Below are 288,358 nucleotides of genomic sequence, written 5' to 3'. Positions count from 1 at the left end.
GTTGATGCGGGTATAATGACAATATCTTTTTGAACAAAATAGCATATTTTTTACCAGTTGAAATCGAATTAATTTTTGGCACACGCTTTAGTTCTTACCTATTTGTATGAAGAACCAGTAAACAGCCCAAATACGTATATGACAGCTCATATTTGGAATGCGTATAAATTCAATAATTTGTGAAATGAATTGTGAGAATAGGGGAACGATACAATATTTTGGACAGCCTGGTCATCTACTTTGAGTGAAATTGGACACTGCTATTAAAATTAATCAAAATTATGAAATTATCTTCATTCTTCGAATATTTAATAAAGTATGTTTTTCTTTTAAATATATATCCTATTTAAAATATGTTATTAAAAATCAGAATAGTTTGATTTAAAGTTCTGTTTGAAATTTCGAAAAACAACCACTGAAAAAATCAGCTTTCAATTGAAAAGGAATCAATTAAATTGCGGAATTAGTAAAATTCAACCCTCGGTAATGGCCCAAATGCAATAAATAGTAGTAATAATTAGTACTAAAATGAAACAGTAAAATAGAGTAAATTTCATTCAATTTACTGGTTGAATATTAGGTGAGATTCTTAACAATCTCACCTACTATAATCCTAACAAAATTTCATGTCGTCCGATCGACCTCAAATTTGGCCAAAATGTGTTTCAGCACTTCCTGATCACGAATATATATGTGGCTAATTTACGTTCCCGGCCGGCCGGCCGGCCGGCCGCTCTTTGGAGCTTAATAGCTCCTAAACTAAAAAAGATATCGACTTGCGGTTTTCGGCAAAGGTTATATATCGGGTGAAAATTGCAACTTGGTGCATTGACCCCCCACCCCCCACCCCTCCTTCCGCCATTTTGAAGACCCCCCTTTTTTTGTTTTCTCAATAGCTCCGCCCCTATGGCATTCAGCGGACTCAAATTTTAGTATGTTATAGCTGGGCCTTAGAGCTTTCCATCAATACCAAACTTAAGGTCCCCCGACCCCCCTGACCCGAGCTATAAGGGTCCAAAAAAAATTTCTTAAAATGGCCATAACTCCGGTTCTAATTGTCAGAATTTAAAAAGTGAGGGCTTTTTGGAAAGCTCTCGTGAAATGCCACTTCCCCTTCTAACATCGCAAGTTCATAAAACCACCGCTAGGGGCGCTTTTTTTAAAAAGAAAATTTTTAAATCTTAAAAGTTAAATAACTCAAAAATTCCATTGTGCATCGGGCTGAAATTTTAGTATGTTGTAGCCGTTGATTATACCTATCAAACAAAAAAACCTTAAGTCGATCCATAACCCCTGACCCGAGCTATAAGGGGTCAAAGTTCGAACATTGACCGGCCTCTATCTCCGGTTCTAATTAACATAGCGACCTAAATTTTACCTTTTTGGTTTCGTCTCGATGAGCACTTTCAGATGGAAGTTCAAAAAGTCACCACAGGTGGCGCTGTGATAGCGTCAAAATTCATCGAAATTCAAAGTCACTTTTCTCAAAAACGGCATTGTGCAAGTTAATGAAATTTTAGTATGTTGTAGTCCAGTCTAGGACGTTTCCAAAATGGTGCGTATGCGCGCTGTGGTTTCAATAGAACCGGAGATATGAGGGGTCAAAGTTCACGAAATTCAAAAAATCATATCTCCGGTTCTATGTAACCGATTTTGATGAATGAGGGCTTAAACGAAAGATCTCACCAAATGCTACAACTTTCTAGAATATTTGAACTTCGTGGGACCAACACCAGGGGCGCCACAGTCGAAAAACCAATTTCAATATCACATAACCTCAATTATCTCGACTGTCGCTGAACCGATTTTGATGATTACTTCAACATAATTGTAGAGCACATTTGTCTCTACATTTCGTCCATACATCATTTTCCGCTCAGACTACGCTATCACTCCGATTTTGCCGTTTAAGTGTGAAAAAATTGATTTTTCCCATAATAACGCTTTGAAATCACTCAGATGCCAATTTGACTGCCTCTACTCCACCAAGACACTTAAAATAGGGGTTTAAATGGAAAGTCCCGCAAAATACAACAATTCTTTGATTTAGTTGAAGTTCAACAAATGAACACTTGGGGCACTCTGGATGAAAAAACGAGTTAAGAAACAAAAAACCTCGATTATCTTGGCTTCTGAGTAATCGATGAGATCATGTTCTATAGGAAAATTATAGAGTACATTCTGGTCTACATTTCACCCATATATCACTTTTGTGCCAGTTCATCCCAATCCTTGATATTTTGGTTTAAATACAAAATTTGTATAATTTCACGAATTTGATTCAAGATAACTGAATGGCGACTCACAATTTCAGCTCTAAATCGAATTTGCATGCACTCCGAGTTAGCTCACGTTAAGAATCTCACCTACATAAGCCGGTTAGGATTATCTGTCCCTTTCTACGATTATCGTGTGTAATAGAATCAATAAGATTAACGTTGTAATATTTTAACCGATTATCTCAGCAAAAAGTTCAACTTTCTTCTTTTTATATTTTGTATAATTCTAGTGGAACTTTTGGATGAAAATTCAACTTACTTTGCTTTTCAACAACGAAAATTGAACTTGTTTGCTTTTCCACTGTACTTGCTACGATAATCGTTTGAAATTTACTACAATTATCAATGCTCTCCTATTACACGCGATAATCGTAGTAATTGTTTATTACAGTGTAAGCTTAAAGATAAATTATACATGGTGCCAAAATTAAAGATTTCCAATTTTAAGTCAAAATCTAATGACGCTTCATATATTCCTGTCTATCCTCAAAATTTTCTGTATTCAGAAGTTCTTAAGGTTGCCCTAACTAGTTTTAAAGTTAAAGAAATTTTTTAAGAATTTTACATTGACACTTCCACTTTGTATTAGGAATAGGAAGATTTTTAAAGGCATTGAATAAACGAGCAGTAAAAAGTCAAATTTGGCCAGCAAAAAATTCGAAAAGATCAGCAAAAAATAAAAAAAATGGTCAGTAAAAAATAAAAAAAGGGCAGTAAAAAGTTAAAAAAGGGCAGTAAAAAATTAAAAAGGAGCAGTACTTTATTAAAATCGGTCAGTTAAAAACGAAAAGCGGTCAGCAAAAAATGACACACGATCAGTAAAAAGTAAAACATGATCAGTAAAAAGTAAAAGATGATCAGTATAAAATAAAAGTGATCAGTAATCAATAACCACTTTTTAATTTTTCACTGATCAATACGAATATTTCTACTGATCATTTTTAATTTTTTGCTGACCACTTTTTATTTTTTCTGCTCATTTTTCATTTTTACTGCTTTTTTTTTGCTGCTCATTTTTAATTTTTTGCTGATCAACTCGAATATTTTTACTGCTCATTTTTAATTTGTTACTGACCATATATTCTTTTTACTGACCATTTTTATTTTTTTACTGATTACTTTTTAATTTTTTACTGATCAACTCGAATACATCTACTGATCAATTCGAAAATTTTACTAACAAAATTTAACTTTTTACTAACAAAATTTTACTTTTTACTGGCAAAATTGAAAATTTTTACTGATTAATTATTTGCTGATCAAATTTAATTTTTTGCTGATCACTTTTGACTTCTTACTGACCATTTATTTTTTTCCCATTCCTAAATTATGATAAAGTTAGCAAAAACACGCTGTGTGATGATACAGTTTACATACATAGGGTAAACAAAATAAGGGTGCAAAAGCTTTCAATTTCGACCATTTTGAGAGTAATTTCGGGCAAGTAACTAACTTAATTAAAATTATGGATTTAATCTTCGAATAGTCAATGTATTTTTTTATATAAAATATCTATTCTTTTTAGAATATAAAAACATAAAAATCATTAAATTTTGAATATAATTTTAATTAAAATTGTGTTATAAAAACTTTGGTGTGGAAAGCGTCTTATAATAAATGTGACAGATCACTAGTGTTATAAGCAGTTTTGTGGTTTATAGTGAAGTACAAATGCTTTTTCTTCAAAGTTTTTCACTAAAATTAAACAGTGTTCATTTAATATTGTTTTTTTTTTTGTTCATGTTAGTGAACCGTTCTTCTATAGATTCCAACTAAAATATCCTCGCTGGAAAACGTATTTCGTGTAAAAAGAGATATTTTGTGAGCGTCTCTCCAGTGTCTTAGACGCATCTTCTGCTTCTCGAAAATTCTTATTTATTTTGGATTTTTTCTTAATTTCTATGTTGTGAACTACCGATAAAAAACAGCATAGCCTCAATGAAAGAGAAATCACTTGGAAGAGTTCCGGAAGGTCAAATTGCTTCAGGTCTTCAGGATAAAAAACACGGAAGATTTCAGGGCTTGGTGATCATAGAAATAGAGTAGTATATATATATAGAAATAGAGTAGAGACAAGATGTTCACAAACAAGGCAGCCGAAATTTCACTCAAAGTAGTCGGAATTCTGTCCAAAGTAATTTCTATATTTCATGAACTGATTTAAAGAAAACAAAGATGATAGACTGCTTTTCAAGGTTACAAACAAGCCTCCTGAAATAATAAGAAATTTCAAATTGTGTTAAAAATATTGCATTTCAAACTTAGGACTTTGATGCTTATTTGCAATTAAGTATGCCGAATTTTGGCTCACTTACGCTAGATCTAATTTCTAATTTAACTAATTAGAGGCTTTCTAATTTAACCGAGACACACTGAGGAGATTATAACAAAGGGACATTTTTTTCCAGACACGATCCACTAAAAGATATTTCCCAAGACTCATCATATTTTAATTTAGATCCACAATTGTTTTGTCTATCAAAATTTTATTGCGTTAAAGCCCAGCTTCCTTTAGAAATATGTGAAACAATCACATAATCAATGTATAGCTCTATCTCCCTCTACACACCCTAATTTCTCTAAAGTTGAAATTAATATTAATTTCGGTGAGATAGACAACATTAATATCATATTACCACCAACACTTACATTTTTCTCAGAAGTCTTACATATAACACAAAGACCGGAAGAGAAAACAAAATAATCTGGATTTGGCGGTGTTCGGATGTATAGAATAAATATTAAATGAAATTTGTTTACACACGTGAATTTATTTTTTTTACGCCCATTTTCCGGTGAAAGATTCCCTGAAATGCACACCCCGCCCGGTTTTTCTTGGTTTCCTTTTTTGTTTCACTTCATAATCGGATTTCTTCCCTGATCCTCAACCTCCAAATGATTTTTTGTTCCACTTCCACACCATCCTGTAAAACTGTATTTTCCGTCTTCTCCTTTCATCGCACTTTCTTCACAGAAAAATATGTGCACTATATATTTCCTCTTCCCCAATCTTCCCCTTAGAAAGAGGAACTGTGAAAATAAATAAAAAGAAGTTAAGATGGAGAGAGTCAGTGAAGAAAAAAAATGCGATGACTGGGTAAGGAAATCAGGGTGGATATTTTCCAAAGAGGGTGAATCTCAAACACTGTAACATCTAATTCAGTAATTTTCATCAAAGATTCATGTTATTAGGTGAGATTCTTAACAATCTCACCTACTATAATCCTAACAAAATTTCATGTCGTCCGATCGACCTCAAATTTGGCCAAAATGTGTTTTAGCACTTCCTGATCACGAATATATATGTGGCTAATTTACGTTCCCGGCCGGCCGGCCGGCTGGCCGGCCGGCCGGCCGGCCGGCCGCTCTTTGGAGCTTAATAGCTCCTAAACTGAAAAAGATATCGACTTGCGGTTTTCGGCAAAGGTTATATATCGGGTGAAAATTGCAACTTGGTGCATAGACCCCCCACCCCCCACCCCTCCTTCCGCCATTTTGAAGACCACCCTTTTTTTGTTTTCTCAATAGCTCCGCCCCTATGGCATTCAGCAGACTCAAATTTTAGTATGTTATAGCTGGGCCTTAGAGGTTTCCATCAATACCAAACTTAAGATCCCCCGACCCCCCTGACCCGAGCTATAAGGGTCCAAAAAAAATTTCTTAAAATGGCCATAACTCCGGTTCTAATTATCAGAATTTAAAAAGTGAGGGCTTTTTGGAAAGCTCTCATGAAATGCCACTTCCCCTTCTAACATTGCAAGTTCATAAAACCACCGCTAGGGGCGCTTTTTTTAAAAAGAAAATTTTTAAATCTTAAAAGTTAAATAACTCAAAAATTCCATTGTGCATCGGGCTGAAAATTTAGTATGTTGTAGCCGTTGATTATACCTATCAAACAAAAAAAATCTTAAGTCGATCCATAACCCCTGACCCGAGCTATAAGGGGTCAAAGTTCGAACATTGACCGGCCTCTATCTCCGGTTCTAATTAACATATCGACATAAATTTTACCTTTTTGGTTTCGTCTCGATGAGCACTTTCAGATGGAAGTTCAAAAAGTCACCACAGGTGGCGCTGTGATAGCGTCAAAATTCATCGAAATTCAAAGTCACTTTTCTCAAAAACGGCATTGTGCAAGTTAATGAAATTTTAGTATGTTGTAGTCCAGTCTAGGACGTTTCCAAAATGGTGCAAATATGCGCTGTGGTTTCAATAGAACCGGAGATATGAGCGGTCAAAGTTCACGAAATTCAAAAAATCATATCTCCGGTTCTATGTGACCGATTTTGATGAATGAGGGCTTAAACGAAAGATCTCACCAAATGCTACAACTTTCTAGAATGTTTGAACTTCGTGGGACCAACACCAGGGGCGCCACAGTCGAAAAACCAATTTCAATATCACATAACCTCAATTATCTCGACTGTCGCTGAACCGATTTTGATGATTACTTCAACATAATTGTAGAGCACATTTGTCTCTACATTTCGTCCATACATCATTTTCCGCTCAGACTACGCTATCACTCCGATTTTGCCGTTTAAGTGTGAAAATATTGATTTTTCCCATAATAACGCTTTGAAATCACTCAGATGCCAATTTGACTGCCTCTACTCCACCAAGACACTTAAAATAGGGTTTTAAATGGAAAGTCCCACAAAAGACAACAATTCTTTGATTTAGTTGAAGTTCAACAAATGAACACTTGGGGCACTCTGGATGAAAAAACGAGTTAAGAAACAAAAAACCTCGCTTATCTTGGCTTCTGAGTAATCGATGAGATCATGTTCTATGGGAAAATTATAGAGAACATTCTGGTCTAGATTTCATCCATATATCACTTTTCTGTCAGTTCATCCAAATCCTTGACATTTTGGTTCAAATACAAAACTTGTATAATTTCACGAATTTGATTCAAGATAACTGAATGGCGTCTCCCTACTTCAGCATCAAATCGAATTTGCATGCACTCCGAGTTAGCTCACGTTAAGAATCTCACCTACATAAGCCGGTTAGGATTATCTGTCCCTTTTTACGATAACGCTGCTCCAGATGGAGGCGCCGGGTCGTTTGGATGAAGTGGAAATATAATTGAGAACTTTTTCTCTCTGTCTCTCTCTCAAAACCGGAAAAAGATGATGAAAAAAGCAGATATATTGATGTTGATTGAGGTGTAAGATACTTTTTCAGATATAGGGGAAGTGCTTATAATTTTGGACAGTCTGCTTATAAGCATCGAAGTTCCAAGTTTGAAGTGCGATATTTTCAATACTAATTGACATTTCTTGTTACTCTCTTTTCAGAAGGGTTGTTTAGAAACTTAGCAAGCTATTTATCGTCTTATTTTTATTAAAATTAGTTTTAATACGTTTAAAAATGAATTAATGAGTAGAGGTGACCTTGGCTCTTATTTTGGACAACTTGTTTATTAATTTGGCCTACTTGGCTGTAAATTTGGACAGATAATCCGCCTCAATAGGATGCCCATCCCATTGTTCTTCATTTGATGAACCAATCTTACCAAGTCCTCTTCCTGTTCATGTAAGGGAAACGTAGAATGTCACAGAAGCCCGGAAACTTTCCATATCATTCATTAAAGTGAGTTGACTTCGATACTCCAAGTACGTGCAGATTCGCTCATTCCCTGACCTTTCCGGGAGCCTTTCAAGGCATTTCTCGCTACATCTCTTTCGTAGAGATGATGCTCCTTTGTTTCTCCAGGCATTTGTCCAACCTAGTCATCACAAAAGCTAAAACTTCACGAAATTTCGTGAGAAAAACACCTGTCCAAAATAAGAATCATCACCTCACTGGTGAATGTCTTAAAAAATTTCCCATTTTTCACACGAAAAATATAATTCACAAGGCAAATCTCACTTCAGGTCAAATGTACAAATCATCAGTAACGCGAATCAGCACAATATTCAATGAATATTCAATAATATCACTCAAAAACAGCGAACAAACTTTGTTAGTACTTCACCAAAACTAAATAAGACTGAAGTAAGCCACGAAGTTCTGTCATATTTCTCGTAAGCAATTGCTCACACTGAATTTTCAACAAAGCAATTTCAACTCAAATCATATTCAAAATTTAACGTATTTAGTGTCAAAATCTTCCAAAAAGAACAAATATTTAGATAGAATTCATTTTTCATCAAATATTGGAATAAAAATCCATCATTTTAATCAATTTATTTTTAGTGTCCAATTTTACCCTCAAAGTGTCCAAATTTAGAAATTGTCCAAAATTATGAGCACTTACCCTACCCAATATCGATTTGCTTTTGAGTTTCACACATTACTTTAGGATTTTCGTGGAAATTTTCTCAAATCAATTCAATTCACTTTTATTCTATTCTCACTATTAGTATCGTCTCTGATCTTTATCCGTTTATTGTCAGCAATTCTTCACCTGATATTTAATATTATTTCCGTTCGAAACAAATTCTTTCGTCGATACGGATGTTACATGAAGTTATGTAGACTACTTAAGTCTATAACGTGAAATCAATTACTCTCCTGGACCTTCCAGAAGTTTAAATAATTCCAAATACACGGAAAAGAATGTTGGAAGATGTTGCCAATAAGAGTATACGGAAATTTCTACCATGCTTCAGGAATTTCATTTCACTCTAATTAAGTTTACCTATAAATTAGTATCTTTCAGAAAGAATGTTGAACTTATTGCTTTTTTTCCAAATTAAATACAAGATTTTTTTTTCTGAAAAAATTCTTGAATAAGTATGATGAAAATAAAAAAGAGAGACGGTACAGACGCATGAAAGCTGGAAGATTTTCCTCCTTTCAATCCAACCTTTTCTGTGCCTGTAAAATAGAATGAACAAAAAGCCCATGACAGGGATGAGGTATTTGTAAGGGGATTTTAAGGTAAATTTTCACAAAAATAATAGATTACAGCAGAAATAACATCAAAGCATTTTTATTTATGAGTTGGGTCTGTTATGAGCAATAGCGAAAAAAACTGAAAAAACATCAATCGCTTGATTGCAATATTAAAATATAAAAGTTTAAGGGTAAGAGGTTTTGCAAAGAAAAAAACACCATTCAATCCACGGACCTAATTTCTTTTCTTGAGAAAAATAATATAGTTTTGAAGTTTTGAAAGAGCTTTAACATTAACTAAGAACAGCTTATCAAGACGAAGGTATTTAAAGTATCTTTATATAGAAATTTTCCTTGCTACATCTATTAAGCGGGATTTTTTTCCCAATCTTCATAACTAAATATAATTAATGTCAAAAATGTCATAACTTCAGATTGGACTCGAACTTTACCGAATTTCCATTGTTTTACTCCTAAAAGTGGATATAAATTAGGTCCAAAACCGAATAAGATAAACGAAAGTGTCCCAAATTGGAAAACTATTATGTCATCATCATTTGCACCGGGAAGGATTCCGACTCACTAGACCGAGGGATCTTACCACCTGAGAGCCTAGGGCTCTTACAAAATGCACCACAAGACCCTTATAAAAAAAAATAATAGAGGATGTGTAAAAATTTCATTTACTAAAGAAATAAAGAGCGAAGAGCGGGCATGAGATGACTATATAGTAAATGTTACGTATTTAATTTTAGCATATTTTGTTTTTAAAAAAATTGAAAACCCCAATAGGGCTCGCCTAAATAAAAGTAAAACTAGAGAACCTTAAGTACTTCATGAAAATAAACTGTCCACGACCACTAATGAAGATAAACCAACTGAAGACTGCGGACAGTTACCTAACAATAAGAGCCCCAAAGCAACCTTTCAGCACCCATAAGGATGATAGGGGTTGGGTATGGGAAAGAAACAAAGGACTAGAATTGATGGGATACAACCGGTTTGATATGTGCCGAATAAGCCGTACGCTCTTCAAAATGTAAATATTTTTGTCGTAAAAAGCTTATTTTAGAACATAAAACATAAAAGTCTTAAAAATACAAGGGAAGCTAGCTCATACACCTGACCCAGGTCCTAAAATCCCCAGCTACGTCATTGTTCGAGAACTCTGTTGTCCTTCGCTAAGAACAGAAAGTTGAGCTGTAATTATTAAAGAGTACCTATAGATACAGTAAACTGACTAATATTAATAACTTTTTAATTAATTTTTTATTAAGTTTAATATTATTTATTTTAGTATAATTTTTTCTCATATTGTTATGGTCAATTTTAATTTTATGTTAAAACTAATACATACAAAGTGTATTGGCGAGAACTTCTTTAGACACAAGTCTGTTGAGAACTTCTGCGTTTGTTATCCTCAAAGTATTCTATAAATATTCACTTTAGCATGGACGTAGAAGTTGCGAAGAAGCTTTTTCTTTTATTTCTTAGAAACTGTATAAATCATATTTGTTTCTTCACAGAGTCCTTTTATGATAGATCGAAAGAAAAAGTCTGTGCAGAGAAAAATTCTCTGAAGAGATTTTCCATTGGGATGGGATGGGAGAATTTTTGTGTGGGAAAAATGTACCCCTCTACACCCTCACACAAAGACAGGAAAATATCAAGCAATGTAATAAATTTTCTCTCCAGTTGTGATCATTTTTAATATAGCACGATGAGAGTTTCTCCCTTTTAATAAAGAAATAATTTACCCTGCGCAATTTTGAAGTGTGTTATCTTAAATAACTTGGAAATATTTCACAAGATTCCTCTAACATGAAAGCACTCCCAGAGAAGACTACACATGGAAGTCGTTTGGTGTTGGGGCTACGATGATGGATGATGTAGTATGTGTCCATCATGCCGAGTGAGATGGTAATTCATGTAGATAGCTCCACCAAATTGTTTGTTATGTGCCATAATGGGATTAAACTAAACGGTAACTCGACCCGAATGGATGCTTGGAAATATGCAATATTTGCTCATATTCCACAGCAACTGTCACACTCCTTCCATTTAACTCAAATGGGGACAGTTTGTGTCCTCGTCGGAACGACCATGTAAAAGCCAAGGGGTTGTACACTTCTTTCCCAATTGTAAGATTTATTATTCTTTAGCCAAGAGCGAAAGTCCAGGAATTCCCTAATTCTCTTTAATGAACACTTTCGGGAAATCGACATTACAAACATAATTACAAATAAAATTCAAATTACCATAGAACAAGGACAATCCACAATCAATATTGATAAATTCGCAATATATAACACATATGACTAGAACCGGAATCTAAATTAAAGAAGTTATTTTTATTTTCTTTCCAACCATTTTGATATGCAGACAGCACAAAGTAAAACTCTAACTGTTAGAATTGAATAATTCAGTATTTAATTTTAGTTGATACGCTTGCCGCTACGTAGAGACGTTAGAGAACAAAAGATTTGAGATAGCAACATGATGTATTCGAGGGCCTCTCTCAATTACTCGACATTTGCACCATATGATCCACTTTAGATACCACTACTGGACTCTTCCCCTCCTAAAATCATTTTTTTTAATGTTTTAATATGTTTCAAAGATTGACCAGACAATATTTTTTTCCAAATGAAACACACACTTGAAAAAGACATCTTATAAGAGTTTTGTAAGTTCAAAAAATAATCCATTTAGAACCAGTGGGTCAGAGGTGATCTGATACGTCAGCATTGAAACGGGATCCAGAAAACCCGAAGCAATTCTGGTCCATTCAGAAATATAGTCATGGCACAGCATTTGTAAACTATGCTAAGTCCTCGACCAGTGGGTCAAAGATGGTAAACCCATAGAGAAACCTTTTTTCTGACTATCTAAATCTAAAGTGATTTTTCCTTCTGAATAGTCATAAAAAATATACAGGGGAGACCGGGGTAGAATTAGCCAGGGGTAGAATTAGACAGTGGATTTTTCTCGTATCTCTTAAAATGTACATTGAGCAAAGTATTTTTTAATGAAGGTAGGAACACATCCCCATATTCCCAGAAATATCCATATGTCTGATCCCGTTATTTACAATTTAGAAGCATTTTTATAAAACGCGTATAAAATTGTAATTTTGATGTTAGAGTTTTTAACCCAGCATTTGGTTTTCTAAGTCGTTAGTCAAAATCTCATAGTTTTACTTTGTTTCTGGTTGAATAAAGTTAAATAAGAGATATTTTCAACTTGGACAATAATTATCTTTTTTTATATAAGATGAGAAACACTGAAACAGTCCTCGGGGCAGATGTAGCCACTCTTCCGTGACGGGCTAAAACTATCAATGATTTTTCACTAATACATGGATAATTTTACATGAAAAAGTACTATTGATATTTCATGTAATATTGCTATTTTTATTAGCAATTTGTTAAATAGATTTTTTCAGGATGTTTGCATCAAATTTACCACAATTTCAAAAATGTCATAAAAAAGTCGGCTAAAGCCTTTTTCTTTAGGTTTAAGTGACATATTTAGCATTATTGGGCTTCAGTGTATCAAGCGAAACATTATTTGGTATCTCCAGTTTAAAATTTCGTCTGGAAAACTGATGGCAATTAGTACCCCAAATGTGGCTATATCTACCTAGTAGGGGAATTCTGTAACGAAATGACAATGTCATATGACAAATTTTGGTGCTTAATTTGGGAGCAGGACTAAAGGCCAATGAACAACAAATTGCTATTTCAATGAGGTCTCTAGCTTCAAATCGCTCTCCTGTAAAATTTGCCTACTGCGAGTTATTCGTTTTTTATTCTGAGCGATCGAAAATAGCACAAATAAGCCTAAAGAATACACTGTTTTATTATGTTTTACTTTAAAATTTTCACGAGCCAATAAGTTGAAAAAACAGAATCTTAAGTAACATATAAAAGCTAATTTTAGGAAGTACAATTTTATGACCGCTCATCCCTCTCGCGGTCCCTGGATAAGCACATCCAGGTTAGCACCCTACGCCCGACGATCATCCACCACTTCAGGAAACTAACTGTTCGAGTTAGATTTCAATACTTCTCTATAAGCAAGATCCTGAATTTGCTCTTGCAGCCCTATACTAAATATATTCCAAGATCGCTCCATAATGGCTTACAGACCTACGAGATAATAGAGCTGTTACTGGTTAATACGAATAAATTGATCCTCGATTCTCAGGACGACGAACAACAATGTTCTTCATTCTATCTTGGGGAATCAGTGGCGCAATAGGCAAGACCGTTGGCTCTTGGGCGGATCGATTCCCCGGCTCGACTTACTGTTGTGAGTATGAGTCCCGCCCGGTGCAAAGATCTGAATGTATAATTTAGACAATTTTCATATGTTAATAACGTAATATAATGCACCGCCTACGCCCAACAACTCCGGGAGCATGGAAGAAGCATCCACACAGCGGGGAAGGCGCTCCTGGGCGGTCATCAAACGGACTTAGCAGATTCTTCCAACACGGGATATGGACATTGTAAAAATGATTACCTTGTAATACAATATCTCGATACGATTAATAATAATAATAATTCTATCTTTGTGAGTTATTCGTTGAACCGCTCATAGAAATCGCATCTCGATGGCTCACTCGCAATTTTATTCTTTGAGGTTTTACCAAAAACCCCAAAAAACCAGTGACCATAGGTGAGTTTAACCTTAAGATTTAAAATTCGTCCATAAATCCGCTTTTTCCTTTCAGGTCCACTAATACATATACCGCCTTTGAATTGCATCATTTTGTACGCGCCATTCTTTTACTGTTTTGTTAACCCTGTTAACTAATTATCACAGCTTTATACTAACCTCAATATTGATTGTTTAGGCGGTTACACGATACTAGCTTTCTTATTATTCCAGAAGTTTTCCACATCTGTTTCAATGATAACTCCACTGACATGTGCTGTGCATTGGTCAGGTATTTAATATTAAGACAACACTATTACCCTCGATTTAGCAACTTCCACAGCTTATTTCTAATTTCCCAATGCTAGATAGTAATAAGGAGTTGCTCACCCCTCAACTTGTAAACCCATATACTTTTCTGCAAACAAACCAATAAAGAATCATTCTTCAAATAGTACAAGATGATGAAGATTGAATTGAGGGTCCTAATATGGTTTCTCTATTAGACATATGGAATTTAATATTTCATACACCAAGTATGATGAATTATATTGCCTATCTTTTGCTTTTCCAATAGAATTGTAAGAGTATCTTCATTTAATTAACGGCAGGGAATTTCCTGGGATTCTTTTTCGCCGAGTAGAAATGGACAAAAAACGGATTGGAATTTAATTAAATAAATCTGCTTGCTAGTTATTTCCTTCTTTTTTTTCACTCCATGTCACTGAAGTATATCATGTAGTTTTTTCGTGGGAAAAGTGCACTCGCCAAGCTAAAACGAAGCTAAAAGGAACTGCTGGAAAGAGAACGGAGTAGATTTTTCCTCGAAGGGATGTGCGGTGAAAGGGGTGAAAAGACAACAGAAAAGTGCTGGATGAACTTAATTGAAAATTGCTATTCTTTGTGGGTGTTTTTTTTTCTTTTTGCTATTTAAACCCACAGAGAATTGCGGGATGCAGCCACAGAAAAGAAAAATACACCCAACATAACTCGCTAGATTATACGATTGGATTATGTGGCTGAAGAGAGCCAACTCGTGAATGATGAAATACTGGGAAAATTGTTTTAAAATCATTAGCAAGGCAAGAAATCTCTGCTTTCTCAAAAACTCTCTTTGAGGCGGTATAATGACTTTAACGGATTCTTCAATTTTTCTTATATCCTACGAATAAGATTTTTTTACAAAGCTAATTTTGTAAAGCCAGTGACGATTTTTTCTTCCTGAAGAAAAAATATTAACATCCGTCAAATTCTTGTAAACCTCGATTCTTAATTTTGCCTAAAAATTCTTTCAGTGTTCTCACATTTGGTGCCATATCAATTTAGAGATTGCGGTGGTAAATGATGCAGAAATTCGATAATTTATTCCAAAAAGACCTGACATTGTTCAGTGGTTCACTTTTTGGATGAATCCTCAATTCTACGGGAGACGTGGTAGAAAATCCTTCGACTGAATTACGTGATGTTGTTAGTAAAATGAGAAGGTATAATTTTCGCTGAAGAGGAGCACATTTTCGTGGTAACACTCAAAGCTCTTCTCAATTCTTTTTTACTTCCTCCCCAACATCATCCCAGAGATCTTCCAGTTTTCCGCACATCGCACAGTTTCATAGTCATGTGTGAAGGAAGTCTAACAATGTGAGTGAGAGTAGCTCTGGAAAATCCAAATAGACAATTTATTTTTCATCTTATCGGGTGAGTCGAAACTGGAAGTGGAGGTCTTGGTCGGAGGCAGAATTTGTCGGTATGGGGAGAGACAATCCACTTCCTCACGATAACATTGAATGAGATATACTTCGCCACAATCGTAAATGCTCCCACATTCGCACATCCGATTTATCACTGTGCTAATTTAACGTCGATTTCAAGTCACATCCTCCATGGCTCATGCAGTGTGATATTTGAGCTTGGAAGACACCCACACGGATGAGATTTCTCCGATTTGTCGAATGTCTCGATCTCAGAATTCAGTTACACATAGTCACCGACAGACCTTACTCTGAATTGCTGAAGATGATCCATTTTGCGACAGCTTAAAGAATGAGAACATCCCTTAAGAAAATCAGTGACTAATACGTGACTGAGATGCGAGAAAAGTACCTCAAGTTCTGTGCAAAAAACCAAATCAATGCAAAAAATTGATTTCTTAAAGTTCATTTTGCCTTAATTATCTTTAAATACCTACAAGATCTTGGAAGTTACAGAATATTGCAATTCCAAAATTATGTATAAATGCGATACGATATTGGTCCATCTGTATGTTTATTCATTTTAAAAGACCAATGGAGAAAGACCACAACGACTCTCTAAAATCCTTGCAATATTATCGAATAGACTGCAATACAATTACCATGACCTCTATCTTACCCCACTTCTCTCCCTCTTTGATATTACCATAAAAAAAATATTTTCTGACTTATTACGAAAACTTCTCTGACTTTTATTCATGTTTGAAAATGTCGTGCAGATATTATTGACCTTTGATCCAGATTCTGTTTAATCTCATCTATTTATAATCCCTAATTCACAAAATTTCATATTACCGGATAATGTTCAAATTTTGCTAAAATCAAAAACTCCTCGATCTTAAATACATGGGTATGGGTAGCTAAAACCTTAATCGACCCCCTTTCATTCGTCTGTTGCTACCTTATATTCCATTCCTAGATTTTGCTTTGTAATTCCTGTAGCACAAGGAGGTAAAAACAAAGATGTTTCAAAAATTGTTTTTACCCGTATTTCTGAATTAACCCTTTAACGACGAGACACTTTTTACGGACTGAAAATCAACAATAAAAATTAAACTGAGAAACATAATCAATGATAAGTCTTACATCTAACCTTGGAAAGTCCATCAGAGTCACTGGTAAAAATAAAAGGATCAAATTGATCCAAATTTGATCCTTTTGCAAAAGATGGATCAAATTTCGAAATATGAATGCACATTTCTCAATAGGACATGTGAATTTGATCCATCCTTTGCAAAAGGATCAATTTCATCCTTTTATTTTTACCAGTAGTGGTCTGATTCGGTGTATTTTCTGCTTCTATGAACGATAGGGACAAAAAATAGCCCAAAAATTTAAGTTATTTTTCTGACAATACCAATGAATAACATTTTTCGCTTTAAAGAAAAATAATACGTATGAGTTTGTAGTTTTTATTGCCAAAAGGGTTTTGCTTAAAAAGAATTGGAAGTATAAAAAATAAATGAAATAAATTATGAATTTGAGAATTTCAAAATTCGCCATTTTTGAGCTTAAATATTTACTACATAGCAAATAGCTGGAGACTTGCAAAAAATATTCTAGATTCCTTCAACCTTCTACTACTAGAAAAAAATAACTCTAGGTAGTCAGGAAAAATTATTTTCTTTATGGGACACCGGTGTTCAAATCGTCCTTAAAGGGTTAACGCATGAAAACCAAAATCACTTGACCGTCATCCCTTTATTATAGTTTTTTCTCATGTTTAATAGTTTAAAAAATTCTCGTCAGCGTATTTGCAACAAGTCTCGATACAAACTTAAGTCTTTCAATTTAAATCCTGTACATATTCAACCTATATGATAAGATTTTGGAATTTGGAATATACGCCTGAAACTAAACGAAAGAATTGAAAGATATGCGGGAGGGTATATCAGCGACATTAGCTGATAAAGAATTCGCCCCAAATCTCTATTTAACTTCCTTCAAAAGGCGATGATTAGAGAATCTCGTGCAGAGCAATGATTCAATGAGCAAGCATGATAGCTACAATATACTTTTAATTTCCTATAGGTCTAGACCTAGGGCATCGAAAACGAGATTATGGGAAAGCAAATAAAAACGGCAAGAAGTGGCAATTTGTTTGTTAAGAACTGATAATAAAAGTGTATACCCTTATAACAGAAGGATAAAGGTCAGTTACAGAATTGTTTTAAAAGAATACAAGAAATGCTATAAAATCGTAAAAGACTGTAAATCCACGAGACCTCTGCTTCTTTAGAAATTTTTCGAATTTATTAGAATCCTAAAGGACATAACACAAAAATACCCGGCTATTTAAGTTGCATCTTGCTGTCAACCCAGAATGCAGATTCCAAAGGGGCTCAAAAACTCATGCTCTGAGACTGATCCTCGAGAATATTTAGGCCTTTCACATTTGGCAGTAAATGATTAGACAAAAGGAATTTATTCAAAGGACCTCTAATAAAAGCATATATACGATAAATTTTGGCCATTGAAAAATGGCTCTCACATGTTATCCACAGTAGATATGAAAAAACAAATGTATTTTCGGAAAGATAATTTTATTGGGATTTTACAAGATTTTGTTTTTTTTTTTAATCCAAATGGCTTCTCCCCGAATTCTCGCACCTTCTTCCTAATTCCATTCAATAAGGACTTGACAAACCTGTCTCCACGGTATCGGATGGCTTTCTTCCACTTAATTTCGAAATCCAGAAAGTTTTAGGCTATCTGGTTTATCGTCTAATCCTGGAGGTTGGTCTCGACGCTAAGACGGCAATGGCCGCACGGCGGGTGGGTTAAAAGTAAGAGATAAAATTCTGTTCTAACTCTATTCTAATCGGTTCTTGACGTAGATTGAAGGCAATCTATAGGCAGGCAAGTCTTTAAGAATAAAATCTCAGCTTTAAGACAACGGACCCGGCCTGGATTTCAACAAACATATGGCGTATATCAAGATCACATCTCAATAGGAGGAATGAAAATAAAATAAAAAACGCATAAGAGATAGCAGTGCAGAAGTGACAATTTGTGAGTCAGTTGAATATCAGTTCCATATTATGCTATTAAGTACAGCAACTCGTAAAATATGAGAAAAAATTTCATGTTTTGACAAAGTGCTCAATTTAAATATTGGCAAATTATTTAGTAGGTCAAATCAATAAATCAAAATCCAAAAAATGAGACTGTTCTCGATTTTACAGTACAGATTTCCCCTGTGTATTTGCTAGTCCTAACCTTCTATTCATATTTTATAAAAGAAATAAAATTAAGCTTCATCAATTTAGGAAAGCAAGAAATATGATATATAAAGTTATAAAGGGTCTTACATTTTTCCTTCCTATCCCAATTTAGACCAAATTGCGCATCAAGAATGAATATTTGATGGAAATTTTTTGGTAATATTGATCAAAAATGTAATTTTTGTGAGTTCCCATGTGAAATATATCGTCTCAATGGAATCTAGGCAAATAGCATTGAGACCAATATGTATCATTTTGAGGATATTAAACTCAATAAAAGTCTCAGTGATGCATGGACAAAGACATTGCTCTAAGTCCCTTTGCAATTTTATAGCAGAATACCATTAAATTTCACATAACCGAAATACGATAGCCAAACATGGATCCCTTTCAAGTGTTGAAAGAGACAAAGGAGGAAAGAAAACCAAAATCACAGAGAGTAAATAAAATCTAAGTAAAACATCCAAAAGCCTTAAGGGTTTAGTGTCTTTGAGGACATCATTACTCTCTTCTGTGAGCTTCTCTGCTTCAGTCCTCTATGCTTTTGTGTCTTGCTCTTGCTCTCGGCATTACACCCATAAATAGCAAAGTATATATAGGACATTATCGATGATATCTCTTATGCCATGTATATTTTTATTGAAGGGATCAGATTACTCTTGTCAAAAATCTGTCCAACAACATTGTCTTATTGGAAGTAATCGTTCATTCTCTGAAACGATTGTTATCACTTCAGCATCCTATCCTCCGAGCTTTTACATCAACCAATGATTGCGTCTTTAGGGAATTACACAAAAGACAATGGATAATAGCCGAGAAAATTCCGTTTTACTCGAAATTGTTTTTTTTTTTTTTTGCTTTCATTTCGCCTTTTTGGCAATATTATATTACCCCCTTTTCATTTGAGATAAATTGCGAATTTCCTTCAAAGTTCCTCACATCAAACCACCTAAAAATTTCTTGTGATATCAGCAGGATGAAAAGGAACAATTAATACTTTTATGGGTCTGAGAGAATTTTCCCATTTTCTATGTGAAAGTTAATAAATGTGACAGCGTCTTGTGACGCAATAAAATGGGTATAATATTCAAATACGAAATTCTAATAATATCATATTTAATATAATGCCATTTATGGTAGAATTTTCTGCAGAAAGCACTCTACCAGATTGAATTAATATAATAATTTTGCAGTGAAATATGACAAATAAAAATATTTTCCAGAGATATAACCCAAGTCAGATGCTACTTTTTCTACAATTCTCTGGTCCAAAAGACCATACAGAACCTGCAAATTTTACACAATTTCTTCCTTCAATCTTCCCTTTCTCACTTGCCCATTCAATCTCATCCATGGGAAATCCTAAAGGGTTTTCCTCTCTTAAGCCAAGAAAATTGGTCAGTGGAGATACGAGGGTGATGAACAATAGGAAGGCAACATTGAAAAGTGATGATTCTTTTCAAATTATCCCTGCTTTGTCAACAGATTTTCGTATAAGACCAACCCTCATGGTCGAGAAAACTTTTCATCCCTCTGCACTTTCACGAGACTTTATTTAAAATCCTCACCCACTCATCTCAAGCATATACACAAACCCAACAATGAAATCCTATTCCTCAAAACATTTCCCATTTTACAGCCAACCCTCCGGAGAAACCGTCACACTTAAATTCTAATACAACAATTGAACTTTTTATTACCACTCCTCGTACACACCTACTCAAGATCGAAAAGTTTCCACATAGCCGAAGAACCAGAACAAACTAACCTGGAGATGAGAGTCGTGTAAAAAATATAGCGACGCAGTAAATAAAGTTTTCATTAATATTTAAAACTTCTAATATCCCTAACTATAATATTTTCCTAAACTTATCTGATCTATGGCTTTCTGTGGCGTACATTGTAAATATCACGTAAGGATACTGAAGTCGAGATACAATGTTAGTGCTATTGATAAGTATTTTCGAACTTGTCAATCAACTTGATAAAGTGAAATGTAAATACAGCCAGATTTTCAAACCTCTCTCCATGACCTCAGTCTATCCATGCAAATGATCTACGTGCTTACAGCTATGAAATACTCATCCAAAGACGGGATTTTCCATCGTTTTCATCTCGAAATTAAAATCGACGCTAAGACGGTGATGACCAACGCAGAGAAGGAGATGGCAATAAAATTTAAATTAAAAAAAACTACCAAAAATGTTCTAGTTCAGAATCTTGATCACGACAAGAAATCTTTGGAACAGGATGTGTAATCCTGTACCAATCATCATATGTTCGACTGGAGTCCCGGTCAAAATGCCGAAAGCCAAAATCCCGAAGCTTAAATCCCGAAAGCCAAAATCCCGAATGGGCCAAAATCCCGAAAGCCAGAATCCCAAATTTTTAAAAGTGTCATAGCTACTCCCACGATTGCACCCGCGCTTGCTGGAGGCAAAGGGAAATCGTCAGTATCTTGGAAAATTATTCTAAACATTGTCCTCTACATAATTTCATCCCTTTCAGGATTTTGAACATTCGGGATTTTGGACTTTTCGGGATTTTGGCTTTCGAGATTTTGGCTGACACCGGTTCGACTGATACATGGGTCCTTAATAAACAAAATTGCGAAATTTTAGCTGCATTTGAAAGAAAGATTCTACAACAGATTTTTAACCCCATTTAGATTCCCGAGCCAATAAAACTCCATAGGGTTCGAATGGATTGGTTACATTTTTCGCAAGGATAAGAACAATCCGGTCCGAAACGGCTCGAATTGAATAAAGGTGTGAAATAGAACATCAACTCATTAGAATACAGAATTAGAAACTAATGGTCTCTACATACTAGAGAAATTTATGTCCATATTTAAGCAAATTCCGTACCCTTATATAGAAAAAGCTCTTCAATATGAACATAAATTTCTCTAGTGTGTAGATGCCATAATGGATAAAGACATAACAACGTGTTGTCGACTTAGATCATGATGACGTAATCTAAGTCAGATCACAACTAACAAATTGGTTATTTCGGAAAGTTCGAGCAAAAAATAAGGATATGAAAATCTTGCCGCCGGGTCAATTGTCATCTCCTGCTCAATAGATACTCAATAGATACATTCATTCTCCTTTCCTAAACCCTTTCATGAGACACAAGCAGCAGTGTTGGAAATTGAATTAAAGAAATTGTCGAGCAAATAGAAGAAAAGAATCACTCTTGGAGTGCCGGACCTTCCAAATTCAATAAATGACTCTCGAAGAAATTCTATTGTCACAGGACGTCATTCAGAAGCATTATCAGCTTCGAAATGATATAAATAATCACTCAAGCATAATCCCACCTTCTCCTCTTTGTCGTTTCTACGAACTATTCAAAAATTTCCAGCAATTTCATCACTAATTTACACGTCATCATCAAAATTTCATTGTGAGTAATAATATGAGAGAAAACTTAAAATTATCATAAGCCCTCTTACTTAATTTTAGTTGAGTTCCAGTGATTAAAGTTTTGAGAAATTTCTCAAAGCTGGGCGAAAAAGAAAATTCCGTTTAGTATTCAAAGTAACACTCCATTCCTCATACCCATCATTCCATCCTCGTATATTTAATCCACCACAATTCTGAATGAAACTCTAATAAGATATGAATGGGAGTGTGGTGAATGAGATGACGAATCTTCTGAATCAACAGAAATGCAGAAGAAAAGACCAAAAATGAGTCTGTCTGACTCTACGTACCAATTTCTATTTTCACCCAAAAACTTTTAAGAGAGAAGCAAAATAATGAAATATACTGCAAAAAGCCCATGAGAATCCTTCTCAACAAGGATATTTATCATTCACAGGAGTAAATACGGTGCAGCTTTCCAGGCAATTTCAATGTAAACATATACAATGGCTCGAGGAGTTATTTTCTGCAGAATGGAATATCAGAATATTTTTGGTATATAAACAAAGTATATTTGTTTTGCAAATTCGTAATATAATGTAAACGTAATAATATATGTTTATCATTTAGAAGAATTTTATTGTATGCTTTTGCGCTCAATAGTTCATCAAGTGGGACATTTCCAAAATGCATTGTTAGAAGCAATAAGACACATTGCATGCAAATAGACTAAAAACTTATTGTCAGTCGTTATGAATAAAAGAATGTGAACATTGTAACATTTATCCTTACATTCCATTTTCATATATTAAATTTTGAATAACACAAAATGTTGTATTTAAATATATGTATGCATTGTAAAATGAAATGGCATAAATTGCAATTTCGTTACTACAATTCTTAAAATGTTAGTAATATATACACATAAACAACAATACATAACCACAATCCATGCAGATTTTGTATGTAATATTGTATGCTAGAACTTTAAAATTAAATTATTTGTAATTTTACTTAACCATTCGTATGATATTTTGCTATTTTTAACAATATTGACAAGAATCTTGAAAGCTAACTCATTGCTATCGAGAAAAATGTCGAGAGATAGCTTTCATATTACTTAAATTTAAACAATAATAATAATAATAAATTTATTTTCTATAGTCAATTTACACATAGTTGCAATAGAGTACGCGCTCCTCAAGTAGGGACTTAAAATATAGAATTACCAGATATGGGATCATCAATGCCAAAATTCCGAGTTTCGATTACGTTTTAAATCGGAATTCTAATAAAACCATAGAATTATAAAACACGAGGTGTTCATTCAGCTCTAGTTTAACATTTCAACGGAATCCTATCACTACAAATAGTAAGTCCTTAAAATAAGAAAGTTACAAGGATCAATCTCAGGATTAAAATATTTAATGAAAAGTGGTACTAAATTTCAGGTTCCTAAAAAAAAAACTGCAGTCACGAAATTTCGGAATCTCGCATGTGATTTTCCGAGTCTAAGAATTTTCAAACTCCGGGATATCCAGAATCCCAGGATTTTAAGATCCCAGGATATTCTGGGTCCCAGGATTTCGAGACCTCGGCATTTTGGGGTACCAAGATTTTGGTATCCCGGGATATTAATTCTAACTCACTTTAATCAACGACTCCTTTATATTATCATAGACAGAAAATTTTCAATTTTACTCATAAATACATACAAGACGTCGGCTCGACGGGTCGATGACATAAGAAAGATTATTTATTAATCGTATCGAGAAATTGTATTAGAAGGTAAATTATTTTTTGCAATGTCAATTTTCGTAGTGAAAGAATCTGCTAAGTCCATTGTAGGTCGCCCAGGCGTTTCTCGTTCTGTGGATGTTTCTTCCAAGCTCCTGCAGTTGTTAGGCAAAGGCGGTGCGTTATATTATGCTCTTTGTTACATGTCAAAATTGTCTAAATCAGACATTAACATTTTTGCACCGAGCAGAACTCGAACTCACAACTGTGAGAGTCGAGTCAGAGATCTCATCCACCCAAGAGCCAACGGTCTTGCATATTGCGCTTCTGAGATCCCCAATGATTTTCCAGAGAAAGATGATATGTGATAAGACGATATTTTTGATTTTACTTTAAAAAAAAGTCCTATTTTTAGTACTTCATAAGGGTGTATACCGCGAATGATGCCACTACCCCATTTGATGCCACCTTGAAGGATATTATGGTATTCTTTCAATATTACGATATTTTCGAATTATGAAATATATACAATAGTGATTATGCATTTCACAACTCGAAAAGATGGTAATATTGATAAAATACCCTTTCATTCAAGGTGGCATCAAATGGGGTAGTGGTATAATTCTGAGCATTCACCCTACATATTTTTTAGCTTTTTACTGTTTAATAAATTCATCACTTTACTAAAATTGAAAAATTTTTGAATATAAAATTACCCTAACTAATGTGACACTAATTAAAAAACATTTATCACAGAATTCTCACAGACATCATATATTCTTGTAGAAACTCAGTTTCTTCTTGAATATTTATTATCGTGAGCTTTTTTTTAAATTAATCTTTGGTTTTTCTCAGTCATGAATTCATATTTAGGTGTGATTCGTACTAAAATACTTTTTGGACAATTTAATTTGGCGCTAAGTGATCGCACTGATATCACTTGATAAGAGATAATTGATTGAGATTGATAAAAGAAGTCGCTGCTTTGGTCAACGAATAAAGAAATGTTTCTGAATACTTCTTCGAGACAATGATTAACTCATTAATCATTATGCCTTATTTGTGATAATTTATTTAAAAACCATCCTTTTTAGTTACAAGTACAATATTTTGCGTCATGTATTTTTATTGTAAGATTATTTCTAATATTAAAAAAAATATGGTCAATGCAATATTTTTGATTTCTTTCCTCTGATTTTGGCCTCTACACACTAGAGAAATTTATGTCCATATTGAAGCAAATTTGGTACGCTTGTGTGGGAAAAACTCTCCAATATGGACATAAATTTCTGTAGTGTGTAGAGGCCTTTGTGAACCTTTTGTGAATTTGTGAATTTGTTGGTGGCAGGGTCAGATCCTGGCTCTTTGCTGCTGACTTGGAAAGGGTTGAAGAGTTGATGAAATCCATCTACGTGTGATCAATGGGATAGCTGGCTCATTCTTTATGGGGTGCCCCTTGTTCTGCTCTGCTGAGTGGCGCCGTCTTGTCTACTGGCCTGGACGTCTCTTGGTGGGTCTTTTGCACGGGGCCTGCTACCTTGAACAGGTTTGACTGTGTTCCGCGCGGGGAGCATAGTCATGCTCCCAAGCTAATGGTGGTTTCTTCCCCGGCTTCTCTGGGTTCTTTCCCCGCAGTGTACAGTCTGGGAGCGTGATTGCCTCTCTGGGGGTGGATGGTCTCCGGGGCGCCACTGATGCGGCGTCTGGGGAGTGGTACTGGGTTGGCGTCACTCTGACTGAGGGATTTGGGGGTTGTCCGACTGTGGGCGTGGTCTGGCTGTCCCTTCTGTACCGTTGCATGCTCCCCTCACTGGTTTCGATATTAATTTTAGGTAGTGTGTTTTTTATCTCCTATATAGTATTTTTTCGCATATTTATTATATAATATTATTTAGTATAATCCACACCTCTCGTTTGTATAATTTAATTATTATTTATTTATATTTTTATATTTATAATTGTATATATTTTTACTTATTTAATTTAATTTAAATACGCCAAACGGCTGAACCAGCCTGGCCTTTGTCTCTTGTTGACATCTCCCAAAAAAAAAAACAATGTACCCTACATTTGTTAATATGGCTTATACAACCAGTGAAGGAGTTTTTCCATCGTTTTACTCTGGAGGTTGGTAATCGACGCTAAGACGGCGATGGACGCATGGGGGGTGGATGATGTCTCAAGATGAAAATAAATACAATACAATACAAAAAAAACCTTTCTTGTGCCATCGATGATCTCAAATTACTAAGTTTTAATTTACTGAATAATCTTCTACAACTCGCTAAACGGAAACAGGAAGAGTGATAAAAATTCTCACAGTGCCGTAACCACTGTTGGGTAAGCATCTGGTTCTAGTGAGGCTATGTAGCCCTTTTGCATTAAATCGGGATTGGCTCCATTGGTTTGTGTTCTATTTAGGAGAAATATAAAGTCAAAATACAAAATCGTCTTCCATTGCACTGTTTTACATCACAATAGTTAAAAAAAAAGGCGGTTCGGAAAAAGAACACAGTAAAAAGTTGACTGTAATAGAAAAAATTGCTCGAAGTTCTAGAATTAATAGGTTTCAGAGAAGGTTCAGGTCAGAATAAAAATCATTTTCTACCCAGTGCTTTGGCACCCTACACCCAGGTACTGAAAGCTCTGGGACAAAAAATTATTACTATTCTTGGCTGAACTTCCTCGCATCCAACTCCTACTGACTAGGGGGAACTGGGACACCTTTGAAAATGGGGTACCTTTGAAATTGGGATTTTTCACCTATTTTTAAATAAAGTTGAGCCTTATCGTGATATAATTTAGCTGCACAAACAGATTGAGAAGCTAAATTATATTACGACATGGATCAGTTCCACTTAAAAATAGGTGAAAAATCCCAATTTCAAAGGTGCCCCACTTTCAAAAGTGCCCCACTTCCCCCTATCCCAGTGAATTCAACTCTACGTCGGTTTGTCTACTTCCTTTAAACTGGGTCAAATATCCAAAAAGTTTTTCAAGTGCACCCAAACATGAAAATCGCGATTTAACTTCTACTAGGGGATCTCAGTGGCGCAATAGGCAAGACTGTTGACACTTGGGCGAATAGATCCCCGGCTTGAGTTACAGTGTTGTGAATTCAAGTCCTGCCCGGTGCAAAGACCTGAATATCTAGAAAAAAAAGAGATTTTCACTATGCGAATGGGAATTTTTCTGCACTCGTGATCGTTATGCTAAATATTTAAAAAATGAGAATTTTTTCCGTATTATAAGATACCTTTCCGTATGGAGGGATAATATACTAAATTTTTGTTTAAATAAATTTTTTCCTTGGAGCACTGTGAGCTGAGTCCGAGATCAATTTAGGAATTGGCTTCAAATTGCTCCATATAAAAAGGCCAACTTGCCAGGCGCTTGATTTTTTTGGTTCCCACTCCACACTCAAAGCCAATAATTTTTGCCGTGATAGAGGAATACATATGATTTCTTTTCCTCCGCATTGCACCCATCGTGCTCAATCCTTGGACTTTAGTCCGTTTAAGACCAAGATGCCAAGATCCAATGCGTGAATGAGTACCAATCCAGGCAAAAGAATCACCATACATAACATTTTCCGAGTGTCTTCAGATGATATAAAAAGCGCCTTCAGCAAGAAAAACATCTGATTCGGATTTATTAAAAGTGGAATTTGTTCTTTTGACTGCTCCTCGCTATACCAAGAATATGATGTATTGAGCCAGAATGAGACTACAACCACGGAGTCGGAGATGGATCATTAAAACACTGATAGATCATTATGTCCAAAATCTTCAGCATAAACAACTTCACTCTCAGTCCTTCACTCAGACTCTTGCGCAAGCCTAGAGGACATAGGGTAAAGTGGTACAAGTTGGACAATGGTACAATTTGGACAGGGCTTTTTGTCTTGATAAATTTATTACTTCATTTTTATTTGTATATTTTTAATGCTTTAGTTTTATAATTTGGTTCCTTGTGTTTAAAAACAAATTTTGTACTGTATTTATCAAGAAAAAAGCCATGTCCAACTTGTACCGGCGAATTATCCAACTTGTAACACTAATTCCAAATTATATCACTTTACCCTACGTCCAATCCCTAAACCTAAACCACAAACCAGTCTGGGGAAAAGGGGACAAATGTCCACTATTATAACCGGCAGTCCAGAGAAGAGAAGGAAGGAGGAACTTTAGAAGAAGAAGGAAATCCAAATAAATAAGGAAGAAAAGCAAAAGAAAAACCTCAGAATAAAAACCCGAAAAGAAAAATTGAAGTGGAGAAGGAGAATCTCCCTACACCATTCCTATAATTAAAAAAGAAAATGAATAAATAGAATTAAAGAGGAAACATGATTATCATTTGTTGTTTAATTATCCTCTTTATTTTTCATTTTTCGTAATGGATTTACCGCTAAATAATTTTTATGTAAGAAAGTTCATAAAATATTATTCACCATTCTTTCTAGTGTTACCATATGACAGCAAAGTGGTGAAATGGATTTCTTCTGCGAATTTTGTAATCAATTATGACTCAATTGCAAAAAGGTGTAGAAAGTTATTTGAAGTAATTTCTTACAAATTTAAGTGATTCGCGTAACATTAGTGAGTTTCCGAGTATCAAGCGGAATAGTATTTGTTATTCCCCGAACCGGGGAACATTTAGCAAGTGTCTTACTTTTTTAATTGTCTTCTCGTAGGAAAATTAATGAAAATACAGGTCTGAACTACCTACACGGTCTCATAAAGCTAATATCCGAGGTATCCGAGTGTAACTTAGGGGAAGTAGGGTAAAGTGGTACAAGTTGGACAGTGGTACAAGTTGGACAATGGTATAATTTGGACAGGGCTTTTCGTCTTGATAAATTTACTACTTCATTTTTATTTGTATATTTTTAATGCTTTAGTTTTATAATTTGGTTTCTTGTGCTTAGAAACAAATTTTGTACTGTATTTATCAAGAAAAAAGCCATGTCCAACTTGTACCGGCGAATTGTCCAACTTATATCACTAATTCCAAATTATACACTTTACCCTACTCATAATTTTGGACAGTCTGCTTATAAGCATCGAAGTTCCAAGTTTGAAGTGCGATATTTTCTATACTAATTGACATTTCATGTTACTCTCTTTTCAGAAGGGTTGTTTAGAAACTTAGCAAGCTATTTATCGTCTTATTTTTATTAAAATTAGTTTTAATACGTTTAAAAATGAAATGATAAGTAGAGGTGACCTTGGCTCTTATTTTGGACAACTTGTTTATTAATTTGGCCAACTTGGCTGAAAATTTGGACAGATAATCCGCCTCAACAGGATGCCCATTGTTCTACATTTTATGAACCAATCTTACCAAGTCCTCTTCCTGGTCATGTAAGGGAAACGTGGAATGTCACAAGAAGCCCAGAAACTTTCCATATCATTCATTAAAGTGAGTTGACTTCGGTACTCCAAGTACGTGCGGATTCGCTCATTCCCTGACCTTTCCGGGAGCCTTTCAAGGCATTTCTCGCTACATCTCTTTCGTAGAGATGATGCTCCTTTGTTTCTCCAGGCATTTGTCCAACCTAGTCATCACAAAAGCTAAAACTTCACGAAATTTCGTGAGAAAAACACCTGTCCAAAATAAGAATCATCACCTCACTGGTGAATGTCTTAAAAAATTTCCCATTTTTCACACGAAAAATATAATTCACAAGGCAAATCTCACTTCAGGTCAAATGTACAAATCATCATTAACGTGAATCAACACAATATTCAATAATATCACTGAAAAACAGCGAACAAACTTTTTTAGTATACTTCACCAAAACTAAATAAGACTGAAGTAAGCCACGAAGTTCTGTCATATTTCTCGTAAGCAATTGCTCACACTGAATTTTCAACAAAGCAATTTCAACTCAAATCATATTCAAAATTTAACTTATTTAGTGTTAAAATCTTCCAAAAAGAACAAATATTTAGATAGAATTCATTATTCATCAAATATTGGAATAAAAATCCATCATTTTAATCAATTTTTTTTTAGTGTCCTATGTTATCCTCAAAGTGTCTAAAATAAGAAACTGGACAAAATTATGAGCATTTCCCCTATGTGTACTGGTATTGATGGATAAACAAGATCAAGAAACTCAAGAGGATGCAAATGATTAATACAAAATTATCTGTTAGTATTTCAGTCATTCAATTATTCCGAGAATTGTTTTTCACTTACCTATCCACAAATATGGATAATCAGATTGCACAAGAATATACTCAGGGATTTCATTAATAAAAATTATACCACCTCCAATTCTTTTCAAAATTGATAATTATTTTATTTTAAAATAATTTTAAAATTCAGTAATATGAAATTAAAATGATTACACAAAAAATGCATTTATTTTTTCAGTATTTTGTTTATTGATTTTTGCGCTCTCATGGATTCAGTAATTCCCTCAGTACCTTTGAACTTTAAATAGACATGTTCTTTGCTTCAATAATATTCCCAATGCATTGCTTGACTGACGCATTCTTGCAAAGAGAAATGTGCACACTTTCCACATGATGTACTTTTATTTCACATGTGTTTTCCAGGCAAGAGAAGTAAAAAAAAATAAGAATATAAGGTGCACAGTGAGTGAAGTACTTCAGACATGTCTTTTATTTCTTCTTACACATCAAATAAATACCATTTGTCATTCCTGCATTGATATTTCGCTCCAAAACATTTCACACTTCACTGTAGCAGTGCAAAAATTTCAATATTCCATTCTGAATGGAAACCCCTTTTGTTGTTATTCGTGAAAAATGCTTTTTGGAAGGAGAAGATGGAGTAAAATGATGCACAAATAGCAATAAATACCCCTCCTTTTGCATGTTATACTATACTCCACTACTCCGTCATGGAGCTCACACGGAAGAAAGATTCGTTTAAATACAGACAACAGGAACATTTCTTAGTTTTGAGAGAAAGTGGAGCTACCTTACAATGTAAAGGATGTTGCGCCGTCAAAGTATAATGCCTTCTCCCAAACTCCAACCCTTTACCAATTTTATGCTCCTGACATTGGTGTAAAACGCAAGTGAGAGCTTAATGCAATTTTAATGTATTGTGTCGAATACCATTGAGCCTTTTTGGAAGACATAACATACTCTTTACCGAGATAAATTTATATTTAATTAATGACTCTCTTCCAACCTGTCGCCTTGTCTGTGAACTTTCTGTTACCAGTAATTTTTGTACAAAAAAAAGGACAAAAATGAAAATTTCCCACTTCATTCTCATTCTCTTCTATTTCGACAGAAGCACACTCACAACTTATTATCATTTAATTTAAATTCATTATCAACTTTGTGGAAGACAGCAGTAATTATAAATTCAATTTGTTCCAACTTTATACAATTTAGTAATAAGAAAAAAAATGTCCCAGAAGTATTTTTTCAACAATTTCAAGAAAAAAAAACAATTGAAAAACACTCCAAAAATTACAACAATCTCTGTTAAATCATGAACAATTTTATTTTATTTAAAATATATTATTGTATTTTTTCAAAAAAAAAAAACCATTTCGTCATATTTTATTCCATTTCGTCTAATTTTTATCACTATCTAAATCTTAATTTTTATCAAGCAGAAAGAAAGTGTCTAGAAAACAGAGAAATTGTCAGCAAGTTATTGCATCCAAAATTCCACTTCTCATCTCTTTCAGCCTGACACTTAATTTAATTTTATTCCTTTTTTTTAACCCTTATGACCCGAAAATTATTAACAATTTTTCCAGCTCATTTACATTACGGACCAAACTACCCTTAGGCATAGTATGAAGGTGGAACAGTTAAATCACTCAAAACAGCTAACTGATCTTCAGTAAATTTTAACTGATGTGTTGCCCAGTTATCATGGTGTGTCCTTTTAAAATCACCAACTGTCTTTCTTATTGTTGACTACACAGGAAGACAAAAACAAAAAGACACACAATCATGATAATAGCGTCATATAACATACTAAAATAACCATTAGATTTTAGCAAAAATATTGGCAGTATTTTAAATAATTTATTTGTAGGAACAAGAATCACAACAGCCAAAAATTTATTTTAGGGAAGACAACTTGGCTTTTTTCAAATTCTTCGTATTCTCTTGTTTGTTTTTTGAATCTCTAACTTCCAAGTTAGAAAAAAAAATCAAGACTTTGAGTCTTTACAATAGATAGACTTTTTACACCTCTTTAGAGATCAAGAGTTGACTTATATTCACTGGTAAAAATAAAAGGGTCAAATTGACCCTTTTCCAAAGGATGGATCGTATTTGTCTCTTTGAAAGGGTCACCAGGAACCCTTCGAAAGGGTCACGGTTTTGACATCTATTTAATTCCGGAATAAACGAATAAAAAAACAATGAAAAAGTGATCTTTGGTGTTCGCTCAGATGAGAGAAATATGATATCAGTAATAAGTTTACAATAAAACATGATTATTCGTGATAAATGTGCATACTAAATTTCAAGAGATACAAAAGTGAACCTTTCAAAGGGTCAAATACGATCCATCCTTTTGAAAAGGGTCAATTTGACCCTTTTATTTTTACCAGTGTTGAGAAATCATTGGTAATTGCGCGAGAAACGCTCCGCAAACCACGAAAAACTCAAAAACTGCATCGCGAAACTCTAGGAACTAAAAACTCTTGTCAGTTAACTCCTTGCTAAAGATTCTAATTTTAAAAAGTTTCGAACACATTGTTGCCCCGTGTTTCTAAATAAAAAAAAAACTTGAAAAAACATATATTTTCAGTATTTATTAAAATAAAGGAAAAGTGGTGGGTTCGCTCACACATTTATGACTTTCGAAAAATAGAAAATTTTTGTATAACAATTGAAGCAAAACATAACTGTAGAAGATCGCAGGAAAAGTTTTTTCCTAAGACCTTCCTAAAGTCCTATAAAGTTTTTTTTCCTTGAGTCTATCTTCCTTTAACCCTTTAAGGACGATTGGAACACCGGTGTCCCACAAAGAAAATAATTTTTCCTGACTACGTAAAGTTATTTTTTTCCTATGTCTGTACAGAATTGTAAAGTAGAAGGTTGAAGGAATCTAAAATATTTTTTTCAAGTCTCTAGCTATTTTCTATGTAGTAAATATTTAAGCTCAAAAATGGCGAATTTCTAAATTCTGAAATTCATAACTGATTTTATTTATTTTTTATACTTCTAATTTTTTTTAAGAAAAACCCTTTTGGCAATAAAAACTACAATACTCATACGTATTATTTTTCTTTAAAGCGAAAAATATTATTCATTGGTATTGTCAGAAAAATTACTTAAGTTTTTGGGCTATTTTTGTCCCTATCGTTCATAGAAGCACGAAATACACCGAATTAGATTCTGTTGGACTTTCCAAGTTTAGATGTAAGAATTGTTATTGATTATGTTTCCCAGTTTAATTTTTATTGTTGATTTTCAGTCCGTAAAAAGTGTCTCGTCGTTAAAGAGTTAAGGACGAGTGGGTCAAAAATCGGAGGTCAGAAAAAATCATTTTTTCTGGCTGTTTTGAGCAATACACAACTGTGGATGACCGCAGGAAAAATTTAATTTTTGGGTCACCGGTGACCTAACCGTCCTTAAAGGGTTGAAGTCTAGAGACGCCTTAATCAGAAATTGATAGAAATGTAATCTAATCATCATTTTGATCATAATTACGTTAAGCCATCTCTCGACTTGAGTCGTAAGTGTGTCCAGCACCTTACCATGATACAATTCAGATCCACAAACTAGTTTTAAAGCTAAATTGCATCATAGTAAGACTCAGTTTCATTAAAAAGCAGGAAAAACACTAGAATTTCAAAAGTGCCCCAATGCAAAGTTGCCCCACAAGATATCGCACTGAGCTTTCTCTCAGTGACAATTGCCTACCTTCTGGTGCATAAAATATCGCACTGAGCTTTCTCAGTGGAAATTGCCTACCTTCTGGCGCACAAAAATAACTCTTCGAAAGCTCAATCAGCTGGAGTGGAATGACACTATCGAATCGACAGTATCGATAAAGCTATATCTGTTAGATTAAGCGAATGTCGACTTTATACGCATTGTTAAGCCATTCATAGTGACATTTTTAAAAGAATGTGCAACTAATAAATATCTATATCACTTACAGGAAGTGCAGATATCGCTTAAAGTTTTCAAAATCGACAGTCGATACTATCGAAAATAAGTTATCATGTCACCCATGTTTTTTTATTATTGATAAATAAAGTGCTGTCCGTGCAGATTTTCCAAGAGTTTTTTCACACCTTTCACCAAGAATATCTTTAAAAATGCCTAGTGTTACAGTGAAATTGTTTAGTGAATTTAATTTTCATTTTAATAGATTGTGTCTCTATTTTTAATAACAGTTCCACAACACAAATAAGGAGAAGATCTGTTGAGTAAAACCTCCAAAAAACGAAATATTGCTATCAAGAAAACACAAGGAGTACTAAAGTACGATGAAGGTTTTCATAAAGTCTATCTATCATGAATTATATAAAAGAAAACTAAACATTAGTTATTGTAAAGCAACTTCATTAGCAAAACGTTTTTGCATTGTAAAGCAACTGACGATGTTTCCTTAAATTCCTGACAGTATATCATAAAATCCTGCGGTGAGACGAGTTTGATATAATATCTTTTTTAATTTATTTTACATCAACCATTAATATTTACTTGATAGCCGTTTGACTTCTATTAAATTATTGTCATTACCACGTACCTCAAAGCAAGTTCGAAACGTTTCGGAATAAAATAAAAATTCTGCTAGACTTTCTATTTTAGTCGAGACACAAATGGGAGAATTATACAGCTAACTGGGAGATTTTATTCAGACACAAACCTCAAGGGGAGATTTTCTCGCCGGTGCATAGCACGTGGGGTGCATTTTTAAAATACCCTCGTTTAAAAGTTAATTAATATTAGTTTTATATATATATATGCAATGAAAGTTCCAAATATTGTTCACTTTTATAAGATTGAAAGAATTAATTAGTTTAACTAGAATATCTAATATGGAACGTAAATCGTAAAAGAAATTGCAGATTCACTTGATGACTTAAACTCATTCAAAATTCCTTAAAATTTCTTTCTCTCTTGTGAATTTAATAATAATAATAATTCCATTATTAAAATGCCATTATTAATAAAATGTCGCCAATATTTTTGCACAAATCCAATAAAATAAAAGTAGAAATAAAATTGACTCACCGGAATAGGTTGAGGATCATTGAGATGTGCTCCAAGGTGTTCAAAAACATCTGGCACAAAGTCAGGTATATCATAGGGATATGCTGAGATGAAGGCACAGAGTCCCAAAACTCCAGTATGCCTCACACGCACAGCATTTGCCTCCCTCGATTCTGCAATAGATGCCTCCGCTAGGGCCTCAACAGCACAAGTTGCCGGTACAACTCTTCGTGAACTCTTTACCACTTTCGTACGACATTTCTTCTTAAATAACTCCAACAATTTGTCCGTGGCTGGCAAAAAGGAGCAATGGAGCAATCCTCCAAGCACCTGAGCTGCCTTCTCGCGCACTTCTAGCACCGTATCCTCAAGCAGACGCAACACAATTTCCTGCACTGTATCTACCCATTCTAGACGACTCAACACAATTGACATATTGTTAAACACCAACACCTGAAGCACATCCACCACAGCCAATCGAGCTGACCATGAACTCATCCTCGACACATCGTTAATCTTAGCCAGACTAGCCCCCATGCAATCCGGCAGTGTTAGTGCCTGAGACAGCATGGCCAGAAGTGATGTGCAAATCACCTGAAGTTCACTATCTTGCTCACACTTCTCCAGACGACAGGCAAAGGGCAACAATTCAAAATATTCAGGCTGATTGCCATTCGTTGTCCTATTCAGTACACCAATTATCCAATGCGATACTGCAAAATATCACCCATTAATCCACACCAAAAATCCCCTCCTTCCTACCCATCATCTCATGCCAAAGCAAGCACTCACTTGTCTTAAAAAGTCTCACAGCCACTTCAAAATCAGTATCAACTTGTTTGGTCGTCTCATTGGCTCCAGCATCATCCCCAATTCCCTCCTCACTTGATGCTACATGGGAAAAGAAGACAAACACAAAATTTTCAACATCTCCAAATATCACATCAATGCGACATTTGATATTGAACCTTTAATAATATTTGATGAGTGATCGAGAGGAAGAGGACAGAAAGAGAGAGAAAGATAGTGAGGAAGCCAAAAAGGATGAAAGGCAATCAATAATTTTCAACATTTAATCACATTTCCCTGTTTTATTGAATTAAATAGGTCAATAGCTTCAATTGCTTCTTGACTAGAAAATTCATTAACTCACGTTAATATCCATTATGAATTTAATAGATCAAAGACAACTAGGCATCACAGTCTGTGTCAATTTACTGCAATATTGATAGCATTTAATGGCTTTGGAAATTGTTGCAGAGTGAGTGTAGCAAATAAACCTTTATTAAATCTGAGATTCAGTAAACAATATCAAATAATATAAACTGAATTTTCATAATTAAAGCACTTTGAGGATATACCTTTAATTTTCCCAATCGAATGCTGTAATCATAATAGGGGAGGGTGGGGCAGTTTAACGACGGGGCAATTTCAATTTTTGCATATTCTTCTTATCCCTTTGAAAGGAATGGGATAAAACTTTTATGTTATTGAAGAGATAACTAAGACCCATGTTCATAAAAATAATTAATTTCGTAACACTTCTCGTTTGAGTTCTGTAATTGGTTTTATAAAACTGCATCAAAATGAAACTTTTTGTATTGTTTTATTTTCAACAATTTCTGAACTATTGCACTTATCTATCGAAGTAAAACACAATTGTATTAAATTACCAGTGGTTTAATGATTATTATAAGGCATTTAGCGTTGAATGAAATCTAAGATGGTTCTAACAATTTTCATTTGAGTTCGGAAAGTTCGTGAGGGGCAGTTTCATGCAAGCACACGGAGAAGTTTCCAGTGTCTAACAATTTACTTTTTTTAATCAAAATTAACTTAAAATGATAATTGAAAACGTTTTGTAGCTGTTTTTGTCGATAAAGTTCGAAATTATGGAAAGTAGTATTTCCTAAAAGTTCATAAAAAAAATTAAAAAAAAAATCTTTCAGTGTTTTTTTTTAAGTGCTTAAAAATGATGAATTTAATTGTTATAATGTATTTTTTGAATTTTTTCAGCAAGATATTGTAATTTTTATAGTATTATAAAAATTCAGGCTTTAAAATACTATTATAAACCTGTTATACTAAAAATGACATGTTCTAAGGCGATAGAATGGTCCAACAATGTACAGAATTAGCTTAGCACTGCAAAAGACATTTCTTTCGTATAAAAATTTAAAAAAAATATTGCTCAATTAATGATAAATAGACTTGGTAATCTTTGACAATATTTCATTTTCTCTGTATGATCAATTAGTGTTCAAATTCTGTTATAAAGTTCTTGTTCGATTATATTTTTAAGTTGTAGAGTCTTAGAAGACTTCAAAATGGTAATTTTAATCAATTCTGGTATCGCAAGTTTCCTATAAACACGTTTTATCTTTCTCAAAAACTGCCTCATATTTATCTTGAAATTGCCCCGCAATGGGGGACTTTCACACATTCTGCCTTTCAAGTGAAATTAATTTCTCCACAATAGACTAATGAAATTAAAGGATTATTGTTATTATTTTTATTAACCCTAAACCCAACTGTAATTCACAGAATATACAAAGTTTTACTTCTGTTTATCATCTTTTTGCAAAATGGTCCCAAAATCCATTTTGCAATTTAGGGTGAAACTGCCCCACCCTCTCCTGTTACGTTTCACAGAAATTTAACTTCTTTTCGCAAATTTAGATTGAACAACGACAAAACTATTATAGATTTCCATGGGCTACCATTTGGCAGAAAACAGGAATTTCTAGAAACAGATATCGAAAAAGTCAAATTTATCTCTGCTAAATTTCCTCTTGGTATCCTATCATAAAATTGGGACCCGGTCAAAATACCAAAAGCGAAAATACCGAAAAGCCCAAAATCCCGAAAGCCAAAGTCTCGTATAGCTTGAAATCCTAAAAGGATCGAAATCCCAAATACCTAAAATCCCGAACGGGCCAAAATCCCGAATGAACCAAAGTCCCGGAACGGGCCAGAATCCCGAAAGGATCGCAATCCGAAACACGAAAATTCCGATTTTTTTAAAAGTGTCATAGCTACTCCCACGATTTAACACGCGCTTACTGGAGGTAAATGGGCACTTTCCGTGTTTTGGGAAATTACTTCACACATTATTCTATGTACAATTTCATCCTGTGGGAGCAATGCAGATTAACAATTTATTTAAAGGGACAGATAATCCTAACCGGCTTATGTAGGTGAGATTCTTAACGTGAGCTAACTCGGAGTGCATGCAAATTCGATTTGGAGCTGAAGTTGGGAGACGCCATTCAGTTATCTTGAATCAAATTCGTGAAATTATACAAATTTTGTATTTAAACCAAAATATCAAGGATTTGGATGAACTGACAGAAAAGTGATATATGGGTGAAATGTAGACCAGAATGTTCTCTATAATTTTCCCATAGAATATGATCTCATCGATTACTCAGAAGCCAAGATAAGCGAGATTTTTTGTTTCTTAACTTTTTTTTTCATCCAGAGTGCCCCAAGTGTTCATTTGTTGAACTTCAACTATATCAAAGAATTGTTGTATTTTGTGGGACTTTCCATTTAAAACCCTATTTTAAGTGTCTTGGTGGAGTAGAGGCAGTCAAATTGGCATCTGAGTGATTTCAAAGCGTTATTATGGGAAAAATCAATTTTTTCACACTTAAACGGCAAAATCGGAGTGATAGCGTAGTCTGAGTGGAAAATGATGTATGGACGAAATGTAGAGACAAATGTACTCTACAATTATGTCGAAGTAATCATCAAAATCGGTTCAGCGACAGTCGAGATAATTGAGGTTATGTGATATTGAAAATGGTTTTTCGACTGTGGCGCCCCTGGTGTTGGTCCCACGAAGTTCAAATATTCTAGAAAGTTGTAGCATTTGGTGAGATCTTTCGTTTAAGCCCTCATTCATCAAAATCGGTCACATAGAACCGGAGATATGATTTTTTGAATTTTGTGAACTTTGACCCCTCATATCTCCGGTTCTGTTTTAACCACAGCGCACATACGCACCATTTTGGAAACGTCCTAGACTGGACTACAACATACTAAAATTTCATTAACTTGCACAATGCCATTTTTGAGAAAAGTGACTTTGAATTTCGATGAATTTTGACGCTATCACAGCGCCACCTGTGGTGAATTTTTGAACTTCCATCTGAAAGTGCTCATCGAGACGAAACCAAAAATGTAAAATTTATGTCGCTATGTTAATTAGAACCGGAGATAGAGGCCGGTCAATGTTCGAACTTTGACCCCTTATAGCTCGGGTCAGGGGTTTTAGATCGACTTAAGGTTTTTTTTGTTTGATAGGTATAATCAACGGCTACAACATACTAAATTTTCAGCCCGATGCACAATGGAATTTTTGAGTTATTTAACTTATAAGATTTAAAAATTTTCTTTTTAAAAAAAGCGCCCCTAGTGGTGGTTTTATGAACTTGCGATGTTAGAAGGGGAAGTGGCATTTCACGAGAGCTTTCCAAAAAGCCCTCACTTTTTAAATTCTGACAATTAGAACCGGAGTTATGGCCATTTTAAGATATTTTTTTTGGACCCTTATAGCTCGGGTCAGGGGGGTCGGGGGACCTTAAGTTTGGTATTGATGGAAAGCTCTAAGGCCCAGCTATAACATACTAAAATTTGAGTCCGCTGAATGCCATAGGGGCGGAGCTATTGAGAAAACAAAAAAAGGGGGGTCTTCAAAATGGCGGAAGGAGGGGTGGGGGGTGGGGGGTCTATGCACCAAGTTGCAATTTTCACCCGATATATAACCTTTGCCGAAAACCGCAAGTCGATATCTTTTTTAGTTTAGGAGCTATTAAGCTCCAAAGAGCGGCCGGCCGGCCGGCCGGCCGGCCGGGAACGTAACTTAGCCACATATATATTCGGAATCAGGAAGTGGCGAAACACATTTTGGCCAAATTTGAGGTCGATCGGACGACATGAAATTTTGTTAGGATTATAGTAGGTGAGATTGTTAAGAATCTCACCTAATAGGGAATGGACCGGCTTGTGAAAAAATAAACTGGGGGTGAGCCCCAGACTGTTCGCGAGGAGCTGTTTCTAAACACGTCTGCATTGCACGACGATCCGCCAAGAAGAGAGAGAGTTCTTCCTTTCTCTAATTGCATGCCTATTCGTTACTAATAGTCCTATAAGATACTCGCTTGACAGTCGTCTTCACCACCCTCAGAGCTTCTGGTCCTGGGAAGGAGACTATTGTCTCGAAAGAGCTTGAATTTTGCCAAAGCAGAGCCTTTGTTGGTTATGGCGGGTTTTAATGCTTTTACAATCCCATTCAAGATTTTGACTATCCGGGATTTTGATTGTCACCACTTGAGATCACAAGGTCTGAAATTCCATCGCCAAAAAAACACAGCTTTCCTCAAAAATGTTCTAAAAATATGGCTTAATTTCCAAATTTCTGACCAAGCAAAAGATTCTTTAGAAAAATTTTGACTTAATATTAGGGTAAATGATCCATTATATTTTGAAAAAAACAAACAATTTTATTGCTTATAATTTTGGATTTTGAAACATTCAGGAACTTAACTAAACTTTCGGTCTGAATTAAACTGAAAATCAGAGAAAATTATAAATTAAATTTTATTTAGGTGAGCAAAAGATCGTAAAATTAAAACTATACGCAAAAATGTCAAAAATGTACTTTATTTTGCCGTAATATTAAATCAATGGTTTTGTCAGTATTTTTGATAAAAGTTATTATATATAAAAGTTGTTAAATCTGAAAGCTATTTGTCGCGGTGTGAACTAAATTTATAAAATTCAAAAATATTATCTCCGATCCTAATTACACAGAAAAAAATATTTTGTAAAAATGTTCATAAATGTTTGTGAATTCCTATGGGGGAGTTACAAAATGCTCGTGAATCGTATAACCCACAAACAAGTTCGTAAAAGTTTGTACTTTTTTCACAAACATTGTTCGTAACATGATCATTTGACGAACATTTTTTGTACTTTTACAAACATTTGTTCGTAAATGTTCGTAAACACACAAAAAATGTGCGAAAAAAATTTGTCACTTGTTTGTAAATGTTCGTAAAGTGTTCGACAGGAAAACATTCGACAGGAGAGATCTTAATATGATTTATGAATTGATAAAAAAATAGTTAAATATCAATACACATAAAAAAAATAATACAGAAGTTTATAATAATGCCTTATGTGCTGCACACACTTACGATTTAAGTCGAGACACAGATTAACGTAATTATAATCAAAATTATAATTTGATTAAATTCCCATCAGTCTCCCACTAACTAAGCCGCTTTTCGGTTTAAGCCAAGAGACGGATTAGTAAGAAACTGTTGGAAATGCATAATCTAATCATTATTTTGATTACGTTAAACAATATCTCGGCTTAAGTCATAAGTGTATCCACACTGAGAGAAATCCGAAAAAGTTAAAATAACATTCCGGAAATGTTTATTTTACCCTGCAGTATTGATCCGAAATCGGTGTAAATATTATGCTTTTTAGATGTATTAGGGTTTAAAGTTACCCTTTTTCATGTTAATTTTACACTTAAAAAGGTTGTTCACGCAATTTGCGTGAGGTGCTGTATAGGCATACAGTATATATAACGTAAATTGCATGAAAATCCCTCAATAATTCAAAATCACATCAAAACTAAGACAAACCATGCCAAATTTGAGCAAATTTGATTCATTTGATAATCATAATCAAACTTGAAAAATTACAACAAACTTTTTTCAAATGTAACCGCTGCCCGAACAACTGTACTAACAAAAAAGGCCTATAGCGCCAAAATATGTCAATTGTCAATTTGACGTTACAACTTCGTGGACACTCTTTGTGAAAGCAAGTGGTTTTTTCGTCGTCCGTGAAAATTCAAAATAAACCCTAAAATCCACTCAAATAAAGTGTTTTCTAAGAACGTTAATAGAGTGTTGTTACTCCGCGAAAGGAAAACCAAGAGGATTCGCGCAGAGAGCAGGTGGTGCTGGTAAATCCGTCAACATTCCTGATCGCACCATCCCACCAGGAAATTTTTTGATCCATCGGCATCGGATGGAAAGGAAATCATATTTTCCATTTGTGTATTTACAGGCAAATCTGCCCCCCAAAGGTATAAAATTAACATTAAAGAATTTTGATATATTTTTACACCTAAAAAGTGTTAAAATTACGAAGAAAAAAAGTTAATCGCACCCCTATTTTTTTCTCAGTGCATCAATGCTTTCCTCATGAATTTTTGACTTGTAAAGAACTTTACTTTTTCCGAAAAAAAAAATATTGCAAAACTTTCAGGGTAATAACAGCAAAATCATGAGTTCAAAATTATAAGATTAAAACATATTAAAAAAAATAAAGTTAAACTCACCTTGATCCTCATTGGATTCCGTTTTGCTTTTGAGAACAATTTTTGGGTAGTCATTGTAGAGAATCTGGAGCTGAGGTAAAATATCCTGGATGAAGTCCTTCATCCGCGGACACTGAGGCTCATTTCCTCCGGGAAATGTGAGATCAGCCTCAAAGATGTTAATAAGAATACTACCTAGCCTCTCCCGGACATTCTGAAAAGGATGCACAAAATACGGACGCAAATACTCCAACAGCCTCTTAGCAATGGTATTCATTCGCCAGACATGCTGATTGAATGGACCCTGGAGACAATATATTCTGCTGCAGTCAATGAAACTCGTGGATTCTCTCAGAGGATTCTCCAGGAGAACTTCATAGAGCCAAAATTGTCTCATGGGATCAATCATTTCTGCTGCTGTGGCAAAACACGTTCCCCAAAAAGCATCTGTTTCATTTGTCACATGACTCAGTGCCTCACGGATCAGTGGTTGCAGTGTCTCAAAGAGTTTGCGTGCTTTGTCATATGGCCAGTGTTTGGTACCCTTCATCAAACCTGCCATAATTTCTGCAGCACATCTGTGATTACTTTCGCACTCTTTGCCAGCAATAAGACGCGGCAGGTGGCTGAGGAATGAATCAAGGAAAGCATCCCCAAAGGATGAACAGAGACTCTTCATGAGAAAAAATCTTGATCTATTGAATTTATCTTTGCCCTTTTTCTCCTCCAATGACCAAAATGTCACGAGTTTTTCCACATTATCCGGATCCATGAAGAATTTATAAATGACGATTTCTGTGTCATTCATATCGCTTTCAGAACGATCAAGATTGGGTTGTTCAGCACTTGGGGCATAGAGCTGAAAGACTGGCTTCCAGCCAAAATATCCCTGACCACGATGAATAAAACGTGGTTCATCCCAGTCAGCTTGACTCTTGGGTGCTCTTTCGATGTCATACTGCAACCATGCATTGTCCGCACGTAAACCCGGTAGGAGTTTTATCTTGGGTTCCGTGCCGGAGATACTGAAAGGATTGACGGTGATTTTTTTATGCTGTGGCTTCTGCTGTGTCATAATAAAAGTCATTGTGCGTACAGCAATTTTTCTCTCCTCCAGTGAATCATTGATGAGATTATTTACCACATATCTTGCCACAATTTCTGGATACTTGGTTTCCGGATGCACCAAATTGAAAATCATCAAACTGGCCATGAGATTGTAACGCCAGTGCAAAGAATTATCTTTGACTGTTTGCACAATAGCATTGAGAATATTGATGTACTTACACCTATTCTCCCCATTGCGATTCAACAGTTTAACCTGACCCAATCTGATATCCTCCTCGGACAGCGAAACATCCTTTGGGAGTATATCGAGAGCATAGTCAATGCACTTGTTGGGAATTGTAAGTTCAATATTTAATGTGGGAAATTCATTGTTGATAGCATCAATGGCCATATCGAGAAGTTTCACCACCGATGGCTTCTCCGACAATTTTGACTGTAGCAATGACAACCACAATTTCTCCACACACTCCCAATCATGCTTCACTATCAGACGCATCCGTCTCTGTCCGTTGAGGATGTACAGAGCCCCCTTGAAGCTCTCATGGTGCTCATTGGAATCCAATTTCAAGTATCCCACCAATTCATCCAAAATGCACCGATAGGAAAAGGCATAGATGGAAAAGAGACTGAATAGTCGTCCCTGTGCCATTGATCGTATTGTGCTGTAGTTGGATGTTGATAGGGTAAGGAGATTTAACATGATCTCCCGATGTGTTGCCGTAAAACGTGCTCTTCTCAACTCATCACGACAATCTTGCTGCATTAACACCCTCATGGCAGTTACAGCTCTTAAATTTCTCCTATGTAGTGTTAATTTGTAATTCTGAAAATGCTTTGTGGCCATATAATTCTTCATTTGCGTATCGAAAACCGTATTATAGTGCCTACTCATATGCACTTTATCCCAAAGGCTTACAATAGCCCTCAGGGATTTTATATCATCCTCTGAACACTCGAGAATTTTCTTTTGCAATCTCGACAGAGTTTCAATGATAGCCAACCGAACATTACGTCCATCTGGCATGGTTATTACCAAATCATCAAATCCCAGGGTTACATCAGCTGTATACCCATCAATTGACGAATCCACCAACTTCATCGGTTCTTCGGTCTTCCACACAGGCAGAAAATTATTGCACCTTATCAGTGAAGTTACCATAGAAACATCCCTCAAGATCTCATCTCTATCCAATGTAATCTCACCACTAATGTGCTTCTCAAATGCCTCAAGAATTGGCGGTAAATACCGATGAATTAATTTTTCACAAACCTTCCGACAATCTTCATCTGGCATATACCACGCAATCCTATCATGTGGCTTCATCTTTTCACCCCAATGTCTAATTGGCAAAAATTCCGCTAGGGGTTTTGTCACAATTTCCGGGCTACTGAGAATATCTAGCGTTTGCAATGTTCCTACATTGCTCATTATATTCAAAATCATACTTCCAGCCTTTTTATTGGCCAATTTGCACTTAAACCGGCTCACTTGATCAATAATCGGAATAATATCATCGATATAGTGAACAAATTGACGCGGATCACCTCTCATTGTATTCATCAGCAATATCAAATAGTACTGCACTTCATCACTCTGCTTCTCAACACCAGCAATATCTTCATGATCACTAAAGTACTTCTGCAGTGTCTCAATCAAATAAGGCACAATGGATCGTAGAAAAAAGTCTCCGCTAACACGTGACATCACCCTCACCAAACATCCCGCCAACAAACCAGCGACTTTTGGCTCAAACAAATGAGACTTTATGAACAATTCAACCTTCCGGGCAGCTGATTTCTTAATCTCCTCCGAACACTGCGCCAAAATCCCATGAGCACTAGATTGAATAAGAGCTTCAGCTACAGCTTCCATCTTTGATCTTATATTATCCGAATCCGATTGTTCCATCCTTATAGATTCCACCGAACTCGAATCAATCAAAATGAAAATCTTCTCTAGGAATTGCAAAACAAAATCCCCTAGATCAGCCGATTGTTCACATATCAATCTCTCCTCTTCCGTAAGATCATTGTAGTACAAACAAGCCTTACTGCAATCGACAATGGGCACCATAAGAGCAAAAGATGTGAGAAATTGGAGGACAACTGATGTCTTTTTGAAATCATTGGGATCAATTCCCGGCAGTGTAGCCATTAAAATGGGTATCACATGGGTACGACCCTCAGTATAGCCATTATGTCCAGACACCAAAGGTCTGGCTACACTCACAAAACACTGCAGAGCAGCTGTTAATTTATGGGGTTCAGTTAGAGAATCCAACGTTGCATAGACCCTCTCAATAACACCCGGAATGATGAGTTCTGGTCTCAAATCCGCCAACAACTTAAACACCTTACCCACATCATTTGATCCAACCCGAGAGTACATCATCTGAAAAGCCACGGGCTTCATACTGACCACAAAAGCCGTCACACAATCCTCCGTCAATCTATGCTCCTCCGGAACCTTACGCATCCACGATGGCTTTCTATATCTCTCAGAAATTAATCTCCCCTCAAAATACTTCACCAACTGCACAAGAATATCACTGAGATAGTGTACCCATTTGCCAGAATTCGCTGGATGCAGATAAGATTCAATAGTCCCCATAAATTTATCCAAATACTTCTGTCCCGTGGATTTTGGTCCCAATATCGAAACAATCCACATTGACACTGACGATGCCCACAAAGTCTGACTCCTGCTACTTCCGATATTTTTATACACTACCGGCAAATCAACAGATCTCAGAATTCGCGAAAACATCACCGGAAGATAGGGTTCCCATTCAATTCGCCCAATATTGTGACTTGCCGTTGATGCTATCAAATTCATAATGTCCACATTCCACGATGGATTGTGATACATATTCCACAATTTCATAAAATCCTCCAACCACAATTCATGTCCCTCATACGGATTCAAAAAGATTCCCAGCAAATCAAAAACAACACAATCTTTGCCCGTATCCAGCGGCTCCAGCTGCGGATACAGCTCATCGAGAATCTCCCTGGTGGAATTCTTGGGAAAGTAGTAGGCACAACACTGGATAACATACTGTAGATTTGATTCCAGAGACCTAAAAGTGATTTTTAAGTTGGTTTGAGAAATTGAAAAAAAAGAAAGAAAGAAAAATCCCAATGAACCAATGACTTAGAAATAGATGTGAAAGTTACACACTCCGACACCAATTTTGAACCACTAAATACCGTCCAGAAAGCAGAAGCATATATCCCACCCACCAAATGACACTGAAAATGATCATCTAAATAGGAAATTATTTTTTTGGACTGCCTCAAACACAAAAAAGCCTTCCAACTAAGTTTTCATGTAGGGTGAAAGGAACGTCTATTGACACTTTAAGAACTCGTGTCAGCACCTATTGACACCCTACTCTGTACCATTTGGGATATGAAATTTGAACATCTCTGTTTATAGTAAAAGGTATATTACAGAAAAAACGTTATATTACTTATATTTTACTAGATACATTAAATAATTTTCAACATTTTGACAAAAGTGTCAATAGGGGTTGCCTGTCGAACAGACGTTCCTCCGACCCTACTTTATCTAGTAGAAAAAAATCGTAGAAGCTTTTAATTAACTTTTAGAATAAGTTCAAAATTAATTTATATCAAATTTAGTTATAACTTTAACACTCTATACTTCTTTCTAAAAACGGAAGATTGTATTTTAAACAAAAGTCAAATTGAAAATCTAATCTGCGTAAAATTAATTTTGATAACTTATACGGGGAACTCGGTATTAGTAAACATGGGCAGTTGTAAACACAGTTAAGATTCTTAACAATCTCACCTACTATAATCCTACCGGGGATCTCAGTGGCGGAATTGGCAAGACCGTTGGGTCTTAGGCGGTGAGATCTCTGGCTCGACTTTCACCGTTGTCAGTTCGAGTTCTGCCCGATGCAAATAACTGAATGCCAGGACAGAACATTTTCACAAGGAATAAAACGCAATAATATGCACCGCCCCTGCCCAAAAACCTCTGAGAACACAGAAAGAAGCATCCACATCGCGGGGAAGGGGCTCCTGGGCGGTCTAAACTAGATTTAGCGCAATCCTCCAATACGGGATATACGACTTTGCCGCATAATTACATTGTAAAAAGGGGTGACAAAGCGTCCCAGGCTTTGCGAAATGCTCGAACTCGTGACTTAAATGCTATATACCTCAAAAGTACTTTAGCATCATTTACCATTTACCGGTTCTCAACCGATTTGAACCGATTCATAAATCTCTCAAAAGATCCCCCAAAATAGTTTTAAAAGTAATAGGATTGATTTTCAGATAAAAATTTTTTATCGGTTATTAACCGGTTCATTATCGATTCAAAACCGATTGGAACCGGTTTAGTTTTGTCGGAAATTCCAAGACCTTTCCAACGACCCCAAACATGACCCCATTTGCTTGATAAATGCGCACTCTAGTGTCTTTTTAACCTTTGAACCTTGAAAACCCGTTATTAGGAATAATGCAACGGTATTTTCGTATATGGACGAAATGTTCGCCTAGATAATCTCTAAAACGTCTAAAACCCATCCAAAAATCGCACGACGTGTTTTCGAGCAATCCCAAAAAACCTAGTTTTGGACAGGGGGGTGACATTAGCTCTGAAAAATGCGACCAGTTTTAGTGTAATTTTTCCCCTGTTTTCGTACACGTTTCACGAGATATCTCCAAAACTACGTAGATTGCCAATTTAGGGTTTTCAGTTGCCTCTTCGTTATTAAATTGGCTTAGTTATTAAATTGTTATTAAATTAGTTATTATATTGGCTTAGTATTTTTTCCTAATTCATTCTATAATGACATAAAACAGATAATAAACTCAAAAAATTTTTCGGCTCGTTAGAAACATATGGGAAACATAGGAGTTTTGGAGGAGAAGGGAACGGGTGGGGGAAAAAGAGGGGCATGTTAACGATCCTTGGGTCGACTTATGGGGGGGTCCCCCGAAGGTCCCAAGTCTCTATCTCTAACCGTTTGACGCTAACGCAGCGCCACCTGTGGTGACTTTTTGAACTTCCATCTGAAAGTGCTCATCGAGACGAAACCAAAAAGGTAAAATTTAGGTCGATATGTTTATTAGAACCGGAGATAGAGGCCGGTCAATATTCGAACTTTGACCCCTTATAGCTCGGGTCAGGGGTTATGGATCGACTTAAGTATTTTTTTTTTGTTTGATAGGTATAATCAGCGGCTACAACATACTAAAATTTCAGCCCGATGCACAATGGAATTTTTGAGTTATTTAATTTAGAAAATTGAAAAATCTTTTTAAAAATAGCGCCCCTAGCGATGGTTTTATGAACTTGCGATGTTAAAAGGGGAAGTGGCTTTTCACGAGAGCTTTCCAAAACGCCCTCACTTTTAAAATTCTGACAATTAGAACCGGAGTTATGACCATTTTAAGAATTCTTTTTTGGACCCTTATAGCTAGGGTCAGGGGGGTCAGGGGACCTTAAGTTTAGTATTGATGGAAAGCCTTAAGGCCCAGCTATAACATACTAAAATTTGAACCCGATCGATGCCATAGGGGCTGAGCTATTGAGAAAACAAAAAAAGGGTGGTATTCAAAATGGTGGAAGGAGGGGTGGGGGGTGGGGGGTCAATGCACCAAGTTGCAATTTTCACCCGATATATAACCTTTACCGAAAACCGCAAGTCGATATCTCTTTTAGTTTAGGAGCTATTAAGCTCCAAAGAACGGCCGGCCGGCCGGGAACGTAACTTAGCCCCCCATATATTCGTGATCAGGAAGTGGCGAAATACATTTTGGCCAAGTTTGAGGTCGATCGGACGACATGAAATTTTGTTAGGATCATAGTAGGTGAGATTATTAAGAATCTCACCTAATATTCTAACGCCAAAAAGAAGTTAGGGTAAGTGCTCATAATTTTGGACATGGTGCTCATAAGCATCAATGTTGTAAGTTTAGAGTGCGATATTTTCAATACCAATTGATTTTTTTGTTACTCTCTTTTCAGAAGGGTTGTTTAGACTCTAGGCAAGCTGTTTATTGTCTTTGTTTTTACTAAAATTAGTCTTCATACGTTTAAAAATGAATTGATAGAGGTGAATTTGACTCTAATTTTGGACATCTTGGTTGTAAATTTGGACACCTTTTCTGTATATTTGGACAGCTAATCTGCCTCAATAGGATGCCCATTGTTGTCCATTTCAAGAACCTATCTTACCAAGTTTTCTTCCTGTTTATGAGAAGGACTCGTAGAAAGTCATAAATAGCCCGGAAACTTTTGAATGATATTAAAGTGAGTTAACTTCGGTACTCCAAGTACGCGCGGATTCGCGCATTCCCTGGCCTTTCCGGGAGCTTTTCAAGGCTTTTCTCACTACATCTCGTTCATAGAAATGATGCTTTAGTGTCCAATTTTAGCCTCAAACTGTCCAAAATTATGAGCACTTCCCTATTATACTTTTCATTTTTTATTATACTGTCCTACCGTATAATACTGCTCGAATTCACAAGATCAAGCACATTGCGAAGTTTTCTTTGCCTGATTACAAGTGCTACCGTCTCAAACATTCTATTAAAAATGTAAAATATAAGACTAGGGGAAGGTTTTGCACTTTCGTAATGTTGCAGCTTCGTAAAAGTTGATTTTTTTCCAAGTTACTAAATGAATTTCATCCATGGACATATAATCTAAAAGCTAGTCCTACATCTCACATTTCCTGACAAACTTGGAAGCCTAGGCCTTTTTTCCTGGGTCCAAAAGGTAAACATAAAAAATGGGCCTAAAATCGTAATTCTGATGTGTAATATTTTATACATTTTTGCACACTGCAAGTGTCTTTTCTAAAAAGCAACTATTCCAAGTTATAGAGGGTTTATTAGGGTTAATATTTACCGTGAAAATCTTTTGCTTGAAGGGGGTCGTTTTTGTGGGTGGAAAATTCATAAAAAGTACCACTCTTGCAGCTCAGAAAAATTGAATTTTGCAGCTTCGTAAAAACATCTGTCAAAATTACTGACCACCGAATTTGAGAATTCCTCACTGTTTTGGGTCACACTGTTCACGCCGCGCGGGATATTTGACTCATCAGATATTCCACTGAATAAATTCACAAGAAAATTTTGGGATATTAAACAATTTTCACTAAAATCTCGAAGGAAAACACGCACTTCCCCATCAAAATAAGACTTCATCAGATGTTTTTATTTCACTTCTGTCAAATTCAACATTAAGCCTGAATCTGCTTATGGTAAGTGTGATTCTTTCATTGCCCATGTGGTGTGTTTTGAGAATTTTTGATTCAATTTGCTTTGTTTTCAAGCGGAATTTTTCACATTTTACCTTAAATTAAGCACTGGTAATTCTATGAATCACTGATGTTCAAAAAATGTTCTGTAAAACATATTCGAGACGTTAAAGAAAAAACAAGGATTACAATAGGTGTGATTACTACTTTCTGATTTGTGCAGTGATGAAACTAGACTGCTTATGGTAGATATGATTCTTTAATTGCCACTTCGATGTATTTTGAGTATTTCTCATTCAATTTTCCTTGTTTTAAAGTGGAACTTCCCACATTTCACTTTAAATTTGTGGCTGGTCATTTTTGAAATCAGTTACGTCCGAAATATGTTCTGTAAGACCCATTGGAGGTGTTAGAGAAAAATTGAGAATTACATTAGGTGTGATTATGAGAGAATCATATCTAACCAAGCTCTTAACTGACTGTCAGAATGCAGAAAAAATGGTTTTCCGGGTGTCAAAAAACATGTGTTATAAAAATAGCTTAAAATTGATTTTATTAATGCGTGATACCTCTTACAAATGGTGAAAGGTGAAAACAAGTAGATGAAAGTTCCATCTAAGTAGTGATGCCCAAATTTTTGTGTCCAGTGTAATGTTTTAGGGGAAAATGAGGCCTACAGAGGTGGGAAAAAGTGGTACGAAGCTGAGTTAACCAGGGCACCTTCGTAAAAAATGCCGCTACATTTTCATTTTCCTGTAGAATAAAATCCAAGGACTTCCAGGAATTTTGTGAGGCAGAATTATGAACCCAATAAGTAAGAGATTTTTTTGATATAGTCATATAATTGATTCGGTGTGTGTGGCATTCAGTAAAAAATCTTAAATCTTGGACTCCTTTATTAATACGAACCTTCAAAACCTTCCCCTACTAAAGTTTACAGCGCTATACAACGTTAATTTATCTCTTATTTTAAATAAGAATCAGAATTTCGAGGCCTGAATTCAGCTGTTTTGCACAAATTTATTTCTTAAAAAACATTTCATTAAAAAAAATTAATTGTTCATCAAATCTATAAAAGCGTAATTTCTAGAAACAGCATACAATAATAAAAAAAACTTTTTTATCGCTTTTATATGTTCACCGTGTACACCGATAGTGAATATTTTTAATTACAGCCTTATGAAAGTCTAATGAAATGAAAATAAATACCGCTTTAGGTAAAATTGCGTAATTCCCAGAATGTTCGCGAACAAATTGTAAAATCTTTTAATGAATCATTCCCTTTAGGTAAATTAATATTTTTTCTACTGGTCTTAATATTCAAATTATGTAAGAAAGACTATATTCTGAATATTTATTTATTGTATAAATGTTCTTCTGGAAGTTGTCTCTGAAGTTATTCTCGAGAGTTAGCAATGAAAGACTAAACTTTGTGTCCAAGACAGTCAAACAACGCAAAAACTTTCCCCAGGGGAAATATATAGAATGAAATAATGAACAGAATTAAATGAGATGATCATCTTTCCTATTTTTTTTGTTTACACACAACACAAAAAAACAATATCTCTTTTACGTGTTTTTGTTATCCAAAAGAGGTGTCGGATCAAAACCATATTGCTGTGCCAATGAGGCAATCATCGACATTTGTGTACTTTCTCCTGACTTTCTATCTTTCTTCCTACAATAACAGTGGTCGCAAACAAAATATCTTATATGGAATTTATGCAAGAAAGAATTGTGATTGTCTGGTACTTACGAATAGAAGCGATACATAATGCCTTTATTGCAATTCTTGTTCAATATTATTTTACTGAGGTGATAGAGAGGTCGCCAGTCCACTTGCAAATCATCTGGTGATATCAGGTGAGGTTTTCTAGGGTAAAGTAAAGAATATGGAAACCATAAACACCATGATAATTTATTCTTTTTTTTCTTTTTTGTGGCAAAAAAAAAGAATAATAATGCAACTTACGCAAATAGTTGTGTAAGTAAGACACAGAACTTTCCCAATTTTGTTGTCTCTAGATATGGAATGCAAATCATTTCGAGGAAGAGCTTTATGAATTTTACATGATCTTTCTTGGAGAATTTTAATCCATACATTTTTATGTACCTGTTTTTTTTTTGGAGGGAAAAAACGGAAAAATATAAATTGAAAAGGTTATTTTTTAGCGGGAAATTTAAATTTTTAATTAAACGGCCAAGAAAAGCGCCATCTCACAGGATAATAGAAAATTAGAGGGTGCCCCTGGAAATGTCAGTATTTTCCACACGGGAATCCTCTATCCTTCTCTTTCGCTCTCTCCACGAGAGAAATATCATCACAAGTAAGTTTTCCCGAGGAAAAATCACTCTAATCCCAAACACCCCATTCACACCAGTCTCAAACTTACGCCATCAACTTGGACGTGTAGATCCCAACGGCCGGATTCATTTCTCTCAAGGCTACAGCCTTGCCCAGGCAAGTCTTTATTTCATGCAGCATCTTCTGTGACTCCTCATCCAACTTATCTGCATATGGCAGGTGTTTGTTGCACCAGATTTCACTCTGGGGCTTAAATCCCAGTTTTGCCTGCCTCTCCATCTGCTTGGAATCCATTGAATCCACACTTTCGTCACTTGAGTCATCCATTTCGGGGGTCCCCTTAATTTTTCTAGCCCACGGTCACTTCGAAACACAACTCACATCTGCCCCTTCGAGAAAATCCCAAATTTCACTCACTTTTCACACACTGTCTACACAATCACAATGTTCAGTGCAATCTGTACACCCACCTGAACACACTGAGTGAAAATTTAAAACTTTTTCGTCACAATTCGTGGCACAAAATCACACAATAAATTTCATTGATTTTTTCCCGTAGTCATCAATATGACGAATGACATTTCAGTTTTTTCTCTTTGTTTTGAGGTTAAAGCAGGCCCTTTTTTGCGTGAAGCGCCTCTATCGTGAATTTTGCAAAACTACACTGCCCAGAGGGAATATTTTTGGCGGGAGATTGATTTCTCTTTTAATTTCCCTAGTTTTTTAAATTAAAAATGAATATTCTGCGGAGACTGGCCAGTGTGAAATTGTGTCCTACACTCCGTCGAGGATGGATGCAGACTGCGCTGATGTCCAGTGAAAGAGGTGAGGACAAAAAAGACGCTAAAAATAGATTTTCGCGCGCAATTTATCTCTTTCATTTTTGTAATTTTAACAAGAGATTCATTCTCGAGAGAGCACAAAGAAAATCTAAACATTTTCTTAATTTCTGAAAAGAATAAGAAATTTAATTAAATAGAAAATTTCCTTCATGGATTAGTCGACGTCACGGCAAGTCCTGAGGATGCTCTGATGGGCAGCATAAAGTACTCCACGGACACTGTGGAGCTTTTCGATGTGGTGGCCAGGCAGAAGAAAGAAATGCAATCGACCCATGTGATGCAGACACTCAAGACACTCTTTGTGCTGCAGAAGAATGGAAAGTCTGTGTTCTCGGTCAGACAAGAAATTCATCATAGAGAATAAAACTAAGGAAGCCTTGGTCTATTTTCAGCTCTCGACTGAGCACCGAAGAAATTCTGAAGCACCCTGAATTTGAGAATCTCTGCAGATGCCTGAGAAGTCATTCGAGGGGCATTGAGCTCAATGACATCATTGATGCCCTCAAAGTATTGATTTTCCTTCGAGTTCCTACAAGCAGTGAGATTGTCCACATCCTCTTCAACCTGCTACGTCACCAAATCAATGACATCGAGCTGGGGCAGATGGTTTTCCTGGATTTTCTGCTGGATCGCTGCCAGAAAACTCCATTGGTTGAGGCTTTCAGGATGTCCCTACCAATGCTCTTCCAGATCAGTGTGGGCACCAAACTTGACCATGAGAATGTTCCTGAACTGGCTGACCTCCTGGCTTTTGCCGTCAAGCATGAGTGTTCTGACAAGAGTATCCAGAATGTTGTGAGTGCTTTGACACTCCACGGTGACAATATCCATTTGGATCAGGCAAAGAGTATCATTTGGTCTCTCTGCGATCTCCGGAGGTTTCATCCATCTCACGAAAGACTCCTGCAAAACTGCCTGAACGTCCTCGTGAAAAATATTCAGCAGCTGAAATTCCTAGACATCGAAAGCACTCTCAGCAAAATCTCCTACAAAATCCTTCACAGACATCCCAGTTTCTACAGGGAGGATTTCTTCGAGAAGACCATCGATGTGGCCATCGAGAGGGACATCCCATTCAATCTAGCTGTCTATTGCTTCAAGAAATTCAACAGGATCAGCTACACAAGTGACAGACTCCTCGAAGTTGTGGCTAAGAAGTTCACAAATGTAGAAGATGCTTCGCCATCCATCATCTTCACCCTCGTGTCAGCCTTTTCCCTGGCCAATTACACTCCCATGAATTGGGATGTCATGAGCCAGTCCATAGCAAAGAGCAAACTCCTCAGCAATCCTACCAATAACCTTCCCTGGCTCAAATTTGTCCTGGAATTCATTTCTCTGGGTTCCTTTAGTGAAAATCTGCTCAGCAAAATTTTCTCAGATGACTTCCTCACAGCCTTCCTGGCCAGAGACAATCCTACCCTCGATTACTTGCAACTTTTGAGCTTATACCAAATCATTTCTATCCTACATCCAAATTACTCCGGACCACTCCCTGATACCAAGTACATCGATCGAGCCATAGAGATTCTCAGGAAGAAGGAACCATCTCCCCTCGGGGAATCCCTGAAATGCGCCTTTGGGGAGGACTTTGTGGTAAATAGAACAGTAACCCAGCATGGACATCTTATTGATCATCTGATAGCTTTTGACGAGGAAGGCAACCCACTGCCAATTGCCCGAGGTATTACAGAAGAATATCCACAATTTGAGCAATTCTCCAGAAAAGGCAGGAAACTCGTGGTTGTCGTTCCCCTGACAAACACCTGCTACAGCATCAATACATCCCGCCTCAAAGGAGTCATACAGACTTGGGTAGACACTCTAACAGCCATCGGACTCAAACCTCTACCCATCAACATTGATTCCTGGTCTCAATTCCCAGACCACGAAAAAATCCCATACCTTGAAAGAGAAGTCCGGCATTGTGTCCAGTAGAACAATCATGAATCCCATGAATCATTAAAATTAGAAGATTAAGATTACAATAAAATGAAGCTTTAGTACAGAAATCCAATTGATTTATTTTTTCTCGCGTAAGGATTTGCTTCTGAATCAGATTTTCTTTTTGGTTGTCACAGAGCTTTAGTACAAGTCGTGCAAATCACTTCCGAAATAATGTTTCACGTACTCTGGGAATCAGAGGATCTACATCCAAATAATTTTGCATGTTATTAAAATAAAACTTCAAAGGAAAAACAATAAAATATTTTTCAGCTTTCAAAAATATTTTTTTTTATTCGTAAATAGATAGAAAATTCAGAAATACTTCGAATTGAACGTGTGTAAAGTCCAACTCAGTGAAGACTATAACTGCAAAATTATTTTGCAAATTTTAATTAAATTTATTTTCAGCTTTTGATATCCGATGAGAAAAACAATTTAATCGTTTCATGAAAAATTAAAAGAATGAAATCGGTGTGATAGTTTAATAAGTCACACCTATTGCAATGCTTCGATTCAGTTAACCCCATCAGATCGGTCTTATAATCACTAGATAGATGTTTCGAACGTCATTAATTCCGAAAATGACCACTCACTATTTACAAGTCAGGCCGACGCAATAAGGTTTGGAAAGATATTCATATCTTTCATATTTTGTTTTTATTTTTTTGTCTATATTTCGAAAATTGCTTTTTCAGGGTCTTTTATTTTATGATCATGTAATAGTGCATGTGTAAGAAAATTTGCAAAGTGTACCAAATTCCGGCCAGCTTGCAAAATCGGCCACTTTTTTTGTTCCTCAAATTTTCACGAATTTTTAGTTTTTGTATACTTTAGAGCAGACGTAAGCAAAAATCGTATGAATGAAACCGAATATACGTCAAAATAAGTTTGTCCAGATAGCGTTTGGTTTGGACCATTGACGTACAATTTTCATTTAACGTTTGTTCGGTTTCAAACGGTTCTTGCTCACATCTGCTCTAGAGCTTTTATACAATGCAAAAAATAACAAAAAATGTCGCTTGGACGAACGAGATGATGTGGAAAAGATTTTGGAACTATGAGAATCAAGGTGGCCGAAATAGGCCACCAAAGCTATGTCTACAACTACATTTTCATTCATTTTAAAATGTATTACCAATGATTTCACATTTTAGAAAAAATAAAGACTACAAACTGTCTACAAGTTTCTATATAACATTTAAAACTTGAGACTTTGACGCTTGCATACAACTATGCCGAAATTTAGCACTTACCCTATTTATTTAAATTGCTATAGTGTCCTTATTAATCAGTCTTATGCCCCAGACCTAGACTCACTTACGACTTAAGAGGATCGAAAAGCCAGAAAATGGCGTCTCCATACAAAAACCCAAAATTAAAAGTGTATCAAGTCTTACAATTTTTGAGATATTTCCTTGAAAATTTAACTGAGGGTAGTTTTTTATATTATCTTTGAATTCCCTGTTTTAATTTTTTGAAAAACTGTTTTGCTTTCGTAATATAATTTTCCAAACATTCGTATACTCCTAAAACATGCCACAAAGAAGCTGCATTATCTCCTAGAATATGAAAGATAGAGAGGTATATTTTTTTTTAATTTTGTTCCTAAAGACATGCTCTACAAAATGCCTGTTTCACTTCTTTCACTTTTCATACAAATTTTCCAAGTATTTTTCAATTGAAAATTGTCCAAAAAATGACAGTTTTCATTGCATCTTTGTACCGAGAATATCATTTTTTCCGAATTAATAATTATTTTTGTACCAATCTACATTTCATTAGCTTTCAAATGGTACATTAGAATTGGAGAAACTCCTAATAGTTTTTTTGCAATTAAGTTTTAAACAACATGCTCCAAATTGGAAATTTTCATGAGCTTTTGATAGCTTTCCGAGCTTCCGAGAAATGCTACTCAAAATTGTTCAGCAATTCGCCACAAGATTACGCGTCGCATTTTTCACCATGTCTTTCCTTTTCTCTCTGACCTTCAGCACGCCTGCAGTTTTTTGCGATCAGGCGGAGGAGAAAAAAGAATACAAAACAACAAAACTCATCCCCTGTGTGAGAAATCTTATGAATTACAGCTGAGCGAATTTTTATGATTTTCACGATCAGTCTCGTTGTTTCAAAAAATTGTAGAAAATCGTAAAAATTATGAATCGTCAATCGTCATGGGCATTTCACAAAACCAGCTAATATCGCGGTAACTACATAATATGCCGATATAATTTTTCTCGGAGAAGAAAAAAGTCAGTGATAAGCCTAAATGGACTTATGCTATGTGTGATTCTTTCATTGCAAATTCGAATTGGGGGCAAAATCGAAGTCCAGTCCAGATGACCTGATGCTAGCTGAGATTCATTACAGGAAACCTCGAAATGTGTGCAACTCGAGGTCGTTGAAAATTGAAGAGTGCAAATTCGATTGTCAGAAATGCACAAAAATACATGTAAAACTTTAATGCCAAAATGGCTCAGAAACTATTCCGCAATCCGCGAGTAATACTGCGATCTTCAAAAATCCGCGAAAAAATCCACGGTCCGGGAAAATCCACAATAAATTCTGCCGGCTGCGTAAATCCGTCAAAAATTCTTCGGTCCGCAAAAGATTCCGCGATCCGCGAGAAATTTCGCGGTTCGCGAAAATTCGTGAACGATTCCGCGATCCGAGAAAATCCGGGAGCAACACCGCGATCCACGCAAATACACGAAAAATTCCGCGGCCCACTAAAATCCACGAACACACCGCGATCCGCTAAGTTACAAAATATACCTAAAAGTAGCGAAAAAGCATAACATGATTTCGAGATTACAATAGAAAACCCGATTTTGAAATGGAACTTTTGTGAAGGAGAGAAAAAATGAGACATGCATGTTTTACGTATATCTTTGTCTCTAAAAATTGATAAAAAAAATTAAATTTTCAAGTGACAAAATTTCTATTTTTATTTTCTTCATAGTCCAAAATTTCTATTTCTTCAAAGAACACGTGCATTTGACACATTTAAAAGATAGGGGGAAACAGGTTTATTTTTTTGGCCTTTTTTGGTACGGGAAAGTACTCTCCTTTCGAATGTTCATGCCTTGGAATAATGGGAATTTTCTTTTATTTTTCGTATGAGACTTAGGGGAAAGTCGTCTGCCTTTAAATGCAACAGCCTTTAAATGTTGCGATTTTTCGTTGTTCTCAAAAGCATAAATTATATTCTATTAACTATTAGGTAGCTATCCATCATCCTCACAAATCATCAAAAAATGGAGAGCCTAGCTCCTATTTCCTAGATGCTAGATCAAAAAAAATGAAAATGAGCTCTAAACTGTAATTTTGATGTTCCACAAATCATGTGATTTTTTTTTTTACAAATAAATCTTCCATTGTGACACATAGAAGGTTAATCAGGCTTAATATTTCTGTTAATACATTTTGGTTCAGATGACACAATTTTTGTGGGTGGCAAAAATTTGCAAATATCACCCTGCAGCAGCCTTTAAATGCTAATGTCGTGTGCCTTTAAATCCTATCTTTCCATACATCAAAACATGTGAAATGGAACTCCTACTTTTCTCTGACGAACGTCATACAAATACTTATAACCTGCTATCTTGCTCCGGCCGGGATGTTTCAAGTTGACAATTGTCAACTTCAATGGCATTTTCTTCCAAATTTTCAAGTGCAAAACAGTGCTTCAGAAAAATGTGAAGAAAAGTTATTGTTTAATGTCTTTTGACTGCAGTGATGATTTTAGTGAGTGCGTTAGGCTTCAATCTAATCATTTATAGCCCATTTAGTTTTATTGATTTGATATTCTCAGTGAAAAAAAAACATTTAAAGGTAGCTGCCTCGCGTTTAAAGGCAGACTATGCCAGCTGCCTTCATACAAATCGACATCACTTTTTTAATTTCCTCAGAAGGAAAAACTGAGGACTTGTAAGTGCTCAATGAGGTAATCATATACGCCGAATGAACAAGAGAATTTTTTGGTGTAGTAGAAAATAAAATCCATTTTGTGGATTCTTCAGAAAAAAATCTTAAATTTGGAACTACATTTTTCGTTTGAAGGCAGACGACCTTCCCCTACACATTTCTATTAAATATTAGTTAGCTTATCATCAATATTTATGATTATGTGATAATTATTTATAAGTCTCTTAGGAAAAATAAAAGAAAAATCACGCTATTCGCAGGCATGAACGTTCGAAAGGACAGTTCTTTCCCCTAACCCTTACGATTCGAAATTTAAAAACTTTACAATCTTGGCAGGTCAAACTAATAAATAATTAACATGACCTTTATTTTTCCTCCATTCTTTCCAAAAATCATGTTCTTCTTGGGAATCTTTAAAAACGCATCCTGCGATTTTTTTTTTATTTTTAAATATGTTTTAGAGGCCGACTCGGTGATAATTTCATATAAGAAAATACTGTTGAATCAAAGATTTTTCAAGGTCAAAGGTTAAAAATGCTCTATAGAGAGCGTATTTTTAAACCGAATAGAGTGACATTTGGTATAGTTCCAATGATTATGCAATTTTTTACAATTCTGAAAAGGGTATAATTTTTTATGAATCCATATAATAAACCAGTTTGTACCCTCAAGGAGTAACAAAAAGATTTTCAATATTAGTAACTAATTTGTTCCGAAAGTCACCATCGCAGCAAGAAGGACGTTAAATTTGTGGCATTTTTCAAGCTATAATATTTACGGTTTCACTTTTTTTTAATTCGAGATTGGCGAGATTTTTCCTTTCCTGCTACCAGCACTGGCACCTTAACTATAGACCTTAACTGTTAGACGAAACGGACGAGATCTTTTAAATTGCATTAATTTGTTCCCGATAATTGGAACAAAATGTCTATATTTTGGTTCCGACTTTTAGCAACAAATTTGTACTTTTTAAGAGAGGCACAAGGATTCCCCATATTAGTAACGATTTTTGTTCCAAAAATTAAATCGTCCACGGACACCGAAAATTTTTGAAACGAATATGTTACAAATGTAGGGATAGTATTTTTATAAAAAAAAATCTACAAATTTGTTCCTGACAGTGGGAACAAAACAGTAGAGCGCAACAAAATTCTATTCCAACTCACAGATCAAATTTGTATAAAACGAAATCTACTGAAATTTGTAGGTATTCCACCGTATCGAAACGGTTCTAAAAGAAAACTTTTACACAATTGTCACTATTCTTAACAAAACCGTAAAGAAAAAAAAAATATTGGAACGAATAAATATCTTTTTTAGGTACATATTTGTTCTGTAACAAATTGTTCTAAAGAAAATTTTTACCAATATTTTGGTCAGTGTCCAAAAGTTTTTACTGTGATTGTGCAATTTCTAACAATACTACAATTGGACTTCAGATTAAAATTAGTTATAGTTTCATAACTGGTTTATTATATGGATTCATAAAAAATTATACCCTTTTCAGAATTGTAAAAAAGTGCATGACCTTTGGAACTATACCAAATGTCACCCTATTCGGTTTAAAAATACGCTCTCTATAGAGCATTTTTAACCTTTGACCTTGAAAAATCTTTGATTCAACAGTAGCCGTACTCACTATGGCGCTGTTATCTTGTAATATCGTTATCTCGTTATCTCGTTATGTTCTCGTAATGTATTTTATAAATGAAAAATTATAACAAGATAACAGATTACGGAGATTACGAGATAACAACGCCATAGTGAGTACGGCTAGTATTTTCTTATATGAAATTATCACCGAGTCGGCCTCTAAAACATATTTAAAAATAAAAAAATCGCAGGATGCGTTTTTAAAGATTCCCAAGAAGAACATGGTTTTTGGAAAGAATGGAGGAAAAATAAAGGTCATGTTAATTATTTATTAGTTTGACTTTCCCGTACCAAAAAAAGGCCAAAAAACAAACCTGTTTCCCCCTATCTTTCAAATGTGTCAAATGCACGTGTCCTTTTTGAAGAAATAGAAATTTTGGACTATGAAGAAAATAAAAATAGAAATTTTGTCACTTGAAAATTTAATTTTTTTTATCAATTTTTAGAGACAAAGATATACGTAAAACATGCATGTCTCATTTTTTCTCTCCTTCACAAAATCTCATAATGCATCGCAAGGCTAAAAATCTGCCTTTGGGTTTTCAACCTTTGCAATGAGTTTTTTGTGTGCTCTGGGTCTGGGGAGCGCTTCGGAGAAAAATAGACAGACGATGAGCGTGAACAAAAAACAGTAGAAAAAACGAGACAGCTGATGGCGGGTGATGACTCTTTTCACCACCAGGGGACATCACGGATGCTTTGAGTAGCTCCGCGAGAGCTTGAATCTGGAGCTTTTTTTTCCTTGACGATCCTCTTAAGCCGAGAGATGTCGCAACGTCATTATAATCAAAAAGATGATCTGACTAAACTTCCACCAGTTTGTCACTGACTAACTATTTCTCTGCTTAATCAGAGATACAGATTAGCCAGAAACTGATGGAAATGAAATCTGATCATTATTTTGATTATATATATATATACCTTAAGCTGCCTCTCTGCTTAAGTCGTAAGTGTGTATAGGACTGTACTGACATTTCTTCTGAAGGTTTTGAACTCATTTTGACTTTAAGTTGCCTGTAATCAGATTTGTCGGAAAGATCAGATAAAAGGAACAATTTTTTTGGGTAAAATTTCCCATTCACAAAATCAAAAAAACATATTTAAAGTAATCTGACAAAAGTATTTTTTTATTAATATGTATTTTATTAAATAAATTTGAACAAGTGTCCAGTTTTAGATGCAAAAATCAGACATTCTTTTTACATTTTGTCACCCAACGCCTAAACTAAGAGTTAATGAAGGAAGGTTTTTTAACTATTGGTTTATAATATTATCGTAAAATATATTTTCTCAATACTTTTTTCGTATTCATATTATATTCACTTCATATTAAAGAAAACACCGTTAGAGGATTAAGATTGGCTTATAAAACGCGTGTAACATATTTAGGGGCTAAAACAAAAAAAATATCAAACTCACAAAGTAGCTTTTGGTCTCTTTCGATATGTTCAAGGACATAAGACAGTTTAGGTTCAATACAATGAGGAAAAAAAGAGGGGGCGATTAACTTTTTTTCCTCATAATTTTAACACTATAGGTGTAAAAATATATCAACATTTTTTAATGTTAATTTTACACCTTTTTAAGAGTAAAATTAACATGAAAAAGGGTAACTTTAACCCCCAATACACCTAAAAAGGGTAATATTTACACCGATTTCGGATCAATAATGCATGGTAAAATTAACATTTCATGAAATAAGTGACTTTTACTTAAAAACTAAATTTTTGATCAATAAAATTCAATTTAGGGCAGTAAAGCTAAAAACTTTAAATTTATTTAAACAGGTAAAAATAATTCGTAACCTCTTTATTTTCCTTTTCACAAAAATAATCCACTATTTTTGATCTTTTACAACAATTTAAACAAGTGTTAAAATTGTGCAGTAAATTTCAAATAAATGTTTAATTTCGAATTATATTATGGGGTCACCTAAATGCCCTAATGTTTTTTTGGATATTTAGAAGAAAGAGTACAAGCTGATAGGGTCAAGCCAAAAATTAAATAATTCTGAATTTTAGTTTCTTTTCATAAAATCTGAATTTGCAATGAATCACATTTACCATAAGCTCACAGTCTTATCATGCGATTTTCGTTTAAAAATTTACAAACTAACGCCTGACCTTAAGTAAAGTAAATGATAGAAATCACAGTATTTTCAGAGAATTATTGAGTTAATCAGGAACTTTGCTTACCTGCATCCATCGACAATTCAAGCACAGACGGAAAATTCATCTCTTGAAAAAATGCTTTGAGACGACCAGAAAACCCACAAATTCCCCAAAAATAAAAAAAGAACAAGTTCATCCTCGGAATAAAGAGACACTGTAAATAAGATTCAAAAACGTGTTTTATTTCAAGGAAAATCTTTTTTCTCTACGTCACTACAGATTTTCATGGAAAGTTTGCGGAATAAATGTGCCTGATTCGCAGCATTTCACCAAATACTAGAAGCATAAAGAGCACAAAGGGATTTAGTCTAATATCCACCACGAAGACGCAGCACAAGATGAAGGGTTGATTCCTTCTGGATGTTGTAGTCCGAAAGGGTACGGCCATCCTCAAGTTGTTTCCCAGCGAAAATCAAACGTTGCTGGTCTGGAGGAATTCCTTCTTTATCCTGAATCTTTGCTTTGACATTTTCAATTGTATCGGATGGTTCAACTTCCAGAGTAATTGTCTTTCCGGTCAGAGTTTTAACGAAAATTTGCATGCCACCTCTGAGACGTAACACAAGGTGAAGGGTTGATTCCTTCTGGATGTTGTAGTCAGAGAGAGTGCGGCCATCTTCCAACTGTTTCCCGGCAAAGATCAAACGCTGCTGATCTGGTGGGATTCCTTCCTTGTCTTGGATTTTAGCCTTGACATTCTCAATGGTGTCAGAAGGCTCAACTTCAAGAGTGATGGTCTTTCCAGTAAGGGTCTTGACAAAAATTTGCATGCCTCCACGGAGACGGAGGACAAGGTGAAGGGTGGACTCCTTTTGAATGTTGTAGTCGGACAAGGTGCGACCATCTTCAAGTTGCTTTCCGGCAAAGATCAAACGCTGTTGGTCTGGAGGGATTCCTTCCTTATCTTGGATCTTGGCTTTGACGTTCTCTATGGTGTCAGAGGGCTCGACTTCAAGGGTAATGGTCTTTCCGGTAAGGGTCTTGACGAAGATTTGCATTCCACCACGGAGACGCAAGACAAGATGGAGGGTAGACTCCTTCTGGATGTTGTAGTCGGAGAGGGTACGACCATCCTCGAGTTGCTTCCCAGCAAAAATCAAACGCTGCTGATCCGGTGGGATCCCCTCCTTATCCTGGATTTTGGCCTTCACGTTTTCAATAGTATCGGATGGCTCGACCTCAAGGGTGATGGTCTTTCCGGTAAGGGTCTTGACAAAGATCTGCATGCCTCCACGGAGACGTAAGACCAGATGAAGGGTGGATTCCTTCTGGATGTTGTAGTCGGACAAGGTGCGGCCATCCTCGAGTTGCTTGCCAGCAAAAATGAGACGCTGTTGGTCTGGTGGAATTCCCTCCTTGTCTTGGATCTTAGCCTTGACATTTTCAATAGTGTCAGAGGGCTCAACTTCGAGAGTAATGGTCTTCCCGGTAAGGGTCTTGACAAAGATCTGCATACCACCACGGAGACGGAGGACAAGATGGAGGGTAGACTCCTTCTGGATATTGTAGTCAGACAGGGTACGACCATCTTCAAGTTGCTTTCCGGCAAAGATCAAACGCTGTTGGTCCGGTGGGATCCCCTCCTTATCCTGGATCTTGGCCTTCACGTTTTCAATGGTGTCAGAAGGTTCGACCTCAAGTGTAATGGTCTTTCCGGTAAGGGTCTTGACAAAGATCTGCATGCCTCCACGGAGACGTAAGACCAAATGAAGGGTAGACTCCTTCTGGATGTTGTAGTCGGACAAGGTACGGCCATCTTCCAATTGCTTGCCAGCGAAGATCAGACGCTGCTGGTCTGGTGGGATCCCCTCCTTATCCTGGATCTTGGCCTTGACATTTTCAATGGTGTCAGAGGGCTCGACTTCAAGAGTAATGGTCTTTCCGGTAAGGGTCTTCACAAAGATCTGCATGCCTCCTCGGAGACGGAGCACAAGGTGCAGGGTGGATTCCTTCTGGATATTGTAATCCGAAAGAGTACGACCATCCTCGAGTTGCTTTCCGGCAAAGATCAAACGCTGTTGGTCTGGTGGGATACCCTCCTTATCCTGGATCTTGGCCTTGACATTTTCAATGGTGTCAGAGGGCTCGACTTCGAGAGTAATGGTCTTTCCGGTAAGGGTCTTCACAAAGATCTGCATGCCTCCTCGGAGACGGAGCACAAGGTGCAGGGTGGATTCCTTCTGGATATTGTAATCCGAAAGAGTACGACCATCCTCGAGTTGCTTTCCGGCAAAGATCAAACGCTGTTGGTCTGGTGGGATACCCTCCTTATCCTGGATCTTGGCCTTGACATTTTCAATGGTGTCAGAGGGCTCGACTTCGAGAGTAATGGTCTTTCCGGTAAGGGTCTTCACAAAGATCTGCATGCCTCCTCGGAGACGGAGCACAAGGTGCAGGGTGGATTCCTTCTGGATATTGTAATCCGAAAGAGTACGACCATCCTCGAGTTGCTTTCCGGCAAAGATCAAACGCTGTTGGTCTGGTGGGATACCCTCCTTATCCTGGATCTTGGCCTTCACGTTCTCAATAGTATCAGAAGGCTCGACCTCAAGAGTGATGGTCTTGCCAGTCAAAGTCTTGACAAAAATTTGCATTCCACCACGGAGACGCAAGACCAAATGGAGGGTGGATTCCTTCTGGATATTGTAGTCGGACAAGGTGCGACCATCCTCGAGCTGCTTGCCAGCGAAAATGAGACGTTGCTGGTCTGGGGGGATACCCTCCTTATCTTGGATTTTAGCCTTGACATTTTCAATAGTGTCAGATGGCTCAACTTCAAGGGTGATGGTCTTTCCGGTAAGGGTTTTGACAAAAATTTGCATTCCACCACGGAGACGCAAGACAAGATGGAGGGTAGACTCCTTCTGGATATTGTAGTCGGACAAGGTGCGACCATCCTCGAGCTGCTTGCCAGCGAAAATGAGACGTTGCTGGTCTGGAGGGATTCCTTCCTTATCCTGGATCTTGGCCTTCACGTTCTCAATAGTATCAGAAGGCTCGACCTCAAGAGTGATGGTCTTGCCAGTCAAAGTCTTGACGAAAATTTGCATTCCACCACGGAGACGCAAGACCAAATGGAGGGTGGATTCCTTCTGGATATTGTAGTCGGACAAGGTGCGACCATCCTCGAGCTGCTTGCCAGCGAAAATGAGACGTTGCTGGTCTGGGGGAATGCCCTCCTTATCCTGAATCTTAGCCTTCACATTCTCAATCGTATCAGAGGGCTCGACCTCAAGGGTGATGGTCTTACCGGTCAAAGTCTTCACAAAGATCTGCATTCTAAACGCGCCCAAAAAAAAAATAGAATCCCAATTAATCTTTCAATTGCAAAATACCAGGAAGTCTGGCTATAACGATTGCTCAAGTCGCTCAAGTGCTCAAAACAGGAAGCACAAAGAAAGCTATTTTCTCATTATCAAACGCACAAAGAAATCATCGTAATCGAAGTAGCCATGAGAAAAACAAAGTCAATAATCGCTTTGTGGTAAAAAAAAATGAATTTGGCAACTGGCCCACCTTTCTCCGAGAGACAAAAAAAAACATGTTTGCTACATTTTTCTCCAAGAAAATATTCTCATGAGATATTGCGTCAGCCCCCAGAGATAAACACCGATATAATTAAATTACACCTAATTCCCGGACTCGCAGAACTGTGCCCATTTTCTCTCTCATTTTTTTCAAACGCAGAGCGCTCGAGGAAATCGATAAGAGAGGCTCCGGAGGAGTGGGGCGCTGACGTCGCGTCTCTGAGTAAGCGTTTCTTTGTTCCACAGACGCCATCTTGAATGTTCGAGAAATTTCTCATTTTTTTCCCCAATTTCACAATGAAAATGACGAAATTGCTTTTTTCCAAAACATTTTTCTGCAATCTAATCTCGAGGTCTCTGCAATTAACCAATTTTCTCGTGGATTTCTCATGGATTTCCCCAAAAAATTGAGATTGAAAAAAAAATTTGTTCGAGAAACTTCTCATATTTCTCCCCAAAAAATCTCAAAAAAAGCCAATTTTCTCGCGATTTTCTTCTCATTCCCGATTATTTTACCCACATTTAACACAAAACCAATAAATAATCTATAGGAAATACCTCAATTTCTTCTCAATTTGATTTTTTCACTCCAACAGGAAGCATCAACTTTGACCCCTCGAAATCCCAGCACTAAATTAATTTCTACTGAAAATTTTGCAAACAAAAGAAAGAATAGTTACCTTAGATTGTTTTTTCAATAATTCAGCCCTTGAAACACTTCAATAGTCACTTTTAAAAAGATTTGATAATTTTCTTCAACACTTCTGCACTGCTTGAAATCACTTCTGCGAATGAATAGTTCCGGAGAAAGTGATTCATTTTTATAACCCCGGCGGCCATGTTTTCCGGAATATTTCGCCGTCCGAAACCCCGATTGACGAATGGTGGCGAAAGTTTATTTTTTTATTCTTTGTTCAAAGGGGACAAAAAGTGCTATTTTTGCGTGAAAAATGCTAAAACAAGTCCTAAGAACAAAGGATATAGCTAGAATAAATTGTATGTATTGCTATATAAAAGAATTCTTGGAGATTTTCTTGAGAAATAGAATTTTATTTTTGGTTATTTTTTAGGTTATGGAGCAACATCTCTCGTGGAGAATTTTGCTAATTTGACGCTGGGAAGGTCTTCGGTGGCATCCAGGAAATTGGCTACAGCATCAAGGGATACTAGAGAACCATGTCCGGTGGAGAGATTTTGGATGGTAGGCTCTGGAAACCCCTTATCGCAATTGAGGCTTCCTCTGCGAAATCCTCTGAAGGAAATCAGAGATGTCCCTAAAATCCCCATCAATATCATCGAACCCCCAGGACAGAGGATGCTCACTGAAATTAATAGCATTGTGAGAGAAGACAGGGAGATAAAACTCCCTGAGATGTCAGGCATTGTGGAGAAGCATGCCGTCCGGCTAATTGTGATACGCCGGAAGAAGATGAAGAAGCACAAGTTGCGGAAACTCAGGAAGAAGATGAAGTACGAATGGGCCAAAGTGCGACAGCGTCGAGAAATGCGCAAGGAAAAGGCTTTCCGGGCAGAAATATTTGCACAAATCAAAGAAGCAGAAAATTTCTCGGCAGAGAAGTATGTCGAGGAAAAGCTGAGGAAGGCCACAGAGACACCAATACCACGGTTCTGGAAGAATCGTCGTCTGCCCCAGTTTATTATTAAGCAGAAATTGGGCATTAAGTAGATTCTGCAGTTAATTAATTTTAGAAAATAAATAAATAGTGCGAAATAAATTTATTTGAGAAAAAATTGGGTGTTTTTAGAAAGATTCATCCAGAAGCTGGCCTGAAACATGAAATGATGTGATATTCACCTTCACGGAGAGTTTTATTTGTTGACTTCCCTATTATCATTGCAAGTTATTGATATCATCCCCTCTCTACAAAGCTCTCGAGATTACGCGCCAGAAAAAAGGCTCGTGTGCATATTTCGCAGGCCTGATAACCCTGGCAGTCAGATCATCCCAGCGGACAGTATTGAAAGAGACACCGTAGAGATCAGACCAAAAAGACCGCGAGTGAAAATGAAGAAGATTGCAGTGATTGGAGCTGGAGTTAATGGACTGTGCGTAGCTGTTCAGCTTTCAGAGCACTTCTACAGTGATACCCAAGTCGTGCTTGTATCCGAAGACATTTCCCCCAATACCACAGGGGATGGCTCTGCTGGCCTCTGGCAGCCTTATCTCGTCAGTCTCGATGAGAGTGTTTTGTTAGTACTTGAGACTTGTCCATAATCTCGGTCAGAAACCCAAATAAAAATTCAAACTTTCTATTTATAGGAAATGGTCAGAAGACACTCATAGATTTTTCCATGATCTCTGGAAAAATGGCCTTGCCCATGAAACAGGTGTTTGTCTCCAGCCAATGATTCGTGTTGTGAGCAATGCCAAAAACTACGAAATTCCCAAATGGTCAAAAATCCCATTTGGTTGCACTTCCCTGTCGGAGGATCAGCTGAAGCTCCTCAGTCAGGAACATAAGAAAAACTACACTGGAGGCATTCATTTTGTCTCATTCACATGTGAACCGACAAAATTGCTGCCATACCTGTTCAAGAGATTCCTCAATGCTGGAGGACGCTTCGAGCGGAAACTGGTTGAATCCTTTGACGATATAGCCCGTGAAGAATACGACTTAATAGTGAATTGTTCGGGTCTTGGAGCTCAAAAACTCGCCAATGACCCTAAAGTTTATCCAGTTCGTGGTCAGGTGACGAGAGTCAAAGCTCCCTGGCTCTTCTCAACATACGTGGATGATGCTGACGATGGCAACTACATCATCCCAAATTCTGAAACCACAGTCCTCGGTGGGACTCACCAGGAGCACGATTACAACACCCAAGTGTGCCCAGCTGATGACAAATTCATCCAGGAGGGCTGTGAAGCCATCGAACCCTCTCTAAAAGATGCCAAAGTGGTCACAAAATGGGTTGGATTGAGACCTGCAAGAGACGACATTCGCCTGGAAAAGGTTCTCTTCACCACCAAAGACGGCAAAAAAGTCCCCATTATCCACAACTACGGCCACGGCGGAAGTGGGGTATGTCTATCATGGGGCTGTGGAAAAGCTGTCCTGCAACTTGTCCAGGCAACCTTCCAAGAAGACCTCAAGAGCAAACTATAATCATCGAATACAATGTCCTTTAATGAATCCATTTAATTACATGAATAAAAATGCATAAAGTAGTCACTCCCTTCACTCCAAGTAGTTCTTTTTGATCTGAACAATGTCCTTCATCATGTAATTCCTGAGATTCCAAATTGCCTTGACAATCTCCTCAGGTTGCTCCTTGCCACGTGAATCCAACCAATGCGTTGGCAAACGACTCACATCAACAGCCGGTACACTTTCCTGCGTTGCCTTGAGAGTCTTCTCCCACGGACTGATAAATCTCGAATCATTCTGCAATCCCTCAATGTACTTAATGTACACCTCAGAGTGCAAAACACGCTGAGGACGCGGTGGAACAGTCACAAAAAGTGGCTCAACTGGCGGAGCTGTAATAACTGCGATAAGGCATTGATTTCAATTGATATTGCATTTCCTCCCTCAGTATATAGAGAACATGTCAGCAGAGCATTCACATGCACACTACAACTGCCTGGGCATGACTTTACAGAGGATTCAAATCAATCAAAGGGGTCAATTCCTCGGCCAATTCAGAGATACTACTGATAAACATTTAACGCATTTAAAAAAAAAAGAGTTCTATTTGTATTTTGTGCAGTGGCGTTATCAGAAAATTATTTCAAAAAAACAATTTATGGGGAAATATTCTCAAACTATGGAAAATTACTGTAAAATAAATAAAATCGAATCCCAGAAAAGTTTATACTTAAAATTAGGTAAATAAAAAAAGCATATTTTCTCGTTTTAATATGCTTGTAAATTGAGTAACCCAATTAAAAGATCATTTGACCCAATTAGCCAAAAGTCGATCTACAGTAGACTAGACTCTCGCTAATTCGGCTCTTTTAAGATCGGGCTACTTTTTAATGGCAAAAAACAAATGGTCAGTAAAAAGTCAAAAGTAGTCAGCAGAAAATCAAATTTGATCAGCAAATAATTCGAAATAATCAGCCAAAATTTTCAATTTTGTCAGTAAAAAGTAAAATTTTGTCAGTAAAAAGTTAAATTTGGTCCGTAAAAACTTCGAATAGATCAGTAGATATATTCGAGTTGATCAGTAAAAAATTAAAAATTAATCAGCAAAAAATTAAAAATGGTTAGTATAAAGAAAATATGGTCAGTAAAAAATTAAAAATGAGCAGTATAAAAATATTCCAGTTGATCAGCAAAAAATTAAAAATGAGCAGCAAAAAAAATTAAAATTGAGCAGTAAAAAATAAAATTTGATCTTGATTTCAATTTAATTTTTTTTAATTTTTAAATTTTTGCTGACCAATTTTTTACTGAATTGAATATTTTCAATTTCTTGTTTTTTATTGAACTTTTTACTGACCACTTTATTTTCTACTAATCAAATTTTATTTTCTACTGCTCATTTCAATTTTTTAACTGACCACTTATTATTTTTTACTGATCATTTTTTATTTTCTACTGATCAAATTTTATTTTTTACTGCTCAATTTTATTTTTTTTCTGACCATATTTTATTTTTCACTGATCACTTTTAATTTTTTTGCTGATCACTTTTTATTTTTTACTGATCGCTTTTAATTTTTTTGCTGATCACTTTTAATTTTTTTGCTGATCACTTTTTATTTTTTACTGACCACTTTTTATTTTTTGCTGACCACATTTGATTTTCTACTGATCAAATTTTATTTTTTACTGCTAATTTTTAATTTTTTACTGACTATATTTTATTTATCACTGATCACTTTTAATTTTTTACTTATCACTTTTAATTTTTTGCTGACAACTTTTTATTTTTTACTGACCACTTTTAATTTTTTGCTGACCACTTTTTATTTTTTACTGACCACTTTTAATTTTTTGCTGGCCACTTTTTGTTTTTTACTAACCATTTTTTATTTTTTACTGATCATTTTTAATTCTTTGCTGATCACTTTTTAACTTTTTACTGATCATCTCGAATATTTCTACTGCTCGTTTTAAATTTTTTGCTGACCACTTTTTATTTTTTACTGATCACTTTTTGTTTTTTACTGATCATCTTTTACTTTTTACTGATCATGTTTAATTTTTTGCTTACCACTTTTAATTTTTTTATTGACCGCTTTTAATGAAGTACTGCTCTTTTTTTTATTTTTTACTGATCTTTTTAAACTTTTTGCTGCCCTTTTTTATTTTTTACTGACCATTTTTTTATTTTTTACTGATCATGTCGAATATTTTGCTGACCAAATTTGACTTTTTACTGCTCGTTTAGTCAATGCCCTTTTTAATTCGGGCAGCAGTTACATTTGAAAAAAGTTTGTTGTCATTTTTCAAATTTGATTATAATTATCAAATGAATCAAATTATCTCAAATTTAGCATGGTTTGTCTTAGTTTTGATTATATTTTGCACTATTAAGAGATTTTCATGCAATTTGCGATATATACGAGTATGTTAAATTGGTAAAATTAATATGAGTATGCAGTTGAATAAAAAATCGCTGCATTTCAAAAAAAATTGTCGCCCGACTTTCTTTCTAATTCGGGTGACATTTCGGTCCCAAATGCCTGAATTTGAGAGAGTCTACTGTACTTTGTGAACGCTAACTTATTTCAGTATTATCATTATTTTATAAATTTTCCAAATTTTCTTTAATATTTTTAAAATTTTTTTTATATTATGTTTCTGAATGAAACAGTGAATAATTCTATGGATTTAGAAGAAGTAAAAATGAATTTTATCAGTTGAAAAACAAGCGTTTAAGTAGCACTCTTCGGAAAATGATCCAGTTACCCCACCTAACTATATAGTTAAGTAAACTTTTTTTTTAGGGTTTATCGCAAGATTTCATTTTATAATAGTTGCTAAATAAGCCCCGCCTATAAACTATTTTAGGACATGCCTAAAAAATGTTTCATTTTTATTATAAATGTTTCGTAACACTGAAAGAAATCCGAAAAAGTTAAAATAACATTCTGGAAATGTTTATTTTATCCTGCAGTATTGATCCGAAATCTGTGTAAATATTATGCTTTTTAGGTGTAGTAGGGGTTAAAGTTATCCTTTTCATGTTAATTTTACCCTTAAATAGGTACAAAATTATCATTAAAAAATGATGATATATTTTTACACCTAAAAAGAGTTAAAGTTACGAGAAAAAAAAGTTAATCGCACCCCCTTTTTTTTTCTCAGTGTATAAATTTGGCAGTAAAGACTTATCTTAAATTGCCCTACATTTACTTAAGGCTTACAACCATTAAGAAGGGGTTAGTTACGTGAGTCAAATAGACCAGAAAATACCATATTTTCTATTTTTTTTTAACATAATAAATTTTTATTTCAATTTAAGTTTTCAAGCATATACACAGAGAAAAAAATGGGGGTGCGATTAACTTTTTTCCTCATAACTTTAACACTTTTTAGGTGTAAAAATATATCAACATTTTTTAATGTTAATTGTACACCTTTTTAATGGTAAAAATAACATGAAAAGGGTAACTTTAACCCCTAATACACCTAAAAAGCATAATTTTTACACCGATTTCGGATCAATACTGCAGGGTAAAATTAACATTTCCGTAATGTTATTTTAACTTTTTCGGATTTCTCTCACTCAGTGTAAAAGAACCACATTTAAACCATATTTTCTGAAATTTGCATTAAGAAGTACTTTTAAAATTGGGACCTGATTTTCGAAGATCTTTTTGGAAAATACATTCTTTTCCGTGGATCAGATTTCTCAGATTATATTCATCTGACGTCAACAAACTTAATATTTCCTATTAGCCATTAAGTTAAACTCGTACTTGAACGGTATTTTTATACAAAAAATACATTGTTTCGGAGTATTTAAAAACCATGTTTTGTCTTGTAAAATAAGTTGTGATCAAGATAAAAAAATCTACCGTTCAAGTACGAGTTTAACTCATCAGCCAATATTTACATATATTAGGAAATATTTAGTTTTGTGACGTCAGATGAATGTACTCTTTGAGAAATCTTGTCCACCGAAAAATATGTTCTATTTTTAAAAAAAGAAAAAAAACCTTACCAAAAATCAGGTCCCAACGGTTGAGATTTTAAAATGAATATTTAAAAAAATATAGTTAAAATGTTGTGTTTTTCTACACTTAATATCTCGATTTTTTTTTTATTTTGTAGAAAAAAAAGATGTAAAGAAAATATGATGTTCTTTTTTGTCTGCTGGATAGACGTTATCCCTTAATTAGACGTCCTTTGCAGAAATTTCTTTTACCTGATCCATTACTGCCAAAAATTACAGGCTAAATATTCTCGAGAATTAGCCTGAGTCTATTTGGGTCCTTGCGTTATGCCGTCTCTCGGTTTAAGTCGTAAGTCTGTTCAGCACTTAAGACTTAGCCATATGGCATAAAGTTAATAAATCTTCATCAACTAACATTTTTTGACAGGATTGGATACTAGGGCCAAATGATCCATTAGATTCTTAAAAAAGTTAATAAAATTTCTTGTTTTTAGGATTTTATGACCTTCGAAAACTGGGCTAAACCTCTAGTCTGATGTTCTCTTTATGGGCGTGGTCTTTCATTCACAATTATAAATGCAGGAATAATTTGAAAAATGCCTGCACTGAATAAAATATTTAAAATATAAAAATGATAAATCTGATTAGAAATTCTGAAAGGGCGTGGCTTAAAATCATTAGTGGGCGTGGCTTACTCAGGAATTTAAATACCAACCTTTTGCTAAGCCTTAGTAATAGTTAACTAAGTAGTATCTCTGACTTTTATTATAACCCCAATATTCTAAGCAAAAATTATTATTTTTTTAATTCTAAAAAAAACAAACTTTTTGTTAAAATAAGAAAAAGCAAACTTACTTTGCTGAATAGGAGGACTTTGTTGAATGGGTATTGATTGAGTGGATGGGGCAATTGGTTGAATTGGAGTTTGAATGGCGGTAATTGTTTTCTTAGACGGCATATAGTTTCTACAAGAAAAAGAAAAAAAAAAACGAAAAAAGAACAAAACACTTCAGTCAACACATCAAAGCTCAGAGAAAAAAAAAAACATTACTAAAACTATAATAATAAAAATCATCCCATATCTCACGCCAACAAAAAAAATCATCAAAAGCACTTCACAAAGAATTATTATTCTTTTTGTATGATAATAAACCTTGATTATCAATTGGTGAAGTCTCCAGCGAAGTCATATTTTGAATATTTTGTACCGGTATCTGCACACTGATATTTGCATTTCCGCTTGATTTCATCGTGACAAAGTTCCTTAAATCCACACATTTTATTTATTTGCAAAGATAAGAATTGCATTAGCATGTTTTTCGCGGGGATTTTCCTACAATGCTGTCTTTTAATATCTCACTTTTTAAGTTCATCAATAAGAATTACAATATCTCAAAAATTGCAAAATTATCTAACTGAATGTGGTAAACAAAAGCTGAAAACTTTCCATTGTATTTTATGGGTAAAACATTAATATGTTCCCTTAGTTACATGATTTGCATTTCTCCTGCCAAGTTCATTCTCTTTCTGTCCAAATAAATAAAATAGATAAGAATAATATCGTGCAGAAACTTTAAAATAATTAATTTTCTACAAGATAATGTTTTTTAAGGAGATATTAGCACTGAAATTTGAAAAGAATATTGTAATTACTGCAAATACCAAGGGGTGACTCATTCCTGAATTTCATTGACATTTTTTTTGTATTGCTCAAGATTCACAAAATTACTTACATAGCCTCCTTATTATCTGGGTCTTCACTAAAAACTAATAATTTTTTTTCGGATTTTGCAAAACTTTTTTTTGGGTATTTCCAATATTTCAGATTATATGAAATTGGTTTTCTAAAACTTTTTTTTTTCGAAAGTTTCACGGGATTTTGAAATCATTTGGGAGCGTTTTTGAATTTCCTCAAAGTTGCTTAAATTTTGCGAAACAATTCTTCAGTGTTTTTTAGGTATCGTAAGAGAATTCAAGGCATTATCCGGTTTTGTGAAACTTCGAATAGGTTTTTACCACAGAAAAAACAAATTGTTAGTTTATTAGGTTACAGGAAACGTTTGTAGGTTCGTCGTGGTTAATCTAACAATTCTCAGTTTATTTTTTTAAGTTTAAAAGTTACTCAGATTTTTATTTATTTATTTTAAGTTTAAAGCTTAACAGTTTCTCAAATTTTACGAAGCAGCATTTTGAAGGTTTCGGTAATTAATCATCCTCGACTTTTTCGAATTTCGTAAAAATTAATAAAGATTTTTTTGATTTTACAAAACAATTTAGGATAATTTACTAAGTCAAACAACCAGCGCCAAAAATCGGAATCTCGGAAGATAAAAGCGGTTTTAACAAACAAATACATGTGAAGTTAAGGTGTTTCTCAAAGTCTTTCCAAACTTGGTCAAAGTTTCTCAGGTTTTTCGACAAAATTCTAAACCATTTTTTTTAGGTTTCCAAATTCATAGTTTTTTTTTGAGATTTGTAAAACTAGAGTTGACGGCATTATTTGTGACCTGTCTTTACTTGAACCTTAAAAATTAAATATAAAATACCTCAATAATATACAAAACCTCAAAATTAAAAATATTTGATGTGTTTTGATAGCACATTACATTTTGTTTGGTTTTCCAAATATAATTTTCTCAGAAAAATTGCGACTCGTTAGAAAATTATTCCGAAAACCAAAAAAAATGTAATTTGCCATCAAAACCCATCACATATTTTTGATTTTGAGATTTTTTGATATCATTTTATTACAAAAGCTTAAGTTTTTTACAAGGAGACTATATGTAAAGACAGGCCAGAGGTAATGAGCCCAAATACAAGTAGATTTTTATTCTCCAATAGTGTCTTGGATAAAAGGTAAATGGAACTCTTTTTGCAGAAAAAGTTGTTGATATTCGAAGAATTCAAATTCAATTTCGAATTTTCATACTAAATTTTCGAAAAAGGTGGGGAAAATTTATCAAATATCACACTAAAAAAAAACTGGCAAAAATGTTACTCAGTGATTATGGAGTTATTAGATAATGGGACAAGAACAGTAAGCGTTGTTCTGTTTTTTTTCCTCACAGCAATGTGAAGACCGTCACATTTTGACACTTGAGCACTTCGAAATTCGAACAGGATCTAACTTCAGCCATCTTGCAAATGTATTAAAAAGGAAGAAAGTCCCTTTTTTGGTTTTTTAAATAGATTTTCGAATTTTTCAAGATCTACTTGTGGATGGTAAGAATGCCGTCACCCTACCCTAATTGTAGAGGTTGTAGAATTCGTGGGTTCCGTGAACCTCTTAGATTGTTGAATTCTTTAAAAGTTATTTGACTTTCATAAAAATTTGGAGATTCTTCTGAGTTTAGGAAATCATTCATGGGTTTCCTTAGGCTTCACAAAAAATTTCACTAAAATTCTCGAATTTCGGGAAGTTGTTTGAAATATTCGTTTAACAATTTTATTTATGCTGTTGTATGTAATTTTATAAAGCTTTCTCTGGTTTTTCACTACAACTCTTGAATTTAATGGAGTATTTCTCAATTCATAATTTTTATTAATAATCTTCCTTTTATATGAAATAATTTTTTATTACAGTAGACTCTCGCTCAATCGGCTCTTTTTCAATCGGGCGCAAAATTTTGTTGACAATTTTCACGTTGGTTATGAAGCTAATTTGCTCAAATTCGATGTAGTTCTTCCTATTTTATCATGATTTTTTATGATTGAACGCTTTTTGTGGAATTTACAAAGGCTTTGACGCCCCAATCTATCGATAAACTGGATGACATTTCGCCCCAAATGCCCATTTGAGAGAGAGTCTACTGTATTGTCTTTTATGTTTCCTAAAAAAAAATCGGATTTATCGGAATGTGAGATCCATGATAATCCATGAAAATTTCAGATGATTTCACAAGGTTCACAAGGTTAAGCAGGGTTCTATTTATAATTTATTTTCTTCGATTTTTGTAGAACAATTCTTAGTTTAAGATTTTATAAAATGATGGAATTTAAAAGTTTTTTGACAGATTCTTTAACCGTTTAAGGACGATTGGGTCACCCGTGACCCATAGAGAAAATAATTTTTTCAAACTATCTAAAGTCCGTAAAACGTGTCTCATTCTTAACCCTTTAACGACGAGATAGTTTTCACGGACCGAAAATCAGCAATAAAAATGAAACCGATATACAAAATCAATTAAAGGTCTTACATTTAGCCTTAGAAAATCCAACAGAGTCTGATTCGGTTTCGCATAAAAAAAATTGGAAGCATAAAAAATAATTAAAATTAATTTTCATTATGACAATTTAAAAATTCGCCATTTTTAAGCTTAAAAATTTATTATTTAGCAAATAGCTGGAGACTTGCAAGAAATATCCTAGATTCCTTCAACCTTCTACTTTGCAATTACGTACTAACTTAAGAAAAAAATAACTTTAGGTAGTCAGAAAAAATTATTTTCTTTATGGGACACCGGTGTTCCAATTAGAGATGGTAAAATTTCAGAAATTTCACAGCAGTCGCCACCTACTTTAGGCGGAAATTCATGAAATTTCTTGAAATTTACCAACTCTCGCCCTTAAATGGTTAAAGGGTTAAAGATTTTTCCCGATTCGTAAAACTCTTGGATTTTGCTAGTTTCGTGAAACCTTCAAAATTCATCAGAACGCCATTAATTTTTGAAGATTTCTCCTGGTTTTTCTACAACAATTAATTTCAGAAGTTTTGCGAAATTTCTTAGATTTCGGGAAGCTTTTTAAAAATTTCTATCAAAAATGTCTCATTTTTTTATTAAAAGAGATCTTAGATTTTCTAGTTTTATAAGAGTTTCATAATACCTTTTGAATGTTTGACTCTTGATTTTTAGAGCAATGTCTTTTTTTATTTATTTTTCGGGTTTAAAAGAGGGACAAATCTTGGATTTCACGAGTTTCGCGAACGTTTTAGAAGTTTTCCATCAAAATATTTCATGAAATTTTCGATTTCGTGAAAATTTATCGGGTTGAAGAGTTTCTCAACTCTTGACGAGAAATACGAAAAACTTCTCAGGCAATTGACATTGATTTTTTCGGATTACTCACCCCTTGGCATGTACAGTTAAAAAATAGGTCAATCACTAGCGTTTCCAAAAATGCATAAATGTTACTCCTTAAAATTTATCCATGAAGTAATATGCTTCCAGCACGAAGTTCTCAATTAGAAAGTTCTTATCTTTATTGCACGATTTGCTTTTGACTTAAAACTTTTTTTTGCACAGAGAGACTTTTGTTAGCAAAGACGAAGTTAATAATTGAGACACTAAAAGAATTCAACCTTGCATTGTTATCGAGATTATTAATAAATAATTTACCATTTAACCCATATAGCCGCTTGACTTCTTCCAAGAATTTCCCGCAAGATTCCCAAGAAAATATAATGCGAAATATTTGACTTACTTGCTCCGATCAGTTGGCTGCACAATCCTTCCGCCTGCTTTGTTGATGTGCACCTCTCGCACGTGCTTCACCAGGCGCTGAAGATGCGGAAAAGGTGGAGCCTGCTTCTTCAGCCTGATACATCCGCGCCAGAGGCAATTGTACTCCACCTCATTGCTGGGCAAACTGGCACAGTAAGTCTGCACATGGCCAGTTCCATCAGCAATACTGTGCTCAAGACAATCAGCCGGATCTTCAAATTGCCAATCGCACTTGTCCCAGCAGCATTCGAAAACCTGATTGGGCACAGGATCATGGGCAATAGTTGGTGCTGGACTTGGACAACCAGATTCTTCAGACATCTTTGCTGCATGCTCTTCATTGCATTTGGCCGCCTTCTCTTCCCACGCCTGCTTCTCCGATGACGGCAGAGATCTCCATTCATTGCCCACAATTCGTGAGATATCACCAAAAGTGGCATCAGGATTATTGGCACTGATGGACTTTCTCACTTCGCTGGAATAGAGAATATACCCAGTGACCACTTTCTTCCCACTCTTGCCCTTCTTCGTGGAAATTGGCGTTGACAGATGCATAGAGCTGGCCGGTGAAGCTGTAGCCACAAAATCTGATCCAACAGATGGTGGTCCACCATCCATAGAATCATCCATCATGCCTAGTAAATCTCCTCCTTCAGTCTTCACGTCCACTTCAGAGGCATGAGTTGACTGCTTCAGTTGTTCCTGCAGAGCCGCTATCTCCGAAGCACTCACTCTCAACGGAGTTACCGGACTCTTAAAATGATAGATCTCATCGGGAGTGACCATTTGACTGTGACTGAACTTTCTCAGTCCTGTTCCCTGCAGACGCCTTATTTGCTTTTTAATCTCATCATAGATCGATTCACAGATGTAGACATCACTCTCGGAGATTTCCGTTGGACGACAAGTCGTGTACTCCACATAATCCAGAACTGAACATCTGCCCACAATTGCTATGAGAGGACTGCTTTCCTGAAGTGTTGACAGCATCACTTCCTGTCGGTAGAATAGCCTATTCCCAGCACAGGGTACCTCAGGAGGCGTCAAAAGCCATGGACCACGGAAGAACGATTTACCGCTGTAGATTTAGGATTTCATTACACAGGGCACGGGCATGACATTTCCTATGTTTCCCATATGTTTCTAGCGCGCCGAAAAAACTTTTGAGTTTATTAGCTGTTTTGTGTCATTGTAGAACGAATTAGCAAAAAATACTAATACAAAATAAAAGCCAATTTTATAACGAAGAGGCAACCGAAAACCCCAAATTAGTAATCTACGTAGTTTTGAAGATATCTCTTGAAATGTGCACGAAAACAGGAAAAAATTTACACTGAAACTGGTCGCATTTTTCAGAGCTAATGTCACCCCCCTGACACAGGGTACACTGAGAGAGAAATCCGAAAAAGTCAAAATAACATTCCGAAAATGTTAATTTTACCCTGCAGTATTGATCCGAAATACGGTGTAAATATTACCCTTTTTAGGTGTATTACGGGTTAAAGTTAACCTTTTTTCATGTTGATTTTACCCTTAAAAGGTGTAAAATTAACATTAAAAAATGTTAAAGTGTTAAAGTTATGACGAAAAAAGTTAATCCCAGCCTCTTTTTTTTCTCAATGATGCAGAAAGCAGTAATTCATAGATTTTTTGATCGGGAACCACTATTTTTTCAAAATTATGATCGAGAATCAAAAGATTTATGCGAAATGATGCCACACTGATTTTATGTGTCTATCTGTTAAGACGTAAACAGACCTAGAAGCCAAACGGTCAGAGATAAAGATTTGAAACCTTTGTGGGACCCCCCATAAGACGAACTAAGGGTCATTAGCACAATCCTCACCTTTGGCTATCCTTTTCCTTTGTAAGTTAAAACTTTGGAGATTGTCCAAATTTTGTCCACAACCCGTTAGTACGATCAGCAACTTGACTATCTGAATTTACCGCGAGTAAATGAAGCAGCAAAACGTCGTTTACAACAATTGTAAACCGAAAAAGAAATGCCCAATTGTTGATCCAATGTTGATTTAACTAACGTGTATTTTTACCGAAAAAACATCTTCAACAACAAATTTATCGAGGTCAAAGTTAAATTGCTTTAGAAGAGGGCTTTTTTCTAAACCATTTTGGTCAAGATTGGAGTCATTTGAAAGGTTTTAAAATTAGTCAATAAATTGCTTATTTTGTTAGAATATTTCATTTTTCTGTCGTATACATCTTTTCGACTTAGAGGACAAACTGTTAAAGTTGATGCTGGCCAAAATACCGAAAACTAAAATCCTGAATATTGACTAAAATCCAGAATAACCAAAATACCGAATGGGCCGAAATCCCAACGAGCCAAAATCCCAAAAGCAAACAATCCGAAAGGTCAAAACCCTTAAAGGTACGAAATTATACAAAGGATAATGCGTAGAATTATTTCCCAAAACACAGCAAGCTTGTGTTTATCTCCAGCAAGCGTGGATACAATCATTTGAGTGTAAATATGATACTTTTAAAAATTCGGGATTTTTGCTTTTCGTGATTTAGCATTTTCGGAATCCTACCTCATCAGGCTTTCAGTATTTCGACCCAATTCAGATTTTGTCTCTTCGGGATTTTGGCATTCTGTGTTTTCGGCTTTTCGGGATTCTTGCTTTTCAGGATTTTGGCCTATTCGGGATTTTGCCTCGTCGGTATTTCGACTTTTCGGAATTATAGATTTTCAGGATTTTTTTCTTACGGAATGTCAACCCATTCGAGATTTTGTCTCTTAGGAATTTTGGTTTTTCGTAATTTCGACTGGGAATAGTAGATTTTCATGATTTTGCTTGAGTTTCAAAATTTCGACCCATTTCAGGTTTTTCTCTTTTTGGGATTTTGACTTTTCGTAATTTTGGTTTTTCGGAATTCTAGCTTTTCAGGATTTTGGCTTTCAGTATTTCGACTCATTCGACATTTTTGGCGATTTTGGCTTTTCGTGATTTCATCTTTTCCGAATTCTATCTTTTCAGGATTTAGGATTTCAGATGTTCGACTCATTCAGGATTTTGTCTTTCGGAATTTTGACTTTTCATGATTTCGACTTTTTGGGATTCTAGCTTTTCAGAATTTTTGCTTTGTGAATTTCTACCCATTCGAGTTTTTGCATCTTCGGAATTTCGGCTTCTCGTTAGTTCGGCTTTTCAGAATTCTACCTTTTTTTATTTGGCTTTTCTGTTCTGGATTTTGGCTTTTTTGGATTTTTTCTTTCGGAATATCAACACATTCGATATTTTGTCTCTGGATTTTGACTTTTCATGATTTCGACGTCTGAGAATTCTACTTTTTCATGATTTTGGTTTTCAGAATTTCGACCGATTCAAGGGTTTGTCTCTTCGAGATTTTGGCTTTTCGTAATTTCAACTGGGAATTCTAGTTTTTCATTATTTTGGTTTTCATAATTTCGACCCATTCAAGATTTTGTCTCTTCGGGATTTGGGCTTTTCGTGATTTCGGTTTTTCGGGATTCTAGCTTTTCAGGATTTAGGCTTTTTTTTTAAATTTGGATTTTCTGGATTTTGGTTTTTTACGATTTAGATTTAGACCTTTCGAGAATATGGCTTTCAGAATTTTGCTTTTTCATGATTATGATTCATTCGGGATTTTGGCTTTTCGTGACTTCGTCTTTTCTTAAATCTATCTTTTCGAGATTTTGGCTTTCAAAATTTCGACCTATTCGAGATTTTGTCTCTTTGGAATTTTTTTGAATTTTCGTGATTTCGGCTTTGCGAGATTCTATGTTTTCAGGAATTTTGCTTTCGGAATTTCAAACCATTCGAGGTTTTCTCTTCGGAATTTTGACTTTTTGGGATTTCGGCTTTTCAGGGTTCCAGCTTTTCTGGATTTTGGCTTTTAGGGATTTAGGTCTTTCAGGATTCCGGGTTTTCGGAATTCTAGCTTTTCAGAATATAGGCTTTTCAGAATTCTGGATTTCGATTTTTGACAGGGACTCATTAAAATTATATCGACTTTTGCCAGTCAGCGTCCCGCATAAGTGCACTAGCCCTCTGCTAAAATCGTGTTTGTTTGCAATATATATTCGGAGAATACGATTCACTTTTTAAAAACCGATTTAAAGATTATAAACCTAATGTGCTGGACACACTCATGATTTGACTAAATTTCTATGAGTTTCCCAATAACTAAACCGTTTCTTGGCTTAAGTTAAGCTAAGAAGTCGTAAACTGAGAGAAATGTAATATAATCGTTATTTTAATTATAATTAGGTTAAGCCATCTTCGGCTTAAAACATAAGTGTGTCCTAAGGATTTATCTCAGAATTGAGGAATTAAGCCCGAGAAAGATCTACCTCAAACTTGAATATACTTCAATTTACGCCACGTCTCTGTTTATATTGGAATAAAAAATATTGTTAGAAATTTAAATAAAACTTACTCTTTAGTCTCCCAGATAGACGTAATTTGAGCAATAGCTTGCTTTCCGCCTTCCGTTGCTACGTAAACGTAATCCCCGATTTTCACAACACCACTGCAGATGGTGTTATACTGCTCATAGTGCACATTCCCTTCGTCCGGAACATTGGAAAAGATCACAACATTGGGCTTTTCCTTCTCCACCAGAGCCTCCTGCAACTGCAATTCTGCCAGTTCCCCTTTGTGCTTCTCCACACGTTCCTTAAATACCGACATAATCCTCTTCAATTCAATTGGCGTATCTCTCTGGATCAACTTCACGGGATCATTTGATCGGACAAATGGCCAATTTTTGATCTTCTTGAAGGATCTAGCACGGGAATTGTAACGAGATTCACAAACATAGACATCCTTATCGGCAAATCCTTCTGGGCGATACTTGATGTAATCCTTGATACACATCACGAAACACTTGCTGGTCAATTGACTCAATGGAATTGCCTGATGTTGATCACTTTTGAACAATTCCTGTTCCAGGAATTTTCTCGTGGTAACATGATAAGTTTCATGGGGTCGAAGAAAGAGATTCCCGTACATCATCTTGACATTCTCACTATTTGTCCACAATCTCTCAATGTACACAACTCCGGGAATTTTATTGTCTGGTGAATCGTAGTAGACAAAATCTCCCGGAGAATAGACTTTCTGATCAATCATCATACTTTCCCCATTTATTGATGCTGTCTCCGTTTCATTTTCATGCTCTTGCTCTTCCTGGAGCAACTTCGATTGACGCACAGCTTCGACAGCAGCACTCAAATGCATGGCTGAATAACTGAGTGCCGGAGAACTGAGAACTTCACCATTTTTGCAGATTTCATCGCGTTTCTTAATAAAAAACGACTGCAACTCAATTGAATCCTCAAAGACTTGAGAGTCTGTTCGTGAAAGTCGACGTGCTCGATCTAAGCACGAAAATACATCCTCTTGAAACATATCCAAGCGCCTGTACAATCCCTTGTCCAGGCGCCTCTTGATCAAATCCAAGGAAATTGCTCGCACTTTATTCCCATCAACATCGTCATATTCTGGCAATTCTGCAAGTGAATCTGAAAAGCATCTACCCTCTTCATCTTGATGGTTATAGAAGAAGGTAAATAGTGACATTAGCAATTCCTGCACAGCTTGAGGAACATCCGGAACACTTTCCTCACTACCATCCCGGCTATACCCCAAAATAAATTCATTCTCAAATTAAAACCAAACCCAAAGATCAAATCCATCAAATCTTAATAAAAAATAATTTAAAAAAAAGAAATACTAACTTTAGACTCTGCTTAGTTTGCAGACAAATCTGCTGAAGTACAAGGGCATCTTTGTAAATTTGCGAATCCGGCTCATTGTACTTGCATGCATTCTCAAACATCAACATAAAATCCGATCCCATCTCATCCACATTGTCATAAATCTGATGTTTCATCTTATTGGCAATTTTCTCCATATCAATTGGATTCTTTATGATGTCATAATAGTCTGGATAATCCTACAAAATACACCCATTGATACCCCTATCAAAAATTATTCTCTTCAAACCATCCAAAAAAAAAATCTATTGTTCTTTTTGGAAAATCTTCATTTTTCTTTCAAAGGCCAAAGAAATTTTGTTTATATTTATGTTTTTTTTTTGTTGTTGCAATTATTCTAGTATGAATTACCTTTTTCTTTCCATATCCATATGGATTTAGAAAGATACAAAAAATATATGGGACAAATTACACAAAAGTAGATTGATTTGGGCTACAACATCTCAAAGGATTTTTTGACTAAAAGGTATATAATATAATAAAAAAATAATTATAATACTTACACTCTTCGATGGGAGCTTCATGAAGACTGCCGAAAGCAAACGATTAGCTTTACTTTCACGAAATTCTCTAATGGTGTCGTAGAATAATTTTAATTTATTATCCAACGGTGTTATGACTTTCCTCCCTCCGGATTTTATTCTATAAAAAATGTATTTATTATTATTTAGCAAAAATATAATTATTATTTAAGGAAATTTATTTAAAAAATCATTAACAAAAAATACAGTGGTGGAAATAAGTATAATTCCACCCATTAATCCTTAACTCTTTCCGGACCACAACATATCCTGCGAACGAATTTCAGTAAAACTCAATTTATTGTAAGTCTTAGTGGTCAAATATGATACTTTTGTAGAGAAAGAATTTTTTCCGCCTCTGGGAAATTGGAAAACTCATGGGTAGTCTCGTCCCCAAAAGAACGAAAAGGAGACAAACTTCAATTTTCCAAAAGCCAGTAATATCAATTTTGTGAATTACTTTTGCGTGTCAAATGACTTCTTTACAATGTTGATCACTAAAACAAGCCCGTCAAATCATTGCTCTACCTGCCGATTTTACTCGGAGTTTTTTTTTTTTAATTGTAACGGTATGTTCTAGTACATTCAGAGGAAATCTGTAGATTTTCGGCAGAATTTCTGCATTGGAAATCTGCATAGACTCCATTGTCTCAACAAAAATATTGTTGATTTATCAAGAAACTGTAGAAGTTACAAAGAAAATGGTATGCTCTGCTTAACAAGCATTACCGATTAAACATTTTAGATAACTAAAAAAAATGCGAGCAGAAATACTAATTTTTTAAAAAAAAAATTCGCCAATAATGGAATGATACAAAAACACGAAATTTAGATCGACACTGTGTTTAAAGATATCACTTCATTATTCTCTACTTATAACACGGCGTCGCAGAATTCTTTATTTTATATAAACACTGTGAAATCACCAAGAATCACTCTATTGAATTTTGCAAACTTCAGTGAAAAATATTCCATCTTTTCAGACACAGCTGTCTGGAAAGTCTGGAATGTAGAAAAATCTACAGAAAATCGGCAAAATATCTACAGAAATACGTCAGAGTGTGCACCAGGATTCGTCAGAAAATCTGCAAAAATTTCTGACAAATTTTATCCCAAGCCCAAATAAAATTCGTAGCAATATCTACAGATTTCTCGGCAGATTTTCGGCAGAGGTGTAGATATTTTCTGCAGAAAACTTAAAGATATCTGACAAAATTATTTGACGGGGAAGAATTATTGACTAGTATCTTGTGGGATGTCCAGGATGTGGTCAAGAAGACACCAAATTCCTGCTTGCCAACAGATTCCTCAAAATATTTCACACAATAACACTTTAAAACTCATTTCTCTCAACACGATGTTATTGTAGACACATTAAGTTTTCTCTAAAGCATAAAAGACACTTCCTGGACAATCAGAATTTAGCAAAATCAGGAAGAATAGGAAAAACTTCCCCGAAAGCAATCTCCCGCACTGCCAAATGTTAAAATTATCGGCCATATTGACAAAAATGTCGCTCCCGCTTGGAATTTTGCTACAAGGTTGGTGTCAAAAAGCAAATGGCGGGCATTGGCGGGATAACCTTACATTTGACCTCTAGATTTTTGTGGACGAGAATACCCATAAAGTTTGAACAAGATTTTTGAAAATTTAAGAAAAAATTATTTTTCGAATTTATGTAATCTGTAATTGTTAGTTATCATACTTATTGGCCCCGACAGGTTTTTCCTTATTCTGATCTAGAAATATAAAAAAAAGTCACAATATCTGCAAGGAACCAGAAAATCGAAAATTCACGATTTTTGACCAAAAATATCTTAGCTCAGGACTTAATTGGGATCCTGCAAAAAATATCCTAGATTTGGACATCCTTATAGTTTGTTGTAACAAAAAAATGTTGTTTCCATGTGTACCCAGAGTCCCAAAGGAGACGAAAGAGTTAAAGAAACTCAACAAAAAAAAAAGAAATGTCCAAAAAAACTCATACGTAGACCATAACGTCCTTTCATACCAACATAAAAAATCGACATTTTGATTTTTTATTCTAAGTATTTTTAGAAATATAATAGAATTTTGTTTTTTAGGGTGGAAATAAGTATAATTCCACTCAATAAATTGAGCGCTAGGGTATTTATTTTTGACCAAATTTAGGTTAATATCTTTTAATAATTTCATTTTTAACTATAATTAGTAAATTAAGGTCCATTTTCTAAAGTTTTGCATTAATTTTTACCGAAATATCGTAGAAAAAATGTTTGACGCACAAAAATAAGGGAAAAATTAAAGTCTTGGTGGGGATGGATCTTAGGAACTTAAGAAAAATGACTAGGTTCTATCAGATAATTGAAAAATTTGTCAATATATCCACCATACATGCCTCTTAATGTACTCCAAGGGTCAAAAACCTTTTGTTGTTAGAGGCCAAAAGAGATTTTTGCCTCTAACAGTATTGCTTTTCAGTAGAAAAAAGAACTTTGTCCACCGAAATTTGATTGTAAAACGATGGTTTCTGTTTAGTCTGGTTATGTCCTGATGCTTTTGTCTTAAAATAGCATTCGTAACAGACCTTGGGTCATCGTCGCATAAAAACTAAAAATTATTGCAAAAAAGGCTTTTAACAGTTTAATCAACATGACATGTTTTACGCTATCTTAAATCTTCAAAATTAGTTTTTCCGAGTAAAAACAAGTGAAAACAAGAATTCGATAATTTCAAAATTGAAATTATCGAACAAATAAACGATTATATCAACAAACCGATTGTTGATTAAATAAATAAGCAATCAATATATTACTAAAAGGCCTATATACACAAGGAACAATAAAAATGCTTTTTTTTTAAGAAAATATCTAGAGAAATGTCATAGAACATTCATCCATAAAAAAAGTTTAAAATTCATTTATTTTACTATTTGTTCACTATTTTTCAATAAAAATATTTCAGTCTTTTTATGCCTTAAACCGATATGACCGCCTGGAGACGGTCTTTACCTTTTCTCACCTGGCGCCCAAACGGAAAGAGATAATGAAGAATGGATGGTATTTTTGATTTCAGTGGACCAATAATTATCCTAGACAAAATTATTTAGGGTAAGTGTGCCAAATTTCGGCATAGTTGCATGCAAGCGCCAAAGTCTCAAATTTGAAATGTAATATTTTTAATAAAAATTGATTTTTTTATTCCTTCTTCTTAAGGAGTGTTGCTTGGAACCTTGTAAACCGTTTATCGTCTTTATTTACTCTAAAATTATTTTTAATACATTTTAAAATGAATAAAAATGTAGACATAGCTTTGGTACCCTATTTCGGCCACCTTCATTCTCATAGTTCCTTGCCCTTCGGGAATTCTTCCAATATCTCTTTCACGTCATCTTGTTTGTCGAAGCTACATTTTTTGTCATTCTTTTGTTTTGTATAATCTCTAGAGTATGTAAAAACTAAAAATTCATGGAAATTCGAGGAAAAAAAAGGTGGCCGGAATTGCAAGCTGGCCGGAATTTGGCACACTTACCCTAACCACTTTTTTTGGATATTAAAAACACCGTTAGAGGGTTAATTTTTTTTTAAACAAGTGAAGTTTGTTAAATTAACACCAGAGGCGTGGTAGTCTCAAATATGTTAGATTTTTTTAAATATATTTTTTGGAAGGCTTTGTAACTGTAACTGTAAAAATGCGAGTGTTGGAAAAATCGAAAAATTGCAAATGAATTTCACAATTTAATGAAAATTTTAATTATTTGGGAAAATATTCAATTCAATTCAACTCAGAATATAAATATTGTACGATCAATCAAGTTGCGGATATCATCACTGAGAGAAATCCGAAAAAGTTAAAATAACATTCCGGAAATGTTAATTTTACCCTGCATTATTGATCCGAAATCGGTGTAAATATAACCCTTTTTAGGTGTATTGGGGGTTAAAGTTACCCTTTTTTCATGTTGATTTTACCCTCAAAAGGTGTAAAATTAACATTAAAAAATGTTGATATATTTTTACACCTAAAAAGTGTTAAAGTTATGAGGAAAAAAAGTTAATCGCACCCTCTTTTTTTTCTCAGTGATGAAATGCAGTTAGTTCACAAAGATTTAATCAGAAGGTAGTACAAAACATTACAAAAAGATTTATAAAAACATATTAGGTATCAATTATTGCAAAATAAAAAAAAACTTACATTTTTGGCGTCAATCGTCGATCGGGAATTCCAGAAAATTCTTTAAGTTTCTCATTCAGAGCTCTCTCTAAGATGTTGGCATCTTCAAAAATTTGCGATCCCTCTTCATTGTACTTGCGACAATTGGAAAACATCAGTCTATAGTCACCCACTACATCATCAAGGGTCCCATATCTATCAGCCTTGATATTCATCTCAATCGTATTCATATCAATCGGATGCTGAATGACTTCGTAGTAGTCTGGATAGAGTTTTTTCGATGGTTTCTCCATAAAAAGCGCCATTGGTCTCCTTCCGGCCACAATATAGTCCGTGAGAAATTTCTGCAGTCCCAAGAGTTTCTTCTTGAGCACTGGATTATTGGGAAATCTGCCCTTTGTCATGATAATCTGACTACCACCCTGAGGAGTTTGGGTAACATTAGCCGGGACATTAACGGCTGCCGGTGGCGAAGTTACAGTGGGATTATTCCTAGGACGTCCCTTTTTCTTGGGCATGGGAACAGCTGAAGGTGAAACTGAACTTGTTGATGGCATTGACACATCCCCATCTTCAGTATCACTCTCATCAGCACCCACTCCCGTATCAATGAGCTTCTGATTGAGTATCTTTTGCATCTTAACGGCATCCTTGTGAACTTTGTGCGTAGCCGGATAGGCCTTCTTGGCATTGTCCAGCATCAAATACAAATCTGCCGTCATATCTGTGATATTGGAATAAGCACCCTTCTTCAGCTTATTCCTGACCTGTGCCATCGAAATGGGCTTCTTCACCGTATTGTAGTAATCTTGGTGGAAGCGTCGATTGGGCAATTTCCACAGGGACTCACCAAGTGGTGCGCCTGAGGCATTAGGATGATCTTTATAGTGTTTGATGGATTTACATTGATTTTTAGAATTGTTTTTTTTTTTTAGATAATTTCGTGTGGTTTTTTTTTGTGCGTGTATGATGTGACGATTTGAGAACGAACGTAAAAAAAAGAAGAAAAATACAAATCAAAGAAATTATAAGTTGGAAAAAATTCAAAGTTTTTTTTGTTGAGAAAAATTTAAACCAATTTAAGAAAAAAATATTTAAAATATAAAAAAAAATCTTTGAGGGTTTGTTAAATGGATGAGAATTGTTAGCAGAATGACTGAGAACTAGAGAGATTTCTCCTTAAAAGGCCTACCTGAAGCATTTGCCGTGTTGTAGAGTTGATCAAAAAGCTGCCACATTGGGCCATCACCCTCGGTATCTACATTATCATCGAGTTCATCATCAGAACTTTCTGGTTCTTCCTTAAGGGCAGCAGTAACTGCACTGAGACAATGTCCACGTTTCTTTTGCTTTATTGGCTTGTACTTTCCACTCTCAATTTCAGCCTTTCGTGACATGAAAATCTATACCAAAAGGCAATTATTACATTAGAAATCAAAAAAGCGCCGAATTATCTAAACTTGGTGTACGGCAATATTCGAATTTGAAGCTAGCTCAATATAAAAAATATCTATTACTTTGTAATAACATTGAGAAAATACATTTTTTAGCACAGGTTAGAACTCAAAATCCTTGAAATATCTTAAAGTTATTAAAGAATAATTTTCTCGAAAAAAATTTAATACGAAATTAAAAGATTCGAAGTACGAATTGTTTGAACATTTAAAATACTTGCTGAATTTTATTTAAATAGACGAATATTTCGTCCATATACGACAATACCGTTGAATGGGTCCCGGTCAAAATCCCGAATGCCAAAATTCCCGAATGTCAAAATCCCGAAAAAGTGTCATAACTACTCCCAAGATTGTACTCGCGCTTGCTGGAGGCAAAGGGAAATCTTTTGTGTCTTAGGAAATTATTCTAAACATTTTCCTCCATATAATTTCATCCCTATCAGGATTTTGAACATTCGGGATTTTGGCTGCCACCGCGTTGAATCATTCCTAATAACGATTTTTCAAGTAATAAAAACACAATAATAATAAACGATTATGCACGCTTGAGCCTCTAACAAAAGAAGATTCTTAGACCTGGGAGTGGTTTTAAAGGCATTTATGTCGAGTATATGGACAAATTCGTTTGAAAGGTAATGGGATCTTGTATTTTTTTTGGAAAATTTTTGGTTGTCCAGTTTCATCCCCTTCTTAAAGACTAATCCATTATTTTTGTTCGTTAAAATTTTCCTTACAAAATTTCAGCAAAATGAATTGAATAATATAGTAAATGACCAGTGATAAGCCCAGTTAAGTTAATGGTAGCTGAGATTCTTTACTGGTGACCTCGGAATGCGTGCAACTCGGCGTGCTTGCAACTCAGAATACGTGAAAATTCGATTGTGAGTTGAATTTTTTAGGGTAAAGAATCGCGTCGATCAAACGGTTCTCGGACACCGAAATGGGTAAAATTGGCTCGTCGCGATTCTTTACCCCCAAAATTCAACTCACAATCGAATTTTCACGCATTCCGAGTTGCAAGCACCCCGAGTTGCACGCATTCCGTAGTAAATATTAATAAATGTTCCTTCAATGTTGAATATTGAAGTTTTCGAAAATGCACACTTATTTTCGAATTTTCAACTTTAGGATAGCTTTGTTATATTAAAAATTGAAAAGCGGTTGAGCAAATCGGTTGAAAAATAGGCCTTCCAAAAGTGGACAATTTTTGACCTTCGAAAATTCGATATGGAAATGGTTTTCGAACATTGGTGTCCAAGGAAAGGACAAAATATTCACCTTGCCTACCTCTAAAACGAGCGGTTTTCGAAATAAACCAAAAATATGGATTTGGAGGGGAAGGACGGGGGGGGGGGTAGGTGGAAAGAAAAAAAGACTGCCCTAGATAATGGCCTCAATTCTAAGATCAAGTTCAAGATCAAATTTTCAAGCTGTCAAATATTTCCAAGATCAAGATTTCATATTCTGACGCAAAGCATTTATGGAATTTAAAGCTAATGGCGCTGGCACACCTTTTTAATTTAGTGAAATTCAATCGATTGAAATTTTACCTCTTACTCTTTCAATCTGAAATAAAATATAGCTGGCTCTTTCTGTCAAATAAAAATTGAATTTTCAATTTCAATTTTAAATTTCATTTGACAGAAAAGAGACAGATTTATCTGATTTCAATTTGAAAGAGTAAGAGGTAAAATTCCAATCGACTGAATTTCACTCAATTGAAAAGGTGTGCCAGCGCCATAAGTTTAGTGTTAAGAACCAAGATTTCAAGATTTTCCACACTTAACGAAACGTCACTTCTGACAAATATCTTCATTTCTTTGCCGAATTCGTTGAAATTTCGCCACATAAATTAGAAAAATTAATTATGGGTTGTATTAAATAATGACAGGCCATAATCGAGAATAAAAGAAGTGCAAACAAAACTTGTAACGTGTGATAAACCCTGAAATGCTTATGCAAGATGTGATTCTTTTGCAGGTATTCTCAGAGTGTTTTACTTCGAAACGTACAACTAGAAATATGTAACATTACGATTAAATTACAAAATCAATCATAGCATTTTTCAGTAATTCTCTTTTTGTATCATCTCCTATAGAAATATTCCTCATCAAAAATAATTTCCTCATGAAACTCTTCAAATTGTTAGTATCTTGAAAATCCCAAACAGCTCCGAGAGGTTTTTGGAATTATTTCAAGAAAACAAGAAATTTTACGTCTTAAAATCTTGAAATATTGGTTTCAGAATTGCAAATCTTGATATCCACATGGTTTGTGTCTTGGATTTCAAGATTCAGAGGCATTTGAGAGGCATTCATTCATTTTCAACCGCTTCTCCCTATTGGGGTCGCGGGATTTTTTTTTATTTCAGAATACTAAAAACTTGGAATTTTCTTGGTCTTTATCTTGTTCTCAGAATTGAGGCCAATGTTGACTTATGGGGGGATCTTCGAAGACCGGAAGTCGATATCTCTTACCGTTTAGCCTCTAGCCGTGTCACAATCTTTCGGACGAATAAAAAGTATTTTTGAAAGAGATACATCAATTAAGGGAACTATATCGACGATATCGCCTCATAAACCGATTAAGTCCGATATAGTCGGGTTGGAAATTTCAAGATCTTTCAGAAAAATCCAAATTTAAGCAAATCTGTTGCAAAATAGGCCTTCCAAATTGGTCAAACTTTAATCATTGAAAATTCGATATCAAAATTATTTTCAAATATAGATGTCCAAGGACGAAATATTCGCCTTGACTAACTCTAAAACATATTCGAAAATGAAAGAATTCGTATTATCCGTTTTCGAAATAAACCAAAAAACAAGGTTTTGGAGGGACAGGAGGGACATGGGAGGAAAAAGAAAAAAACTCTCTAAATAACTCTCTAAACTCTAAATAATGTTGACTTATGGGGGGTCATCCAAGACCGGAAGTCGATATCTCTTACCGTTTGACCTATTGCCTTGTCACCAGTAGAAAAAAAGTGAATTGTAGGGTCGAAGGAACACCTCTTCGACAGACAACCCCTTTTGACACTTTTGTTAAAATCTTGAAATTTATTTAATAGGGTAAATGTTCTAACCAAACCATTTCCAGACGCTTTAACTTTGACAGAAGATTCAACACATTAAGTTCATATTTTTTCTGAAGAGAATTACATAAATTTGCTCCTTGACTCTTCTAGAATGTTACTGTTTAGTGAAAATTCTTTAGATATAATTTGAAAACTTCTTAAATACAAGAAAAATGCGCGAGCGTAAAATGCTTCTTTTGGAAAAACATTAATCCAAATGGAGACAAGTGAAAGTTTCTAATTGGAGACAAACAGTGTAAGAGAAACCGCGACGAAAGGCTTCCAAAACCTTGTTGAGCTGCTCTTGAGTGCAGGATTTGTTCGTATTCCTGGTCTTTTCTCCTTTCCCATCTAAAACATTAAGAAAATCTCTCCAAAAAATCTTATTGCCGGGGTTTCCAATTGAAGCATTTGCAGACACTTCAGAAAAACCCTTTTTGTTCACGAAATAGGTAATTATTTAATTTGCAAACTTCACGTACCGTTAACAATAAAGATTACTACTTAATTTAACCAAAATTAGCCAGAAATATGACAAAAATGTTGAACAAAACGAATAAACAACAGTCACTTTATTTTGTTTTTCATTAGAAAATATGGTCAATCGATGAAAAATTCAATGGCGAAAAGGTACACTTTTAATTTTTCTGAGAAATTAACAAATTAAAATTTGTGAATATTAGTGGATTTTTTGCTTTATTTGGAGCAAAATTAACTAAATAATGAAACTGTGGTACAGAAAATATATAAATATAGTATTTTAGTACTGTATTAATCATGAAAACAATGATGTTTCCATTTAGAGTAGCGAAAAATTTCCATTTGAAGCAGGTTTTGAATTAACTTAATTTACCATATATCTAATAAAATGACAATACTATGACGTTTTTTCTTTAGTCTACGTTTTCTGATAAGGATAAAGTGTTCAAATTTAATATTCCAAATGGTACAGTGTAGAGTTTCAATAAGTTCTGACTTCTTAAAGTATCAATAGGTGTTCCTTTCACCCTATAACTGATCTCTGTGAGTTCGAGCAGTAAAATATTTGGGGCTTTTTATGGCTGAGAAGGCATGAGATACTTTAACAAAGTTTGAGCCAGATCGAAAGATACAAAATTAGATTATGAAGAATCTAAAGAATTAATAGTAGTCCTACCTTCTTCAATGTTTTAGCATCTTTGTAGATCTGACTCCCAGGCTCGTTGAAAGTGCAAGCATTCTTCGTCATCTGCAACAGATCCTTCTCCATTTCATTGAGATTCGTGTAGGCGCTCGTCTGAATTTTTGTAGCAATAAACTTCAAGTCAATCGGATGCTCAATCACATCGTAGTAGTCTGGGTAGAGTTTCTTCGATGGCAGTAGCTGAAACTCCGTGTAGAGTGGACGATTGTCCAGGGGATCAGTGGCAGTAACGACAGATGCAAAGAGTTCCTCATAGGCATCAAAATCTTCATCTTTGCTGCCCTCGGAGGCATCATCAGGATCATTGGTGGAGAGATTTCGTGGCTTTCGTGGGACACGGGCAGCACCCTTTTTGGCCTCTCCCGTGTCATCCTGCATAGCTTCCAGCAATTTCTGCTTGTTCAGCAGGAAAATATCCCACAGCAGACAAGCATCTTGGTGCTCCATACTGTCTGGCTTGTAGAAAGCTTTGGCATTATTCACCAGCAGCTCCAAGTCACTGGTGAGCTCTTCAATGTCCTCATACGAGTCGGTTTTGAGCTTCTGCTGGACCCTCAGCAAATCAATGGGATTTGCAACGACTTCATAGTACGATGGCTCCTGACGCCGCTTTGGAGCTCGTATGAAAGTGTCACACAGCATATTCCCATCTTCTTTCTTGTGATTCCTTATGGCATCATACAGAACCTGACACAGTTCAGTCTGCAAAATCCACGCGAAATTTGGGTAAATTTGTGCAAAAATAGGAGGAAAATTGAAAAAACTCACAGCATCCCATTTTTTCTTCTTCCGCCCAATAAAGGCTGCAAGTGGAGAGGTTTCTGAGAATGCATCATCGGTATCTTCATCCTGACGACTGGCAACGGAACTTGTTCTTCGTCTTTTACTCATTTTCACACAATTTTCACCACTTTTTCACTGAATTTTTTCAATTTTCACAATAAACAAAACACGGCGTCTCGGTTTTTTTTGACAGCTCCGCCATTACTGAGATTTGCGCGCCTCCTATGAGATTTCAGTCAAAGTTTTGGACTTTTTCCAGTTCACGCGTGTACGCAGTTTTTAGCAAATTTCTACAAAATGTACGTAAAATTTTGCAGTAAAAATACTTTTATTCTGTAGATTGAACAGTGGGGAATCAATTTATGCTGGAGAATTGGGAAAATGTGATGTGTTTGTGTGGGAAAATGAGGGGGAAAATTTCATTCTCATGACACATGGGCATTGTGGGAGGCGGATTCTCGTACTCGATTGTTTTTGGACGGGAAGTTTCACCAAATTAATTCTGTTTTGCAGATTTGTTTGCTGAAATCCAAGGAAAATGCCACGTTTCTTTGCAACAGGGAGTTCCGACTCGGAATCCGAGTCCCTGAGTGATGATGAGCAGATTCAGCATAAGGCAGTTACTGCCCAATTTTCCGTAAGTGTAGCTTTGAGGTTTTGATTGGAGCCACGAATGCATTTTTCTCTTGGAATTTCCTTGCAGTTCAGCGATGATGAGGAGGAAGTGAAGCGTGTGGTGAGGTCCACCAAGGAGAAGCGCTATGAGGAATTGTCTACGGTGATCAAGGCCATCAGGAATCATCGGAAAATCAAGGATATGGCAAGTATTTTGACGGCTTTTGAAGATCTCACAAAAGCCTTCACCAAGGCTCAGCCAATAATAGCCAAGGAAGAGAATGGTGTAACTCCTCGGTTTATCATTCGATCCCTCTATGAATTGGAGAATTTTATCAATGACATGTGGGAGGACAGAGAGGGAAGGAAGAATCTGTCGAAGAATAATTCAAAGAGCCTGGGGACATTGAGACAGAAATTCCGGAAGTACATTAAGGATTTCGAGGAGGAACTGACAAAGTTCCGTGAGGCACCGGATTTGGATGATGACGAGGAGGAGGAGAAGGGTGTGGAGGAGGAAGATTCGTCAGAAGATGAAGAAGCTCCAGCTCCAAAAGCTGTCTCCTTCAAGAAGGAACCCAGTGAGAAGCCCAGTAAAGCTGCAAAGGATGAGGAATCCGATGATTCCACCTACTGGGGATCAGACAGTGAATCTGACTATGATTCTTCCGAGGAGGAGCATCAGTATTCCAACATTCGGGAGCGGTATTTGAAGAAGACCACGGACAAAGATGAAAAGGATGAGGATTACGAGAAGAAGAAGAAGAAGGCCAAGGAGGGGAAGATCAAGAAGAGGAGAGAAGAGGATGATGAAGAAGGTGAATGGGAGACAGTTACCAAGGGTCCAGCGACGTCAGCAGAAAAGCCCAAGATGTTCAGCAAAGATGCAGAAATTGACATTAATCTTGTCCTGAATAAATTATTGGAGATCATGTCGGCTCGTGGGAAGAAACGAACAGATCGGAGGCAGCAAATTGAGCTGCTGTATGAGTTAATGGACATTGCTGAGCAGCATAATCTTGGTCAGGCGATTGCTGTGAAGATTCGCTTCAACATCATCTCAGCCGTTTTTGACTACAATCCCAAAATCTCTGAACCCATGAAGCCTGAGCTCTGGTCAAAGTTACTGGGGATGTTCAAGGATATGCTGAACCTTCTGCTGACAGCAAAAAATATCACCCTGTCGGAATCTGTCCTGGACGAAACGGAGGAATATGAGAAACCTCCCTACATGATCTGTGGATGTGTCCTGACGGCAGCTGAGCGTCTGGATGATGAATTCACCAAGCTCCTCAAGGAGTGCGATCCCTACGGGAATGAATATGTCGAGAGACTGAAAGATGAGATGACTGTGACGGGAATAATTGAGCAGGTTCTCAAGTATGTCGAAGGAATGGGCAATGAGACGGAAATCTGTCGTGTCTATCTGCGAAAAATTGATCATTTCTACTACAAATTCGATCCGACTGTGCTGAAAAAGAAGAATGGCGAACTACCGGCAGATACTCCAACGTCCATTGATGAAATGGAGAGACTCTGTAGGTACATCTATGCCAAGGATAATACCGATCGTCTCCGTACCCGAGCTATTCTCTCGCACATTTACCATCATGCTCTGCACGATAATTGGTTCCAGGCCAGAGATCTCGTTCTCATGTCCCATCTCCAGGAAACCATTCAGCATTCTGATCCTCCAACGCAAATCCTCTACAATCGCACCATGGCCAATCTTGGGCTGTGCGCCTTCCGTCAGGGCAACATCAAGGATGCCCATCAGTGTCTGGTGGATCTGATGATGACGGGAAAGCCTCGAGAGCTCCTGGCTCAGGGATTGCTGCCACAGAGGCAGCATGAGCGTAGCCTGGAGCAGGAAAAGGTGGAGAAACAGCGTCAAATGCCATTCCATATGCACGTGAATCTGGAACTCCTGGAATGCGTCTATCTGGTTTCGGCCATGCTCCTGGAGATTCCCTACATGGCTGCTCATGAATTTGATGCCAGGCGTCGTATGATTAGGTAAGTCAATCTCTTTTTTATCCTCTTTATCCTTGTATTCCGCAATCCATCGTCGAGAAAAAACCGCATTGGCCTTTAGAAAATCCATCCCGCGGAGATTTTGCAACAGATGCTGCATAGATTCTTAGGGGGATGGATCTTCTGAACCTCTGCGGAAATGATTGACGTAGAGTAATTCTTTGGGAATCTGAGAGGGAATCATTGGACATCCCACCAAATGATTCTGCGATTGATTCCGCGACAGATTTTTTTGAATTAAATGCATTGAATTGATCCATTGAATTAATTGCATTTGATTTTGGTACGTTGGTAAAATCATTGTAAATAGGGGAGAGGGAGGCTAAATCGGGTACACTGAGAAAAAAAAGAGGCTGCGATTAACTTTTTTTCATCATAACTAACACTTTGGGTGTAAAAATATATTAACATTTTTTAATGTTAATTTTACACCTTTTTAAGGGTAAAATTAAAATGAAAAGGGGTAACTTTAGCACATAATACACCTAAAAAGGGTAATATTTACACAGATTTCGGATCAATACTGCAGGGTAAAATTAACATTTCCGGAATGTTATTTTGACTTTTTCGGATTTCTCTCAAGTGTAGAAGTTTATTTGACAAAATTTAAATAATCCCAAGTGCTGAAATAATTATGACAGTTAAGCTTATATCAGCTGAGCGTTTCTTAATAATAATAAGCCTACTGTGTTCTGCATAAGATTCCGTGTCTTCTGATCGGGCTCAAACATTAGCAAAATATTTCTCGGAATTCCCTGATAGCGAATATCTAAAAATTCTAAAAACTTTACAAGCCCTCCCTTCGTTTATTTTTAGCCTAATAAATTCAAATTTCAAATTTCAATTTTAAATTTTTCGTTAAAAATTGCCTTTTTAAAAAAAAAATTCTGACGTTTCTGCCAACAAGGATAGGGGAAATTTTCTTTAAAAATGTATTTTTTAAAGAAATTTCTCATAGTATGTAGAGGCCATAGAGAGGTATCGCAATTTTAAGCAAAGGTTTATCGGTTGAAAATTGCAACCCACCCCGCTATTCCGAAATGGACTATTATGGCTTTATTTTGTCGAATTTTACTGCTCGAACTCAAAAAGAGAGCAGTATAATCCAAGATGATTTAAGTATAAAGTGGGCCAAATTGAACTGCCAGTGACGTAGATACTTTTACCCGGCTGGTAAAGTGTTGACAACTCAGATTTGTCAAACATTTGTAATAGAAAAATAAGAAGAGAATAATTTTGCAAAGACTAATTAAATTTCTTCATAAATGAAAATATATTTATCGTTCATCGGCTAATGAACTTAAAATAAGTATAATATGATAAATTTTGATTAAAAAAACACCTTTTTACTAATATGACCACATTGGGTATGATATTAAAATTGCCTAGGATAAAATATCATCTATATATGCCATTAAAACTCAATAATTTCCTTAAATCGATTTTTCTTTGTTAAATTTTAAAATTTAATCTTATTTTGCATCTAATATGTTTAAAAATTACATTCAAAATTGTACACTTCTTAGTCAATTTTCAATTTTATTAAGTTTTTTGAAAAATTATAGACTACACAGAAAAAAATTACAGCGTTCTAGGCAAGGCTACCCTTACTGACCAATCCAATATATGGGGTTTTGGAGCACCACACTTCCCTTTTTACGTCGCGTTTTATATTTTCCATATCGATAAAATGGTTTTTCCAACAATTTTATTTCCAAAGGAAAAGTAACACTTCAGAAAAATTAAATTTTTTTTATACGTTGTTTCACTACAATGATAGTTCCAATTAGGCCTCAGGCTTATAAATAATACCTCTTTTGATGTTTCGACAGCAATATTTTCAGAAACTGTTCTAGATTCAGAGGCATGTACCTTCACATTTGAAGGCGAATTTGCACCATATGTCTTGGAACAAAGCGATATTGCTTTTTTATTTGTCTTGTAACAAAAAAATTAAGAACTTTTAATACGAAATGAGGTAAGCATTGTATCTTAATGAATTACAGATTTTTTTGTGTAGTAAAAATTAAGATTTATTTTCGATTTTTCCGGAAAAAGATGGTAAAATCTGAACTGCAGAGAGCAGTTTTCTCTGGTATAGAATATTTAATTAACTTTCTCTTTGTGAAAAATTATTTGATAACATTTTTATGATTTAAATATTAAAAAATAGATCAAGAATCAGAATATTGGGATATCATTCCAAAGTGCGGTAAAGTGCCATAAAGTGCCACATTTTTTATACAGCGTATAACATCATAAGTGAATGAACAATTGAATGGATTTTACCACAATTAAGACTACAATTATCAAAAAAAGGTCGCGTTTTAATCCAGAATAGAAATTATGATAATAACGCAATTAATTCTCAAAAATTCCGAATATCATAAATATTTATCTCTCAAGTATTGCAATATCCAAAAAAAAAATTTTAACATTTTATAGAAATGTATTCGCATGTGATTTTGGCGCGAGTCACGAACAGCTAATTTTGGACATAACCTCCAAAAAGTATCTACGTCATCACCAGTCCGATCTGGCCCACTTTATTACTTTGTTATTTGTTTTTATTCATCTTGATGGCCTATAGCGGAGCTCTACTGTACAAGATCATTAAAAGAAAAAAAAAAGTTCTTCGAAATCAATTAGAATGTTAGACATTCTTCAGACTTAAGGTTTAACCTTATGCTCTAGACACACTTACGACTTAAACCGAGAGACGGCTTAACGTAATTATAATCAAAATATTAATCAGATTGTATTTCAATCAGTTTTTGACTAATCCATCTCTCGGCTTAAGCCGAGAATCGGCTTAGTTAATAGGAAACTATTGGGAATTTAGTCAAGGCATTATTTTAAGTATAATTACGTTAAACCGTCTCTCGGCTTAAGTCGTAAGTGTGTCTAGGGCATTATTCACAAAGCTTTCCAATTTCTAAATTACAAATACATTGTGAGAGAAATCCGAAAAAATTAAAATAACATTCTGGAAATGTTTATTTTACCTTGCAGTATTGATCCGAAATCGGTGTAAATATTATGCTTTTTAGGTGTAAGAGGTTAAAGTTACCCTTTTTCATGTTAATTTTACCCTTTAAAAGGTATAAAATTAATATAAAAAAAATGTTGATATATTTTTACACCTAAAAAGTGTTAAAGTTATAAGGAAAAAAAGTTAATCACACCCCTGTTTTTTCTCAGTGTAGTAGGAACATTGAATTTTACTAGTCAAAAGTTATAATTTCTCCAAAAAAAACTTGTCTATTTTAAAGTTGGATTAGTTAAACCATATTGCTAAAACCTCTAATCTGAAGTCAGTATTTATGAGCCGATGAATTTTCTATAAAAAGAAATCTTCTATCTTGCGATCAATAGCAAAACTTTCTACCAACAATTGAGATCATCTGAGCGTCAGTCACTCGTTGGGCCCCCGGAATCCATGCGAGAACACGTTGTGGCTGCAGCTAAAGCCATGCGATGTGGCAATTGGAATGCCTGTGCCACGTTCATTGTCAACAAGAAGATGAACACGAAGGTCTGGGATTTGTTCTATGAGGCTGATCGTGTGCGTGAAATGTTGATAAAGTTCATCAAGGAGGAGTCTCTGAGGACATATCTGTTTACTTACTCCAACGTCTACTCATCCATTAGTATTCCCTCACTGGCTGCAATGTTTGATCTGTCGAAGCCAAAGGTGCATTCACTAATCAGTAAGATGATCATTAATGAGGAATTGATGGCATCGTTGGATGATCCATCGGAGACGGTGGTGATGCATAGATCAGAGCCGAGTAGACTGCAGGCGCTGTCGATGCAGCTGGCGGACAAAGTGACCAATTTGGTGGATGCCAATGAGAGGATATTTGAGATGAAACAAGGCAACTTCTTCCAGAACAAGAATCAGGTGGGAAATGTGGTTTATTGTGTTTTTTTTTCTTAAAGGGATGTTTTTTGCATCTCAGTTGGCCTTTTTTTGTTTTGTGGCGTTTGTTTTTTACTGCTAATGCGGGCGAATCGTCATTTGAAGTTCAAATTGCAGGGTCCACGGGATCGTGGCAACTATCGCAATCAGGACAATCAGAATCGCAACTGGAACAGCAATCGCCGGGATAGGGATAATAGGGAGCATAGAGAGTATCGGGAGCACAATCGTGGCAACAGGAATAGGCGTGAGCAGCGTGTTGAGGAGGATTAAGGACAATGTCAAATCTGCAAAAGCATGCTGGAAGTCTTGGAAGTCATCGAGACAAGTAACAGTTTTTTTTTCTTTTTTATTTAGCTTCTTTCCAATAAGATATTTCTAATAAAGATACCCTCTTGAATATGGTGTTAGTGTCAACAAACAAAAAAATGAATAAGCATTGTGTTTTGCGGATATTTCGTCATAACTTTCACTTGCTGATTAAATGGTAAGCAGCCCCCACTTTTTTCACACCTCACAAATTTTTTTGCTCGAACTCGAGGAAGAGAGCAATTGTAATCCATCGTTTTTCAGTTAAAAATTTGAGTTTTGTCTAGTTAGCTTAGAACTTTAGAATTCTAAGTTTTTGAGAAAAATGTCCCTTTTTGTTTTATTTTTTAATTGTTCTGGAGGCCAAATGGTAAGAAATATTGATTTCCTTTCTTCTCTTTAAAAAAAAATGTTCGTAAAATTTTGCCATTCGTTCATAAATTTTGGTTTCTCTGACAAAACTTTAGGAACAAATGTCAAAATATCTTTTCTTCTATTTTTATATGAACATTTAGGGGAAATAATTGTAATTTGGAGCATGATGCATGTATTGAAAAGTAGTTTGTCGCCTTTGTGTTGTCAGGCTTCTGTCCTGAAAGACTTCTTAGGGAAACCAAGGCTAATCGCGGCCAATTGCCCGATAGCGATCCAGTTCTGTGCCCCCATCCGAACACTTCCAGGCCATGTTACCAACTGACCGACAAGGCCTTGCTTAGAAAGAGAGGCGGAAAATATAAATTTCTCGCGAAAAGGGTAGAGAATCTACAAGTCGGGCTCTATTTCGCTACCAGGTAGAAAATCTCGACATTTTTTTTTATTTATCCTAAGTTTAAAAATGAGTAAAAATGTAGACATTCATTTGGCTGTAATTTTGGACATCTTGCTTGTAATTTTGGACACCTTGCTTGTAATTTTGGACGCCTGATAGTTGATAATAAGAAACTCATTCTCTTTCATTTCAAGAACCCAATTGACTAAGTCCACCTTCTATTTATAATGGCGTCTACACATTAGTAGAAATTTTTTTAAAGAAAATTTCCCCTATCCTTGTAGTCAGAAATGTCACATTTTTTTAAAAAAGGCATTTTTAAAAAAAAATCTACTAGTGTGTAGACGCTATAAGAAGGAACTGTAGAAAATCCAAAGTAGCCCGGAAACTTTCCAAAAAGGGATTGAATTGAAGTTGACTTCGGCACTCCAACGCGATCCTTTGTTTTTCCGGGACTCTTCTAAAAGAGTTTTTACACTACATCTCGTTCGTAAAGGTACAGGGGGTCCCGGAATTATGCATATCGGGATTATCCATAAATGGTATTATGCCAAACGTATTTTATATATTTTTCGACGTTTTTGTAACTTTTCAAAAAAGGGGTGGCAACGCGTCCCAGGCTTTGTGAAATGCTTGAACTCGTGACTTAGTTAGATGCTACTATTACCTCAAAAGTACTTTCGCATCTTTTTACTATTTACCGGTTCTCAACCGACTTGAACTGATTCATAAATCACTCAAAAGATCCTCCAAAATTATTTTAAAAGTCATAATAATTGATTTTCGGATAAAAATTTGTTATCGGCTATGAATCGGTTCTATACTGGTTCATAACCGATTGGAACTGGTTCAGTTTTATAGGAAATTCCTAGACCTTTCTAACGAGCCCAAACATGACCCCATTCGTTTCATAAATGCGCTCTCTAGTGTCTTTTTAACCTTTGACCTTGAAAACCCGTTATTAGGAATTATTCACGATGTTGTCATTTAAGGACGAAATACCTGGGTAATCTCTAAAACATAATTAAAAATGAAAAAAAATCGCAGGACGGGTTTTTGAGCAATCCAAAAAAACATGGTTTTAGAGGGGAACGGGAGGCATGTTAACGATTCTTGGATCGACTTATAGGGGAAGGGTCCCAAGTCGCTATCTCTAACCGTTTGGCCTCTAGAGTTGGCGACAGCCGGACGGACAAACGGCGTAACGACATTTCTCTCAGAAATCGTCTGAACACTGAGAAAAAAGGGGTGCGATTAACTTTTGTTTCCTCGTAACTAACATTTTTTAAGTGTAAAAATATATCAACATTTTTTAATGTTAATTTTACACCCTTTTTAATTGTAAAATTAAAATGAAAAAGGGTAACTTTAACCCATAATACACCTAAAAAGTATAATATTTACGCAGATTTCGGATCAATAATGCAAGGTACACTGAGAGAAATCTGAAAAAAGTTAAAAGGGACAGATAATCCTAACCGGCTTATGTAGGTGAGATTCTTAACGTGAGCTAACTCGGAGTGCATGCAAATTCGATTTAGAGCTGAAATTGTGAGTCGCCAATCAGTTATCTTGAATCAAATTCGTGAAATTATACAAATTTTGTATTTAAACCAAAATATCAAGGATTTGGATGAACTGGCACAAAAGTGATATATGGGTGAAATGTAGACCAGAGTGTACTCTATAATTTTCCTATAGAACATGATCTCATCGATTACTCAGAAGCCGAGATAAGCTCAGTTTTTTGTTTCTCAACTCGTTTTTTCGACCAGGTCGCCCCAAGTAGTGATTTGTTGAACTTCAACTATATCAAAGAATTGTTGTATTTTGTGGGACTTTCCATTTAAAACCCTATTTTAAGTGTCTTGGTGGAGTAGAGGCAGTCAAATTAGCATCTGAGTGATTTCAAAGCGTTATTATGGGAAAAATCAATTTTTTCACACTTAAACGGCAAAATCGGAGTGATAGCGTAGTCTGAGTGGAAAATGATGTATGGACGAAATGTAGAGACAAATATCCTCTACAATTATGTCGAAGTAATCATCAAAATCAGTTCAGCGACAGTCGAGATAATTGAGGTTATGTGATATTGAAATTGGTTTTTCGACTGTGGCGCCCCTGGTGTTGGTCCCACGAAGTTCAAATATTCTAGAAAGTTGTAGCATTTGGTGAGATCTTTCGTTTAAGCCCTCATTCATCAAAATCGGTCACATAGAACCGGAGATATGATTTTTTGAATTTTGTGAACTTTGACCCCTCATATCTCCGGTTCTGTTTTAACCACAGCGCACATTTACACCATTTTGGAAACGTCCTAGACTGGACTATAACATACTAAAATTTCATTAACTTGCACAATGCCGTTTTTGAGAAAAGTGACTTTGAATTTCGATGAATTTTGACGCTATCACAGCGCCACCTGTGGTGACTTTTTGAACTTCCATCTGAAAGTGCTCATCGAGACGAAACCAAGAAGGTAAAATTTAGGTCGCTATGTTAGTTAGAACCGGAGATAGAGGCCGGTCAATGTTCGAACTTTGACCCCTTATAGCTCGGGTCAGGGGTTTTAGATCGACTTAAGGTTTTTTTTGTTTGATAGGTATAATCAACGGCTACAACATACTAAAATTTCAGCCCGATGCACAATGGAATTTTTGAGTTATTTAACTTATAAGATTTAAAAATTTTCTTTTTAATAATAGCGCCCCTAGCGGTGGTTTTATGAACTTGCGATGTTAGAAGGAGAAGTGGCATTTCACGAGAGCTTTCCAAAAAGCCCTCATTTTTTAAATTCTGACAATTATAACAGGAGTTATGGCCATTTTAAGAAATTTTTTTTGGACCCTTATAGCTCGGGTCAGGGGGGTCGGGGGACCTTAGGTTTGGTATTGATGGAAAGCTCTAAGGCCCAGCTATAACATACTAAAATTTGAGCCCGCTCGATGCCATAGGGGCGGAGCTATTGAGAAAACAAAAAAGGGGGGTCTTCAAAATGGCGGAAGGAGGGGTGGGGGGTGGGGGGTCAATGCACCAAGTTGCAATTTTCACCCGATATATAACCTTTGCCGAAAACCGCAAGTCGATATCTTTTTTAGTTTAGGAGCTATTAAGCTCCAAAGAGCGGCCGGCCGGCCGGCCGGCCGGGAACGTAAATTAGCCACATATAGATTCGTGATCAGGAAGTGCTGAAACACATTTTGGCCAAGTTTGAGATCGATCGGACGACATGAAATTTTGTTAGGATTATAGTAGGTGAGATTGTTAAGAATCTCACCTAATAACATTCTGGAAATGTTAATTTTACCCTGCATTATTGATTCGAAATCGGTGTAAATATTATGCTTTTTAGCTGTATTAGGGGTTAAAGTTACCCTTTTTCATGTTAATTTTACACTTAAAAAGGTGTAAAATTAACATTAAAAAATGTTGATATATTTTTACACCTAAAAGTGTTAAAGTTACGAGGAAAAAAAGTTAATCGCAGCCCCTTTTTTTCTCACTCAGTGTAGAATTAACATTTCTGGAATGTTATTTTAACTTTTTCGGATTTCTCTCAGTGAAACGTGAAGATTTGTTGACAAAAGTGGTGTCCGGGAAAGGGGGGTAAGAAATTTTGGGGGGTGAAAAAATAGAGGGATTATATACTGCTCTCTTCGTGGAATTCGAATAGTAAAAATTCTCTGAGAGTATGCAAATTTTCTGTAACGCACGATTTTCTTCGGTCCCGAAAATATGCATAATCGGGACCCCCTGTAATGCGTCATCTTTCTTGGAAAGAATTGTTCACACTGAAGTTTTAAGGAATAATAATTCAAATTTTGTTCAAAATTGAACGAATGTACTGTTATCTTCTAAAGAAAATAAATTTTAAGCTGGTATACACTATTTATTAAATATTCGAAGAAAATTTCAGAATTTTTAACAATTTATTTGTAGTGTGTCCAACTTTACCCTCAATGTGTCCAAAATTACAAGCTGTACCAAATTGCAAACACTTCCTTTATGCTTTCCCATTATTTACTTTTTTTGTTTTTAACAGCTGAAGTCACTTTATTGGTCAAATTTTGAGGTTTATTTCTCATCGACCTTAGTCAAGATTAGATTTATCTAAAAGGCCTTTAGATTCCCGATACATCTAAAAAAAACCAATCTCAATCGATAGTAAATTGGTAAAGTATCGGTAATTGAGTTTGCTTCTGAACTAGAAGCGCCAAACAGTTAAAAATATCGACTTTTGATTTTCGGAGACACCCATTAAAAAGAAAATTAATTAGAGACGTTTTCAAATCAAACTATTCACACACTATACTGTAAACTTTTTTTTGGTTTGGTTCGTTAAAACCGATTTCCACGATTTTTTATTATGTTTTAGATGAAGTCTAAGGAAATATTCATCTAAAAAGGATATTGACCTTCAAGTGCCCTATTTTGTAGTTTTTCAAAGTCGAAATTATTATTACTCAATTTTTAGGGTTAAATTCTTAATCAATTGGATTCAATATGATTGACTGAAAAGGTCAAATAAATTATTCATTTGACCTTTATATTTATCTTGGATAATTTTCGGGATTAGAGAGCAAACGGTAAGAGATATGCATTCTCGATCTTCGGTTTACCCGTTAACTAATACATTCTACAAAAATATTTTTTATTTATTTTCCCTCTAATATATTATAAAATACATGCTTTTTACCTTCAATAATCCTAAAGGTTGTTCAAGGTCAAATGTTAAAGCCCTCTAAAATTCATGTCTTAAACTAAATTTGTCATTTGTAAATTTTTGTCATTTATTCAAAAAGTCTTGATATTTTGAAAAGATCAATCGATAATTGATTTATTCTTGAAAATTTTTCTTGGTCGAAAAAAAACTAGTGCACACGCAAAAAAATGTATAATGCGTGACTCTTCGAACGATTCGAGCAATCTGCGAATATCCCTTAGCCAATTTTTCTTTAAATTGTTGCTTCGATACTCTGATGCGTTTGACGATTCAGTGTTTTTGTTGTTTGGAAAAGCTCATAGCGAAAATCTGTGTTTTGGAGCTCACGCTGAGTCCAGGTGTCGAATCGGAGAATTTGATCAGGAGTAAGTCTCTCCCGGAAAGTTTGAGCTTGACCTTTGCGCATGAAGTTAAATTCAGTGTCGCGGTAATTGAGAAATTGAGCCATCAAGTTACAAAAATATTCCTTATTGACGCTCTCATTGATTCTCATTGAGTCAAAGGACAGATAGTTGGTAAGTTCTGCAATATCCGGACCTGTTAAAGATTTCCCGAGGAAACTTGCAGTTTTTTCAATCACTCGCGGGAGATTGCTTTTCATCTCTTCGTATGTGAGAAAGAGAATATTTCGCTCGTGCCTCATGCACCAAAAGTCGAGAACGTGACTGTGAAATGGGCCGTAGTTGTAGCAACCGGTTAGGAATAATTCAATGCAGTCCTCAAAGGATCCCTGAAATCCATTGAGATTCTTCGTGTGGTGGTAGAAGCTGACAAAGGCATCTTTTGGATTACGTGCCACGTAAATTATCTTGGGCTTCACGCGCCACAGACTTTCCGGCAGCAGATGGGCTGGGAGGTGACTCTTGATGTGACGTGGGCTGGCCAATTTCTCGCACTTTTCTACACTGTCCAGCTCGATGTTGCAATGAGGCGGAAAAATTGTTGCAATTCTAAGGAGGGAAATTTTTTTTTCATTTATCACTCAATCACTTTTCACTGATCATTTTTTCATACTCAAAAAAGGGAAATCGGGCATCTTGGTTGATCATTCGGGCTTTTTCGTAGTCCAGTCCATTGTTGATCATCCAGACCATTTCCTGGGTCCATGTTGTTCCACATTTAGGTTGAGAAATTACCCAAATATCATCCTCCTTCACCTCGAACTTTTCAATTCTTTCAGCATAATCGCGATACATTTCCGGCATGTAACACGGGGTCAGTGACCAGTTTTGGGCCAAAGACAAACCCTCAGGTCTCTCCCTTAAATTCACAGTGATCATCTCAAAATTCCCATACCACTTTGCACGTTCCTTGATCTCTTTGGCAGGGAGATATTTTGGCACACAATATTAGATGTCTTGTACATTGTCGATGCTGGAATCTACTGAAGTTTCTTTTGCTGAACCAGCAACTTTTCTCCACTTTCGCAATTCGAGTTAGTTTTTTTTTTGCATAAGTATTCTCTGCAAGCGGATTTTTTTGGGTCAAGTCAAATAGTTATAGATAGTTTCTATTCGGCAAATTGTAACAGAATCTCATTTGATATCATAAAAGAATGCAAATCATTCGCTTACATATGAAAATCCCATAAACTAATTAATTAACTTTTGCTTTTTAAACATAAAAATCCAAAAAATACAAAAAATAGGTAGAAGTGAGGCACCTTTAAAATAAGGCTTTTTTCTCCTATTTTTAAATGGAATTCTGCCTTACCATAATCAGCTTCACAATTCGGTTTTGGCGCTAAAGTAATATTGGCAAGATGCTTTTCCATTTAAAAATAGGAAAAAAAAACTATTTTGAAGGGGTGCCCCATTTCCCCCTACTTTGTCTCCATGGTGCAATAGTATCGGAGATATTTTAGCTCTAAATTGTTTAAGAGGACAGCTTCTGTTATCAAGCAGTCAGATTAGCCCGGAATGATTGAGCTGAAATTCCCAGGGTAGAAGTTCCAGCACCTTTGATTCCGAAAATTGACAGTTTATAAAATCAAGTCTAAGCTCCAAATTAACTCTCCTTTTACTAATCGTGTAGAGAGATTTGTTTATAATTTTCGAATTATTGCTGTATAGAAAAAAATAGGCAAATTATAAAATGTAAATGATATAACATATTGTAAACATATATCTATTTAGCATATACGATCAGTGGGTCCCAGTTAACCCTTTAAGGACGATTGGAACACCGGTGTCCCAGAAAGAAAATAATTTTTTCTGACTACCTAAAGTATTTTTTTTCTTATGTCTGTACATAATTGTAAAGTAGAAGGTGAAAGGAATCTAGAATATATTTTGCAAGTCTCTAGCTATTTGCTATGTAGTAAATATTTAAGATAAAAAATGGCGAATTTTTAAATTCTCAAATTCATATATAAATGATTTTATTTATTTTTTATACTTCTAATTTTTTTTAAGCAAAACTCTTTTGGCAATAAGAACTAGAGAATACTCATACGTAATATATTTCATTAAAGCGAAAAATATTATTCGTTGGTATTTCGTTCATAGAAGCACAAAATACACCGAATCAGACTCTGTTGGACTTTCCAAGGTTAGATGTAAAACTTATCATTGATTATGTTTCTCAGTTTAATTTTTATTGTTGATTTTCAGTCCGTAAAAAGTGCCTCGTCGTTAAAGGGTTAAAATCTCGAAAGCTAGAAAGCCAAAATCTCGAAAGCCTGAAAGCCAAAATCCTGAACGCCAAAATCCCGAATAGGCCAAAATCCCGAAAGCCAAAATCCAAAATCCAAAAAAAAGCCAAAATCCTGAAAGCCGAAATCCCAAACGCCAAACTCCCGAGAGCCAAAATCCCGAAAACCAAAATCCCGACCGAATTCTTAAATGTGTCATAGCTACTCCCACGATTGCACCCGCGCTTGCTGGAGGCAAAGGAAAATTTTCAGTGTCTTGAGAAATTATTCTACACACTTTATCCTCCATATAATTTCATCCCTTTCAGGATTTTGGCTTTTGGGATTTTGGCAATTTCGGGATTTAGGCTGCCTCCGATGATCAGTGATTTAGGTTTCTGCCGGTTACCTAATGAGATCAATAGTGAAGTCGGTCGGAACCCGCAACCAAGCATATTTGAGCAGAAATATATTGAATTGAAAAAAAATGAACTATTAGAAGTTTTAATTTCTAATGAGGATGCTTCTTCAGTAGCCCATTTCCTGTTTTCTTGTTTCTAGCGGTAGGGCTTAACCTGATAAACCTGAAATTATGTTACCAGATGATTAAAAAAAAATGATCAGACGATGATGACATATCATATGAAGCAAAGTTCTTAACGCTACGGATACAAAGAAATCCTTAGCTAGTTTCTACGTATTTCTTTTTTATATTATATTTGGATATGTTTTATAGTTAGTTCTATAGCCAAAAATTTTTCGTGTTTACTATTGATCCGAAAATATTCTGTCTTATAATTTTTAAAGTCAAAGATTAGGTACTGCAGGTTTGTTTCTGAATCGATTTGGATAAAATTGAATTTGTTTGATTGAAAGGTTATGAATTACTCAACATGTTTGGGCTTATCTCAACCGCCAACCGCCAATTAAATGGCAATAAATCGATTAATATAATTTTATTGGTTATTTGAAAAGAAACAGCACAATTTTCAGACATTCTTATCATCTCAAAAAATATATATTTTCTTAAGGGGTATACAATATTTCTTTAATTTTTTTTTTATTTTTGAACGTTAATGAATTTTAATTCTAATTTAAAGTTCTGAAACACACATTTGAATTTTTGGCAGAATTTTATTGGAAAAAAAAACAATTTTCGGTGTATTTTACATTATGTTTTGTGCTGTAAAAAAATGTGATCAAGGTAAAAAAAATCTACCGTTCAAGTACTAATTTAAAATAATTAGCTAACACGAAATATTAAGTTTCTTGATGTCAGATGAATACCTTGAGAAATCTTGTCCACCGAAAGTTTTTTTTTTCAAAAAGCCTTTCCAAAACGATCCCAACCGCTGCATTTTTAAAATGATGAATGGAAAATTTCAGAAAATATAGTTCAAATCAGGGGCCCATCAAGTCTAATAAAAAGTGAAGCTATTTTTCACTTTTCCTTGTAAAAATTTGCAGATATTGCACCGCGACCTAAACAAATGTGCTCGTAGTTCTTGTATTATTTCGGAGAACATCATGAAATATGTACCTTTAGATAGCTTTTAATGCACAATTGAGGAGCTCAGAGCAAAAAAACGATATTTTAATAGGGAAATGCATATGACTTAGAGTTTTTTTTTAGCTCTGAGCGCCTCAATTATCAGACTAAGTCAATTCTCTTTAGGAAAAAACTTGCCATTAGTCTTCAGTGCCTCTATGCAAAAACGTATGGTAAAATAAATTTCAAAAGGCCCCTGGTTAAAATCGTTAAAATTTTACAGCCTTATATATTCAAAAGCTTGAATTATTTTTTTTAATTTTGAAAAAGATGTTAAAGAAATATGTTGATTTTTTTTAGTCTGCTTGACCCACGTAACCCCTTAAGTCGTTCGTGAGTGAACTGTTTCTCATGGTCCCCTACGCTCCCAAAATTCCGTTAATGATGACGACGTAAATTATTTAGCGATAATATTCTGATAACGTGTGATTATAAAAAAAAATACACCTTATTGATGAATTTGAAACTTAATCAATGAACTGTTGCCTATCGATGGGTGAATATACCAGTAATAAAAAATAGTTTATGTTTATAAGAAAAGATTACAAAAGGTTCATACCCAACGAATAGTAAATGAAAAGCACAATTTTGAGCTTGACTTAACCAAATAGGTCAAATGTCCTAATTCTAAACCATTTCCAGAAGCTTTAACTTTGACAGAAGGTTCAACACATTAAGTTCAATTTTTCTGTAGAGAATTACATAAATTTGCTCCTTGACTCTTCTAGAATGTTACTGTTTAGTCAAAATTTTTTAGATATAATTTGAAAACTTCTTAAATACAAGAAAAATACGCGAGTGCAACATGCTGCTATTGGAAACAAATTAATCCAAATGAAGACAAGTGAAAGCTTCTAATTGGAGACAAACAGTGTAAGTGAAACCACGACGAAAGGCTTCCAAAACCTTCTTGAGTTGCTCCTGAGTACAGGATTTGTCCTTATTTCTGGTCATTTCTCCTTCCCCATCTAAAACAATAAGAAAATCTCTCCAAAAAAAATCATATTTCCGGGGTTTTCTATTGAAGCATTTGCAGACACTTCAGAAAACCCCTTTTTGTTCACGAAATAGGTAATTATTTCATTTGAAAACTTCACGTACCGTGAGCAATAAAGATTAGCACTTAATTTAACTAAAATTAGCCAGAAATATAACATAAATGTTTAAAAAAACGAATAAACAACAGTCAACCTCATTGTGTTTTTCATTTGCAAACATGGTCGATCGATGAGAAATTCGAAATTAGAAATTAAAATTAGTGAATATGAATGGATTTTCAATTCAAAGAGCAAATTTAACCAAATAATGAAAATGTGGTATAGAAAACATATAAATATAATAATTTAGTACTGTATTTATCATGAAAACAATAACGTTTCCATTTGGAGTAGCGAAAAATTTCCATTTAGAGCAGATTTTGAATTAGCTTAATTTACCCTAAATTCTAGTGTTTAATGTTCGCTAAGTAAGTCACTTTGGATTTTGTTTACTTTTTCCTACAAAGCAGAAATGACCTTGAAATAACCCATAAAGCATTTTTTTCAAGGTCAATGTTCTACAAGACGTCTCCAGTGATCATTCAATTGGTTAACGTTAACACTTTAAGCACGAGTGGGAGACCGGTGTTCCAAAAACAAAAACAATTTTTTTTTGACTATATAAAGTTATTTTGTCTTTTAATCAGAACAAAAATTCGTTTTTGGGACACCGGTGTTCCACTCGTCCTTAAAGGATTAAGCTAGGTAGCCTAGGTAGAGCTAGTTACATGATGAAAATGTGGTAGGCTCGAATTACTTTTAAGTCACCAGAAATTTCCTATTTTTAACATATTTATATCATACTAAAAAAGTTTGACCATGTCTTTATTGGAAACAGGAATGACACCCCATATTGAAGTCAAAATATAAAAATGAATGAAATTTGAATCGAAATCACAATTCCTATAAGCTAAAATAAGTTCATTCATCGTTTTCCAGCACAGCTATATGTGCGTTATTGGATTATATTTATATTGTTAGTTTTCCTTGCATCGTTAGATAAGACGATAAAATTTGCAAAAATGCAGTTCATTGATCTCGCAATGACACAACAGTCTGCATTCTGCGCGGTAGTTTGCCTGGTAAGTGCCTCGACTATGGCCCACAAATGCTTAAGACGATGCACATAAGATTTATTTAGCGCCCGAAAGTAGTTTATTGCAAAATTGTCCTCCGGTATAGAATCAATCTGCTAAATTGAGATCGAAAATTTGGAGTTGTCTATCGAAACTTAAGTGATAAGGGAATTGCAATCTGCGATCGGAGTACAAGAACTTTGTTCTCATCACAAAATCCGTTCCTTTATCTACAGAATTCTTTATCAACGTAACGCAGCATGATTTTTTTTTGAAATAAAATATCAGCTTATCATATAGAAAACAACGGTAAAACCCGTTAAGTCATTTCATTATCTTGCTGTAGTAAATTAATATTGCATTTCGTGATCAATCATAAATTCAAATGAATGGGTTAAAGATCAAGAGATGAAATTATATGTTATTACAATCGATTAAAACATTTCTGTTGCTAAATGCTATCAAAAGTTATTGATTGTTTTATATTTGAAAATCTTTCATTTTGGTGACTAAGGTAATTTTGGAATGATAAAAGTGAATTATCTTGCCCAAAAAGCATATTGTGTAAATGCAAAAAAATTTAACTAAAGTCAAAGATTTTACACTTCAATTTTATTATTAAAATTCCATAATTAATCTTTATTCAACACAAATTTGATAAATTATAAAATTATAACTTCAAAATATTTTCTTCAATGCATTTGATGGCACATTTTTCAATATAGCATTACGTAATAGTTCTGAATGTGCAGTAAACAAAAATTAAAAACACTGAGAGGTTGCATTCATGTGAGATGAATTTCGGTGTTTATAACCATGAAAGCAACAACGAATGTCGGACAATATAGCCAAATAAAACAGACTTTTACTATTCAAATTTAGATTTTCCACTCTGACCAAATGGTCTGCATCATAATTTTAAAATGAATATTTTACTATGAAACCACATAGGGGAACACGGGAAATTTCATTTACCTTCAATTTTTTTTTATAATCACACTCCTTTAAAAGAAAAAAAAAAGAGTTTCAAGCCAAACATGAATCACCTGTTGCGTTATATTAGTTTTATTAGGGGAACATAGGGCAAAATGTGACAAAACGTATTTTTCACAAGCCGCCGAAAAACCTGAAATATTTTTAATCTGTAGGAAGGGAAGAAGGCTTTCAGGCTTCAAACACACTTTGCTTTCTAACACTTCATATTTTTCCAATATTATTTTTTAATAGAACTGATTTTCTGTGAGTGCAATTTTTTGGAAACACCCACTGTACATAAAATTTGTGAAAATGATTGTCAAAATTATGTCCCTTAATGATAAAATATTTTAAAAACAACTGTATTAAATAAAATACAAATTAAAAACTGCGATCTGGCAAAAATACCGTGATATTTGTGCAAATTCGTAAAATTTCCGAGTAGAGTACTCTGTTAAATTCAAATTATACCTAAAATTTAACGGTCTTTGTGTTAATACATCCTAAAATGAATAAATATTTAAAAGCAAAATGAATTCATTGACTATTCGAAGATAATATACATAATTTTAATTAATTTATTTCCATGTCCGAAATTACACTCAAAGTGGCCGAAATTAGAAGCTGGCCGAAATTTGGCACACTTCCCCTATTACTGATAAGTCAAAACCCCTTTTTGATAAGAATAATAGTTTTTGTATTAAAAACACCAACATTCGTGATACCAATATTTCTATGTTAGTGAGAATAAGACATAGGACAAGAGAAAAAATGCCTTCAGCTCCGTAGCCTCTATTGCGAGGTCCTGAAAAGTTCTAAAAAATAAAAAAATATAATTTCGGAAATTGGATTAGCTCATTTTTCATAAATCGATGAACGTAAAAATTCCACAAAACCTGATATGGTCAATTGAATAAGATATGTATCATCGGATCAGTCCACAGGGACTGAGATTAGAAAACAATTGAACAGTTCATCTTGGATATTTTATTTCTTAATATTTTTATTAAAAAAATAAATAAATCTAACAGTATAACTCATAAGAAAAAATAGACAATGCTATTGTTGTATAAGGGAAGAGCACCAGCAGTCGGCAGTGTTCCTCGGATCGTCAGAATAATACCATATCGTTGCTCCAAATAAAATTAATTTTTAAAAATTATTAGCTACTTTTTACTATTTAACTCTTACAAGAATTCATTGCATTACCTCAGATTCAATTTATAAAACCAATTTTCTGTGAGACACCTGATTCAATTCATGACGATCCGAGGTACAGAGTGCAGGTTTTCATTAACACCTATTTTTTATTATTTGATTGTAAATATTTAAAAATGAAATGCACAGATCTAGTTAAATGGATAATTAATAGACTAATTAACAAAAACAAAGATATCAAAAAGTGTTTTGGGGCTTATATTTTCAACTACATATGGAGCATGTCTGTAAACATTCCGATCCGTGGTGCTCTTCCCTTATTACATGTTGGAAATTGTGATTATACAATTTTAAAGCTTCAAATACAATCAGACTGATCTTCGAAATTGAGTCTGCAAAAGTTGACGGTAAAGGATCAGGTAAAGTAATATTTGTGCAAAAGACCTCTAATCTAATCCGCAATCTTAAACCCTCATCGTATATTATTATTAAGACTAATCATTTTATTACAAAAGTCTATATGCTAAATATTCTCAAGCATCAGCATAAGGGCCTTAACAGACCTGAAGATTAGCCGAGAGACGGCTTAGCGTAATTATAATAGAAATAATGGTTAAACTACATTTCCATAATTTTCCACTAAGTCGTCTCTCGGCTTAAGTCGTAAGTGTGTCTAGGCAGGGCATAACTCTACTTAGCGCCTAATTCCAGTAATGTTTCTAAAATCCTTTCCGTGTTTCTTAGACCCATATTTCTGCATTTATAGCAAAATTTCCAGGGGCCCATCAAGCCTAATAAAAAGCGAAGATATTTTTCACTTTTCCTTGTAAAAATTTTGCAGCTATTGCACCGCGACTTAAAGAAATTTGCTCATAGTTCTTGTATTATTTCAGCGAGCATTATGAAATATGTATTTTTAGATAGCTTTTAGTGCACAATTTCGAAATATATCAGACTTATAAGTCAATTCTCTTTAGGAAAATACTTCCCAATAGTCTTCAGTGCCTCTATGCAGAAACGTATGGAAAAATGAAATGTTGAGAGGCCCCTGAAAATTTCCGTGTTTTGTGCACAAGTTTCCGAGTATCAAAACGATTTAATGTTTCTAAAATAACTTCCTGACAATAAATAATTTCTGTAAATACGTTATCCCCTCTGGTACTGAGTCAAATTGCTATTTCAAAATTGGCTCGCAAATAATTTAATATGCTTTGAAATTATTTCGGGTATTTTAATAAATTCGAAATATTTTCTAAATTTTGGGGGAAGTGGAGCACCTTTTCAATTGGGGTACTTTTTTGAAATTGGATTTTTTCTCGTATTTTTAAAACGAATTGGGGCTTATTTTAATGTAATTTAGCATTCCAATTAGTTTGTGGACATTTAAAAGTAGTTAGTAGGTAGTAAGTAGTTATATTTAAAAATAGGAGAAAATATGCTTAATTTTAAAGCTGCCCCAATTCAAAGGCGCCCCACTTCTCCCTATAAATTAAGAAAAAATTTAGCAATCTTGCTAAGTAATTTTTTCGTAAATCGTTATGTTCGTCTGTCTCATGTTGCCCTGCGCTCCCCTAAACAGTAAAGAAGCACGTTTTATGCGTATTATTTCCCCACTTGAATCATATCTTCTACTCTCGCATGCTCCCCATGCTCCACTCCTCATCCTCGCATTTGTTCCGACTCCGACGATTTCGACTGTGCCAGTCTCTCTGATACAGTCCGATGAGAAAGGTGTAAATTTCCTCAATTTCTTTTTTCACTGTTTTCTCTTTCTGTTCCACCAAATAAAAAAAGATATCTCTTGTGACGTGTCTCTGTACAGCTGATAGGAAGAACCCAAATAAAAAGAATACCCTCCCTGAGAATGTCTCTGACGAACGTGTATATTGTGTCAGCTGCTAGGACACCAATTGGTGAGTCTGAGGAGTTTTTTTTTAGGGGGATGCCAATGAAGTAAGTTGATTTGAAAATTTCTCCTGGTCATCATTCATCTTGCAGGCAGCTTCAATGGATGCTTTTCCAAACTCTCAGCAGCAGATTTGGGTGCGGTGGTGATTAAGGAAGTTCTCACACGAGCGAATGTCAAGGCCGAAGATGTATCTGAAGTTATTTTGGGGCAGGTAATTCAAAAAACCGCTGCTTGGAGAGATGTTGGAGATAAACAATAATTTTATGGATTTATATTTCCGGTGGGGTTTTTTTTGCACACAGGCTCTCACTGCTGGTCAGGGTCAAAATCCAGGGCGACAGGCAGCACTGGCAGCTGGGATTCCCTTGGAAACTCCTGCATATGTCCTCAATATGCTCTGTGGTTCCAGTGTGAAGTCAGTCATGCTGGGATATCAGGCTATCAGGAGTGGTGATGCTAAGATTGTAATTTGTGGTGGTCAGGAGAGTATGACAAAAGCACCACATGCAATTCACTTGAGGGAAGGTGTTAGGCTGGGACCGGGAACAATGTTGGATACATTGCTTCACGATGGTCTCACTGATGCTCAATATAACATCCATATGGGCGTCACGGCGGAGAACCTGGCTGAAAAGCATCGGATTACACGAGAGGAACAGGATGCTCATGCCCTGAAGTCACAGCAATTGACGGAGGAGAGTCAGAAGAAGGGATACTTTGACAAGGAAATTGTTCCAGTCACTGTGAAAGATCGCAAGGGGGAAATTAAGATTACTCAGGATGAGCATCCTAAGCATGGAGCTTCTCTGGCCGATATGCAGAAATTGCGTCCAGCATTTACATCCACGGGGACTGTTACTGCAGGAAATGCCTCGGGGATTAACGATTCAGCAGCTGCGGTGCTCTTGATGGGTGAGGATGAGATGAAACGCCGTGGTCTTCAGCCTCTGGCCAGGATTGTGGCTTTTGCTCAGGGCGGTGTTGATCCACGTGTTATGGGAATTGGTCCAGTGCCAGCTGTCAATGCGGTTTGCACCAAGGCCGGATGGAATAAGAAAGATGTGGACATTTTTGAGCTCAATGAAGCCTTTGCTGCTCAGGCAATTGCTGTTCAGCGTGAATTGGAGCTAGATCCAGCTAAGATTAACATCCAGGGTGGTGCTATTGCCCTTGGGCATCCCATTGGTGCTTCAGGAGCCCGAATCTTGGTCACTCTGTTGTATGCCATGGAGCGTACAAATGCCAAGAAAGGTATCGCATCTCTGTGCATTGGAGGTGGAATGGGGATTGCAATTGCCGTGGAAAGGCCTTAGAGAGAGCTTGGTGGACAGAAAGGACAGGAAGAATCGAAAGAATTCAGGAAATTGTATGAAAGAAAATAAAACTATGGTGTATTATTGATTTTTAATCCGTTTTATTGGTTTTATTGCTAGGGTTTTTGCATTCAATTTCTGAAATTTTTCCAGTGGAAGTAGATTCAGCTAATCTGTGCTCTCTGAGAATTTCCTGTTGGTAACGATGGCTGCGCAGTTGCTTGAAGGATTTCTTTTGATGTCTAGGATTCTTCTGGCGGCGAGAAGAGCCAGAAAATTGAGCTTCTAGGAGGCTCCCAATGGGCATCTTTGAGAGAAAAAAAACAAGGATTTTCATAAGAGGGATCAAGTTCTACTTGTGATAGCCTCGTGTCTCAGAGTCATCCCCAAAAGCTGGATAGGAGTAGTCTAAGGGTTTTTCGGCAAGAACATCCAAAGAGGGAATACAAATCTTTGAATGCTTCTCAATGATTTCACTCCAGAAAGACTTCTGACCACCACAGCTGAAGTAAGAATCCCAGCAGTTTGATTTGATGAGTTTCTCATCGGGTTCTCTGTGATTCAATTCCTCACTGACTGCCACAGTATCCCATCCGCAGATTGTGGATGGTGCAAATACATCCTGAATGAGATTGTCTCCAACGTACAGGACTTTTGGATTATCCACTGGATTCTTCTGCTTCAGCATCTCCACGAGATCAGTAGCATTTCCCTGAGTATAGATCTGACCAAGGCGCAAGTTATTCACGTCCGCAGGACCACATTCTTCGTACCCAGAAACCTCAAGGAAGGGTCTACGATCGGAAAAGAAAGCCGGCTTCCTGGCAAAACAAATCACCGCGTCAAAGAGATCTCGCCATTGATCCCCAAGAGCGTAGTTGGCTGTGAAATCGGCAAAATCCGTATTGGATCCGGTCAGGAGGAAAGTAGCCTTTGTGCGTTTGATCTCTCTAAGCCACTTGATGATACTGGGATTGGTTTTGAGGAGATACTTCTCGGGATGTGCTTTGATCAGATTGAAGTATTCACTAACGCCACTTTTGAAGTGTTCCCGGGAATAGATGTGCACAAGCCCAGAAAGAATATCTGGCCAGACAGAGTATTTAGATTGAACCTTACCATGTTCAGCATCAATGGTGTCTACAATACGACTAAACAGAAGGGACACGGGCATGTCGAAGTAATCTAGTAGATTCCGCAACTTCATGGACACTGGACCATTCCAAATATCCAGAATATTTGAGCTGTATTGCTCTATAAGGCTCCAGCGTTTCTCTGGCCCATAGTACCCAATAATTTCGTCATCTGTGAGAAAGCGCGAGCCATGAGCTGCCCTGAGGACAGTTCCTGTGCGTGAAATCCTAAGAATATTCCCCTTTTCGCAGTCCAGAACGAGACCCTTTTGCAGAAAATCCACACCATCCTCCAGGGTTTGATGCAGCAACTTGGCGCTATAACCTTTCTTGTTAACGAGGTACTTGGCCAACTGCTGATACTCCATCTCAACCACATTGCGAATATTGTACCTCAGTACAGTGTTATCGAGATCAAAGCCCACAAAGTCGTAATCACTCAAATTGAATTTACTGGCCATTTTGCCTGCTTTCTCACTGATTCTGGTATCACCCAAATCCGTTGTTCTGACACTTCTTCTCGTCGACAGTGACCTCGTGAGATGTTTGTACTTGTTTTTTTCTACACTAAATATCCCAAAGTCACTCTGATAATCCACGAAAAAACTCCTTGTACAGCAAACACCCTGACATCTCACAATTTTGCTACCTACACTAAATGGTGCTAGAATGTAATTCAATCCTCTCGTGGTTAACATAGTAATTTGTGGGATTCGTGGACTTTTAGGGAGGAAAATGGGTAAATTTTCCTATTGAGGAAAATCTTCACCTGACCCACAGCTGACATTTCTTATGACGTGGTATCATTTTTGATAGAGAGCATTTTCCCATGAAGCGCGCGCTGCCGAAACCCCATTTTGCACATAATGGATTGTGCGTTCTCCCAACCCAGTCCATGGGGCATGCATTTGACACATCGAAGCATAAAATTGAGATGGAAAATTCCTGCAGAAAATTCTTACCTCCAATTTGGGCAGATGAACATAACGAATTTTTCGTTTAGGAACATAGAATTGTTCAAACATCCTCTGTTCACCTTTTTCACTCACAAATACCACTTTTCTCAGGTTGACATTCATAAATCTGCAAGATAAGAGTTCAATCTAATATTTAATATGCTTACCTAAGCATTTTATCCCAATTTAGTCATTTTATTTACCCATCAACTTCGTCAACAATCCCACAAGCAATTGCTTCATTCTTCAAATCTATCACTATACTTTTCCCTCTAAGGCAGAATAAAACAGACGAAAGGGTGTGAAAATATGCAGCCTTTTCTCGTCTTGATTCAAAATCATCCATTTTCTTTGCTAAAAACCAATAAAACTAACTTTTTTCACGATCGTAAACAAAAATTGTCCTAAAAAATATAAACAAAAAAACATAGAATTTTTCAAGCGCGAAACTATCATGCCAGTGAACATAACCTCACATTTGTAGTAATGTCAGTGGATAAACACATGTTTTTCACGGGACGAAAGCAGCTCGATTTTTAGTGTTTGTAGTGAATAAATTTATATAAAATGCGCATAGAAACGTGCTATTTTTGCTCCTCAAAAATCTACCCAGGCAAGGGCGTACAATTTGTACGAAATGACTGCAAAGTAAGCGATTAAAAATGCAAACAAAATTTCCCGGAAGCATTCTCATAGTTTTTTTCTGGGGCTTTTTTTAGGTCTTCAAATTCTGCAGATCAAAATGCCACAGGGCTTTTAAGAGGAAGAAGAACCCACGCAAGACCAGGTGGACAAAGGCATACAGAAAGACAGCTGGGAAGGAGCTCACAGTTGATCCGAGCTTTGAATTCGAGAAGCGCCGGAACATTCCTGTGAAGTACAACAGGGAACTGTGGAATCGCACACTGGACGCCATGCAGAAGATTACAGAGATTAAGGAACGCCGTGAGAGGCACTTTGTCATGGAGCGCCTGCGAAAGGGCACTCAAGTTGAAATTGAGATGGATGTCAAGGATGTTCAGAGGAATATGGCACTCATTCGATCCCCAGCGGCTGGTCTGCGCGAAAGGAGGGCCAAAGAGAAGGAACTGGAGGATAGTCAGATGGATCTGGAGGAAGAAGAGATCACCTATGTTCCGGCCAAGGAGCTCGAGAAGCAACTCGAGGAAGAGGCAATGGAAGACACCCGCGAGATGATGATGGAGGCATAAATAATGGTTTGTGTACAATTTGCTGAAAATTACATTTCTATCTGTCGATTGAAATTCCTCCTGATCAATTGTTTGATTTTCATTCGTGACGTAAATATTGGCTAGAAGGCGAGAAAATGAGGCAAATAGAAAAAAAAAGAACGAAATGATGTAAATAGACCTTCCATTTGCCCATTCAGACTGCGAGGAGTGTGTGGCTTTTTAATTGGATTTGGCGGGAGTACATTATATTGCGAGAGTGAGAAAAGCCAAAGGGCTGATCATTAAGAATTTTAAAGAAGTTTATAGTGCATTTTTAGAAAAGTAGAGTTGAAGTGGAAGGAAATACCGAAATTTTTAAGTTTTTCGACGATCATGTTGTCCGTTCGTTCAGTTGTTTTAGAATTAGAGGTCAAACGGTTTGAGATAGCTACTTATAGCCTTCGCGGTATCCCCTATTTAATCAATTCCAAATTTGTTTTAGGTTTCAGAACTTTTCGTTCTGGTCCCCTTCCCATTTTAAATCATGATTTTTTTGGATATTTAACCTTGTTTTTTGAAGGTCAGAAAATAAAAAAAAGGTCTAGAACACATTTTCCAACGCAATAGTAGTGAAAAATTAAAAATGGTAATGTTCCTCCTGTACATTTTTTTTAGTACATGGCTGTTGCCATGTTTCTGCATGATCGACTTTTCTTTGTGTTGGTTCTTGTCACGACTGTTTTATGTACTTTTGGAACACAACGCGAAATAGAGAAAATAATCGAGACAGAAACCAACACAAAGAAAAGTCGATAATGCAGAAGCATTTGAGAACAGTAAAATGCGTAAAAAAACATGTTTCTTTTTTCATTAGAATAGCACCATTAGGCAGGTTTTATTTTTTTACCTTTACAAACGTATTCGTTATCATTTATTTTATTTTAATAATAATAATAATATTAATAATTTTGGCACAACATTTCATGAAGAAACTAGGTCTTCCCACAAGAGGATTTCTAGATATGCATTATTATTTTATTCTTATTCGGAATGAGGTTGTCAGTCCCATGCCCCGTGGAAATCAAGTGCAGTGAAGCTTACTGGATGCAATCCGAACACCTTTAACGCCAGAAAACATCCTGGTAACCTAAAGGCGATTCGAACCCGGGACACTTGCATCATAGAGCGAGTGCTCTATCACTTGACCCATTGACAGCCTTAGTTTATTTTATTTTATATATAATTTTTTAAATTGTATAATTCCTAGAAATTGTGCAAATTTTGTTACAGTTTTATGGTGCTATTTCAATGAAAAATGGACAGGGGAATTCTTTTTCCTGAATATTTTTTTTAATACATGACTATTCTCAAGTGTTTCTGCATTATCGACTTTTCTTTTTGTTTGTTCCTCGTCGTGTTCCAAAACCAATGAACAATTGCAATAGTAATCAACACAAATAAAAGTCGATAATGCAGAAGCACTTAAGAAAGAGTAAATTGCTGAAAAATGTCCAGGAAATAAATCCTTTCCATTTTTCGTTGGAATAGCACCATTAAGGTTACAGATTGACTGCTCATGAAATAATATTTGACATCTTGACTAAGTTCTTAAAATAAATTGAAGTAATTCTTTTCACAATAAAAAGAGTTATTAAATGACAAAATTTTTAATGGAAAAAACTTAAGAAAAAAATATGTATTTATTAAAGGAATGTATTATTTCATTATTGAGCAGAAAATCCTTTAACTCTTTCGCCTCACTTGGGACTTTGGATAGGAGGAAGCAGAGGGAACCTTTGAATTTGAGATTTTTCACCTATGTTTAAGTGGAACTGAGCCATACCACAATGTAATTTAGCGTCTCAATATGTTTGTGCAGCTAAATTATATCACGACACGGAAGGCTCAGTTTTATTTAAAAATAGGTGACAAATCCCAATTTCAAAGGTGCCCCACTTCCCCCTACCCAAAAAGGAATGTATTTTTAAGCTGGGGTAGAATAGCCTAATTATAATTTGATGAAAAAGGCTATAATCGGATAATAAAAGTGTTAAAAAAAATAGGATTAAAACATTTTACGCAGTAAAGTATTCCAAGTTTAACTCTTTCGCGTCCATAGGGTCATATATGACCCGGGGAAAAAAGTTTCTTTTTGGCTATTTACATTAATTGAAATCTAACTGGAGTCTTGAGAAAATGAGCCAAGAATCTTACATCCTTCTATTATGATGTCGTGCACGAACAGATAGATTTCAATTAATGTAAATACCCAAAAAAAACTTTTCCCCGAGTCATGACATTACCCTATGGACGCGAAAGAGTTAAAGACTATTAGGGTAAGTGTACCAAATTTCGTCCAGCTTGCAATTCCGGCCACTTTTTTGTTCCACGAATTTCTATGAATTTTTAGTTTTGCATACTTTGGAGTTTATATAATTTGCAAAATATATCAAAAAAATATCGCTTCGACCAACGAGATGATGTAGGAAAAAGACATTGGGAGAATTCCGGAAGGGCAAGAAACTATGAGAATGAAGGTGGCTGAAATGGGGCACCAAAGCTATGTCTATATTTTTTCTTCATTTTAAAATGTATTAATAATGCTTTAAGAGATAATAAAGACGATAAACTGTCTACAAGGTTCCAAGAAACACTCCTTAAGAATGAGTGGTCTCAGATGTTTTTGAATTTTGCATATACAGTGCCCGCTCTCTAATCCGGATCGCCGTAATCCGGACGAGTTATCGACGGTTACATTTAAAATAATTTTGAGGTCACGTATGCATGTGTGTTCAGTAATGAAAATGAATTATCCTGTGATGTTTTTGTTTAATAAATGAAGTACAATAGCATAGCATTCTCTAATTATGTCTTTTTAATCTTTTTTTATGACTTTTATTCTAATTCTACAAAAAAAACTTGTATTATATTTGCGAGACGTCTCCCAATCATCCGGATTAGAAAGCGGGCACTGTATTAAAATAATAATAATAATAATAATAATAAGTTTATTGGTTCATGCCCAGGATACAGAAAGTAACATGTAGGACTATACAATAAATACAGGATCAAATAATATATCGTTATTTTTTTTCGCCCAAAAAAAATTTCTGGCCAGAGATACATGGCGTCAAAAAGATGGCGTCTCGCGCTTCATTCGTCAAATGAGATTTTTGGCAAATATTTTAAAATGCTCTATCTCGCGAACGGGTTGAGATTTCTTCTTACTCTTTGTTTTATTTGAAAGATAATTTTATACTTTTTAAAACGATATACTAGTTTTCGTATTATCTACTCAAGTTTTTTTTGTAACGGTCTTTTGATTATTTTTGAAAAAATTTAAAAATTTATTTTTCTCAAAAATCCCATTCTCAAACATTTTTATTTTTTTACCGTTGATCAGTAACAGTAAGAGTACTACATTCTCTGAAAAGGCGAGCTTCCACTTTTGCGCTTTTTTTTTTTTTAAATATTCAAATTTTACAACATTTTCAAAAAAGAAAAAAATACCAGTTAAACTCAAAATTTCGAGTTCAATTTTTCAGGGAGTACAGTACTCCACAATACTTATAAACAATTAAAAAATCAAAATTTTTCGATCTCCCGTTTTTGAAAAAATTATTATTTTTTGATTTTCAAATAAAAATGCCTTTTATTGACAAAAATAAAGCTTTAAATAATATTTAATAAATGTACTAATTATGTTTTTTTGTTTTCTTTAAGTTTCTCAAAAATAATAGTTTCGATAATTTTTGGATTTTTTTTGAAAAATAAAAAGAAACTAATTCTAGGTTAAAAAAAATCAACATTTTGACACGTGTGTTAAATGTATCTTAAAGTTGTAAATTTGTCAATAAAAGGCATTTTTATTTGAAAATCAAAAAAAAAATTTTTTTTCAAAAACGGGAGATAGAAAATTTTTGATTTTTTAACTGTTTATAAGTAGTGGAGTACTGTATTCCCTGAAAAGTTGAACTCAAAATTTTGAGTTTAACTGGTATTTTTTCTTTTTTGAAAATGCTATCAAATTTTGAATATTTAAAAAAAATAAGCGCAAAAATGGAAGCTCGCCTTTTCAGAGAATGTAGTACTCAATGTTACTGATCAACAGTAAAAAAATGAAAATTGTTGAGAATGGGGTTTTTGAGAAATAATAATTTTTAATTTATTTAAAAAAAAATCAAAAGACCTTTACAAAAAAAAAACTTCAGCAGATAATGCGAAAATTAGTATATCATTTTAAAAAGTATAAAATTATCTTTCTAATAAAAAAAGAGTAAGAAGAAATCTCAGCCCGTTCGCGAGATAGAGCATTTTGAAATATTTTCCAAAAATCTCAATTGACGAATGAAGCGCGAGACGCCATCTTTGGCGCCATGTATCTCCGGCCAGGATTTTTTTTTGGCGAAAAAAATAGGGGTAGGGGAAAGTCGTCTGCCTTCAAACGAAAAATGGAGTTCTAAATTTAAGATTTTTTTCTGAAGAATCCACAAAATGGATTTTATTTTCTACTACACCAAAAAATTCTCTTGTTCATTCGGCATATATGATTACCTCATTTAGCACTCGCAAGTCCTCAGTTTTTCCTTCTGAGGAAATTAAAAAAAGTGATGTCGATTTGTATGAAGGCAGCTGGCATAGTCTGCCTTCAAACGCGAGGCAGCTGCCTTTAAATGTTTTTTTTTCACTGAGAATATTGAATCAATAAAACTAAATGGGCTATAAATGATTAGATTGAAGCCTAACGCACTCACTAAAATCATCACTGCAGTCAAAAGACATTAAACAATAACTTTTCTTCACATTTTTCTGAAGCACTGTTTTGCACTTGAAAATTTGGAAGAAAAAGCCATTGAAGTTGACAATTGTCAACTTGAAACATCCCGGCCGGAGCAAGATAGCGGGTTATAAGTATTTGTATGACGTTCGTCAGAGAAAAGTAGGAGTTCGATTTCACATGTTTTGATGTATGGAAAGATAGGATTTAAAGGCACGCGACATTAGCATTTAAAGGCTGCTGCAGGGTGATATTTGCAAATTTTTGCCACCCACAAAAATTGTGTCATCTGAACCAAAATGTATTAACAGAAATATTAAGCCTGATTAACCTTCTATGTGTTACAATGGAAGATTTATTTGTAAAATGATTTTTACTATGAAAAATCACATGATTTGTGGAACATCAAAATTACAGTTTAGAGCTCATTTTCATTTTTTTTATCTAGCATCTAGGAAATAGGAGCTAGGCTCTCCATTTTTTGATGATTTGTGAGGATGATGGATAGCTACCTAATAGTTAATAGAATATAATTTATACTTTTGAGAACAACGAAAAAATTGCAACATTTGAAGGCTGCTGCATTTAAAGGCAGACGACTTTCCCCTATATTATTTTATCGTATATTTTAACATATGTAAAATTCAGAAACATCTGAGACCATGAACCCCCGATTTGCGATTTTTTCGGTCGTCTTGAGATGGATTGGCCCCATAGCATTTTCCAATTTGATTTAATTATTTATTTTTTTTACTGACCGAATTTGGTTTTTTGCTGATCAAAATTTAATGTTTTACTGATCGTGAGTTATTTATTGATACGTTTGATTTGTTTATAGGTAAATTTTCTAATTTTCTGTTAATCAATCTTCAGTTGGATCAGCACTTGTCGTATCTTCCTCATCGCCTCATCAGCACTTCTACTAACAACATGGAAATACACACATTATACAAAAACTACTGATGATTTTATGAGTAAGTTACGACAATTGCGGATCCAACTGACGAAATGTTTATTCTTGTTTTGTTTTTATTGGTTTCTATTTTCTAAAACTTGGCAGTAAATTAAAATGTTGTCAGTCTTTTCAACAAAGGAAAAAAGAAGTGAATTTCCCTACGAAACATTTTAGATTGTATAATTCTGACTTGTTTCTATATAAATATTTAGGTTTTATAAACTGACTAAATGGACTAAACATTTACATTTTTTTACTGGCTGCAAAAATTAAACAAAACTCTGCCCAGATTTTTTTTTACGTTCTATAATTACCTGAAGGCGTTAGAATTTTCTTAATGATCAGCCCCTGTGAGAGAAGCATTTTCGCCCGTAAAAATGTACTCTTCAATCTCTTCCTGCTTTTCTCACCCACATCCAGTGTTGCTCTGTTTTTCCCACGAAGTAGCCTCAATGAGGAATTTAGTGATTCTTTCCTGTGCCATTTTGCTTCTTGCCATCTGGGCGGGATATTTGTACAGTACTACGTACATCCGGAACAGGAGGGCATTCCGTGAGGAGTATGATTTTATCGTGGTGGGTGGTGGAACAGCGGGAATTATTGTGGCGCACGAAATTGCTCTGCATAGCAATTTTTCTGTGCTTCTTGTGGAAGCTGGTGGGCAATTTGGATGGCTCTCAACTATTCCGCTGGCAGCTACTCTGCTTCAGGGAAGTTCTGTGGACTGGGCTTTTAAGACAGTGCCACAGGAGAATGTGGCCAGGGGATTGCATGGGAAGAGAATGTGCTATCCACGGGGAAAGGGTTTGGGTGGTTCTGGTCAGTTGAATTATATGCTTCACACGGAGGCAGTGCCTGAGGAATTGGACAAGTGGATGGAGGTGGGTGGGAAGAATTGGGGATATGAGTCCCTCAAGTGCTATCTGCTGAAGCTCTATCGGAGTGGTGTGAGGTGTCATGAAAGATTTTGGAATTCGAGAAGATTCTACAAGACATTCATCGACACAGAATCCAGTAAATTGTCCCATGTGGTGAGTAAGGCCACAATTGACCTGAATTCTCGGAGTAACTCAAATTTCACATTCCGTCTGGCTGAGTATACCACAAAAAATGGCAGGAGATGGTCATCTTTCGATGAATATCTCTATCCAAGTCTCCGAAGGCCAAGGTTTCACCTTATGATGAATACTCAGGTGCAAAAGGTTGTCTTTGATGGGAAAAAGAGGGCAATTGGGGTGAAAATCCAGATGGAATCTGGTCAGAAAGTTGTTCGGGTGAGGAAGGAAGTGATTTTGAGTGCTGGATCTATACAGACGCCGCACATTTTGATGGTTTCGGGAATTGGAGATCAGAGGGAATTGCAACAATTCAATATTGATGTTGTTCACGATGCTCCGCATGTGGGAAAAAATCTCTTTGATCATCTCACAACTCCCATTTACGTGTCCATCAATGAGAGTCTGTCAGTGACCAAAGAAAAAGTTCTAAGTCTCAAAAATGCCATGAGGTACTTTCTCCATGGCACGGGGATTTTCTCCAATGCTGCAATCATTGGAATGGTCAGAGAAAAACAAGCTCCACATAGTCTCTTCATCTTTGGGATTGGATCAGCTGATGAGGCAGCACTGAGGGTGATTTCTAACTATGACATGGAGACTTTCAATGCTCTCTTTCCGCTCAATGCAAATGACACCCAAGAGGGATTTGTCCTCATTGGAACTTGTCATTTTCCCCAAAGTCGAGGCTCTATTGGACTCAGGGGGAATTCAATCACGAAAACCCCAATGATTAATCCCAATTTCCTGGCCAATATCTCCGATGTCCAGTGCATTCGCGATGCTCTGAAGCTGGGAATGCAAATTGTCCAGTCGAAGGTGTTTCAGAAAATTGGCGCCAAAATTCACTGGCCAAAACTCAAACAATGCAGGCATGTTACCCTTTCTGAAGCTTCTATGCCCACGGATGAGTACTTGGAATGCGCTATACGAACACTATCCGTCTCTGGACACCATCCCAGTGGGACATGTGCCATTGGTCGGGTCCTGGACAATCAACTAAGAGTGAAGGGTGTACGGAAGCTTCGGGTCATCGACGGCAGTATCTTCGTCAATCCCCTCTCTGCATTTCCCAACTCTGTGATTGCTGCCATAGCCGAAAGGGCCAGCCACATGATCCTGGACAAATATATCACTAGTGAGAAAAGTGAAAATGACTCAGAAAGTTTCTAAAATATTTTTATTTTGAGACTCTTTTTTTTTTGCTCTCGGTCAACAAAATTATTTTTTCTTCCTTTTGTTAATGTAACAATTTCTTTTTTTTTATTTAAATTTAAATTCTCAAAGAAGAAAGTCTACATCTCTGGATTTAATAATTTTCACTCAAAGAGATTTAGCACAATGTCCAACGTCCTTTAGTGTCAAATTTAAATAGTTTGACAGTAATTCGTAACAGACGATCATTTCCGAATTTAACCGAGAACGTTTGTCGATCATATTTGATTCACTATCTAATGGACATCCAAGGTAGCTTTTCTCTCAGTGATGGCTTAATATAAACTTTCATCTCTTCTCAATATATTTTTTTTCTTTAAGATAATATAGTATTAAATTTTATTGTATTTTTTGTTCATATAATTTACTTTTGGATTTGAATTGTAACATTTTTTTTCCTGCTTGACTAGAAATTCTCCTCCCGTTTTCACTATTAATCCTCAAAATTTTCAATGAAATTCCCTAATGAAAAAATAAACACTATTGTGATTATTCGAAGATAAATTTACAGGTGTATAAATTCATTGTTAATGACGTTGATGTTGTATCATCATTACAAAGACAAAATAATTAAACGGTTCTTGTGCTGTACTTGGGTTGTTTTTTTTCTCTTCTTCAAATATTTAAAAAATATACTTTGCTACAATATATGAAATTTTACTTGGTCGAACGTGTTTATTTTAAAGTTTATTTCCTCTATTTTTTCTTTAATAAGTATTTTCATTATTTTCGTGTAATATAGTTTCTTCATTCTCTGTTTAAATATTTATTCTATTATACCTCTCTTTTTCATCTCTACAATCTTTTTTTTATTATAAATTTAATAATTTTCTCTGCTAATTTTTTTTGTTCTGTCAATTATATATTTTGTCATTTTTGTGGACTCTTTGCAATTCGTTTAAGAGAACTTCTTCTGCAGAGAGCCTTAGAAACTGTCTTAAATTTGAAAGCTGAAAGCTCGTTAATTTGTAATAAATTATTGGGGTTGATTTTTTGGTGTTTGTCGTGAGCTTTTAAGATAGATATTGAGCTTTGAAAAGAAGCTGAAATCTTGTTCTGTGCAAAACAAATATTATCACTGAATATTTTTAAAATAAAGAAATGCGCACAATTATTCCTTTTTAAATAGATATTATTTCTTAAACTTCAATAGGGTGGAATAGCTTAATTGAGAACCTACTCCAAGTGGTTTCATTTCTGTTGAAACTTACCAATAGAGTAAGAATTTTTAGTTTTTGCATATTCTAGAGATCAAACAATGCAAAAATAATAACAAAAATGTCGCTTTGACAAATGAGATAATGTAAAAAAGACACAGGAAAAATTCTGGGAAGGCAAGAAACTATAAGAATGAAGGTGGCCGAAATAGGCCACCAAATTTTTATTCATTTTAAAATGGAATAAGAATGATTTGAGTGAAATAAGGACGATAAACTGCCTATAAGGTTCCAAGAAACACTCCTTAAGAAGAAGGAATAAAAAAATCAATTTGTATTAAAAATATTATATTTCAAACTTGAGACTTTGGCGCTTGCACGCAACTATGCCGAAATTTGGCACAGTTACCCTACCAATCTGTATTTAATAAGGAAAATTTTGCATAAGGGAAAGTGCTCTCCCTTCGAACGTTCATGCCTTCGAATAATGTGAATTTCTTTTGTTTTTCGTAAGAGATTTACACTAAATTATCACGGAATTATCAACAATTGATGATAAGCCAACTAATATTTAATGGAAATGTGTAAGTCTATTAGGAAAACTAAAAGAAAATTCACATTATTCGAAGGCATGAACGCTCGAAGGGAGAGTACTTTCCCCTACCCATTAGGAATTATGAAGATTTCTATTTAGAACAGGTTCTGAATTAGGCCGTTCTATCCTAGGTGAGTCAATTAGAGCTTGTTTTCGATAAAAGATTGCACAAAATTTATATTGTTCCGTACGTCAACATAAACATTTTGTCAATTATACAATTGTAATGTTTTTGAATCAAGATATTTAATTTTGTCCATTTATATTTTCAAGAAAGAGGAATATAAAAAAGTCATTATTTTTAAAAATCTAAAGAATGTTTAGCAATGTTTGAAATTTAAGATCGACACAAACATGATTATGCACATTGTACATTGAAGATACATCTCTTAGTTAGAGATGTAATTTCAAAACACCTAAAGTGGACAAAGAAAATCGGATTAAAATCCATTTTAGAAAAGAAGGAAATACAATAGTAAATAAAATAAGAAAAAAATTCTAAGTAAATGAGATTATTTTTAAGTCTGAACTTATTCAAATTTTTTCAATCTGGATTGCGGTACGTACTCTAAGTCTATGACCTTCAGTAACTCTGGTCTAGCCTAATTTTTTGTGGAGAAATTCAAGAACTCAAGAAAAAAATCTAAAAAAAATCACGAAAATAAAGATTTAGGGATACAGTTTGTGTTAGGAAAATTATCCTTGAGTCATTTACAAATTTTAGACACCAATAGCCTAAAAAGTACCGTTATTTATATATTATAAAATAATTCTATTCTTCTTGGTAAGAATTTTCAAATCAAAGGGTGGCGTGAGTTTTTCAAAGTTTAAAAAAAAAGTTTTTTTTATCTTTATTTATATTAGTATAGCTTCTCAAGAATTAATTTTTTAATTTTCAAATCATTCGAAATTAAACTAGACTGATAAAAAGGTTGATGATAAAAAAGATTTAAGACCTTTTTATCATCATGCTTGACCAGTAAAATATTAATCGCTATTTTGAAGAGAAAATACAGTATATTCTTAACCCTCTAACTACGTTTAAGCCGTTTAAGAGTCACTCCAGAGTAGCACCATAAAAATTGCATTTACTGACTGAGACAACAGGTATTATTTATTTAAAATTGCTATTGGGCTCTCAGTCATAGTCAAATGGCCTCCACACACTAGAGAAATTTATGTCCATATTGAAGCAAATTACCTACGCTTGTGTAGGAAAAACTCTTTAATATGGACATAAATTTGTCTAGTGTATAGTCACCATTACTGACATCTTCTGAAGGTTTGAACTCATTTTGACTCTTCGTTTCTTTGCTATCCCCAATTTTATGTGACAGGTCAGAGAAAAAGTAGGAATATTTTTTTGTGCTAAAAATCTCATTTCCAAATTCAAGAAAAATACTGATTTAAAGTGACTTAGGGTAAGTGTGCCAAATTCCGGCCAGCTTGCAATTTCGGCCACCTTTTTTGTTCCTCGAATTTCCATGAACTTTTGGATTTCACGTACTCTAGAGATTATACAATGCAAAAGAATAACAAAAAATGTATGCTCGACAAACGAGATAACGTGAAAAAGATATTGGAATAATTCCCGAAGGGCAAGGAACTATGAGAATGAAGGTGGCCGAAATAGGGCACCAATGCTATGTCTATATTTTTATTCATTTTAAAATGTATTAAGAATGATTTTAGAGTAAATAAAGACAGTAAACTCTTTACAAGGTTCCAAGCAACACTCTTTCAGAAGAAAGAATAAAAAAATCAATTTGTATTTAAAATGTTACATTTCAAACTTGAGACTTTGGCGCTTGCATGCAACTATGCCGAAATTTGGCACACTTACCCTAACTAAAATAAATTAATCTTTTTACTGAAAGGTATGTTGGTCTACTTTGTATTTAGAAAATTTGAAAATAAAAAAATAAAAATGTAAATTTTAGAAGCGAAATAAGTTCTAAAAAGTTTAATATTACATGACTTGGTGCCTAAATTAAAAAAATAATAATAAAGTTCTAATGATATTTTTGAGTCTATTGGACTAATAAGCCTAGAAAAAATTATATCGCTACTTTTTTGCATATCAGTAAAAAAGGAGTTAAAATTCAATTTTTAAAATCAGTAGAAATTTTTTTCGAAAACTAATGGATCGATTTTACTGAAATATTTTGCACTTTTCCTAGAGAGAATGGTTTAGTGCTTGAATGACATTTTTTTTTAAATTTTCATAATAACAACTTATTTTATAAGATGAAATGGGATTTAAATTTAAACAATATTTTCTGAAATTTTAATTTAAAAATTAAAAAAATAACAGCCTTTGTGATCTTATTTTCTGAGAACTTTTGAAAAGAAATATATTTGCAGTAAACAAGGTATTATACTCTTATGGCCTCTACACACTAGAGAAATTTATGTCCATATTAAAGCAAATTTCCTACGCTTGTGTAGGAAAAACTCTTCAACATGGACATAAATGACTCTAGTGTGTAGAGGCCATTATAGTAGATTTATTTAAAATAAACAAACCAAACATTTTCTGTTGGTAGATGAATCAACCTCGTACATGAACAAAAGATTTTTTAAAACATGAGTTTTCGGGATACTTTAAATTATCACCAGAAGTGTCTTTGGGAGAGATGTGAAAAAGACAAATCAAAGAAACCTGAAGTAATCGAGAATTTCCATCCATCGAAAAGAAATCAATTTTGTTAGGGCTCAAATACCTTCAGGCTAATCCTTGAGAATATTTAGCCCATAAAATTTGCCACTAAAGATTTACCCAAATTCTCATACGATTATGGCTTAGGATCGTCGAATAGAAGTTCTTTACTTTACCTATTCCGTTACTATCAAATTTTACAAGTTAAATACTTATTCTCGATTTTTGTCTCATAAGAGGGTAAATTCAAATTATTTTATAAATTTATCCAATATTATAGAAAAAAATATGAACCAATATCTGTTATCTTTCAGAGCAGATGTATTACATTTAAAATTTTAAGAACTTCAGTGCCCGTTTTTTTATTCGGAAAATTGGGATACAAAATGTAAAGACATCCGCTTTGCTATTCGGATCAAAATTTTGTTCTTTGGATTTGTTGTTCAAAGTCTCGAAGATACATAGTTCAATACAATTTCTTTTTAAATTTTTTTCAGGATTAGAATAACAATTTTAAGGAAGGAATAATAAAAAAAGACATTAGAGAAGTTTTAGTTTTTATAATCCATTTAAAAAACAAAAACTTGACAGATTATTGAAACCGTCAAGATGCCATTCGAATAACTCCGATCTGAATTAGATTATAGTTAGATTTTTTTCAATCAGATTTTCACCTCGGATTTTCGTTTACTAAAATAATAAACCTCTTGACCAGATTTTACTAAACAATAATAATTGAGCATTTGTAAAACCATTAGGGTAAGTGTACCAAATTTCGGCATAGTTACATGCAAGCGCCAAAGTCTTAAGTTTTAAATGTAATATTTTCAATGCAAATTGTTTTTTTATTACTTCTTTTCCAAGGGTGTTGCTTGGAACCTTGCTTTGTTTTCATTAAAATCTTTTCAATGAATTTTAAAATTAATAAGAATAAGACATTGTTTTGGGTAATATTTAGGCCAGCTTGATCCTCATAGTTTCCTATCTTTCTGGAGTTTTTACAAAGTCTTTTCTTACATCATCTCGTTCGTCGATACGATTTTTTGTTTGTTTTTGCATTGTATAATCTTTAGAATATGCAAAAACTACAAAATTATGGAAATTTGAAGAACAAAAGAACTGGTCGAAATTGTAAGCTGTCCGAAATTTGGTACAGTTACCTTAGTAATATTGAGAGGTGGAGCACTTTAAAATTCAATTAGGGCTATAGGATTAATCAAGAACTACTATTATGTTCTTAAAAATCTAATTATTATCTGTTTATTAAAAATCTAAAATGTATTTTAATTTAAAAAAAGGTGTTCAATGAGTTCAATAGATAGTAAACAACTAAATGAAATCAAAGTTATTATAACTTCCTGAACATATTTCTATTTATCTTGTGGTTTTGAAGTGATTAACATTTTATTTTGCACAGAACTGTAGATCTGCTAATTATACGTAGAAGGAACATGCAAGTTTTTGAGTTACTGAGCAAAAGTTTCTAGATATTTTCGTTTTTGGTGAGGGAAGGTGTTTAGTGAAACAATTCTACATAAGGGAAATTTGATCCATATTTTGGCACTTTTTGTGGTCTGTGAGCAAAGAAAATTCACCAACAATTCCATATCCTGCCATTCGTGTGTTTGTGTGTTGTTTTGTGATTTCAAAAACATAAAAAAATCAATTGTTGCCAGAAACTTTCTACTTTGAAGAATTATTAAATCAACGTTTTCATGTCACCTTGATATGTTAATTCTATGTTTTAATACTTTTCTTTTTCTTATTACTTGTTTTAGTGTGTATTTTTTCTTTTAAATAATTTTTCCGTTCATATTTTTCTCGCCCACACATCGCATTCGCGCATATCACAGAAAATTGGTTTTCTTTTTTTTTTTTTGGTATTTCATGTTTTTTTCCTACAAAATTATTGTTTACAGATTTTTTTTTAAATACCATTTATCATTTTTATTCAATAAATATTTTATGTTTTTCTTTCTCCTAAAATTTTTATTCTTATCAATTCTTTTTTTTTCTTTGTCAGTAAACGTAGTTAAATTATTGCAATTAAAGAAATTAATTACTCAACTTTCGAGTAAGCCTGAATTGTATTTCTTTTCCTAATTTATTCCAATACTTGAGTCATTTTTATTTACTTTTTTTTATTTATTTTTTATCTTATAATTCTTTTTCACTTCTATAATCAACGATCTGAAATGGAAGGAATTTATCAATAAGAATAAAAAGGGGTCTATTTGTTGCTTTTTAATCTTCATCTTTTCTTTACTTTTTCCTTTAATACACTAAAGTTTTTTTTTTATTAAATCACAATGCTGGTCGAATTAAATATTAAATTGTAATCCTTTTTTTTTTCTTAATTCACGGAACTAATTGCTAAAAAATATCATTTGAAATGTCCTTTTTGTGATCAACTCTAGTCGATGCACACGTACATGCAGATTTCGCATGTTAATTCTCAGAGTCTGTCTTTGTCACGATCAAAACTCATTGCTTTGAAGACGCTTTTGGGACGGCTACCGAATCCTGCTCGTCTCAGATTGTGATGATCTAGGCTACCCGCTCTCGGTCTACTGGTCACAACCTCTGGTTCATGTTCACTCTGTTCCGTATCCGTATCGCTTCGTTTCCGTCTTCTCCGAACTATATTTTCCTCCTCATGACTTCCTGACGCCTCGGCCACCACTGACAGAGTCGATTCAGACTGTTCTCGACGGTCCATCTCTGCCGCTAGCATCCTAATCTCCCAGTCGTCGCAGTGAAGTTCATCATCGCGTGTTTCATCATCTTCATCATCTGGACCATCTACTTGAGATTCGCTTGAGCTATAGCTAGCTGAACTGTCTTCAATGTTGAGGATCACACTGTCAGCACTGATTCTCTTGAGATTCCCCGTGATGTCCTGAACTAGCACCTCCTCTCGATATGGACTAAGTGATCGCGGCAATTCTTGCATTTCTATACTCTCCTGATCGCTACTCTCTTCCCACGATCGATTGTTTGTGCGTTCACTGCGATGCTTTGGTGAATTGCGCTTCCTCATCCGACACTTTGGTCTTCGATCCGGTTCCGATGGTGGCGATGACGCGAATATCGTATCCAAGGAGTCACCACGCTGTAAGAGATCGTACCCATAAGATCGTCCATAGATGCAGATAGTCAGACAACAGAGAGACTCAAAAGCAGAAGCACACACACAACAGTGATCTTGGCTTCACGTGGACGTCTCACAACACTTACATTACTCACCATGAACGGGAGCTCTATGCTTGAAGCAGAGCTACCCGAACCTGAGGAACCCGCTTCGCGATCCACCTCACCGATTGGTGTCATTGCGAGTTCCCCATCACCATGTCGTTCCAGTTCAGCTATGCGATTCTGTAGCTGAGAGATGATATCATCGCGTTTCTGTATCTCAGCTTCCATCGAGAAGAACTTATCCTGAAACTTTCCCTGTACCTCACGCAAGTGATTCTGGATTACTTGACGAACGCCAAGTAGCACTTCGCCAAAGTATTCCTGATCCTCAAGTGATCCTGCAAGCAGCAAAATACTAAGTTAACAATCCTTCTAAAATGGTGCTGAAATCATAAAAGAAAAATCCAGAGGGTGATCTGTGGAGGTCTTCTACGGTAGTGATCATACAGTGTCTCAGTTGTGATTTTTTTTACTATATTTATTATATACAGGGATTTTTGCTATTTGTCCATTTTTGTGTGGCTGTGTTGTGATTTTGCACTGTGAGTTGAGTTGTGGAGGAGTTCTCTGCAAAGACTTGCTCAAGCATATTAGTCATCGATCACATGGGGAAGGCTGTCTGTATCAGGAGGACAATAAATAATTCTTTGTTTCTTCTACTTGTTCTACATAGACTTTGTGAAGATCAATAAATTCAACAAAAACTATGTGCCGTACAAGATTCATGATTCAGTCATCTTCTTTTTAAGGAAGTTGTTGAGTAATCTAAGACCTTTCCTTTAACATTACAAAGATTGCAATTGGTACTGTCGAACCGTAGATAAAATCATTAAGGTGCCAAAAAATGGTGGTAACCATTTTGCCTAGATTGCAGGCGCAAGATCGGAGCGAACAAGAACCCGGCATAAGGATCTAAGCAAAGAAACTTAGAATATGAAATGCACATTCATTGTATTTCAAGAATTTTGAAATTATCAAGATTTATTGACTGTTGAATACCAAAATTTTGAAAGCATCTATTGATCGTAATCTTGTAATCTTGATCCAAGAATTGAAGCAAAGCGATTTATTTATTTATTGTCCTCCTAATTAACATTAGAAAGTGTTACAGTTATTAGCAAGAAAGAAAATCTATTTATATTACACAAAGCGACAGGGTAACGTGCAGAGGGTTGATCCTATAAAATTTGTCCTAAAAATACAAGAGAAAAAAAAGAGACAAACATACATCGACAGGAAAAATGAAAGGGCATCCTGATCAAGCACATTTTCATTTTTTTTCTGCCACATAACACTGAGGGTGAAATGAAGATTTATTTGGCTTCTTGCTATACTGGTCGAATTACCTTTGAAGAACTTCCTCTGCTTCGACAAATTGAATGGGGAGTCAGCGGATATGAGCCTTCCATGATCAGGAGGCTCCTCGCCCTCCTCCTTGATGATACGCCCATTGCTGGAGGTCTCATGTGTGTCCTCCTTCGTGGGCGCCGTGGGACTCTTGGTAATGGTAGTTGTGGTTAAGGTGAGGGGTAGTGATACAGAAGGAGGTTGTGGGAATTGGGTATCGGGAACTTGTGCGCTGGAAGGAGTACTGGGTTGTGGGGGGATTTGTTCATCTGATGTCGCCTCAATCAGTGAATTAGCACTGTGTGGCGGACTGGAAAGAGTGTTATTGAAGGTTACGCTCTTCATAAATTTGCTGTGTCTTGCCACGTACCCTTCCATCGTTGGTGCCCTTATAACACCCTCCTCGTCTGCCAGTTGACCCAACATCGGCTCAACTGACTCTTTCGACTTTCCATCCTCCGTCATACGCTTCAGGATGCTCTTCAGATGTCGGCGTTCTAAGGTCTCATTGGATTCTGGTGACAAGGGTTGCTGCAAGTAGTCCATCTCATGAATAGGCACACTCGATGGGGCACAAACTTTAACGGGCCTTCCTCGAGCCATGCCTGATGCTTCACTGTGACTTCGCGTTAGTGGTTCTTCCACAGGAGTCACAGCAGCTTCGGGACAGTCGAGGCTGAAGCTTCTTGTTTGGATGACGTGTTCCAACTCCGCCAACTTCTGCCGTTCATTGAGAATCTTCAATTTCTTCACGAATGGTAAACCACTGTACTCAGGCGATAGATCATCGACTGATCTGTAGTTCTTAGGTTTCCTTTGAAGCTTGATGGATTTTGCTTTCATTTGAGATGATATCGATTGCTCACTATCGCTAACACTTGCTCGATGATCTTTGCTCTTGGATCCCTTTCTCTTAGGCAACTTCCAATCGGTAGGCCTTATTGGAGCTATTGACGTAGTGGAGATAGGTCGTGAGTCTGATCCCGTTGTTTTGGGCACAGATGCCGTAGGGGACTCTTCTGTAAAGCTATTATTGAGACTCGTGTAACTCCCACCAGAACTCACTACAGTGGCCAGCTTGAGTTTGGACCAGGGTTTGAGAGGCTCCTCCTTGGGTGCCCCACCCAAAGAGGACTTGATTTTCTCCTTGAGAGAGATACTCGTGGACGGTTTTGATATCTTTGTGATGATAATTGATGCGGCCGATGGCAACAATTGCTGCTTCATACTGTCGCTGGATGATTCCGTCGTTGGTTGAGCATGAGCTTCGTCCTTTTCGGGTATTTTTGGTTCACTGGGTGCCGATGATGCACCCTGGATGGCCTTTATACGATCCCTGAAGGAGACCTTGAGGGTGGGTTTTGGCAGTGGGGACGGATTAGCGAGACATGTACTTGGAGTCAGGACAGTGGAGGTTTGCTTAATACTAGGCGCACTTGAGAGGATACAAGATGTTGTTGCAGGAACTGATATTGTGCTCTGTGTCGTTACGATTTGACTCTAAATGCAAAAATTTAAGTATTAGTTCTGTATTTAAATACTGCAGCTCTCTCAGTGATGGGAATGAGCAATTTATTTGATTTTTACTTTAAATATTTCCAGAAATAATAAAAAGCTACATACAAATAATTTACATTTTTCCTAGGTAATATTTGATAATTTTAATTTAATTTAATTTTTAGGATGTTAAAAAATACTCTGACATTTAAACTTGGCAAAAAGACAAATTGTTGGAGAAATCAAACAGTAACACGGTTTAATTCTATAATTAAAAAATTATTGCAGATGAATGTTTTATAGGATCAATAATCATTTTATGAATCCTAAAATAAATTGACGGCTTATAAATATTTATTTCATTTAATGCAATTTCAATGTAGAGTTGAAATTAAAGCATAGCTGTTGTTTATCATAGCATCTCTACCTGATAATTTTAGAATATCATCGAAACACCATTCTGGTCGTATCAAAAATATTTTAAATTCCCCATAAAGTATATGTATAATGAATGATTGTACTGAAAAATTGTATTAGTGACACATTGAAATATTTAGAAAGTTTTAAAATTAGATAAGGACTAAAAATATCTACACACTATGAGTAAATTCCGTCAGAAATTTGCTTTAAAAACTGTTCTTAAAAAATTTGTAAAGATAATTTGTCTAGTGGGGGGTCCGTGGTGCAATTGGTAAGAGCGTTCTGCTCTTGGGCGGTGTGACCCTCGGGTCGACTGTCACAGTTGTGAGTTCGATTTCCGCCCGGTGCAAATGATTGAAGCGTTTGAATGGACATTTTTCACGAAACATTGTAAACTGAATAATAAATTTACATCGAAACATCGAAATAAAATAAATAATAATTTGTCTAGCGTTCAGATATTTTTTTTAATTGTATCCTTCACCTTGTCTTTCACATTAGAATGAAATTCATCAAGGTTATTTTTTATCTTATATTTGAAGACAATCTGCTAGAAAAACTGCGAAAAACGTTTTTGAAAATTCCCTGGGGTGATATTTGATGAACTGTTGTGCAAAATTTTTCAAAAATGTGAAGGAAGATTGTTTTTCTAGAGATGTTGTTTTTGGTGAATTCCAAGTTAAACTTGGAGGAATATTTCTTCTGATTTTCTCTTGAAATTATCTGAAAGTATCCCATCTGCGCAATACTGAGGAGCTTTTCAATACATTGACCCCGTAGGGTAAATGTCCTAATTCAAAACCATTTCCAAACGCTTTAACATTGACAGAAGATTCAACACATAAATTAATATTTTTCTGAAGAGAATTACATAAGTTTGTTCCTTGACTCTTCTAGAATGTTACTGTTTAGTGAAAATTCTTTAGATATCATTTGAAAACTTCTTAAATACAAAAAAATGCGCGAGTGTAAAATGCTTCTATTGGAAACAAATTAATCCAAATGGAGACAAGGAAAAGTTTCTAATTGGAGACAAACAGTGTAAGTGAAACCGCGACGATAGGCTTCCAAAACCTTGTTGAGTTGCTCCTGAATGCAGGATTTGTTCTTATTCCTGGTTTTTTCATCTTTCCCATCTAAAACAATAAAAAAATCTCTCCAAAAAAATCATATTTCCGAAGTTTCCTATTGAAGCATTTGCAGACACTTCAGAAAAACCCTTTTTGTTCACGAAATAAGTAATTATTTCATTTAAAAATTTCACGTGCCATTAACAATAAAGATTAGCAGTTAATTTAACAAAAATTAGCCATAAATATGACATAAATGTTGAACAAAACGAATAAACAAGAGTCACCTCATTGGTTTTCATTGGATACATAGTCGATCGATGAAAAATTTCATGGTGAAAAGGTACACTTTTAATTTTTCTGAGAAATTAACAAATTAAAATTTATGAATATGAATGGATTTTTGCTTTACTTGGAGCAAAATTGACTAAATAATGAAACTGTGGTATAGAAAATTAATAAATATAATAATTTAGTAGGGGAAAGTCGTCTGCCTTCAAACGAAAAATGGAGTTCCAAATTTAAGATTTTTTTCTGAAGAATCCACAAAATGGATTTTATTTTCTACTACACCAAAAAATTCTCTTGTTCATTCGGCGTATATGATTACCTCATTTAGCACTCGCAAGTCCTCAGTTTTTTCTTCTGAGGAAATTAAAAAAGTGATGTCGATTTGTATGAAGGCAGCTGGCATAGTCTGCCTTCAAACGCGAGGCAGCTGCCTTTAAATGTTTTTTTTTTCACTGAGAATATTGAATCAATAAAACTAAATGGGCTATAAATGATTAGATTGAAGCCTAACGCACTCACTAAAATCATCACTGCAGTCAAAAGACATTAGGGGAAAGTCGTCTGCCTTTAAATGCAGCAGCCTTTAAATGTTGCGATTTTTTCGTTGTTCTCAAAAGCATAAATTATATTCTATTAACTATTAGGTAGCTATCCATCATCCTCACAAATCATCAAAAAATGGAGAGCCTAGCTCCTATTTCCTAGATGCTAGATAAAAAAAAATGAAAATGAGCTCTAAACTGTAATTTTGATGTTCCACAAATCATGTGATTTTTCATAGTAAAAATCATTTTACAAATAAATCTTCCACTGTGACACATAGAAGGTTAATCAGGCTTAATATTTCTGTTAATACATTTTGGTTCAGATGACACAATTTTTGTGGGTGGCAAAAATTTGCAAATGTCACCCTGCAGCAGCCTTTAAATGCTAATGTCGTGTGCCTTTAAATCCTGTCTTTCCATACATCAAAACAAGTGAAATCGAACTCCTACTTTTCTCTGACGAACGTCATACAAATACTTATAACCCGCTATCTTGCTCCGGCCGGGATGTTTCAAGTTGACAATTGTCAACTTCAATGGCTTTTTCTTCCAAATTTTCAAGTGCAAAACAGTGCTTCAGAAAAATGTGAAGAAAAGTTATTGTTTAATGTCTTTAGACTGCAGTGACGATTTTACTGAGTACGTTAGGCTCCAACCTAATCATTTATAGCCCATTTAGTTTTATTGATTCAATATTCTCAGTGAAAAAAAAAACATTTAAAGGTAGCTGCCTCGCGTTTAAAGGCAGACTATGCCAGCTGCCTTCATACAAATCGACATCACTTTTTTAATTTCCTCAGAAGGAAAAACTGAGGACTTGTAAGTGCTAAATGAGGTAAGCATATACGCTGAATAAACAAGCGAATTTTTTGGTGTAGTAGAAAATAAAATCCATTTTGTGGATTCTTCAGAAAAAAATCTTAAATTTGGAACTCCATTTTTCGTTTGAAGGCAGACGACCTTCCCCTACACAATAACTTTTCTTCACAATTTTCTGAAGCACTGTTTTGCACATGAAAATTTGGAAGAAAAAGCCATTGAAGTTGAAAATTGTCAATTTGAAACATCCCGACCGGAGCAAGATAGCAGGTTATAAGTATTTGTATGACGTTCGTCAGAGAAAAGTAGGAGTTCGATTTCACATGTTTTGATGTATGGAAAGATAGGATTTAAAGGCACACGACATTAGCATTTGAAGGCTGCTGCAGGGTGATATTTTCAAATTTTTGCCACCCACAAAAATTGTGTCATCTGAACCAAAATGTATTAACAGAAATATTAAGCCTGATTAACCTTCTATGTGTCACAATGGAAGATTTATTTGTAAAATGATTTTTACTATGAAAAATCACATGATTTGTGGAACATCAAAATTACAGTTTAGAGCTCATTTTCATTTTTTTTTATCTAGCATCTAGGAAATAGGAGCTAGGCTCTCCATTTTTTGATGACTTGTGAGGATGATGGATAGCTACCTAATAGTTAATAGAATATAATTTATGCTTTTGAGAACAACGAAAAAATCGCAACATTTGAAGGCTGCTGCATTTAAAGGCAGACGACTTTCCCCTACTGTATTTATCATGAAAACAGTGACGTTTCCATCTGGAGTAGCGAAAAATTTCCATTTGAAGCAGGTTTTGAATTAGCTTAATTTACCCTACACCAAATCATAACATGGATGGAAAGGATGAAATTAATGAATTCTTTAACACCTCTATTGTCTTACTATATCACTGCAGTATGTTAGAAAGCCCCATGTGGGAGACCGGGGCAGAATTAGGCAGCAAATGAAATTTCTAAATACCTTATTATAATTATGAGACCACTAGTAAATTATTATAATTTTGTTACTACTTCGATGTATAACTGCAATGGTTCAGAAATTTGTCAAAATAAAACATCCCAAAAAGTTTCATTTTGATGTAGTTTTATAAAATCAATTGCATAACTCAATCGAGAAGCCTTACAAAATGAATAATTGGGCTTAGGTACGGCTTTAGTAATACATATAAAAGTTTAACTCCAATGTTTTCAAGGAAAAATTAGATAGGATAAGTGTGCCAAATTTCGGCATAGTTGCATGCAAGCGCCAAAGTCTCAAGTTTGAAATGTAATATTTTAGTATAATTTTATTTCTCAATCTTTTACAAACGCGTGTTCACACTCGGGGCACTCTGACAAGACTAATCAACTAGCGCCTCTCGCGCCAAACTTACAAATCACTAATTCAATTTAAAAAATGAATCGTTAATTTTTATACTGCAGCTCGGCCAATTCTGACCCATAATTTAAATCTTATTTAAATTAAAAATAAAAAAAACAAAAACAAGTTAAATTTAACCTACCCCAGAGTGTAAACTTATTTTTCTTCAAAAAGCAAATCTATCCCTAATTCAGGAGATGAATGTTGCTCTGTGTCAGAACCTGGCTCACAATCATTGACACGCCACAATCGCATGTTTTTCGCTTCAACAATACCTTCATAGGGGATTTGAGTTACCTGGCATTCATCAATATCACGGATAACGTACCGATCATGAGGCAACACACGTTCAACAACATAAGGCCCCTTGTATTTTGGCATTAATTTCTTATTAATGCCGGGCGTTGTGTCAACATTCTTAATGAGAATGAAATCGCCTACTTCATAGGTTCGTGGACTGTGGTGAAAACGAGAAAATTGCTTTTCATTGTACGCTTGAACCCTTTCAATATTCTGAGAAGCCCTGTCTCTTAGGTCTTTGAGATTTCGTTCAACCGGATCCGCCTTATCTTCTAAGTATTCTGCGAGTTCATCCACGTCAGGCCCCTTCTGATCTACCCCAAACAACAATTGACTGGGAGTACAACCAATTGATCGATGAATAGTGTTATTCAGCGCAAATTCAGCACGTGAGATCTGCTTCACCCAGTCAGCGTGCTGTGCAGGTTCACTTAATTTCGCTAATATTGGCAACAAGACACGATTAACCCTTTCCACTTGACCATTGGCCTGAGGAGATGCAACTGCGACTTTTACATGCTCTACGTTTTTCTCATCCAAAAAACTCTTGAACTCATGCGAGGTAAAGCAACTACCTCTGTCTGAAACAATCCTCACCGGTCTACTGTAATAATCAAAATACTTTGCCAGCGCACAACAGACCTCCTTAGTGCTCGTGGAAGCAACCGGGTACAAGCGAGTGTACTTTGTGAACGCATCAACGACTACTAGTACATGTTTCCTCTTTGATTGTAGTGAAGGCAAAGGACCCACATGATCAACGTGAAGCGTATGGAATGGTACAGCTTTCTTCGGAATACTATGCAAATCTTGACGATTATCTTTAGGCGGAGCAGAATAAAGCATACACTTTACGCAGTTTTGTATAAATGTTTCCACCTTCTTGTTCATACTTGGGAACCAATAAAGTGTCTTCAGTTTATCATAGGTCTTATTCATACCGAGGTGCCCAACCTTCTCGTGAATCTTTTGAATTAAAGCTTGTTCCATTTCGCAAGGGACATAAAAATATGCATGGTTTCTACGATCGCGCCTGTACACCAATCCATCCCGCAAAACGTAAAGCTTATCTTCCTTAGTCTCTAACTTCTTTTTGATCTCCAAAATCAATGGGTCTCTGCTTTGTGTAGCTCGCAATTGGAAGTCCAAATCAACTTCTCCTGCATAATAGCAACGACTCAATGCATCAACATGCTGCATGAGTTCACCACGTCGGTGAACAATCGTATATGAATATCCCTGCAATTCTATAACCCAACGAGCAACCTGCCTATTCATGGGCGCTTTCTTGGTTGTTTGTTCAAAAGCAATACAATCCGTTACTATAAAAAAGTTAATTCCTTCCAAGTACACACGAAATCTTCTGAGAGCATAAATAACCGCAAGAGTTTCTAGCATGAAACTTGAATATTTAGCCTCGGATTCAGTCGTACATTTCGAGTAGTATGCAACTGGATGAAGCTTCTTGTCATCCTGCCTCTGTAAGAGCATTGCTCCAAATCCCATAGAACTGGCGTCCGTATGGAGTTCTGTTTCCCGCTTAGGATCATAATATGCCAAGACTGGGGAACTAATCAATCGACTTTTCAACTTAATGAAAGCATCTTGGCATGCTTGATTGAAATCAAACGTGGCATCTTTCTTAAGCAGATCAAAAAGAGGTCTCGCAATTTTTGAAAATCCCTCTACAAATCTACGCAGGTAGGCACACAACCCCAAAAATGCCCGAACTGCTCTTACTGAGGTGGGAATTGGATAATTCTTAATCGCACGAAGATGTATATCACTTGGCTTTATTCCCTTCTCTGACACGACATAGCCCAAGTATTCCAATGAGGAGTATCCGAACTTACACTTAGACACTTGGATATCAAGTCCGTTCTTTGCCAAGCAATTCAAAACGCGTTTAAGCAAAACCTTGTGCTCTTCGAAACTTTCACTCGCAACCATTATATCGTCCATATAGACAATGATTGAGCCTTCTTCAATAAATTCTCTCAATATTTGTGAAATGAACCTTTGAAATACAGAAGGTGCATTTTTGAGACCGAAAGGCATCATTGTATACTCGTATTGCCCATCAGGCGTGACAAACGCTGTATACTTGATCGACTGCTCTGATACTTTAACCTGATGAAATCCACTCTTAAGGTCCAGTAAAGAAAATATCTTCTTATTTCGCAACTGTTCTAAGCAATCGTCAATCAGTGGCAAAGGATAATTATCGCGGACCGTCAAGTGATTTAAAGCGCGATAATCGATGCACATTCTTGTGCTACCATTTTTCTTTTGCACCAATACAATTGGTGAAGCGTATGGAGAATTACTAGGACGAATCACACCCTTACTACAAAGATCATTGACAATCTCACGTACTTGTCCCCTTTCTGCATAAGAAAGCCGCCTTGGCGGACTATAGAAAGGCGTATCATTGGTCAAACGAATCTCCATCTCACATTTAGAGCCATGTGCACCATTCGAAGAGAACTTCTCAAAATATTCCTTCTCAATTAAATAACGCAATTCAGTTGACTGTTCTTCTGACAACGAAGTACAGATATCAATCTCATCATTGCTGACTGCCAAAATGGCGTTCTCCAAAGGGCAGAAACCACTTTCCTCCAATATTTCGATATTTCCCATCATCAATTGGATGGAATGATCATTGAAAGCAACTTTATCCAAATCTTCAAAATCAGACTCAAAATCTTGATCATTTTCAACACAATCCTCGAACCCGCAACAAATAACCGGAAGTTCACTCATATCTATATCCGGCTGACTTTTTATTTCCCGCTCAATATTGACTGGACTTTTTGCCTCATCATCGTTACGATCCACTCCCAATCCCTGTACATCTACCGCGTTTGAGCCAGACTCTGTGATTGTGTAAAGGAATGCCTCGCTATTCTCTACCAAGCCCATTTCTTGATTTTCTTTCACTTTGTTGGTAAAATGTAAATGTATACCGAACTTCTTGAGAGCATCTCTTCCCAACAACAAATTCATAGGCATACAAGAATCTGGAACCACCAAAATCTTTATTTCAATCTCTTTTCCTGACAGTATTAAAGTACAGTTCAATTCATCAAGGAAAGTGATTGGTGTTCCGCCAAAACCTCTGAATCGTGAAATTATTTCATGTTGGGTATTTAAAAGATCTTTTGGAATTACTGATGCTCTTACCAAACTTACTGGGCTTCCTGTATCCAGAAGGGCAACAATTGTTTTAACCGCGAGACCTTCCTTACAATGAATAGCAACACTCACCTGTACAGTAATTGGAATCTCTGACTCATCTGACTCTACAGCAGCAGCTACGGCAGCTCCAGTAGTGCAATCCTTCACCGAATGTCCTAGTTGTCCACAAGCGAAGCAACTTCCTGGTGTTCTCTTTGGTTTAGGGCAATTTGCAGACAAATGCCCCATTTGGAAACAGTTGAAACATTTCCTCTGGCTTATCGGTCGACTGGATGATGAATTCTTAACTTCCCGTCCGTCGCTCATGGGCTTCAGTGGTTGTCGTTCATATCTTGGTATTAAATCCTTCAATTCTTTCATCGTTTTGGCTCCAGCAAGCACAGCAGCATTTGATGTTCCATCTCTCAAGCCTTTGAGAACAGCACTGATAATGTCCTCTTCAGTGATTCCTTCAGCCATGGCAGCAATCTCTTCCATTGCCACAACATAACGATGAAGAGATTCATCTTTGAGGCGCATACGTTTGTCCATCTTCTGGAGAACCTCTCGAATTGACAGCTTTCTACCAAATTCTGACAAAAGCACATCTTTCAATTGTCCCCAAGTGGTTGAATTGTGTGCCCTCAGTACCATTCTAGCTGTCCCTTTCAGCATACGTCTTGCGAACACCATCTCAGCCGGCCCTCTGATTCCAAAAGCAGCGCAAACGTCTTCAAACGATTCTATCCATTTGCGCACCGGATAATCATCATCACCACTGAAGGATTCAAGAGCACCCTCGACGTCAGAAAATCTCAAGGACATGGAATTCATCGGTGGCAAGTCATCAGTTGCTCGTGCACGTGAGCCCGACAGCTCCAAAAGTCTTCGAATATCAATTGTGGCCAAAAGAGGTGGACACTGAATATCCGCATTTGTCTCATTACGAGCTGGGTCGCTTCTTTCCCCAGAAGCTGCGCCGTCTGCATTGGAATCTTTTGGAATAGCTCCACGTGTTTCATCAATTTTCATCGTTGAAAGGCCAAGATTCACATTTTCCGCAAGTACATTGACGCCGTCTGCATCCTTTCCGCCGTATGCGTTCTCTCCACCGTCTGTGGAGTTCCATGAGTGCCCCCTCGCGCCGTCTGCCTCGGGAAAACCCCGGAAACTTCTCTCACAGCTCCTAACCTCAACTGGGAGTCCGATGGCATGAGCAAATATTTCACGGATTTTCGCTTCGTCTGCGTCATCCGGGAAGTACACCCCCATCCTGGTCAACTCCTTCTTAATATCTTCCACAGTTGGAGTCATTTTGGCACCCCACACCTGAATTTTAGTATAATTTTATTTCTCAATCTTTTACAAACGCGTGTTCACACTCGGGGCACTCTGACAAGACTAATCAACTAGCGCCTCTCGCGCCAAACTTACAAATCACTAATTCAATTTTAAAAATGAATCGTTAATTTTTATACTACAATATCTTTAATAGAAATTGATTTTTTTTCATTCCTTCTACTTAATGAGTATTGCTTAGAACCTTGTAGAAAGTTTATCGTCTTTATTTACTTTAAAATCATTCTTAATACATTTTAAAATGAATAAAAATATAGACATAGCTTTGGTGCCCCATTTCGGCCACCTTCATTGTCATAGTTCCTTGCCCTTCGGGAATTCTTCCAATGTCTTTTTCACGTCATCTCGTTTGTCGAAGCTACATTTTTTGTTATTCTTTTGCATTGTATAATCTCTGGAGTATGTAAAAACTAAAAATTTTTGGAAATTCGAGGAACAAAAAAGGTGGCCGGAATTGCAAGCTGGTCGGAATTTGGCACACTTACCCTATATGCAAAAATTGGAACTGCTCCTTTGTTAAACTACCCCACTTTTGCTGAGATTTTCCGCGAAAAACAAAAGAAAAAAATACGAAGTATTCTTGCGAGTATGGGTTATAGGGGGAAGCGGGGCACCTTTGAAATAAGGCACCTTTAAAATCGGGCATTTTCTCCTTTTTTTTAATAAAACCTTAAACTGAACACAATTAATTTGTGGAGCTAAATTATATCGGTGAAAGGCCTAGTTGCATTTAAAAATAGTAGAAAAAGTCCTATTTTAAAGGTTCCCCACTTCACCCTATTTCTGCTTTGTTTTCTTTTCCAAATTACTCAATTTTACCCTATACCTGTATTGTTGTATTTGGAAAACTTTTAATTGAATCTCGTAAGTAAATGAAATGAAAATTTGAACTACATTCATACCCATCACTGATTGTAACTGACCAAAAGCCTTCGAGGGTATTTCTATTATTACCTTCGATGATGCCTCTTTGGAAATTTTGTCCTCTTTTGCCTTGAGAAGTTTCAGTCGTTGCAAAAGTGGGAGACCTGCCCCAATGACTTCAGGTTCTGGTTCCTCCTGAATTGACTCCTGTGGTGATACAGTGGATGTTACATGAGTGTGGGGTGATGTAATCATTGGAGGTGCAGCTTTCACAGCACGTTCTTCACGATCCTGTGAGTGCAGAGACAAAACGGAAACAATGTGACACAATCACACAGGACCACAGAATAAACATTTAGGAGAGGAATAGGATAACTTGTGGTATTTTTGACATGACTAAATACAGTATAAACAAAGCACAAAAGTGGATAATTGGAAAGGAGAAAGATTAAATATCCTTCCGTATCCTTCTTGTGTAGATTTCTGTGACTCAGACAACAATGGTTTAATGGGAAATGCCTATGGGTAGTTTTCTCATGTGAATGTTCTATATATCAATGAAATTGTACGATAGCCAATTTGCTAAGTTTACGGGTGAGACTAATTGAATTTTACGAACTTGTTTCTCCTTCAGCAATCGAAGTCGCGACAACAGAGGAAGACCCGCTCCAATGGGGCTTGGTGATTTTTCTGGTGGTTGCTGGTGATCATCATCATTTGCTATATCATCAGACCTAACGTGTGACATTCGCTTTAATTTTCCCTTGGATGCTTTACTCCCACCCGAAAATGATGTTCCTGTGTGCAATGGCTGTAGTTCTATGGATTCATTGCTTCGTCTGCCAGTTCTGCAATTAATTGATTTCCATTCGTTAATTTTCGCATAAGTTTTAATTATCGCTTCCTGATTAATTGATTCCCATCTGTAATTGCTTCTCAAACAATCTCTCCCACCCACAATACTCACCTCGATTTCCTCAGAACATTCTTGATACCCTTAACGTCGCTTCGCAATTTATCCACAATCCGCTTTGAGGCACTGTTCTCAGAGCTGTCTCCCTGGGCAGCAGCTTGTGCAGCTTCCCTGTCACTCTGCAATTTGGCATGCCTCTTGTTAACACATCTCACCTCCATGAGGCGCTTTCGACCCAGAGTTTGAAGAATCTCCTGAGCTTCTGGATAGTCCTTCATGGCCGCCAATACGTCTTCCCGGGACAATGAAAAGAGCTCAGAATACCCCACAGAACGAACATCTGCTGTACGCCTAATTGAACACACACAACAATTGCATTAGCACCAAGGAAGTGGTCTTTGGAAACTTTTCCCAAACACCCATTTCAAAGTGCATCTTCCTAGAATTACCACTAGTTTGCAAACTCTTTGTTTAACAATTGGTTTTCTATGGGAATTCACTGAAAAGTGGGTCAAATATCATGTAAATTCGTACCATTTGGCACACAATTACTATATAGCAAATACAGTATGTTTTTGAGGGAAATTTCCAATAGAATTGTGTGAAAATGCCCGATAAACATTTATAGTTGTACGATCTTACATGATCATTGTAACATAAATTGGTTGCTAAATTGAGCGTGAAAATTCTGAAACATCTCTCCAAAATATCAATTGTAACTATATAGGATTGAATAGCCGAAATAGCCTATTTAAGAACCTATTCAAAATAGAAAGGGGGGAATTGGGGTAGCTTTAAATTGGGTCAGTTTTGAAATTCGGTTTTCTCTCCTATTTTCAAATGAAACTGAATCTTATTATAATTTAGCTCAAGGAACCAACTGCGATGCTAAATTACATATAGTGATTCCAAATACCCGGGTATTTTGAAGTTGCCGGGTACCCGGTTCCCCTGAGATCCGTACCCGGGTACCCGGGTCGGGTACCCGGTTCTGGAATCACTAATTACATAATGATAAGGCTCAATTCCATTTATAAATACACTGAGAAAAAAAAGAGGGTGCGATTAACTTTTTTTCCTCATAACTAACACTTTTTAGGTGTAAAAATATATCAACATTTTTTAATGTTAATATTACACCTTTTTAAGGGTAAAATTAACATGAAAAAGGTTAACGTTAACCCCCAATACACCTAAAAAGGGTAATAGTTACACCGATTTCGGATCAATACTGCAGGGTAAAATTAACATTTCCGGAATGTTATTTTAACAATTTCAGATTTCTCTCACTCAAGTGTAGGAGAAAAACCCTAATTTCAAAGCTGTCCCAATTCATAGGTGCCCCAATTCCCCCTAAAGAATTTTCCCTTTATAAACATACTTATTACTAAATTTTTAATTTAATACATTATCTCTGTCGAGATCTTTTTATTTGATTTTCTTCGCTCTAGGAAAATCGAATATCCATTCATATTGATAGCTTTTAATAAAAAAATCCCATTTAGAACTGTTTCTGGCTGTTCTATCCTATACTAGTATACACGATTATATCGAAAAGGACAATTTCGTAGGATGTTAAAATTTTATTTCAGTTGAGCAAAAACGATGAAGTTGTACAAAAGATCTACTAGTTTGAAAATTAAGAAAAAATCTACCAAATGACTTGGTCTTAATAGATCGAGTAAAAATGATTCAAACATTTTCGTTTCCCTACACCTTATAAGTATATACTGTACAAGAAACTTTATAAAGTTTTTCTCACTTATTGAGACCATCCAAGTTCAGGATGCCAATCTCTCCGAAAAAGTCACCAGCTTTCATAGTCGTCAGCACTTTTCCAGTCTCACTCAGCACCTCTAGAATACCATCAGCAATTATGAACATTTCTCTTGCCACTTCACCCTTTCGGCAAATCATATCGCCGGGAGTGAAAATGTATGCCTTCATTTTCAGCACCAAGTCATGCAAGAACTCTGGCTGGCACTCTTGAAAAATTGTGACCTATTGAGAGATGAAAATCCATAAATTAAGCATTCAACTCTTGGCACAGTCAATTGAATTATGTCATCATGAATGTAAAACAGAAAATTAAATAGAAAAAATAAATAGTTACAGTACCACGACTTTTCAAATCCAAACACTACTGTTAAGAATCCTCTTTGAAGATACTCCAACTGGTACAATATTGAAATATATATAAAAAAGGTCTTCAGGATATACTTTACCTTTTTCAGTACACTCAAATTCACATGCAGCGCCAGTTCTGTCTTTAGTTTGTCAGGAAGTAGACCCAGTGCTGTATTAATGTCTCCTCCGCCTTGAATACGTCCTCTGGACCAGCTGTAGTCATACCATCGAAGTACACGTCTTTTCATGCCACCGGGAACCTGTGAATGTGCGACACGAGGAACATTAAACAGTGTCGCGTAGTTGACTATCCCATCCTCCCCAGCATCCACTTCCACCCACGGGGTTCCTCATTAAGTTAGTTACTCCCCAGACAATCTCGTTATCCGACAGAAATGCAACCTCTAAAGAAAATCATTTTGCAAAAGAAAGAAATTGTTTTTGCTGCAAGGAAAACAATTGCAAATTAAAAAAAAAGATCCTTTGCCTTTCAATTAGTAATACCAAAGACAATTATTATGCTCATTACCTTATTAATCAAATTGATTTGTATCATTATATACAATACGGAGAACTTAATTAGAGGAAATATCTCCTTGAGGGTACATTAAAGTCAAACTCAATTAAGCTATTTGTGACATTATTCAATGAACATTTTCTTAATAATTTGATTGAGTTTTGAAGCAGAAGTTTACAAATATTTCTCATTAAATTGAAAGTTTGACTGCTTGAACTCTGCCAAGAAAGCATCAGTTATTATACACTCTTGGCGTCACCCCATCATCTTTACAAGATTTAACGAAAAAATCCCTAAAAAAATTATTCTTAGATTAGAATGTCCTTTAAGGGGTTACATGGGTCTCTCAGGTCAAAAATAGGTCTTTTTTCTGATAATAATTTATTGTGTCGAAAATATTCTAGAACTTCCAACTCTTGGGATGTGAAAGAGTAACTTTAGAACAAAATTAAAAAAAAAATTGAAAATTCGACCGTTGATTCTTGGAACCATTCCCCAAAAAACAGACCTTGCGGTAGGCAGGATTCTCCCAGTAGGTTCATATGAAATCAAAAAACTAAATATACTCTGTTAGAGAGGAATAGATGGACCTCTGGATGAATGAAGAATTTTTGAAAAAACAAAATTTATAATATAGGTATAGCTATAGGTTTTTGGCAAAAGTTTTTGTAAAAAAGTATCAATTTTATCCTATTTTTCAACACATTTTTTATTGTAAAAATGTTTCTGATTAAAGGAAGTGCAAATCCTTCATTCCAAACAATAGATAATACTTCTCAAAACAAGTATGCAAAATTTCATAAAGATCGGTTCAGTAGACTCTGAGTAATCTTGACTACCACATTGTAAAACGGTGTTTTGAGAAAATCGCGTTTAAAGTTTTACAACAATATGCAACGAGCGGAATGCATAACTAAAACTGCTCTACCTTCGAGAGTTTTACTCCAATTGACTTGAAATTTTCAGAAAATATTTTTCCAATGTTATACTATGAAATAAAAAATAAAAAAATAAATGATTTTTTTGACCTGAGAGACCCATGTAACCCCTTAATACCAACGTAAATAAAGATGAGAAATAAAAATTACACGAATAATCATTAGTTTGCTTATTTACAACAATTCTTGTTGTTAAGTTACATAAATATGTAATTCAAGCAAATGTGAAATCTCTAATTTATGTAATTCAATTGTGTAATATAAGGAATGCCAAATGTGTGCATGGTGAATAATGTATTCCGTTTTCTCTTCGTCCGGGAAGTTTATTATAAACCTGGACAAGTTTAAAAATGTTCAGGAGCTGGCGGAAGTCCCTATAACCCGGAACAGGCTTCGGAACCGTTAGGAAATCCCGGAAATTTTGAAGAATCCTTGAGAATCCACAAAAATATTGAGGACCCTTAGAAACTCGGAGATTCCTAGCGAAACTGAGAAAGATTCAAGAATTCAGGAAACTCGATAAATTTTTGGGAACTAAGAACATCCTTAGAAATTGTCAGGAACTGTTAGGAAGGAGCGCTAGGGGTAACTGAAATTGAGAAACCCTTGTAAATTGTCCGAGAAACGCTTAGCGGTACCCGATAGAATCCCACTTTTTGAATTGTGAATCCCGAGAAATCCAATCTTTGCATCGCGATACCCGAGAAACCCAAGAATTGCATAGCGAAACCCGGAAAACCAGAAACCCTTGTTAGAAAAAATAGGAATGAGTTACATCTTAAAGGGGGGGGGGTCACCAAAGATCGGAAGCATATCTCATACCGTTTGGCATATAAATCGTGAATAATAAGTGAATAATCATTGCCAATTTTGATCAATGCAATTAGGTTGATTAATGTAGAGTTGAATAAATAAATTATATTATCTATTAAATTTCTTTCTATTAAATCTATTTTTATCTCAATTTTATGAGAAATAAATGAAATTTGACTCGAAAAATTCAAAATAACATATTTTTCGGTCATAGGCCGAAATGTTAGCCTCTACTATAGAACTTGTTTCTCCCACTTTGTTGGTCTTTTTATTTTTACTGCTCATATTCAAAGAAAGAGCAGTAATTTTTAATTTTAAATTTGTATATAATTTGTCTGAATTTGAGCAAGAAAACATCATCTTAATTTTTCTTCATCCGACTCCAGTTCCGATTCCAAATCATTGCATTATGCCATAGTCGTAAATCCATCAATATAGCCTGTACTTAGGACTACAACTTATACGAAAGTCGAAAATAATAGCGGTTTTAAATACAAATTCTCGAAACAATGCTGTTACAACGAAGGGGGTCAGCGAAAAAAGAAAATCGATTTCTCTTACTGTTTGAGCTCCATGATGGTAATTAGAACCATTTTAGGATCAATATTTCTTTCTTTAAGTTGAATCAATGAAAATTAAAATGCTACAAATATACGAATCGAATATAAGAAATCAGAAGGACAGACATTTCTAATTATGACTTATGATATTATAATACTAAGGGGGAAGTGGGGCATCTTTGAAATTGAGATTTTTCATCTATGTTTACGTGGAAAAATGAACCATATCATAATGCAATTTAGCTGCTCAATCTGTTTGTGCAGCTAAATTATATTACGGTAAGGCTCAATTTTTTTTTAAAAATAGGTGAAAAATCCCAATTTAAAAGGTGCCCCACTTCCTCCTACCCTCTTTTTTATTTAAAAAAATTCTTCTTGTGTTTTATAAGTGTGATTAGTTAATTACATTTTTAACATTTTTCCGCTCTTAAGTTATTGTTGTTCTGGTTCTATTCGACCGATTGGAAGCGTCTGATGCACAAATTATAGTTTTTAAATGTACAATAGGGTAAAGTGTATAATTTGGAATTGGTGTTACAAGTTGGACAATTCGCCGGTACAAGTTGGACATGGTTTTTTTCTTGATAAATACAGTACAAAATTTGTTTTGAAGCACAAGGAATCAAATTATAAAACTAAAGCATTAAAAATATAAAAATAAAAATGAAGTACTAAATTTATGAAGACAAAAAGCCCTGTCCAAATTATACCATTGTCCAACTCGTACCACTGTCCAACTTGTACCACTTTACCCTAAGTCTATAAAACAAATTGAGTTTATAAAACTCTTACAAGAGATTCAGTAATGATAAACTTATTCAACATGATTAATTGCTTTTCTTAGCAACTTCAACGATGACACATCTGGGAAATCATAATGAACAGTAAAGTTATTTTAACTTTTCTCAGTTAATGTTATTTTAAAATAGTCACGGTGGTGAGGGCTAAATTGAACCGAAAATTGAGATTTTCTTTTTATTGTGAAAAATTGTTAATATATATCTTATACAATTTCAGTGAATACGGAAATTTATGTTTACTTTCATTAAATAGGATTTTTGTCGAATTTCGTTGATTAAAATTTAGCCCCTGTCTATTTAGCCCCGGTTCTCCCTAATTCCCTTATTCTGAATTCAACTATCACAAGTTCTTCTTTTTTCCCTCACAAAATTGAGTTCTTAGATAGAGTTCTCCAAAACTTTGAAAGAAACTTTTTTTTTATAAAATCCCTATTACACCGCACAAATCCTGAGATTTTGAGGTAATCCGTGAACATGCCCTTAGATGAGAAACCCCTCTCTACTTTTCCACCCCGTGTAATTTTTTTTTCTTAAGGCCTTACCTTGTGGTGGCGCATGTAGGTTTTCGCACCATCGAGAAGACGTTCAAACTCCAATCGATTGGCATTGCGATTCGTTATGACATTGCCCACTTGACCCACAATTGTTGCAAAAATAAACACTCCAATGAGATAGCTCACGATGGTGAAAATATACCTTTAGTGATGGATGGAAAGAGCAATAATTAATTAGAATACTAAGCAGAGGTTACAGCACTTTCTCATTCATGTCAGGTATAATAAGGGTATATTCATACTCATTGCATTATAATAATTATTATTGGCCAAAATACACCAAACTGGCTTATCTGGACTCTCTCTACATATGGGCTATTAACTTAGGATTTTATAACATCATAATGCAGGATCAAATGACCTTTGGTGAGCATTTATTTAATATTGATTTTCAATTCGGGAATTGAGACATATAATAAAATAACTTTGATAGCAAAACACCAAGAAATTGGAAGAGCTCTAAAAATATTTGGAATGCTTTCCACACTGAAATTGCACTAGTTTCAGCAGATAATTACATGTATTGTATTACATGTGAAATCTATATATTGGAAAATGTGCATTTTGGAGGAGAAAACTATTCTCCTCTGGTCAAGAAGTACTTTTTAATTGAAATGTCGAATTTGCTATTATGTCTGTTAGACATTTCCGTCTAAATGTTTTCGCATGCTTGCAGGTCTTTAATGCTGGTATACATATCTCAATATAAATGGTATCTCTTTAGTGGTGTCTCAGTCGATGGATATGGTTCTTGGGAGAGAGGGAATCTTGGACAGTTGCCAGAAAGACACTACAGCACATTTGGGTAAATCAAAAGGAAGCTCCCATGTTCATATGAAACTTGTCTTATGCCATTTAATACACATCATGTGGAGTTTCATGGAAGTGGATATTTTCATTAATAATCAACTGAAAGATAAACTGTTGAATGAACACATCCACAGGGAGAATTTGGTCTGAGGATAAGTTTGAAATATAAATCACAGAAAAATGTGTTATTTACAGAGTGTTCGTATACTGCCACTAAAAATTCTATATTCTTATAGAACTAATTTGTAGTTAGGGTATATACACTGACTCTCATTTAAATAGGAACAGTCGCACAGGAGAGAACATGTAGTTGTGGTATTGAACCCTATTTCGAGTTAGGATACTGATTTATATCTGAGATTCTTTGCAATCTCTATATAACTGAAACCTAATCTGTTGTTGTTAGACCAAAAAAAAAATTAAAATTAAAATTTACTTAACCCTTTAAGGACGATTGGAACACCGGTGTCCCATAAATAAAATAATTTTTCCTGACAACCTGAAATTATTTTTTTCTTATGTTTGTACGTAATTGCAAAGTAGAAGGTTGAAGGAATCTAGGATATTTTTTGCAAGTCTCCAACTATTTGCTATATAATAAATATTTAACCTTGAAAATGACGAATTTTTAAATTCTCATATTGAAAAATGATTTCAATTATTTTTTATACTTCTAATTTTTTTCAAGCCAAACCGTTTTGGAAAAAGAAACTACAATACTTATATGCAATATATTTCATTAGACTGAAAATTATTATTCATTGGTACTGTCAGAAAAATTACTTAAATTTTTGGGCTATTTTTGTCCCTATCGCTCGTAAGAGTAAAAAATGCATCGAATCAGAATCTTTTGGATTTTCCAAAATCAGATGTAAGACGTTTCATTGATTTTGTTTATCGGCTAAATTTTTATTGTTGATTTTCGGTCGGTAAACTGTGATCGTTTAAGGGTTAAAAAAATTAATAAAATCAGAGTGACATGATAACTTCTTTTTGATAGTATCGATCGACTGTTGATTCTAAAAAATGGAAATGTTAGCTGCAATTTTTATAGCTAATGTGAATATTCATCAAAATTGTTCGTAAATGTTTGTGAATTCCTATTGGTTTGTAAATCGTATAACCCACAAAAAAGTTTGTAAAAATTGGTACTTTTCAAAATTTGTACTTTTTTTTTGTTTTTTTTTAACATTTGTTCGTACATTTTTGTAAGTCATTTGACAAAGTTTTAAGAGCAAATGACAAAACTTTACAAATGACAAAATCTCATGAACATTTTTCGTGAGTTAATTTACATTTACGAATAATTGTTTGTAAAAGACCAAAAAATACTCGTTAAGTGATCATGGTACAAACAATATTAATTGTGAAAAAAAAGTACAAACATTTACAAACTTTTTAGTGGGTTATATGATTTACGAGCATTTTGTAAGTCCACAGTGGAAATATCCAAACCTTTACGAAAAATTTTACAAACTATTTTTTTGTACCGTCGTTGCGGGTGGCTTTGCCCGTTTTTTCGCTGTTTTTCAACTTTACCCTCTAAAAGTGGATAGTTAAAGTGAAGGGAAGGGGGATTTTGAGTAAAATTATTTGTATTCAGTTGTTAATGAATGGATTTTGTGCCTCTAGCATTAATTTTATAAAATTTTACTATGTTTAAAAAAATCAAGAAAAAAGGCTTGCACTGGGGATAAGGTGCGGGTGACTTTGCACGTTTTAATAAATACTAAAAAATCAACAATTTCTGATAATAAACGACTATGATGATCTTCACATCTAAGGGTAAGATACACAAGATCTACAAGATGACATAATCGCCATCTTGATTTGACGTTTCTATCCGCCATTTTGAATAACTGTCAAAACCTAAAAGTGGTCCGATTGGGTTGAAATTTTAGTATGTTGTAGATTATGTCAAGACCTTTTCAGAACATTATCTATGTTCCAGTCTACGTCAAGTATTTACCTAGATACAGAGGCTTAAAGTTTAAAATTTTGAAATATTCATATTTGTGCTATCTTTATTTTCTAATCTTGAATTTTAAAACCTAAACAGAATGCCTCAGTAACCATTAAAAATGGTTGGGGGCTTTTATTTTATATATTTATTTACACTTAAACAATTAAAAAAGAATAAACGAAAAGTAATTTTTTTTATTTTTTTATTTTTTCATCTTTGCAAAACCAGTTTTTCAGATCTTCAAATAATATGCTGTTATAAAGAAAAACATTACTTTTCTTTGTGTTTGTTATTTAGATCTCATCGCCTGACGATAGCACTGCCTTTTTTGTGACGGTTTCGATAAAAGAAGCTCTCCGTAGTTCTGTATTAATGAAAATGTCAAAATTTTGATTTTATAGCCCCAGTATCCAGACAATCGCTTGACCTAGGTCGGGTTTTATATATGTTCTGAAAAGGTTTTGATATCAGGTAGAACATACTAAAATTTCAGCTCAATCGGATGAGATTTTTGTTTTGACAGTTATTCAAAATGGCGGACAGAAACGTCAAATCAAGATGGCGACCATGCCATCTTGTAGATCTCGGTCATTTTATCTTAAATTATCAAAAAATTGGATAATTTTTAGCCAAATACTTCTATAATAAAGCTTAAGAAAACCCAGTATATGCAATTTTATAATGTAAATCATGCGCTCTTGGGATGATTATATTAAAAAAAAAGTATTTTAATAAAAATAATGAACAAAATCAAAGTAGATTATTCTAGCCAGATAAATTTAGAATAGATTTGAGCAATTTACTACTCTGAAATCGATTTTGGAATTGAACCTTCAGATAACTTTTTCGCGGAGTCGTTTTTTGACAAAATACCTGTACTAGGATTTCATTGACTATTACTGAAACTACAAGAATCCTTTTGAGGATCATTGTATCTTACTTGGTACTTAACATATCCCTATATACTTTGACATGATAGAACGGATCGGCGAAGACTATCAGTAAGTGCTAGAATTGTTCAAAGTCTCACGAACAGCAGAGTGCAAAATCACCCCCGAGTGCAAAGTCACCCGCAACGACGGTATAAAAAATTGTCATCTACTAAATCTAATAAATCCACATTTATTCATACTATCGATTCGATAGTGTCGAAAAGTTATCATTCCACTTCAGTATTGAAAATCTCATAATAATTCTGATTACTAGAAAACAAACGAAAAGCACTAAATTTGTATGCTTTTAAGGAATAGAATTTTCTGTTCTCGAAATGTTCGGTTATCGTTTTTGGTATTTTAATCCGCAGCTTTTCGGGTCCGCAGAGTCATAACTGGTTTCCGGAATCGTCATTCTTCTTTAGTCTCCTAGACGTAATTTTTCTGGTTCGTAGGGATGTAGGTTTTAAGATGTCTTTTTTGCTGTCCTATCTGGGACGTAATTTTGCACGTTTTGCACTTATTACAGAACTTGCCACAGCTTTTTTTTACGTGTATAAGGTTTTTTTGTGATAAAAAATAATAAAATTTTCAATCATGAAATATTTTCTTATTTTTTACGATTCTAGTAGATACGAGTAGAAACCTCAAACCCCTCGCAACTATCGACATTTGACTTACGCATGAAGGGAAGACAAGATTACTTGCAGTACGGCTATTAATGTGTAAGGTTCTCTTTGTTATTTATTATTTTTCCTCACCATTTGTCGGAAATTAATTTTAGATTATTGATTTTGGTATCTATTTTTATGGATGTACTTAGTTTTTAAAGGATTTTCAACATAGGATACTGGTCAAAATAGGCCTAAAGGCCTAAGATCTTCGTTAGGGTGGTAGGTAAGAGGGAAACAAAAAAATCAGATTATTTCCTATAGGCTCACAGAAACACTATAACTATAAATTTTACTTTACTTCCTGAAGATTAGATTGATTACTTTGCGATAGAGGGTTAAAGGCTTTATTCTCTATAAGATAACTGGATAACGAACAAACTGGGGTGGATCTCCAATAACTTCAAACTCTTAACTCCCAAACTTAAAAAGAGTGAAATATTGCACTCGCTTATGGTTGTTACGATACCGTATATGCGTTGCTCACAAGAATTATAGTTTCAAGACAAAATGTTGTCTTCTTGTGAGGAAACGTATATAAAATTACAAAAGTTTAATAATTTTTTCATATTCTATTTTTTTATTTTTTTTTCAAGGGAAAATAGGCTATCAGAACCTGTTGATATTTATTATATTATTCGTAGTAAAGAAATAGGTAATTAAAAATCAGAATCCGAGCTCGAAGTAGGGCTTGATAAGATAGACAAAACTCATTGGGTTTTTCAGGACAATAACTTTTACCACGAGTTTAATTTAGGTAAATCAGGTGAATCAGCCTCGAGGCTAGAGTTGTGTCCTTGTAATATCGTATGACATGTTTTCAGTTTTAACCAGCTTTTTTTATTTTAAATGAAAGTCACTGTATATGGATTACAATTCGAAAGCACTCACCACGCAAACAATAATATCAAAGTTTTCGAATTGAGCATATTTTTCATACCATTCTTTATTACATGATTTTTGGGAGTGATTTTCACTTTCAGTGGGATTTATTGGATTAAATACATAGCAGAAGAGTATCGTTTATATTAATTTGCCACTGTAATTACGAGGTACAGTAAAACCAGAATACATATTATTGTGCTGTTCATTTGAGAATTTTACTTTGTGAGTATTTGGTACATTTTCTTTTTGTAGGAAATTGATCCAAAACACAATATTGCACGTAACTAGCGTAAAGTTCTCTTATTCTGTTTCATATGGTATTGTTTTCTGCTGCAAATAATTTGTAATGATATCAAAGGAAATCGAATTTGATATTGCTTGATTCTCAATAGAATTTATTAAAATAGTTTTCTCTGCTTTTCTTCAATATGAAATGTTTAATTTCACAGTTCAGTGAAAGTATATAAGATCAAACGCAACACGATTCTTCAATTTCTTATAAGGAAATCAAAGATATTTCAAGTTTTTTTTTACTATATATTTTCATATTATTTTTTTTTTATTTAGAAAATGCTTGAAATTTTCTGTGGATAGCTTATTTTTTATGTACCTGAAATTAAAATCATAATGACATGTACCCGTTTTTTCTATACTTGAAAAAAAAGAAGGTTTTGAAGGCTGTCAGCAAAATTTATAGCACTGAACTTTAAAAGAAATTAATTTGATCTACTCGGATGCGGACCAATTTCCTAAAGTAATTTAGTATCTCTGCAGATATAGATTTTCTCAAAGATTGTGTTAAACTTTCATTCGAAAACTTTGATGACGGCGTGTGTTACAGTGCCAAAGAATTATCTCGACCAGGGTCTGTGGGAAGAACAAACAGTCAAGATTTAGGGCTCATGATTTAGTTTCAGGGTAAGGCTTCAGATAGAAGCTGGATGAGGTGGTAAAACACTGCAAATAGCTTGACAAGGGCAGCGATAAAAATGCAGAAGTCGGTCAGCGCGAAAAAACATACTCTTATGTCTATTTGTTATTTCCCGCAGGGCAAATAGTTAAAATCCCACCGGTATGAGGGGTTGGTGGAACATACAAACATTTACTGCTATGTATAAATTCTGTGCTACAACCCGCCCATTTATCGCCCTCATCATCTAGCCATATCCTCCTTTCTTGTGGCGACAACAATGGCAAGAGAACTTCTCAAGCAGTGTGCAACAATTCATAAGGAGGTCCCTGAGATGGTGGGTGGGATAAGCACAAGTAGATGGGTACACGTGGGGGTTGGTTTTTGGGAGTAGAATGAGATCATTGCTACCGCCAGAGACACAAATCTCCGTGATTCAATAATCATAAAAGGGGAGGAAAAGCGAAGAGAGAGAGAAAGAGAAAAAAGTCCTCAATAAACACGAGAATACTTGCTTTTGTACTAAATGCTCCAAAAAAGAACCATAAAATGCTCTAGTTGTGTGCTATGTCACATTGCAAAATAATCATTTGTTCAAACACGAGCCAATTTGGCGCCATAATTGATTTATTACGCTTCTCTTTTTCCATCTCTTCATTTCACCGCAGACTGTTGAATTTTTATCCAACTTTGGCGCGTGGAAAATCATATTTTCATGCAAAAGTCTTTTCACATTGTCGCACAAATTCAGTGGAATTGGGCGGACAGCCTCCAAAACACTTCACACAGACGTTTACTTTCGCTACGGCAACATTAAGAAATTATATACATTATTTTCAACTCCTTTGGGATACATGTAATCACACGAAATGTACGATATTTCACCTTTTTTTTTGTGGAACAAACATGTATTTTGGTTTTACCCATATTTCCTCAGAATTCTCTCTTATTTAAATATTTTTCTTTTTAATTAATTAATTTTAATTAATTTGGTTTCAGATTTTGTAGGTGAATGCATGTTCTCTTTTTATGTGTTTATGTAAACTACGAAAAATACCGTGCTCTTGAAACTCATTACAATATTTGTGTTTATTGCATAAGGTGTAAAAATGTGATGAACGATCAGAGTTGAAACCTAGATAATTTTAAATAATTGAAATTAAACTTTCCAAATTTTTATGAAAAAAACTTTTGCTTTAAAATATTGTCTTAAGTAAATGTGGTAAATTAACTTCCAAATGGACAAGAAGACTCCATCTCCATCATCATTATATATACTTTTCCACCAAATCTCTAAGATGTTTTTATATAAAAAAAAATCTTTTAAATTTTTTCTTTTATTTTGGAATTTGGATTTCATGAAATTTTTCCAATCCAAAATGTGTGACAGAGCCATAAAGATTTTAATATAAGCGGAAAAATCTAAAATTGTCTTTAAGATTTAAAGGTCTATTAGAATTCCTAGAAACTCACAGTAAGATAAAGAATCTCGCCTAATGTCACATAACTAAGCTTACAGATTCTACTCAAAGAATTTTAATTCGAACTAGAGTCTGATTTTTGTACTCAAAAGCTTCAAAGTAAATAAAATTTTCATCCCAATCTCAAAACTTAAAATTCAATATGGTTAAAATATAGGAATAAACTTGTGATAAAATATTTGCTATTATAAATCATTTAAGTTTCATCTAGATCTCTAATTTGGTTAAGTCTTTGAATATTTATCTTTCTATTTTAGAGAAGGCTAGACAGTTTCAGGTAGCCAAATTTTGAAATACTCATTAGCTAAATTAACTTAATTCAAGCTAACTAAGTCCAGTTAGGGAAATTGTGCCAAATTCCGGCCAGCTTGCAATTCCGGACACCTTTTTTATTCCTCGAATTTCCATGAAGTTTTAGTTTTTATACACTCTAGAGATTATACAATGCAAAGGAAAAACAGAAAATGTAATTTCGACAAACGAGATGACGTGAAACAGACATTGGAAGTAATCTCGAAGAGCAAGGAACTATGAGAATAAAGGTGGCCGAAATAGGGGTCCAAAGTCATGTTTATATTTTTTTATTAATTTTAAAATCTACTAAGAATGATTTTAGATAAAATAAAGACGATAAATTGTTAACAAGTTTCCAAGCAACACTCCTTAAGAAAAAGGAATAAAAAAATCAATTTGTATTGAAAATATTACATTTCAGATTTAAGACTTTGGCGCTTGCATGCAACTATGCCGAAATTTGGCACACTTACCCTAGTTTCTACTTAAGTATTCGTACTATATATTAATTTATTATCCTAAAATTTTATATTTTCGAAAGTCATAGACGCCTGAAACTGCTTCACAATCCGCTAGATGAATTTTACCATTATGTAATAAAAATTGCTAACTCATATTCTATAGAAATTCTAGATTCTCTAGATACAAAGAAAACACAATTTCATTTTAATCCTTAATTTATAGAATATATTTTGTTTTTATTTCATGAAAATTTCAACTCTGTTCGTGCAAATGCCCAAAAACAACATGAACTGGAAAACTTACAATACAGTGCACTAAAAAAAAACATAAAACAATACGTGTACTACTGAAAAAGGATATACGGGATAAAAATAATGTTACCGATAAATCTTTCAAATTAAATTTGCTGAATGTTGACATGAATGTTTGATATTGTGTGTGGGTGTATCTTGTGGTATTGTACGAGAGAACAAGATCGACGCCGAAGGGGTTAAACAAAGAGAGAGAGAGAGAGAGAGAGAGAAATGGGTTAATATCATTAGTTAAGAACTAAAAGATTGAGTAACCTGTGAATAGCATACCCGTTGTTGGAACCAAATTGCAGTAAACGCGATTTCAGGCCACGTCTCGGAAGTGATCTGGGGCCGTCCGCCGAGCTCGAGGGCCTTCACCGGGAATGTGTGCATTATTAAAGTCATATTTTTGTCCATTTTAATTTCGTTATCATCTCACTTTACATACACAGCCATATATGGTTAAAAATAGAGGGATTTTGAAGTACTCAAAAATTGCAAAAGACTAATTAGGGTATAAACGATTCTGTTCATTTGTTATGCTTGAAAATATTCCTCTTTCCATTTCTTCTATATATATATAAATACTTTTTTTTATGAATTGGATATTTAGGCCCAAAATAGACTCACTCAGCATTCGTTTCCGGCGTTGGTAGATCCCCAATTGTCGTCAGTGTCAGTGTGGACCAGTATAAGCTGCCCAGATATTTTCTTGTTAGCGTAGCATAATCTCCCGGACGGTAGGGATACACCCAATCACCCTGCAATTTATTGTGTTGACAGAAAATTAACAAAAAAAATATTGGAGACTGGCTTAGTTATACAGACTTATTAATGCTGACATAATGAATGGTAAATAATCAATTTTCCAGCATCAAGCCTTTCTATGTTTCATTTTGTTTTTCCTATCATTCTTCTTTTCTACACTTTTCCGCTCTTTTTTTTCTCTTATACATTCACCTTATCTTTGCTATTCACCCACAACTCGAGTGATATCGATTATGTGAGGAATTTTTAGAGCGGAAAAGTAAGAAATGAAGTAGGTAGTTGATTGAATTACAGACAATTCCAAAATTACCTGAAATCCTTCGACTTCCGAGAGTAAAAAATAGAAACATCCAAACCAATGAGCTAAAATTAACAGGATGTGAATTAAATTGACGACACGCCACAAATTAGGCCAAACTGTTCTACTCTCAACGATGTAGTAAAATTTGATGGACCTATAAACCTGTAAATATATTTGTAAGAAAACACATTTTTGATTATTCATTAAGGATATAGGTCTTTTCAGCATGAACAAAACACATTCCGCAAACAAGCTCCATATCATGCATTATTAATTCACTCAGTATCGTGGAGGGTAATATCACAAGGTTTTGCTCTTTACCTTGAAAAATCGTGGAAACCGCAAAAGAGGTTGTGTTCCGAATCTAATTTGTAACAGATCTAATGGTATTAAGGCTGCCAAATCGAGTAAAAATTCGCGCGATCTTATATAATGTTTTGCTAATTTCTTATCGTCGTACACCATCAATCCTTGCTCCAGATATCCTGTTCTCAATTGAACAACTACGTCAAGTACAAATACAATGTCACTGATGCAATCACAGGTGAACCAGAAATTGGACGCAAGATCCTAGACAAAAAGAAAAATAATTAATTAGCTATATTGTATGAGCTTATCGACAATGTCATTCTTTCGTTCTAAATTCGGTTTGGCATAAACTATGTAGATATTTGTACCTATATAAAAGCAAATAATGCCAGTTTAGAAATAGTTTTATTTTAATCACAATATGGCGTTGTAGAATTATACGTAAAAACAATGCCAACCATATAGCAGAAACTGTCTGAAGTTACTTAATAACTTTTTTTCAAAATTTTAAAATTCTCTTGAGTAAGAAAAAATTATCATATATATTTTATATGAATTAATAATCTTACGCCGAGCATATTAGATATTGTAATCGACCAAGAAGTCATATAAAACTTTTTCTTTTCTTTTGAAATATGATTTTCGAAGTATCTCGAACACGGTTTTACAAATTTTAAACGCTGGGACAGGTATTTCGGATTTAATGAAAAAGCTCTAGAACGACATAAGGTATCATAAATGGTCTAATGAAGCATAGCTGGATTCCGAAATAAAATATAAAATCGAATTTAAAAACAGTTAGGTTAATTTTTTAAAATAATTAATAGACCGAAGGACATATAACAGAGCTACACATGTTAATACAGAATGTTAATATTTTTCTTTTCAAACCGAAGATTTTGGCTTTCGCTGGATCCGATTTTGTCATTCTCTGAATCAGGGGTATTCAAAACGGTTCCCGGTTAAAATCCCAAATGACAAAATCCTGAAAACCGAAATATGAAAGACTAAATCCCAAAAGGGACAAAACGAAAATCAAAATTCCGAATTTGTCCAAATCCCAAATAGACAAAAATAGTTTATCGAATTTAAAATCTGAAGATGAAAACAATAACGATTTTCACTATTCGGCATTTTAGATTTTCGCGATTTCGATACATTTGGGTTTTTGACCTATTCGGGATATGATTCTTCTGGATTTTGACTCATTTAGAATTTTAGCTGATTAGGATTTTATTTAAACCCATTTGAGATATTGACTTGTTGGGTTTTTGGCTTTTTTGGGATTTTAACTTTTCGCGATTTTGACCCATTTTGGATTTTGGTTTTCAGGATTTTGACCATTCGAGATCTCAAGCAAAGCGGAGTTTTGTTTCTTCCCGATTTTGGCTTTGAGGACTTTCAGAGTTTGGAATTTTAATGCTTCGGGATTTAACGCTCCCAAATTTTGTCTGCCACCGGTTCAAGTTCAAAACATATTACCTTTATGGAACCAAATGTAGGTGAGTAGTTGCATCGAAACATGACAGTAGTTGTGAGAATGAATCACTGCTGATAATAATAAACAATCAAAATAATTAATAAGAGGAAAGCGATACAGCAGTTTGGTCAAAATTTAGTCTTAATATGATTTACAGTCAGTTGTAACACAAATAACACCAGTTAATAAATGCAATTTAATTGTAAATTAGTGTTTTCCAAACCATGTTAAATTGCGGAAATAATAAATTAGCTTTTCTCATAAATTGAGCTCGTATAAATATGTAGTGATAAACTCAATTTTTGAAGTTAACATTTGGAACCAAACTATTAATCATATAAAATTTAATTACTAAAATTATATTGATTTACTATTCGGTTGAATAGTAAATGAATGTGTATAGACACTTTAACGCAAAATTTGTCGCATTGCATAATAATACTCTAGGACGAAAGTTCATACTCCTAATGAAATTACAATTAATGTATAATTATATTTTCTTACTACCGTAAGTTCAAGATGACTTTGTCCTCTGTGGATGACTTTAACACCCTCCTGTTCGTAAGGTTTTCTTTAATTCTAATGTTTAAGAATGGTTCTCACCGATCAGACATGATAGATCGGACCAGTAGAAGCCATCCTTAAGTTTTAGGAGTAAAGAAAAGCTGTGAACTGGTAATTGCAAAAAGCAATAAATTTCTTAATCAGAAGAATTAGTACACAAAATCAATTTTTAGGACATTACATCACAGTTAAAAATTTGAGGATTCCATTGAGGATCATTATTTGCTTGATATCTTATAGGGCATAGTTTCATTCTGTGCTGTTAGCTTCTCTTGAATATTAGCTATCTGATGAAATATGTACTATAGCACAATTTTGATATAGTAATCGATTATTTTGAATGTAGAGTCTTGAATTGTTCCTTCTTCTATCTGGAACTCAACATCTCACGTAACTATATGCAATTTCTGCAAAAGTAATAATAATACTTTATTGTGCTCCAGTTTTATTTATGTTAACATAATCTATTTGTATCGTAGTGAATTGATTGTATGCATACGAAAGGATGAATTATGTGATTTTAATAAATATTTCATCTATTCAATCTTCAACTTATGCCAGGGAATTTGAATTCATGTAACATGTATCTGATTTTGATGTTTACTGTTAAAGTGAAGGAGTAGAATTTTTATATTCTAGTTGCATTTATGTGCAACAACTATATATAGAGGTCAAGTAGATCTTACCTGAAGTTCTGGGAAACTCTGACGCACAATGAGCGCCCACAGATTGTATAAGACACAAAACGTTAGCACCATCAGCCAATGGAAGTAGAAATTCTCATCCGGATTGACTACACTTTTCCGCTTTTGAATGTATCTCTTTCGCCTCTTGAGACACTTATCCTGCTCCCCTGTTGCCCCTTCGGAGCCTGTATCCTCAACAGTCTCCTGTGTCTCTGGTATTTGACGGGTGGAAAAACGCTTGAGGAAGGAGTCCTCCCGCTTCAGTGGTGGCTTCTTCTGGATGGCCGATGACAACTGGACAGTTGTTCTCAATTTCATCCATCGTTGATTCGACTTGGTTCTGTTGTGAGGAATAACACAGATATTCCCTTAGTCCAATCGATTATCTATCACATGGTATTAGTTTCAGAGTAAGACATATTTCACCGTCAGTGATTCTCAAAGACAACCAAAATCTCTTAACACGACACCAAATAAAAAGGAAGACAAAATTCTCATATCGAAATTGTTTCAGTATTATTACTTAGTGATCATCCATATAATCTAAATATTTTTTTTCCATACATCATTGTCTTTATTAGTGATACATTGTTTTTTTTTTCAAAACATGCTATATTTAGTTCACAGTTTCACTCTCAGTCTTTATTAATCATTTGGTCAAGACAAACACTGTTAGTGGATAGTCTAAAGGTTATAGGGGAGACACAAGTGGAAGAATATAGTATGTAATTTATTTATCGAGACATTATCGAATATCGTCTATTTAATTGAAGAAAAAAGTCACTTTCATTGAAACATGAGTACGCAGAGAAAAGAAAAGAAATTGTAAGAACAAAAAGAAAATATAGAACGTAACATTGAACGAGCTTCAGAGTAACAAACGGATGGTTTTAAAAAAAAGTATATAGCGTTTATTATGTAAGATTGCAAAGAGGTCAAGACCCAAGTATGTCTCTTCCATATTCCTCCATATCGATATCTAACACAAAAATTCAAGAATAGGAGAGTGAGAGAAGCGAATTGGAGACGACAGAGAGTTTAGGAGGTCAGTGGGTGACTTACAGGATGTCTGGGCAATTTGTTGATAAAGTATATAACGTTCAAATCTAGCGAAATAGTCATGCCATATATTGAATCATTAAAGAGACAGAAATAACACCCATTGAAGAAATAAGAGATAGTGCGACAAATACACACGATATAATTGACATATTGGCCTTTTTTTTCGACTATTGCAAAAATCACATTCCTCTTGATTTTCCGAAGTGAGCAATAATATGCTACAACGGCCTTCACATTCTTCCACTTCTGGGAGCCGGAAGTGGCTCCTGGGGGCTTTGGAATCTCATCATTCTCCACATCATCGGCATCACCATCCCCATATACGGCACACCGTCCTGAATAACGACTACAGGAGCCGTCGTTGGAGTCTTCGGATTGGTATCGAGGGAAATGAAGACGACGACGGTTATCCTCCATAATTGTGTCGAGGCTGGATCTCGACTGGTGTGACGCGAAGGATGAGGATCTAGCGAGGTGGCGACAACTAAAATTGGACCTTTTTTGCACGATTTTTAATAAGTACGTTTTTCTATTCTAAATCTCCTATATAAACCATGGCTTATCTCAATATAAATTTAGTAATTCAATTTAATTCAAAAAGGGATGGACATTATCTTGTATGTTATTTACATAGGATAGAATACAGAACCCCAAAAAGTTTTAGTTTTTGCCCAAGTTCTTTACTACGGTGCTATTTAATTAATCATGATTTTTTAATATACCATATACATTAGATATAATACACATAATTCTCAAGGGATAATAACTATATCATACATAGGGGAAAGTACTCTCCCTTCGAACGTTCATGCCTTCGAATAATGTGAATTTTCTTTTATTTTTCCTACAAGACTTACACAATTCTATTAAAAATTACTTAGCTCATCATGAATTATTATTAATTATGTGATAAATATGAGTAAGTCTCTTTGAAAAAATAAAAGAAAATTGACATTATTCGAAGGCATGAACGTTCGAAAGGAGAGTACTTTCCCCTACTGCTTATGAAAAGTTTTTTTAATTAGAAAAATTCAAAATTAAGGGTTATATACACCATGCTCTGGGGACAATTTTATATATCTCTTTTTTATCAGCTTCAACTGTTGCTTTATAGAAAAACTTCAAGAAAGATTAGAAAGGTATCTATAACAGTTTTGTTTTTCTGCCGTATTTATCTTCGTGAATTTGAGGTTTACTACAACACACATTTTTACTCAAGAAAATTTCATGAAATTTACATCCCTGTTTTTGGTCAAATGTATCGCTTATGTCTATCATATCTTTTGTACTCTTCTTCTTGTTTTGAAAGAGCGAGATAGATATAATACCTACAAAACGTTTGAAAAAGAAAGGAATGTGAATTTTGATTTTTTGAAATTTTTTAATCCAGATGTAAATGTTCAATATAGATTAAACTTCATCATTCTGTAACCTACGAAGAGACAGGCCAGGAGGAAAATTATTCATAGTCTCAAATGTTTTTGAAGTTTACATACATGAAAAAAAATATATACACTGCTGGCAATAATCATAGCCCCACTTTTTCATACTGGAAAAACTTTGAAAAAAAAATTTTTAGAAAAAAAATAAAAAAAATCATTTGAAGGTATTTTCATACCGATATGAAAAAATGCCATTTGAATTTCATACCGTTAGAACTGTGAGTACTGTGATAGAACCTTTATCAAAATGGCGATTTTCGGGTGGCAATAATTATAGCTCCACTCAATAAATTTGGCTCCAGGGTATTTATTTTCAATCAGTGAAAGTAAGTATCTTTTATTAATTTAATTAATAACTTTATTAAGCTAATTAGAATCATTTTTATAAAGTTTTTCATGAATTTTGCTGAAATTTTGTAAGGAAAATTTTTAATGAACAAAAATAAGGGATTAATTAAAGTCTTGAAATGGATGGAAGTTGATAACCAAAAAAAAATCCATAAAAATGACAAGATCCTATCACCTTTCATCCGAATTTGTCCATATAGCCGACATATATGCATTTTAAACCACTCCCAGGGCTAAAAATCTTCTTTTGTTAGAGGCAAAAGTGTGCAAATTTCCGTGTTACAGTCGAAAAAAAAAAGTTTTCTACCGAAATTTGATGTAAAACAATACTGACTGCTTAGTCTCATCATGTCCTGTTGATTCTGCCCCAAACCAGAATCCCAAGTGACTAAGGTGATCTTCAGAATACTGAAATAAAAAATTATCAAAAAGAAGCTTATTGCAGTTTGATGAATAGAAGGTGTTTTACGTCATTTAAGTGGTTTAAAATTATTTTTTCAGACAGAAAACATGTCAAGACAAGACCTATCAATTTTTTTTATTCGAAAGAAGTAATTTTGTACCACTTAAATTAGGTAAAACACCTTCTATTCATCAAACTGCAATAAGCTTCTTTTTGATAATTTTTTATTTCAGTATTCTGAAGATCACCTTAGTCACTTGGGATTCTGGTTTGGGGCAGAGTCAACAGGACATGATGAGACTAAGCAGTCAGTATTGTTTTACATCAAATTTCGGTAGAAAACTTTTTTTTTTCGACTGTAACACGGAAATTTGCACACTTTTGCCTCTAACAAAAGAAGATTTTTAGCCCTGGGAGTGGTTTAAAATGCATATATGTCGGCTATATGGACAAATTCGGATGAAAGGTGATAGGATCTTGTCATTTTTATGGAATTTTTTTGGTTATCAACTTCCATCCATTTCAAGACCTTAATTAATCCCTTATTTTTGTTCATTAAACATTTTCCTTACAAAATTTCAGCAAAATTCATGAAAAACTTTATAAAAATGATTCTAATTAGCTTAATAAAGTTATTAATTAAATTAATAAAAGATACTTACTTTCACTGATTGAAAATAAATACCCTGGAGCCAAATTTATTGAGTGGAGCTATAATTATTGCCACCCGAAAATCGCCATTTTGATAAAGATTCTATCACAATACTCACAGTTCTAACGGTATGAAATTCTAATGGCAATTTTTCATATCGGTATGAAAATACCTTCAAATGATTTTTTTTATTTTTTTTCTAAAAATTGTTTTTTCAAAGTTTTTCCAGTATGAAAAAGTGGAGCTATGATTATTGCCAGCAGTGTATAGGGGAACCTGGGGCACCACCTAACACGGGGTAGCACCAAACACTAATTTTTATTTCTTAACTACTTGGACTATCTCAACCATTTCTTCAGTAGACAAGCATCCCTATAGTGCCTATAAATTCCTAGAGGTCTTGTCCTTAGAAGTCGAATGTGGTGCCCCAGTTTCCCCTATACGATTTTTTTCTTTTTATTCGGAAAAATTCCTAGTCCAAGATACACAGTTGAGATTTTTAACATAAATTTTAAAGTGCTCGTTCTTGGGAACGGGTTAAGATTTTTTATTGCTCTTGTTTATTTGAAAGTCAATTTTATTCTCTTTAAGACGAAATACTCGATTTTGAATTATATCTTCAATTTCTTTTTCATTACAGCCTTTAATTTTTTTTGAAAAAATAAGAAAACTTTTCTCGGAAAACACATCTCAAATATTTTGATTTTTTCTGGTAATCAGTAACATTCCCTAAAAAACATGTTCTGCTTTTGAGTTTACCTACTTAAAAAAATAAATTTTATTTTATTTTCAAAAAAATTCTTGAGTAGTTAAACTCAAAAATGGAAACTCTTATTTTCACGGAATAGTATTACAATTAGGTACTAACCTAAAGTAAGAATATCAAAATTTTTTGGATTTGGCATTTTTTCGAAAATTTTTGTTTTGAGTCTTCAAAAAATATTTTTTTTGGTTGGAAAGGTTGGAAACAAGACTTTCATACATATTTAGCATATAATACGTTGTACTGATTAAAATATCGGAACCGTATTTTATTGTTCTCATTGAAATTTGGGCCGTTTTTTATAAAAGTATTTAGCAAATAATTTTAAAAGATATTCGAAAAATTTAAAGTTTAGACACTTGGTGAATTAATAAATCACTATCAGAGATACTTATAATGCTGTTATCGACCCCCTGAGTCGAAACCCTAGATCTGTCAGTAGCGTTTTTTAGATGTAGTCGTGCCTTATCACCAGATATTTTGACGATTTTATGTATATTTTGTAGAGATTTTCCATAAAATTAAACAATTGACGACGAAGATTCATTCCGGCAGTATATCTGGACAATTTCCCTTCTTTTAACTTTTTGTAATTTTTAATTTTTAACCTATATTAAATATTAATTATAAAAAAAAACAGATTATTTCTTGTTATTTATCAATACTTTTATATACATATATTTTCCACTGAAAAGTTTAGAAATGTACAAACCCACCATTTGCCTCTCAAATGACATAAACTCCAAATGTAACTACATTAAGTTGGTTATATGGTTTTGACCATTTTGAATAAGTTTTCAAATAAGGCAACAAACTTTTGAAGCAAGAAAAATGAACAACTTTTGGAAAACAATTATTTTTTATATGTAATAAAATGAAATTTTTTTTCGAAATACATAAATAAGATCTACGGATTGCAGGCAACTAATTTGCAAAAAGAAAAATTCGAAAAAGTAATTTTTTCTATAATTTTTTGCACCTGGTTTCCCGATCACACGTAAGGCAACAAACTTTTGACACCTACTGTAAGTATTTTAAAATTATAGAAATTCAATTTCTTACTTAAAACAGTCGTAAGCCAGCACAAGTGTATATAACTTCTTAATTAGATCTATGCTTTTAAAAAATCTCTTAGCTTTTTTTGAGTCGTTTTAAGACAGATTCCAGGTGATAAAAACACTCACCGTTGTCCTGGACTTTTGCAGTCCGAAGATGCCGCATTACTGGAGTCTTCTTCATCTTCACGGGAGGTAGCATTTGACTCGGTTCTCACAATTCCAGGTGATGTGATTGCATCAGGAGGACTCAGTGTACTACTTGTACCCTGACAAATTGCAGCTGTTCCACTTAGATGGATGTCAGTGGGCTCCATCTGGCAAAAACGAAAAAAGCGCTTTATGAAACTTTTTCTCTCACATTATTGAGAGATATGTGGAAGTGTTTATTTTGGAAATCTCATAGTGAGTCTGCAAGATTCACAACAGAGAAGAAGATGTTCGAATAATTTTCCTCCTCTGTTCACTTCAAGACTTTTTGCAAGTATTAGATATCATTGAGATGGATATCACATCAATTCTCTTCACTATCTCAATCATCATCATCATCATCATCGTCAAAAAGCATGAGATTTTCGTATTGTGCTTCTTGAATTCATGACGAAGAACAAAAAAAAATTATCATTTGCCAAGCATCCCGAGCAAACTTCTTCTTTGTCTTTTATGGACCAATTAAGAAAAGTCGAGCATGAGGCCACACTTCAAACATAGCCCAGAGTTGCTAAGGATTCTGACGATGAAAAACATTCTCATATTTCGGATACTCATGGCTTTCCGCTAAACTTAGCGATATGATAAGTTTTCATACTAAAGAGTGAAAGAGATGGATTTGATGGTTTTGGGAATGAGTTCCCAACCCTACAAGAAATATCGACGGAGATATATCTTTTTCTGCTGCATGAATCCTTTTGCATGAGAATGTTATGGCATAACGATGCTGTGTTTTTGTGTGCATAAATTCTGTGCTAGCATCTCTAGACAGATACTTTCAGATGCCATCCAACTTTGGGGAAATTAAAATGAAATTACTCACAAAACACCAAAATCACTTTAAGCTTCCTTTGCCCATCCGCCCCCTATAAGGAATATACAAAATCATCCCTTCCTTCTGGAAATTTATGCTACGATGGCCAATATATTTGCTACATCATGGGGTTGGAGAAAAAAAAACCAAAGACTGCAAAAAGCTTCATGTCACTGTTGGGCCAAACTTTATACCACAGAACATCATCCATTTTATTTGCGAAATTGCAGCCACTGAAAATTATTTGATACAAAATTAAGTTTCAAAGTTAAACCTATCGTTGATCCTATTAAGGCCCACTTGAGAAACTCGGCAGCGTTCTTTTCGTTCTTCGCTGGAATTTAATTTCAGATGATGGTAATTTTCATCTCCGTCTGCTGAAGACTTTTCCCAAAGTGCGCACGTGTGTTCCAGGAAAAGCTCCCACATAGGCCTCTTGATGAGCCAGCTCACATTAAAGTTGAAAGAAGGAGAACCACCAAAAATTTGCATTAATTTATTTTCATTTCACTAATCAAAAATTCATTTTCCCAGTCATCCTCTTCAAATATATACATACAGGTATCACGCAGGTTGCTCTCATGCTTTTGTGCCTGGAAATTTTCCAACACTTCCACACTTAAACACCAAAAGGGAGTGGAAGAAAAAAACGCTCTAGTGGAAAAAAAAGTAAGAAAAACGAGGAGGAAAAGCCTCATTTTCAATTTTCATCATTAAATTTTATTTGAACATCCCACTGTCTTTTTGGCCCTAGAAGTGTCATGATTGTCATTTCCTTTTGCGTCTGGTTATACTACACTTTATAGGAAAGTTCTTTAGGCTGATGTGCCCATTGAGATTTTTTTTTTCAATCAATATCGAGAGCGTGTTGATTTTCCTTTATCTTTTGCCTGGTAATACCATCTTGGTCTTAAGATGAGAAAATTCTGTAACTTTATTATTTTTCCTGAAGAAAATGGTAGAGAATTTAGACCAAAAAATGACCCAAAAGTCATTTTTTCCTAAAACCATGTTTTTCTGCTATGGTGTTAAATGGCTTTTTTCATAATCCCATTGTCTGTGATCTTCATGGAATTTCATCTTTTCAAATCAAGCTTAAACTTTATCAAAGAGTTTCACATAGCTCTGTAAATCAGACTTTTATAAAAGGTCGTACTTTCTATTTTGAAATCAGTAATAGAGATAATGGATATGACTTACGGTGCTATCACACTAGGATTTTCACAATTTAATTTTAAATTCAATTGAGCCAATTGAGCATTATAAGATTTCTAGAATTTACTTAAAAATTTTCACAGCCAGGACACATTTTGCAAGAAAATTGCTCAATATTAAATAGTGCCGCGAGATTTTTGATTGTGAAAGGCTACTGAAAATGTGTGATAGTACTTAAAATGTCTTATAAGTCACTTATCTGTTATGCAAAAGAATCTCCAAAGCAAGAAGAAAGGGTTATAGGCAAGGGGGCTCATGAAGAGACTCTCATACAGTCTTGTTGCAAATCTGTATGAAGTCATCTCAACTGCGATTTCCTTCACAACAATTTGCTTCAAATTACTTTGAAGGAACTCAGCAAATTGCTCCCGATACTGAAGCTTCACTCGCGTACAAGTTTATCACTAATCACTGTCACGAATCACTGGCCACAAATAATAATTAAATTACGTGTGAATAAATTTAATAAGAACAATTTGGTTCAAAAGTCTACTTGTTTAATTACAATTAAATTGAAATTAATGAGCAATTTTAAAATTTTAATTTGCTGAATTTAAATTCAATTAATCAACAAAATTTATGCTATTTTAGCATGTTTAAACATATTTTGGTGAGCAAAGTATTAGTTTATATCAATAAATAAGCGAAAATCGAAAATCTATCAATTCCAGTGATTTTTAATGCAAAATAACGCATAGAAACAATTCATCTGAAAATTAATTTGAATTTATAAATTGAAAAAAATTCTAGTGGGATAGCACGGTTAAAGGTTTACCGGAACGACCGAAACCGTTCCAAAAATTCAAATACACTCAAACTCCCCTTCTTTCTGTAAAAGTGATACAAAAAATCATATTGATAGGGCCAAAATGGGTGACCAATCTGGCACACAAAATTACGCGAATATTTAGAAATTAACAAAAATTTAAAATTTGATATCTGACCTTTGATAGGGACTTTATTCTAACTAATGCATGTTTCAGATAAAGATATTTATATTCATCACATCATGTTACTGCCGATTTCGATTTTCTTTAGCACAATAAACAATAACTTAATAAATTAAATAAATGAATAACGTAAAAATATATTTTACATATCAGTATACTTTTTTGAGTAAATTTTATCCAAATTTCTTATAAATTTAACACATTAATTTAATAATATGGAAAATAGATTTTTATCGGATATTGTAATATATCAATTCAATATTTGTAATTAACCCATTCAATCAATATACTAGAAATACTTGAGATAGAATGTTCAAATTTTGCAATTATATTCTTACTGATTAATAGATGATTTATTTGAAAAGAAATTTTTTTTATCCATTATGGGGGCGCGGGGAGCCGTGGTCAAAGAGACGTCTTAACGGACTCTAAATTTAAATTCTGTACCTTCATTCATTACAAATTATATTGATATAGATAGAATAACTATCCAATAATACAAATTGGCCACCAAAATTCATATCAGGAAAGAGGACGAAGGCCAATTTTAACAAATTCGGGATGTCGTTTTTTCCATCCGCCATTTTGAGCAAAAATTTTGCATGACTTTCCGCGAAGTGAGAAAAGAATAACAAAATGTATTTTTACCTATGTCGGACTACTTTTTCCAAGTAATTGAAGGACTAAAGTAACTAAAAATCCATTCCCGAGAGCAATTCGAATATCAATTGCCCAGAAATAAATCATATAAAATCACTCAATTAGCGTATAATGTATAATACCATGGCAAGGAATGGATTAAAAACGTTGATCGTTTGTGCAAGATCAGGCTTGACTATGGATCACATAAGCTGATATTGTAAAGAATTTTAATTAAAATTTAGGTCAATTTGATCCAAATACAAAAGCAATGTTTAAAAAAAGCAGCAAAAAAATGCTAATTTGGTCAGTAAAATTTGATCAGTAGTTAAGATAGTTAGAAAGTATAATGAAATTTTTATGCAAGTTCTGGAAAAACGAGGTTTTCGCTTTACCTACAACCGTCTTACATCTTAGTAATTGTATTAGAAATCAGATTCATTTTGAATTAGTTTTTCTCTGAGCAAAATTTAATATTTTACTGAGCTATTTTAATTCTTTACTGACCAATTTTACTTTTTGGCAGATTAAAATTATTTTTTTATAATAAAAATTTGGGAATCGTGCTGTACTTATAAGTTTTGTAATCTCTTAATTAATTACATTATAAAATAATTTAAAGTAATCTTATTCATTTGACAAAAGAGCGCTGAAAAAGGTTGGGCTGCGTATAAATTTCCAAAATTATCTTATAGGGGAAACCGGGGCAAAATTAGCCAGCTGTAGACCCAGACAGTGCGGTGTTATAGATCTTGGAAGCAATATTAAAAAATCTACTATTACCTTCCTTATTCCTTCCTGTCCACTGAAATATTTGTCAATCTAATTTAAGCAAGTTTTTATTTAATTATAAGCAAAATTAATTTTCTGGATATTCTGCCCCGGTCTATGCGACCATTACCATTAATAATTTCTAGATTGTCAATAACTGATTTAAAATTTGGAAAATATAATCTACTGTTGGTCCAATACGAATCATATTTTCCCTTGAGCACTTCTAAGTTTATCATCAGCTTCTCTGCATAGCCTTCGAACTCAATCCCTCCCTCTACGTCTATGGAAATATCTGAAGGAAAATAGCTCTTCAGAGGTTGAGCGTAGAAATTATCTCTCATATTTCACGGGTACACCTTTTTGCCCCGTGAAATTTAAAGTAATTTCAGCTGGGGGTGGCTCCTCCACATACCCTTATTTCTCCCAAATCTACTTGACTAACTGTTGATGGAAATAGGAATAACGCGTGGTTGCAGAATGTCACTGGATCTTGTGGTTTGTGGCCTCCAAAGTGGCATAACTTTGACACAAACACTGCGTGCAAAATATAATATTTTCCATGGGAAAATATATCGCAACACATATTGCTATGTAGCACAAGCCAGCATTGTTTGGAGTTTGGCCTAACAAAGTCAGCAGAATTAGTTGATGCTTACTTCCAATGATAAAATAATTTATCTTGCGTCAGAGGATAACATGGGGAAAAAAGTTCTCGATGGAGATTAACTAGAGCAAGATTATGTATAAAACTCTCGCAAATCTTGCTCAGATTAATCCACCCATGCTTATAGTGAACAACTGGTGAATATCATTTCCGCTGTTATCCCTCTCTACATCTCTCAAGATATCTCTAATTGGGATTTAGGATTTATAAGAGATATGAATTTAAAAATAAAATATTTAGTCATCTGCTCTTTGTGAAGAATTAAGAGAATAACGTAAAATAAACTCAGACAAGCCTAAAGTAGACGAGATTCTTTACAAGTCGCTTCAGAATATGTCTACTAAATCGGAATATATATAATCTGATGGAGAGTTGAATTTCGTGGAAAATCAATCACAAAGAAAAGATTTGAGAATAATATTAACTCAACGTGATTCTTTGTTCTAAAATTCAATTCACAGTCGAATTGACAAGTATACTCAAAGTTTCAATTTTATATAGAAGTTATCTAAGAATATCTGCTGCTCTATGTTTATCTATGCTTGTCATTGGCTTCATGATTTTAAATAGTTTTAGTGCAGTGGAATAACAGAAGAAATAAAATCAATGGAATATGTTAATACATGGAAGATATAGTTCGGTCATGTTATTATCGTTCATCAGAGTTCATTGGATAGTGAGAATCAAAGAGCAGTACTGGAAGTGCATTGGTTGGAGAAGTTTTCAAGTTCTCCTACAATATACTAAAATATCATCAAAATCAATAAAGAGAAGTTTCAGATGGGAAATTTTAAAAATTATTTTTCGACTTTCGCTCTTTAATGCAATGACCGATTGAAATTGCTATTTTTGAAGAGTTGTAGTATTTTGCTAAACCTTCCAAAAATTGCTTATAAATTATCAATTTCGAACAATTAGAACAGGTGTTATGTCTATTTTAATATTAAATTTTGGGCATTTCATTATAAAGGGGAGAAATGTTATGATAATATAAGTTTAACCGTGGTATCACACTAGAGAATTTCACATGAAAATTTTCATGTGATTCACATCAATTGTTGCTGATATATGCCCTATTGTGCAATTTCCTTCAAGAACTTTTAGAAATCGATTCATTTAGTGATAAAAAAGTAGACTCGAGTCACAAAAATTGGTTTAAATAGATTAAAATAGCATAAATACGATTGATAACTAATCAGCAAATAATGAGCAAATAATGAGCAAAATTTGCTCATTACATTTGCATCTGGTACTACTTTATTGCAGTCATTCGGGTAGTTTCTGCACCACAACTCTCCCACCAGTTTATTAGTGATGAAATTGTGATTAAAAGTAGTGCCAATTTATCGTAAACGAGATGGAGAAGAAAGGGCAAAAGGCATTGAAAAAGATCGGCGAAGAGGATAAGTAAGAAAAAAGCTAAATAAAAATGTGTTCGATCTACATTTTATATTCCTTCATAAACTTCTAGGATTTCGTGGTCAAATGAGATGGTGGCGGAATTGATTGAGGCTATACATCAAGAATCCGTCATTTGGGACTACAAATATGTCGAGAATTCAAAAATAGAGGCAGCCGATCTGATGGTTTTCAATTCGTTTGCGACAAATTGAGTTACAAATCGCCTTCTTTTGTAGATAAGGCCCTACGATTTGAAGATGCTCTTCAAATTCCTCGGAAGTCATCCGGAGAAAATCATTGTCTCCAAAAAAATCTCCACTTGCGATGTTGTCATAAAAATTTTCAACGAAACCATGTGAAGGTCGCGTTAAAAGCCATTCTCTCGCCCACACCCTTCTTCTTTTCGCTTGGCGGGTCCTTTTGCACGACACAAAAGCAGTGTACAGGAGGATAACTTCCTCTTCGTCACTAAAATCACACATTTTCACTCAAACGACTGAAATGCTTCAAAAACAAAAACACTCATCTGACAACCCGTGTGCCATCGTGACATTGAGCAATTCTAGCAATGTGTCCTGACTAAATCAGCGATTTCGAGTGGTTCTAGTAGTTTTAATGAGCAACTTTTCAATGTGAAATTTTCTAGTGTGATAACACCGTAAGCCCTATTGGATGATGTCGAGTTTGACCTCATCTGAAACTGTAAAGAAATTCAGATACCATGGTATAGAGTTATATTATCAAATTAATCTTGTGCTTTATAGGATTAATGCGATAACGGCCAGATAATAACTTTTCCCTTTATGTAGCCCAACTGAATCAAACCAAAACCCTAATTAGTTTTCCAATGAACGTATTTTCATCTATTGAATAAATATCAGTTGATTTCTCAATGAAATCGAAAATGATTCTCGGAAATGCTTTAGAGCAAATTTGAGGCAAATTAATGAACTACCTTTGTTTGGAAATCCAAAATGTTCATCAGGGTGAAACTTTTCGAATATTTTCATTGTGATACCATGATAAGCGGATAAAAATCTAAAATGTCTTGAAGCATTTTCTCTGGTCTCCAGTGTACAATGCTATGGAGAAGAGAAGGTACAAATGGAAGTGGAATTAATTTTACTAAGAGACCACTTGACAATATCCCCCAGTAGCTCAAGTTGATCCCCTCATTTCGTCTTCCATCAGAAATTAGGCCAGGTGACACAAGAGGCAAGAGTTTAGGAGATAGTGTGAGAAATCGCATTAAATGATAGCATACATCACCAGAAAATACATTTTTTCACGCGTCATGTGCTATAATAACATTTTAACCCATAGCAGATCACAAATGACGAAGGCCAAATTCGCAAAACAAGTCCCTAATCTTATTTGCAACACCCGCATCCAAGAAACTACAGCACCTCCATCCTCAGTGCCATCTCATGAATCTGTGGGTGTATAAGGAATGGGAGAATAAAAGCCAGTAGTGGCTCCCAAAAGCTTTATGCGTGTGAACAAAATATATGGGTATTTATGTCCCAAGTGAGTTGAGTTCATTTGATGTGTGAATAACAGCTTCCCTTCCTCATTTTTGGTATTCCACTCCACCGACACTTTTGCCATCGAACCAAGCGGAAATAAACGTTTACCTAAATATATAGTACCATTTTCATTCAATTTTGATTTTCACATATGCCTTCACGCGCACATTAAACCACCAAACGCCCCTTCCAGCCACACAAAAACCCTAAATTCAAAATAGGAATTCCACACTTGATCCCCTCATGCAAATTTCATTCACAACTTCAGCTTAATGTGCTGACAAGAGATCAGTAAAGAATGCTATTTTCGTGATATCTATCGATTTCACTTTGTTATGTTGGATCGAATAGCAAAATTGTTGTTCGAAAAGCAGGATTTAAGCTTCGTTTTATAACTAGTTGAAAGGTGTACAATGTACATATTTTTTTTCTTTACAAAATCGAAAACACCCCGAACAACTAAAGCTGAGATTTTAAAGAATCACATCTAACATGCATACTTTTGCAATGCCAATATTTATATAAAATAAGAATAAGGAGAAAATTATTTTCCATATTTTCCGTGCAGTTGCTTTTTAGAATTTGAAATATTCTAAGTAGAATCTGGAACGGTGATTGGGGTGATTGCCAGGTCATTTTCTTCTCTTATTCGGGATTCATACGAAAACACCAAGTCAATAAATCCATACCGTTTTTTCTATACAGAAAAACATATTTCCTGAAATTGTTCGTAAATGTTTGTGAATTTCTACTGGGGACTTACGAAATGCTCGTAAACCGTATAACCTACCAAAATGTTCGTAATATTTCACAAACATTGTGTTTTTCAGTATTATTTATTCTTTTACAAACATTTGTTGGTAAACACATAAAAAATGTTTGTACAATTTTGTGATTAGTTTGTAAAGTTTTGCCAAATAAACAAAAATGTACGAATAAATTTAGGGTAAGTGTGCCAAATTCCGGCCAGCTTGCAATTTCGGCCACCTTTTTTGTCATATTTTTGTTATTATACAATGCAAAAGAATAACAAAAAAATGTAGCTTCGACAAACGAGATGACGTGAAAAAGATATTGGAAGAATTCCCGAAGGGCAAGGAACTATGAGAATGAAGGTGGCCGAAATAGGGCACCAAAGCTATGTCTATATTTTTATTCATTTTAAAATGTATTAAGAATGATTTTAGAGTAAATAAAGACAGTAAACTCTTTACAAGGTTTCAAGCAAAATTCTTACAAAAGAAAGAATAAAAAAAAATCAATTTCTATTTAAAATATTACATTTCAAACTTGAGACTTTGACGCTTGCATGCAACTATGCCAAAATTTGGCACACTTACCCTATGTAAAAGAACAAAATATACTCGTGAAGTGATCATGTCACGAATAATGTTTGTGAAATAGGTGTGATTATGAAAGAATCACACCTAAAAAGTGGAAACTTTTACGAACTGTTTTATAGGTTATGACTTATGAGATATTTACGAACATTTCGTAAAGGTCCAGTAGGAATTCACAAACATTTACGAACAATTTTACAAAATATGTTTTTCTGTGTAGGAACTCTTATAATTTCTTGCGACTATTGGAAGTCGCTTAAGCCCACTTAAATAGATACGTTATTTAAAAAAGTTTAACACTTACATTTAAAATTTAATATTTAGTAATAATATTACATAGACAAATTTCAAAGCCTACAGTCCCCATAGTAATTGAAAATTTCCTTTAAATATATCCGCAAAAATATTTTATTTGTTTCCCCATTTTGTGAAACGGAAAAAAAATGTTAAACACATTCGTTACACTTACCCCACGGAACTTTTGCGTGGGAAGAAAAGTGAGAGGAAATAAACATAAATAGGATTTTCTTCTGGCCTAGAGTGTTTCCCATAAAAGTGTCGTTTATCTCAAATTAAAATTTCCTCCCCGAGATATTTTAGAACGATAGTGAAGATGAATTTTGTATCGTAATAAAATATCTAATACCCAAAATTTAGTATGAATGTCTTGGCATTTTCTTGTTCTAATTAACAAATTTATTTGTAAATGACTCTTAATTCAGACTTTTGCAACAACAATTTTAGAAAGGTGACTTTGCAGAAGAAATTCTAAGGGTGATAAAACAAATCAAAAAGGCAAATTTGAAAAGGGAAACATTTTTCCTCACATGTCACATACAATTTTCCCACAGACATGGGATTTTATGTAAAGGGAGTGAGACATGAGGCAAGGAAAAATGTTTTGCAATTTTTCACAAGTTTTCGCGCTTTTTCCATCCTTAGCGCATAAGTGGAAAATGTGAAAGCTCTTTTTGTCGAATAAATTACGAAGCTTTGAGAACTGTGGACTTCTTGCACGTGAAAAATTGAGTGAATTATGCAAGTGTCGTTATTATCCCGCCGTCAGATCAAATTTACGAATGAAGACGGAAAACAAGACGAGAATAAGAACTTTATGAATACTTCACGAAAAGAACTGTTATTCCAGGGAAAACAGCACCAGCTATAAATTGAACAATAAAAGCGAATTATTTATATCGCAAATATAAGCTTAGTGAAAACAAATATATTTTTTTATTCATACTTGACGATGTTATCCAATAATTAATTATACTAAATGAGTTTTGTTTTTTTTTTTACTTCAATTAAATGATGAAATTATTCAATAAAACTGATTGTACACAATAATTTATTCTCAAAAATATTCCTCAGGAAATAATTAACTGACAGCAAATTACTTTTCTGTGTGAACAAAGATTTCCGTATATTGCCATAACATATGTAAATAGGACATTAAAACCAAACCACGAAGAACTTTTGGTAGACCATTAACTTCACTTAAGATGATTATGTTATCAAAACGCAAGTGTGAAATTTCCTCACAAGACGTTTCAAGTCCCATTATCATTTTCTTCCTTTATCGTTGTTATTTTAGTTGTTAGTCTTTTACCGCTTTTAGTATAAAAGTTATTAACAAATTATGCATATTACAAATTAAAACAGTAGAGAGAGAAAATTCCTGGCGTGCCCAAGTTAGAGCACTCAGCAAATTTTTCAACCACTTTGTCAAGGTTTTGGAATATGAAAAATGTCTGGAAAAATATATCATACCTAAATGTTTTGTATTTGGATTTTTTTTTAATCTTGTGAGGCTAATTTCTGAGATTTTTTCTTAACAAAATGGGATAACCTAACAAATTTTGGGTATTAGATATTATATAGGGGAAAGCGCGCTACCTTCGGACATTTTATGCTTTGGACAAATCATTTTTTTGATTGTGTTATAAATTAATTTGGCCCACTATAATATTATATTTTAATGGCTAGTCCAATGCCTCAAATTTTCAGAAAAGATGGGTAAAATCCATAAAGAACATAGAGAAAAAATTGAATTGTCCGAAGGTTTAGTTGTCCGAAGGTAGCGCGTTTTCCCCTACTTATGTACATGTACATACCGCATAAGCTTCGGTCTTTTGCAATTTGTTTCTGGTTTTTTGTTTTAGAGATTTATTCATAAATCATTTTGAAATTTATATTGCGATTTACATTGCAACAAAAATTAAATCACTGGCGATTGGCAAATAAAATTAAAATGTCCATTTAGACTACTTCTTAAATATTCAAAATAGAAAAAATGATTTGTTTAGGGAATATACCCAAAACATGGAAGGAAATGGGTGGGAGTAAAAAATAATTCCGGTCGGGATTTCATTTTGTTATAGAAGGGTTTGGACAGAACAGACTCTTTTAAGACCACTAGTCGCCACATCTTTTAGCATTCAGCCAAATTCCCCAAGGGACTATAGTCAATTCGTCCTTCTTCTCTGACGTTCTATGGACTCACTCTCTCTCTATGCTCTCTAATAGCCTCTACACACTAGAGAAATTTATGTCCATATTGAAGCAAATTCCCTACGCTTGTGTAGGAAAAACTCTTCAATATGAACATAATTTTCTCTAGTATGTTGAGATATAACTCATAGATTATTGACAATAATATATACGGATAGATATTGTCCTAGAAGACACCGATATGTCAGAAAGCTTTGAAGTGGCTAAAGACGGGATTCAACCCTTTAAAGACGACACACTCAAAAATATTGGAAGTTGGAAAAAATATTGTTTTCTCACTAAAGTTGTAAAATACAACGTAAAATACAACTTTAGATCGCCCTCGGAAAAAAAAAATAATTTTTGGGTCACCGGTGACCCAATTTCCTTTAAAAAATTGAAAGAAATTTTGGCAAATGTTTTCCGTTTAATGGGAAGGCATTTGGAAATTAGAAAAAAAAACGGAAGTCACTTACACTTACTGTTTTATTCATATATCGGTAACAATAAATGGACAAATAAAACTAAAGTTCGATTAAAAAAATTCAATTACTATAGATTTTTTACTGATTCACAATTGCATTTTGACGTTCGATTTTTGACTTTAAAAAAATACAAAATTACAAGCTTCAGGATCAATAGTTTATAAATATGGACAAAATCTTTGTTTTACCTCAAAACCTTAGAACCTTCAAATGATAATAATTTTCAAAAGAATACCTTCCAATTTTTTTCTTAATATTCACTTCCTACTATACGACACATTGATCTTAATAACAAGCAGCAGGCATTCAGTACCCGTCAAGTAAGGTTTTATGCGTGTTATACGAATAAAGATGAAGACTATGATAACAATTTGTTAAATAAGTCAAACGTACTATAATATAAAGAGAAATATTATTATGGGAGAATTGGGAGGAGAAGTGATGGTAAAAAGACTCTTTTTAGCCTCTTTTTTTCTTTTTAAAAGAAAATAAATTCATTTTTAGAGAAGGTTAACAATATGGTCGGGTTATCGAAAACCAGCCTTATATGTCTTGTTATTTAATTTATAACCGATGACAAACAAATACAAAACGAATAAATTTTTAATCTCAAATCTTTATAAACGCATGATTATACTAATAAGAATCAATTTTCACTGGCAAAAGCAAAACGAAATATAAACGTAATAAAATATTGAAGCAGTAATTACCTTTCTTAATATTCGATCAATACTAATAGTAAGGCTAGGAACGAGTTTTAGAAAACTTAAATATATTCCTTTCTTAACTTGGTTTTTAAATATTGCGGAAACATAAAAAAGTATAGTTTTCAAAAATTAAATTTGGTAAAAAATACCCATAATGAAATTCATTGGTAAGAATTTACAGATACGACTATGCCAAGAAGAAATTTATACGAATGAAATTTTCCTATAAAACATTAATTGAATATTTTTGAAGCGGACGTTGACAGAGACTTCATTGTATAAATGACTTAGAAAGTGACGAAAGCAGAAAAATAAAAAAGTAATTAGAAGAAATAAGGAAGGATACTCCGTTACGAATTTACATTTATTTGTTGTCCACCTCGCAATTGGAGCAAAATCATTTATCTTTCGGTGGTAGATGCTGAATGCCTTTTTAATTGTATCTCTTTGTTGTTGTTGTGTTTTTTACGCTGTTTGCACACCAATCGCCTGTAATTAATTGAGCCAAGTGAAATTTCGTCCATCTAGAATTTATTGCTGCAGAAAATCGATTGTTTCTGTCGGTTCAGTCCTGAGAAGAATAAAAACGTCTGATGGATAAATGAGAGGTCCTCCCACTCCCCATGTTCAATGGCAAGAAACAACAATAATCATGGGGGAAAAAAACCCAAAGGGAAAACTTTAGTGGAAGTCTCTCTTGACTTGCCCTCTGAAGAGGGATACTACGGGCGTGTGTGACTACAACTGGAGTAATATTGGCTTTGGCAGAGAGAAAGCGCGCATTATTCAACAAACACTGTTGAAAGTAGCGGCGTTAATTAAAGTGCCACTCAATGAGTCTTTGGGCAAGACGTCAGGCTTAAGATTTCTTCTAGCATCTCTATTCTTGTTCCCGCACTTGATGCTTACTACCGTTTCCCAAAAGGAATGTACACAATATAGTAAGAAGTAAGAAGTCCATTATTTCAGCCCTTTTCCCTCCAAAAAACATTTGCCAAACACCAATCGCGTATATAGTATCTTAGTTTCCCTTTTTCATGCTCATTCACCCTGGCGCGTTCAACTTTGGGATGGCTTAACATTCATCTCATTCACATTTATCTACTTTATATACACCCCAATAGACACATTGTCCAAAAATTGTCTTCGGGAAGTTCTATCGCGTGGGATGGTGAATATGTAATGCACGATGGAATTTATAGTTTGTCATTTTTCTATGTTCCAGCACCACATGTTTCATCCCAAAAGTCCTTCCGGAGTTGATCCATAAAATGTTGAAGCCTATCTTGTGCTTACGTCACTTAGGACCAGTCGAAAGATAACGCCTGGATCAGAGCAAATACACTGACTAATCTATTATTCTATACTAAGGAGGACAATCATTTACACGTACAAGATAGTCACGAGAGAAATTTAACCACATATGTATCTCTATTGGGGTGGCAGAGAAATTAAGTTTGTTTTGTCAATTAATATTGTTGTTAATCCATCAAGAAATATTACGAAATATAAATGAAAAGCAATCCTAATGAGTTTGTGATTTTTTTTTGATAATTACACCTAAATACTAATAATATATAGTATTTATTAACCATTAACGATTGCGCTTATAGGAGAAGATTAGGATTAAGATTTGCCTATAGGTTGGGTATATTCCTTACAGAACTGCTGCACCAAGGCAGCATATTTAGGCCCTTTAGGTTCATTATGTATTCCCCATTCTCCTGTTCTATCTTAATCCCCAAGGCTGTGAACCTTCTCTATATCACGCTGCTCTTTGTATGTAGTGATACACACAGTACCGCTTTATATCATAGTAGACCAGCCTCGGATTGTGGATCTGAGCTGGGCAGTAAATGAGTATTAGGGGAAACTGGGGCACCACCAAACACGGGGTACCACCAAACACTAATTTTCATTTCTAAACTACTAGGACTATCACGACCATTCCTTCAGTATACAAGCATCCCTAGTGCCTATAAATTCCTATCGGTCTTATCCTCTGATATCCAATATCCGATTAAAAAATCGCAGTGTTTGGTGGGACCCCTTGTTTGGTGGTGCCCCAGTTTCCCCTACTTGTATTTGACTGAACTTCCCATGAAGACACTTGTTTCTGTACTAACCTATCTTTTTAGAGATGGTTAATTGTCAATAGCATTCATTCACTAGACTAATACGAAATTCATACGAAAGATAAATAGTCTTCAACTGCCAGGGCTTAAACCCGAGACCTCACAGTCATAGGGATATTACTCTATCCACTGATCCACTGGGGTCTCCCCAACAGCTTATAGGGGAAATTGGGGCAGTAGTGAATATTTTTCACAGGTGACACGATTTTCCCGGAACGGAGTGGATTTCTGGAAAATGTTGCTAAGTTAATGCTTTATGCCCTAGACACACTTACGACTTAAGCCAAGAGACGACTTAGTGAAAAATGATGGAAATGTATTTAATCATTATTTAGAATGTAATAACGCTAATCCGTCTCTCGGCTAATCCTCAGGTCTGTCGAGGCCCTTACGGTTGAGTATTAGGCTATACATCGAGAGTGGTATTGATGCTGGAAAACTATTCAGTTTTCCAAAAAAAAAAGTATTACTTTGTATTTTTCTCATAATAACAAAAAACAGGGGTAGATGTAAATAGTTCCGGAGTGTTAACACAATGGCTCTGAAATTTTTCGTTCTAACGGGTTCTGATTCGGTTAATCAAATAACACATTTCTAAATCGATTGAGACAAGTTTGGATCCGTTTGGGAAGATCATTTAACCCTTAGTATACCTAGACTGTATCCAATTATTATTATTATTTTGATATTATTATGATATAATATTATTATTTTGATTATAATTACGTTAAGCCGTGTCTCGGCTTAAGTCTTAAGTGTATCTAGTGAATAAAGTAAAGTACCCCAAAGTCGGTCGGTTCCTCAACTCGATCGGTGGGGTTATTTATTTAATTTACATACATTTTCTTTCATATTTAGCAAATCTTTTCTTATCATAAGCCTAAATATTTTATAAATATAAATCAGTGAAAATTTCATAGAAATTTGCCATATGGTAAAGTGGTACAAGTTGGACAATGGTATTGGACAGGGCTTTTTGTCTTGATAAATTTAGTACTTCATTTTTATTTGTATATTTTTAATGCTTTAGTTTTATAATTTGGTTTCTTGTGCTTAAAAACAAATTTTGTACTGCGTATTTATCAAGAAAAAAGCCATGTCCAACTTGTACTGGCGAATTGTCCAACTTGTAACACTAATTCCAAATTATATAACTTTACCCTATAACATTAAAAAATTGATTAAACAATTCCATTTGTCGAGTCAAAGAACCGGGCCAACAATAGGTCACTTTACCTTAAACCAAATAATCTTTTAGCTTTGTAAAATTTAAATGTTTTAATTGTTGATGTACCGAAATTTTGCTCTCCGCTCAGTGCTTTGACCTACTAATTGATTTATCAGTTTATCAAAGATTTTCCAACACTTTGTTTGTTTACCTTTAATTGAATATAACAATTTAACGAAATATTCTCAAGTGGAGAACTTTCTGATTTACAAAATTCAAATTCATAAATCAACTTCAGTCTCTGAAATTAAATTCACATGGAAAATTGTTTAGCAAGTTTATCTGGCTTGTAGAATGGATGGTATAAAAATGCTCAATCAAGCTCTTCAGAGGCACGTAAGTGGCTGAGAGAAATGCGATAAATAATAGAGAAAGAAATCTATAATAAAATTTATATGGTGAACAGAGTCAAGTTATAAGAGCAAGGGGGATGAAAGGTACACGTGATGTGGAATAAATGACGATGCCAGCCAATATTTTATTATATGGCTAATACCTATAGCCAGATTTGAGCGCTATGTGATGAAGTGAAGAGAGATGTTCGTGCATTGAATGTTGCGGGGGCATCATGTTTCATTTATTGAGGGTGTGCTAGGGTTGTATTACCTGGAAAACATTGATATCTACAGCACATTTGGAGAGATAGAGTTGGATGTATGTGGGAAAAGTTGGTGAAGGAGTTTCCACAGCCCCTCAAGGTTGTACTATTCAGGAACACGTTCCCATGATTACATACGCAGCAGCAAAATTGTTCATATATAATATGTATTTATGTATATATATACACACAATGTAAATGTATATTAGATCCACAAATTGTATATATAAAATGTTATAAAACATTTCACATTCCACACTTTCTTTCTCTCTGTCATGATAAAATTCATCCTCCGAAGAGTCCTCGCCAATCCGTACCGGCGAAAGTAAAGTTTTCTGAAGATACGATGTATAGGGGCAAGTGGGAGAGAAAGTGATCCACTAAATGGGTGGATAGCATGAGTAAGAGAAAGTGAGTGAAAAAGGCAAATTCGTCGTTTGGAGGTGGCGAAGGAAGATGTTGAATCTGTTTTCCTTCAACTTTCATGGGACTATGTAAGTTTGCTGCTTATTCATCAGTATACACGTTGTTGTTGCCCGCGTCGACGTCTTTACTCAATGTGTAGCATTCTTTCCTCTTCTAGCCATTTCTTTTGCCATTCATTCGAAATCACACAAGCACCCCCCAATCCCCAACAACATTTATCGATCTAGTGGGGATTACGGTGAGGACTAGAGAGAATCCCCCATTTGCCCATTCTATCTTTGCTTCGATACAAGAAAACTATATACAGATGGAGTGTGATGATGATGAGGATGGTAAAGAGTGAATTACTTGACAACATTGGACTCTGGAAAGAAAGCTGGATGAAAGGAAAACTAATCCACATTCACAGATCGACCGTTTTGTGAGTCATCCAATCAAAGGACTTGGTTCATATTCCCTCGTGAAGGAAGTAAGATCTCACAATTTGCAGCCAACATCTCATCCTCCCCGTTATGAGACCGAGGAAATTTCAAGGTAAAAAATAGGCATAAAAACAGTAAAAGCTACTGACAATTTCATATTGCTGGAAAATCCTGATAAATTTCTCTCTATGGCATTGCTGAAATTCTTGAAGAGTGGGCGGTAAAATAAATTTCCTGAATGAGGTCAGGGGAATGAATAATATTTTGGTATAAATCGCAATATTTTTCAAGTAAGCATCATTCATAAAAATGCTACTGTTGAAAAGCCAAATGTGAACCATGCCTGGGAGAATAATGTAATTTTCAAGTTGGAAAATGATTGTTGTTGAATTCGGAAAAAAATGTTAGTATCCAAAAAAGTGTGTTTATACTTTTTATATCGATATATGGATCAAATAAAAAATACTCAAAATGTTACTACAATTGAATTTCGGTTAAAAATTAATTATCGGTTCATTGCTGTCGTGTTAATCAACAGAAGCTACTTCAGACTTGCCAGGAATTCCAAGCCCTTTCCAATGAAATTAGCCTTACCCTAATAGGTTGTAGGGGAAATTGTACACTCACCGCCGAACATGGTGTACATGTGGACTGTTGCCCATTTATTCAATGTACAAGCATTCCCCATAGTACCTATGAATTAATTAGGTCTCGTTCTCTGAAGTATAGTATAATATTAAAAAATGCATTATTTGTTCGTCGGTCCGTCCGGCTGTTAGTACGCCTAGAGGTCAAACGGTTAGAGATAGAGATTTAGGACCTTCGAGGGACTCCTTCATAAATCAAAAACAAACATACCCCTCATATTCCCTCAACCCTCGCCTTTCTCTCCAAATTTAGATATTTTTTAAAAGCGGTCATTTCGTCCATATACGAAAATACCGTTGAAACATTCCTAATAACGGTTTTTCAAGGTCAAAGGTTTAAAAAGCCCTATTTAGAGCATTTCTCAACATAATGGTATCATTTTTGGGATAGTTAAAAGATCCAACAATTTCTGATAAAACTGAACGAGTTCCAATCGGTTATTAATTGAAAATATACCGATTATGAACCGATAAATAATTTTTATCCGAAAATTTTTATTATTCCTAAGCCATTTTGGGCGATCTTTTGAGTGTTTTAAAAATTTATTTAAATTGATTTTGAACTGGTAAACGGTAAATTATGCGAAAGTACTTACTTTTGAGATTTAAAATTTCAGTTACAAGTTCGGGCATTTCGCACACCATGGAACGCTTTGGCACCCCTTTTTTGGTATATGACGGTAATTATTGCATTGAATAAAATCCATTTTGAGTCAGTAAACATATAAGAGGTAATAAAGTGGAAATGAAGTTGTGCAATTCGCGAATTTGTGTTCTATACTTTGCCTTTTAACTCATTACAAATACAAAACGATTTTAATCATCCTGTTAAACACTGGTACAATAAACTTTTTGACATAGCATTAAACTTTCTATATCGAGTATTCTGAGAAGCCATTCTTACTTTGCCATCCTTCATTGTGATGAAGATTTTCTGGAATTGTATTGACTTATTCATGTTTCTTTTGCAAAAATACATCCTTATTACCCTAAATTTTAAATTAAATATGCATTTGAAGATTGCCAACGCTTTCGAAAGCAATGGAATTCCTTGAAAACAGTACAGGATCTCTTAGAATAATGCACACACACAACAGCGTTGGAAAATTCTGAGAAGGAAACTCGTGGATGAATAATGTCTTATAAAAAGGATTATAATTAGAAGTGTTTTTCCCGTAAACACCTCTTTTCTCATTCTATATAAAGAGTTCCAGGAACTTGGAAGAAAACATTGCAATAAAACATCATAAGTCTTGATTCATAAATTCTCATTTGAAATTGTTTTATGGTAGAAATATGTGGAAAGCACAGAGTCAACTTCCTTAGGGTCGCAGCATGAATAAAAATTATAAGAAAATAGTTTGAAGAAAAAAAATAAATGTTCTGTATATTTGAAAAATATATAAAATATATATTTGTACTCTTTCAATTGTTCATTGCCGGCTTAGTATCGATACCAACCTCCAGGACAAATAAAAAAAGCTGCACGGGGTGTCTACTAACTGCACGTAGGTCTTTTATAGGGATGTTCAAAGAGACATAATAGCATTTACCGTTTTTCCTTAAGTTATGCATTTTCATTGCAATCCTTACTCAAACTCTTAATTACCGTAGTACCTTTTCTTATGCTCTTTGGAACTAGGTGAAAATAATATAAGAAAATTGAAGAAATAAAGTGTGCCAAATTTCGGAATAGTTGCATGCAAGCGATAAAGTCTCAAGTTTGAAATGTAATATGTTTAATAGAAATTGATTTTTTTCATTCCTTCTCCTTAAGGAGTGTTGCTTGGAACCTTGTAGAAAGTTTATCGTCTTTGTTTACTTTAAAATCATTCTTAATATATTTTAAAATGAATAAAAATGTAGACATAGCTTTGGTGCCCTATTTCGGCCACCTTCATTTTCATAGTTCCTTGCCCTTCGGGAATTCTCCCAATGCCTTTTTCACGTCATCTCGTTTGTCGAAGCTACATTTTTTGTTATTTTTTTGCATTGTATAATCTCTAGAGTGTGTAAAAACTAAAAATTCATGGAAATTCGAGGGACAAAAAAGGTGGCCGGAATTGCAAGCTGGCCGGAATTTGGCACACTTACCCTAAACGGTGAGCAAAAAAGCTGTACGGTTAATCACTCGTCCAGATTTTTTTGCTCATCGTTTATTGCATTTTCGTTTTATTTCTTAAATTTCCTTTATTTTAATCTAGTGCCTCAGAGTATTTGATGAGGTAGGGTAAGATGGGGTAATTTCATACTCTCAGAGCAGAAGTGGACTGTTTCGTTTAAATAGGGAAATACATACAAAGGAGCCCACTTCTACTCTAAGCGTCTCGGAATCATCTTTGAGATTTTCTAACGGTTTTTGATGGCAAAAGGAAAAAACAAAGAATAAGTACTATCGAATATAAAGTCTTGCACTTCTTTTTGGTTTTCCGTTTCTCTTTGACCATCTGAAACAGTGAAAAATCTCAAAATTTCAAAATATACATGATTCCGAATTACTTTATCTTACCCTATTACATTAATTGAAACGTTCAGAGCAGAAATGGACTGTTTTAATAAGGAAATGCATACAAAGGAGACCATTTCTGCCCTGAGCATCTCAATTGAGAATTTGCATAAGAATTGCAATGAAAATCTATAAATTAATGAAAAACGGTGAGGGTTTGACGGTGACGGTGAGCATTTGACTGCTAATGCGATTCTGCCTTTACGAATATGACAATTTTTCTAAACGAACTTGATACAAGTAGATTACGGCAAAACTCATCTTGTGTCAGTGAATGACTCTTGCTTTGAAATTATTTTACTGTTTTTTATAAAACTCCTAAATTTCCAACTTTACTCTTTTCCATGAAAATGGGATTTCATCATTTAAATGAAATTAAGAATCTTTCAGCTTAAGTGAGAAGAAAAATGTAAATTTTTGCAAAAAAAAATCAAAGTTTTTGTAAATTTTGAATGCTGCAAATGAGGTTATTCGTATGTACTTAAAACCACTCTTATTAAAATACCTTAAGTCAGTATGCAGATGGTAGATATGAAATGCTGTACAAATAAATTGAAATTAAATACATGATTTATGAACAATTGTTGCGCTCAAAAGTGAAAAACGGAAAGGTATGTCATGCCATGCAAAGAAAATTACGAGAAAATCTTTGTATATAATACCTTGTACTCATCAATATTTAATGTAATTTTTCTTACTTTTTTTTTGACATATTCGTCAATTGACTTTTCCCCCTGTCATAAATTATATACGGGCAAAACGATGAAAAGTCTCAAGTGAAACCATAACAAGTCATATATGTAATGCAATATTCTTTTCTCTTTTCACCCTCCTTCAGGCTAATAAACAAGCAAATTATTGTTCAATAATATCAATTTGCTATATGTATTTTGTGCCAGCACGCATTCATCAAACGTGACTTTGCCGTTTCGTCTATAAAATACGATTATGAATAAAAGCTAAAATGCAATATATATTGCAAAGAGTGGTAATTTCATATTTTATTGCTTTACCATAATACTTGGATATATCCACTCGCAACATGTACATTATAGTGTAATTAATGTTTACTTTTATGTGAAAATGTGTTGTGTAGCTGATCGAAATTGAATTTGATATTGGCTCCTAAAGATTTTCCCGAAAACGACCAATACTTCAATTTTGATATCCTACCATGTGAAGCCAAAGGTTCCTCAACAAATCATTAAAGATGCTTTCTGTCTTCTGCGTCGTTTTTCCTTTTGGCATGATCCGTGAGAACCATGATAGAATAGGAAATTTCAACAATATGCATAATGTATGGAAGGGTGGCGAAAATGGGAAACCGGATAAGGTAGAATTTTCATTGAAGCGTAAAACCCCCTTTTTCCATCCGCATCTTTCACGTATATCGTATGTGTGATTATTGAAAAATCACAAAAGGACCAAAGATGAAGCCTTGAAGATTGAATTAAGTGCTTGAGCTTGGAATAATAAAATCTTCCACAGAAAAGTCCTAACGTGCTTTCAGGACGATATGTTTTCAACCCCAGCCGTGGTACCTTAATAGAATTTATTCATCTCTTGAAACTATAACAGTGACACAATCAATACAATAGGGACAGACACAAAAAAATTGAGTGAATTTGTGATGAAACAAAACAAAACAAGCACACAAAAAAAAACTTTCCACAATATCATCTTGAAATGTCCTTCTCTATCTCAATGGGACCAGAAGGAAAAAAAAACTATGCCACCAAATAACACCCACACAAATGATAAACGACATAGTTTTCTATTTCTATGAGTATCTCATTCAGGTTTAACGTCTGACTTCGCAGTTAACATTTACAATTCTCTGCTGTATCCACCAGAATACCATTATCTCTGAATTAGATTTTTTTTTTGGTAGTATTATTCCATCCAGAGATACTTAAAATGATCGTACAAATAAGTTCAACACATTCAGTGTAATTTTGCATTTTTGGTGAAAAGTTGCAGAAATTAAGAAAATTAGAATACCACAACGACGTCTAATTAAATTTTCTGTATAAATGCATTCGCAAATGCTTAAATATGCGCACAAGAAATTCAATTAGAAAGTTTTTGACATCAAGTAAGGGAAAATAGCACGATTAAGAAGTATTTTATGTTTGATAAACAACCAAATGAAGTTTTGTGGTAATTAAACTACAAAAGTTTTCCTGACTTCTCTTCAATTGAGGTTGCAATCTTTCGTTGAAATGCACTACCGCTGGGAAAAATATGTAGCAAGTTTGTACCAAAGGAATAAACAATCTTCTACATCTTATTTTCGAGCAAATGAAAGATATTTAATAAAAGATTTATTCTCTTCTTTTGGGTCAAAACAAGGTAGGTAACCGTTGTCGAGTTTGTCAAGAAAATGTCATTGATCCTACTTTATCATTCTCTCAAGCATCAGTGATTACATATACACATAGAATAACTATATGTAATGCAATATTTGAACAGAAATTTATCAACTGTAAATTATTACAATTAAATTAAATTATATTAAAATGATTAAAATTAAAACGTATTCGTTAATTCAACAGAGAAAGGTGGATAAATTTCGTATAAACGTGATATTGTCAAATGCAATATCGGCCAAAACTTTCTTGACAAAGCTATGTACCAAAAACCAGATGGAAAATTTTCTGTTTTAAATTTTTCTTTTCCCAAATTAGGTGCTTGTATTTCATAAATCTTGCAACCAAACTGTTATATGGGTTATATGTATATATTGGCCACTGAAAACTTTATAAGTATGCAAACCGATCAAATAACATAACTTGATAATATAACTGGTGAAAGAATATTGATTGCAGATGTTTTGACATTTTGAGACGCTTTTTCAAATTTGTTAAGAAAGTTTTAGCCGATGAAAAATAATCAAATTTTGGAAAAGAATTATTTTTGATATAAAATAAAATTAATTATTTCTTTTGAAAAACATAAATGGAACATAGCTTTTCCAAGAAACTTTTAGCCCTTACTATATATTATCATTAAACAACTTGTGATATTGCTTCCAAAGAAACACGATAAATTTTAGGAAGAAAGTTAAAAATAAAACTTGAATTCGTTTTATACAGTATTGATTTTAAAGAATAAAATAATGCAGATACAACATTTGAGAAGAACTGTTTCTTATCGCAATACAATAAAAAATTGATAACTATAGAAAATGTTTATATGACATGTAAAAATTCTAAAATGTTACGGAACAGAATATTCTATAAAATGTAGAAATGTAATATTGCTATAGAAATTATAATGATACACAATTGTTGTAAAACATGGGGTCATATTTGGGCTTATTGAAAAGATCTTGGATAATCTAGTAGGAGAACTAGTTTCAATAAGTTATGAAACTGTAATGAACCGGTTATCAACCGATAATTAATGTTTGTTCGAAAATTTACTCTTAAGCTATTTCATTTTTTTTTTTAATTTTTTTTAGTGATGTATGAATCGTTTCAAATCGATTGTGAACAGGTAAAGTATTTTTGAGGTATAACATCCAAGTTGCAAGTTGGAGTATTTCACAAACCATCTAAGATACTTTGCCATCATCCATTTTTGCTTCTCAAAATTTAATGAATTTTTGGTTTTTCAATTGCCAAAGAAAGAAGGGAGCGTCATTTTTATGAAGGTAATGCTATTATTTGTTATTTATTTTTTTTACTTATTTATAAATTCATGTCCCTGAACAAATTTTAAATCCAAAATGGGACTGTATCAAATTGTATTAAAAAAATCAAACATATGACTTTTGGGCCTATAGAATAGAATCTATTAATCATATTCTTCTTTTACCCAATCACTGGAGGCCATCGCCGTGTTAGCATCGAGACCAACCTCCAGGACATACAATGAAAATCCCCTAACCAGAAAAAGAGATTTTAGGGAAATCTTTCCATAACACTGTGCAACACGATTTTGCTAACGGAGATCTCACATGGTATGTTTGATAGAGTCAAGTCCCCTGATTAAGAATTTAAACTTGGTTTTGCTCCATCACGTTACAATGATTTTTTATTAATACTTTTATATTTTTTCTGTTTTGCCTTACATTATTCGTTATATCTCAGGTTCTAGTGAATAGAACTTAAAAAGTGTAGATCCGTTAGAAAGCTCATTAGCTGTGCTTCAATTTTGGTATATACAAAAAACTTTGTAAAACCACTCCTTCAGGGTGCAAAATTGGAGTTTCTCTAAGAATTACCAAAAAAATGGTCTTAAAGTGAGGTTTTAAAAATTTTTATGAAATAAACTAAACAAAATATTAAAAATTCATTGACACCAGGCGATAGGAAACACTTAGGACTACAATTTTGTTCATCTAAGACACCGCGCTCCGCTCACTCTAAATGCCTCATTTGGTGGTTTTTGTCATTTTCCAAAAATATGAAGTACTAATTTTAGAGAAAATTTCCTAAAGATTTCCGGGAAAATATCTTTTGAAACTTATGTGAAACATACATAAATGTTGAGATTCTTCTTTAAATCGATCGGGGGACCATCAACATGATTTTCATTTACATTCCCAATCTAGAAAAATTAATTTTAATTTCCCAATTAAAAAAAAACTTTTGCCAAAAATCCAAACTTTGTTTTTTATCAAAAATCCTTCGTTCATCCAGGGATCCAACTAATCTTCTAACAGAGTATATTCGGTTTTTTGATTTCAGATCAACCTACTGGGAGAAATCCTGTCATTGTGGAATGGTTCCGAAAATCAGCAACCAACGGTAAAATTTTCAAAATTTTTCATTTTTTTTTTTAATTTTGTTCTAAAGTTACTTTTTCATATCCCAAAAGTTGGAATTTCTAAAATATTTTCTTCATAATAAATTATTATCAGAAAAAGGCCTATTTTTTGACCTGAGATACCCATGTAACCCCTTAGGCGTCTTCTATACGGGGGGATTTCAAAATGCACCCCACTGTGCTATGCACCGGTGAGTCTCGGGAAATCTCCCTTAGTGGTTCATTCCTGAGATAAATTTTCTCCACCCTCTGTTATAAATTCTCCAAGTGTGCTCTAACTAAAATAGATAGTTTAGAAGACTTTCTATTTTATATCGAAACGTTTTAAACGTCAATCACACAGTATTTTATAATCAAAGAATTTGTTAAAGAGTGGTAAAGTTAAAAGCCTTGGGACGAACACTTTATGAGGAAGAGCATATGGGGCACCCATCCTCTATATCAAAACCATCCTACTGCAGGATTTGATGCCAATATTGTTGCTATATTAAGAAAATATCCTAAGTTTTTATTTTTTTATATATCAACTTTATTCTATTTAACTATTTCTTCTATTTCTGCATTTCTATTTAAGGATGTCTATTTGACAATTCGACCATATTCTAAAAAGAATAAACGATACATTCAGAAGAGTGATCGATACCGTGTCCCTTTTTAACATGATTTTCGACTTTCAATAACTTTGAAAATAGTTCATGAGAGAAACATCTCTTGAAAAACAAAAAGAAATGATTTAAAATCGCTTGAAATGTCAAAATATTTGAACATAAACAAATGGAGCTTCCGAAGAGGGAGATTTTAGGCGCCAAGGCAAAAATGCACCGGTCTAAAGCTCAATGGGGGACTTTTGCGTCAAAATGGCGGTTTCGAAATAAAATCGCCCCGTTTAGATGCTCCCTTAAGGGCTTTCTGACTAGGAGCAATTTTTTTAAAATTCTTTTTAAAAGAAAATTTCCCCTATCTTTATAGGCAGAAATATTGGATATTGGAATTTATAGAAAGGCATTTTTTTAATTAAAATTGCTTCTATAGTGTGTAAACGGTGTAAACGCTTTATGGGAATGTGAAGGATTATTGAGAGAAAAGCATAAAGTGGTAATGTAACAAAAAAGGGATGAAAAGCGTCCCAGCTTTGCTGAATGCTTGAATTCGTTACTTAGACGCTATAACTTGAAATTACTTTCGCATCATTTACCGTTTACCGGTTTACACTTTACAACCGATTTATTGAACCGATTGAATGACTCAAAAAATCTCCAAAGTAACTTTGGAGTAAAATAAATAAAAATATAAAATAAAATTAAAAAAATCTGATAAAAATTACTTATCAGTTCAGACTTGTCAGAAATTCCAAGACTTCCAATAAGCCTTTTTTAAGCTTTAACCTTGAAAACCCGTTATTAGAAGTGATTCAATGGCATTGGCGTATGTCAAAGAAATGTCTGCCTTAGGCAAACCTCTAAAACGTATCTAAAATTGAAAAGAAATTGCACAATGCGTTTTAGTGCAAACAGAAAAAACGTGGTTTTGAGATTTCTCTAGCAATGGCCACACATTTGCCAGTAATGTGGTAATTTGGTGTTTAGGTGAAGATTGAATGTGAGTTTCATTTTGTACATCAAATTCTAGTGTTCGAAACAGTCCCTGCTTTCTCCTATTTATTTCTTCCTGTTCAAACCCATTTGATATTGATTTTTTTATTGTGTGATTTTTTATGCAGCATTTTCTTGCACTCAACTCTGTGTATGGCGTATAAATTGGTGTCGCCCACGAGAATTTACCACATATTTCTCCCTTTAGCCCTTCATAGATAATTCTATTTTATCGCGTGGGAAAAAGCACCGTGGAGGCCATTTGTGATCCAATAAGTGCATTTGCACATTATTCAGGCAGATTGATCGCGAAGGTGTTTGTGAATTGGACAAAGCGTGTTAAAATAAAATACTTTCAACTATTGAATTCCAGAGATGTATTAAAAGATGATGACACTGGATGTCTTTCTTGTTACTGGTTCAGCACAGAAAGACGGTGCCGAATATTTGTATCTGTCTCAAGTTAGCTCATGCTCCTTGCGAAAGTCGTTGAGACTCCAATTGCGACAGATATAGATACAAATTTGTGGATATGGCAGTGCCTGGAGCAGACAGAGGGGGAAGTAGAGTGGCTAAGGATTGGTAAAATCACTTGTATAAATAAATTTCCATATTCAGTTTCAGGTCACTTGCGAAAATAGCAGACGTAGCATAGACATAATTTCATTTAATAATCTTACCTCACGATTATTCCGACCATCAATATGAAAATAAAAATTATTGGCTCTTTGCTCATAATGCTAAATTTCAAGTGGAAATAGAAGGAAAAATATCAGTGGAAAATGTTCTTTGAATACATAATTTTGAATTTTAAAATAATATTTTTGTTCGTTCGGATAGAATGAATGAGTAAGAACTACTAGAGGGACCAGAAGAACGTTAGGGAGATATTGCAAATGATTTTTTGTTGGGGTCCGGTTGCTTGAAATCTTGTAACCCAGTCATCTCAAATTTTATACTGAAAAACACATACTCAAATGCGGGCAATAAAATCCCCAGAAATCTCGGGTATTTATCTTATGTAAATCACATATATGTATAGCTAACTTTTCTTGTCGCAGAAAACCCAATCGCAGCACCAGGCGTCTCCATCGAATTCTACCATACATAGTCTTCCAACTCTTCCAATAACTAACCATTATTCATTTTTCTTGCTCATGCTGCACGTACATATTATGTGCTATACATATTACAATGATGAGCTGTGAACTGAAGTGTGAATGTTTGCAGATATTCGACTGAGACATCAGTCAAACTAAATTGATTCATTTTATGGACTATAAGGCCATCATAAAGACAGAATTATTGCGAGATTCACAATCTGCGAATTGGATTTTCGCGTGGAATCACTAAAAGACAGTTTTAGGCATTTTTGTAACGCTCATCTGTGTATTTATCACGCCCATTTTCACTCTTATCCTGAAAATCCAATATATTGCTACACAGATTGACTGACATTACGAACTATGACGCCTTCAGGGGTCAAATTAGTCTTTATATCCTTTCCTAGATTTCCACCACTTTCCACCTAATAATCCTTTGTAAGCGCTTTCCCCCCTTTTATACCATTCTATCCAGTGACCATTGGCCATTTAGTAAATCCCTAAAATGACTTATAGTTTCAATTACATTGTAGATTTCAATTTCTTCCTGATTTAAAGTTCGGGTTATACACAGCAATCTCCCTGTTCAGCTAGTCTGAATTTGAAAAGGTGTTAAATTTGATTTCATCCTTGTGTGTCGAGACCATAAAAACGATTTTATCATCCTTCCCACACACTTATCGGGTGGTTCGTATAAGCATAAAAAGGGAGCAAAACTCAATTACACATAATATACACATGTTGTACAACAATTCCCAGTCATCTCCGCTGTTGAAACTGCCAAGAGGGGGTACAAAAATTTTGTAGTTCATTCGATTTCATTCACTGGTATTTTTGTGAGATATGGATTCATTTGTAATTCAGATATCTGAGTATTATGTAACTTCTAGTTAGAAAAAATACGATTTAAGGAAATAGACAGAACTGACAAAATTGAAATAGATTTCTCAACAAAATTCTCAAACTTAGTCTGGGTAATGTCCTATAAAATATTAATTCCCTGGTTAAAATTAATAATATGATATTTCGACGACTCAGAAGACTCAGAATATAAGTCGAACAACTCGATTTTTTCCAAAAATCGTTTTATTCGCTTTTTGTATAAGGGAAGAGGACTAGCGATCGGCAGTGTTCCCTGGATCGTTATTACCATATTGTTGCACCAATTCAAATGACTTATAAATTATTAGCTACTTTTTACAATTTAACTCTCACAAGAATGTAGCTCAGATTTAATTTATTAAACCAATTTTTTCGTGAGACACTTGATTAAATTCGTGACGATCCGAAGTACAGAGTACATAGCTGCAAATACATCTATTTTTAAATAAATTGTTGTAAAAATTTAATACTTAAATGCACAGATAGCTAAATGAATCACTTAGGGGAGACTGGGGCAAAACCTGTCAAAACGCATATTAGGTGAGATTCTTAACAATCTCACCTACTATAATCCTAACAAAATTTCATGTCGTCCGATCGACCTCAAATTTGGCCAAAATGTGTTTCAGCACTTCCTGATCACGAATATATATGTGGCTATTTTACGTTCCCGGCCGGCCGGCCGGCCGGCCGCTCTTTGGAGCTTAATAGCTCCTAAACTAAAAAAGATATCGACTTGCGGTTTTCGGCAAAGGTTATATATCGGGTGAAAATTGCAACTTGGTGCATAGACCCCCCACCCCCCCCCCCACCCCTCCTTCCGCCATTTTGAAGACCCCCCTTTTTTTGTTTTCTCAATAGCTCCGCCCCTATGGCATTCAGCGGACTCAAATTTTAGTATGTTATAGCTGGGCCTTAGAGCTTTCCATCAATACCAAACTTAAGGTCCCCCGACCCCCCTGACCCGACCTATAAGGGTCCAAAAAAAATTTCTTAAAATGGCCATAACTCCGGTTCCAATTATCAGAATTTAAAAAGTGAGGGCGTTTTGGAAAGCTCTCGTGAAATGCCACTTCTCCTTCTAACATCGCAAGTTCATAAAACCACCGCTAGGGGCGCTTTTTTTAAAAAGAAAATTTTTAAATTTAAAAGTTAAATAACTCAAAAATTCCATTGTGCATCGGGCTGAAAATTTAGTATGTTGTAGCCGTTGATTATACCTATCAAACAAAAAAAACCTTAAGTCGATCTAAAACCCCTGACCCGAGCTATAAGGGGTCAAAGTTCGAACATTGACCGGCCTCTATCTCCGGTTCTAATTAACATAGCGACCTAAATTTTACCTTTTTGGTTTCGTATCGATGAGCACTTTCAGATGGAAGTTCAAAAGGTTACCACAGGTGGCGCTGTGATAGCGTCAAAATTCATCGAAATTCAAAGTCACTTTTCTCAAAAACGGCATTGTGCAAGTTAATGAAATTTTAGTATGTTGTAGTCCAGTCTAGGACGTTTCCAAAATGGTGCGTATGTGTGCTGTGGTTTCAATAGAACCGGAGATATGAGGGGTCAAAGTTCACGAAATTCAAAAAATCATATCTCCGGTTCTATGTGACCGATTTTGATGAATGAGGGCTTAAACGAAAGATCTCACCAAATGATACAACTTTCCAGAACACTTGAACTTCATGGGACCAACACCACGGGCGCCACAGTCGAAAAACCAATTTCAATATCACATAACCTCAATTATCTCGACTGTCGCTAAACCGATTTTGATGATTACTTCGACATAATTGTAGAGGACATTTGTCTCTATATTTCGTCCATACATCATTTTTCGATCAGATAATGCGATCTGTCCGATTTTGTCGTTTAAGTGTGAAAAAATTGATTTTTCCCATAATAACGCTTTGAAACCACTCAGATGCCAATTTGACTACTTCTTCTCGACCAAGACACTTAAAATAGGGTTTTAAATGGAAAGTCTCACAAAATACAACAATTCTTTGATATAGTTCAAGTTCAACAAATGACTACTTGGGACACTCTGGATGAAAAAACGAGTTAAGAAACAAAAAACCTCGCTTATCTTGGCTTCTGAGTAATCGATGAGTTCAAGTTCTACGAAAAAATTATAGAGAACATTCTGGTCTACATTTCACCCATATAACACTTTTGTGTCAGTTCATCCAAATCCTTGATATTTTGGTTTAAATACAAAATTTGTATAATTTCACGAATTTGATTCAAGATAACTGAATGGCGTCTCCCAACTTCAGCTCCAAATCGAATTTGCATGCACTCCGAGTTAGCTCACGTTAAGAATCTCACCTACATAAGCCGGTTAGGATTATCTGTCCCTTTATAAATTATATGACTCATTAAAAAAAAAGCTTAATTTTAAATTAATAAGTGTTTGCTTCTATTAACAGATCTCGACATTTTATTAATTAATGAAAATTTTTATTTATAAATATGCCCCTCGAGAGGTGCTTGTTACATTTGTTATAATCAAATTTGAATTGAATTGAATTTATTTCATCTCATTCTTGATCTTTCCCACCCCCCATGCGGCCACCGCCGTCTTAGCAGTATTAGCAAATTTATTAGCAAATTAAGCAGTAAAAAAAATAAAAAAATTACGTGAGGAGGATTGCCATTCAAATTCTGTAAAAATTCAGCAACACAACCTATGAAGCTTTCAACGCAGTATCAAAACATCGATTCTTATCCAGGGCTTTTGACACTCTCCATATCTTCCTTAGTGGTCAAGTCATGTGTAGGATCATTGGGTTTCCTTTACCGTGTAAACAGACGGAATTTCCACGGGAATTCCCACGAGCAAATGGTAAATTTGCTATGCAAGCGCCCTCTGCAAAAGTGCACGAAACTGCCCGAATGTCTTGAAATATTTTGAATTTCAAATGGAAATTTTCCGTTGGAGGGTGAAATATTCAATTTTCTAAAATGGAAAAAAGCTATCTCGCTTGAGATAGCTTTTTGCTTCCGGAGAATTCCGAAAATTTAATTTGGAGTGTTTTTAAGCAAATAATATATGAAAAAACATGTAAAATCTCCTGTAGTGATCAAAACATTGATTTTAAAAGCAAATTTGAAATCGAATAATAATACTATAATAATTTTGAAAGGATTAGTGTTTCTGGATTAAATTAAATATTCATCAAAAACATTTCAGAAGAGGTTTAAATGATTGGAAAGGCAGATTCAAAATTTATCTTTTTCAATAAATCCCATTATTAAAAAATGTAAAGAATATAATAATGTAGATAAGGAAATACAAGGAATAGTAAGAACTATCGAAGTTCACTGATGAAAATTATAGCCAGAAACCATATAAACTGCCTTTTCGGATATAAAATATTACTTCAATATTTTTTATTGTTTACGTTTTTTTGGAAATAAAATTTTAAAATATTTTACAGTCTTCTTGTTTTTTAAAACAATTTGTATTCAATTATTATACAATTAACTAATCTTTGTAAACATCTCTGTTCAGAATTAGATTGACTGTTTGGTCACCCAGGGATATTTTATACATTTTCTTCCAACACTTTATAAAATTTTAAATTATCAGCACTACAATTAAACGAAAATTAATCAATAGGTCCTATCAGCAAAGATATCCAAAGCCTGTCGTTGATTAATCCACTTTAATTGGGGGTTTTTTAAAAGATTTTCCATGAAATGTATTAATAGATAATATTACTAATATCCTTGTGGTATAATAAAGCCACTTTAATAAAATAAAGTACGTAAAATATCTTCTAAATACACATTCCGTTATTTATATTCGGAAAAAACAAAATTTGAAATTCAAATCTTCGGAGCATTTTTGTGTTGCGCTTTAAGTCCACCAGAGGCGCATAGAGCGGATGGTAAAAATTTGACAGTTCAATATGGGAATTTCCATCCGGAATTCCCATCCGGAATGGAAAATCTCATGGGAATTCCCGTGGGAATTCCGTCTGTTTACACGGTTAGTGGGCAATTTGATAAATTTGCCAGGAGGTTTCCAAAATTCTCACACAAAGACCTCAAAGACACAGCACTAAATATTCTCTAATCTTCAAAAGCATCAGAGTTTGACAATTTCAGCGTGTGAAAAGCTCTGAGTAACAGTTAAGTTTTTAATCTACTGGTTTGAAAGCTCTATATTTACATTTTATTGCCATTTTTTTGTTTGAAGTGCGATTTTTTTATGGTATCGGGTCTTGTTGGAACGTCCACTCCCTCTCACAGAAATGTTTGCATATCCATGGCTTCACTTATAATTTCATGACAATTTCGTAATATACATCGGTATCAAAATACTACTGGAAAGCAGACATCGTCTGTTATGGCAGTCCAAGCCATAATAAGTGGTAGAGCCTAACTTCTGGTGGGACATATCGAATATCTCAATTAAATATCGTAAAATAATTCTCTCACGTATACACTATCATATTTTTCGCTTACGATTTGCTAATTTAGAATTTTTTGGATTTCTTTTGCATCGCTTGGACTAACGGTCACTCGACATACATCTGCGAAATCTTAGTCTTTTTCTAAGTTTGCAAGGCTTTACATTGACCTTGTTTTTGAATATTCGTTCAATGGTTGTTTACGATATATGCACTGGTAAAAACAAAAGGATCAGGTTGATCCAATCTTGATCTCTTTGCAAAGTATAGATCAAATTTCAAACTTTGAATACATATTTATCATAACAAAACATGTTATTTCGATCTATCCTTTGCAAACGATCAAATTTGGATCAATTTAATCCTTTTATTTTTACCAAATGTGTATTTTGCTACCAATTTCTCTGACCTTTCGGTACGGACTTCTTTTTAACAATAATAACTGATTATTATGCAGTTTTTTCGAATCCCAGCCTGGAGTTTTGCAATCGCACCAGTATCCCAGTATCGAATTATGGATAGAGACACAACAGATTTATGTACATTGAGGCGTTAAAAAAGGCTCTAAATAGCAACTTATGTGTCCGAAGAGAAATTTCAAAGAATTAAAAATTTTAGTTATAATAATTATAATTCAGTGCCATTCCTGTGGAGTCTAACTAATGATACTACTATTTTTCCGAACTAGATACAAACTCAATTTATATTAAGACAACATTTATAATATAGTCCTATGTAAGTACTCTGTATTTTTGGGCATGAATAAAATTAAAATTCAAATTCAATATGTGTAGCTTCTTTTATCCAATATGATAAAATGAAACAGCCAGCGGAAATCTTGTTGAATACACTTGCTGTACAATACAAAATGAGTATGTCACTTTTTGATTTAATGTCAAAAATAGTTCTGTTTTTGATGCTTCAAGTTGTTATTTTTCTTTGTTTTTATCATTATTTTTTAATATTCGGTGTTTGATTTGAATTTATTAAGCAGAAAATGTAGCCATTTATAAGTACAGTAGAGTTCCTCAAATTTGAACGATATTTTCAAAAATGTAACGGAATTCATGTGAAATGAACTTTCCCTAAATAGGGATAAATATCTTTAGAGAATATATCAATGTAATTTATTTGTGAAATAAATGGAATTTGTTGCGGAAGTCAATATAATACGATAATATTGAGGAAACATTAGAGAAAAATGGTTCTAATTCAGACTCCACGCAAAATTTTCTTCATACATCCTCAAATTTTACATTCTGAAAACTCAACCGTCGTTCAAATTAGAGGAGTTCAAATTTGTGGAATTCGACTGTATATAAAAGATACAAATGTGTTAATATCTAACAAATTCTCACTTAATTAGGTATATACGTGAGAATTGTTCCCAAGAGCAAACACACACTTACTTTTAATTTCATTAATTAATAAAACACCTCCTCTTGGAGCTCATATCTCCATATGTGTGTGATTTTATATATCACCCAAACTGGAGGGGATGCTCTGAAAAATTAAGGATGGTTTCCTATCTGATGCTCCTCATGGGACACGTGTGGTCACGATTCAAATGTAACACGTTTAGTGTTTGATGTGGTCATTCATGTAATTTTCATAATGATGCAATGATATTATTTCACCTCTATACAACGCATGTATTGGCAATTTCGGTTATGTTTCCATATAATTTGCTACCAATATTTTATAGACGATTTTGTAATTCGTTCGAGTGCCATATTCTTGTGGACTCATGGTCGTTTTTTTTTTGCGAGAATATTCACCATTTTCTTTTCATATTCACATAAAAAGCCGCATTTTATGATGATTTCCTTTCTATTCCTCGCATTTTTTTTTCACTTCTTCCTCCATTACAGTATTTTTAAGCAATGACTCTACATCAGCACATTACTTCTCAGTCCCCATAAAGCTTAGGACATGGAACATAACATCCCAAGTGTATAGAGTTTTTCTTTAAAAAAAAAGTCTGTGGGATAATATCGTATCGATCAGAGATTCGAATTACACAAATGATCCTTCACATTGAATGTATCTATATCATGACTCCCCCGTGACTGCTGATGGTGTTCTTTGGCCCATAAATCAGGCATTCGTCAGAGATACGAGCGTGTCCTGGAAAGCTATATAATGCAAAATTTATATGACCCAAGTTTAAAAGCGCAAATAAAAGAGGTCGCAAAGTTGAACGAAGAAAGCTTTTAGAGACATTAGATTTTACGCACTTTTCCATTTCATAAGATTTTAGCTAATTTTGGAAGATTTACATTTCAAAACGCATCGTTTCTAATCAAAGAATATTTTTTTTAGAAATGACAAGATGTGTTTATATTAATTTATTGTGATGACTCTTAAAACTTCTTAAAATTTAAATTGAAAATTTAAAATTTAAAATATGCTAACCCAAGTTTGATAATCAATAATAAAAGTTGAAAAGCATGTAGATTAAGTCATTGCTCTTTACTGATGTTAAACCAACGTTCAAGTTTGTAAAAGTAAACATCATTATCTACCCCAAGAGAGTATCTTTCCTCAAAGTTGAATGTTAGTATCTATAATGTAAATTAGTTTCTCCATGTATTTTAATTGGCTAGACACATTATATTATCTCAGCACAATGAATATCTAATATTTTGGGTTGTTTTCCTTTTTGAAATTTGGCCTCATACCATGCGAAAAGCTTTGTTTATCCGATGGATGCTTGTTTGAAATTGGAATTTCAGTATTCACCAATTCGTTGGTATGTACTACATATATTTACACCAAAGCAATCTAATCCAACAAGATACGTTTTTGGGATGAATGCTGGAAATGGTTGAAGACCTTCAGTGCAGAATGGATGACGAGGGCAAGCTGATTATGTTTCTTGTAAACACTACATTAAATTCCAAAGTAAGTTGTTGAAAGTTTGAAGTAATAGGAGAGGGTGAAGTAATTTCTCGTATGTATGATTTTAAGACATACAAAAATGATGAATTAGTAACTTTAAAATGATCGATCTATAAACAAATAACCCAAATTGTCAATATCCATATTGATGGTCCCATTTCATACCACACAGAAAACAATATTTTGTCAAATTGTTCGTAAATGTTTGTGAAATCCTATGGCAGACTTACGAAATGCTCGTGAATCGTATAACCCACAAACAAGTTCGTAAAGTTTTATACTTTTTTCACAAACATTGTTCGTAAAATGATCATTTGACGAACATTTTATGTACTTTTACAAACATTTGTTCGTAAATGTTCGTAAACACACAAAAAAATGTTCGTAAAATTTTGTCATTTGTTCGTATTTGTTTGTAAATTTTTGCCAGACAAACAACTCAGCTAAAAATTTACGAACAAATACGAACAAATGACAAAGTTTTACGAACATTTTTTAGTATGTTTACGAACATTTACGAACAAATGTTTGTAAAAGTACATAAAATGTTCGTCAAATGATCATTTTACGAACAATGTTTGTGAAAAAAGTACAAAAACTTGTTTGTTGGTTATATGATTCAGGAGCATTTCCTAAGTCTGCCATATGACTTCACAAACATTTGCGAACAATTTTACAAAATATTTTTTTCTGTGCATTCTAACTCGTTTTATTAGACCATTTATTACTCCTAGAGATATGTTATTCCTGAAATCGAACTTTACAACTGCAGAAATGAGAGACAAAAAATCCATTTCATTGCTCGAACTCTACCAATAGCGCACTATTAAAATCTTTCGATTTTTTGATCTTAAAATTTACTTTCCTCCCCGTGGTGACCAATTTTCTCAACTTTATCTCGTATTTGAGTTTTGAGAAAAGATGTCACGCTGTTTGTTCGTCAATCCTTCTGTATTTATCACAGTTACAGAACAAACAGTTAGAGAGAGAGACCCAGGTTATTTTTGTTTTAGAGGTTGCATAGTTTCGGCTATACACGAAAATGTGAAGTTACATATTTCTATACCCAGTGAACACAATTAGCTGAAAAAAGCAGCGTTTTTAGCATATTTTTACTGAGTCCATCAGCAAAATATGCTGACCGGTCAGCAGTTCTCGAACAAAAAGTTCTAACCAATTATATGGTAATGGTAGGATTTGAAAACTTCGTATGCCTCGCGAGTGTCGTTTTGAGGTTAGCAGAATTCATATGAATGCTCAGCTCATATGTTTTCAGTTGAATTGAAATCTGCTAGCATTTGGTGATTGCTGGGTAATAACAGTTTTTCAAGGTCAATATTAAAAAGCTCTAGAGTCTATACAGAAAAAAAATATTTTGTAAATTTGTTCGTAAATGTTCGTAAAATGTTCGCCAGGAAAACAAAAATTTTCGAACAAATTCAAAATTTTACAAACATTTTTTGTGTGTTTACGAACATTTACGAACAAATGTTTGTAAAAGTACAAAAAATGCTCGTCAAGTGACCATTTTACAAAATTCACAAACATTTAGGGTAAGTGTGCCAAATTCCGGCCAGCTTGCAATTTCGACCACCTTTTTTGTTCCTCGAATTTCCATGAACTTTTAGATTTTACGTACTCTAGAGATTATACAGTAGACTCTCACTCAATCGGCTCTTTTTCAATCGGGCGACAAATTTTGTTTACAATTTTCACGTTTAATCATGAAGCTAATTTACTCAAATTCGCTACAGTTCTTCCTATTTTATCGTGATTCTTTATAATTGGGCGCTTTTTGTGGAACTTACAAAGGCTTTGATGCTCAATTCTATCGCTAAACCGAATGACATTTTGCCCCATATTCCCGATTGAGAGAGAGTCTACTGTACAATGCAAAAGAATAACAAAAAATGTAGCTTCGACAAACGAGATGACGTGAAAAAGATATTAGAAGAATTTTCAAAGGGCAAAGAACTATGAGAATGAAGGTAGCCGAAATAGGGTACCAAAGCTATGTCTATATTATTATGCATTTTAAAATGTATTAAGAATTATTTTAGAGTAAATAAAGACGGCAAACTCTTTACAAGGTTCCAAGCAACACTCTTTCAGAAGAAATAATAAAAAAAAATCAATTTGTATTTAAAATATTGCATTTCAAACTTGAGACTTTGACGCTTGCATGCAACCATGCCGAAATTTGGCACACTTACCCTACGAAAAATTTTACGAAATATTTTTTTCTGTGTAGAGAACGTGTTTCACAATTAAATTGAATCCTTGTTTGGGCTCGGCAAAGAGGTCTTTAAATTTCTGGAAAGCCTGAATCAGTTGTAATAGGTTATGAGCCTTTTAGCGATTAATAATTTTTATCCGAAAATCGCATCTGTACCTCCTAAGCAATTTTGGTAATCTTTTATGAGATTTGTTGATGAGTTCAATTCGGTTTTAGATGAGTAAACATTATAAAAAACATACTGGAGGAAAAGCTTTACGAAATCTTCGAATTTGTGATTGCTGTTGCATACTTAATCCAATGAATTGAACACTTGGAGATCTTAAATAATGTAGGTATATGGGGCAAAACTGCTTTTGGGGTGCAAAATCCAAGCCATGAGCATTTCATTAAACTGGTACGCTTTTTTTCTATAGATATACAATTTCAATTTTCACATATTTCTTATGGACATAAAATTAGTTTGAATACTAATCATATTAGGAACATTTTGCAAAAGAATCGTGAAGAAAATTAAGCTTACTGAAACTGCATAACATTATCCGTAAGAATCTCCTCAAAAATATCCTAAATCCCAAGACAAATTATCTTATGTATTCCTTTGCAAATTAGAAATTTTATTACGAATAAATTGACCATAAATAAGATTTTCTTTTATGTAAAGATTTATTTGATGAGATTTTATAATGCTCTCTTATTCGCATTCCAATTATTATACGAAATATACTTGAGAACCTTTTCCAGTAATTGAACTCAACCTAAATCAAATTCAAAAACTTTCGAAGCACTTAAGCTGAAAGTTTTAGTTTACTAGAGGAAGGCTATTCAAACCATAAATTGTTCTAAGTGTTAATAGTATGGAGGAAATGTATATGATACATATATGTATTATAAAGTAGAAAACGATTCAGTGATTATGTTTTACAATGATGCCAAACTGACTAATCTTAATTCATTATATTCAGCTGTGATTTTTATAAAGAAATATAAAAAAAGAGATGAAAAATGTCTCAACTTTCCTGAATGCTCGAACTGGTGAGGTCGAGCTCACCTTGTATTACACTTTGACATACTTCATAAGTTTTACCATACCGGTGTAATATCGATTTGAATTGTTTTATAATTTTTTAGCAATCGAAAACAAACACCTGAAAATCTTGCAAAAATAGTTTTCGAAAATTTTTACATTTTAAAAGCTACTAGAGATAACGTTTTTTTTTTATTGGGAGTCACCGAAGACCGGAAGTTGACATCTCTTACCGTTTACGATCGATTATATAACTGCTCTCTCTTTGAGTTCGAGCAGTAAAATAGGACAGAAAAGCCGAATTTCAAAACTGCCCCTATACAAAGGTGCCCCACTTCCCCAGCTACACCGCTAAACTTTATTAAGTTTCATATTAACGCAAATCCAATTTATAGGTCGTAGCATAAAAGTCACCATCAGTTCGAACATCCCGAGAATTGTTTTTCACTTGTTCATAGACGTGTTTATTGAATTCAACAATGATTTATGCGAAAATTTATGCATTAGCTCATGCATAATAAACAGACTGATTAAATTTATATCACTCTGATTTCCCAGATATTGAGACAATGTGACTATGGAAATGTGCATTGCTATTCCAGAAGAGTTTGCAAATTGTATGACTCACCGCAAAAAGTCCTGGAGCTGTGGGTGGTGGTGCTGACACGGAGGCAGCTGCTGTACTTCCGTAATTGAACTGTGTCTGGTAACTGCTTGAGAGGATCTTCTTGTGTGCTGATGCATGAGCGCGATATGCACTGACACTGAGTTTCATTGTCGCCAAAAATTGCTCGATTGCAATGCTATTCGTTTCCTCAGTGTTGCACGTTGGAAGCTGCAGTGAATTATTTAAAATTCACATACAATTTACAAGTATTGACAATTGAATTTCATGGATTTTCTCTACTCTCAGTCAGTGAAGAAAACCAATTGGTAAGAATTAATCTTATAGATAAAAAAAAGAAATCTATTGAGAATTTAAGTTAAAATTTGCTGAGAAGAGCAAATTTATACAACATACTATCTATTTTTATGTATTAAAGTGTTTCATAGGGAGATATCTCACTTTTCCTCAACTTTCGTGCCACACGAAAGCTTCTACCGTTCAGTAGGTCGAGTGGAATGCATGGGTTGGTGGCTGGAAAAGTTGACCGATAACCGCAGTACCAGCTGGAGATCATCACTGGAAACTATTTCACCAGACACAGTGTTGGCACTGAAATGAATAAGGAAAAATTGTGGTGCTATTCACGAAATTTCACATTAAAAATAAAAAAAAGATTATCAGGTTATATGGTAAATGGTTTTCATTTTATTAATTTTCAGTTCTCAAAAAGGTTATAGAGTTATAGTAACTTTATATGATTTTACGTTATATTAATAAGATTCAATGTTATATCATTCTCTTTCTCTAAAACTTTACAAAGTGAAGAAAACAATTTAAATTGTCACTTGTGGTTTATGCTTTTATGAGAAAAGGGACAGATAATCCTAACCGGCTTATGTAGGTGAGATTCTTAACGTGAGCTAGCTCGGAGTGCATGCAAATTCGATTTAGAGCTGAAGTTGGGGGACGCCATTCAGTTATCTTGAATAAAATTCGTGAAATTATACAAATTTTGTATTTAAACCAAAATATCAAGGATTTGGATGAACTGGCAGAAAAGTGATATATGGGTGAAATGTAGACCAGAATGTTCTCTATAATTTTCCCATAGAACATGATCTCATCGATTACTCAGAAGCCAAGATAAGCGAGGTTATTTGTTTCTTAACTCGTTTTTTCATCCAGAGTGCCCCAAGTGTTCATTTGTTGAACTTCAACTATATCAAAGAATTGTTGTATTTTGTGAGACCTTCCATTTAAACCCATATTTTAAGTGTCTTGGTGGAGTAGAGGCAGTCAAATTGGCATCTGAGTGATTTCAAAGCGTTATTATGGGAAAAATCATTTTTTTTCACACTTAAACGGCAAAATCGGAGTGATAGCGTAGTCTGAGCGGAAAATGATGTATGGACGAAATGTAGAGACAAATGTGTTCTACAATTATGTCGAAGTAATCATCAAAATCGGTTTAGTGACAGTCGAGATAATTGAGGTTATGTGATATTGAAATTGATTTTTCGACTGTGGCGCCCCTGGTGTTGGTCCCACGAAGTTCAAATATTCTAGAAAGTTGTAGCATTTGGTGAGATCTTTCGTTTAAGCCCTCATTCATCAAAATCGGTCTCATAGAACCGGAGATATGATTTTTTGAATTTTGTGAACTTTGACCCCTCATATCTCCGGTTCTGTTTTAACCACAGCGCACATTTGCACCATTTTGGAAACGTCCTAGACTGGACTACAACATACTAAAATTTCATTAACTTGCACAATGCCGTTTTTGAGAAAAGTGACTTTGAATTTCGATGAATTTTGACGCTATCACAGCGCCACCTGTGGTGACTTTTTGAACTTCCATCTGAAAGACGAAACCAAAAAGGTAAAATTTAGGTCGCTATGTTAGTTAGAACCAGAGATAGAGGCCGGTCAATGTTCGAACTTTGACCCCTTATAGCTCGGGTCAGGGCTTTTAGATCGACTTAAGGTTTTTTTTGTTTGATAGGTATAATCAACGGCTACAACATACTAAAATTTCAGCCCGATGCACAATGGAATTTTTGAGTTATTTAACTTTTAAGATTTAAAAATTTTCTTTTTAATAATAGCGCCCCTAGCGGTGGTTTTATGAACTTGCGATGTTAGAAGGGGAAGTGGCATTTCACGAGAGCTTTCCAAAAAGCCCTCACTTTTTAAATTCTGACAATTAGAACCGGAGTTATGGCCATTTTAAGAAATTTTTTTTGGACCCTTATAGCTCGGGTCAGGGGGGTCGCGGGACCTTAAGTTTGGTATTGATGGAAAGCTCTAAGGCCCAGCTATAACATACTAAAATTTGAGCCCGCTCGATGCCATAGGGGCGGAGCTATTGAGAAAACAAAAAAGGGGGGTCTTCAAAATGGCGGAAGGAGGGGTGGGGGGTGGGGGTTCTATGCACCAAGTTGCAATTTTCACCCGATATATAACCTTTGCCGAAAACCGCAAGTCGATATCTTTTTTAGTTTAGGAGCTATTAAGCTCCAAAGAGCGGCCGGCCGGCCGGCCGGGAACGTAACTTAGCCACATATATATTCGTGATCAGGAAGTGGCGAAACACATTTTGGCCAAGTTTGAGGTCGATCGGACGACATGAAATTTTGTTAGGATTATAGGGGAAAGTGGGTCACCTTTGAAATTGGGATTTTTCATCTATTAGGTGAGATTCTTAACAATCTCACCTACTATAATCCTAACAAAATTTCATGTCGTCCGATCGACCTCAAACTTGGCCAAAATGTGTTTCAGCACTTCCTGATCACGAATATATATGTGGCTATTTTACGTTCCCGGCCGGCCGGCCGGCCGCTCTTTGGAGCTTAATAGCTCCTAAACTAAAAGAGATATTGACTTGCGGTTTTCGGCAAAGGTTATATATCGGGTGAAAATTGCAACTTGGTGCATTGACCCCCCACCCCCCACCCCTCCTTCCGCCATTTTGAAGACCCCCCTTTTTTTGTTTTCTCAATAGCTCCGCCCCTATGGCATCGAGCGGGCTCAAATTTTAGTATGTTATAGCTGGGCCTTAGAGCTTTCCATCAATACCAAACTTAAGGTCCCCCGACCCCCCCTGACCCGAGCTATAAGGGTCCAAAAAAAATTTCTTAAAATGGCCATAACTCCGGTTCTAATTGTCAGAATTTAAAAAGTGAGGGCTTTTTGGAAAGCTCTCGTGAAATGCCACTTCCCCTTCTAACATCGCGAGTTCATAAAACCACCGCTAGGGGCGCTATTATTAAAAAGAAAATTTTTAAATCTTATAAGTTAAATAACTCAAAAATTCCATTGTGCATCGGGCTGAAATTTTAGTATGTTGTAGCCGTTGATTATACCTATCAAACAAAAAAAACCTTAAGTCGATCCATAACCCCTGACCCGAGCTATAAGGGGTCAAAGTTCGAACATTGACCGCCCTCTATCTCCGGTTCTAACTAACATAGCGACCTAAATTTTACCTTTTTGGTTTCGTCTCGATGAGCACTTTCAGATGGAAGTTCAAAAAGTCACCACAGGTGGCGCTGTGATAGCGTCAAAATTCATCGAAATTCAAAGTCACATTTCTCAAAAACGGCATTGTGCAAGTTAATGAAATTTTAGTATGTTGTAGTCCAGTCTAGGACGTTTCCAAAATGGTGCGTATGTGCGCTGTGGTTTCAATAGAACCGGAGATATGAGGGGTCAAAGTTCACGAAATTCAAAAAATCATATCTCCGGTTCTATGTGACCGATTTTGATGAATGAGGGCTTAAACGAAAGATCTCACCAAATGCTACAACTTTCTAGAATGTTTGAACTTCGTGGGACCAACACCAGGGGCGCCACAGTCGAAAAACCAATTTCAATATCACATAACCTCAATTATCTCGACTGTCGCTGAACCGATTTTGATGATTACTTCAACATAATTGTAGAGGACATTTGTCTCTACATTTCGTCCATACATCATTTTCCGCTCAGACTACGCTATCACTCCGATTTTGCCGTTTAAGTGTGAAAAAATTGATTTTTCCCATAATAACGCTTTGAAATCACTCAGATGCCAATTTGACTGCCTCTACTCCACCAAGACACTTAAAATAGGGGTTTAAATGGAAAGTCCCGCAAAATACAACAATTCTTTGATTTAGTTGAAGTTCAACAAATGAACACTTGGGGCACTCTGGATGAAAAAACAAGTTAAGAAACAAAAAACCTCGCTTATCTTGGATTCTGATTAATCGATGAGATCAAGTTCTACGGCAAAATTATAGAGAACATTATGGTCTACATTTCACCAATATATCACTTTTCTGTCACTCCATCCAAATCCTTGATATTTTGGTTTAAATACAAAATTTGTATAATTTCACGAATTTTATTCAAGATAACTGAATGGCGTCTCCCAACTTCAGCATCAAATCGAATTTGCATGCACTCCGAGTTAGCTCACGTTAAGAATCTCACCTACATAAGCCGGTTAGGATTATCTGTCCCTTTTTAAATAAAATTGAAATTACATTATGATATGGCTCAGTTCCAATTACACATAGGTAAAAAATCCCAATTTCAAAGGTGCCCGACTTTCAAAAGTGCCCCACTTTCAAAAGTACCTCATTTCTCCCTATAGCGGAAAGCGCGCTACCTTCAGACGACTCAAGCTTCGAACGACTTATTTTTTTCAATGTGTTATTAATTTATTTGACCCATTATAATATTAATATTCTAATAGCTAGTTTTCCTGAATTTATTTTTTCTGAAAAATGTCCTGAAAAATCCATAGGTCAAATCCGTCAAATCCATTAAGAACATAGAGAAAAAATTGAGCTGTCCGAAGCTTGAGTCGTTCGAAGATAGCGCGCTTTCCCCTATACATATGTATGTAAACAAGGACCGTTTTTTTCTTAAATTTTTAAAGTTTAATAAATTTTATTCTTTATTCGGTAAAAAATGGAGTCTCTTTCTTTCTTCATATTTACGTAAAATTGAAGTAAAAATCATACAAGAGGAAAATTGTATCCAATTTTTCGTTTACACCCTTCATCACACAAATTGGGGAGTTTGTCAATGAGGATAAAAGACGTTCATTGCCAATTCCCTATAGCATGATATGGTGTCAAATACATCCCCAAAATCTAATCCCCCATTCCACCAGGATGCCTGAAATGTGTAGAAATGAGAAGGAGATTCTCTAATTCAGTCACACTGGGCTTAAACTGAAAATATCTCGTTTAAGGCTTAAAAGTTTTGCATAATTCAAAGGTTTGCCATTACGGTTGAGGTAGCTTTTGGCCAATACTCTTATTTACAGATACACAATGGAGCCCAATCATAGATGGTCGATGTCATGGTTCCCCCATGAAGCCACTACGAAGATAAACCATGGACAATGAAATCAATATCCTAACTGGGACAATAGAACAATAAAAATAATTGTCTTACTCACTGATTTCAATGCCAGAATTTCATGTTCATTCCCAGTTGAAATCATTGAACACACATCCTCGTATTTTATTCATTTGATTTAGGAATGGGAAATATCTACACAGAAGTTTTCCAAAATGTATACCTCTCTACAACTGACACGTGACACAAATAAACCAAATAAACTATTCTATCAATTAGTCGTGTGAAGTTAATTTAAAATGTTCCAACTCGAATAATTTAATTCTCTCTTTGTAGACATTAGACATTTCAGATGAGAAACTAGAGCAATTGTATGAAATATTGCAAGATAAATAAATCAATTAAAGTTTATGCAACACCCAGAGGCCTTTAAGAAATTTTTCAGGGGAAGGGTATTAATGAATTCGAATAGATTTGTATAATTACTCAGAGTAAGCATATGCTGAATTTATGTATAAGGAGAGACTTTAAAATTGTGGATTTATACTTCTGTTCGAAGTTTCAAAAGATGTAAGATGCCTTTATAAAATCGGTTATAATACACATGAATAACTTACGAAAACCTTTGTGAGATACTCATAAAGCGATCACATAAACTTAATACTTTTGTTTTTCCAATTTTCCAAGATAAACTTGAAGATAAGCGGTATAAATACTTATAAAAGCTCATTTACTCTGAGAACATTTTAATATATCAACAAGTTTAGAATTTGAATTGCTGACATTGTACTCCAGCTGTGATGAATGCTCGAACTAGTGACTTTGATGTGACATTTAAAAGTGGTTTTGCATAATTTGTTTAGAGATTAACAAAGTTGTTAAGCATAAAGAAACTCATTAGAAAATTTCGATACAAGCATTATGAGCACAATTACAAGCATTTCACAAAAAATTGTTTCACATTTTTTAATGTTTGATATATCGATTGATCCAAAAACCAGATTATCGGAAATACAACGTATAAGTAACACCAGTAACACAATTGAATTTCGAATAAAAATTAATTATGGATTCATAATTGGTTAATATCTGATTTCTTATTATTAATCCTTATCTTATATTATTATAATCTGTGGTTATTATTAATCATGTCGAGGCCTAAAATGAAGTTAGTCTTGCCGAAAAACGGGCCACGTCAATGGCAAGTGGACTTGCCAAAACCAAATCCTCTAATCCACATGAGGCAATGGACAATAAACAAACACACAAGTGGAGGGTGGTTTGGATTATCCCAGTCACATATGACGTCACATTCGGATAATTATAAAAGCTCTCGAACGCGCTACGCCGGTTCTCAAGCGATTGAGGGACTTCCATATCTTCCAATTTTGGTCACCACCAGGAGGGGAATGCTGTCTCTTATTTCTACAAAATCTGCTAGAAAGACTTCGTTTCACCGATAGAATCTGGCCTCCTCCGAAGATTTATCAAGTGGTTTGACAGCATGGCAAAAGCTCTTGCAAGTCATCAACCTTGCTTTTGGTTTTTTGTGATCATATATGGAGAAGTTGCTTTGGTTCAGAGAGTACTTTATTTTTATATGATGATCTACTGGAGATGATTTGTCTCCTTACCCGCGTGATGGAGCAATTCCAGCTAAGAGATAGAGTTTGGCCACCGGAGTGCTTTTTAAGCAGCCTGTTACAATCCGAGCGGTATCATTCAGAGCATACTTCAGCTGCGTACTCTGCTACAGAAAATGATAGCGCAAGAGCAGACGTACGCATCAGTTTTGGCTGAACTTCCCTGGTTTAAAACCAATAAAAACGGGTATCAGTCCAAACTGATCAAGAAAACAAAAGCTTTTCAACGAATCCAAATATATGTATTACCCGATAAAAGGCTTCTTTATCTATAGCTCTGCCTTGGATATCGAAAAAATGCTAATACGGTTACCTTGACGGTAATACCGGCTTCAGACCTAAGGTTCAGCCCAGTTCCCGATGATTTCGAAATTCAAAATAGTAATTAAGTTTATTGGTTTTTTAAACTTTAATGCAGAGGTGTGCAAAAACCGTTGAAACCGAATAAACGTCAAATAAGTTTGTTCTAGTAGCGTTTTGACCATTGACGTACATGTTTCATTTGACGTTTATTCGATTTCAACGGTTCTTGCACGCCTCTGCTTTAATGGATCGCTTGCTCATATTGTCCAATCTTAAGTGATAATTTTCCAAAAAATCTTGATTGATAAGAAATTAGAGAAGATGAGCCATATGGCTAAGCCTTGGGTCTGAAGCCCGTATAACGGTTGGATTGGAATGTAAAGTGTGTTATACTGTGTAATTTATTCATGGTATGTGTAGTATCATACCTTCTCCAATCAATTAAGAAATACGTTCTCTAGTACTGTCTAACCTTTGAACTTGAAACACAGTTTTTTAGGAAACATTCAAGATAATTTTTAGTTTTTGCAAACTAGGTTCAATTATATAATTCGGTTCAAGGAACTTAAGACTCTTACTAAGAGGCCAGGGGGAAGTGACCAAAAGCCTGGGATTCAGGACAAGGCGATGGAAAAGAAAGTGCTTAAGGTTTTCGAAAACCAACTCAATCTTTGCATGCCTGATGTTGGCAAAAAGATGGGAATACGTTGAAGCTTGGTCCATAAAATCAAGAGGAGGAATGATTTGATAACCCACAAAGCTCAGGCTCCTCCCCATCGGACCGACAAACATCGTCAAAATGTTAAAACAAGGTCGTGGAAACTCAATGATCATCTTTTCAAAGGATTCCAAGTTTGTGGGAAAGATGTTGAAACCATCCTGCACTCCAGGAGATTGAGAAATACTGAAGAATTTTTAAGACAAATCTCAGGAAGAAGGGTCAGACAGCCGAAAACTTACCGAATTTTGAGAGGAAGTGAAAGAGAGCCATCCGGTACTGTGGAAATGGGTTTGTCAACTCCTTAATGAAGGGAATTAAGAATAAGGTGCGAGAATTCGGCGAGAAGTCATTGGACTAAAAAAACAAAATCTCAGAAAAACCCCAATAAAATTATCTTTCCGAAAATATTTTTGTTTTTTGTGGTTAATGTTTGAGAGCCATTTTTCAATGGCACAATTTTAGCGTGCACACTCTTTATAATCGTTGAAAACCACAAGTCTATATCTTTTACTATTGCTTTTAGCAATTATACCATCCCTTATATGTAATACAACTATTATTTATAATCCATCAGTGTCAAAAATCGAAACCTGTTTCTATCTAGAAATATTTGAACTAGTAGTGTAATTCTGTAATTTTCGTGGCATTGTCACGCGTGAGTTTGAAACCTGACAATGCCATTCGAGCTCTTTTTGTCATATCATATGAGTTCGAAAATTCAATTCATTGATTTTCTAATGAAATCCCTTTACTTGATTTTATGAAAATACAGTACGTCTTGGTTGATTTGTTTAACAAAATTCATTGTCATTCGAATTGCCATAAATCTCAATTATGTGACTTCTGACAATGCCACGTGAGCTGAAGTGGCAATGTCACGGCTACAGAATCGCATTTTCGAAAAAGCTCTTCTAAGATTCGAAGCCAATTTGTCATATGGCATTGCCAGAGCGTTACAGAATTTCCCTCCAGATCTGCTCCGTACAGTTAATCTTGGACCACAAAATCTGTGATTGTGAAGATTCTCATGTAATTTTACTTGAACTCTTGTAAATATTGCTCTGCATGAATTTCTATCGGTGGAAAACTTTATTCATCCAAATTGTGAAACTTATGAAACAAGATATAGCATTGAAGCAACGAGTTTGAATATTCTGCAAAGTTCAAGATGCTTCATTAAGTGAATACATAAACTTGGTTACAAGGATCTTTACACCTATAGTTACAGTTTTAAAATAAATTGTGAATTTTTGCAAACAAATATAATTATGTCGCTTTTTCCTCGCAGATTTTTTTTAATAAATGTTGTTTTTTTAGGGAGAAAAGTATGGATAGGGGTTAGTAAAATATATTGTTTGTCACGCTTCTATCGATATTTGATTCGTTGAATGTTTGTCATGTTTGTCGTGCTCACAATGGAAACGGACACTGAATCACAATTCACATTTTGTGTGGCTGATCCTTTGGTTGAGAATGGTTAGAATCAGAGTGAAGCATTGAAATAGCATCTGAGTATATATATGTAAGATGGTATGATGATGATTTTAGGACGAATGTGTGACCCGAAAAGAGCAAAATTTTCCCTATACAAGACTTATACAGTATATGAAAAGTTCGTGACGGATATGTGATTTATATTCGTAAAATTGCGGGAGAAAGGTTACCATTTCCTCAATACACACAATCCGTCTGATTGGGAGGAAAATGTCTCTGAAAGTGTGCAGAAGTGTTGGCGCCTCTGGCAAATAAATTCAATATTTGCACCCACATATCAGATACACTGACACATATCTAACATATAAGTATACCATCACTCTGAATTTCTGAATTCATTAGCAATTTCAGGATTTTTCAGCGTAAACATAAATCAATTCAATAGAAATTTCATCTTCTTTTCGTACTCTTCAATGAAAACAGAACTCTGTTCATGTATCTTGTTGATCTTAGCTGGGTAATATCTGTTAGTGTTGACCTAAAGAAGGTTTATCTAAGACAGGAGTTACAATGCAAACTTGGAAGAACTTCTCATCTCATATCAAATTCCTCCTCATTATATATATGTAATGTGAAAATTCTTCACATGCAAGAGAATTTTCTTTGGAGAACTGTGAAAGTCAATGTTATTGTAGAGAATTCGGTGAAAAATGTCTTTCTTGATAAATTTTAAACTATTCCCGTCTTATTTCTTATGCTTTTCCACAATTCACAACTGGATTTGTTTTCTTAGCCACACAATGTGACATTCATAGTGGCATTTTGATAAATTTCCGGTTCCGGTGACACTCTAATAATATTCATTCACAGAGTGAGATATAGAATTTTTTGAATTTGCCCAAGAAGTGCAAACGCTGTATTATAGAACCAAAGTTGTCTTATACATATTTAATCTATGTTTTTCTAAAGAAAAATCATGACCTCTGAATATAAAGGTTATGGAAAAGGACAGCATAATTCTAGGAGATCATTCTTGCTATAAAAGCTAAAGCCAAGGCGTATAGGTCTCAACTTGTTGTAGGTGAGATCCTTAAAGAGTCAATACAGAATGTCTGCAAATTCGGTTTAGAATTAAAGTTGGGCACGTTTGGGAATATTTAGTGAAAGTATTTTCTATGAATTTTTAGTCAAATATAGGGGAAACTGGGGCACCACCAAACACGGGGTAGCACCAAACACTAATTTTTATTTCTAAACTACTTGGGCTATCTCGACCATTCCTTCAGTGGACAAGCATCCCTATAGTGCCTATAAATTCCTATAGGTCTTATCCTCTGAAGTCGAATATTCGATTAAAAAATCGCAGTGTTTGGTGGTACCCTGTGTTTGGTGGTGCCCCAGTTTCCCCTACAATAAATATCATTCAATGGGTTAAATGGTATAGACCGCTCGCTGTGTGCTGCTCTGCTATAGTGCCTTGCGTTCAAAAATCCATTTTAGATTTCCACCAGAAATTTTTCTGACGTTAATGGTATTCGAATTTCGAATGGCATTCAACGAGCTTTACGTGATTCTTCAGGGCATATTCGGTTTTATCGAAGATCCGTAAATTTAAAGATTGTATTCAATCATTTTGCAATTATAACCAAAATCATACCTATAGGGAAAAGTGGGGCAACTTTGAAAGTGGGTCACCTTTGAAATTGGGATTTTTCAATCATTTTTAAATAAATTTGAGCCTTATCATGATATAAGTTAGCTGCACAAGCAGATTGAGAAGCTAAGTTACATTATAATATGGCTCAGTTCCATTTAAACATGGAGAAAAATCTCAATTTCAAAGGTACCCCACTTTCAAAAGTTCCACAATTCTCCCTAATATTTTAGGATTAAAAAAATAGTTTGTGGGCAGTAGGGGGTGGTGGGGCAATTAGCTAAGATTCTTTGCAATCCCAGCTTTTGTGATCTGAGGTCCGAGGTGAAATGCGACGTTGTCAGATCGAATAACAGAACACGGAGAGAGATGTCGACAAGCGGTTTTCGACAAAAGTTAAGTGTCGATGAGTTGCTAGAAGTAGGGTAACTGTCCTAAGTCAAAACCATTTCCAGACGCTTTAACTTTGACAGAAGATTCAACACATTAAGTTCATATTTTTTCTGAAGAGAATTACATAAATTTGTTCCTTGACTCTTCTAGAATGTTACTATTTAGTGCAAATTCTTTAAATTGAGTTTGAAAACTACTTTAAAACAAGAAAAATACACAAGTGCAAAATGCTTCTATTGGAAACAATTTAATCCAAATGGAGACAAGGGAAATTTTCCAATTGGAGACAAACACTAAGTGATTAAGAAAATAGTTTATTTAATCATTTTTTTAGATGACATTTTTAGTATCCTCATTCTCACCTTTTTGCTTTTTTACTTTTTGATCATCTTTTGAACCGTTTAAGAACTTTACATTGTCAATACCGTTACGATCAAATGGTAACAAGCCGCATGCTCTAAATCCACTTTTTGCTATATTTTCGAGATTTAAGAGTGGCACTGCATTTGATAATACCCTTGCAAGATTTCTTGGTTTCAATCTGTCTCCATCATTCCAAGCTGATTTCAGACATAAAAGCTAGTCTAAGCTAAAGCTCAGTGGAGAATGGACCACCTTTTCGCCTTTGGGAGAAAGCATAACACCAGTTTCGTCTAGATTAAAGATGCTATCAGGAGGGAATTCCAGAAGATCTTTCGATTCTAAGTATTCACGCGTTTTCTCAAACCAGTCAGTGATGTTCTCAGAGGTAACACAGGCTCTTTGGGTGGTATATGATTCTGGTTTACGACGGCTTAATTCTGGATGTCTCTTCAAAAACTTCCTGAACCAAGCATATCCTGGCCTTCCATCTACAAACTCATTGGTGATCTCGAACTTCTTACACATGAGTTGCACGGTGTCGAGGACTTGGTCCTTAGTTATAGGATGCCGTTTGTCAGCGCATTCCAAAATCCATTCAACAAGCTCGTCTTCCATGACCTTTGGTAAAGTGGGGCGCCTTCCCACACTGCATTCCTCCGGATATCTTCTAGTAAGCTTATTATAAAGTGTTGATTTCGGAACGTGAAACAAAACAGACACCTCTTTTAGTAATTTTCCACGATGAAAGGCTTCCAAAGCTTTGTTGAGTTGCTCTTAAGTGTAGGTTTTGTTCTTTTTCCTGGTCTTATTTTCCTTTCCCATCTGAAACAATAAGGAGATCGCTCCAATAAACCCATATTTTCGGTGTTTCCCATTGAAGCACTTGCGCACATTTCACAAAAGTACTTTTTGTTCAGAAAATATGTAATTATTTTAATTGAGCACTTCACTTACGGTTAACAATAAAGTTTAAGACTTAATTTCACTAAAATTTGCCAGATATAGTGCATAAACGTCAAGAAATTAATAAACAACAATCAGCTTACTTATGCCTTTTTCATAAGAAAAAATGGTCAATCGATGAATTTTTTCGACGGTGAAAAGTTACACTGTCAATTGAAATGAGACTTTTAAATGTTAAAATTTATTTATATGAATGGATTTACGCTTCATTTGAACCACAAGGAACTAAATAATAAAAATATAGCACAGAAAATATATGAATAAAAATATAATTGGAGTATTTATTATGGAAAAAATAAGTTTCCATTTGGAGTAGCAAAAAAATTCCAATTGGAGCAGGTTTTGAATTAGCTTAATTTACCCTAGGTGATGTCAGATCCACCCTTCACCCTCCCACCTCACGCCATTTTGGAACACCACAAATTTTGTTTTCAAAATAACTCAACCCCTATAACATCGTTCGATTTCAAATTTTGGTATGTTATAGCCGAGGTTAAGAGCTTTCGATAAAAAAAACTTCACCCCCCATCCGACCCCTGTGACCCGAGCTATAAGGGGTCAAAAATTTAATTCTCAAATAGCCATATCTCCGGTTCAAATTGTCAGAATCAGAATTTCAATAATAATTTGGTGTTTTGGAAAGCTGTCGCGGAATAGAGGAAAGCGCGCTACCTTCGGACGACTCAAGCTTGGCACAATTCAGTTTTTTCTCTATTTTCCTTATGTATATCACCCATAGGTCTTTTCTGAAAATTTGAGGCACTGGATTAGCAAATAAAATATAATAGTATTGTTGCAGATTCGAATTTGAAATGAGTACTAAATGTGGGGGGTCAGCTATTGTTTAGATTAGTGTTGCCATAGCAGAAATGAAATATCATTTTGTGATAGAGATTCCGAGGACGAACACGAGATTTAGAATCTGTGGAAATCTATTGAAAACCTGTAATTAGGAAACAAGGAAAATAGGGATTACGAAAACTTAAAGATTGTTCTATTTATAGGTAACTTTATATTTAAAGGAAAGCGAGAATTTGTGGAGATTTAAAGAGGGCAAGTTTACTGCTCAGGTATGTAAGGTTAGGCTTAGAATAAAATAGACAATCATGGCTGACTCCCTCTCTTCAGATCTTTAATCACTCATACAGTATATAGACATTGAAATTATCGCACTAGAAGAATTTGAGTTTATTAAATAAATGAATATTCCGATGGAGAATTTTGACGAGAACAATTATAATGGGGCAAATTCATTTATAACACGTTGAAAAAATGATTTGTGCGAAGCATAAATCGTCCGAAAGTAGCGCGCTTTCCCCTACTAAATGTTTTTGACACTTTAATTTCATCCAGGCACTTCTTGTGAAAGGCACAGGGTGTGAAATTCTGCGGCTGCTGTTCATAAATGCTTCCTTAGCTGAGATTCCTTACAAACCAAATACAAGCCAAAGTATTGGGAAAAATCTTTTATTCCTCTCTTCTATTCCCTCCGTTCCTTCCTTCCTTCAGGTCCCACGTTCGGGGCAAGGACTATGTCCCACACTCCCCTGTGTTCTCCGGTGAGAACACTCCCACGGAGGTTGAGATGGGAATTTGGGAGAGGTGGATGTGGCAGAGGTTACTCCGGAAAGCTCAGCACTGGGCTTGGTGTTCTTGGGGGCTCCCGGTGGCTTCAGTGGCTTCAATGCTTGGTGGTGATGATGGTGTTGCTGCTGGGGATTGGGCTGGTGGAGATGGGCGAGGTGATTGATGTTGCCTCCTCGGCGGTCAGTGGTGAAAGAGGCCGATTGGCGCTCTTTTTCTTATCAGCTGCTACTGATTTTTCTACCTCCTCTCCTCGTCGCTAGCGCCCTCGTCGCCTCAGCAGGGCAACACACTCCACAGTTTTAAATTTAAATATGTTGCGCTCGCAACAAACTCTGCATGCTTACAACTCGGAATGTCTGAAAATTCGATTGTGAGTTGAATTTTGGATAAAATTGGCTCGACGCGATTCTTTACCCCAAAATTCAACTCTCAATCGAATTTTCACGCATTCCGAGTTACAAGTACCCCGAGTTGCACGCATTTCGATGTCACCTGTAAAGAATCTCAACTGCCATAAGCTTATCCGGGTTTTTCTGTTCTTATGAAAAATATTTCGTACAATATTGTAGTTTTCAAGCCCAAGAAATTTTTGCTTAAAATAAGTTGGAAGATATAAAAATTCATTCATCAATGTGAGAATTTGAAAATTCCTCACTTTTGTGCTTAAATATTTACTACTATGACTATTTGGCAATTAGTTGGAGATTTTCTAAAAAAATCCTAGATTCTTACAACTTTCTACTTTATGATCATGACCGAATGTTTAGAAAAAAGTAACTCTAAATATTCAAAAAAAATCATTCTTTCTATGGCACACTGATATAACAATTATCCTTAAAGGATTAACTGCGTGTAAGCCCTGATGGGGCCCACCTAAATGAAATTAAACAATTTTAGAGGGAAAATGGGGAACTGAGGTAGCTACCCTTATTTCAACTTTCTGACAGTGAACTGTCCACGGTGACTGATGCGCACTCACTGAAGTACTGATGTTAATTGCCATAAGCAAAAAAAGCACCATATAACAACCTTCACCACACAATTTTTGATGGTAGGGGTTGGGCGTGTAAAAGGAACAAAGGATTTGGATTGGTGGGATACAGCCGTCGACAGGGTTGACATGTCTCGAATAGGCCGTACGCCCTACATGAGCGAATTTAGGTTTTACTCAACAAAATATTTTTTTTTCGAATTTAGTTTGCTATTTTACTGATTATTTTTTCACTGTCTATAATTTTTTCCCAAGTTCCAAAATTGGGCATGCACGATAAAGTGACTATAAAAGACGTGTTATACTTTGAACTACGGTTGAAGTACGAATAATACTATACCTACACTGAGAAAAAAAAGAGGCTACGATTAACGTTTTTTCGTCATAACTTTAACACTTTTCGGGTGTAAAAATATATCAACATTTTTTAATGTTAATTTTACACCTTTTGAGGGTAAAATCAACATTAAAAAAGGGTAAATGTAATAAATACATACATACTACTTTAACCCATAATACACCTAAAAAGGGTAATATTTACACCGATTTCGGATCAATACTTCAGGGTAAAATTAACATTTCCGGAATGTTATTTTAACTGTTTCGGATTTCTCTCAGGGTAGAGATTTCTGTGAAGCAACATGGTAAAGAAAATATTTCTTGGGACACCGCAGGCGCCCCCATTGTACTTTAAACTGGTGTATGATGAACAATGCTGTATGAGAATTTTACTGTAAATATATAAATCAGGGGTAATATAATTTTACCCTTCGCCCTTTTTAATTTGCATAAAATGACAAAATTATAAATATTAAAAGATACTCTTTTTATATACAAAGCCTATTTATTTATAAGCACCAAGACTTTTCCACATCATAAAACACTCTATTTTAGGAGGAGAGAAATTGGAGATACTTATTTACCAAAAGCAAATTTGGGTGCCACTCCAAAAGCTCACACGCGCATACCGCCAATTTTGTCATCACGTTCCATGGGATAATATCAAATTTCATTTGAACACACGCCTTCACCCTTGGGGGCACCATAGAGCACGTCGACATGGGGTGGAAAATCTTGCTGGGTTGCTTAACAATTATTTTGGACACATGGTGCTCAAAGCATTGAAGACGACACATTGTTTAGCACTTATTATGTCAGCTCTATCTCACTGATTCATGTCACACGCAAAACAATTAATTGCGATAATGCCATGTAATTCAAAGAGTGTCTCATCAAGGTGTCTTTTTTTGATGCCACCTGCTTAGAGAATTGGTGACATAGAACACAATCTGCATAAATATCACAGAAATTACATTCCCTCTCGTGCTCTTTTTTTTCTTTATATCAAACTCTCGGTCTAGGATGTACGATCTCTCCATGAGGACGACGACGGGTGGCACGAGTAACGCCACATCTCATCGCTCTTCCCCCAAGTAAATGCAAATTTTCTTGTAATGAAATTTCCCCTTGTGCACCTCCATCAGGCAGCAATATTGTGTGTATTCATAAGAAATGGAACAATACTCTCACCTTCCGTCACCTCACGTAAAAATATCATCCTATTGTGGGTTACATTGAAACACACTTCCGGTGAAGTGACAGAACCTCACTGTCGCCTCTATTTCCATTCTTCTTTTATCCCCAACCCTCAACATACGAGATGGCACTAGGTTGGACGTGAGTGTGTTAAATAAGCCAATTTCTCCCCCAACTTTCAGCATACCTTCCACTTCTTGATGGGTTCGCAAGTGCCCAGAAAAAAAAAAAGATGTCACAGAAACATTTCTCACACTGAAAGATCGGAGAATTTAATCAGAAAGTTAAATTAATTTATCACTCCTTTTCTTCTGCACTTTATCGTGTTATTTTTTGCCACCATGTGGGAAAATTGCCAACCCACGCTACAAACAATTTGTCAGCATTTTGAGCCTTCTTCCTGCTATCTGAAGAATCACCTTCTATACTTATAGAGAACAACGAGGTAGTTTTATTCCTAATTTAAAGTTAGACTTTCGGTTTTTTTTTTTCGAAAGAACAGGCAACACAGTGCGACTATGCTGAATTATTCTAATGGGACAATAATGTTACTTTGAGAAATATTTCCGATTAAGCTAAAAAAAAATCGAACCTCGAACACTCTTAACGCCAGAAAAATTCCTGGGGACCTAAAGGAGATTCGAACCCGGGACATTTGTATCATAGAGCAAGTATCCACATGTGATAAAAAATCTCAGGTAATGCCTTAGACACACTTACGCCTTAAGCCGAGAGACGGCTGAACGTAATTATAATCAAAATAATGATCAGATTACATCTATCAGTTTGCAACTAAGGGCAGAATCACATTGATAATAAAATGCTCGCCGTAGCCTCACCGTATTTCGTTAATTTACGCATTTTCATTGCAATTCTTAAGCAAATTTTCTATTACCGTATTACCTTATCTCATACTCGGTGGCACTAGGTGTAAATAATGTAAGAAAATTGAAGAAATAAAACGAAAATTCGATAAACGATAAGCAAAAAAAACTGTAAGAGAAAGTAATCGTATATCTATTTTGCTCACTGTTTATTGCATTTTCGTTTTATGTCTTAAATTTTCTTATTCACCTAGTGCCACCGAGTATGAGATAATGTAATACGATAATCGAGAATTTGCGTAATAATTGCTATGAAAATGCGTAAATTAACGAAATACGGTGAGCATTTTACTGACAATGTGATTCCGCCCTAATCCGTATCTCGGCCTAAACCGATAAACGGTTTAGTTAGTGGGAAACTGATGGGAATTTAGTCAAATCATTATTTTGATTATAATTACGTTAAGGCGCCTCTCGACTTAAGTCGTAAGTGTTTCTAAGTCATAACGTAATAAAGCACCGCCTGTGCTCAACAACTCCGGGATCAAGAAAGTGGAATCGATCACTACGGGGAAACGCTCCTGGGCATTCTAGGACATGGCCTTAGCAAATTAGCTCACGACGCGATAAGACATTGCTAAAATCGCAAAATTGATTTAAGTTTTTGTGAATGAATGTCGTGTTTGTAGGGGGTTGGGGTGGGGAAGACGGAAATAGATGGCAGCGATGGCAGGGACATATTCACTTGGAAACAAACCACTGCACTGTGAACTGTGAGAGACTTGCCAAGATTCAACAACGCATAGCTCAGTGGGATACATTTTAAGTTAGTCCCGTTAAGTCCTTTATGATGCTTCTATGAAAAATTATAGAATAAATTCTTATATTTTATCAACCCCACTTACCCCTAATACAATACATTGAACAAGTAATAACAAGTTCATAAGAATGATGATAAAGTATATTTTATCAGTGTATTCCAGAGGTTGGGATACCCAACATAAATAAATTTTAGTTAAAGTTTCATAATAAAAAAATCTTAGAATGAAATGGAAATCCTTAATTTAGCAACCTAGTCCTTTAACCTATGCAAACACCTCTGTACAAAGATCTTTCCAATTGAAATCCTATTCTATATGCATGATTCTTTTCCTTTTTGAGGAATCAAAAGAAAATCCCGCATAGTAGGTTAAGAGAAAAGGTTACAATAGTAATATTACATAGAATGGAAGACAAAAAGCCCTAGCATGTCTGTAACAAAGGATAAATTTTCTATATTGGTACAAATTGGATGAGAAAACTCTGCAGGTTGTCTCTCTTCAGACCGATGAATATGATACTAGAATCCTTAAGGAATGACAAGAGCGCTACTGCTTCGACAAAAGTGGCCGAGATGGGGAAAGTCAGGGGGCACCTTTTTGTGCCATTATTGTAAAAACATTTTTTATGGCACTTGACTTTGTTATTGGAAGGTGTTTTCGTGTACCTCAGCTCTTATATAGTGCTTCAAGCGAGAAAGAAGAGGTCATCAGGAAAATGTTTTTTTCTGCAATTGTTGTCTCCCGCAGAGAGGCCTTAGAGCAGGAATCACATTTGAGTGGAGACATTCTCTATTCTGGAGATGAAATTTTATGAAACCACACCCCAAATTGTCCTGAAAGCACCCTAGTGTGCAAAATTAAGTCCCTCGATGTTGTCGACATTACATTAAAGATGATCATTAGGATGTCAACTTAATTAGATAATACTGGTGCATTTTCTAAACACCATTGTAGATTCATCTTACCTCCAATAGACTTGGGCTTGTTTATATAAAATGTGTGTTAATCACAATCACAAGACAAGGTATATCCTTTAGGAATGCTTGTGGTAAACTATATGTTGAAGCATGTAAGTGATTTACAGGATAGTTTGTGTTAGCATCTAGCAAACAGCTTAATCTCCTTTGGACGGACTTTTCAATTAACCTACCATCCATTTTATTCAAAATATTTATCTCTCTCTTTCTCGAATTAAACAGCTCGCATGAAAGGGTAATTGAGAAAGTTTTCAATCATGGTCTACACACCGATGGCTCATTCCATTAATCAAACTGAAAATATTCTGCAAACTTAACGAAAAACTCACCACAGTGCCTTATTAAAATTCACTTTAAATGTACTTTGCACCTATTATGCGTTTTCGCCAGATTTCACCCATAAATCTTCAGTACATAAGGGGATGGTAACTCACTAATAATATATTCCATTAATGAATTTACAATAATTTAAATCACTCTTTAAATATATGATGAATCGATATTTCTGCACATTTTGAATACAAAAGAAAAATTACATTAAAAAAAGATTGACAAAGCTTCCTAGATCTGCGAAATGCTTGAATTCAAGAACTTTGTTTCCTTTAGTGACTCATTAGCAATTGCAAAATAGGGTGAAAGGAACATCTATTGACACTTTAAGAACTCGTGTCAGCGTCAACACCTATTGACACCCTACTTTGTACCATTTGGGATACGAAATTTGAACTTCTCTAAGGTATATTACAGAAAAAACGTTATATTACTTATATTTTACTGATACATTAAATAATTTTCAACATTTTAACAAAAGTGTCAAATATGGGTTCCCCGTCGAACAGACGTACCTCCGACCCTACACCCAATCCCGGTATTATGCACATTTTCGGGACCGAAAAAAACGCGCGAAATGACATTATGCATCGAGGAAAATGCAGACCCCCAGGGGCGGTCTTTTGAATAAATCGACCGTAGAACGAATTTCGCGCGAAGTAGATCAAAGTTTAAAAAAAAAAGATTCAACTGTTTAATAGAAATGCATTAACAAACAGTACTTTTTGGCCAGAGTACTTCAATAAATGGTTAGAATACTTAAAAAATTTACCTTAATAAAAGAAATTAAAGTTTTATTCTGAAAAAAAAAAAAACGCAAAATGTTTTCAAATTTCCCGCGTCGTAATTTAGTATACATTCAGGCGTCTTTCAATAATGATTTCATAAATTGACTCCTAACGGTAGGCAAACTTGCATAATTTTATGTGCATAATTGCGTCAGGTGCATAATCCCGAAGGACTTAATGCCGGGACTGAGTGTATTTAGACTTGTAGAGAATTCCAAAACCTTCCTAACGATCCCAAATTTGAGAAATTTCATTCAGAAAACTTCTCTAAAATATATCCTAAAATCAAAACAGAGGATAAATTTACGTTATTAGTATAGGGGAAACTGGGGCACCACCGAACATGGGGTAGAACTGAACGCTGATTTTTATTTCTAAACTACTTCGACTATGACGATCATTTCTTCAGTAAACAGCATCCGTTTAGTATGTATATGTATTCATACAGGTCTCGTCCTCTGAAGGTTAATATCTAATTTAAAAATCGTAGTGTTCGGTACTACACCGTGTTCAGTGCGGTGTCCCTTTTCTCCTGTTTTATAAAAAAAATATATTTTTGGAGAAAAGAACAAGGGTAGAAGAAAAAAGATAATTGTAATTGAGATGATGTTTTATTTATGTTATTACGATGATATCTGTCGCAAATAAGTAAGTTTTTACTTTAAACTTTTAAGCCTGACTATAACACGGAAATGCTATCTTATGCTATCGCTTTTTCGATGATCATTGTGATAATAATATGTGAGGGATGTGCTATATCAAAAATGTACTTAACATCCTGCTTATTCTAAAAATAAGTAAATTTTCACAGAAAAATCCCCATAGATACCAACATTTTATACACGTACATATTTCTCTATATGACAATCATTGCCTTTTATGTTGAATGCAAAAATATCTATGCACATGTTTTCAAAAGTCCTTGTGTTCTTTTATCGTCGATAAAAGCTTTGTGATGCGCAAAAATAATTAAAACGCTTCTGAGCGTTATGTTTCACATGCAACTAAAAGGATAAAAAAATCGTGCTGAAAAATATTGAAATGGGTTGAGACACGCTTTAAATTATCTGTGGTTTAACTTAAAAAGGGGGTGACAAAGCATCCTAGAACTTTACAGAATATGTGATCTTGAAACATGGATGGTATTCCCCAGTGTCTCTTATCTATTTTGGCATTATCTATTTACATTAATAAAATTTGTTAATGGTGTATGTTATGCGAAACATTTTCACATTCTTGATTTCTTAGTATTTGTAAAATTTTTTCGAAGTATAAAAATGGTTTTAGAAAAAAGGGGAAGCTGTCGAAGAGAATGAAGTTAATGTTTTAATTATTGTAGGTCCTCCGAAAATGTGTAATTTCTATCTCTAATCGTGTGGCCTCTAGGTCTGTCTGGCGGCTGAACTGAAAGATGGAGGTAATGTTGGAAAAGTAGTCTCTAAGAGTCTAGAGGTTGGAAGTGCATTTTTGGTTGAGTTACAGAAGTAAAACTGATTTTAGAATTCTCATTATCCATTGTGTTATCCTCAATAAATATGGCAGGGGAATATGTCTTAAGATGTCTTAAAATGTCTCCAATTAAGTATCATTTCTCCGCTATACATAATCTGATTTCCTTCATATTTTTTTTCAAATTAACGACCTTTTTGAAAGAATTACAGTCAAGTTCCTCAAATACGAATGTTAGGAGGATAAAATATATTTCCTAATCTCAACTCTAATGCTATTTTCGAATATAAAATAATGACATAACGACTTTTGTGTAAGATTATGTAACTTTGCGTCAAAACGCAAGTATGTATTGTACATAATTTTAGAGATCACTATACAGATAGTAGTTCATCCTTTCATAATCTACGTGGTTCTTTAGTATTTCTTTTTGGCCTTTTCACTCCACTATTGTTGACTTTCCACTACTGAACCCTGTTGCCCGTATACTAATTTCAGGGATTTTCTTTTCTTTGTTGTTCGAATTTTAGAAGTTTGTAGGGGGAGGTGGGGCTACTTTGAGCTGTGGGGTTAGTTTGTTATACGCTTTTTCCACCTAATTTCTAAATGAAGCTGGTTCTTACGATTATTTCATTTAAATCCATAATAATTGTCTTGTCCATCCAAATTACATCATGTGAAAATCAAGATTCCCTTAGAAATATGCAAAAAAAATCGTATAACAATGTAGCCCCACAGCTCAAAGTAGCCCTACCTCCCCCTATATGAGGACCTTGACCGTATTTAAAATGAAATTACGATTTTTTGCAAAACCTTAACGTACTTTAAACCTAAAATACGTGAAAATTCGTGTGAGAGTTCAAATTTTAGGGAAAACTTTAGAAAATTCTTTATTAATTGAATATCGTATGATATTTCGCGTGACCATTAGATAACCTCTACACATTGCATTATTGTGAGAAATTTTCAAAATCTTGAAATTTTCGAAGTGGTAAATCGCTTTCATCTTGACGAAAAGTTTTTACAAAATTTGAAGAGTCCATACTTCAAATGTAGAATAATAGCATTTAGAATTTATCGAGTAAACAGTTTGTAGTACAAGTTTGTAAATCTTTTACTTTCTGTGTATTTGTTCATTGTTATACAAAAATTACCGATTTGTCAAATGAAAGATTTTTGGGTAGCAAGAAAGCTCAAAAATCTTTCTGATTCCGAAGAAAATTCTACGACAGAATTTTCTATCTCGCGGTACTCGCTTCATTATCATGTTTCCTTGGACAAAATTGAGCAATTTTCAGAACTTGTAATGAATTTCCGTGTAATGAATGGTTCTCTCTTCCCTGTGAAGTCTTTTGTTCCGTATTTTGGAAAAGTTCTTAAGGAGTTTGCATACTTCGAACTTAACTATCGTTAGAATTCCCAGTCAGTGCTAAAGTCAATGATGTCATTATTTTATAGAACAATTTCTTCACAATTTCCGCTTCACAGTATGAATAAAGCCTAAAGGTACTTCAGCACATAGGGTGACAAAAAGGTCACATCTCTCAATTTCTCTGCTGGTTTATCAACAAAGAGAGCATTCACAAAAGGAGTCGTGCGGGTTATTCAATGAAATTGACGTTGTGATTTTAAATGGAATGACGATATACTGTGTGAATTATAGATATTATATATCTCTACTTCACAGTTCCAATGCTCCTTTTGTAGGCAAATGATTCCTATTCAGTGTTCCAGATCTGTCACTCGACATTTCAAATTACCACTTCTGTACACATAACTCTGGAATTGTCTCATCGTTGCTCTCAGGGCTAAAATGTTCTCTTCCGTGCGAAAAAAATAGAACAATTCTCAGCTGTGAATTAAACATAAAATTGAGCATCAAGGTTTGATGTACTCCGTGATCTCTTGTGAAGGGGAATGAATAAAATTAGAATGATATCGATTAGTAATTGTGATCCAAAAATAGAATATCTAAGTTTTTTTTTAAATGTTTTGTATTGCACATATATATATTTCGAATACGTCACACTTTTGTCCTTTCAATATTTAATTATTTATAGATTTAAAAAGCTTTTATTAAAATTTTAATATTCTCTTTTTGATAAATAGAAATTGATTGACACTTTTGTGACCATTATTAAAATATAGTTTAATAAATCATTTCAAGAGTTAAAAATAAAACAAAAAAATTCGGATCAACATATTACGACTCTACAAACAACTGTCACACTTTTAGAAAGATTAATTTACTTTTAAACTAAAAATGATTTGAACAGGTTTGAAGCTCAACTCTTTACATGACAGAAAAGAAACAAAAAAGGTTTTGCAGATAAAAATTTTCTTAGGAATATTATTACTTATCTAAATGAAAAAGTAAAAGATTTTTTTTAATTAAGAATTTTAGAATTTGTTTTATTTTATACTTAAAAAAATGACAATACCTCACAAGTTTTCGAAATGCTCGAACTCATGATTTAAATGCTCTGCCGAAGAAAAAACATTGCACCTTGTATCTGTTTTAATAAAGTTCTTTAGATGTTCACCTAATGGGAAAAGGTAAAATGTTCACGAGTTCGAGCATTTCACAAAGGTTTCTCCACTTTGCAACTTGATTTTTATATTCACCGGTTTACAACCAATTAGAACCGATTCATAAAGAACAAAAAAAGATTGCCTGCAAGCACTTGAGAGTAATAAAATTGAGTTTCGGACAAAAATTAGTTATCGGTTCATAAACGGTTCATTGCCGATTAATAACCGATTGCTACTAATACAGACTTGTCAGAGAATCGAAGACCTTTCTAATGAATCCAAACATGATCCTATTCAATTGAAAATACGTCCTGTAAAGTCTTTTTAACTTTGGACTTTCAAAATCGTTTTTAGGAATTATTCAACGATATTTTTGTAGGGTAAGTGTGCCAAATTTCGGCATAGTTGCATGCAAGCGTCAAAGTCTCAAGTTTGAAATGTAATATTTTAAATTCAAATTGATTTTTTTATTCTTTCTTCTTAAAGAGTGTTGCTTGAAAACTTGTAAAGAGTTTACCGTCTTTATTTACTCTAAAATCACTCTTAATACATTTTAAAATAAATAAAAATATATACATAGCTGTGGTACCCTATTTCGGCCACCTTCATTCTCATAGTTCCTTGCCCTTCGGGAATTATTCCAATGTCTTTTTCACGTCATCTCGTTTGTCGAAGCTACATTTTTTGTTATTCTTTTGCATTGTATAGTCTCTAGAGTACATAAAATTTAAAAGTTCATGGAAATTCGAAGAACAAAAAAGGTGGCCGAAATTGCAAGCTGGCCGGAATTTGGCACACTTACCCTATATGTACGAAATGTTCGCCGTATCTGGTTGAAAAAATCGCACGATTCATTTTCGACTAACCCCAAAAGCGTGGTTTTGGTTGGGAAAGGAAAAAATAGAGAGAAAAATTAATGTTATGTTAATGATCGTTGGGTCGACTCCATGACCCAGGTGAGGGAGCTATATGAAGACCCAACATTGTTATCTCAAATCGTTTTGCCTCTAGGTTTGATAAATAGCCAAACGGACAGATTGAGACCCAGGGTGTGAATCTAAGTATTGAGACCTCCCAGAAATGATCATTCAGAAAATGAATCATACCGCTCTCAAACGGAATGGAGGAAGGAGTATTATTATTAATCGTATCAAGATATTGTATTACAAGGTAATCATTTTTACAATATCAATTCTCGTATAGTGGAAGAATCTGCTAAATCCATTGTAGACTATCCAGAGTGCCTTACAGTGGTATGGATGCTTCTTTGAAATGAAAATGGTCTAAATCAAACATTTAAATATTTGAATCGGGCGGGACTCGAACTCACAACTATGAAAATCGAGTCAGAGATCTCATCCACCCAAGAGCCAACGATCTTACTTATTGCGCCACTGAGATCCCCGAGGAAGGAATGAGTTATTGGATTAGATGAGATTAAATTTCAGTTTAATTAATGTCTTTTAGATCTACAGATCTTTTCTTAAGACTGTATTTATGTTATTTCCGTTACTTCAATAGATAATTGCGATAGTTCAGTAATTGGGGAGAATAAGAGATTCTGTAAAGTTTTGTTTACTGCTTTAATGGATATTAAACGAAGGTACTGCTTCAATAGAAAAGGTTTTATACCATCTATCACAAATGAGCACGAAAAGTAAAAAAAAATAAAGTACCCCTTCTTGATACTCTACTGTATACTGTATTACTGGTGTCATACTGATAGTGTTTTATTTTTCAATCAACTTAAAATAATTTACTTTTCTGAAATGGCCATGTGGTTTTAAGGAGTACTCCCACTCTTCAATTCCTCAATTCATAGTAATGCCATCTAATTCACTTAATTCGTGATATGCAAAACCTAGAAATCCGTAGGATAGATGATGTCTAATGGATCCCAAATTTGTATTATATAGAGGATATGGGCCAATGTGTATGGATTTCAATTCAGTCTGACAGGAAAAGATGAGATTTCACTAAATCTTTTTCACGCAATTTGTTAGTCTGTGTGGTGCTGGTAGATTTTCCGCATTTATTTCTTTGTGAATTCGATGCTAGAGAGAGTGCGAATATGTCACTCGGAAAAAAGATTGAATACGATTATCTGCCTTTTCATGTTCCGGGTTGCGAAGGCTAGGATTTTCCCTTTTTTCCTTCAATGATAAGAAAATTCAATACAATGAGGTCTCCTATGTTCATTTTCATGCAATATAGAGATGGATATTATGGAATTGTGAATGGCACTCTGCCACTGGAATACAATTATCTTTAACCTACTTTTTCGGTAATTAAATCATTTTCGTTCATTGTCTGGGTTGATGCCATGAAATATGATGAAAATTGTCTAGCGTATGCACAGAAAATTCATCGAAGGGCTTATCCAAATGCTTTTGGATGAGGGAGGAATATAGATTGAAAATGGATGGAGTTATAGTGTGGGAAATGAATATAGCATCATTAATGTGATTCTCAGAAACTCATCTTGGTACACAGACGCACAATTCACTTAAGATAAACGAGAAGAAAGAAAAGTAGAAGATGAGATATTGCAGAGTGATTCACTTGGCCTTTTGTTGCTCTCTAATGCTGTATACCTACCTATATCAGAATGTGCTTAAGATAACAAGCACATTACGAAAGAATATTTCTTCAACTTCTTTCGCAAACACTATAGATTCTTATAAATGATTATGTCCTAGATTAGAGACAATAATAGAGATATCATGATTTCTTCAATTAAAACTTTCTAGGAATTGATTTCAAAATCAACTTTCTCGCATTGAGAAAAGTTTCTCTATTAATTTCTTCAACTTTTCTCAAAGATATGTCCTTATATTAAAACTAATAGTTATCATAATTTAATTATAATTACCCAAAAATTTACACAGGGATAAAGAACTATTGTGACTTAATTTGCAAATTAATTACATTAATTTGCACCATGTACTTAATTGCTCATTTCGCAATTTAAATTTTGCGAACTTTCCTTTTTTAATAGCATTATCTTCAATTAAAATAGAGTATTAGATAACTTTCTAAAAAATAAAAAAAGTCAACCATAATCATATTTTATCGAAATTCATATAAAACAAATTTTCGAATATAATTTATTAAAATAACAATATTTGAAGTATAAAAAATGGTTTTATATTCAAAACAATTCTCAATGTTAAGTAGTGTATACAAGTTTGCTAGTCACAAATTCAGCAATTATAAAATAAAGCTATTTGCCAATTGTTGTCTCTCGCAAATAAAACGAAACAGTTACTAAATTTTCATTTAACAACGAATGATGACAAATAAACAATATCTAATTCACAGAAAGAATATGAAACTTAGTGTATATGAAAATTTCGCGAAACTCTTCTTTTCCATATCTCAGTCGCGTAATACAATAAATTTTGAATTAAAGTCACGATGGAAATTCTAGACATTCTTTTGGAGAGAAGATTACATTTTTCCCAGAAGATTTGTCTTCCTCCTTTTTCTTTGATGTCTTATTCATTCATTCTTATAGACAGAAGAAAGCTTTCAGATGAAATTTTGTTACAATTTCAACTTCTGCGATTTGAACTGAAACCCAACTTTGTCTACTCGTGGTTCTAACTGTGCAAGAAAACATTCTGACTCAATTTAATCCCGCTGCTTTAAAAGAATGATTTTCGAGTTATCGTACTGCTGTTTCTTTCCAATTATGATTTCCTACAAATGCTTCATTTGGATTGATTTCAAATTTTGTACGATATTACTTGATCTAACGGTTTTAGATGTCAAAAATTCTTAACTCCATCGAATTTCTTGATACAAAGTAGAACGTCTAATTCCAATTCTTAAAAGGACCTCAGCTAACTCAAACATTAAACTCTTTGGAACATCACGATATTGTATGAGCGCATCTAAAGTCGCTAAAAGTAATGGCTTCTGCACTCCACAAAAGTTTATGTCCATATTGAAGCAAACTGTCTACACTTCTTGTATAGGAAAAATTATCAAATAAGGATAAAAAATTTTTCTAGTCTGTAGAGACCAGAGAACTCGAAAAATCGATTTTCAAAATTTTATTGTCGAATACCTCAACGGTATCAACCGTTTTTGTTTTTTCAAAAATAGCGGTATCAACGTTAACTTCGAAATACCGTTTCACGGTATTTCAAGGTCAAAGTCTAAAAGGTTCTTAGAGAGCGCATTTATCAGGTGAATGGGGTCATGTTTCGGCTCGTTGGAAAGGTCTTCGCTTTTCGACAAAATTGAATCCGATCCAATCAGTTTTGCACCGCCAATAAACCGGTTCATAATCGATAACTAATTTTTATTCGAAATTCAATTGGGGCAAGTGTGCCAAATTTCGACATAGTTGCATGCAAGTCTCAAGTTTGAAATGTAATATCTTTAATAGAAATTGATTCGAGGAACAAAAAGGGTGGCCGAAATTGCAAGCTGGCCGGAATTTGGCACACTTATCCTATATTAGTCCTAAGTTATTTTGGGCAATATTTTGAATGATTTATAAATCCGTTTATAAATCACTCAATAATAATCAATTTTATTACTCTTAAAATTATTTTGTGGGATCTTTGAAGTGATTTACAAACCGGTTTAAATCGGTTGAGAACCGGTAAACGGTAAATGATGCGAGAGGGCTTTTGAGGGATAGCATCTAAGTCACGAGTTCGAGCACTTCGCAAAGCCTGGGACGCTTTGCCACCCCTTTTAAATAAAATCTTAGTATGTTGTAGTTGAACCTTAGCTGTTTATAGTAATATCTCCTCTTTCATCTTCCTTGATTCGAAAAAAATCGTAAAAAGAAATTTTTACATTCAAGTTTCGATCTTTACACTTTTCTATAATGAAGTCCTATTTTTTAGTTTGTTTTTCTAAGCAATTCAACCGTACCAAATATTTGTAACTGATTTTGTTAAAATTTTACTCTAATATTTTATTTGTCGTGTGAAAAATTTAAAATCGGTCAAAATCAGTGAGAAGCCTTGTTAAGATAGCCCTATTCTAGCCTTGTTCTTTAAAGGCAACGTCGAAGTTTTGGCAAATCAGAATGCCTAAGATTGGGAACTCTATTTTGAGTGTGAATAAGGATCGTATAGAAGCAATTCATTCCATTTCTACTCATAATCGAATATGCATGCGCTTCGTTGCAAGCATTCTAAAGTTGTGTGTAAAAAATCTCAACTACCATAAACTTATCTTGATTTACAAATGGTTTTTCTTTAAAATTTGTTCTGCAGTGATAATAAAAAAAAATAATCCTTTACAGAGATCTTATATGAAATTTTATGTCAATTCAACTGTACGTCTGAAGTTGAGAGCTTTGAGAACTGCACATTATTCGAAACTTTATTCTCATGTTATTTAAAGAAACAATAAACAAATCTAACTACTTTTGCAGAGAATGTTTTCGTTAGTGGTTTTGTCAGTTCCGTAATTTAAGAGAATTTCCCCATTGGGCAATAAATTTATAATTGAAAATTTCCAAAACCTTGCTGAAATCCGTCTCGGAACTTGTTTATTTTACTGTGAAAAAGACAAGTCAAATTGAACTTGTGTAAAATAAAATAATTTGTCCCATTAAACCCATATCAATAAAGAAAATCATAAGGTGAAATTGGGTCAAATTGAGACATATATTATATAATAAAATTCTCATTTGTAAGTATCTTGACAAGGGAAAATAATTAAACCAATAAAACCCATATTCACTGTTATTGAACAGTTGTGGGGTAATTTTAATGAGCTACTATTTATTTTAACTTCCTTAGTGTTTATTTTCTTCTCATTTTGATGAGTGTTTAAGTTGTGTTTTTTCGCAGTATTAAAGTTTTTCAATATTTTCCTTAAGTAATTAAGAAAGTTCTAAAGCGTTGATTTTTATTTTATAAAGTTTAGTTAGAAGTATCAAAAATACTGCCAAAAGTTATTGTACAATTTATTATGACCACACAATGCAGCGAAACGTGACGTGAATTTAAAGATTTGGCGTTATTGTATATTGCACACTCACATAATTTCGCTATTAAATGTTAACATAAAGCATAAATGACACGTTTCTGCGAAGTTTGATGATGTATTATAAAGATATCAAGACAGTCCCATATTCATAGAGCGATATACCTATAATATACATTATATATATATTGAACTTTTTTTGTTAAGAAGAATCGTCGTAAATATACCACATACTCGAATTTATGACCTTGATTATGATGTACACAGGAGAGTAGTAAAAGAAAAAGACACAACCAAGACATTTTGGGCTTTTCTGCTGATGAAACACTCCCGAAAAATCTCATAAATTTTGATTATTTCACCAATTTTTTTCCTTCCTCTCTCATCGCAATACTCGAAACAACATTGATAGAAGTTTCTGAGACCAGACACTGTTTTTCTGCATACTTGGCACAATTTTCACATGGGGCTACGTGCTTGGTTAGACATGGCACCATCAACTTCATCCAAACCAATCCCACAAAGTTGTCATTTTAATGACCGAGATGTTTTATACATTTTGTGGTAATTCATGTTTGTATAAACATAAACAAATCCACAAAAAAATCTGCACAATGTTTGCTTTCTAAAGCTCAAAGTAATCCTCAGTTTCTTCCGCATATGTAAATTTTAAAGAGAATATATTTTCACATCATAAGAGACCTCAACAAATTATATTAAAAATTTCAATACTGCACAATTTAATTCCAAATTGTTGACAGAATGCCAAGAGGATTCTAAAGAGAACAATCACTTGAAACGCATATTTACACGAAGAGGAAGAATTGAAAGATAAACTAAACATAAATCTTCCTATAAATCGAAAGATTCAAGAATTTTTGTCCCAAATCTTCTGTAAATTTTATCGATAAATGAAATTGCATATGCCAAATTTTTTTAATGGTTTAAAATTTAAATGTTGAAGAAGGGATACATTATTCAAATTTTCATAAATACATCAAAAGAAAAGTTAGAGTGTCTTATATAGAAATATATATTTTCCGTAATAATTTTTCAGCATTTAATTTTTTCTTACACGGTTTTATAAATAACTTCGCAATCACAATGCATTTCCACTAATATAAAAGATCATTTGGAACAATTCTTATAGAATCATTTTTCAAAAGTTTTCTATGCTATTGATTTAAGTATCAAGAAGACAGTTGATAATGCAGCACAAACTTTGCACTTTGTTTTAGGTTACGAAAAAAAGAGGTAGTCCTTATAAGAACCATCTGAGAGAAGAAGATTGATGTCTCTATGGCTTAGTTTTAAAGTTTAAAACAGTCTTCAAATCCTTTCCCTCGTCATTTCCTCGGGTCATCTACAGATATATAAGACATCTTCTTGAACCAAGAGACGAAGAGAAGTTGAAAAGAGGAAAAGAAAACCCTAATCGAAATCAGTTGGTTATGGGATTCTGAATAAAAAGTTACTCTTTTTATTTCCAGTCACGTTTCACAATGTATCCATTGACTTAATTAATAATCCTATTCAGGTGTACAAAATACTAATTATTGTCTCATAAAGAAGGGTCTCCTGAAAAAAAATAGAAAAAGGAATATAGGATTACAAACATTTGAAAACTATAATAGAGTTACATGAACGTGACGCAATAAAATCTATTCAATTGACCTTTTTCCACAGCATTTTCACAGAAAGATCAATAATTTAGAAATGGTGTATTGAATAGGATGTTCAATACATTCAAAATGAGATGTAAACCTATATGAAAAATTAAATTTAAAAGTATATTAACTTAATATAAATTTATTTAATGAAATAAAAATTGTTAACAATCTAAGAATTTGCTTCATAAAATTGATAAAGAAGATAGCGAAATGAAAAGACTTCTGGACGATATTTGGGTTTATGAACTTTATTGAATAGACTTGATAGGCTAGACCAAATGCAACTGAATAATTGTGGAAACCATTAAGGTTTAATTTAGCATTAACATTATTTTCCCCATTTTCCCAAGGAAACTTCGTGCAAAAATTATTTTGGTCACGTCTTTTTTCAGAATTTATTGTCAATCAAATTTGATTTTCTTTAACGTTCATTATTTGTTAAGGTGATACTAAAACATCACACCTTAGCAAATTACTCCCACAAATTCTATCTTGAACTAAAGAGATTATTTTGAAAATTGAATTAAATTGAAATATTCGTATGACTGCATTTATATACTGCATATTACTGAAATGTACAGAACCCGGCAAAAGTGACCCAATGTTTTGCAGATCTGTATAAAAATTAAATATTTCATGATCTAATTCTTATATCACCTTCAACTTTTTTTCCTTGAAAGCTCTATTCTAAAGCTACTAAATTAACTCTTTTATCAAAGATGATGCATTGAGTCACTTTTACCGGTACTGTCCAAATACCACTTTTCGATCCTATATTTTACTTTTCGCACAATTTACGTAAATCAAGGTGTAATATAATGGCTTCTGAGTTTTATAAGTCCTATTTGCATGATCACTTCCGGTGTTTTCTCACATATAACCACAATAAAGACATTTTCAACCAAACAGCAGCATATAGAGAAAGTAAACAAAAACACATTTTACTTTACAAAATGTCTACCAAACATGGCGTAGGCCATATAATCAGTGACTAGACTGGACTGCACGCCCGTGCTTCATCTTGCTATAAAATTAAGCAATTGAGAAATTATTCCAAGATCGTTACTAAAAATACATCGATTCTAGTCGAAAAATTCACTATTAGCGAGGTATACACAATTGCCTAACCTACAAAATCGCTTAAAGACCCTTAGCCTAACCAAGGATTAGTTTCAGAAGTCGAGACTTTTATAAAATTTTATAAGCATATTGGGATATTCAGTGAATCTTGAAATTTTAGACCAAAAACGACCGATACGGGCATGGAAACGTTTAACTATTGTCCGATAATATAAAAATAATCATATGGAAAGGAAAAAATGTAAAAAGGTGTCAAAAGTTCAAAGGCTTAGTCGAGTTTTAAATAACTTGAATTAAGGTTTGTGTTTTTAAATGCTGAATTCCTTAATAACTCTTATCTATGAGCTGCTTTGCTAATAAGGGAAGTGAAGCTTGTATCGATTGTGAAGAAGGTAATATAAAGATGAAAATAATTCACGAATAGTATTGACTTTTAGTTCTTTCGAGCAATAATTAATATACGTAAAGAAGCAAATAGACTTTTTATCCAACAATTGGTTTTTATGAAAAATCACTTTAACCAAAACTCAATTATATTTTAATTCTATTTATCTTTTTCTATTTAATTTTAAGTTTCTTTTATAGAAAGATTCACTGGAAGTATTTGCAAATCATCAAAAAGTTTAAATGAAGAAAAGTTGTACTTTGATGAAAAGTTGTATCATGCAAATTTGTGACTTTCATTTTCTGAATTTGGTGAAGAACTTGACATATAGTTTTTGACTGGGTGAAAGTGGTGTAGTTTCACTAGCGTATGTCTTAAAAAAAATAGATAAGTTTATTAAGAATGTAACATATATGATATTTCAACTCCTTAGATCACCTAGTAATGTATGTAGGTCATATTAGGTGAGATTCTTAATAATCTCACCTACTATAATCCTAACAAAATTTCATGTCGTCCGATCGAGCTCAAACTTGGCCAAAATATGTTTCAGCACTTCCTGATCACGAATATATATGTGGCTAAGTTACGTTCCCGGCCGGCCGCTCATTGGAGCTTAATAGCTCCTAAACTAAAAAAGATATCGACTTGCGGTTTTCGGCAAAGGTTATATATCGGGTGAAAATTGCAACTTGGTGCATTGACCCCCCACCCCCACCCCTCCTTCCGCCATTTTGAATACCCCCCTTTTTTTGTTTTCTCGATAGCTCAGCCCATATGGCATCGATCGGGCTCAAATTTCAGTATATTATAGCTGGGCCTTAGGGCTTTCCATCAATACCAAACTTAAGGTCCCCCGACCCCCCTGACCCGAGCTATAAGGGTCCAAAAAAATTTCTTAAAATGGCCATAACTCCGGTTCTAATTATCAGATTTTAAAAAGTGAGGGCTTTTTGGAAAGCTCTCGTGAAATGCCACTTCCCCTTCTAACATCACAAGTTCATAAATCCACCGCTAGGGGCGTTATTTTTAAAAAGAAGATTTTTCAATTTTCTAAATTAAATAACTCAAAAATTCCATTGTGCATCGGGCTGAAATTTTAGTATGTTGTAGCCGTTGATTATACCTATCAAAGCACTTTCAGATGGAAGTTCAAAAAGTCACCACAGGTGGCGCTGTGATAGCGTCAAAATTCATCGAAATTCAAAGTCACTTTTCTCAAAAACGGCATTGTGCAAGTTAATGAAATTTTAGTATGAAAAAATTGATTTTTCCCATAATAATGCTTTGAAACCACTCAGATGCCAATTTGACTACTTCTTCTCGACCAAGACACTTAAAATAGGGTTTTAAATGGAAAGTCTCACAAAATACAACAATTCTTTGATATAGTTGAAGTTCATCAAATGAACACTTGGGGCGCTCTGGTCGAAAAAACGAGTTCAGAAACAAACAACCTCGATTATCTCGGTTTCTGATTAATCGATGAGATCAAATTCTACGGCAAAATTATAGAGAACATTCTGGTCTACATTTCACCCATATATCACTTTTCTGTCACTCCATCCAAATCTTTGATATTTTGGTTTAAATACAAAATTTGTATAATTTCACGAATTTGATTCAAAATAACTGAATGGCGTACCCCAACTTCAGCTCTAAATCGAATTTTCATGCACTCCGAGCTAGCTTACATTAAGAATGTCACCTACATAAGCCGGTTAGGATTATCTGTCCCTTTTAGTGGAATTATGGAAAATTTTCTAAGTTTTTTTTTGACGTTATGCTGTTTCCATTAATCAGTCCAGTTATTGACAATTCTAAAAATAGAGACTTTGGAACTTCGGGGAACCACCTCCATAAGTCAACCCAAAGACCGTAAATATATACCATTTATACCCCCATTATCTTCCCCTCCAAAACCATGTATTTTTGGATTGCTCGAAAACTCATCACGCGATTATCATTCCTAAAACCGATTTTGAAAGCAAGAAGTCTAACTAGGTTGCGCATTTTGCAACCGAAGGGATTCATGTGACAGCTCGTTGAAAAAGTTTTAGAATATCTAACAAGACTAAGCAGATTCCAATCAGTTCCGAAATGGAACCGGTAATAAACTGATAATAAGCAATTTTTATTTGAAGATCATTTCAACGCTTACATTCCTTACTATGCTATCTCAAAATGATAACTTTTCAGGAGAGCCATTTGAAGTTGGCGATTTCCTGTATAATTTTTTTCGAAAAAATGAGATATCTCGTTATCCGGACGTCGGATGACCACCAAACTTTCACCATTTGTAGATCCCGATTCCATGAACAACATATCTCTCGTTGTAATAAAATACTTAGAATAGTAGAAGTAATAAAAGACTTAGAATAGTATGGAATGGAGCCGTCGAATTTTATTACTCCCGAGCTATTTTGGACGATTTTTCTAGTATAATTTATAAGTCGGTTCAATTCAGTTGTTAACCGGTAATTTTTAAATGATGAGAAAGTTTTTTATAACATCGAAGTTACGAGATCGAACATTTCAAAGTTTATATCAATTTAGCAAAAAAAAATTAGTAAAACTGCCTCACAAACCTCTATAATAACAATTTTTTTCTAAAAGGACAAAAAATTACTGCAACCTTTTGATTACTTAAACATATTTTAGTAAGATAGTTGATATATACGATAAATACCACTTAAAATGAAAATTGTAGATTTTTATTTTCTAAAAGTAACAAAATTAGGGGGAAATTAAGAATGTAAAATATGTCTTTTCCTAATATTTGCAGAATTACAGGATAATACTTCTAATCAATTTTGCATTATTTACTGGCTAAAATGTAACATTTTATATGTGCCATTTTAACTTTTTAAAACCATATTTTTTATTAGTGAAAAATGTTTATACCACAAAAATATTATCTCACAAAAGAAAAGACATTTTTTGGGTGTAATTGCAAAAGTTGTAGGGCAATGTTATGTCTCAAATCACAACTATATCGCACAAAACTCCCTAAAGAACTTTTGTTTTAAGTAAAAGAACATGAGATTTTATGTGTCTTAAAGGACGAAGATTTCTATTCGTTACCAAAAACTTTTCTCAAAATCGATAAAAAATCATTTATTACAACTTAGAACAGCGGTCACCAAAAGTATGTACGGCCAGTATTTTAGCCGTAAGATTAAATTTCAACTAAAGACTTTGTTTGAAATGATAAAACTTTAGAAATTAGGATTAGAGTTAAGCCAATTTATGTGATTTTTAAGATTGCTTATTTATAAATTCTTGTGAAAAGCATCTATTGTCTATCTTTTTCCAATCTAAGTTGTAAGCCTTGACTTTTTTTATTATACTCAACAAATACAAGGAAAACTAAAATTCAATTTCCGAGTGCCATGGGCATGACCCAATGGAAGAAGGTAATCTTGAGAGGGAAAGTGGAAAAAATTGGGGAAATGGTGCTAGAAAGGGTAAAATAGTAAGAGGATCAGAAAGAAAAACCAACAAGAAAAAGGATTTTCCGGGATCTTTTGCTCCATGTCTTATTTTCAACACCTTTTCCGTCGTTCTTATTCACCTTTACTTTTCGTGTAAAATAGTACGTATAAGGTTTTTTGATTTCACGCACAAAGCTTTTCCCTTCCAACAACACTTTTGTGGGTGACATTCTTATCTTAAAATTTCTAGAGCCTTTCACCACAATCACAGAGATTTCGTGGTATGAAATGGATGGCGAGAAGAGGTGCTTTTCACAGATATAACCAACAAATGCTGGTGAAGTAGTCCAAAAGAGGTGATATGTTGAAAGAGAGTGACTAAAAAATTGTACCTTTTCTGCATTTGACGACTTGTAAATTCCATAAAGTGGCGAAGAATATTCCAAGAGTGGCATAATAATCCAATAAATTGTTATTTTATTCCAAAACATTATGTAACGAGAAAATTCTCCGTATTCTTGTACACCATTTCACATTCAATTCCCTCTTGCACAAATCTTTCTCGCCTTCTCACCAAAACCCCCACAATCACTTCATTGAGGAGGAATCTCGTCTTCCCTATAGATTTTCCTTCACAGATTTCTTTCTAAGACTCTTTTTTTTTTGCTTTCCGTAAGAAAAATAAATTTCCGTTACTGTAAACTCAAATATGCATTGCGAAACACGAAGCTTATAAATTGAATTAACTTTTCTTCGCGCCAAGGAAAGATGATTCCTCCCTTCGAGACACACAGTTTTTTTTTTATTTCACGAATTAGGGAGAAATCTCAATTGAAATTGAGATTTGTGAGCAAGTAATTGATGTAATTGACTTGCTATAGCCACCAAAAATGCTCAAAAAATTGTTTTTTTTTCTTGTTCGGTTAGCAGGAACTTCTCTACATTCGTATATCACTTCCAGGACATTAATTCTTTATTCACAATTTCTCTTTTTTTTAAATCATATCGCACTTTTTCTTGAGTTACTTCAAGTACAGGTTGTATAACTTGTTATTACTTGATGATTTTTTTTTAATTTTAAATTTTTTTCGTTCTCCCTTGTGTCTTATAACGGCGAAACCACTTTAATTACATAACCACATTAATTCCATTAAACATGCTATATACACGCTGCAACTTTACGGAATATCTTTTTTTCAATAAATTCTTCTATACACAGGTATGATTAATTAGTAATTTGTTTTTGAATAGTTAGATATTTAGTACATAATTAAATATATGTATATAATTTATTGTTAATGAAGAAGGGAGGATTTAAAGTGTACGCGCGAGTCTCAACACAACGAACTTCTATTTGGCACTGAACACTGATAGAAGTAAATTTCATACCTCAGTTGGTGGGTGGAAAAAAGACGGAGAAAAACCATGAACACATTTCCCTCCTTTTGGATGATATCGTGAAATCGCATGCGTCCGGTTCATCACAGACACTCCAACATTTATTACATTTTCTATACTAGAAGAGATGGCGTTCTAACTCACTATATATCGTGACTTGATATTGCATTTCAATTGGAATTATATACATATATATGTGGTGTAGGATGTAGATCATCGTAATGGACCTTAACTCTAAGGACAAGAAGATATCATCTGGAAAAATGGGCCCTCCAAATTCAATAATTCAAAATTGTGAATTTTCCGGTCAAAGGTATGTTAGGACGAAATATTCGCCTGGATTACATCTAAAACCTATCCGAAAATCATTGAAAAAGATTTGGCCAATTTTGAGAAAAACCATAAATAAACATGGTTTTGCAAGGGTTGAAGGGGGGGGGGGAGAAAAAAACGTCTGGAGATATTGTTTTTTTATAGGGGGTCATCGAAGACCGAAAGTCGATATCTTTTGCCGTTAAAGCTCTGGACGGTGACAAGTTGAAAAAAAAGACGATTATATTTAACTGCTATCTCTTTCAGTTCCAGCAGTAAAATTGGGTCAAATTTAACTCTCAAAGGGTTCAATGGGGCATTTTGGAGCAGACCTAGATTGGAACTTTTAGATTTCCTCTTTGTTGTTTAGATGGGCAAAGTAAAGTAAGTATTCTAAGGTTTGTACTTCATCGTATTTTCCTTTTTTCTCTTTGCCCATCTGAAATAGTGAAGAAATTTCAAAATTCCATTTTACCCCATTGTACACTATACACAAGATTTACAGCTCTAAATTGCAATTTGTCAGAAAGAAATTGAAGAAAGTAAAGTTGATTTTCTGTAAAAGAATCCAAAGAGACTTAAAAGAACATTTTCCGCATGGTACATTGGCATTTTCTCTGTTAACTCTTTCGCATCCTTTGGGACTTTGACTACCTAAAGGAAAATATGGATACTGTGGGAAAAACAATTTCTTTGGACTATTTAGAATCTAAAAGGATGTCCAAATCTAGGACAATTTTTGGTAGATACTCGATTAATTCCTGAACTAAGATATTTTTCATTGAAAAAAAAATGTAGTAAAATTGGCTAGTGAAAGAGTTAAGAGTTTCCCACAGAATTTCTCAAGAACCTGAATAAGGTGTCAATTGAACCAAAAAGCTCTTTCAATTTCTTTTCAATATCCGTAACCTGACCGAAACAATTGAATTTCCTTCATTCACAAAACTCACGAAGAAATCCTTCCATCCACAATCCGCAGTAAAACGATATGCCAGGTATATCCTCACTATTATTGCTTCTAAAATAAATCGATAGAGTGAACCAGAATTTCGAATCTTGTTTCCAATACTCGCTTCCATAACACTTTGGTAAATCTTCATCATTGTCACATCCGAATGTACCTGTTTACACATTCACATCACTGAGTTCTTCAATCGAAAATCTTTAAGCTTTGTTCTAAGAAGTTTTTCATCACCTTAATGCGCATTAGTCCGTAAATGAGAGATTTTTTCACACTTGGTCTATTGAAACTGTCTTGACAAAAGACTTGTTCCACAGATTTTGAGATGAATTCTCTCCCTAATTAATTTTGCATTTGATATCCATATACGAAACTTTCGTGAATTTCCTCTTCGTCGGAGTGTAAAATGTTTTACTACTCAGATTCAGTACTACTTTACTACATATTTAAACTAGTTCATAAAGAATAATGAAATGAAGAATGATTAAATATTAAATATAAAAAATAATATTTAGCAATATCAACTAAAAATACTTAATTTAGATTGCAAACTTTGAAATTGAAAATTTACTAAAATGTTTTTAGATTTTACAGGCAATAAATCAGCGATAATTACTCTATATTAAAATTTATATAATTTACTTAGTTGAAAATTCAGTAATCACAATTAGTCACGACGTTATCTCACTTGCCCATTAAAATTTTAATGCTATTCACATTAAGTGTCGCTAATGTACAGTAAAATAAGTGATTTCTGTCACTACCTGTGGACTACCTAACCAATGAATTTAATATAAGGATGGTAAATTTCACTGAGCTGATTATGGTCTACCCATCATATGAAAATTAACATTCAATAGTGCATTTAATTTTATGGGAAGCACAAAAAATCGTAATAATCGTTATCACTCACTATACTTAATTCTTCTTTGTTGTGTGCGCGGTAACAGCAACAGTACTACTGGTGAAAATCGGTTCTACAAGGGAGAATCAGTGAGAGTTCGCTCAAAGTTATGCTGTCTTTTTGCAATATATAGAAAAATGGCAAAGCATCCCAGCTTTGCGGAGTGCTCGAACTCACGATAAAGAGCTATCCGTGTATTAAATTTTTAACATGCTTTGTGGGTACATACCGCTTTACCACCGATTAAAATGATTGATAAATTCAAAGTCATTTCTAAATAAGAAATTGCTTAAGAAAAGTAGGTTTTTGAATACTTTTAGCATGAGTAACAAGCTTTCAAAGAAATAAATAAATAAATCTGATAAAAATAAATCATTTACGGGCTTTACGGGTATTATCTTCACTTAAAAATCCAAATTTAAGAAAATCGGTTGAAAAATAGGCCCTCCAAAGTAGTTTAACTTTGATCTTCGAAAATTCGATATCGAAATTGGTTTTCAAACATAGGTGTCCCAGGATGAAATATTCGCCTTGACTAACTCTAAAACATATTCGAAAATGAAAGATATCTTAGGAGCCGTTTTCGAAATAAACTAATAAAAATGGTTTTGGTGGGGTAAGAAGGTGGTGGGGGGGAAGGATCAAAGAATGTCCTAAATAATTTTGACTTACGGTAGGGGCGGGTCGTCGAAAACCGGAAGTCGATATCTCTTACCATTTTGCCTCTAGCTGTATCACAAGTTGAAAAAAAGTGAATTATACAACTACTCTCTCTTTGAGTTCGAGCAGTAATATATTGCATTATAATCTAACTTATTATTCTAAATTAGGATAAAGTTGAATAAAGCTTCTTTGAATACTTTACTGACTTTTCATTTTCTTATTTTCTAACTTTTAACCAAGAATATCTATTCGATCTTCTGTAAGTTAAATTTTTTTTCAAAATTGATCAGTAAAATTATATAATTAAAAAGAAAGTGGAAGTTAACTGTAGTATTGCATTCTAGAATTAAGCTGAAGCCTATGTACAGTTTATATCTTTGTGTCTTCTTAGCGTATATTTAAATAATGGAAACAATTTGCTCTTTCAGTAATCCCGTTATTAATGGTACTCGCACCTCGCACACATTTCAATTTAGTGAATTTCAATTACAATTCACAGTGTCAGTAGATTGCCAGTATATAACACACAAATATTTGCTCAGAAATTTATTGAAAATCAAGCTGAACTTTTTAGTTTATTTACAAAAATATAATATATTCATTAAGGAACAGTAATTTGCATTAAAAAACATTCTTTTTTTTATTCCCTTAAATATTTTGAATTTGTTTTTGTTTCATAGACATCGAAACGCGATAGGATACGTGCAAGATTTCACAGATTCCAAATACCCACAAGAAAATTCAATTTCTCAGATAGGCACACAAATCTAATATATTTGAGCAAAACAACGAGGGGAATATTTCAATTGACTGAATTTCAATAAATTCGAAAGGTGTAGGAGCACCATGAGAAGAAAAATTCCAAAAACAAAAAAACAATTGAATCAAGCATTGGATGGGGCATTTCTAAATAAAGAACTATTTCTTGGCAAAGTTTAGAATTTAAAAGTATACCGACAAATTGATGAGTACTCTGAAAAAAATAATTTGCAAAAATTTGTATTTGGATGCAAAAATAGATTGATTTTAGAGGTCAACTTTGAATTAATCGAGAAATTTGCAATTGTTCGCAAATATTTTCAATTTGGGTGTATTTTTGCAAATTATTGCCATCCTTGTGAAAATTTTGCAAATTTGTACAAACAATTTAATTGGGTAACAAAGCCAAGTATTAATTATTTCCTTCGAGTTGCAAAAGATAACGCCAATATAAATTTAAATGTTGTGTTCTAAATGCTAAAATCCTCATCTATTTGGGGATGTTGTGGTCAGGAAAACTGTACTCAAGTATTCCAGTGCATCTTGTCTTTTAAAAAACATATAGAAAGTAATTGTAAGAGTACTGTAGAAGAATCTAGAGAGCAAGGATTGATAACAGAAAATAATGAAGGCATTGAAGTGAGTTTTTATAATATTATTAAGCGCACCAATATTGAATATTGACAGTGAAATTTTTAACACTGCATTTTACTGTTTGTGAGACTTTGAACAATTCTAACACTTATTGATAGTCTTCGCCGATCCGGTCTACCATGTCAAAGTATATAGGGATATGTTAAGTACCAAGTAAGGTACTATGATCCTCAAAAGGATTCTTGTAGTTTCAGTAATAGTCAATGAAATCCTAGTATAGGTATTATGTCAAAAAACGACTCCGCGAAAAAGTTATCTGAAGATGCAATTCCAAGATCGATTTCAGAGAAGTAAATTGCCCAAATCTATTCTAAATTTATCTGGCTAGAATAATCCACTTCGATTTTGTTCATTATTTTTAGTAAATTCCCTTTTTTTAACTATAGTCTTCCTAAGAACGCACGATTTATGTTATTAAATTGCATTTAATGGTCTTTCTAAAGCTTTATTAGAAAAGTATTTGGCTAAAAATTATCCAATTTATTGGGAACTTAAGATAAAATGATCGAGATCTACAAGATAGCATGGTCGCCATCTTGATTTGACGATTCTGTCCGCCATTTTGAATAACTGTCAAAACAAAAAAGTTATCCGATTGAGCTGAAATTTTAGTATGTTCTGGCTGATGTCAAGACATTTTCAGAACATATATAAAATCCGAGCTAGGTCAAGCGATTGTCTGGATACTAGGGCTCAAAGTTCAAAATTTTGACATTTTCATAAATACAGAACTACGGAGAGCTTCTTTTATCGAAACCATCACAAAAAAGGCAGTATTATCGTTAGGCGATGAGATCTAAATAACAAACAAAAAGAAAAGTAATGTTTTTATTTATAACAGCATATTATTTGAAGATCTGAAAAACTTTTGCAAAGATGAAAAAATAAATAAATGCACTTTTCATTTATTTTTTTTTAATTATGTAAGAGTAAATAAATATATAAAATAAAAGCCTCAACCATTTCTAATGGTTACTAAAGACATTTCGTTTAGGTTTTAAAATTCAGGTTTAGAAAATAAAGATCGCCAAAATATGAATATTTCAAATTTTTAAACTTTGTGCCTCTGTATCAAGGTAAATACTTGACGTAGACCGGAACATAAATACGTTCTGAAAAGGTCTTGATATCAGTTATAACATACTAAAAGTTCAACCCAATCGAACCTGTTTTAGATTTTGACAGTTATTCAAAATGGCGGACAGAAACGTCAAATCAAGATGGCGATCATGTCATCTTGTAGATCTCGTGCATCTTACCCTTAGATGTGAAAATCTTCATTGTCGTTTATTATCAGAAATTGTTGATTTTTTAGTATTTATTAAAAAGTGCAAAGTCACCCGCACCTTATCCCCAGTGTAAGCCTTTTTTCTTGATATTTTTAAACATAGTAAAATTTTATAAAATTAATGCTAGTGGCACAAAATCCATTCATTAACAACTGAATAAAAATAATTTTACTCAAAAACCCCCCTCCCTTCACTTTAACTATCCACTTTTAGAGGGCAAAGTTGAAAAACAGCGAAAAAACGTGCAAAGTCACCCGCAACGACGGTATCTGATTTAACATGTATAAAATGAATTCCTACTAAAATGTTGGTTGGAAAATGGGTTACTCTCCTTTTTGATTAATTACATGGAATAATGACCAACTTTTGACATCCTTTTGCAAACTATTTTTCTCAGATTAGATAGTGTAGATAAAAGTTCAAAAATTGGCCCTTACATTGCAATAGAAAACTAATAAATCACTTTTGTGTATCTTTTATTAAGGAGACCGTAACAATTCGTTTGATCCATCGTCTTAACAATCAATAATCAGAACGACTTTACTTCCATGTGTTATCATCACCATAATATTCAAGTAAGGTCATGGTTTCCCCATGAATTACCCTTAGTTTAGAGATATCTTAGATTTGACGAAGTAGCAAAAGCCATAAAACTAATTTATTCTTTCTGAGATAGAACTTTTATCGTATGGCCTATTTTTGGTATTCTTTAAATTCACCCACATTTGGAAATCATCTCGATAAGAAGTTGCAAAAGAAGGATATTGTCTACGCAAATTGTAGCAGTTAATTATACAATGTATCACTTGCTGAGATGAATGAGATGAGTAATTCAAAAATAATTACAGTCGAGGCGCTGTAATTTGTCTTTCCACCCACTCTAAATAGAGATATTCAGGAGATTGTGACTATATGGTACACAAGCCTTCAAATTCGAGTACTTCTGCACAAGTATTTCATTGCTAACAATGAACAAATGAGATAAATACGCCCAGAGTGTTCTTCAACATATTTACTTCTTTTACGAAATGATTACTAGTTAATTTCACTAAAATAAATTTGGTATACAATTTACATCAAATTCTTCCAAATCTTGGAATTTATTTCCATGATTTCCATATTGCATATTGTTAAAATTTTATGATACTTCACATAATCAAAGTTGATGTGTGAAACCATTTTATGTAACATCAAAAATATTATGTTTTATTTAAATCTGTGGTTCTATGCTCTATTCCTAAATCTCGGATGCCACTTTAAAACTACATAACTATTCATATAACCAGAGAGGAACTCAAGAGCTCTTTACTGTTTTGTCCAGATGTTGTGAATAAACAGATAAGTTGAAATGAAGTATATGTTTCCACAAAAGGAAAATTATTTTACAACAATGCTTATGTTGTTACGAAAATTTATAAAACAAATATACTTATATAAATAGGTCATTCTACTGCAAGAATTGTACAGCGTTAGAGTTATATACATAATTTCCTGTTTTTGAAATGTACATATATTTCGATAAACTTTCAAAATTCGATGTCGAATATTCGAAATTCACATTTTTGATTTAGAATTAGTTCTAATCTCAATAGAATTCGAATCTCAAGCACTCACTCAAAAAAGAGCTTATTTGAGGCAAGGTTTAAAATCGACTATAAACAGGGTTAGCCACGGTTTAATTTTAAAAAGGTTTTAAACTGTAAACCTGAGTTAACCATGTTTCAGCAATTTTAACTCCTTTTTTTAGTGAAGGATTTTAATATTAAAATCCTGAACACGTCGGTTTAAATCTTGCGCAAGGTTTCAATGGCTTTAAAATTTCTATCATGGCGGGATTCTTATGCATTTAAAGCAGAGGCGTGCAAGAACCGTTGAAACCAAATAAACGTCAAATAAAACATGTACGTCAGTGGTCAAAACGCTACCTGAACAAACTTATTTTGACGTTTATTCGGTTTCAACGGTTTCTGCACACCTCTAAAATAAAGGTTTTTCGTGTAAACTTGTCAAGTGTAAACAGAGCAAAAAACATATTTAGTGCGTAATCAAACTATGGTGGCGTATGGATTGACGGATGCTGAAATCCCTGTAACTTATCCTGATTTGGATTTTATTGAGGATCAGTGCGCCGAAGCACCACCCCTATTGAACTCCCTAGAAGATTTGCTAAGAAGTTGGGGCATCGACGAGGAAATAATCCCAAAATTCAATGGTAAGTGATGCATTTAATTTTTTCCTTCCCAATTATCAACAAAAGCATGCGCATCAAAAAACAGAGTGCGGGGTTTTCTTCGCTTTTCACGGAATTGTCAGGGAATTCGGGGTAAATTTTAGAGTTAATGCATAAATTGTGGAGCACAGAGGCAAAATGGAACATATCCTATGGATAAAGCATAGGATATGTTCCATTTTGCCTCTGAGCTCCACAATTAATGATGAGAAGTACATTTTTGTAGGAAATCTCGGTGAAAATCGTCGATATTTTAGTGAAAAATCCATGAAAATGCTATTCAGTGAAACATCCGCAACTGTGAATATTAAACCGTGTCAAGATTACGATGTTATTTAATGTATGTTTACTGAAAAAAGTTTGGGAAAGTACCTCTAACAGGGTTTAAGCTTTACTCTTGCCAGGGTTTGACGAAAACAGGGTTTAAAATATAATCAAGCCGAGGATTGGTCTTCATTCTTGCCAAGGTTTACTGACGGCAAGGTTAATTAATATCCATGATAGGATTTGACTTTCTACCTTTCCAAGGTTTGGTTGAAACAGGGTTTAAAAAATACTTGTATGTCAAACTTTGCCACGTTTAGGTTGAAACAGGGTTTGGCATCAGTTTGATAGACAAACCCTGTTTTACTTACCCATTTAACCGTGAATTTTTTTGAGTGCTCTTTGATAACCTGTAAAGAATCTGACCTATTCTAAACTCAGCCACCTTTCTCAGCGAAAAAAATTACCTAACCAAATTTATATTTTAGTGCGAGAAAAGTCAGTATCAATTACAAATAACAGCAGATTGTAGGAAATAGGATAAGACAATGTTAAAACCACAAAACCAACACGACTAAATCAGTCTTTGGTAATTTAATTGGCTTCGTTATTGTCATTTTCGTTTTGTGCTTCTGATTTTATCCATTCGCTATTTACTGGTTCTATCAGATTTAGGAACAGAAAGTGGCTTCTTCTAAATATCTCCTCAACAGCAACAATCTAGTCGATATTGGTCCCCCCATTTCATTCTTTGTTTCTGGGGGATAGAAAGCCAAGAAAGTTAAACCATATTTTGCTATTAGAAGGCTTATCCGTCTAAAACTATTTTCTAAGCTGAAACACACACTGATTGGATTACAGCTTGTTGATGGCATCATACAAGTTCTATCAGATTTTTAAAGGTCTCTTTACTCAAATTATTTGAATTTACAATACTTTTACATGTTGTAACTTTGTTAAGTCTCATTAAAAATTCGCAATTCGCAGTGTAGTTTTTTTATGCTTTTGAAATTGATGCCTTCCTCGGTTTTTTCCTAATCCAAAATGATAGTATATATATTATTATATATAGTATTATGATTTATTACGATTATGTTTATAAATGTGGTAGAGAAGTATTCAATGAGGTTTAAATTTCATGATTATGTATATATACTGAAAATGATAAAGCATCGTTTGGCAAAGTAAATAACCGTATATTGGGGATCTTTGACGCTAAATCGAAGAATTGAGGTGTATCGATTTACGGTGTGAAAGTATCAAGTATGTAAACACTCAAACTCCCCTTTATTCAAACATCCTTAGTGTATGTGAAGTTATCTCTTGTTAAATATACTTGGAAGAACACTAATTCTCTTCTATATGAAAGTAGAATTGATTTTATCACATAGAGCTAACGTATCGTTTTAAGGTCAGGAGAAAATAAGATCTCTTATTTTATTGCTTAATAAAATTCTAAATTTATTTATAAAATGAACTTGTTCTTCTAAACCTGTTTTATTTCCTGAAATTTGTTTTTATTTCTTTCTGCTATCAATTGGTCGCGGGTATCTAAAGGGACATTTAAAAAAAATCACAAGATTCGAATTCTTTAGAATTAATATTTGAAAATATCTTAGATATGAAGAATTTCATAAATATAATATATTTTATATGTATACGTCAAGATTCTTAACATTTTGTCAAAGGCAGCCATTCACTTTTGCACAATGCACATGAATGAATGTTCAATATAGAAACGTCCATAGCAGAACTCAGATCTAATATTTCTAACATCAATAATCCTGATGAAATGTGAAGTAGAGTTTCAATTTTTTTTTATGGGAAAGCGTTCATCAATGAAAGTTTATCCATGACAAATAACAATAATTCTCATTTAACATTGGAGACATACTAAAGTTATATCACCAATAAGTTTTTCTTTATGTCAGTCTCAACCCAAGTCATAAAGCTCATTTTTGAAAGGAAAATATTGCACTGTATTTGATTTACGGGGGTAATAATTTTATTAAATTGATTCATTTGGAATATTATATTTTATTAAATATAATATGATCCAAAATTTTAAAGCCTCAGAAAAGTATGAAGGTAAGAGAAACTTTTCTTGTATTGAATGCAATGCAGTATAGTAGAAGTTTTCTTGTTGTTTGAAATTGTGGTCTATGGAAAAGTATAAAGTTTTCTATCGCAATTCAACCGTGAGTTGTAACTTATAACACTTCTATTCTACAACTGCTGTTGAAAATTTATCAAATCCTGTCTTGTACTTGAATTTTTTTTAGAGAGCTTATTTTTTGAAATATTTTCTCTCGTCTAGGATATGATGCTAGTTTAAGTCTAATGAAAATGACTAACGACAAAAGTTATGTATTTATCCTGAAAGAAAATGTATCCATATATTGCTTATGTGAAATACAAGATGTTTTTTCCTTAAATAGTTTTTACTGTTTGAACTGTGCCGAAATAGCATAGTATAATCACTTAATTTTTAACTCCTAAAGTCTTAACTAAGCCTTCTCTGGTCCAAGATTCACTTTACTCAACACATCTTCACGAATCTGACAATTTCTGAAATGATGTTACGCTATTTATTCGTCCGTCCGTTACTACGCCCAAAAGACGATGAACGGTTAGAGATACCGACTTGAGACTTTCGGGGCACCTATAGCAGGTATTTCGTTTCGTCTATAAACAAAAATACTATTGAATAAGCATTTTTCAATATCAAAGGTCAAAAACGGGTCTATAGAGCGTATTGTTCAACGATGCGAACATTTTTTGTCTCATTACAAAGGTAATGGATTTTTTTTGGCTATGAACTGATAACTATTTTTTATCAAAAATCCAATTGTTAATTTTTGAGAGCAAAATAACCGAGTACTTGGAAAGCGTTCAGTTCAGAGTAGAACTACTGGTGGAGATGGCCCTTCAAAATTGCTTCTGTTAAGGATGTGTTGACGTGTTCAAGCTAAGGATCAGAATCGTTCAGTTGAGGCACCAGCGTAAGGCATATAAACTCTCTGCCTAATAAATTATACTCTTCGGAAGGCATGTTCACTAATATAGGCTTTCTTAAAGATGCACATCTTTCACCTCCCATTCAGAGGACCTTCACTAGAGACGAGGCACATTGTGTACTCAATCAGCCTTTAGAGATTCAAAATAACGGCAGGAACTTTAACCGGGAAACCAATTAGTCTTACACATTGCTAAGTTATTTTGGTCGACTTTCTGAGTGATTTATAAAACTATTAAAATCGATTGTGAACCAATAAACTTATAAATAAACTGAGCAGTGAAAAAAACTTTACGAAATTATTGAAATCATAAATATTATACCTTTTTCAATTAATCGGGCCAATCTGATCAATAAAAAAACTTTATTAAGGTAAATGATGCAAAGCTAGGGGTATAGAATTTAAATCACAAGTTTGAGCTTTTCACAAAGCTTGGACACTTTTCCACCCGATTTTAGTGACTGGTCAAAAACTACCAACAAATTTTATTTTTCTTAAATTAACTTTCATAGTTCATTATGGCAAAATATTTTAACACGAAAATATCATGCATTTAAAGCTTCTTTACAACATGAATAAAAATCAATGAAAATTAACAATAAGCAATAGGTAAAGAACAGCAATAAATCCGATCACAAAATAAACAATACATGAAAAATCTTAAAATCGTGTACACATGAGGATTGATTAAATTCAAGCGTGCTACAATCCACTATCCCTAAAATTACAATGCAACCATTGCATTGGTTAAAAACCTATTTTATATAAAGCTTTATAAGTCGCATTTTATCGTACTTTGACTTTAATCTTTGCCCGTAAAGGCGTCTACACATTGGGAGCAATTTTCGGCAAAAATTGCGTTTTTGACAGAAATTTGACGTTTCCCCCTACAACGCTGCAGGGAATTTCCTTCAAAAAAGCAATTTTTGACAAAAATTGCTCCCAATGTGTAGAGGCCATAACATTTAAGAGAGAAAATAAATGGCGAATATGATAAATACCTTACAGAATACTCAAAGTACGACATAGGATTCAAGTTCATTGGTGTTTATAACTTGGGAACAGTTAATGTCATGTTCGTGAAGTAAAGCTCACTTCTTAGAGGGTCACTAAGTAGAACACAAATCACTATCTCTAACCGTTTGATCTCTAATTCATTTTAATGGTCGTATAGATGGAAAAGCATAGTACTGTAATTTTTCGCTAAATTCAGACAAACTTTTGTTTATCAAAAGATCAATCAGCGCTTATATCTGTACATAATTTCTCTATCCTTAGAATATAGATGATAAGCATTAAAGACTATACAATGGAATTTAACTCTCTCAATTACACATTAAAACGTTTCGTGCAACAATGAGAAAGTTGAAATAGTTTCAAGTGGTTGAGATAGATTCTTTTTCCTACGAGGGCTTTTAAAATGAATGGGATGAAAAAAAGCTTAAAACTTTTCCAACAACTTTTGGGGAGGAAATTCCGCATTTTTTGCTACATTGATTCAAACAATTTCTTGTATGCTGCATTTTCTTTCATAATATTTAAATTCACGGAGAACACTTTACAGCAAATTCTTCCACAAGAACAATTTAAAAAAAGAACTCAAGTGTAGATTTTGATTGTTTTCCTCTTACTAAGAGAAAATTGAAATTTATTCCTGTGTGAAGAAGAATTTATTCAGTGCGAAAGCATTTTCTCAGTATCGCCTTTTAGTGAAATTAAATAGAAAAAAAAGGATTTGCCATGAGAAAACACACCAACAAATCATAATTCATGCATTTGCATTTAATGTCGCATACAAGTGATAAACACTCCAAAAATTGATTTGAGCTTGTTGCAGTGAAATGGAAAAATGCAATAAAATTTGAAAATTTCATATCAAAAAGTCATTTTATATAAAATCAATACCTAAATTTTCTATTAAACGCTATTCATTACTAATCATAATTACAAATCATATGCTCCATTGAGCGTAGCTTTACTGATAAAACGTATTTATTGTATGCTGTTATACACAGAGTTTATGGCATCCAAGAGTACAGCTTTCATTAACAATCATCATATATATTTGCCTCTAAAATCCGTTAAGGCAAATTCAATACCTCATATGAAACAACATCCTTCAAAAGACTTTAAACACTGATAAGGTAGATTGTACTCTAATTCACAAAGATCAACCTTTTCCAGCTTTCTCTTTCAAAACACATCAACAGTTTGACTGAGAGAGGACATGAGTAGTGGACAGAAATTAGTAGGAGAGATCATTAATATGCTGTGTGCTCTCGAGCTTTGCACTGGGTTCACTGAGCATTGTTGACACAGTGTGAGCAACCGTCAGTTAAACTGGACAATGCTGCACTAAATCAACAATTAGAACAATCTCAAATTGATTGATAGGAAATTGACATGCCTCAGTGGAGACCAATGCCAATTTCCACCTGGTAGTGATTCATCATTCATCCCTAATTATATCGATTTCTATTCAACAAAGCTGTGGTTTTTCTTATAAATACTTAATATGCAATATGAGACACTGGATTTAAAGGTTGAAATATCGAAGCATGATTACAGGATAATATCCCGCATTAATGCCAATTTTTCTGTAACCCTTTCAGGACGAGCAGGTCACCATTGAGTCAAAAGAAAATAATTTATAACAATGCGTGAATGTGCTAATTTCAGTACAAAGGCCAATGATAATCCTAAATCAGCTTATAGAGCAAAAATCTATCTATCATTCATTGCAAATTTGGATTGTGACAAACTAGTTAAATTTTACACATCTCAAGCCTTAAGATTGAAGGCTCTAAATGGATATAAAATGTGAGACTTCTATCTCTGCTAATTTCCGAGATAATCGACTTTAAAAATTTCCAGATGCATTTCTCATCCAATTTTCCTTATTAATAACGATAATAAGTTACATAAAGTTTAAGAATTTTTAAATGAAATTTGCATTATTTATGTATAAATATCGTTCGAGTTTGCCACAATCCAAATTTGCAGTGAAGGAATTGCACCTCTATAAGCTGATCTAGGCTTATCACTGACTTTTTAATTGTTTGCTTACAATTGCTCACGATGTTCGAACGTTCCGCAAAGCTTATGGACTTTTGAGCAACAACTAAGATATTCTGTTCTACATTTCACCCATATAAAATCTTTCTGTCAATTCATACAAATCCTAAAGCGTGTGCACGATAAAATTGTTCCAAAACATTGTAACACGTGTTTTTACCTTCCTTTTGGTGAAACTCTCATCAAATTCTGTTCATTTTTCACTGAGATACGAAATAATAATGGAAAAGAGAAGGGAACTGATCGTGTACACGTATGTAAAAAATCCTTGAATCAATTACGCGGACCTAAGAAAACCCACAAATATCTCACGCCAAACCGCCCGGAGGGTGATTCTTCGATTCCTCCACAGTAAAACCACTGCCCAGATGCCTGGATGTGGAAAAAATCGGGGTATTGGAGATCGAGATTTGGAGAAAAAGGTGATCATGCACTAGAAGAACAATCCTTCGACATCTGTAAGGGATATGTCTAAAAAAAACTTAAATGTTCACCCAGTCTTGTGCACAAAATCAAACAGAGGAATGAACTGACGACTTTTAAGGCCCAAACAGCCCCTCATCGCACGGATGCACAGAGTCAGTCAGCTAAAAAGAAGAAGATTCGAGATTTCGCCAATCAAATACTTGAACAAAAAGGTAATATCTAATAAATCTGCAATGAATTAAAATTTAAAAAAAAATATATTTTTCTTTTTTTACTATTATGTAAACTTCATTTTTAAAGCATTATTCTTGGGAACAATTTCATCGTGGACACGCTTTAGATATTTTAGTTTAAATTCAAGCAGATTTATAAATTTAAATTTTGGCTAGAATTCCAAATTGACACATGTTAAGGATCTTACTAAATAATGCTACTGCAAATTTCCAATATAAATGACATGATAATATCATGTCCTTATTTGCAAATTATGGTTTCTCTTTATTAGGATGATATTTTGCATATAATTGTTTCCAATTATATTACGAAGACGTTCGTCCTAAACAATGAAGCAATTATACCACAATCACACTAACATTTCAAAGTGATGGTTTTAGAAAATCGCCTCTGCAGCACTATGCCATCTCCATCAACCAATTCCTATCGCAATATCAATAAATCATAAATCATATTCATGAAGAGGCCAAGTAATCACACCCTCTACGATGACAAGCATGTCAAATTATCCTTACAATGGTATATTTCCTCCTTAAATAATGACTCTGCAATTTATTTAATTTGAAGATATCGGTATCCAGGAATCGATTATGCTTATGTTGGTAATATTTTATGGCAAGAGGAAAAATGAAGCTCCGGAACTTTGCCTTTTCGGGGGTGTTGTTTGATTAATACAGGAGGAAGAAATTAAATATTCATTTAAATCAAAAGCATAAGACATTAAAACTTGAATCTTGGCTTTCCTCATTTTGAAATTTCCTTCTTTTGCCTATAAATCACAATTAAAAAGATATTTTTGTATAGATTTCTCGTGCAAAATTTAGTCGGGGAAAACCGTAAAATAGGCTCACGTGTATTTTATGGAAATTTAGAACATAAGCATCAAGAATCCACAATAAAAGATATCTTCAAAAACATAAGCTGTTAAATCCATTTTTCTCATAATAATTTCCGATATCCATACTTTTCTCTATTGAACATGATTCGCCAAATGTTATCATCACTATTCTTCTGCCAAGAGGAAATCTTAGGGAAAATTTTCTCTGCTAAGAGACATTTTCCACAATAATTTTCCAGAATTCAATAAACATAAATTTATTCATGTCGAAAAGGTCCAAATACAGGAAAATTAAACTACAGCATAAGGATTTACCTTAATATAAATTCTCAATCTTTCTCACCAGTAGACACCACAATCCTCCACTTTTTACCAACAGCATCGTGTAATTCAATGAAAAGAAGGGAGAAAATGTGAGATGAAAAAAAAATAGATAAATTTATTGGAAATTGTTGAGAAAGTCTGAAATACTCTTATTTCAAGAAGGCAGAAATAGCATGGTATACAATGTAACAACAAAGAAGAAAAAATAGAACTCATGGAAGCCTCATGGCTCTTTCTTTTCTGGGTAAGGAATAGGGCGCAAAAATTACAAAATTCAGAAGACCAAGAATTGAGATAAAATTCATAATATAGGAGGGAACATGAAAGAGGAAATCGATTTGTTCCCTCTCTAACTCAAAAGTACACAAATTTTCTCCTGCAGAACTTCTAGTCGAAGAGAATGACTCATTTAAAGCTCAAATTGGTATTTAAAAAGAAAATAAATTATTCAACGTGCACATTCAATTAGTCTATGTCTCATACTGAGAACCACTAAAAGAAGTACTTAGGATTCTTCAAGTGGAGGGATGCAATTTATCAATAATGAACACTTTGACAGGGTCAAAGAACGCACATAGAAAGTTCTTTTTTTTTCTTCGGTGGAGTACTGTTCAATAAGGAAACAGTCTTCAAGAGCCATAAAAAGAACCCAAGAAACTTTCTTTTCTAAACAATTACGCTATGCATGAAAGAGCTTTTACATCATTTCACTCTCAAACTTTTCAATGACTGTTTACTACCTTCACAAACTACATCTCCAGTTCCATCATTTCTTTTAGTGACTTTCAATCCCCTTGAAAAAAAAATCAGTTGTAAATCTCTAAAGCTATCCCATGTTAAAATACAACAATTCTATTGTTTAATACATAAAAAAGTACAATATGTACCATTCACCGTTTAAGTTGAAAACTCTTCAATATTGTAGGAGAATATTTTCAATTTTTCGCATGATAAATTCTCCCTCATCCACATTGGAAACATATTTTTGATTTTTATGTATTACATTGCATTTCGAGTTGTGTTTGCACATTCTGGCACAACGCCAGGGAAATCCTAAAACAAAATTTTATGTACCTTTACTTTCACTGTGTTTTTACTATGACCAATAAAGCTAGCTAGATGTGACTAGGTAAAAAAAATCTCTGCAATATTTTAATGCAAACATATTTTAACAATATTTCCGAAGAAAAGAAAAAATCTAAATGACGATGTACGATATACTAAATAGTGGTTGTCTGATACTTCATCGTGGAAACGGGATCCAGAAGGACCGTTAATACCTCTGGGGAATTGAATACATAGAAGAGCCTTCCCGACTAGGTCTTCGGTTGCATAAAAACATATAAAAAACATAAAGTATTAATATTGTGTAGGTTGTTTAATAATGTTTTGCCTATTTATTCGGAGTTATAAACGTTGTATCTAGCAACTCCGTTTGCATTAGAAGTGTGATAATACAAAAAAAAATAATACAAAATATATCCCGATACGATTAGTAATAACGAAAGTTTTGTACTCTCCTCAACTTGTTCGGTGTTCGTCAGAATTTATTCCTCTTTCAAAATACAGGATGCAAACTTCTTTCCAGAGATTTCAACCTTTGATGGGGGTCTTCTTCAGTAAGTCAACCCGCAAAGCACAGTTTCAGCAAAGGCAGCGTTTTCAGCATATTTTTGCTAAGACGATCAGCAAACATATGCTGACCGGTCAGCAATTCTCGAACAAAAAGTGCTAACCGATATATGGAAGTGACACTGCCTCGCGAGTGTCATTTTACGGTTAGCAAAATTCAGCTGAAAATATACATGTTTTCTGCTGAATTGAAATCAGTTAACATCGCTAGCATTTCGTGCTCGCTGGGAAATTTAGAATTTTTGAAATATTTCAAAAGTCTAACGGCGTTATCACACTTGTACATTAAAATTTTAATGTGATTCACATTAATTGTCGCTTGTGAGCGTCTAAATATGTTATTTGTGTCTTTGAATCACTTAATATTTGAGGTTTTTCTATTTATTGATAAAGAAGTGGACTTGGCTTGCAAAAATAAGTTTAAATTTACCTAAAGCATAAATATTTTTCACATTAGAAAATTAAAGAGAAAATCGCATTAATTTTTCGCATTAATGCTATAAATCAATTTATATCAAATTTTGCGGGCCAAGTCTACCTTTTTATCAACAAAAGATCAAATTTTGAATATAAAATGATTCAAACACACAAATTACACATTTGGACTCTCACCAGCGACAATTAATGTGAATCATATTAAAATTTTAATGTGCAAGTGTGATAACACATTAACGCTTGATTATCTATACTATACGTATCACCATATTGGCTTCAAATTCCCAAGAAATCATTCGTGAGAGAATCAACTCCGTAGAATAGCAAGAAATATCCAAAATTGTTAAAAATTCCTAAAACAGATTATCACTGGGAATTTAAAGCAAATGTGATAATGAGTAGCAATAATCAGACCTTAGACATTTTTAAAAAGAAAAAAACTCTTTAAGAAATAACACTTTTAAAATTTAAAAGAAGTTCTAAATTGAATCATTGAAGAAGACCAACACCAAGGGTTCAAAACTCTTGAAAAAACTTAAATCTTTTATTTTGAACGAGGAATAAATTCTAACGAATACCAGAAAAGTTTGAGGAGAACTCTAATTTTGTTTCTCGATCACCATCACTACAAGCAATTTTGTCAATCACAAAAAATCATGCTGTAAAATTTTAATTTTAAAAATTCTTTCAGTCAGTAGAATCAAAGTAAATGTAAATTGCATATAACTGATACCATTTTGAAAAGTGATTCTGAAATGCACAAACATTTGCTCATACCATTCACTTTACAAGTGCTCTTGGGGAAAACAATTTTCCGATATGAATCTCAAAAAATCACCTTGGGCTGAGCTCAAAGCTGTCAGAATGCAGATTTCAAGTTATATAAATGAAATTTCGGAAATTCCTGAAAAACATACACATCAAGATTTGGAAATATTGTTGTACTATATAGTGTAAATGGATGTTGTTGCCGGGTTATTCCATATGGTGATACAAAAGTGGGAAAAATGTGTTATAGTCGTGACTTTCATTTTGTTCACTTACATCATTTTCCACGTTCTGGAGAAGTGAAATTTTTTCTTCTTCTGCAATATTCATGGCACGATTCACAAAATAACACCCAATAACACCACTCTCCCAAAAAGTATTTATGGATAGAATATTCTTACTGTTTGTGAACAAAAACTTACAGATTTTTGTAGCTCTATCACTTGCTTGTGCACACAAACCCTTATTCTGAGCATCAATGACTCATCTCGAGATAAAAATATAAATCCAGAATTTCTCAGGATTCACACATAAATTTTGTCAAGTCACTGGCATTACAATACTTCTTCCTTGATTTTGAATCAGGCATATTTTTCACATTTTGTTGAAAACAATGACTACTAAATTTCATGTAGTCAATACAAAAAAAAGCTTTAATTTTTTCTGTCAGAATATCCTTTAAAACGAAAAGTCTAAAACAGTCTAGAATAGGAAGAAGAGGAATTTCCTGGGATGATAAAATTACTTGTGACGGTTCAGAGATAAAATCCATCCCACATTTGTCTATGTATTCGTGTGGTAATAATCCCCCTTCTGCTTCTGAAATTGATGATCTGAAAAGCACATTCGAATGCAATTGATGCGGCCTGTTTTTGGAAATGATACGAATCCATTTTAAAATGTAAATGTTATAACAAAAACAAGAGGTTCCACTATAAACAGAGAATTATTATATATTTATTTTTTTCTTTTACTTTATGCACTGAGAGAAATACGGGTGTGAAATGTGCACAAATCGGGGGTTATTTTTCACACCGAATTCTAACCCCGAATCAACCAAACCTCTCCGGTAGTAAATTTGGTAATGGGCGGGGGTTAAAAAAATTGAGTAGAAAAATCAAACCCCATCGGGTGTGGATTTCACACCGACGCTCTAAAATAATTTAGAAACCCCATCAAGGGTTATTTTCACACCAATGGTATTTAAAATATTCAAACCTCGTCAAACAAAATTTTAGCACCTTTAGGTGTAAAAGTTGGTAACCCCGCCAAGGTTTACAATAACACCATCCACAGAAGAAATATTTGTACCCCCTTCGAGTGTACATATTACCCTCTTCATAAACACCTTTTTAAATAAAAAAAACTGAAATGTTTGTTTTGAAAATTAACTTTTATTTTTCAAATTCTTTCAAATATCATATAATTAATATATAACTTTTGTTTTATAAACATGTTATCTAATATAATCTAGTCATCTCACTCACTCTTATAGGAAATTTTGAAATATGTTTACCAGCAAAAATTATTGTGTGTTGGGCATTATCATTTTCCATGTAGTTATTCATTTTTATAAATAATTGAAAAGAAAAACATTTCAAAAAATTTATAAGTAAATATTTTAAAGTACTGATCAAAAGCAAAAATCATAATATCGAAACAACTGTCTATATTACGTGCACAAACAGTGAATGAAAGCTTTATCAAGTAATACACCATATAAATCTAATGAATTGCGCCAAAAATTAAGTGAGTGTGCTTAATTTTTAAATAGTTTAACATTAATAAAGATATAATAGGTATATATGCAACGTCTGTGATTAAGTAAAAGAAAATTTACTTATCGCGAAAATTCAAACAATATTGCAAATTTTATAATTTTTCTAAAGCAGCTTTTCAAAGTAAAATCTATGTATTGAATTAAAAATCATCACGTTTAACTTTAATATGCGTTTACATATTTTTCAAAAATAATCACATTTGTAAAGTTGCATACACCTATATATAAAAAAAGTGAAAATATTTTACTTTTACTTTCCGAGGTAAAAAGTTGCTCGATCTCTCCTGCCAACCTATCAATTAAAGGTAGGCTAGGACGAATGTCTCGTTCCAGAAAATACTCCGAAATGGCAGTCACCAGAAGCCCTTGAGATTTGCGATCCAGTCGTTTTTCTTCCTTGAATTTATCAATTATGACTCTTCCCGCTTTTGACTTTTCCAAAATATGTTCAAGCCCCTATATGCAATCAATCCAATGCAACATTCAATTTAAAACGCATGAAAGCATAAGCAAGAAAAGCAAATAAATGAAAAAGAACATCTAATCCAGCATATTAGTTCCATTTTGCAATAAAAATTAATCAGAAATTAAAAAAATTAACACAAACTTGGCATATAGAAAATTAATACAGACTATTTAATTTCAAAATATTCTAACAATGAAGGAAAAATGTTACCTCTAGCAAGGGTGGATCGGTAGTAGCAGATATTTCGTCACAAAGGTTCTTTTGAGCAAACTTTGATTGCCAAGCGCGCAGGTGTGTTCGGAAATTAATTTTTTCCTTTAATTCCTCGGGCATAAAAATGGTGTCCAGATCACTGTCCACTACATTTTTTTAATTCTGCAATGGTTAGACGGAATCCTAAAAAGATATACAAAAAACAACTAATAAGAGGGAAAAAATAAATGAGCAGTAAAAAATTAAAAGTGGTCAGCAAAAAATTAAAATTGATTAGCAAATAATTCGAAAAAATCAGTAAAAATATTCAATTTTGTCAGTAAAAAGTAAAATTTTGTCAGTAAAAAATTAAATTTATTCAGTAAAAAGTTAAATTTGGCCAGTAAAAACTTCGAATCGATCATTAGAAATATATTAGAGTTGATCACTAAAAAATTAAAAAATGATCAGCGAAAAATTAAAAATAGGCAGTAAAAATTAAGAAGTGGTCAGCAGAAAGTTAAACTTGGGATTTAGAAACTTCGTATTTTACATGTTCGTATTGCGCAAACTTCGTATTCTAAGATATTTCGTATTTTACATTTCATCTTTCATACATTTTGTTCAAAAATTGAACATTTCATCTGCCATGCATTTCACATAAGCATTTCAACCAATAAAAAATATAATTACAGTTTTATGAAGTCAAGGGCACAGAAAATTTACCTTTGCCCCAACAGGCGATACTGATAACTTCCTAAATAACCAATTTTTAATATTCACAGACCAGATTTTATTTTTTTACTGCTGATTTTTAATTTTTTTTACTTTTTACTACTAATTTTTAATTCTTTACTGATCACTTTTTGATTTTTCACTGATTAACTCGAATATTTCTACTACTCTTTTCTAATTCTTTACTGTTCTTTTTTTAATTTTTTTACTGCTTATATTTAATTTTCTATTGATCTACTCAAAAATTTTTACCGCTCATTTTTAATTTTTGCTGATCACTTTTTTATTTTTCACTGCTCATTTTTAATTTTTTACTGACCACTTTGTATTTTTTAATGACTACTTTTTAGTTTTTACTGATCATCTTTTACTTTTTATTGATCATGTTTTATTTTTTACTGACCACTTTTAATAAAATACTGCTCTTTTTTAATTTTTTACTGCCTTTCTTAACTTTTTATTGCCCTTTTTTATTTTTTACTGACCATTTTTCATTTTTTACTGATTGTTTCGAATTTTTTGCTGACCAAATTTGACTTTTTACTGCTCGTTTATTTAATGGCATAATAAAAAAGGAAATATTCACTCACAGCGATGCATTTGCAATTCATGCATATCTAATACATTACTGTATAGAGGACTGTCAGTCCTATTAATAAAACAAAGAAAAAAATCAACAAAATTGTATCGCATATACATACCCACAAGGATTTTCTTTGTTATATAATCAGGTGTATCCCACAATTGCAGCAGCTCCAGGGTATTTTTGTCCACATCTACTACCGCTACAATTCCAATTTCATGTTCTGCATTAGTTGTAGCTGCAGAGGTAGAAGCTTCACCGGTTTCCGACATCAAAAAATTCTCTCAAATAGTGATTTTTTCCTCAAAACTGTAAATTAAATTGTACAATAAGATAAAAAAAAAGAACTACAAAAAAGATTACAGAAACTGCGTAAAATTGAGATTGCTATGCTGCTTCAATGAGATTTAGTTGCTTTTTTTGTTTTCCCCTTCCCTAACCCCCCCTTTTACCAAGGTCTTAGGTCATGCGACCTTTTTGACCAATTCCTGATGCACAAAGTGGTCAGATACAAAACTCAAGATATTTAACAAATAGATTTAGTTACAATTTCTGCAGATTTTTAGGTAACGCAGTCACAACACATGTTTTTATATAGCCGGTTTTACTCTCCTCCTACGAAGACAATATGAAGAGCGATAGTAGATGATGATAATTGACTTTTATCTCAGAATTGAATTAAGAATATTGCGTAATGATTGCTAAAGCACACGAACAAAAAATCTGCAAATCGCATAGCATCAACACTTCCTCAGAAAACCGCAAAGAATTCCTTTTTCTTGCAAATTATTTACTTTTTTCACAACATTTTAAAGAAATTTGTAGACTTACCGTTCTTTTTACGCAGAAATATATCCTCTAGATGCAAATTTATCACTGAAAATCACCAAGAAAAGATCACACTGGTACACGACACTTTTTCAAATGGACGCTCTTGAAAGACTGGTAGCAAAAGAGGAGGACGACAAATTAATGGCGTCTTTCTATTCTATAAACCCGAGGAAGTGTTAAAAATACACTATGTAAGTGTACTTTGCACACTCGTCTTGGATTTGCTTACCTTGGTTCCTAGCGGTGTAAATTTAGCACTCGATGGGGTTTAAATATTCTATAGCAATTCATTTCCTTAAAAAAATATATTTTATACATTTTTTTAATATCACAATGAAACGAAAGTGTATTAAATTCATCTAAGTCATATTTCTGACTATCCTGAGTGACACAAAAATACTTTTTAATGTGCTTTTTACAGATTATATGAACAGTGTAATTGTAACACTCGAGAGAGTTAATTTTTATAAAGCAAAGGTGGTGTGAAATTCACTTTTTTCTCCCTATTTTTGGTGTGAATCCAAACCCCGATTGCTATGGTGCAAATTCAACCCCTCTTTCTAACCCCGGCTTCCAGATTCATTTCCCTCAGTGTGCAATTTTAACACAACATAGATACAAATGCATATGAAAAAAGGATTTCATATTTGAGTTCCTAACATTTTTCATCATTCTTAACGAATGCACTGATAAAGGTTAATTTTAACTCAGTAAAATTGTAATCCGTAAAAAGTATTTATTTATTTACTAAACATAATTTGTACCTTTTTAAAATCAGTTTTCCTTTATTAAAATATTGTACTTATTTTTAAATTTGGAAGCAAGACTAGAATTACGCATTATACAATACTATTTTATTAGGGAATATAAACTTTATTATAAACTTGAATATTGAGCTGCAAATTTTGCTGCAAATCCAATAAAACTATCGAAAGTTAATTGCATTTAAAGTTTTTTTTAAGGATATCGTGGTGTAATTGATAAGAGCCCTTAAACAGAAAGAGTCCTGGTTCTTCCTGGAAATCGATTTTTTAATTTGACTTATTATTTTTGATCTACCAACCAAATTCTCTAACGGTATGACAATGTCATAGGACAAATTTTCATGGTAAACTCGGGGGCAGAAAACATTAAACCCCAATGAGTATAGAATAGCCATTCCAAGCAGCCCTATGAAGCTCTTAGTAATTGATATGAAACTGATTGTCGATTAATTTTTCCGTATTTAGCACATTAGAATTTTTAAATTTGTCATATGATATTGTCATACTATTACAGAATTTCCCTTGACTAATTTGCACAGGGGGAAGTGGAGCACATTTGAAAGTTGGGTACCTTTGAAATTAGGATTTTCACTTATTTTTAAATAAAATTGAGCCTTATCGTGATATAATTTAGCTGCACAAACAGAATGAGAAGCTTAATTTTATTATGATATGGCTCAGTTCCACTTAAATATAGGAGAAAAATCCCAATTTCAAAGGCACAGTGCCCACTCTCTAATCCGGATCGCCGTACTCCGGACGATTTATCGGCGGTTATATTTAAAATAATTTTGCGGTCATGTATGCATGTGAGTTCAGCAATGAAAATGAATTATCCTGTAATGTTTTTGTTTAATAAATGAGGTATAATAGCATAGAATTCTCTAATTATGTCTTTTTGAGCTTCTTTAAAACTTTTATTCTAATTCTACAAAAAAAAACTTGTATTATATTTTCGAAACGTTGAACAAATTCAAAAAATCTATCCGGATTACGAAGCGGACATCTGTCATATTGTCTCCCAATCATCCGGATAACGAAGCAGGCACTTTACCACACTCTCAAAGTTGTCCCACTTCCCTATATTCTTTAATTTGAAAATATTTATTCGGTGTACAATGTTTCGTGAAAAATAGTCCTAGACTCTTTAATTTTTTGCACCGGATGGGTCTGTCCAACTGCTCAAGAGTTGAGCGCTCTTACCAATTACATCCCGAGACATTATTTGCTATGCTTTAAAATTTCATACATTTTGGAATAATCATAATATTTGCTATGCTTTAAAATTTCATACATTTTGGGATAATCATTAGTATAATATTTCTTGAAAGAAAATGGCCATTGAAATAAAAATGATGAATGTTCAGGGTGAAAATTATCAACGTTTACCGAAGAGATGGATTGACTTCAAGGAGTCAGCACAATTGAAAGGCAAAAATATCAATTTGGGTGTTTCTTCGCCTCATTTCACTCATATGGCCAACATTGAATTATACTATTGAGGAAAAATATCTCGTAGCATTATTTATTTAGGCACACGATGCTTTCGAAGTGGCCCATAAATTGTTCATGAAGCTTTCATGAATGGCAGCGATAGAAATCAATTTGTTGAACTTCGATCCGTCAATCGATCAGGACCATTTGACGTCGGAGGACCACAATGGAAAGACACCCATATGACTTGCTCTGAGGCATCACACAAGCCCTCAACTGAAAACCACCACTCTCTTTGCTAGGAAAATAAATCTACTTTGAGGGAATTGGGTTTTCCACTGTAAATCTCCAGGGGAAAAAAATTGTTCACAATTGTGGATGGATCAATGGAAAATGGGGAAAATGGAATTAAATAGAATCAAGAATGTTTGATTTTCGTGGTTTAACACGCACCATATGCTTATTTACTAGTTTCAGTGTCACTTCAAAGCGATGTTTGAGGTCACACAATTTCAGATCAGTTGAAAATTCAAAGTTATACAGAAGGTGTACAAGAGCAATCTTCATTACTAAATATGCATACTTAATACCCATGCAATTTCGCGGTCCACCGCTGAACGGTAGGAAGACATATGGGTGCATCCTCTCAATGCGATCCTGCGCAAAATGTTCAGGATCGAAGATATGTGCATCTGCTCCCCACAGAGATTTATTTCTATGCATTAGCATGAATGCCAGGACAATATTCACTCCCTCTGGTATCTTATAGTCATCTGTGTGGGAGAAAAAGAGCCTTTGTCAGTGAAATTTATTGCCCCAAATTGTCGCCAAGTGTTCACTCACTTAATTTAAATGGTGCACTAACCGACCTCGCCACGAGTGGGACCACTGGGAAGAGTCTCAGGGTCTCCTTAAAAAGAAACGATTGTAAAATTGCTTGGGTAATGGAATAATTTATCAAATCCGAAGATACGAATCTCTCTACACTATTACCTTAATAACTTGCTCCATGTACCGAAATTCTTTGACATCTTCGTATCTCAGGTTATCAGGTGAATTTCCCGCCAAAATATCCATAATCTCATCATGGAGTCTATTCTGCACATCGGGATGCATTGCAATCATTAGGACACAATACGAAACACTTAGAGCTGTTGACTCGAAACCCTGACAAAATGAAAATATCATGTTACCATGAATACGCTGCCTTTTGGGAAATCACGGATGAATGGTGTGTTACTGTTAGTATGAGTGTTCCGGCTTCAGTGATGACATCCTCCTCAGTGAAGGATTTCTCACCACAATCTGCCAACCTCAATAGTTGATCGATGTGAACTTGAGGTAATCGATCATTTCTTTTCCATCCAACTTCCACCTTCGATGCGTTAAATTCCGCCCTTTTCCTCTGCACCACCTTATTGACAAATCCAAGGACTATTTTCTTGCCACTCTCTTGCAAATTGTACAGAGAACTGAACTTGTAGAAAACGTCCAAATGATAAAATGGATTTAATAATCTCCGTGCCATACAAATCATTAAACTGAAATAATAATTTCTCAATGACTGACTCTTTTCTGTCTAACAATACATTAAGACTTACTTATTCGCTCCCTCGAGGTACTCTGTATTTTGACCCTCCTGAATATTCATCTTTGAACCCATCGTGGTTTCTGTTAAAAAACAATATTACATTTCGCGTCTGTATTTTTACATAAATTGCATGCAGGGTTGGTTTATTTGAGCTGTAATAAAGCACAATTTATGTTATATCTTCAAAAAAAATCTAGACACAAAAAGTAGGTAATTTTATGACAAAAGCATTAATGCAGAAATACCTTAATATCATATCTAAGATGTTGATAGGTCATAACTTTTTAATTTTGACTTTGATAATAATATTTCATTAATTTACATAGCGACAATGCATTACTTAGTAATTGAAAGTATTTTGGAAAATTGTTCGTTAGGGGAATGTAGGCATGGTTCGCACAGGGTGAACCTTCAAACGATGCGAATTTTCTCTTTGTTTGCAAAGAGCTGACCTACCATTTCTCATCTCGTTTCATGAGCTTAATAATGATCTATCTAATGGCTAAGAAATGACGAACTAGCTCTTTGCAAACAAAGAGAAAATTTGCGTTGTTTGAAGGCTCTCTCTGTGCGAACTATGCCAACATTCCCCTAATATTTATGAATTCCTATTGCAGGCTTACGAAATGCTCGTAAAATTCGTTCGTTCAAAAAGTTCGTAAAAGTTTGTACTTTTTCACAAATTTTATTCGTAACATGATCACTTTATGAGCATTTTTTGTTTCTTTATAAACATTTGTTTGTAAATGTTCGTAAACGCACAAAAAAGTGTTCGTAAAATTTTGATATGTATCTTGTTCGTAAAGTTTTACCAAACAAACATTTACGAACTTTTTAGTGGGTTTCACGATTTACAAGCATTTTGTAAGTCCCCAGTAGGAATTCACAAACACTTACGATTAATCTCGCATTTTTTTTCTTTGTAGCGTTCCATTATAAATAAATTTTTCGTGAAAAATTAATTATAGAATTTAATATTCAATTAATTTTTTATCATGCTCAAGTTTAAGACAAATTGAAATTTTTGTTACTTTTTTTATAAGGTGTGTTGCTTGGAACCTTGTAGACAGTTTGTTGCATTTATTTTCTCTAAAATCATTCTTAATACATTTTAAAATGAATAAAAATGTAGATATAGCATTGGTAGCCTATTACAACCACCTTCATTCGCATAGTTCCTTGCCTTTTCGAAATTCTTCCAATGCCTTTTTTAGATCATCTTGCTCGTCGAAGTGATATTTTTTGTTATTTTATTGCATTGTATAATCTATAGAATATGCAAAAACTAAAAATTCATGGAAATTTGAGGAACAAAAAATGTGGCCGGAATTGCAAGCTGGCCGGAATTTGGTACATTTAGCCTATGTTGTTTACAAATTACTGCTCAAACCCTACCGAGAGAGTATACCAGACGGAAAATATCACATACATTTCTAAAACTATTTTAATTTTCAGTAAGGTAAATAATTGGACATCGCTAACCCTGGAATTAGTTCATTTGCAAAAAATACCTTGAAATAAAAGAGATAAATATACGGACGAGAAAAGCTCACAATTCTCTTTTAAAACGGTAATTTCAAGAAGGCATGAAGTATATAAAGAAAATTGTATAAAACTTTGTGAATATAAAGGAGATAAACGCTCTACAAATTTCTTCAACTTGAAGAAACATTAAGAGGTTGTAGAATTGTAATTTTCGTATCAATAATTCATTACTTTTTCTTTACCACTTTGCTCCACCTTATGCATTAACTTTTATGTATTTTTTTCTGCAAGAATTGTAAACCTTTTAGAAGGGAGTGGTATTTGTTAAGTTAAGCTTTAATAAAACATTTCGTTGGGATTTATTTTCGCGAAATATTCCGTACTAGAACATATCCTTATTAAGAGTGTGTTGTTTTATGGCAAATTTTCAATTTTTATTTACTTACGACAAACAGTATCAAGAGTGAAGCCTTCCATAAATTTGTAAAAGTCTACGGATTGAGGATGTTCCTTCGTAAAATCTCGAACACGTTTCACAAGCATTCTGGCTCTGTCATTGAAAATTGGACAGAAACTCTGCAAAATGCTGAAGCTGAATGAGGCATTCATGAATTTTCGATGCCGCTTCCAATCATGCACTAAAATACATCCAACGGGAATGGTTTAGTTGTGTATAAAAAGACGATACGTGGAATTTGTTATTGATTTTGGTCAAGTGACGGCATACCTGACATAGTTAGTACTCCATCACCAAGAACTGGTGGAATAAATTGATACACGGAACCCCTTTCGAGACATTCCACAGCGTTTAGCACTATTTTCATATCCTCCGGTTGAGAAATAATAATATATTGCTTCGTACCCAACCAGAAACGAAAGGGACTGGAAAATTTACTGGCTATTTCGGGAAAAATCCTCATAAATTCCTCACAACTCTTTCCAATCATCAAGTGGATACTACCCACGAAGGGTAGCATGAAGGGTCCTGGCATTTTCAGTGACAATTGATACATTTTACGATTAATCCACAGATGATGGACCACAAATATCACAAAAACTACGAAAATTAGAGTGAGAAACATTTTTTCAGCACTTCCTTCCGACGCGAGTTTCCGCGGGAAAACAACACTAACACTGACTGCGTGTAAATTCACACTGTTTTATAGCTTTCCAGCATTCTAACACAACTCTAATTTAAATTTCAATTAGTGGATGATATACACTAGAATAGCATTTAATTTATAAACTGGATTGCATGCTTTACTCACGAGTAAAATACAATATTTGATTGAATTATTACAGATTATTTTGTTACTGTTCAGTATACATATTTTCTCACGAATTAACGCACCCGGTAATTTATGAATTTCCATTTTGTTCACAATCAATTACTGTTTTAAATGCTCATCCGCATTTCCGGTACAAGCTATCTTTACGGTTTACAACTTGCTTTTTAAATTATTCCATGTCAATCTATAAATAGTTCATTTGTATGAAACGAAATTCTGTCAATTTGCGTGCAAATTGAATATGATAATATGATAATTATTATGATGCAATATTTACAATCTGTGCCCCAGTGATAGAATTAAAAAGTTCAATAAGTTATAATATAAAGTATATTATGCGCATGAAAAATTATATGATTAACCATAAAATGAGTGGCAAAGCGTACCAAGCTTTGCGAAATGCCCGAACTTGTGATTCAGATGGATATATACCTTTGAAGCATAGGGGCGAGCAGAACCGAATAAACGTCAAAATAAATTTGGCCAGATCGTTTTGACCATTGACGTACAATTTTCATTTGATTTGTGTTCAGTTTCAAACGGTTCTTGCTCATCTCTTGCCCTAAAAGTATACTTTCACATTATTTATCGTTTATCGGATCACAATCAATTGAATTGAATAAATCCTTCAAGAGATTCACCCAAAATAGCTGTTGAGATGTAAAACAATTAAGAAATATTATTATATCGGTTCATAATCAGTTTTTTACTGACTCATAACCAATTGGAACAGGTTCAAGCATAGAAATTCCAAGACCTTTCCAACGAACCAAAATATGATACCAATTAGTTAAGAAAAATACTCTATCTGCAGCTCATTTAACTTTGACTTTTAAAACCGTTGTTAGGAATGG

The 288,358-nt window shown here is 34.4% G+C and overlaps 15 protein-coding genes across 25 annotated transcripts; 7 read left to right on the top strand and 8 right to left on the bottom strand.

Moving 5' to 3' along the window:
* Positions 1 to 31,334: 31,334 nt before the first annotated feature.
* On the bottom strand, positions 31,335 to 53,600 carry LOC129804567 (proteasome activator complex subunit 4B-like). Of its 2 annotated transcripts, XM_055851965.1 has the most exons (8): positions 53,098 to 53,600; positions 52,677 to 52,817; positions 52,461 to 52,577; positions 52,278 to 52,382; positions 42,411 to 46,537; positions 35,837 to 35,935; positions 35,066 to 35,757; positions 31,335 to 31,780 (listed from the first exon to the last, which is right to left on the bottom strand). In XM_055851965.1, the coding sequence occupies exons 1-8, from the start codon at positions 53,334 to 53,336 to the stop codon at positions 31,646 to 31,648; spliced, it is 5,655 nt and encodes a 1,884-aa protein (XP_055707940.1). In that variant the 5' UTR covers positions 53,337 to 53,600; the 3' UTR covers positions 31,335 to 31,645. The 2 variants fall into 2 exon arrangements, with proteins under 2 accessions (XP_055707940.1, XP_055707950.1); XM_055851975.1 differs by lacking the exon at positions 52,278 to 52,382.
* On the top strand, positions 52,970 to 55,863 carry LOC129804898 (uncharacterized). The gene is made up of 4 exons (XM_055852659.1): positions 52,970 to 53,031; positions 53,729 to 53,834; positions 54,010 to 54,172; positions 54,244 to 55,863. Exons 2-4 carry the CDS (start codon positions 53,744 to 53,746, stop codon positions 55,787 to 55,789), a joined length of 1,800 nt encoding a protein of 599 aa, XP_055708634.1. The 5' UTR covers positions 52,970 to 53,031; positions 53,729 to 53,743; the 3' UTR covers positions 55,790 to 55,863.
* Positions 55,864 to 63,707: 7,844 nt separating this feature from the next.
* LOC129804659 (polyubiquitin-C) lies at positions 63,708 to 67,908 on the bottom strand. The gene is made up of 2 exons (XM_055852192.1): positions 67,754 to 67,908; positions 63,708 to 66,825 (listed from the first exon to the last, which is right to left on the bottom strand). The coding sequence occupies exon 2, from the start codon at positions 66,822 to 66,824 to the stop codon at positions 63,855 to 63,857; it is 2,970 nt and encodes a 989-aa protein (XP_055708167.1). The 5' UTR covers position 66,825; positions 67,754 to 67,908; the 3' UTR covers positions 63,708 to 63,854.
* Positions 67,909 to 67,933: 25 nt separating this feature from the next.
* On the top strand, positions 67,934 to 68,825 carry LOC129805508 (uncharacterized). The gene is made up of 2 exons (XM_055853474.1): positions 67,934 to 68,069; positions 68,144 to 68,825. Exons 1-2 carry the CDS (start codon positions 68,024 to 68,026, stop codon positions 68,758 to 68,760), a joined length of 663 nt encoding a protein of 220 aa, XP_055709449.1. The 5' UTR covers positions 67,934 to 68,023; the 3' UTR covers positions 68,761 to 68,825.
* Positions 68,826 to 68,986: 161 nt separating this feature from the next.
* Positions 68,987 to 70,273, top strand: LOC129805403 (D-amino-acid oxidase). The gene is made up of 2 exons (XM_055853289.1): positions 68,987 to 69,284; positions 69,355 to 70,273. Exons 1-2 carry the CDS (start codon positions 69,100 to 69,102, stop codon positions 70,196 to 70,198), a joined length of 1,029 nt encoding a protein of 342 aa, XP_055709264.1. The 5' UTR covers positions 68,987 to 69,099; the 3' UTR covers positions 70,199 to 70,273.
* Positions 70,202 to 96,742, bottom strand: LOC129804585 (protein polybromo-1). Of its 3 annotated transcripts, none has more exons than XM_055852068.1 (10): positions 96,522 to 96,742; positions 95,727 to 96,455; positions 91,233 to 91,443; positions 90,062 to 90,920; positions 85,871 to 86,009; positions 85,329 to 85,546; positions 84,026 to 85,228; positions 79,584 to 80,681; positions 75,316 to 75,425; positions 70,202 to 70,581 (listed from the first exon to the last, which is right to left on the bottom strand). In XM_055852068.1, the coding sequence occupies exons 1-10, from the start codon at positions 96,642 to 96,644 to the stop codon at positions 70,271 to 70,273; spliced, it is 5,001 nt and encodes a 1,666-aa protein (XP_055708043.1). In that variant the 5' UTR covers positions 96,645 to 96,742; the 3' UTR covers positions 70,202 to 70,270. The 3 variants fall into 3 exon arrangements, with proteins under 3 accessions (XP_055708043.1, XP_055708051.1, XP_055708059.1); XM_055852076.1 differs by lacking the exon at positions 75,316 to 75,425 and adding an exon at positions 75,018 to 75,127; XM_055852084.1 differs by lacking the exon at positions 75,316 to 75,425 and adding an exon at positions 75,018 to 75,127 and having other exon boundaries at positions 90,062 to 90,902.
* Positions 96,743 to 96,746: 4 nt separating this feature from the next.
* LOC129804675 (eukaryotic translation initiation factor 3 subunit C) lies at positions 96,747 to 103,507 on the top strand. Of its 2 annotated transcripts, none has more exons than XM_055852224.1 (5): positions 96,747 to 96,835; positions 97,050 to 97,173; positions 97,240 to 99,167; positions 102,561 to 103,089; positions 103,225 to 103,507. In XM_055852224.1, the coding sequence occupies exons 2-5, from the start codon at positions 97,075 to 97,077 to the stop codon at positions 103,378 to 103,380; spliced, it is 2,712 nt and encodes a 903-aa protein (XP_055708199.1). In that variant the 5' UTR covers positions 96,747 to 96,835; positions 97,050 to 97,074; the 3' UTR covers positions 103,381 to 103,507. The 2 variants fall into 2 exon arrangements, with proteins under 2 accessions (XP_055708199.1, XP_055708191.1); XM_055852216.1 differs by having other exon boundaries at positions 96,765 to 96,835; positions 103,213 to 103,507.
* Positions 103,508 to 108,053: 4,546 nt separating this feature from the next.
* Positions 108,054 to 110,473, bottom strand: LOC129805461 (luciferin sulfotransferase-like). Its single transcript, XM_055853382.1, has 2 exons — positions 109,923 to 110,473; positions 108,054 to 109,858 (listed from the first exon to the last, which is right to left on the bottom strand). Exons 1-2 carry the CDS (start codon positions 110,186 to 110,188, stop codon positions 109,141 to 109,143), a joined length of 984 nt encoding a protein of 327 aa, XP_055709357.1. The 5' UTR covers positions 110,189 to 110,473; the 3' UTR covers positions 108,054 to 109,140.
* A 7,140-nt stretch (positions 110,474 to 117,613) lies between these two features.
* LOC129805331 (acetyl-CoA acetyltransferase) lies at positions 117,614 to 120,652 on the top strand. Its single transcript, XM_055853184.1, has 3 exons — positions 117,614 to 119,248; positions 119,334 to 119,455; positions 119,547 to 120,652. Exons 1-3 carry the CDS (start codon positions 119,200 to 119,202, stop codon positions 120,555 to 120,557), a joined length of 1,182 nt encoding a protein of 393 aa, XP_055709159.1. The 5' UTR covers positions 117,614 to 119,199; the 3' UTR covers positions 120,558 to 120,652.
* Positions 120,642 to 122,498, bottom strand: LOC129805319 (5'-nucleotidase domain-containing protein 1). Its single transcript, XM_055853158.1, has one exon. It carries the CDS (start codon positions 122,386 to 122,388, stop codon positions 120,910 to 120,912), a length of 1,479 nt encoding a protein of 492 aa, XP_055709133.1. The 5' UTR covers positions 122,389 to 122,498; the 3' UTR covers positions 120,642 to 120,909.
* Positions 120,642 to 123,081, bottom strand: LOC129805541 (U7 snRNA-associated Sm-like protein LSm10). Its single transcript, XM_055853527.1, has 3 exons — positions 122,850 to 123,081; positions 122,653 to 122,773; positions 120,642 to 120,864 (listed from the first exon to the last, which is right to left on the bottom strand). Exons 1-3 carry the CDS (start codon positions 122,990 to 122,992, stop codon positions 120,649 to 120,651), a joined length of 480 nt encoding a protein of 159 aa, XP_055709502.1. The 5' UTR covers positions 122,993 to 123,081; the 3' UTR covers positions 120,642 to 120,648.
* A 29-nt stretch (positions 123,082 to 123,110) lies between these two features.
* LOC129805535 (probable ribosome biogenesis protein RLP24) lies at positions 123,111 to 123,925 on the top strand. Its single transcript, XM_055853516.1, has 2 exons — positions 123,111 to 123,294; positions 123,366 to 123,925. Exons 1-2 carry the CDS (start codon positions 123,214 to 123,216, stop codon positions 123,855 to 123,857), a joined length of 573 nt encoding a protein of 190 aa, XP_055709491.1. The 5' UTR covers positions 123,111 to 123,213; the 3' UTR covers positions 123,858 to 123,925.
* Positions 123,926 to 130,002: 6,077 nt separating this feature from the next.
* On the top strand, positions 130,003 to 131,778 carry LOC129800530 (neither inactivation nor afterpotential protein G). The gene has a single exon (XM_055845027.1). It carries the CDS (start codon positions 130,003 to 130,005, stop codon positions 131,776 to 131,778), a length of 1,776 nt encoding a protein of 591 aa, XP_055701002.1.
* Positions 131,779 to 136,706: 4,928 nt separating this feature from the next.
* LOC129804572 (uncharacterized) lies at positions 136,707 to 257,545 on the bottom strand. Of its 7 annotated transcripts, none has more exons than XM_055852010.1 (19): positions 256,564 to 257,545; positions 219,440 to 219,589; positions 219,002 to 219,208; positions 178,391 to 178,578; positions 172,537 to 172,876; positions 169,819 to 170,067; positions 169,507 to 169,659; positions 169,059 to 169,189; positions 168,717 to 168,800; positions 159,716 to 159,869; positions 155,644 to 155,805; positions 155,181 to 155,419; positions 153,473 to 153,769; positions 153,125 to 153,353; positions 152,596 to 152,796; positions 141,144 to 142,273; positions 140,773 to 141,083; positions 139,469 to 139,764; positions 136,707 to 139,343 (listed from the first exon to the last, which is right to left on the bottom strand). In XM_055852010.1, exons 3-19 carry the CDS (start codon positions 219,146 to 219,148, stop codon positions 138,687 to 138,689), a joined length of 4,968 nt encoding a protein of 1,655 aa, XP_055707985.1. In that variant the 5' UTR covers positions 219,149 to 219,208; positions 219,440 to 219,589; positions 256,564 to 257,545; the 3' UTR covers positions 136,707 to 138,686. The 7 variants fall into 7 exon arrangements, with proteins under 7 accessions (XP_055707985.1, XP_055707995.1, XP_055707965.1 ...); XM_055852020.1 differs by having other exon boundaries at positions 139,478 to 139,764; XM_055851990.1 differs by having other exon boundaries at positions 140,773 to 142,273.
* A 24,164-nt stretch (positions 257,546 to 281,709) lies between these two features.
* LOC129800463 (probable cytochrome P450 313b1) lies at positions 281,710 to 287,344 on the bottom strand. Its single transcript, XM_055844898.1, has 7 exons — positions 286,943 to 287,344; positions 286,662 to 286,853; positions 284,741 to 284,810; positions 284,380 to 284,680; positions 284,133 to 284,306; positions 283,983 to 284,049; positions 281,710 to 283,912 (listed from the first exon to the last, which is right to left on the bottom strand). The coding sequence occupies exons 1-7, from the start codon at positions 287,295 to 287,297 to the stop codon at positions 283,548 to 283,550; spliced, it is 1,524 nt and encodes a 507-aa protein (XP_055700873.1). The 5' UTR covers positions 287,298 to 287,344; the 3' UTR covers positions 281,710 to 283,547.
* Between the last annotated feature and the right edge of the window lie 1,014 nt (positions 287,345 to 288,358).

The sequence above is a fragment of the Phlebotomus papatasi genome, chromosome 1 (assembly GCF_024763615.1).
Source record: "Phlebotomus papatasi isolate M1 chromosome 1, Ppap_2.1, whole genome shotgun sequence".
In the NCBI taxonomy this organism is placed as follows: Eukaryota; Metazoa; Arthropoda; class Insecta; order Diptera; family Psychodidae; genus Phlebotomus; species Phlebotomus papatasi.
The sequence above is the reverse complement of the archived record's forward strand: the minus strand, read 5'-3'. Positions and strand labels throughout refer to the sequence as shown.

What these genes read in the sequence shown, in the direction of transcription:
- LOC129805541 (XM_055853527.1), bottom strand. Translation starts at nt 122,992, where the DNA reads ATGGATGATTTTGAATCAAGACGAGAAAAGGCTGCATATTTTCACACC. An exon ending in ATTGTTGACGAAGTTGATGG is followed by an intron (nt 122,774 to 122,849) that starts GTAAATAAAATG and finishes CTTATCTTGCAG; the next exon opens with ATTTATGAATGTCAACCTGA. An exon ending in TTCATCTGCCCAAATTGGAG is followed by an intron (nt 120,865 to 122,652) that starts GTAAGAATTTTC and finishes TTTCTCTCAAAG; the next exon opens with ATGCCCATTGGGAGCCTCCT.
- LOC129804675 (XM_055852216.1), top strand. Translation starts at nt 97,075, where the DNA reads ATGCCACGTTTCTTTGCAACAGGGAGTTCCGACTCGGAATCCGAGTCC. An exon ending in GCCAGGCGTCGTATGATTAG is followed by an intron (nt 99,168 to 102,560) that starts GTAAGTCAATCT and finishes TGCGATCAATAG; the next exon opens with CAAAACTTTCTACCAACAAT. An exon ending in TCTTCCAGAACAAGAATCAG is followed by an intron (nt 103,090 to 103,212) that starts GTGGGAAATGTG and finishes CGTCATTTGAAG; the next exon opens with TTCAAATTGCAGGGTCCACG.
- LOC129805331 (XM_055853184.1), top strand. Translation starts at nt 119,200, where the DNA reads ATGTCTCTGACGAACGTGTATATTGTGTCAGCTGCTAGGACACCAATT. An exon ending in AGCTGCTAGGACACCAATTG is followed by an intron (nt 119,249 to 119,333) that starts GTGAGTCTGAGG and finishes TTCATCTTGCAG; the next exon opens with GCAGCTTCAATGGATGCTTT. An exon ending in CTGAAGTTATTTTGGGGCAG is followed by an intron (nt 119,456 to 119,546) that starts GTAATTCAAAAA and finishes TTTTGCACACAG; the next exon opens with GCTCTCACTGCTGGTCAGGG.
- LOC129805461 (XM_055853382.1), bottom strand. Translation starts at nt 110,188, where the DNA reads ATGATCACTGTGAATTTAAGGGAGAGACCTGAGGGTTTGTCTTTGGCC. An exon ending in GCCCGATTTCCCTTTTTTGA is followed by an intron (nt 109,859 to 109,922) that starts GTATGAAAAAAT and finishes TTCCCTCCTTAG; the next exon opens with AATTGCAACAATTTTTCCGC.
- LOC129804585 (XM_055852068.1), bottom strand. Translation starts at nt 96,644, where the DNA reads ATGAGTAAAAGACGAAGAACAAGTTCCGTTGCCAGTCGTCAGGATGAA. An exon ending in TGAAGCTCCCATCGAAGAGT is followed by an intron (nt 85,547 to 85,870) that starts GTAAGTATTATA and finishes TGTATTTTGTAG; the next exon opens with GATTATCCAGACTATTATGA. An exon ending in CAGCCAACTGATCGGAGCAA is followed by an intron (nt 75,426 to 79,583) that starts GTAAGTCAAATA and finishes TGTGGATTTAAG; the next exon opens with GAACTTTGTCACGATGAAAT.
- LOC129805535 (XM_055853516.1), top strand. Translation starts at nt 123,214, where the DNA reads ATGCGCATAGAAACGTGCTATTTTTGCTCCTCAAAAATCTACCCAGGC. An exon ending in TTGTACGAAATGACTGCAAA is followed by an intron (nt 123,295 to 123,365) that starts GTAAGCGATTAA and finishes GGCTTTTTTTAG; the next exon opens with GTCTTCAAATTCTGCAGATC.
- LOC129805508 (XM_055853474.1), top strand. Translation starts at nt 68,024, where the DNA reads ATGCTAAAACAAGTCCTAAGAACAAAGGATATAGCTAGAATAAATT. An exon ending in GGATATAGCTAGAATAAATT is followed by an intron (nt 68,070 to 68,143) that starts GTATGTATTGCT and finishes GTTATTTTTTAG; the next exon opens with GTTATGGAGCAACATCTCTC.
- LOC129805403 (XM_055853289.1), top strand. Translation starts at nt 69,100, where the DNA reads ATGAAGAAGATTGCAGTGATTGGAGCTGGAGTTAATGGACTGTGCGTA. An exon ending in AGTCTCGATGAGAGTGTTTT is followed by an intron (nt 69,285 to 69,354) that starts GTTAGTACTTGA and finishes TTCTATTTATAG; the next exon opens with GAAATGGTCAGAAGACACTC.
- LOC129804572 (XM_055851990.1), bottom strand. Translation starts at nt 219,148, where the DNA reads ATGAAACTCAGTGTCAGTGCATATCGCGCTCATGCATCAGCACACAAG. An exon ending in ACGCCGGAAACGAATGCTGA is followed by an intron (nt 168,801 to 169,058) that starts GTGAGTCTATTT and finishes TTCCCGGTGAAG; the next exon opens with GCCCTCGAGCTCGGCGGACG. An exon ending in AACTTGGATGGTCTCAATAA is followed by an intron (nt 153,770 to 155,180) that starts GTGAGAAAAACT and finishes GTGTTCAATTAG; the next exon opens with GCGTACAGCAGATGTTCGTT.
- LOC129800530 (XM_055845027.1), top strand. Translation starts at nt 130,003, where the DNA reads ATGAGGAATTTAGTGATTCTTTCCTGTGCCATTTTGCTTCTTGCCATC.
- LOC129804567 (XM_055851965.1), bottom strand. Translation starts at nt 53,336, where the DNA reads ATGGATGACTCAAGTGACGAAAGTGTGGATTCAATGGATTCCAAGCAG. An exon ending in TACACGTCCAAGTTGATGGC is followed by an intron (nt 52,818 to 53,097) that starts GTAAGTTTGAGA and finishes AAAAAAAAACAG; the next exon opens with GTACATAAAAATGTATGGAT. An exon ending in ATTATGTATCGCTTCTATTC is followed by an intron (nt 52,383 to 52,460) that starts GTAAGTACCAGA and finishes CTGTTATTGTAG; the next exon opens with GAAGAAAGATAGAAAGTCAG.
- LOC129800463 (XM_055844898.1), bottom strand. Translation starts at nt 287,297, where the DNA reads ATGTTTCTCACTCTAATTTTCGTAGTTTTTGTGATATTTGTGGTCCAT. An exon ending in TACCTCGAGGGAGCGAATAA is followed by an intron (nt 284,681 to 284,740) that starts GTAAGTCTTAAT and finishes TTATTATTTCAG; the next exon opens with TTTAATGATTTGTATGGCAC. An exon ending in TAGTGCACCATTTAAATTAA is followed by an intron (nt 283,913 to 283,982) that starts GTGAGTGAACAC and finishes TCTCCCACACAG; the next exon opens with ATGACTATAAGATACCAGAG.
- LOC129804659 (XM_055852192.1), bottom strand. Translation starts at nt 66,824, where the DNA reads ATGCAGATCTTTGTGAAGACTTTGACCGGTAAGACCATCACCCTTGAG.
- LOC129805319 (XM_055853158.1), bottom strand. Translation starts at nt 122,388, where the DNA reads ATGTTAACCACGAGAGGATTGAATTACATTCTAGCACCATTTAGTGTA.
- LOC129804898 (XM_055852659.1), top strand. Translation starts at nt 53,744, where the DNA reads ATGAATATTCTGCGGAGACTGGCCAGTGTGAAATTGTGTCCTACACTC. An exon ending in GCTGATGTCCAGTGAAAGAG is followed by an intron (nt 53,835 to 54,009) that starts GTGAGGACAAAA and finishes TTCATGGATTAG; the next exon opens with TCGACGTCACGGCAAGTCCT. An exon ending in GTGCTGCAGAAGAATGGAAA is followed by an intron (nt 54,173 to 54,243) that starts GTCTGTGTTCTC and finishes GTCTATTTTCAG; the next exon opens with CTCTCGACTGAGCACCGAAG.